Here is a 218,969-nt window from a genome sequence, read left to right as displayed (position 1 = left end):
CAAAGCAGAAAATACACATAAAAGATTATTGGACTTTCAATTATATTTTCTTCTGTGAAAGGGGGTAATTGTAAGGATTTTCTCATTAACTATTAGCTATGAAGCCTCTTCTTTTCGCATTTATTACCAAAAGAAATTAGATTAGAAACTACTTATTTCAGGGTCTGTAAATAAAATGATGTGGTAGCTGTGTTAGTCCTCTTTTAAAAGTAATATATAGAAATAAAACAAAATATAAAGGAAATAAGGTGATACTGTAGTGGTGATTCCTTTACTTATTGGAACACTGCAGGCCTGAAACTTAGGCCAAGTACCATCTTTGCTGTCCTGAAGCATTCTGGATGCATTTACAAGACCTGTGCGTGCACAACCAAAAATATTTACCATCTCTTGAAGTCCGTTGCCATGTGAATGTAAAGGAGAGCTAGCTTTCTCATCTATGGCTATCAAATGTGCCTTGTGCTATTATCATCTTGGCACTTCTTGCTGTCTACCAAAGACTTTTCACAAGAAAACTATTCATTATTCATCTATGCAACCAAAAAGTCCCTGCTGGACTGGCTCTGATTGGTCCTCTATGGGTCACCTGTGCATGCCCTAAGAATCTGCATGCAATGATGAGTTAGACAATTTTGGGTTTGGGGAAGCTCAGACCCATAGTTGTGTGGCTCCTTTGCACTGTGTAGAGGACTAAGAACTGATAAAAATGGATTTCCCTTGCGTATCTTTGCTCTCATCTGAGAGCTAGAAAATCAGAAATTGTTCTTTTTGGGAACTGCTGAACTTTCTCTGATTTACAACGTGCACCATGAAGGACTGGCAATGATTTGCATTGACTGTTACCGGAGAGAAGTGGCCTTATGCTGACTGAACAAGATCCAGCCACAGGACTTTCTTAAGGCGCAGTGGTTAGAGCAACAGCTGTAGCATCCTGAGGTTGTAGATTCAAATCCCACGCTGCAACTTGTGGCCTTGGGCAAGTCATTGAATCCTCCATTGCCCCAGGTACGTTAAATAGATTGTGAGCCCACCGGAACAAATAGGAAAAATGCTTGAGTACCTGATTGTAAACAGCTTAGATAATTTTGATAGACGGTATATAAATACCTAAAATAAAAAATAATATACATCACCAGTGGAGCTGTTGTTTGCTGGACTCAGGGGTGATGCAGGAATTTTCTTTTAGTCTTGCTGGGTTAGGATAGAATCTTGTATTGGTTGGGACTCTTGGTTAGTGCCAAGCTAATTATAAGATTTGCTGCCTATACTTATCAGAAATAATTTTGTAAGGAATTATATATTGTGATAATTAGTCATACTTTATGTACTAGTTGCATGCTGGCATATTTACAGAGATATTTTTGAATAATTATTAATTTATTATTTACAGCTGGATATATATATACCTTATATACTCAAATATAAGTTGATCCAAATATACGTTGAGACTCCCATTTTCCCCCCAAAAGGAGGAAAAATGGTTGACTTGAATATAAGTTGGGCAGCTTAATAGTCAAGTGCCCTGCCCTGTCAGGCTCTGCACCTAGCCTCCTCCCTGCCAAGCTCTGCACCCAGACCCCTTCCTTCTCTTCATTCCTCCCATCAGGCTCTGCACCCAGCACCCTTCCTTCTCTACCTCCCATCATGCTCTGCACCCAGTACCCTTCCTTCCCATGTCAGACTTTAACCCTCCCTCCAACCCAGGCTCTGCACCCTGTACCCCCTCCCTGCCCTATCCTTGTACCTCCTCTACCGATCCCTGGTGGTCCAGAAGTGCAGCAGGCAGGAGCAAGCTTTCGAAGTTCCTGCCCTGCTGCTAACCGGCTGCCACAAGATCGAGTTTCTTCGGCTGCTGAGCAGCACTGAGCAGGAGCGCGCTTTGGCACTGCTGCTCGGCACTGAGAAGCTTCCTTATTGGCTTGCAAGAATTCACAGGAGCCAGTAAGGAAGTCACTAAGCGCCGAGTAACAGTGCCAAATTGTGCTCCTGCTCGTGCTGCTCAGCGGTCAAAAAACCCGATCTCGCGGCAGCCAGTTAGCAACAGGGCAGGAGTACAGAAAGCTCGCTCCTGCCTGCTGCACCTCTGGACCAAAAGGGATTGGCAGAGAAGGTACAACAGGCAGGGAGGGAGGCAGGTTGCAGAGCCTGGCAGCAACCTACAATAATTCTGGGAATGGACGCTGGCTAGAATATAAACCGTGACCCCCATTTTTGGGCCAATTTTATATTTCTCTATCTTTATAATAAAATCAGTTTCAGATATTCTGGTCTCATCAGTCTAATGAGATTGCATAAATCTGAACCTGGCTAGTAGTAGTGGGTGTACTATTTTCCTAGACACGAGTTACAGATGTTTATCTGACAGTTTTATTACACCTAATTACCTGCTACAATACCTTTCCTTTTATATTGGGCTAAATACATTTTTGATTAGCTTTTGAGTGCATTAAATACTATAGGGAGGACATTTTGAAGGTTTGTGATACTGCTTTGAGTAAACAGATGCTTGTTGAGCAGTTAAGAGGCCTCTGACTAAATGCATTTTTGATTAGCTTTTCAAGGTAACCCTTCTACAGATCAGAAATAAGCAAATGTTGACAAATATCGGTGTATAAAGCAATTAAAGCATCTCAATGGCAGTCTCAAAGGAAAAGGGGTGGTTAAGGAAAGAACAAAGAGAGCTGGATGGGTGAGAAACAAAGAGATATGGATGGGTGATAAGAAGGTGACAAAACTGTATAATTTTATATTGTTCATTGCAATAGAAAACCAAGGTCTTTGGGGACACTTGTGAGCTCGAGACAAAATGGTTGCGTGAAGCTTTTCTTCCATCTGTCTCCTTCATCTTTATTATATTATTAACAGCTCAAATTCTATTTTTACAACCTTTTAGATTTTCACAAACATTTGTTGATATCATGGCTTCTTCCAAATATCGAAAATCTGACTTAACATTCTCCTCAGCGAAGAGTGAAATGTGGGATGCAAGATCCTCTATTGCCTTGCAACACTCAGCCTGAACTGCATGAAGAAATAACAATGTCTACTCTTCTCAGAACTTCTTCAGGTAAAACGAATTGATTAAAGTTGATAAAAGCTCACTGGGAGAATTGAAACAAGAAATTATTTCAATCAAAAAGCAAATTTCCTCACATGCTTCTCACTTGGATCAAACTGAAGCACTGCTCATGATGCACAGTTAAAATCCCTGCCTAAACTATCAAAGAAAACATACAAGCTCTTCATTGAGGATTTTAACAGATCCAGGAGAAATAATTTTAAAATCCTGGGATTGCCTGAATTTTGTGAAGGCTGGATCTCATTTCTATTCTGAAGATTTGGATTACAGACACCTTACAGCTCACTTTCTTGCCACTATTAGAACTAAAACAGGCCCACTGCGTGCTTTCACATATCATTCAAGACTCATCCCGACCTCGCTCGATTATTACAAAATCTCATTCAATCTGCTAAAACTATATCTCCGATTTAAATGGCCAATCTGTTGCAGATCTGCATAAAAACACTGTACAAAAAAAGCAATTTCTTGCCATGAGAACACATCTGAAGAGAATTGGAGCAAGATAAAGATTATTTTTCCCCAGTGACCATGAAAATCATACTGAACATCACCACCAAATCTTTTGAAGATCCAAATGCTTTACAGGATTATTTGGACCCACAAGGCTATTCTGATATTGAAGACACACCTAATGGCTATTTATTTACATTCAATGCCTCTCCAGTACTCTGTACATCAGGTTTGATAGTGTTGTAATGATTCTGGTTCTTCATAATAATCATAATTGTTATGAATGTGATTTATTAGTCTTATCTTACTAGTTATATCTATTTAGGAGACAGACACCAAGTCTTTGTGTACTTCATTATTTTGTGTAGTCTTTGTGTAGTTCACTATTGTCTTGCCTCAGTCAGTCACACTCATTGTGGTCTTTGAACTTTGTTTATACATGCTTGTTACCACTACTAAGCTTTTAATACTATCACTATTACAGATATTCATCGCTGCTCCTGTCAAATTCTAATTCATAATACACATCAGAATTATCATTACGAAACTCACTTTCAGGATGCTTGGGCCCACAGGGTGCCACAGATTTCTGTGATGCCTTGTGTGCCTAAGTGAACCTCTATGTTTTCTCCTTGTAATATCTAATATCTCTCCCTCTTAAAATACTCTCTCTTGATGTCAAAGGACTGAATAACCCCTTTAAGCGCCACAATTTTTAGTCATATGTAAGTGTCATTCCATGTTATGTGATCTAATTTTAGAAAAGTGCCCCACCTCACCATCATAGATTTTGATGAATCTTTTGTAGGAGCCTGCCACGGTATTTGCCACTTACAGAATCATGGCCAATATGCCTTCTCAACAGGCATCCTTTATCTACAAAACTTTACAAGTATCAAAAAGAAATTTTTGAACTGGCACTCAAAATGTTTGGAAAAAAAGACCAGGATTCAACATTTCGGTCATGAGGTCCCTGATCCTCTATTACACAATTGTTATTCTTTCTCCAGCACCATGCATTAAGGACATCAAGGAAACTCTACAGAAACTGACTTGAGTTGGTCATGTAACAATGAAGTTGGCATTCATGCACCAAATTTATTACTGTGGTAGTCTCCAAATTTTCTAGGCTGACATATGGAATACAAGCTATTCTCAAATTCAAGGACTCTCTTTCTCCTGGTCAAATAATCTATAAGTCATTGGCTCAGTCATTCTTCACTATCCCCTCAGTTAAAGGCTGCACTCATAAAAGATTCATCAGCAGACTACTATCTTATCAAGCTGCCTCCAAAGACCCAGAACTGAGCCAAGTGGTCATACATGCACTTTAGGAAGCTCCTTAAATCGTACTTTTTCCACAATTTAGCAGTCCTTCTTAGATACTCTCGGAAGCTTTCTTGAGTGTTAACCTCGCTTATCACTTATGACATAGCTCACTGATACTGACCAACTATGCCTCTTAAGTCTTATTGTAGCTCGCCGACACCGGTCAGTTTTGCCTCTTCTGTAAACCACATAGAACTGCGAGGCTTATGTGATATATAAATAAAAATGTATGCCATGTTATGTAACAATCCAAGACAAAACCCTTTTTGACTTTATTTCCATAGCTTTAAAACTAGTTATTAATAACTGGAAAGATAATTTCCATCTATCATTGCACATGTAGTGGAATTGGGTTCTATTATACAAAAAAAAAATATGAAGATAATCTTTCTTATAAGTCTTTAAATTACTTTCTTAAGAATTAGAAAATGGAAGTTCTTAGACAATTATCTTTCATAACTCAAAAACAATTTCCTTTATTCAATTTTTTGTACTTTATTATATATATACACTAGTCTTTAAGCCCATTACATTAACGGGTGCTAGATGTGTGTCTGTATTTCTTTCTGTCTCTCTCTCTCCTTGGCCGCTTTCTGTCTGTCTGTCTCTCTCCCTGGCCCCCTGCCTATCTCTCTCTGGCCCCCCTAGCAAACCAAGATTGCTGCCTGCCCCCCAGTACACCCCTCCACCCAAAGCACACACCCCCAGCACACCCCTCCCCCATTTTCCCTCTCCCCCTCCACTTCTTTCTGTCTGTCTCTCTCCCTGGCCCCCTGCCTATCTCTCTCTGGCCCCCCCAAAAAACCAAGATTGCTGCCTGCCCCCCAGCACACCCTTCCCCCCAAAGCAGCCCCTTTTCCCTCTCCCCTCCACTTTTTTCTGTCTTTTTCAGTAATAAAAATAATTTTCTTCATATTTAAAAAAAAAATATCCCCACTGAGAAAACACATTGGAAGAAAATCTGCACAACAGCTTTCCTGCTCTAGGTAGAATTTGGTTTTTAAAATCACTCCATATACATAGAAACCATCTTTTATTTACACTTGCAAATGTTCTTCCAAGTCCATGGCTTGTGGGCCCAAGTCTGAGTTCTCCAAATATCAGTTTTTGACTTAGAGATGCGAGTGCTCAGACTGTCCTGTATAACAACACTGTCGAGGCATGGTGCACCTACAGGATACTTACTTGGATGGGCAAAACCCAAAGTTCCTCAGTGACGGTGGTCAGCAAACACGCTCAGTCATACTCTTCCTTACTGCGCTTTCTTTCTGGGTTGTCGTCGCCAGGCTCCTCCTTTCCTTGGATGAGCTCTAGATCTTCTGTATCATCTGACTCCCCATCTGGATCCTCGTTTTCCTGCTGAAGATTTTCCTCATACTCCATTGGTCCACCTCCTGCTTTATCCACAACAGCAGAATCCTTTGCCTCCTTGTTTTCTCCTCCCTTGAGCAATTTATGACTTCTGTCTGCTCCTCCCACTTTCTCTTCATAGTCAGGTCTCTCCAGCTCAGCCTCCTCAAACTGATCTTCTCTCCTTGGTTATTGGGGTCCTGGGCTGTGTCAGCAGCCTCGCAGCATCTCGAAGGACACCCTCCTGCCATTGCTCTCACCGCCGCACGCACCGCAAGCCGCCACATGCGCTGCAAATCGAACACGGCCACGGAGTCAGACACCACGGCGGCAGGAAACATGGAGCTGTAAGTGCGCATGTGCGCTTAGGGTTTTATTATAGAGGATATATGTGTGTCTGTTATCTCTTTGTTCATGAATCATTTGTAATGCAACTACTTTAAATTTAATAAACATTTGAAAAAAAAAAAAAGAGAAACCCAAGATCGTTGTTAAGTCCTGTCTGGTGGGTGTCAAAATATTTTATCATTTTGATTTCAAAGGTTTTAATGTCCCTGGATTGCCCACTCCTTCCTGCCACGGCACCGCCACCCCCCTGGTATCCCCCTGGCACACCTGTCTACCCCAACAACCTCCCCCACCTCTATACCTGTACGAAGAAAGTCCAGGTGGATGGATGCTCACACCCTTACCACTCCAAAAGGGCGGGAAGTTCTCGGTGCATTCTGGGATGCACCGGGGAGGGGCCTAAGGCTCCGATTGCCTCAGATGCCTAAGGCTACTCCCACGACTCCAAAATGGCAGGCCTTCCCCTTCCCAGCTCATTCTGGTATGCACCGGGGAGGGATCTAAGGCTCTGATTGCCTCAGATGCCTAAGCCCCTTCCCATAGGAGGCACCTGTGTTAATCAGAGTCTTAGGCTTCCTTCCCAGTGCATTCTGGGATGCACTGGATGTGGCCTAAAACTCGGATTGGCCCAGGAACCTAAAGCCATTTCTATGGGAGGGACCTTAGGCATCTGAGGCAATCAGAGCCTTAGATCCCTCCCCGGCACATCCCAGAATAAACTGGGGAGGGGAAGGCCCGCTGTTTTGGAGTGCCGGCCAGAGAGTGTGAGCTGTCCTTAAGTTACTGTACTATTCAGCCTTGTCATTATGCTACTGTATTGTATTGTATTGTCCAATGTAACATACTATGAATGTTGGTTGTAACCCGTTCTGAGCTCCCTGGAGGACAGGATAGAAATCAAATTAAATAAATCTATAATAATAAAACCCTAGAGCGTGCATGCGCTGTTGAACGATCGTGAGTCCTGGTGGCGTGAGGTGTGCTTCTGTGTCAGTCCTCACAGCGCATGCACCAGCGACTCCTCCCTCCTACTGCCGCTCCTCTTAGCGCTTCGGGTCTTCTACAAATTTGCTTGCTCCTTTTACTAGCATTTAAAAAATGTAGGTAAAAGTTCAAATTCTTCATCAGTCCTCTGCAATTCCCAATGTGGGTTTAATTCATTTTTAGTAGCAATAGGGTTAATGTGAACTGAAGCTGGCTTTGAAGAATTGGAAAACTAACAGAGAGAATCATAGACCTCTCACGATGAGCAGGAAAAGCTCAGTATAAATCCAGCAAAACTTTGTGAAATTATCTTGCCAACAAAGTTATCTAAATTTGAACCTGCGAGGAAAGGAGAGCAGGCTGCAATTTTGATGCAAATTTGCTTCCTGCCCCAGGACCAATGGGGTGTTACTTCCTGATTGAAGGACGCCTGGGGGATTGATGCAGGGAGTTGCCAGAGGAATGGAAAAGAATTAGCGGGAGGGTTTCGTTTTTAAGGGAGGAAGGTTCTGCTTTGTTTGTGCAGAAACGTAGAAAACTGGAAGATACGTTGATTTCACAGAGCAAGAGAGGTAAAAGCAAAATAACTGTATTCTTTGAGCCCAGCTATGCATGTATGGTGTAAAGTTGCAATCCCTCTCCTCCAATGACAGAGTCTGCAATAAAAACTCTGCCTGTTTTGTTTTGAACTGAGAGAAACTGCCTGTAAAACACATAAGCCCAGATCTTAGTCTGTGTTTGTGGTTCTCCTGATACTCTAGAGGCTGTGAGCTAAAACAAATCGTAGTTTATAGTACTGACCTGAACAATAAAGCACGGTTGTTTGCATCAGAGGGGGGGTGGGGGGTTTCATGGAAACATGCTGCGGGCATGCAGGCAGACTTGCATGGGGAGGGGGGTGTTCAATGGAAGGGGGATGCAGGCAACGGAGGGGGTTTCAATGGAAGGCAGGCTGGCATTGGGGGGGGGGTTTCCATGGAAACATGCTGCTCAGGGGGATGGGAGGCAGGCAGGCAGACAGGCTGGCATCGGGGGGGGGGGGTTCAATGGAAGGGGAATGGGAGGCAGGCTGGCATTGGAGGGGGTGGGGGGTTTCAAAGGCAGGCAGGCTGGCATCGGGGCGGTGGGGTGGTTTCCATGGAAACATGCTGCTCAGGGGGATGGGAGGCAGGCAGGCTGGCATCGGGGGGGGTTTCAATGGAAGGGGGATGGGAGGCAGGCAGGCAGGCTGGCTTCGGAGGGGGGGTGAGGGGAGGAAGGAGGCACTGGGGGAACTAAGGACATAGAAAGGGGCACTGGGGACACTATGGACATAGGAAGGGGAACTAAGGACATAGGAAGGAGGCACTGAGGGTACTAAGGACACAGGGAGATTCACAGACAGAAAAAAATGACAGACAGGTATCGTGCAAGGAGAGAAAGACAAAGAAAAAAAAATACCCAGACAGACAGACATCTACTCTAGCGCCCGTTAATGTAACGGGCTTAAAGACTAGTAAATAAATAAAATCCCTAAGGCCAAACTTTCTTCATACAGGTACGGGGTGGGGTGGAGGTTGTCGGGGTAGACTTAGGTGTCGGGGGGGGGGGGGGGGGGGGGGGGGGGCCAGAGGCTGGCGACAGGAGGGAGTGGATAATCCAGGGACATTAAGACCTTTCAAATCAAAATGATAAAATATTTTGACACCTATCAGACAGGACTTAACAATGATCTTGGGTTGTTGGTTTTTTTTCCAAATATTTATTAAATTTAAAGTAGTTGCATTACAAAAGATTCATAAACAGAGAGATAACAGACATATATACAGTATATATATTAGGGAGTGGGCTTACCTCCTGCTCAGCATACTTCAGGAGTGGTTAATGGATTCGGAGGCAGGAGGAAGTGGGCATCCCTCCTGCCTGGCGTACTTTGCTGGGGGGCAGTTCCCTCCTGCAGTTGCTCAGCTGGTCGCAGTGGGGGATTCCCTTGCCGCAATCCACTAAGCAGCCACATCTGTTTGAAATGTAGGTCAGCAATTTGCTGGCCTACATTTCAGGCATCTATTGCAGCCCTGGAGAAACACCTAGGGCTGCTTAAGCTCGCCCAAGGCAACTTCCAGAAAAAAACACGCCCACACCCAGCTTTGGGCGAACTTAAGTATCCCTAGGTGTCTCTCTGCACCCGCAAATGATGCCTATAGTGTAGGCGGTCTGCCTTGGGTTGTTTTTTTTTAAACTTACATCCCAATTGGCTGGTTAGACAGCGGTAGGATGCCTACTGCCACCTATAGTCGGGACACCATTTATAGAATCAGCCCCTCTGCTTCTACTCAAAACAGTGAAATAACTATTTTGCTCTTCTAAGATGACAGCAGGAGGGGTAACATGCACAGAGCTACAGTTATAACCTTAAATAAGTCAGGGGGATAACCTATATAGGGAGATGGTTACACCCTATTTAACAGCAGGGCAGATGAGAACTATCATTTTTATATGTATCTGCCATTATCTACTATATGGAACAAGATGGATTCCTTAAATTTGGTACCTTGTAATTAGCATAATTTCAAATGAAATCTCAGAATGGAATTTTGTGTATCAAGTCTAGAAACAAAGGCAGAACAATGCCTGCAACTAGAAACTCATCCCAGACTAGAGAGAGCTAAGTAATCTCAACACAGCCATGAGGATTTTAGCTCTAGCCCTTTTAGAATTAGGTCAAAGCAAGTTAAATTCAGGTACACTATGATTTCCCTTTCTTCAGAGGGCTTACAATTGGAAGCCTGTACTTGAAGCAATCAATGGAGCACAGATAATTTGCCTAAGATCAATAGGTGCATCACTGGGATTTGAATCCTGACTTCCATGGTTCTCAATTTGCTGCTCTTCCACTCCTAAATGGCCATAAATAGATCTGATGTTCTAGATTACTCGTCTATATGTCTTGTCCTTATTTTCTCCGTTTTTTGGTATTTTCTTATCTGCATATTTAAAGGTCTGGAACACTTAAGCAAATGCTCCAGAGTAGAAGCAGGGACACTTATGGTGGAAGTGACCCTGAATACAGCAGCGACATCTTCACTACGGAACGGAAGGCGAAACTATAGAAAATTGCAGTCATTTGCAGTTCTGGCAATCACTCCCTGCAAAAGCTTGGAAAGAAAAATATCAAGAGTAAATAAAGGTTGCTTGGAAAAAAAAATATCAAGAGTAAATAAAGGTTGATAAAGCCCGTCCAAAATAATAATAACTACAGTACTGTTTCAAGCTAAGGCACTCAGTGCTTATTGCTTATCGCCCATCTTCCTGTCACGAAGGGATCCTCCACACAAAAAATACGAGTAACACAATAACAAACCTACCCAGGCACCACATTGTGCACTTCCCTTTTACAGACGTCACTTTCTCATCACATCCCTTGTAGGCCAACTTAGGTCACATGCACCTACAAGAGGGCGTCATTCCCTGTCATTAGCGTGCGAAGGTGGTTTTTTAGCTATCTGAATAATAGACATTAGTCATTCTCGCTTCTTCTGCGGCGGTTTTTAATGAAATAGGAGGCAGCTGATTTATTTCTCTTCTTATATTTTCCCAACAATACAGCACATAACTTCATTAATCCTCTACCAACATATGCTTACTGAACTGTTAACCCTCGTCTCTGGGAGGAACGCCTCTGTGATTCTGTTTGCTCTTTTTTTTTCTGTCTACTACCCTATACCACCCTTAGCATATAGTTCCAGCAAGCGCGAAATATTTCCCACATAGACGAGTAATGGACGGTGCGCAGGCGCATTGCGTCAGTGCGGGATCTATTTCTCAGCAGCCGGAAGCACTCACTGAGCTGCTCTTGTTCAGCTCCCTGGATTGGAGGTGCGGAGCTGTGACAGCCTTTAAGGTTGTCGTCTTTCATTCATTTGCGGAACAAATACAGAGTGATCGCTGCTGCTGAGCTATACTTTCTACACCTGTCCATCGTTTAGTGTGTGTGAACCCAGCGGTGTCTGAACAGGTATAGGAACATGCTGATACCTCTTTCATGAATGCAAAGGAAAATTCATGGGGAGGTTCAGGGAATGCTTGAAGTTCTACTTTTCTGGTCCCTCCAAACTGCCCTTTACTCCTGTTTTCCAGGCTTATGGGCCAGGCACTGGGCAAGCCTCTCTTGTACACTAAGGCCCCAATTCTAATTTATAGCATCTTAAGTTTTATTATTTTAGATTTACTAACCACCTTTTCATAAAGAGATTCACCCAAAGCAGTTTAAGTTGTGCTTGCAACTTACCGCCCCCTCCCCCTGTTTACTAAGCCACGCTAATGGCAATTGCCCCAAAGCCCTTAGAGATTTAAAGAGCTTTCGAGTCTTTTGCCATGTGGCAGCAGCTAATTCAGTTTTGTAAAATTGGGGTGGGTTGTGCGTAATTATTTAACAAGCCAATTGGTGCCAATAATTAGCAATTAACATCTAATAATTGATATTAATTGGCACATTTGTAGAGGCATTCTATAAAGTGGTGCACATCATTTCTAGGGACATGGCCAGTGGTGGAGCATGGAAACTTCTAAAAGGCACACTGTTTTAGAATGTACAGCTTAGGTGTAGGTATTTAGGTCTGGTTTTCCTTGACCTAAATGGGTGTGCCTAAATGTTATGCCACGTATGGCCGCTGAGCATGATTATATAGGGGGAGCCTTTTATAGAATCTTTCTATGTGCCGTACTGATCGGCGCCAATTTTTTAGGCTCCATATATAGAATATGACTCTAAGGATATAATTTTGTAAATGTCTGCTTTATAAAGAAAATATAGGTGTCTAGTATCTTTGTAATATCCCACAAATTTACACCTTTTCCAAAAGTTTAAATTTGTTCTGTACACCCCCCCCCCCCTTCCCCTTTTGTCCAAACCATTCCCCTTGAGACTGCATGTTTCTTCATGGAAAATACAGAGTTGGACCTAAGTGTGTATTCAGTTATATCCTATATAATAATACCCTTAGCACTCATGCGCACTTGAATCTTCGTGGCTCCATGCGTCCGTAGCTCCGTGGTCAGCAGAGAAATGTTGGGAGCATGTGTGGCACGTGTGCACGTTCTGAGCTGACATCGGGGAGAGAAGGAGGTGGCGGTGACCGAGCTACGGAGCTAGGGGAGGAAAGGCCACAAGCACTGCCGCTCCCTGGTTGCACGTCCTTCTCCTCTGCCTCCACTCTCCCCTCTGGGTGAATTTCAGTTCATTGGGCGGGATAAGGATTTGTTGGAGACTGGTGGCGCTACCGCAGAGGGGGTGGGGTGGGCTGGGGGAGTAGGGCGCAGGCGGGGAACGGGAGTGGGGGAAAGAGACAGAAAGACAGACACACAGATGGCGGCCAAGGAGAGAGAGAGAAAGTAACAGAAGGACAGACACACAGACAGCGGCCAAAGTGAGAGAGAGAGAGACAGAAAGACAGACAGCAGCCAAGGAAAGAGAGAGAAAGAGACAGAGAGACACACAGACAGTGGCCAAGGAGAGAGAGAGAAAGAGACAGACAGACACACAGACAGCGGCCAAGGAGAGAGAGACAGACAGCGGTCAAGGAGAAAGAGAGAGAGAGACAGAAAGACACACAGAAAGACAGACAGCGGCCAAGGAGAGAGAGAGACAGGCAGACAGACTGTAGCCAAGGAGAGAGGGAGAGACAGAAAGACAGACAGACACAGGGAGCGACAGAGGGAGACAGAAAGACAGACAGCGGCTAAGGAGAGAGAGAGCGAGACAGAAAGATACACAGACAGTGGTGAAGGAGAGACACAGAAAGACAGACAGACAGTAGCCAAAGAGAGAGAGACAGACAGAAAGAAAGACAGACAGCGGCCAAGGAGAGAGAGAGACAGAATGGAAGACAGACAGACACATCTATTCTAGCATCCGTTAATGTAACGGGCTTAAAGACCAGTAATTTATAAGACCATTTTCCATATGGAAATTTTATAAAACATTTTTATGGGAAATATTTTATAAAATTGTCAAAAAAGATAGCTCTATAACAGTGTGTTTATAAAATAGCTTACCTGAAAGTTCCCATATAAAGTTGTGTGTGTGTTTATTTTACTTATTTATTTATGAAAATGTTTACTGCTTTGGTTAGGTTTTTGAGCCAAAAAAGAATACAATACAAAAAATAAATAGTTACACACAATAATCATACAACTTGGTATACCGGTAGAAATCAATACATATACAAATTTTATGCAAATAACAGAAATTTTATTTTAGAGAATGTTTTGGAGGTGTTAATTATGGATGCCTTTTAATAATTTATGCTAATGGATTTAGCGTGCGCTAATGATTAATGCATGTTAAATGCAAATATTCCCATTTTATTGCTATGGGCTTCTTAGAATTTAACATGCACTAACTATTAGCACCCCTTAGTAAAAGGATCCCTAGATCCATTTCACCTAGAATGATTTATTGCAGAAAGTGTCCTCTGGCAATAGATCTTAGGTTAGGGTTAGTTATAAGTACTGCTGCCTGATTCACCGATTCATTTGGTAAATCGATTCGAACCAATTAATTGTCCCCAAAAATCGGACTCGCTGATTCAGTGAACCTCCCCCCCAAGTGAGTCCTGACATACCTCTGGGCCTCCTGAAACAGCAGCAGCGATGGCGGCCGACCAGCAGGGGCAGCACTCTGAATGGGTTGCTCACAGCCTGCCCCACTGGGACCTTCCCTCTGCTGTGTTATCTGTGATGTCACTGATGATGCGGCAGAGGGAAGCCCTGGCGGGGCATGCCGCAGTCAGCCTGTTCACAGTTCTGCTTCTTCAAGGCTGACTACCACCACCACTGCTGTTACTTCTTTGCGAGGACTGGAGGTATGACATCTCAAGGTGAGAGGGTCAGTGGGGTTTGCTGCACAGGGGGATAGGAGGGAGGGATGGAAAGCTATTGCACAGGGGAATGGGAGGGAGGTATGGAAAACTACTTTACAAGGGGTTGGGGGAGGGATGGAAAGCTGCTGCACAGGGGAATGGAAGGGGGAGGAAAGATGCCGTAAAAGGGGGAAGAGAGGAAGAATTGGGGTGGAGGAGAGGAAAGGAGAGATGAAACAAAGAGGTAGAAAGGGGTGAGAGGGAGGAATCCTGCATATGGTGGAGGGAAGGGAGACATGCATGGAGAAGAGAGAGGGAGAAATGTTGGACATAGGGCATAGGGTGGAGGCTAGGGAGAGATGTTGCATGGGGAGAGAGAAAGAAATATTGCACATGATAATCTTATTTAATCTAACCATAATTTATTAATCACACTATCCCAAAAAGGTTCATGGCGATTTACATTCAAAGAGGCCGTAAAGGTTTTGGGAAAATACAAAAACAATCAATAATTAAAATATCATCATAACATGAATATTACAACAAGTCATATGAAAAAGTTTTCAAATTTTTAAGAAACCTTAAGTAATTTATATCTGACCTAATGTAAACAGGTCAATTATTCCAATTTGTAATGGCAGCATAAGCATAAGATGAGTTGAGCTGTCATTTATACTGTACTCTTTTAATCTGTGGAAAATGTAGTAATAAAGTACCATATAATCTGGTGGAAGAATAATGCAAATGAGAAAAAAGCAAAATCAGATTATCTGAAGAGTCAGTCTGTAATATACAATGAACTATTCAAGCTGATTTAAACTTAATTCGCCTCTCAACTGAAAACCAATGAAGCTTTTTATACGCTAATGCAACACTTTCATATCTTTATAGACTAAAAATTAATCTAACTGCAGGATTCTGGAGTAACTGCAATTTTTGGGGGGAGGAAGTAAAAGATGCAGCATGGAGGAGAATAGAGAGGTTTGACCCAGGGCACAAAGCTGGGGGGGGGGGGGAGAGAGAGGATAGATAGTGGGAAAGAAACAAATGTTGGATATGGCAGTGGAAGGTATAAAAAAATAATTTTATTTTCTGATTACAATATGTCAGATATGAAATGTGTATCCTGCCAGAGCTGGTGTTATATAGCGAGCATGAGCTAGGACCTAACAGAGAGAGGAAAAATCTTTTTTGTTTATTTTGTTTACACCACAGTGCCAGTGTGGGGTTGGGGAGGGCAAAGGGGTGGTGTGGGAGGAAAGGCTACAATATAAACCCGCCAGGACGTTTTGAAAAAACAAACAAACAACAAAACGCCCAAATTGAATAAAAAAATTGATTCAATAGGCCAAATCGAATTGAAATTTTTTTCCCTGAATCGGGCTGTACTAGTTTTTGTTTTTTGTTTTTTTTAATATTCTTTATTCATTTTCAAAATTACAATAAGTGTTAAATATATTCATTCACATTCACAATAAATACATCACTTACATTTGGTACATTTCATAAATTTTGATCCCTTCCCCATCCCTCCCACCCATATAATTCCATAATCATAAAAACATATAATAATAAAATTCCCCCCTCCCTACACCTTAAATTGATAAATACTGTACTAGTTTTAAGTAGGAATGGAAGAAGCAGCATTGAGTATACTGATATAGATTTTTGATTTATTTTCTTGCTCTATTAGCTAGAATTGTACATTATCCTTTGAATTATATATATATACCACCATCTTAGGGACCCCTGATGAAGACATGTTGATCGAAACACGAGCCGTGTCGGGTCCCTTTACCTGAGGTGGTCTTGTGTGCAACAGATTGTTTATGGAAATAAACATGGCCTGCATCTTGTACAGTGTTCTGCAGTTTTTCCTTTTGTTTTGGTTTCACCGTTTCTTCACTGCAGACTTGTTGGATTTTGTTTCTTTGTCCGAACTTTGAGTTTGGCACACACCCAATTTGTGTGTTGAATTAACCAATTAACAATGATGATTGACTTCTTAACAAGCAATTATTAGCACACAATTGGATTTAATTTAAATTTTCTAGTGCAATGTGTCATAGTGGTCCTAAATGCTAGGGTCTTGTATCTGAACCAGCAAGTTGCTTGCAGAAGACTATCAGTCACGTTTTCCAATTCCATCTCCTTCCCAGGGAGCTGCTTCTACACCCCCAGGTTTTCTTCAAGCAAGTTGCTCGGAAGTGTTTTTGATCTGCTCTGCCGTTTTATTATTTTTGGATATTTTTGCTCAGTGTTCTTTGGAGGCTCGATGCCCGGAGGTTTCCACTTGGTGGAACCTCTACTTGGGAGAAGATGAGACTCACACGGCAGAAGCCTCTGCTAGCAGGATCAGCCCCTTGGGAACACCTAGCTAGCCAGACTGTTGGTATTTTTAAGAGCTCATGGGCTGTCCCCTGTGTAGCTACTCTCCTCATCGCCTCGGGGCAGATGCTTTTCTTCTGGAATGGAACAATCTCTTCCTCTATGCATTCCCTCCATTCCCTCTCATTCTCAAGACTCTGGTCAAGTTGAAGAACGACCATGCCACCGAGATTCTAATCGCTTCTCGGTGGCCGAGACAACCTTGGTAACCCTTCTACTTCCACTCAGCAACAGGGAGCCATACCTTCTACCAGTTTTTCCTTCTCTGCTTACACAGAGTCAAGGATCTCTATTTCATTCCAACCTGCAGTCTCTACACCTGACAGCTTGGTACCTCTCAACATAACCCCTCTTCAGTTTTCTCAATCTGTAAGAGATGTTTTAGAGGCTTCTAGAAAGCTTACCACTAGACATTGCTATCGCCAAAAATGGACTAGATTTTCTACATGGTGTTTTTCTCATCACAAGGAGCCTCAGCATTCCTTCCTTATCTTCTGTTTTGGACTATCTTTTGCACTTATCCAATTCTGGCCTCAAGTCTACATCTATCCGAGTCCATCTCAATGCAATTGTGGCTTTCCATCAGCCTATTGAAGGAAAACCCCTCTCTGCTCATCCGGTGGTTTCCAAATTCATGAAAGGACTTTTCAATGTTAAACCTCCTCTCAAACTCCCTCCTGTGGTTTGGGACCTCAATGTTGTCCATACTCAACTAATGAAGTTGAACCAATTGATAAGGCTCATCTGAAGTATCTCACTTGGAAAGTGGTGTTTCTCATAGCACTCTTCTGCTCGACGAGTCAGTGAGCTGCAAGCTTTAGTTGCTGACCCACCATTCATGGTGTTCCATCATGACAAAGTTCCATCATCCTAAATTCCTCCCTAATGTGGTTTCGGAATTTCATCTCAACCAATCCATTGTTCTTCCAGTGTTTTTTCCTAAGCCTCATTCTCATCCTGGAGAATCAGCTTTTCATACTCTGGACTGTAAACGTGCTTTGGCCTTCTACTTGGAACTCACCAAACCACACAGAATTGCTCCTCAACTTTTTGTTTCCTTCGATCCAAATAAGTTGGGCCATCCTATTTCTAAGCGTACCATCTCCAACTAGATGGCGGCTTGTATCTCATTCTGCTATGCCCAGGCTGGATTACCCCTTCACAGTAAAGTCACGGCCCATAAAGTCAGAGCAATGGCAGCTTCAGTAACTTTCCTCAGATCTACACCTATTGAGGAAATTTGTAGAGCTGCTACTTGGTTCTCGGTTCATACCTTCACTTCTCACTATTGTCTGGATACTTTCTCCAGATGGGATGGACAGTTTGGCCAAACAGTATTACAAAATTTATTCTCCTAAATTGCCAACACTCCCACTACCCCATTCTGGTTAGCTTGGAGGTCACCCATATGTGAGAATACCTGCCTGCTTGTCCTGGGATAAAGCACAGTTACTTACCGTAACAGGTGTTATCCAGGGACAGAAGGCAGCTATTCTCACAACCCACCCACCTCCCCTGGTTGGCTTCTCTGCTAGCTATCTGAACTGAGGAGACTCGCCCTGCGCTGGGCGGGAAGGCACTTGCGCATGCGCGGTGCGGGCGACTCGAAACTTTGAGTTTCTTCAAGCAAGTCTGTTTGTGAGGCGTCCGCATCCGGGCTCCGTCGATGACGTCACCCATATGTGAAAATAGCTGCCTGCTGTCCCTGGGTGTTACGGTAAGTAACTGTGCTTTTTCATCAGCCTTTGGCAGACATAAATGCTCATGCCCAAAGTTAGGTAGTGTTCTGTAAAGGTCATTTCTTGCAGAGCTTCCTTTACAGACACTTACCCCCCCCCCCCTTTTTTTTTTTTTCCAAAACCGCGGTAGCGCTTTGTAGTATAGGCCGGTGCACTGAATGCTCTGAGCTGCTCCCGAAGCTCATAGTAATGCTATGAGTGTCGGGAGCAATGCAGAGCATTGCTTAAATGTGGGTGCCATTTATTGAATTTTCCCCAGTATACATTTCCCTGTGGGAGGAAAAAGAGCCATACTGAGGCAGACTGACAGAAATTCATTCTACTGTATTTTTAATAAAGGCAAGTTTGCAGCTGCAGACTCTGGATGCAGTTTTATTTGTGTTCCTTTCTGACTGTGTGATTTTTCAAAAGTAAACTCCATGGAGTTGGTAAAATATTTAGACAAATTTAACATCTTACATGATTTCCAATCTGGATTTCATTCGGGCTATAGTACAGAAACTGTATTGGCATCGTTGATTAACCATCTCAATGGCCTATATAGCTTAGGCACCAGTGCCCCTGATTCTTCAGTTGGACTTGAGCAGTGCCTTTGATCTGGTAGATCACGACATACTGTTGGGCTGCTTGAACACAATTGGAATCATGGAAAATGTTCAGAAATGGTTTAAGGGCTTCCTACAAAATAGATCCTATCAAGTTTATAGTGCAGGTAAATATTCTTCATTATGGACTAACTCCTGTGAAGTTCATCAGGGTTCTCCATTATTGCCAACATTGTTTAACATTTATCTTGTTCCCTTGGCTAATCTATTACAAAGTTTGAATCTTATTTTCTATATTTATGCCGACGATATCACCGATGAAATCTTTTTCAACTGAACTGAAAAATTTTATCTCAAACAACCTGGCAAAAATAGAACAATGGATGATGGAATTTAAACTTGGGGCTCCTTTTTCTAAGCTGCGTTAGGGCATTAACGCGTAGAATAGCGCACGCTACAATGCCCCGCACATTAGACGCTAATGCCAGCATTGAGCTGGCGTTAGTTCTAGCCGCGTAGCGCGGAGTTGGCGTGCGCTAATCTGCTGCATGTGCTAAAAATGCTAACTCAATCCTGAAAAAACAAGGATTTTTCTAGCTAGTCCCAACGACAAACTTACAGAGACCACTATCCAACTCAATGGCCAGAACTTTGAAATAGCTAATAAAATTAAAATCTTGGGTGTAACACTAGACCGTTATTTATCCCTAGAGATTCACACTGATCAAATGATTAAAAAATGTTTTGCAACTTTGTGGAAACTTAGAACTATCAAAAAGTTTTTTGATTCAGCTTCCTTTAGGATATTAATACAATCTACCATTGTATCCACCCTAGATTATTGTAATATCATCTATTTGGGGTCATGTAAGAAAACACTCACCAGACTGTGTCTAATACAGAACGCAGCAGTACGATTGATTTTTGGCTTAAAAAGGTATGACCTTTTTATTCACAACTTCACTGGCTACCTTTTGAGGCTAGATTATCTTTAAGTTCGGTTGCATTTACTTTAAAGCGTTGTTTGACTTAACTCCAGCATACCTATCCTCTCAATTCAAATTATACATGTCGAGTAAAAATACAAGAAATTCTTGCATACGCATGTACCCCACTCCAAAAGCTTGCTGTTTCAAGAGTTCTTTGGAAAAGACACTTGCTTTCCAAGCAGGAAAAATGAATTCATGGATGAGTTCTTTGATTATTCAAATACAGTCTTATTATCTATTTAGAAAGTCAATGAAACCTATTTATTTGAAAGATTTGTACGCTGATTTTATTGTTGTATTTTACTGATTTTTGTATTTTTTTCACTGAAATGTTAGTCCTCTTGATGTTAACTGCCCAGAACTACTGGTTGGGCGGTATACAAAAAATAAAATTATTATTAATTGCATACCTATGGACCAACACAAGACTTGCTTATCAGATTCCCTGCTGTGTTGTTAACTCAGCAGCCAGGTACTTGGAGCTTTAGTTACGGACTTCTTTACCCAACAACTACCGTATTTTCACACATATAACGTGTGCGTTATACACGATTTTACAAACTGAGCATAACCATGCGCGTTATATGCGTGAGCGCGTTTTACAATTTTTTTTTTACATTGCTGCTTCCCCCTTCCCCCTCCCCCTCCCCCCGATTCATCCCCCAGCCCTGAAAGCCTGATGCCCCACCCCGAAGGACCGCTGGCCCCCCCCACCCTGAAGGACCGCTCTCACCCCCCCTTGACGTCCGATTCATCCCCCAGCCCCCCACCCGCACCATTTGTGGTGGAGAAGCAGCCTATCGTGGGTTCGCGATGCCAGTGAGCCCTGCTGCTTCCTCTGCCGGCGGTCCCGCCCCTTCTCTGAGCCCTGCGCTGCTTCCTCTGCCGCGGTCCCGCTCCTTCTCTGACGTCAATAAACTGGCATTAAACCTCAAAAAAACTAAATCAATGCTCTTTTCTTGAAAAAGAGATACAATATTAAGCTCTCCTATTTCCATCAATAACACCGAATTAGAACTGGTTACCACTATAAATATTTTAGATGTCCTGATCAATGATAAACTTACCTATCATGACCATGTTAGCAATATCGTCAAAGTATGTTTTTATAAATTACGTTTAATTCGCTCATTCGCCAAATTCTTACAGCCTAAATCTATTAATATTCTAATTCATTCCTTAATAATATCCAGAATAGACTACTGTAACTCTCTCCTTCTTAACATTACTCAAAAAGAAAAAAGAAGGTTGCAATTGATACAAAATACCGTCGTGAAATTGATCTACAACGCAAAAAAATATGATCATGTTACCCCCCTGTTGATTAAATCCCATTGGCTTCGGGTAAGCCATCATATTACTTTTAAATTACTGTTTTTAGTTTTTAAAACCTTGAGTTTTAATGAACCACAATTTATCAACAGGTGGCTAATCCCTTATAGCACGACAAGATCTCTCCGCTCAACTTCAAATAATCTTCTTTCCGTTCCCTCAATGAAAGTTATAGGAATTAGACGGCACGATATGTTTTCAGTTATGGCCCCCCAATCGTGGAATCTTTTACCCCAATATATCAGAGAATTAAAAGACTTAACCTTATTTTAAAAAACTCTAAAAGCATTTCTCTTTAAAGACGCTTATGATTCCTAGCATATTAATAATCGATTCTTACTTAAGCAGCTAAAATTACCCCCCCCACTTTTTTGTTCTTTTCTTTTATGTTTTTCCTTCTCTCCTATCCAAACATTGTAACTTTTTTCCACTTACCCACACAATTCTTGTAAGTTTTAACCCATAACAAAGTTATTTTGTATGTATGTATTTTGTAAGTAATGTTTTTACCCATAACAAAAGTTATTTTATATGTTAGCACTAATATTTTATTTGTATATTTTATTATGTTGTACATCGCCTAGTAATTTAAATAGGCGATTCATTAAGAACAAATAAACTTTAAACTTGAAGCAGCAGGGCTCACTGGCGTCGCGAACCCATGGTAGGCTGCTTCTCCACTGCAGACGGTGCAGCGGGGCTGGGGGATGAATCAGATGTCAGGGTGGGGTGCGAGCGGTCCTTCAGGGTGGGTGGGCCAGCGGTCCTTCGGGGTGGGGCATCAGGCTTTCAGGGTGGGGTGGGCCTTCAAGGGGGGGGACAGGACTTCAAGGGCAGGGCGGCGAGAGGAGAGTCGGGGCGGCAAGCAGCATGTGCGATATATGCGTGGGCGCACTATACCAAAATTTTCTTACATAAATTCTTTGTTCCTGCGCTCTATACCCGTGTGCACGTTGTACACGTGTGCGCGTTATATGCGTGAAAATACGGTACTTTTCTAGTTCTACACTCGATGCTTTTTATGTCTATGCTCTTAGCACTTTGAGCTGTAGGAATGTGGGTGGGAGGTCAGTGGCCTCATAGGATGGGTGTAAAATGCTTGTTTTCAGCCCTCTCCAGCTGCAGGCTTTGCCCTGAGTGTTTAGAGAGAGGGTGAGGAAGGCTTCTAAAAATGTGACCTTGTGATGCAAATGTAAACTTAGTGATGCAAATAGCTTAAGCTAACACATAGTTCTTTTTTAAAAAATACATTCTTTTTTATTTGTTTTAGACTGTATAACAGAACAATGTGTTAACATTTTTTAATACCCAGAAGACACCACCATATAGATTAGATGTGCAGGAGAACACAGAAAAGGTTGTGCTTCATGCCAATTCAGAGGCCTTTCTGTTCTTTTTCTTCATTTGTGGAAATAACCTTCTGGTACAAGCCTTTGAAATTTTATCAGTTCTCTGTGTTTACATGAAGATTGAAGTTTGTGCTGGAATTAGAGATTGAGAAATGGGGGCCATCAATCTGTAATGAACTCTGATGATGGATTCATACTGCTGGAACCCTTGGCAGCAATAGTCTGCATGATGGAGCAGCATTAGAGGAGTCACAATAAGGACTGGGGCAAGAGTATTGGGCACCCTAGGCAAGCTTTCAGTCTCATCACCATGAGCAAGTCTCTCCTCCCAAATTAATTTTCAGTTCTTACCTGTCACTCTCCTTTCCTAAGATTTTGATTTAAATGTAGAGAGAGAGAGAGGGGTGTAGAGAGAGAGAGAGGTGTAGAGGGAGAGAGATATGGAGATGTACAAACACAGAGAATGAAAGGCATTTCCAAAAGTCATTTACCTAGGTCAGGGGTACCCAAAAGGTCGATCACGATCGATCAGTAGATCGTGAAGGCAACGTTAGTCGATCACGGAGCCCATCCTAGGCTCCATGATAGACTCGCGTTGCCTTCGCATTCTACCTGCTTCCCGACATGGTAAACAGAAGCGCTGGGCCGACCAGCTCCCCTCCACCCCCTTGATGTCAATTCTGATGTCGGAGAGGAAGTTCCAGGCCAGCTGGCCTGGAAATTCCTCTCTGACATCAGAATTGACGTGGTGGGAAAGGCTGGTCGGCCCGGTGCTTCTGTTTACCGCGTCGGGAAGCAGGGAGAGCTCACAACTCGGCGGCGGGCAGCTTGGGCGCCTGTTCCCCGATGGTGGTTTGGTGGAGGGCAGGGAGAAAGAAAGACAAAGAAATAAAAGGGGCAGGCAGGGAGACAGAAAGAAAGAAATAAAGTGGGGACAGGGAGACAGAAAGAAAGAAAGGGGGCAGAGAGACAGAAAGAAAGAAAGAAGGAGAGCAGTGAGAAAGAAAGCAAGGGGAGGGGGCAGGGAGAGAGGAAGAAAAAGTTGGGGGAGGGAATGGGGTCTGGAGGAGAGAAAGCATACAGGAGGCTGAAAGAAGGGAAGAAATATTGGATGCACAGTCAGAAGAAGAAAGTGCAACCAGAGACTCATGAAATCACCAGACAACAAAGGTAGGAAAAATGATTTTATTTTCAATTTAGTGATCAAAATGTGTCAGTTTTGAGAATTTATATCTCCTGCCTATATTTTGCACTATGACCCCCTTTTACTAAACTGCAATAGCGTTTTTTAGCACAGGGAGCCTATGAGCGTCGAGAGCAACGCGGGGCATTCAGCGCAGCTCCCTGCACTAAACACCGCTATCGTGGTTTAGTATAGTTGTTACTGAGGTGACATTGCATAAAGTCATCTGCCTTGATCTCTTTGAAAAGCCCCCGGAATATAAATGATAATTAACATTTTCTCTGCGTACAGTGTGCTTTGTGTTTTTAAAAATGTTATTATTGGTAGATCATTTTGACTTGGTCATTTTAAAAGTAGCTCACAAAATCAAAAAGTGTGGGCACCCCTGACCTAGGTAAATTGGCTATTTGAAAACTGCCTGCTCCCCTTCTTGAAAGAAAAAGTAAATGCTGATGGTTTTTTGAGATTGTGTGGCTATAATAACGGTAGCTGGTAGCCTAGGCTACTACCTAGTGTTGCCTAATGCGTAGGCCAAACAGAAGGAGAATGCTTTATAGCAGTGGTTCCCAAACCTGTCCTGGGGGACCCCCAGCCAGTCAGGTTTTCAAGATATCCCTAATGAATATGCATGAGAGAGATTTGCATACCTGTCACTTCCATTATATGCAAATCTCTCTCATGCATATTCATTAGGGATATCTTGAAAACCTGACTGGCTGGGGGTCCCCCAGGACAGGTTTGGGAACCACTGCTTTATAGTAAAAATAGAGCAAATGGACATGTATTGAGGTTTTATTATAAAGACTCCGCCAGTGAAGACTACTAAACAAAGCAGATAAGTTTTTGTGGTCTAGTTTTTCAAATCTGGATAATACACACAGTATCTGAAGAAGATTTTTTTGAAAAAGTATCACAGTTATAGTATCATTTCTTCAGTATTGAGTGGTTAAGGGCTTATATCAGTCTTAAGTTAAACACTAAATCTATCAAAAAAAGCTAAAAATTAGCACTTTAGATAAGTATGCAGTGGCCAATGATTGGAGCAGGAGTATTTTAACTACGCGGATTGTCTCAGCTTGTGACTACATTGCTGTGCGTAGGCTCCATTTCTGAGGCCGTATAGTATGTCCTAAATGATAAGGACTTAACAATACTGATGTGTATTGTTCCACATAAGTGGTATTTTACACTATTTTTGCGATTGTGATTTTTTTTCAGGGCATGATAGCTGAAACGTCAGTTGTACCTACCCAGATACAGCCACAGAAGCCTGAGAACATATAACCCAGCTTTAAAGGGAGAATATCCTTAAACTCACCAGAGAATTTGCCACCCTTAGGGAAAAGAGACCAACAAATTTTCCTGCCAAAATTCAAATTGGTGACCAACAGACTTTCCTGCCAAAATTCAAATTGGTGACCAACAGACTTTCCTGCCTCAATCACCTCAAACCACAGCCAATCTAGGTTTGAGGACTCATTATATATAAAAACAAAGTGCAGACTTCACAGCATTCCCTGAAGAAAGCCACAGCATGATTGCTGAAACATTGGTTCTACCTACCTACCCAGATGTGACAAGATCCAGAAAACCTTAATAATCATGACACCAGCCGCAGAACCCTACTAGGCTATTCCTCCTCCTAAACAAGTATTAATCTCTTATTTCTCACTCGGGGACCTTAGATATATACAATCTTACATTTTGATAGTTCTGCCTTTACACAAAATTTGTATGATAATATCCAAAGCTCTATTTTTAATGTACTATGTTCCATAAAATGAAATGAGCTCCCCAGTATCTCTGGCTTGAACACTCCTATCAAATATTTAGAAGGAACCTGAAAACATGTCTTTTTAGGGACATTTTGGGGCTCCTAATAGAAACAGAAATACGTTTTAAAAACCGGTCTAAATCGGCACTTGGATGATCAGTAACGCAAGTCGTCCAAGTGCCGATAATTGAATCGGGTTTTAGACGTATCTAAAAACGACTTAAGCCTTCACAGTGCTGCTGTATGCCCAGAGCTAAAAGGGGCATTTCAGGAGGAGTGTCGAGGGTGAGATTTGGGTGGGACGTGGACCATCCTAGACTTAGTCGTACTGCATGTATAACCGAAAGTCTTACAACACTGCCTAGACGGAACTTGGACGTTGTGACTTAGGCCATCTAAAATCAGGTTTAAGTCCACAGAATGTATCCTAAGTGACCAGATAACCATCGTAGACACAAAGTACAGACCCCCACACATGCCCCAGTGATTACTGACCCCCCCCATAAAAATCTTAATAATAGCTTTACATATCTGCCTCCAGAACATCAGCACCTGGCAGCCTGGCATAGGAAAGCCTAGTAAAGCTACACAGAGGTGGCTTAAGTGGTCTTGGGGGTGGGTTAGTGAACCATGGAGAGGAGGACCCAGGCCCATAAACCACTCTAATCACTGCATTCATGGTGAAACATGCATCCCCGAAAACCATTTTGTACTGCCACTTAACCTGCAGCCTAAGGGCTACTGGAATGGTAGATAGGTGGGTCTAGTGGGTTCTGGGGGTGTTTTGGGGGGGGCTCACCATGACCTATAAGGGAATTGTGAGATGTTTATATGGCACCCTTTTTGTGAAGTTCATAGAAGTGCACTATAAGGTACCCCACTACTCTGGTGCCATATCTGAGTGTCCAGTCCATCACTTTTCTGGCCTCTCCCACGCCCAAAAGTTATTTTTCTAGGTGTTTTTGACTTGGACAAATTTTTGGTCGAAAATTGGGTATAAAGAAAGACGACTTAACGGTCTGGACGATCAAATGGCTGGACGTATAGTTAGACAATTTTCAAAAAAAAATATTTTGGACGTATTTTTCAAAAATGGACTTTTTACATGTCCAACTTTGGGCGACTAGCGACTTAGGTCCAAAATGGACTTAGACATATCTTTTGATTATGTCCCTCCGCATGTTTAGAAAAACATGTATTTTTGCTCATGATGAGGGCTGGGGTGGCTGGATGGAGCAGGACTTTTGACAGTTCAGTAGCTGGTTTTACTTTGATCCTATTCTTTTAATATTGTAATTTTTTTTTTCTGTTTTCTTTATAAATGACATAACTGTGTTCTTATAGCAGTATGTCACGTTTTAAATTCTTTTTTAATTTTATTACTGCATGCATTTTAACAATACAAAAATAACAAAATTAAGATGTCCAACCAAAAATTAGATGAAAAGCAAAATACAACTGTGATTCAAAGGGAAACAAACTGAACTGATAGCATCTAGGCTGTATCTTACGATATTTAAGGGAAGATCACAGCAATATAGGAGCTGATGTATAAAAACCCATCAAAAACTATTACTAATAAGGAAAAGAAAAATATAGGTATCTGGCAGAGTAGTAAAACAAAATCCTACTGCACTCTTGCATTGCTGAACAGGTACACTAGGACTGCAGCCACTTCTGGGTCAGGCAGAGGGATAGCCAAAAAGGTCAGACCAGTTGAGGCAGGAGCACATCTACCTTCCTCAATACCAACTGTGCTGCCAAGCTTCCCAGCTGTCAAAAAGAAACTCCTGGTTGAAATAGAGGATTTCGGTTTTCAGGGCTCAATGAAGACTCAAGTCAGGATGACACTCTCATGTTGTTCCCGGCAGCGAGGACCACACCTGAGGTCAGCTCTGGAACCAGAGCTCTCTTCATCTGCAACAAAGTTGGTTGAGACATTTTCCTCTTCACCATAGCAAATAGAGCAAATTCCACCCAGTTAAAGTTAGATCTCACTCTGCCGCTGCTATCATGGATCTCCCCAGAGTATATCAAGTTTTAAATGAACTATAAAATGGCATTGGAAAATGCAGAATTCTTAACTATTTCTCTTCAGTGTTTACTGAGGAAGAACTGCGAGTAGGACCACAGAGGACAGATGGAAGTGGGATAGACGTCAAACAATTTTCAAGGGGCTGTCTTTCTGAGGAGCTAGTTTTGCTTCTTCAGAGTCAGGAGTGGTTCTAGTCCTTCACTAAAGTAAAAGTAGGTAGAAGTCAGAACTAGAAGCTGGTGGGGGAGTACTTCCGCTGGTGGAGGAGGGCAAAAGTTTGTGCTCAGCCCCCCTCCCCCCTCAAGACCTGACATCTGGCTATGCTCGTACCTTACATTATCAGATACACCACAAATCCTCAGGATGGTGGACAGAGGACAAGAAGTAGGCATACGAGGTCCTTGGGAAGGAGGATAGAGAAGAGCTGAAGGGAGAGGAGTGAGAAGAAGAACTGGGCAGTGATTTTTTGATGGGTTGGTACTTTTATTCTTTGTTGTTCAGATTCTTTTACAATTGCTGTTGAGTCAGTTGTCCTTACCCTGTGAAACATGATAAATCTGAAACTTATTAAGGGGCTGCACATGCACTGCTTGACATAGTACAGTCTCTGTTATACTGATTCCCATGCCATTGTGCAAGCATTTACATTTTTATTGGACTCTGCATCCCAACATGTGGAAAATTTCCATTGCTTATGTTTTATGTCACTGCTAGGCAGCCACATGGAGGAGATTGGATAGAGGTCTGTGCATTTAATAGGAACAGCCGGAAATTTGAGGGCAGTATCAGATGAAGGAAATTGAGGTTTCTCAACCAAGCATGTCACACACCAAAACTGATTTTTCTCATACAAACATTAAAGAATGGAAATGAGGCTTGCATTTTCCTGACTGTCTCTTTTTTTTCTTGAACCCTTGGAGTGAAAATACTTACTTATCAGAATTGGAAAGATACCTGATGATCTATATTAAAAGTATGAAAATCCTGTCATTCTCCATACTCTTGTGATCACATGTAGGCAGTGCGCAGGTGGGCATGTATTTGTTAAAGCATATTTTGGATCATAATGGATTTTAAAAGAGACAGCCCTGCAAAGTAGCACATTTTGTGCACATGGAAACTTGTCTGTCTTCAGACCATTATGCTTGTCATGACTTGTTGGCTTATCTTCAGAACATCTCAGCCATGTTGCAGACAAGTGGGCCAGAAATGTCGGTGTTCAGTAAGGCCCTGATTCTCCAAAAGTGCGTCCCAATTTTAGGCAGCTGTAGGCGTCCTACAGCTGTCTAATCAGCCAATCGGGATGCACGTTTTTTTAAAAAAAATGCTCCCCAGGCAGGCCGCCTATATTGAAGGCAAGACCCGCAAGACACCTAGGCCCTGATTCTGTATAGGACGTCCGGGAGAGGCATCCTATTCAGAATCGGCCTACACTAAAACCCCGATTCTGTAACCGGCGTCCATGTTACAGACGCTGGTTAGAGAATCGGGTTAGATTAGACACGGCCCGCTACACTTATCGCGGCAAGGGATCTCTCTGCCGCTATAAGTATAGCGGGCCGCGGCCTGTCCGATCGGATGCCCCCCCCGACATTACCGATCTCCCTCCCACCCCGACACTACCGATTGCTGGCAGGAGGGTGTCCAATCCCTCCTGCCCGAAGACGCACCCCCCCCCGGCGCTAACAACCCCCAAACCTCCAAACTAACCTGTTCTTCAGGCCAGACGGTTCTTGCCCGTCCAGCCTGTAGGCCCGCCTGGTCGAAATGAGGCGGGCTCGCCTCTTCTCGGCCCATCCCGCCAAAGCCTAAGGCCTGATTGGCCCAGGCTCTAGAAGCCTGGACCAATCAGGCCTTAGGCATAGTGGGTCCACCCATCCCCACTAAGTCTAAGGTCTGATTGGCCTTAGATTAAGTGGGGATGGGCGGACCCGCTATGCCTAAGGCCTGATTGGTCCTGGCTTCTAGAGCCTGGGCCAATCAGGCCTTAGGCTTCGGCGGGATGGGCCGGGAAGGGGCGAGCCAGCCTCATTTCGACCAGGCGGGCCTACAGGCTGGACGGGCAAGAACCGTCTGGCCTGAAGAACAGGTTAGTTTGGAGGTTTGGGGGTTGTTAGCGCCGGGGGATGGGGGGGTGCGTCTTCGGGCAGGAGGGATTGGACACCCTCCTGCCAGCAATCGGTAGTGTCGGGGTGGGAGGGAGATAGGTAATGTCGGGGGGGAGGGTCGGTAGTGTCGGAGGGGGGGGGGGCATCTGATCGGACAGGCCGCAGCCCGCTATACTTATAGTGGCAGAGAGATCCCTTGCCGCGATAAGTATAGCCAACAACAACACACTCCTAATTTGCCAAACAAATCCTAAACTAGAAAAAACAAGGAAGGCAACCAAGTCACATCAAGGTCTGTGAGGGGGAAGCTCAAAGTGCCTAACTTGGCTCACAACTTGCAAACCAAATATAGTGTAATATGTCAAAGAACATGTCACATTATATGATGTTATAGGGCACCCTATAACATCATATAATGTGACATGTTCTTTGACATATTACACTATATTTGGTTTGCAAGTTGTGAGCCAAGTTAGGCACTTTGAGCTTCCCCCTCACAGACCTTGATGTGACTTGGTTGCGATAAGTATAGCGGCTGCATCTACTTACAATGTAGACCAGCATTTTAAGGTTTCTTCCTCTACTAGGGAGACGCGTAGGGCCACCTAGGTTCGCCTAAGGCCCGCCTAAGGCCCTTAGGGTCTCCCTAGGCTCCCGGAGGCGCCTTCAGGCCTGCCTGGGGAGCATTTTTTTTTTAAAACGTGCATCCCGATTGGCTGATTAGACAGCTGTAGGACGCCTACAGCTGCCTAAAATCGGGACGCACTTTTGGAGAATCAGGGCCTAAGTGTACCACCTACCGAAGCTCTTTAGTTGGCAGAGGAATGGCTACAGAAGGCTGTTTCTCCCTAGTAGGCTTAGATTCAGTCTTGCAATATGAATTTCCTTTGCTGTGGTGAGCCACTTCAGTTTTTTTTTTTGTGCCTTTGGGGAAAACCGACTAAGTCTAGCATTCCTAGTTGAAAGAATAAAGTACATACAAATAATTTTAATGTAAGGCTGCTGCCCTGAATCATCAATGACCGTTAGGTTTTTGCATCTGAATTGTGAAATAAATGCAGTACTGCAATGAATTTTTCATGTAGCCATCTTTCATCTGAAGTTTTGCTTCATTCTGCTTATGAGTATAGTGACCCTGTTTGGTAAAGGATATTAGGAAAGCATCACAGAGTGGATCTTATTAACCTAAAAAAAATACTGGCTGAGCTGTGTCTCATACTTAGTAAATTCTTGTGTTAGGCTGTATTATTCTTTCAGCCTTATTAGTCCTCTCCATGCCACACTGCCTGTACATAACATAACATAAAATCGATTTCTAGACCACATAACCCCAAAAGTTCTATGCGGTTTACAAAAGATTAAATAATTGTTAACATCAGGATGAGAGATCAAAAGAAGGTAACTTGAATATCAAAATAGAGTAGAATAAGAAATAATTTTGGAGGTGTTAGTTACTCAGAAACTTGGAAAACAAATAGGTTTTCAGTTGCCTTCTAAAATGTAAATAGGAGAATGAATTCAATAACACATGCTTAAAGACCTTGTCCCAAGTTGCTGCTTGATACGAGAGTGCACATTCATGATATCTTTTAAATTTGAAACCCCTGACTGACAGAGACGTACAGAGCATGTAATCTTTGAAGATGCTTTTCAGAAGAACTGAGAAATGTTTCAGTTAGATAAGATGGAGCCTGACCAACAAAGACTTTATAATAGAAGCAACCCAATTTAAAAATAATGTGCGCCTCAATTGGTAACCAGTGCAATTCTCAATAGTAAGGAGTGACATGTTCAAACTTCTTAAGGGCAAATAAGTCTGACCGTGGCATTCTGAATGATTCGCAGTCTCAAAATATTTTGGTTTACCCTGGCTAAATAGACAATATTACAGTAGTCCAGGTGACTCAATACCAAGGACTGAACCAATGATCTGAATGCTGAGACATCGAAATAAGATCTAAGTGAATCCCTTTTGAACCACCGCATCCACTTGATTTTTCATAGTTAGATTTCGATCAAGTGTAACTTCTAATATTTTGATGGAAGAATGTATCGAGTTACTGTATGGCATTTAGGGTAACAACGGTTTCTGGTTGAATCTGTCAGAGTTAAGCTTCAGCTTGAAAGCTTAAAATAATTCATATTATAGATGATGTGTTTAGTTTGATCAAGAACAGCTTAATTCCAAGATTACCTGATTTTTGTCTGAGAAGAGAGAGATACATTAAAGAGAAGTGGTGAGAGCGATGAACCCTGTGGTACCCTGCACGGATTTTTCCATTCAGCCTAACAGATGTTATTAGTTCTTACTTGGTAGATACGAGAGGTAAGGAATCCATGAAACCAAGAATAAACTTTGGGCTCCTTTTACAAAGGTGCGTTAGGGCCTTAATGCGCGGAATAGCATGCGCTAACATGCCACGCGCGCTAGCCGCTACCACCTCCTCTTGAGCAGGCGGTAGTTTTTTGGGTAGCGCGCGCTAATCCGGTGAATGCGCTAAAAACGCTAGCGCACCTTAGTAAAAGGAGCCCTTTATCTTGGATCCCAATTGCATCTAGGCATTCTAAAGTGGTCCACCAAGTCAAAAGCACTGCTAAGGTTAAACTATAGAATGAGAGCATTACAACCTGTACTAAATAGATTATGTAAGTAATCTAATATAGCAGCGAGTACAGTTTCAGTGCTGAATTGAGGTTGGGAACCTGACTGAGAGTCATGCAGTAGTGTATGCCGTACCAAAAATTTTAGTAACTGTGCCAGTCCTTTCATGACGGCTGGTGTATTGCACAATACGTTTGTTACTATACATGTTCCCTAGATCCTGAAAGGGGAATGGCAGCATTAAGGAAATCCTGAAGACCAGACTGGTTTGTGGCTCTCCAGAATGTCAGTTTTAACACACAGTGAAGGAGTAGCCTAATCGTTAGTGCAGTGGACTGAGATCCTGGGGAACTGGGTTTAATTCCATTGCAACTCCCTGTGACGCTGGACAAGTCATTTAACCCTCCATTGTCCCAGGTATTAAAACTTAGATTGTTAGCCCAATAGAGACAGAGATAGTACTTGCATATACCATGCATATCTGAATATAAACCGAAAAAAGGGGAGGGGGAAGTTGACTCGAATATAAACAGGTTAGAAATTTAGGTTATCATGGTGAGCCAATTTATAAAGACTGCTTACCTTTCTTCCCCATCAGCTATCTCATAAGTCACTAAACATAATTTAAATATCTGTGGTGCATATGAGGTGTGATCAAAAAATGTGGTGAATATTTAAATAAAAATAAATTATTACAGTAAAAGACACATTGCCATTAATCCCCCTCAAAATACTCCCCCTCGCTTCGAACACAGTTCAAACACAGTTATGGAAGTCCTCTTTCGTGAGTGCCTTTAGTTATGCTGTCATGGCTGCCTCAGTGTCCTGAATTGATTTTGACTTTGGGAAAGAGCCAGAAGTTGCATGGTGCCAGATCCGGTGGATGAGGACACACTGTAATGTTTTTATTTGACAGAAATTACCTTACCAGAAGTGATGTGCGACATGGAACGTTGACATGAAGGAGGATGAAACCGTTTGCTCGTTTCTTAGGTCACACTCACTCACCTCATGTTCAAAACTGTTATTTAAAATGTTTTGAATGGAACCATAAGAGATGTTCAGATTCTCAGAAACTTCCCTAATAGTTTTCTGTTTGATCGAATCATTTTGCTTACTCTTTCACCATTCTCTTGGGTTTTTGATGTTGAAGGATGTCCCGATCTCTCCTCATCTTCAACTCTTTCACAACCATTACAAAATTACTCAAACCACTTGTAAACTGTCTTCATCACCATAAACTAATTTTAATATCAGAAGATTCTCTTGGTAATTTTTATTTTCTAATTTCATGAAGTTTTAGGTTTGCTTTATGTCCTACCTAGAATGACACTTTAGTTTTGACTTACTAAGGCTTTTGCCTATGGACATGAAATGGGGGGGGGGGAAGCTTAATTGATCAGATCCTTTGTTTGTAGGTATGGTGCATTAAGATAAGAGAGGGTCGCTGAAAAATTCTTAGTCCAACCAACAATATTGGGGCAGTCTCTGTCAAGGGCTTTACACTTAGTTCATGATTTTTCACATTTTTTGTTCCATATTTTTCCGATGGAACGAAAAAAGTGGAAATCACTGGACTAAGGGCTCTTTTTACGAAGATGCGCTAGTGTTTTTAGTGCACGCACTGGATTAGCACGTGCTATAGCACGCGCTAGCCGAAAAACTACCGCCTGCTCAAGAGGAGGCTATAGCGGCTAGCACGTGGCATTTTAGCGTGCGCTATTCTGCGCGTTAAGGCCCTAATGCGCCTTCGTAAAAGGAGCCTTAAGTGTATAGCCCTCAATGGAGACTGTCCCAATTTTTTGGTTAGGCTGAGAACTTTTCAGTGGCCCCTCATATTGCAGCTAGAGAGCTTTGTGCCTTTCTGGAGGAAATAACATAGTAGATGATGGCAGATAAAGACCTGTATAGTCTGTCCAGTCTTCTCAAAAAGATAAACTCATAGCATAAGGTATGATGTAACCTGCACTTTATCTTTGTAATTCTTGCCATTCCTCTGGAAAGGCTATAGTCCTGTGACTGTATCTTCTATCTCAATTAAATGTCCATGTTTCTCTTGTAGATAAGGGGCTCAACATATAAGGAAGCTATGTTTAGCTTTTTTCGAAAAAGTCAGGACTCGAAGAAAGCATTGGTGGCTGAAAGGGAAGCTGATGGGTTTGTTCTCTTGGGTGAGTACCGTTATGGTTTTTCAACTAGAATGCTTAGTCTTGTGGGGAGATATTCTTATCACATTATCCCTCTACATACTTGCTTTAGTCCAAGTCTGGAGAGGATTACTCTCTGCTTGCAAAACTACAAATTCTATCACCTCCACATCATGTATTAATTTTAATTTTATTTAATTTTATTTCTTATATACCGCTATTACATTGCATCATTGCAAAGAATGGTACTTTTTAAGGTAGGGATCTTTATAACAATCTGCCATCTTGTCTCCTGTGGTCACTCTTCTTATATAGCTGGTCCTCCGATACTGAGAGTGGCTCCTGAAGCAAGCACAAAATAGGGTTTTTTTTGGTGTCTGGCTTCAATGAAATCTACTCTTAAATTTGTAGACATTCATAACAAATTTGACAGGTATGGAAGGAAACGTTTGAGGTTTGCAGTGAATAGTCCTGGGTTATCATGACTTCCCATATACATAGGAAGAAGGACCCTTTATTTACCTAAAGTAGGAACAGTGAAAATAGGACATAAATTAACACTACTCCTTGTGGCCTTGGGCAAGACACTTAAAACTCCATTGTCTCAGGTACAAATTTATAATAAAAGTAACTTACTTGAACTACTTCTGGAAAGGCATCAACTAAATACTGTACTGACAAATCACCAAATCTCAGTCTCCTCTTCCACTCTCTTAACATGCACATAGAAGAAAGGTAAAGGGCCCCCTGATGGGTTGCTTCCAATTCTTTCAACAGTCCTTGGGCAGGAGCTTGCCATTAAAACATGACATAACAACAAGGAAATACGTTCAGTATTTTTTATAAATGATGTTCGTAAGGGTTTAATAAGAAAGGTTTGTCTTTCTGCAGATGTTACAAAAATTTGTAACAGCAAAGCTGCTCTAACTAGATTTGGAGATGTGTTCCAGAAGTAGGATGGGGCCTAATAACAGAAATACCTTCCTCCTGTTCTTATATGTTTAACTGAATGAAGGCTGTATAAAATTATAAAAGGCCTTAAATTGCTCCAAGTTAGAAAGAATTTTATGTGCAGAAGCCAGAAAATGCATTGTAATTAGACAACTGTTGGACATATGTGTGAAATTCAAAGCTTTTGGCATTATTTGTGGATGCTGATTCATATATTTGTCAGCTAATGTTCTCATGACAGAGAAATGAGGTATTGAGTTCCTGAGAAATTCTGATTGTGTGTAGTTTTAGAGTTTATGCTTGCAAATACACTTATATATTTGGTGTATCCATTTGTTTGTCCCTCTGTCTCTGACACCGGATGTCACAGGCAGAGACTAGCAAGCAGATAAGCAAACCAATAACATAAGTATTGAGGCAGATGCTCAGAGTCACTGAAGCAGCACTGGCAGCAGGTGTGGTTTAGGTTTCCACCACTAGTGCCACCGTTTTTCTCTTCCTTATCACTGGGGCCTTGGAGCTGGTGCAAGGGGAACAAAAGGGAAGGAATGACTAAGCGTTTCTACAGCTGCACAACAGTAAGATGAGGTGAGGGTTAAGGGTCTATTGTCATTGGGACCTGGGTCAATAGCAGAAGTTTACTATTTTTCCAGCCCAGGATGAAGTGAACACCTCTACAGCAGTCAGGGCCTGGATGAGAGAGCTGCCAATTATGTTGTTGGGACCTGGGCTTTGGGCCTAGACCAAGGATTTCCAAATTTGTTATGGTTTTCCTGATATCCACAAAGTCCTTTGTCACTGGACTACTGGGAAGAAATAATAAGGATACAACCAAAGGCCTGAAGAAAGGGTTCCCAGACCCTCTCAAGATTCCCACTAGTCCTCTTTTGCCTGGTCCACAGATTTTCCATATTGTAAACTATATTTTCCACATACTATTTAACCAGTTTTTCATAGGTGGTGGGACCATTGTCTTCCAAAAGGAAATCGGAGTAAGGTTCCTGGTTCATAAGAACATAAGAAATGGCTTCGCCGGATCAGACCTTAGGTCCATCTAGTCCGGCGACCCGTACTCACGGAGGCCAAGCCAGGTGTTCCCTGCTGAGAAACCTTGTTTACTCGTATCCCTCAATGTGATTTGCAAGAAGGTGTGCATCCAACTTGCCCTTGAATCCCGGAATGGTGATCTCCATCACGACCTCCTCCGGGAGAGCATTCCAAACGTCCACCACTCGTTGTGTGAAACAGAATTTCCTGATATTTGTCCTGGGCCTGGTGTCCCTCAGTTTCATTCCATGACCTCTTGTCCGAGTCACATTTGACAATGTGAATAACGATGCTTCTTGCTCTATTTTGTCGAATCCTTTTAGTATTTTAAAAGTCTCTATCATGTCCCCTCACAGTCTTCTCTCGTGGCTCGCATTTACACCCTCTCCAGCAGGGTTATATCCTTCTTTAGGTAGGGAGACCAGTGTTGGACACAGTATTCCAAGTGTGGTCTGACCATTGCTCTGTAAAGCGGCATTATGATGGCTGCCGATCTACTCGTGATTCCCTTCTTTATCATGCCCAACATCCTGGTATGTCCCTGGTATGGCCTTTGTATTCTAAACTGAACAGTCTTTCAATATGCTCATATTTTTGGATATGTCCACCATATTCCATGTTTCCCTTCCTACCACATAGCATTCGACATCTGTCTGTTGCACCAAGAAATTAGTGAGTCATTTTGAGGTAGGATTAAGTATCATCTTTAGAATAATTTATCAATATTTTCCTGTATATATGTGGAAAAGAAGATTTTGAGATGTATCTCTCTAACTCCATGGTTTCTTAGAATAAACAAAGCCCAACTCACACTGTTTAGCAGGAGGCCATCTAGCACTATGGATGTTATACAAAATAGTAAGGAGACCTTTAGTGGAGGATTTGACTTCACACAACTTGCTTAGCTGAGATTCAGAAATTTTACCGTTTTATATATCTTTGTTCTGGGTCTAAAGTGCTGATAAATATACCAGTGCTTTAGATCCAGATCAAAAAATTTAGGCCCCCTTTTATCAAGTCACGTTAGGGTTTTTTATTTCTGGCTGCTGCGGAATTCTGTGAGCGTCAGAGCTTTTACTGCTACGACCGGCGATAAACCCTAATGTGGCTTGATAAAAGGAAACCTTAAAACCTAATATTAGTAGGAGTTGGGAGTCAAAGGTTTGGTGTACCAACTCCATAAACCTGCTTTAAGTTCTCTTTAAGATGAAAAGTGTGCCAGTGCTTCTCTTTGTGACCCTGGGCAAGTCACTTACCACTCCATTGCCCCAGGTATATTAGTCAGATTGTGAGCCCACTGGGACAGATAGGGAGAAATAATGTATTTTCACGCTTATAATGCGCGCGCTATACACGATTTTACAAACCGAGCATAACCATGCATGTTATATGCGTGAGCACGTTTTACAATTTGTTTTTTACATTGCTGGTTCCCACCCCCCGACGTCCGATTCATCCCCAGCCCCCCCGCACCGTTTGCGGTGGAGAAGCAGCCTACCGTGGGTTCGCAATGCCAGTGAGCCCTGCGCTGCTTCCTCTGCCGTGGTCCCGCCCCTTCTCTGCGCTGCTTCCTCTGCTGCGTGCTATACCCGTGTGCGCGTTATATGCATGAAAATACGCTACTTCAGTACCTGAATGTAAACTTATTAGGCTATAAGGGGTGTATAAATAATCAATATTTATATTAATAATAATGAGTAAGAGGTAGCTGATGTTCTTTGTGTAAGTTGTTAGATATAATGTGTACCATCCTCGTATCGGACTTCATGCCTTAGGGCCTGCATTCCTCCATAGTTTAAAAATTGGAGACTGTAGGCCCGGGTTTAGGCCTGGCTGGAACTAACCCGTTGTTATAAATTGAGATCAATGAAATTATATTACCCACAGGGTGTGGGGAAAAAGGAGTCCCATAATCTTAGAATATAATTTACAAAAGGAGAACGACTTACAAATCCCACTGTTTGCCTCTTAGGAAGCTAAAGTAAATCCACAAGAGGAGTGGAGACTATTAAGTGCTGTTCTATAATCTATCCATGCATTCCCAAGATGTAGTGGTCTTTTCCACAGCAGCTCTTAAGTTGGATCACCTAATAGTAAAGAAGTGGAGTGATGGCATCGCAGTAGGGGAGTAAAGGCATCTCTCCTGCCGCGATGGATCACTCCCCCCCCCCACAAACAACATCGGGGCAAGAGGGAGCCCAAGCCCTCTTGCCCTGCTGAAGCCGCGACCCCCCGACTCGATCAGGGCAAGAGGGAGCCCAAGCCCTCTTGCCCCACGGCAGCCGCGACCCCCCCGACTCAATCGGGCCAGGAGGGAGCCCAAGCCCTCCTGGCCCAGGCGACCTCCTACCCCCACCCCCCACTACATTACGGGCAGGAGGGATCCCAGGCCCTCAACGAACCCCCCATCCGACTCGCGACCCCCCCCCCGGCCGACCTCACGACCCCCTCACCCCCACCCCCCTTCCCCGTACCTATTTTTCGTTGGCTGGACAGACGGGTGCCAAACCCGTCCGTCCGGCAGGCAGCCCACAGAAGAATGGGGCCGGATTGGCCCAGCCGTACCAAAGCCCCGCCTACTGGTGGGGCCTAAGGCGCCTGGGCCAATCAGAATAGCCCCGGGAGCCTTAGGCCCCTCCTGTGGGCGGGGCCTTAGGCACATGGGCCCAACCCGGGCCTGGTGCCAACACTGCAAATCCGCTGACCTTCATGCACCGGCCCACCCACCCCTGGAGTTACAAACTTCCATGCTCTGCTCCGTAACTGCTGACCTACATGCATGGAGCTGCTCGCCCACCCCACCCAACCCTCAGGAGCTGCTGACCTTCATGCCCAACACCCCCTAGAGCCTTTGACCTCCATACACCCATGGGTGGTGCTGCTGCTACTGATGATCTGCTATATGTTGAACCAGTGAAGGGCTTTGAGCATCTGCGCATGTTCAAGGTCTGCCGGCTCCCGCCTCTTCTGAGATTCTCAGAGAAGGTGGGAGCCGCCAGGCCTTGAGCATGCGCCCCGCACTTGATCAGCATACGGAGTCATCGTCAGCTAATGTCTTCTGCGCTGAAAGGTACTGTAAAGCTGTAATATATCTATAGATTTAGTATTTAATCTGGGGCCTCTTGAAAGTCTAACATTACTCCCCCACCTCCTTTTTATGATGCCCTAAAAATAGTTCTGTTGAAAGAAATGATTGCCTTCTCACAGTCTGAAAAATGATTGAGAAGTATTCACCATTTCTTGACTTCTGAATCCAATCATAAGACATTTTAATGTCCTCATTTATTTGCTTGCAAGGTTGAAATGATTGAAAAAAGTAAATAAATATGAAAAGTGCTGTTTATTGTGTATACCATGTTATACAGGATCATTTATTCATTTAAGGTACTGTATTCTGTCCTCTTCTTTTCCTGGTGTGGTCATGCTGTAAGTGCAAACTTTGTGCTAACTATTGTGGGGGGGAGGGGGGAAGTTCATGGGGTATTTTTGCTTTCCGATTTGTATTTTTAAAGGGGGTCTATTGCAAAATGTGTAATGTGAGCAGAGGAGCCTATTCTGATTGGCACAGGTGCCTTAGGCTCCACCAGTAGGCGGGGCTTTGGTACGGCTGGGCCAATTCGGCCCCATTCTTCTGTGGGCTGCCTGCCTGCCGGACGGGTTTGACACCCGTTTGTCCGGCCAACGATAAAAAGGTACGGGGAAGGGGGGTGGGGGTGAGGGGGTCATGGGGTCGGCCGGGGGGGCTCGCGGGTCGGCTGGGGGGGCCGATCGGGGGTTCTGGGGGTGCGGACGTTGAGGGGAGGGGGTTTGTCGAGGGCAGGAGGGCCTAGGATCCCTCCTGCCCGTAATGTAGTGGGGGGTGGAGGTAGGGGGTCGCATGGGCCAGGAGGGCTTGGGCTCCCTCCTGGCCCGATCGAGTCGGGGGGTAGGGGGGTCGCCTGGGCCAGGAGGGGTTGGGCTCCCTCCTGGCTCGATCGAGTCGGGGGGTAGGGGGGTCGCCTGGACCAGGAGGGGTTGGGCTCCCTCCTGGCCCGATCGAGTCGGGGGGAGGGTCGCAGCTGCCGCGGGGCAAGAGGGCTTGGGCTCCCTCTTGCCCCGATGTTGTTGGGGGGGGTAGGGGGTTGGTGGTTTGACATGGCAGGAGGGCTTGGGCACCCTCCTGCCTGGATGGTTGTGGGGGGGGGATTCTGTAACCGGTGTTGTTTTTGACAGACACTGGTTACAGATCCAGTTTTAGGCGAAGGACTGGCTCCTCCTTCGCCTAAAAGCTCTTCTGTTGGACGTTTAGGGCTTAGGCGTTTTTTTTTTTTCATTATGGCTAAAAAGTGTAGACGTGCTGTGGGGGCACTTTTAGACGTAGTGGAGATTGGGCGTTTAGGCAGAGGAAGGCCATAATCAAAACATGGACGTTTGTTTTGGTTATGGACACTTTCCCTGCTTCTGGGTTGAACGTTTAGGGACTTAGGCCAAAAGGGGACTTAGACGCTTTTTTTGATTATGCCCCTCCACGGTTTTACACTAATAAAAATATTTAACGTTAAAAAAATAATTGTGTTAAAAAAACTTATGGCAAGGATGTAGACCGGCTCACCAGGATCACTCTAGTTTCTAATCTCAGTTTATATTCGAGTCAATCTTTTTCCCTCCTTTTTGGGGTGGGGAATGATCAGCTAAGTTTATATTCGGATCGGTTTGTATTCAAGTATATACGGTATTCTATTTTGCGTGAATAAGCGAAAATGCCCATAAATAGCAAAAATGGATTACACTTTATTTTGCGTGAATAAGGAATATGCAGATAACAGGAACACACTACATAGAGAGGCACTCACTTTGTGCTGCCTAATTATACATTAGAACTGAGCAACATTATCAAAGATATCTATGACCTTACAACTGATGCTAAATTATCTTTGGCATATTTTGTTCATTCAGTAAATCAGGGCTTGACAAATCTTTGGCTTCAGGTTGCCATGGTGCTTGGAATGTTCTTGTCCTGCTGTAACTACAGTCACTGCCGGAACAGCTGTTCCCATCTAGACCAATATAGTGTGTGTGTCTCTCAGTATGAGCCATGTGGTTCCTGAAACCAGCACCGATTTCACACTTGTGAGACTTGAAATTGCAAAAAGAGTGCAGGAGTTTGGACCCCCATGAAGCTCAAACTCAATGAGAGCAGCAGAGTGCTGGATTGAAAATAAAGCAGCTGTTCTGGCTGGTAGGCAGCAGACAGTGAGGTGAGGGGGAGGGGTATCTGGCTGGAGTCTGGAAACATGGGTGACTGAAGCTGGTGAGTTTAACATAGTAGATGAAGGCAGAAAAAGACCCGAATGGTCCATCCAGTCTGCCCAACCTGATTCAATTTAAATTTTTAAATTTTTTCTTCTTAGCTATTTCTGAGTAAGAATCCAAAGCTGTACCCGGTACTGTGCTTGGGTTCCAACTGCCGAAATCTCTGTTAAGACTTACTCCAGCCCATCTACACCCTCCCAGCCATTGAAGCCCTCCCCATCCCATCCTCCACCAAACGGCCATATACAGACACAGACCGTGCAAGTCTGCCCAGTACTGGCCTTAGTTCAATATTTAATATTATTTTCTGATTCTAAATCCTCTGTGTTCATCCCACGCTTCTTTGAACTCAGTCACAGTTTTACTCAAAGAAGCGTGGGATGAACACAGAGGATTTAGAATCAGAAAATAATATTAAATATTGAACTAAGGCCAGTACTGGGCAGACTTGCACGGTCTGTGTCTGTATATGGCCGTTTGGTGGAGGATGGGATGGGGAGGGCTTCAATGGCTGGGAGGGTGTAGATTGGCTGGAGTAAGTCTTAACAGAGATTTTGGCAGTTGGAACCCAAGCACAGTACCGGGTAAAGCTTTGGATTCTTGCCCAGAAATAGCTAAGAAGAAAAAATTAAAAAATATAAATTGAATCAGGTTGGGCAGACTGGATGGACCATTTGGGTCTTTGGGGAGGGGGGCGGGGCATGTCTGGCTTAGGTGTTACTGGGCCTGGCTAGCTGACTGGGGGAATTCCTGAGAGTTAGTGACTCGTTGGAGGAAGACTGGGTGAAATCTGGGAAGGTTAGAGGAGTGAGAGAAATGCTTGGGTGGGCTAGGGGACAGCTGGTTGGAAAGGTGGCGTATTTCTGCTTTTGGTAACTCCCTGCTGTCCTTCATGTACAGTATACAACATAGGCTTTTCTCCCTAATGGAACAAGGGATTTTTCCTAGCAAACATTCAGCAAGTATTTTAAATCTCTTTAACTGTAGCAAGTGGCTCATGCACCATTGAAAGACCGTCATTTAAATTCTTATAGTCTTACAGTTAATCAAATGAACCAAGAGCTTGTAGTCTTCAGCAGTTTAAAAGTACTTAGAACCAAGATTTCCAAACTTTTTACAATGGAGGAACTCCTAAACTATATTTTCATACACCATGGAACCCCCCCACCCCAAAAAAAAAAAAACCCTTTATGGAATATGAACATTACTCCATATTGGCATACCTTACATTTAGACACCCGCAGTTGCACTAGCTGTAGATTTGGCATATCTGTGAGTGCCTAAATTTAACAAAGGTATGCGGAATTTATTTATATTCTAATGCTATATCTGGTCTTTCCTGGTCTTTTGACTGAGATTGAGAACCAGGATCTGACCCTGTTAAGTACATAAGAACATAGGCAGCAGAACTCTTATTTGTTTGCGGAGGCCCAAAAGCTCCGCCCTAGCCCCAGCAGGATCCTGTGGCACAACGACTCCCCCACCTACCTTCTCCAGTCGCTGTCATTTTAAATCTTTAGGCTGTTGCCATGCAGCATCAATAAGCAGGCCTGCCCTGGAAGTCTTCATTCTACAACAACGCTGTACGGCGGCCGCTTTTTAGGCATACACCGAATCCGGTCCTAAGTGTCCATGTGCCTTTATAAAATAGGTTCTCAGAACCAGCCCCAATAGCACACACATTTACACCTGCTTTGAAACTTCGCAACTCTCACTCTATTCTGCTTGTATTATGGCTCCAAGAACACCTACATACAGATAATACATACTTGCATGCATGCAGTTATGCAATTTTATAAAAGCCTCTTTGTGTAAAACTGGCTTTACACATGGAAAAACCTCTAAATAGGCATTATGCATATGTCTCCCTATGTTCCCCCCTGCATACTCTGCTTATCGGGTAAATCTCCTCTTAATTGTACCCTTCTCATCTACAGCCAACTCCAGACTCCGTCTCTTCTACCTTGCTGCACAGTATGCCTGAAACAAACTGCCTGACTCAATAGATCTTGCGCCGTCTCTAGCAGTATTCAAATCCAAAACAACACAAGATGGAACAGTAGTCTCCGGATATGATAGGAACCATTGAGGATTATAAACAATTTTTTATTCAAAATAAATCTCCTGCCAATTGCTCAAATCAGTTGTTCACAAGGATAATAACCTTTAGCGGACCCCACATGGTCCATGTTTTGGCTCCTTTGCCTTCTTCAGGGTCCTTTAGAAGAGAAAATAAATCCAATAAAATGTTATTTATTTCATATTCTGAAGTATGAATGATGAGTGAAAGAGTAATAAGCCCTCTTCTTTGAAGATGCTTTCTTCCATATTCCAAGCTACCTTCTAAGTACCAATATCTGTCTTAGGAGGCCTTAACTGTCTCAGTATTAAACCCCAGCTTGTTGGAGACTCTTTTGACTGTCAAGTTTTAGGCGTTACACAGTAGAAGAGATTGAGAACCAATTTCAACAGCAAAAGCAGTGGGTAACAATGTATACACCTTAGAACAGGGGTGTCAAAGTCCCTCCTCGATGGCCGCAATCCAGTCGGGTTTTCAGAATTTCCCCAATGAATATGCATGAGATCTATTTGCATGCACTGCTTTCATTGTATGCTAATAGATCTCATGCATGTTTATTGGGGAAATCCTAAAAACCTGACTGGAATGCGGTCCACAAGGAGGGACTTTGACACCCCTGCCTTAGAAGGAAGTGACAGTTTGGGCTATCAGTTTGCAGAGGTGATTCCTTCTGTTATCCCTGCTGGCCTTTCCTTATATTGTATTGTTCTAATCGTGTCTCTGTCAATATTAGTTCTGTGTTCTGGTCTTGGAGTCCAGTCTTCAGGTCAGATGTATTGGTGGTATTACATATGTGGGGGCTTTTTAACTTTTATATTATGTTTAAAGCCTGTGTTTCTTTATGCAGTAGTAGTCTTTATGTGTTAAGTTGAAATTAATAAATACATATTAAACAAGAAATTACTACTATTATTCTGACCTCTTCAGTAATGAAAGTAGATGAATCTTCTGGAGGGGACAGTTCTGATAAACAAGCTGCAGTTGTATGCAACCCACATGATGGCGATGGTGAACCTTATTTATATCTGCTCCTCTTACCAGTGCACACACAAGTGAAATATTATATAGGCTTCCAAAATTAATCATACATTTATTTATTTAAAAAATTATATACCGAATACAACCAGCGGTCTCAAACATGCGGCCCATGGGCCGCATGCGGTCCCCCAGGGACTATTTTGCGGCCCCCAGGGACTATTTTGTGGCCCGGAGCTTCCTCCTTGACGTTAGAATTGATGTTAGGTGGCGAGAATTGGTCGGCTCCGAGCTGGGGAAGGTAAGCAGGGAGAGCTAAGACCTCGGCTCTGGCCTGTTCCCCGATTGCGGTGGTGGCGGCCTGTTCCCCAATGGTGATGGCGTGGGGGAGGGCAGGGAGAAATAAAGAAAGAAAGGGGGGACAGGGAGACAGAAAGAAAGAAGGGAGATGGGACACAGAGACAGAAAGGGGCATGGAGAGAGAAATACAGAAAGAAAGGGCGGGCATGGAGAAAGAAAAAAAGAAAGAAAGGGGGCACGGGAGAGAGAGAAAGACAGACATATAGAAAGAAAGGGGGCATGGAGAGAGAGAGAGAGAGAAAGAAAGAAGGGGGTAGGGTGAAAGAAATAAAAAGTTGGGGGAGGGAAGGAGACAGATGCCAGACCAAGGGAAAGGAAGGATGGAAGGAGGGAGGGAGAGAAAGGAAAGAAAGAGATGTCAGACCATGGAAATAGGGACAGAAGAAGAGAGAGATAGAAGGGAAGGTAAGACATGGAAACGTAGATTTTGAAAAGAAAGCAGAAAAATTGAATATTAAATTAATGCCAAAGATGGATGCAAGGCAGAAAGTGAAGACGGAGAGAAAAACAGTCAAAGGACTAGAAGGCCCTGGAAACATAGTTAAAAGCACAGAAAAATAAAGTCACCAGCCAACAAAGGTAGGGAAAATTATTTTATTTTCAATATAGTGATTGAAATGTGTCAGTTTTGAGAAAGGAAAGATATTAAACTTTAAATGTGAGGGCTGCAGAAAAAATAGGGTACTTGGAGGGCCGCAGAAAAAATAGTTAATGACAATAAGGTAAAACTCTTTATAGTTTATAAATCTTTCCTTTAACTGTTAAAGGAAAGATTTATAAACTATAAAGAGTTTTACCTCATGCAAAGTTGTCATTTCTTTAATAAGACATTAACTATTTTTTCTGCAGCCCTCCATGTACCTACAAATCCAAAATGTGGCCCCACTAAGGGTTTGAGTTTGAGACCACTGGTATACAACTATGCGGTTTCCATATTACATACATAAAATCTTGTTTCCCTCCGATTATCACATATAACATAGACATGTCAAGACAACATCATTAATTGTCCCTGTTATAATAGGGATAGAGCATAAATTCAATCAATTAAGAAGTACAAACAAGCTTTAAATCATACATCGATGTCAGAAAAATTCTAGAAGGCGATTATCAACTGAAATACATCTTAGCATAAGAAGGCTTTGGCAAATAATTGAGTTTTCAGCATTTTCTTAAAATTTATCCTCCCCATATAAAACTGCAGGATACCAGGCAAGGCATTCCATAGTTGTACGCATTTAAAAGTATGTTGAATTGTACAGTATCATAGATAACTATAAAGCCCATATATTCTGCCTAGTTCGCTTCCATTTATAGTGATAGAGACCTTAAATGATATCTGACTTCCTAATAAATAGGAATCCTCTGTGCTTATACCACACCATTGTGAGTTTTGTTGCTTTTGCTTCTTTCTTATTCCTTGAAAATCTGTTTCATGCATCCACCAACCTTTCTAAGAAATATGTTCTAATGCTACTTCTGAGTCTTCCCCCTTGATCTTTTGTTCTCAAATGCCCTATCAGTCAAAAATCCATATTTCTTGTGCGTTATTTGTCCTGCGGCAGCATTATCCACCAACACTAGAAGCTGGCCTGAAGAAAGACATAGGAGGAAAGAGATAGGGCTGAGGCTGTATGAATTTTACTGGTTTAAAATGGGATAGCAGCCAAAGAAACTTTGGGTATCGCTACCTTTAAGTCTCTTTCCTGCTTGATACATATCAGTATCTCATTTTTTTCTGTCATCATGTTTTACTCCTTTGGATTTCTGTATCCTAAATGCCTGACTCTGTACTTCTTTTATACTAAGGACCTCTTCTATCAAACTGCGCTAGTATTTTTTAGCGCAGAGAGCCACACTGAATGGCCCGTGCTGCTCCCGACATTCATAGGAACTCTATGAGCGTCGGGAATAGCGTGGGCCATTTAGCGTGGCTCACCGCGCTACAAACTGCTAGCACAGTTTGATAGAAGAGGCCAGATTTAGATGCCAAGCAATTGACCACTCCTTTCAAGTTCTCTTTCTGCCTGATTCCTTAGATGTGTCTGTTCCATAGCAGATGGCTCTATTTATTTGACAACACTAGAGAATTGGCTAGCACACCTTGTCCTTGGAACAAAAAAGTCTAAAGAAGTGAAACAGATCTATGAATTTGTAAATGATGGACATCAGTATGAGCCCTTGATAGATCAACGAAAACCTCTGGCTCAGGCAATATCTCAAAAGGTGACCAGCACCAGACCATAGTCTAAATGAGAATAGCCTCATACATCATATAGTCCATACAAAATTAATAAATGTGTAAATCAAGTAACACTCCCAAAGCAAACACAATAGACTTTTGCACCAAGGAGAAGGGGTTGTAAAGGCTAAATGTAAAGGTACTGTTTTTGTCTACTGCATGGTTTACTATTTTTATAGCACAATCTATTTATTCTCTCATTTATTTATTTCTATATTTATTAGGTGGGGTTTTGTTCATTGGGTGGTTCTTTAGGGTATGGTTCATTTAGGGTGGTTCATTAGGGTGGTTCTTTAGGGTTCATTTAGGGTGGTTCTTTAGGGTGGTTCATTTAGCCTTTACAACCCCTTCTCCTTGGTGCAAAAGTCTATTGTGTTTGCTTTGGGAGTGTTACTTGATTTACACATTTATTAATTTTGTATGGACTATATGATGTATGAGGCTATTCTCATTTAGACTATGGTCTGGTGCTGGTCACCTTTTGAGATATTGCCTGAGCCAGAGGTTTTCGTTGATCTATCTATCATACTGTGTTGTGTGGAGAAATACCTGGCTTTCAAATTCATCCTATGCCCCCTGCTAACTATACTTCTGCCTATCCTCTGAAGTGTGCTACACTGCTGTGCCTTCTCAGCTGTGACACCACCATCTCTAGCCAGTTCCAACCTTGTGATCACTCTCGGTTTTTGTAAGTGTAGAACATGCTGGCAGCGCCAGCGCTGTGACAGGTGCAGCAGAGCAGTTAGGAAGGAGAGGAATAGGTGCTCTTTATAATAGGGAATAGATTGAGGTAGGCCATTGGGATCACGGACCTGCCAGTATTTTGCCCAACATAAAGTGGGGCCAGAGACTGATTCATTTGGTTTCTCAACCAAAAAGTGTTCCACTGCCCCTGCTCTTCAAAGCAACTCCAACCTCCTTTGGCAGGCAGCATCTCCTGCATAAAATAGGGCTTCCCTGCATTTTAATAAAAGTGGGAGAGAGGGAGGGAGAAGATCTGTACCAAGGAGACAAAGGAGGTGAGCTGGATGAAGGAGTTTGGTGGACTGTAGATTAGTCAGAACTGTACTTAGGAACAATGCTTCCTGTTGTGTGAAAGCCGTTTCAGGTTTTGTTCTGAGTGCGTTAGATACAAGTATTACCCACAAAGATCTTAGTTAAAGAACTGAAACTCATTGATACTTTGCTGTAAAAGCAGTCTTGTTTGTAAAAAGAAGAGAATGTTCCTAGATTTTCATTAAGCTAATTGCTACCGAATCCCCTCTTGCAACAGAAAATTAGAAAGATTATAGGTGTATAATGTCACAGCTGTTAGTATAATAAGGAATAACTATCCCTGTTCCCAGTGATAAATCATTGGGGTATCGGTGTTTTGAAAGCTTTGCTTATATACAGTGTATGCCTGGATTGAATTAATTGTTCTGGGTTGTCTGGGAAGTTCTTTTCAAGGCCCTCTGGCCCTTGATAGATATGTTACTGTTTTTGACTTTGATCTACAAGGTCATCCTCATATATAAACTCTATAAAGGATAAAGATCAACACCCTCTTCTGTCAAACTGCGATAGCAGTTTTTAGCATGGGGAGCCGCGCTAAATGGCCCACGCTGCTCCCGACGTTCATAGGACCTCAATGAGCATCGGGAGCGGCACAAGCCATTCAGCCCGGCTCCCCACGCTAAAAACTGCTATCGCAGTTTGATAGAAGAGTGTTTAAGTTTCCTCAGCTCTCAGAAAGAAGTTGCTACAAACTTCTAAGGTCAATTTGATCTTACTTTATGGTGGTTATTAACTATTTCTATAGGTGTGTGCAGTTTCTGTTTTCAAAAGACTCAAAATATTGTCTTGGTGCTTCAACTGGTGAATTGTTCATGGTGTTATTGAATCTGGCTTAATTTGCAGTCAGGCACATTACATTTGAAATGAATCAAACGGTGTGTTGTGTATCCATTAGATCAGTTTAGAATATGGCTGCTCATTACTCTTTGCACTAAGCCTGTTAGCACACTTAGGCGGTACACTTGAAATATTTTTTAGCGTGTTTGGTGCCATCCAGATATAGGAGACCGTTCTATCAGTGGGGCATGCTTAAATCTTATGCCAATAAGAGAAACAGGTCCTTATTTAGCCAAGGTGAACAGCGATGTTTGTTTGTTTTTTTTGTTTAAATGGTGGCCACTGTAGCTGAATTAAATCCAGATAGCGGCTAGCACTGGCTATCCAGATTTGGCAGTGATAGACACCATAACCCATATAATGATGATATTGTAACCACTATCCAGATAGCAAACTGGATATCTGAATGGTTAGTGGACTGAATAGTGCTGCTAACTGGATAACTATGCCCCATCCCAATTCTGCCCATGGAGCTCTTCAACACTATCCAGACAGTGGCGAGGTGATCTATAAGGACATTCAATAGCACCATCTAGCAGTTGTCTGAATATTTTCCTTTCAATACAAACCTGTATTAAACATCACAAGACATAGTAGCTTAAAAGCTACGGTTTCAAAGCAACTGCAACTTGACCCCAGCCATCAGAGTTAAAGGTAGCAATAGTAAAGTACTGAAATTTTCCTTTCCCTGCGACTCCAGTTTTTGCTGCCCAAGAGCTTCGAGACCTCCTGCGGTGTGGTAATAATGCTCAAAAGTTTATTTATCTGCTTCATTGCATTTTGAAAGAATTACTAATGCTGTATTCTCAGTTTGCCACTTAATATAGGGGGAATATACCTACATTCTAGGCTCACAGGTGACCACATCTTTGCCTAAGTCATAATTTAATAGTATGCACTCATATACATGGAAATGGTCTGGCGATGCAAGAATTTGCAGGGCACTAGGCTTTCACCAATCTGTACTGCTCTGAAAACAATTTGGGCTCATTATGGGAAGATATAAAGCTTACTGCCCATAAAACAACTCAAGTTCTTAACAAGGTGAAGTTTGCTTTCTGGCGTAATAAAGTTCTTCGCTGTCATCTTGTTGACGGTTTCTTGGTATCTTGTCAGACTGACTATGAAAATATTTCAGAAATATAGAGACACTTGCTGTGTAGGTGCTTGTCTAGTTGTAAGAGTGCAACAATAAAGATCTATTAGATATGGAGAGTTCTATGCTCTGTTCACAGCCTCTCAAGTACACTGCTGATTTTGGTCTTTGTAGTTGAAAATTCATGAATTATTAGAGAAGGCTTTTACATAAGAGCTGCTCAGTAAGGCTTTACTTAGCTCAAGAACAGCAAAAGAGAGAGGCCAATTTCTTGTACTTGAATAATGAAAATTTAAATTTATGCTGATGAAGACCCATGATTTTATGCCCATTCTGCTGTACATAGCATACTTGCATATTTGGAAGGTAGTTTACAGGTAACAGGTTGAGATGGCAAGCAGGCACCTATTTTCAGTTTATTTTATAAACATAGAAACATGATAGCAGATTAAGGCCAAATGCCTATCCACAGTAACCATTATCTCTTTCTCTCTCCGAGAGATCCCACGTGCCTAACCCAGGCCCTTTTGAATTCAGACACAGTCTCTGTCTCCACCACTCTTTCGGAAGACTGTTTGACGCATCTACCACTCTTTCTGTAAAAACAGTATTTCCTTAGATTAGTCCAGAGCCTATCACCTCTTAACTTCATCCTATGCCCTCTCATTGCAGAGTTTCCTTTCAAATGAGACTCGACTCATGCACATTTACATTATGTAGATAGTTAAATGTCTCCCCTGTCCTGCGTTTCCTCTAAAGTATCCGCTCTTACCACATCCTCTGGCAACGCGTTCCAGAGCTTAACTATTCTTTGAGTGAAAAAAAATTTCCTCCTATTGGTTTTAAAAGTATTTCCCTGTAACTTCATCGAGTGTCTCCTTTGTAATTTTAGAAAATCTGGGGTGTCTACACTATTGCAGATTTTGGTATCATCTGCAAAGAGGCACATCTTACCCAACAGCCCTTCAGCAATATTGCTTAAAAAATGTTAAAAAGAAAAGGCCCAATGACAGAACCTTGAGACGCACCACTGGTAACATCCCATTGACCACTACACTCTGTTGCCTTCCACTTAACCAGTTCCTATCCCAGCTCATTTCTTTGGGGCCCATTCCGAGGGCACTCAATTTATTTATTAGATGCCTGTGTGGAATATTGTAAAAGGCTTTGCTAAAATCTAAATACACCACATCTAGCACACTTCCTCTATCCAATTCTCTGGTCACCCAGTCAAAGAAATTGATCAGATTTGTCTGACAAGACCTACTTCTAGTGAATCCATGTTGCCTCCGGTCCTGTAATCCACCAGATTCCAGAAATTTCACCATTTTCTATTTTAAAAGCATTTCCATTAATTTGCCTACCACAGAAGTCGGACTTACCAGCCTGTAATTCCCTACTTCTTCCTTACTTCCACTTTTGTGGAGAGGGACCACATCCGCCCTTCTTCAGTCCTCGATACCACTCCCGACTCTAGAGGAGCATTGAAAAGTTCAGTCAGCGGAGCCACTAGAACTTCCTTAAGTTCCTTCAGCACCCTCGGATGTACACCATCTGACCCCATCGCTTTGCCTACCTTTAATTTAGCTAGCTCCTCACAAACACAACCCTCTGAAAATTGATCAGGGTCTACCACTCCTCCATCACTGTTCACTATTGTCTTCTGCGGTCCTGTTCCCGGCACTTCAGCTGTGAATACAGAACAGAAATATGTGTTAAGCAATTCAGCCTTTTCTTTATTGGCTTCTACTTATTTCTCCTCTTCACCTTTAAGCCTCACAATGCCACTTTTGCACTTCTTTCTTTCATTTTTATATCTAAAAAAAAATCTTGTCTCCCCGTTTTACTATGTCAGCTATTTTTTCTTCCATTTGCATCTTTGTTTTCCTGACTACTCAAGCTCATAGAGAGCTTAGTTAGTTTTCTCAGCCTTTGCTCAGACTCTACCTATTGGGGGTCGACTCATCCATTACTATCAATGCTGGTCCATAGTTACATCAGACCACTGGGTCCTTCAAGTGATGAGTCAGATCTATGTCCTTCTTTTGCAGAAAAGACCTCTCAACCATCCTCCAAAAGAGTCTATTTAGAAGTTTTGCATGGTCTCGCTGGGAATTCTGTTACCGCTATTAGACTGGCTCTGCTCGCCAGACGAAGCGTACACTCATATTTCTATTCTGTCTTCTCACAAGAAGTACCTTTGCTTTTGATTGAGAACTTGCCACTTTCAATATAAGATACTCCCATTTGGTCTGGTATCGGCCCCAAGAGTATTCATGAAGTGTTTGGTGGTAGTGGCTGCAGTGCTGTTAAGGTTTCCATGTGTTACCATACCTGGATGACTGGTTGATCAAGGCTTCCATGCCCCAGCTGGCTTATCAAGCCATGAACGCAACTATTTGTCTTTCAGAGCTACTGAGATTTGAAATGTTATGTTCTTATGTTCTAAGTGAACTACAAGAAATCCCATCTAGAACCTACTCAAACTCTGGAGTTCATTGGAACTCTCTTGGACACAGCTCAAACTCGCGCCTTTCTTCCTCAACAAAGGCTAGAAAATTTGATTCAAATTTGCCAAGATGTCTCCTCTTGTTCACGCATTACTGCAAGGCAAATGCTCCAGCTTCTCAGTCACATGGCCTTATAGTGCATGTAACTCCATTTGCTCACTTAAATCTCAGAGAACCTCAATGGACACTCTCATCCCAGTGGTCTCAAGCCACTGAATTTCTATCTCAGCAGGTGGTAGAGTCCTCTCAACTCCAGTACTCTCTTCATCGGTGGTTATCGACTTAATCAAGTTGTTCTTATTCACACGGACAACCAAGTAGCCATGTAACATAGTAACATAGTAGATGACGGCAGATAAAGACCCGAATGGTCCATCCAGTCTGCCCAACCTGATTCAATTTAATTTTTTTTTTTTTTTTTTTTTTTTCTTAGCTATTTCTGGGCGAGAATCCAAAGCTTTACCCGGTACTGTGCTTGGGTTCCAACTGCCGAAATCTCTGTTAAGACTTATTCCAGCCCATCTACACCCTCCCAGCCATTGAAGCCCTCCCCTGCCCATCCTCCTCCAAACGGCCATACATAGACGCAGACCGTACAAGTCTGCCCAGTAACTGGCCTAGTTCAATCTTTAATATTATTTTCTGATTCTAAATCTTCTGTGTTCATCCCACGTTTCTTTGAACTCAGTCACAGTTTTATTCTCCACCACCTCTCTCGGGAGCACATTCCAGGCATCCACCACCCTCTCCGTAAAGTAGAATTTCCTAACATTGCCCCTGAATCTACCACCCCTCAACCTCAAATTATGTCCTCTGGTTTTACCATTTTCCTTTCTCTGGAAAAGATTTTGTTCTACGTTAATACCCTTTAAGTATTGAACGTCTGAATCATATCTCCCCTGTCTCTCCTTTCCTCTAGGGTATACATATTCAGGGCTTCCAGTCTCTCCTCATAAGTCTTCTGGTGCAAGCCTCCTATCATTTTCGTCGCCCTCCTCTGGACCACCTCAAGTCTTCTTACGTCTTTCGCCAGATACGGTCTCCAAAACTGAACACAATACTCCAAGTGGGGCCTCACCAATGACCTGTACAGGGGCATCAACACCTTCTTCCTTCTACTGACTACGCCTCTCTTTATACAGCCCAGAATCCTTCTGGCAGCAGCCATTGCCTTGTCACACTGTTTTTTCGCCTATAGATCTTCGGACACTATCACCCCAAGGTCCCTCTCCCCGTCCGTGCATATCAGCTTCTCTCCTCCCAGCATATACGGTTCCTTCCTATTATTAATCCCCAAATGCATTACTCTGCATTTCTTTGCATTGAATTTTAGTTGCCAGGCATTAGACCATTCCTCTAACTTTTGCAGATCCTTTTTCATATTTTCCACTCCCTCTTCGGTGTCTACTCTGTTACAAATCTTGGTATCATCTGCAAAAAGGCACACTTTTCCTTCTAACCCTTCAGCAATGTCACTTACATACATATTGAACAGGATTGGCCCCAGCACCGAACCCTGAGGGACTCCACTAGTCACCTTTCCTTCCTTCGAGCAACTTCCATTAACCACCACCCTCTGGCGTCTGTCCAACAGCCAGTTTCTGACCCAGTTCACCACTTTGGGTCCTAACTTCAGCCCTTCAAGTTTGTTCAACAGCCTCCTATGAGGAACTGTATCAAAGGCTTTGCTGAAATCCAAGTAAATTACATCTAGCATATGTCCTCGATCCAGCTCTCTGGTCACCCAATCAAAAAATTCAATCAGGTTCGTTTGGCACGATTTACCTTTTGTAAAGCCATGTTGCCTCGGATCCTGTAACCCATTAGATTCAAGGAAATACACTATCCTTTCTTTCAGCAACACTTCCATTATTTTTCCAACAACTTAAGTGAGGCTCACCGGCCTGTAGTTTCCTGCTTCATCCCTGTGACCACTTTTATGAATAGGGACCACATCCGCTCTCCTCCAATCCCCAGGAATCACTCCCGTCTCCAGAGATTTGTTGAACAAGTCTTTAATAGGACTCGCCAGAACCTCTCTGAGCTCCCTAAGTATCCTGGGATGGATCCCATCTGGTCCCATCGCTTTGTCCACCTTCAGTTTTTCAAGTTGCTCATAAACACCCTCCTCCGTGAACGGCGCAGAATCTACTCCATTTTCTCGTGTAACTTTGCCAGACAATCTCGGTCCTTCTCCAGGATTTTCTTCTGTGAACACAGAACAGAAGTATTTGTTTAGCACATTTGCTTTCTCCTCATCACTCTCCACATATTTGTTCCCAGCATCTTTTAGCCTAGCAATTCCATTTTTTATCTTCCTCCTTTCACTAATATATCTGAAAAAATTTTTATCTCCCTTTTTTACATTTTTAGCCATTTGTTCTTCCGCCTGTGCCTTCGCCAAACATATCTCTCTCTTGGCTTCTTTCAGTTTCACCCTGTAGTCCTTTCTGCTCTCCTCTTCTTGGGTTTTTTTATATTTCATGAACTGCATGAACAAGCAAGGGGGGGACAGGCTCTCACCGATTTTGCAGGAAGACCATGCAGATATAGTCCTGGGCAATTCCTCACAACATTTTCTTGAAAGTAGTCTAACTAGCAGGAAAACAGAATATCTTGGCAGACAAACTGAGCAGAATGTTACAACCGCATGAGTGGATAATCAAGTCCACCACTCTACATCAGATCTTTGCAGATTGTGGAACACCAGAAGTAGACCTCTTTGCTTCCCCTTACAATCACAAATTTCCACTCTTCTGTTTCAGACTCTACACTCTCAATTGCCTGGAATCAGATGACTTTCTCCTTGACTAGAGAAAAAAGTTCCTTTTTGCTGTCCTGCAAATTCCTTTACTTAGGAAGACTTTACTCAGTAAACTTCATCAAGAACAGGCTATCCTGATCTTTATAGCACCTCAGTTGCCACGTCAACCGTGGTTCCCTCTCCTCCTAGAACTCAGCATAAAAGAACCCATCACAATACTAATCTTTCCAATGTTGCTGACACAGAACGAGCACTCTCTTCTGCATCCCAATCTGCATTCATAGATACTCACAGCATGGTATCTCTGTCCCAGCAAGTAGATGCTTTCACAATTTCTGCACCAGTGACAGCCATCATTGAAGCTTCTAGAAAACCTTCCATATGGTGTTGCTATTGCTTCAAGTAGACTCACTTCACGGTATGGTGTAATCTCTATTCACTAGATCTGATTACTTGTCCTCTCCCATCGGTTCTGGATTATCTTCTGCACCTTTCTGTCTCTAGTCTTAAAACTACTTCAGTCAGAGCTCTTCTCAGCGCTATTAGCACTTTTCATGCACCATTAGGCAAAAAATCATTGCCTGTACATTCATTGGTAACCAGATTCACGAAAGGCCTGTACCATACCAAGCCACCTATCAAGCCTCCTCCAGTGACTTGAGGCCTTAATTTTGTACTTGCAACTCTGATGAAGCCTTCATTTGAACCACTCTCAACTTCATCTCTCAAGCATCTTGCTTGCAAAGTAATCTTCCTTATATCTCTTACTTCTGCAAGAAGAGTCAGTGAACTTAAAGCACTTGTATCGGATCCACTTTATACATTTTACTATGACAAAGTGATTCTTTATACTTATCCTAAATTTATCCCGAAAGTCATCTCAGAATTCCATCTGGACCAGTCTATAGTTCTTCCTGTCGTCTATCCAGAGCTACATTCTCATCCTGGTAAAGCAGTGCTCCACACATTGCCTGTAAACATGTTCTTTCCCATTATTTGGATCAAACTAAACCTCATAGGACTTCCACTCAACTCTTCCTGTTTGATTTGAACAGACTTGGAGCACCTGACACCAAGAAAACTCTCTCCACATGGTTGGTGGACTGCATCTCTTTTTGCTATGTTTTGGCTGGAAGGATGTGACACTGCAGATAAAGTTCAAACAGTAGAAACTTTGGTAGCCCATTTGCGTTTCACTCCTATTTATAAAGCAGCAACCTGATCCTCAGTACATACCTTTATATCTCATTACTGTTTGGAGAAGTATTCCAGTCGGGATAGCCAGTTCGGCCAAGCAGTTCTATAAAATTTATTTTCCATTTAGAAGCCAACTTCCCTCTTGGTTTCGCCAGTCTCACGGTAGTGATCAATAATCCTCTTTTCAGATGCATGATCCTGGCAGGGATCCCACATATGAGAATATGCTGCCTGCTTGTTTTGGAATAAATCAAAGTTTTGTACTTGTAACAAGTGTTATCCAAAGACAGCAGGCAGATATATTCTTGCAACCCTCCCACCTCCCCTAGTTGGCTTCTTAGCTGTTACTATAGTGAAGAAGCTGCGAGCTGGCGCCAGGCTGGAAGGCACTCGCGTATGTGCGGTAAGGACAATCTTCAAATGTTCAAAGTTTTTTTAAGTGACAGTATAATAATAATAATTTTATTTTTATATACCGCCAAAGCCATGAAAAGTTCGAGGCGGTTTACAACAAGAAGTGCTGGACAATCAGCGAAGTGGTCAACAATTCAAAGAGATCTATACAATCTTATATAACGGAAGAAGTAGAAAGCTATAAAGTTCTTAAGGTTAATGGTTGAATTTGCAGTGCTAGTTTACAAATCGCTTGAACAAACTCGTTTTTATCAATTTTCTAAAATTGAGGTAGGTTGAGGAGTGTGAGATAACGTTACTCAGCCAATTGTTTCATTTGCCTGCCTGGAAGGCGAGGGTTCTGGGCAGGAATCTTTTATAGTGGCAGGCCTTTATTGTTGGGTAGGTGAACAGATGTATTCTTCTTGTGGGCCTAATAGAACTTGCCAGATTAAATTGGGAAACTAGGTAAGTGGGGGCCAGACTAAGTATTGATTTATAACACAGACAAGAGAACTTGAACAGAATTTGCGCCTCCAAGGAAAGCCAATGGAGTTTTTGGTAATAGGGGCTTATGTGATCCCATTTCTTCAGCCCAAAGATCAGTCGAACTGCTGTATTTTGAATGACTCTGAGTCTTAGAATGGTTTTTTTTAAGGCTCCCAAGTAAATTATGTTGCAATAATCGAGCATCCTTAAGATGGAAGATTAAACCAGTAGGTGGAAAGATACTGCATCAAAGTATTTTCTGATGGTTCTGAGTTTCAAAAGTAACAAAAAGCATTTTTTAACCAGTAAATCTGTGTGAGCATTTAAAGTAAGGTGGCGGTCCAGAGTCACTCCCAGTATTTTAATGGAGTGGTCAATAGGGAAGACCTGACCGTTCAAGAGATCGATGAGTCTTTGATTTTGTCGTTAGGGCTTGCCAGGAAAAATTTAGGTTTTTTCTGTGTTTAGCTTCAATTTGAATTCGGTCATCCATAGTTCAATTTGTTCTAGAATGAATGATATATGAATCTTTGTCTCGGAGGTCAGACAACTATGGTGATATCATCTGCATAGATATAAATTTTAATTTTTAAGCTTTGAAGTAAGTTCCCCAGTGAGGCAAGGTATATGTTAAACAATGTGGGGGATAGAGGAGAGCCCTGCGGAACTCTGCAAGAATTTACCCAACTGCAGGATTTTTTATTGTCACTATAGACTTGGTATGACCGTTTGCTCAAAAAACCCTGAAACCATTTTAGCACGTTACCTGAAAGACCAATTGATTCCAGACAGTCAATCAGAATGATATGGTCGACCAGATCGAAGGCACTGCTCAGGTCTAGTTGTAGGATTAGGGCACTGGTACCCTAACTGAATATGGTATGAAGGAAGTCCAGCAGTGATGCAATGACAGTTTCAGTACTGAACCCAGAACGAAAACCTGATTGATTGTCTTGCAGTACGCTAAATTTATCCAAATACATTACTAGTTCCTGGTTGACCAAGCCTTCCATCAGTTTAACGAAGAAGGGAGTCCTCGCAGCTAGTCTGTAATTAGAGGTCAGTTTGGTAGATTCTTTAGGATTTTTGATGATCGGGGTGATAAGAATCTGGCCTAATTCTTCAGGGAAGGTACCGGTTAGTAAGAGAGAGGAGAGCTAGTCGTATAACTTGGCTTTGAACGAGACCGGAGCAACTTTAATTATATTTAGGGGGCAGCTGTCTAGTTTGCAGTAGGAATTGGCATATTTCATGTAATATTTGGAGAATTGTTGCCAGGATGGAATAGTAAAGTTGTTCCAGATCATATCTACCCTAGGTTCATCTTTGTGTTGAGCAACTGGGTGGTTAGTGGGGCCCGTTAGTTTAGATCTCAAATTGTTGATTTTGTTGTTGAAAAAGTCGGCCAGGTTGTCTGCAGATGGTGGGGAATCTAGGGTAGAACATGAGAAGGCCTGTATGTCATAGAGCTTGTTGACTAATTCAAAGAGATTTCTACTGCTGGCGTTCGGAGATCTGATTTTTTGGGCGTAAAAGTTGGTGTGCTTCTTTATTATTCATTTTTTTAATTTGTTTAGTTTTTGTCTCCAATTTGACCTCCCCACATTGTCCCCTGAGTTCAGCCATTGTCTTTCAAGTTTCTGTAATTCCTGTTTTACATTTCCTAACTCAGTATCATACCAGCCATCCAGATTCTTACTTCTTATTTTTTTTAGTTTAGTGGGGGCCATTTTGTTTAAAATCTGTGTTCTCGTGTTGGTCCGCCAAAAAGGAGTCCAAGTCTGAACTAGAAGTTATGTCATAATGTGACCAGAATTGTACTGGGTTCACCCTACCTCTGCTAGCTACCATTTTCTTAGCTCTTATTGCCTTCTTTGATTTGGTTGGGAGGCGTCTTACTTGCCAGTTGAATTGGAAGCTACATAAACGGTGGTTTGACCATAGAGAGTCGGTCCAGATGGCTTGGATCCAGAAAATCTTGGGATTGACTAGCTCTTTGGAGGAAAAAGTGACTAGATCTAGCTGGTGGCCTTTTTGATGGGTCTTTTCTGGAGGCGGCACAAAGAAGTCTAGGAAAGAGATGAAGGATAGTAGATCTTTGGAGTCATTCTGGTCTGCCTGCTCTAGGTGAATGTTTAGATCACCTGTCAGAAGGTTGTATGGGCCTAGTGTCGAGTTTGTAAGGAGGAATTCATAGAAAGTGTCTTTGGCTGCGGGCCATTTCTTAGGAGGAATGAAGAATAGAGTAAATGTTAGAGCATCTTCTAACTGATCTGACCAGAGTTTGCAGGAGAGGATTTCAAGGTTCGCTGAGGAATTTGAGGCTAGGATTGTGGACTCGAATTATTCTTTTAAGATAATCGCTAATCATCTCCCTTTACCTCTGCATCTAGGTAGAGAAATAATTTTAAATCCAGGGGGTAGGCAGTCGCATATAATAATGTCGTTGTCTGAGACCAGCCAAGTTTCAGTTAGAAGAACAAAATCAGGGTTGGCTTCTTCCAGCCAGTCTTTGACCAGCTGTGACTTGTTCCTAATAGAGCGTATATTTAAGTAGAAACCATGAAGATTTTGATGGTGAGGAGCGTCGGTGCTTACAGGGTAGGTAATCTTTCTCAATATCCGTTGTCTTTTACAGTAGGGTCTGCTAGGTTTTCGTGTGGGGGTACAATCGGTATTTGGAAAGACCCCTATCAGAACAGTATAAAGAAGGAATAACATCTCTAGGATGTTCTGAAGTAGTAGGGCGAGATCTTATAATTACTGGAATAGGAATAGCATAAAATGCAGCGACTGACCTGCTTTTGTAGCAGATCCAATAGACCATAAGGACCCAAATCAGATAATTGGTTAGGAGAGCCATCCTATACAGCGTGGACAAACAGAGACTGATAGGCTTCAGAGCAGTAATGCTTGTACACTAAATCATGCAGAGATCAAGTTAGGAATTGATTGGAGAGATCATGCAAATACTTTATATAAACAAAGTCATGCAATTAGATTTTCCGGAGTAGTCATGCAGATACTTATCAGATTTTGGCCAGGCCGTGGGCCAGTGAGAGTCTTCTAGGCAGGAGGAAGAGATCGCTTAGGCAGGCACCAATTTCTGATGAGGACTTGAGGAGGAGTAGAGAAGTTTTCCTGTTGGCAGTTCCCAAGTAGGTAGAAGGATGAGGGAGCGGTGGGGAAGAACTTTTCACCCGTTATTTGGTCGTGCCAGGCTGCAGGTGGGGAGCTGTAGTGTGAGGGAGCTGATTATGCTCCGCGCAGTTGCTTCACAAAGGCGCATGCTAAGGCGCATGCTCCTTTGCTGTGCGCCTTAGCCGGCGCGCCGAATGGCTACGCGCCGTACCCTCAGCCGAATTTGAATGTTCCCGGCTAGTCGGGAGGGGCGGAGCAAGCTCGCACGCCCGGCTGGGGGAAGGGAGCCGCAGTAAGGCTCCTTGCAGGAGCAGGAATCCGGCCTGAAGATTGCCGAAGTGAGGAGTCGCTGGATCTGCTGAGGGGAAGTTTCCTCAGCTGAATTTGAATATTCCCAGCTAGTCGGGAGGGGCGGAGCAAGCTCGCACGCCCGGCTGGGGGAAGAGGGCCGCAGCAAGGCTCCTTGCAGGAGCAGGAATCTGGCCCGAAGATCGCCGAAGTGAGGAGTCGCTGGGTCTGCTGAGGGGAAGTTTCCTCAGCCGAATTTTAATGTTCCCAGCTAGTTGGGAGGGGCGGAGCAAGCTCACACGCCCGGCTGGGGGAAGGGGGCCGCAGCAAGGCTTCTTGCAGGAGCAGGAATCCAAACCGAAGATCGCCGAAGTGAGGAGTCGCTGGGTCTGCTGAGGGGAAGTTGCCTTAGCTGAATTTGAATGTTCCCGGCTAGTCGGGAGGGGCGGAGCAAGCTTGCACGCCCGGCTTGGGGAAGGGGGCCGCAGCAAGGCTCCTTGCAGGAGCAGGAATCTGGCCTGAAGATCGCCGAAGTGAGGAGTCGCTGGGTCTGCTGAGGGGAAGTTCCCTCAGCCGAATTTGACTGTCTGTACCAGGCTCTGTGGAGAACGTCGCCCACATATGAAAATATCTGCTGCTGTCCTTGGATAACACCCGTTTCAGGTAAGTAACTTCGCTTTATCAGAGAAAAACAAATACAAGAAGAACAGTGTTTCACACATATAGTTGATATCATCTGATGGAGTCCAATACAGATGCTACCCAGCATTCTGTTACATTAAGAAGCCTTTGACAGCAGCACAATGTGCATGTGCAAGTGCCTTCCCACTGTGTGTGAGCATGCGGGACCAGCAGTCCTCATTTTATTGTAGAGAGGTAGCGTTTAGTGAGCCCTTTTCACCTTGGTCTATGACAATGTGGCAGGCTATTTAAAATAAAAAAAGAAAGGTTGAGCAAAACTGAAAACATCCCACTGACTGATGACTGTGAGATAAAGAAACATGAACAGGAAAGAATATATAAATATCTAGGAGTGGAGGAAGGAGCAACAATCAAGCAAAAGTCATTGGGAGAAAAAAAATCAGTAAAGAATATTATACGAGACTAAAGTTGATTATTGAAGAGTGCATTATGATCATGGAATAAGATACAGACCATTAATCATCTGGCAATTCCTACATTCCCATACAGCTTTAGAATTGTAGGCTGGCCTCTTAAAGACCTTGGAAAAACTAGATGTGCAAACAAGAAAATTCCTCTGTGCCCATGAGATTGTATATAAGAATCAGTTTATGTCAAGATTGAACATTCTCAGAGCTGAAGGAGGAATGGATCTTAAAAAAAAAGATTTATATCTATTGAATTACTGTCATAGACCTCCAGGCTTACTTAACAGCCTAATCTAAACGCACAAAAGATGATGAAATCTGAGAGAAAACTCTAAGAATTAATTTCCGTCATTAAACTTGGACAAGAGTCCCAATGAGAATAAGGAATGAGTGAGAACCCACAAGTACCAAAGGAAAAAAAAACTTTTCAAGGAATTAAATCAGTAGGGGAGGACTTGGAGGAAACTGAATCAAGTATGGCAAGGAGAGGAAGACTGAGATTGCTGCAAGGGGGTGTGGTGAAGAGATGTGCATTTATTATGTAAAAAATTATTTGCTGTGTACTCTGCTCCTCCCCCTTTGAAAAAATGGCCAAGCAGGAGTACATGGTGAGGGCATTTTAATTCCAGAGGATTTTTTTTTTTGGGGGGGGCAGGGTAATTTTATGGAGGTTTTTCCATGTGTAACTGTTTCTGAAGTAATAAGGTGTATCGTGCAAAGCTGTATAACAGAAAAAAACCTGACCACTGTTGCTTCTACTATTAAAATCATCCATGAAAGTGGTATAAAATACTACTATAAAATAAATAAAAGTATATTGACACAGTTAAGAGTAATTCAAACTGTGGGACATAAGGACATAAGCAGTGCCTCTGCTGGGTCAGACCAGAGGTCCATCCCACCCAGCAGTCCGCTCGCGCGACAGCCCATCAGGTCAAGGACCTGCCTTTCAGGATCCACCCTTACATGAAACATGGCAGTAAGGGCTCCCAATTCATTTTTTCAAATGGCCAGATGCCAGAAATGAAACAAATAGAAGACTATTTTACAGCCATGCTAGAAATAGGCTTAGCATTCAGGAAAGATCCATGTAAGGATGCAGTAAGCCTATTTTACTATTGCAGCTTAGTAAAAGGATCCCTAAGTAACAAAGAACTGTTGTATCAAATTTTTTTTGGTCTTCCAGATTTTACCTCATCTTCAATGCCCAAACACTTGGCATTTTAAACAAAACAACCCACAAGTCACTATATACATGATCTGTTGAAAAGTTTGACTGACAGTGGAGTACTGTAGTTGTACACAGTATTGTTTCTGCATGGAATACAAGGAAACCTTTTTTGCCTAGGAGCACATCATAAAAGTCATCTAAAGCAGGCCCTCACAATTTTTCTTTGTACTTAGGAGCAGCCCAGAAACCTAGGCCCGAGCCATTCTCCCTCTTTTGTCTCAACTAAAGTTTAGAGGGGAGAGTAGGAGCTGCCTCTGAACAGAGGATACGACTTATTAGCTTCAGTAAATCTGTGAAAATAGCTTAGTAAATATGAAAGCCTTTAATGTGCTACTGCATAGTGATGGCAAAAGTTAACAGCTCGTTCCCAAAAGCATGCTGTCAACAGCATACAATGTCTCCCTGGCAGATGTGCCTGAGGCATTTGTCTTTCTGGCTTCACTTATCACTGTGGCCCAGGCACCACCAGTCAGTCTCACTCACATGCACACAAGCCCAACATCCACACCTTGTTTTCATCTAGTAAAGTACTCCATTCTACCAAACCTCAGTTCATCTCCAGTGATTTCACTCTATCCCTCTGCTGTTTCCACCAACCCAGCTGGCCAGCCTGACATAGCAGACACACCTCTCAGAATATACAGTAGCTAGCTACCCATTTCCTTCATCTTGTTTGTTAATGCTGCCACTACAGAAATGAACTTTCCTGCCATCCGCACTGCATAGCTCAGCTCTCAGTAATTTTTAGCAGTAGAGTGCAGGAGCAACCTGCTGATCTCACTATTTCAAGTCTTGTGAAATTTGAAACCACAATATCAGCAAATTGGCCCTGTACCATATAGCTCAAAGTTACTGAGAACTGAACCATGTGGTACAGATAACAGGAAGACCAGTTTAAGTGGCTGGGGCTATTTAAAAACAAAACAAAAAACACATGATAGATTTGGAGAAAAGAGGATAAATTTGAAGAAAAAAATATTTTGCTATCCATAAAGCATAAGGAGCAGTTGTATTATGGTTTGGAGTTATGAGGCAGCTAGTAGCATATGAAATATTGTGCTGATTCAATTAAATATCAACATATCCTGGAAGCTGTTTTTCCACAGTTGGTGGAGAAATTGAAGCTGAAAAGAGTCTAGATACTTCAGCAAGGCAACAATTTGAAGCTTACCTTAAATGTCATCTATCTGTAGAGAGAAGAAAAAGGTCTAAACAGATCTCCTACCCACAACGTAAAATAATCCCATATAGTTCCAGGGGCAGAGTATCCAACTAAGCACAGTATTTCATATGTCATACTCTTATAGAAAAACTAAGAGGGTAGAGGCATCATAGAAATCAATAACTCAGATCATAGGATCTCTTATAACACACAGTTATTTCAGATCCTCATCCTGGGATCGAGACTATAATCATATGCCCACCATCATCTAGCTACATTACAGATTTGTAGAAGCAGTCGTGCTCTAGTTGATCTTCAACTTTAATCCACAGTCTCATGCAATCCTACTAAATCATTCAAAATGGCAACACTTATCTTGATAGTTTTAATCAGATTCCAGCGCAGGTTCAGCCCCATAAACTCCCGATGCTTATTAATCTCTCATAAAAGCGTTTTGATCCATTTAATCTTCAGGGGAAGCTTTCACCATTGTTGCCACTCAAGAAATCTGCTGATGCCGTGAACCAGCAACTGCTCACAGGCCAATTGGAATCTTAGGCCACATCCATTGTGTCCCAGGATGCACTGGGAAGGAGACCTAAGGCCCTGATTGGCCCAGGAAACAAGTCACCTCAACACTTCATCACATCTTTTACTGGTGGTTAACACTAACAAATCTGACCAGAGGCCTTTTCTATATGCATTCCCTCTGATTTCTCTAATAGGAAAAACTCTATTCAAACTCTGACAAGAACATGCCACCATGATCCTCATTGCACCTCGGTGGCCTCGTCAACCATGGCTCCCTCTCTCCAACTCATCACAGGGAAACCTATCACTTCACAGACCTTTCCAATCTTGTTAACACAGAACGAAGGATCCCTTCTCCATTCCAATCTTCATTCATTAGCTCTCGCAGTGTGGTATCTCTTTCTAACCAATTAGATTCCTTTAACCTCTCCATCAGTTTCAGCCATCGTTGAAGCTTCCAGAAAGTTTATTTTATTTTTATTTAAAATTTTTTATACCGCCTAATCAAGCTTCTAGGCAGTGTACATTACAATAAAATACATAAATTATAGTTAAAATTGGCAAATGTGGATGTGACAGGGAGATTATTGTAAGACAAAGCAAATCAATTTGGACATACATAAACATAAGAATGGGGGGGGGGGGAACTACAATTTTAAGAGATAAAGAGCATAAAAAGACAAAAGGAAGGGGAAAAAGTATCAGATCTTCCAATTGTCCTGAGAAGGACATTCATGTTCCAAATTCGTCGTTAAACAGAAAAGTTTTTAGTTTGGATTTGAAATGGATTAAGTTAGATTCTTCTTGTAAATAACTTGGTAGGGAATTCCAGAGAGAGGGGGCTGTTATCCCAAAAATATTGGAACGCAAAGTGTTAATGTGCCTTAGGGATGGAATAACAAGAAGGTTCTGACTGACAGCAAAGTGATCTGAGGAAAGAGTAAGGAATTAGAAGTCTATTAATAAATTCTGGTAAGTTACTAGATCAGGTTTTGAATGCTAATAAAAAAATTTTGTATGTAATTCTATGTTCTATTGGTAACCAGTGAGCTTTTTTCAGTAGCGGAGAAACGTGATCAAACTTTTTTGCTTTATAAATTATTTTAACTACGGTGTTCTGTACTATTTGTAAACGTCTGATTTCTTTCTGTGTTATACCCTTATAAAGGGCATTACAATAGTCAAGACAGGAGATTACAAGAGAATGAATTAATATGTTTATGGATGGTGTGACGAGGACTTTAGAAAAAGAACGAATCACGCGCAGACGGTAGAAGCATTTTTGTACGATGGCACTGATTTGATTGTGGAAAGAGAGTTTACTATCAAGAATTACGCCGAGCTTACTGTCAAGAATTACGCTGAGCAGTTTAAGTGAGGGAACAATTTATACCGTGGAAGATTCCAGTTTAATAGGACTAAGCAGTGATGGTCCATCTTTAGTAGGAAAGATAATCAGTTTGGTTTTATTGATGTTTAAAGATAGCATGTTATTGATCAACCAGACCCTGATTTTTTTCCAATTTCTGATTTATGGTATCGATTTCTTCTGGATTATCGAGATCAATAGGATGTATTAACTGTATGTCATCTGTGTAAGCGAACATGGTGAATCCAATAGACTGTCCTAAGGTTAGAAGGGGTTCAGAAAAATGTTGAATAGTAGTGGTGATAAGATTGACCCTTGTGGGACACCATAGTTGTTAGGAAAGGTGTCTGAGGAGATAGAGTTGAAAACCACTTTTGAACAGCGTTCAAAGAAATAAGAGTTAAATCATTGTAGGACTTGTCCAGAAATACCAATATCACTATGACACTGTAATAAAAGTTGAAGATCAATTGTGTCAAATGCTGTAGATAGGTCAAGAGAAATAAGAAGGACTGATTTGTGGTGATCTAAGTGATAAAGGATGTTAGTAGTCAGCCCTATGAGAGAGAGCTCGGTGGAGTGAAACTGTCTGAAACCTGTCTGGTTGGGATGCAGCACTTGTGTTTTCTCGATAAAGTCCAATATTTGGGGAGAGACTACTTTTACATGACCTTCTACATGACATTGCTACCGCTTCAAGTGAACTTGTTTTACCCTCTGGTGTAATTGACATTCATTATGTCCAGATAAATATCCTCTGCTGTCAATTTTGGAATACCTCCTTCAACTTTCTGACTCTTCTTAAAACCACGCTTCTTAAATCCACTTCAGTCAGAGTACATCTTAGTGCTATCAGTGCTTTTCATGCACCTTTAGATAAAATGCCTAATGCAGTATATCCTTTGATTTCCAGATGTATGAAAGGGCTTTTGCATACCAATCCACCAATCAAACCTCCACCAGTGGCTTGGGATCTTAACATTATATTTGCCGTGCTGATAAAGCCACCTTTTGAACCTTTCAAGTATCTCACTTGGAAGGTAGTATTCTTAATCTGCATCACATTTGCACATCAGGTCAGTGAACTTCAGTCACTAGTATCTGACCCACCTTATACAACTTTGTACCATGACAGGGTGGTTCTCTGGATACACCCCAAGTTCCTCCCAAAGGTAGTCTCTGAATGTCACCTCAACCAGTCAATAGTACTCCCTGTTTGTTTGTTTTTCCAAGGTCGCATTCTCACCTGGATGAAATCACACGCCACATATTGGACTGCAAACGTGCACTGGCACACTACCTGGATCAAACCAAGCCTCACAGAACTTCCACTCAATTGTTACTGTCATTCGATCCTAATAGACTGGGAGCTCAACATGGCTGGCAGACTGTATTGCTTTTTTGCTATGCTCGGGCTGGGCTGCCGTTGGAAGGTCCTATTACAGCACACAAGGTTAGAGCAATGGCAACTTCAGTAGCTCATCTACATTTCACGCCCATTGAAGATAATTAGTAAAGCAGCCACCTGGTTCTCAGTTCATTCATTCACTTCTCATTACTGTCTAGAGCAGTGGACCGCAAATTTTTAAGCAAGGGACATTTGGGTCCAAAAGGGCTGATGGAGAGCTGACAATATCTTTCTACTTGGGGCCATGATGCCAATAGCACTTCTCAATATTAATTCCTGCCAGAAATCCTGGCCTTCGTCACCCAATAAACCCTATGCAAATACAGGACCAGAAACTAAAAGTCCTAATATACACAACTGAAAACCATGATGCCAGACTCTACATGCTGTACACCACCAGAGTAAACAAAAACAAAAACTGTGGATACAGATGTTCTGGAGATAATTTATTAAACACTGACATATAAAACCGTGAAAATTCAATTAAAAAAGTACAATGATAAAAAATACTGTGATAAAAATTCAACCGGACCCCCTTTCATGATGCGTAGACCACGGGGGATCATCTGTTTCTTACAGTATTCGAGTAAAAAAAGTATAATGGAAGTTCATCTTAATCACTTCTCTCTTAAGTGATATAATGTCTTTCCAATTCTCAAGAAGAGTTGGTGTTGTCAAATCATCATCTTCAATTGGTGGAACATCTTGTAATAAGTTCCTAAGGCGATCCTCTGGAAAGCTCAAAATGTGGTCCCATACAGGAAAGGCATTGGGTCTCCCCATTTTTTTTTGTTGTGGTACACCTCCAGAGAAACAGAGAGGCATTTCTTCATGAACAGCGCAAAATACTGTATAGACAGCAAATGTAAAGTCTCAAAACTGAATCACTGAATTGAAAATAAAATAATATTTCCAACCTTTGTTTTCGAGTGGAAGGAATAACCCAAATCACAGTTACCAGATGCTAAGGTCTACTTGGGGGTTAGAGCCCAAGAAAAGTATCTGGGTGTCATTTAAAGAATGACACAGGGACAAAATTTTCTCTGTCCCTGCAGGAAATCAATTTCCCTGTCCCGTCCCCGTGAGTTTTGTTGCTGTCCCTGCCCCATTCCTGTAAGGTCTACCTTAACCGCACAAGCAGATGAGGACAGAGCTTGCAGGATCGGGGCAGAGACAGGAAACGAATTTGCAAGGATGGGACGGGAAAATGAGTTCTCGCAGGGACAGGGAGAAATTTGTCCCAATGTCATTCTCTAGTACCATTGTAGACAATTTGATGAAACCTTCCGCCCAAAAAGGCAAACAAGATGCTGGGAATTATTAAAAAAGAGGATGGCTAACAAGACTAAGAATGTCATAATGCCTCTGTATCGCTTCATGATGCGACCTCACCTGGAGTATTGTATTCAGTTCTGGTCTCCTTATCTCAAGAAAGATATAGCAGCACAGAAAAAGGTTCAAAGAAGAGCAACCAAGATGATAAAGAGGATGGAACTCCTCTCATATGAGGAAAAACTAAAAAGGCTAGGGCTCTTCAGCTTGTAAAAAAGATGGCTGAGGGCGAGATATGATTGACGTCTACAAAATCCTGAGTGGAGTAGAACGGGTACAAGTGGATCAGTTTTTCACTCCATCGAAAATTACAAAGACTAGGGGGCACTTGATGAAATTACGGGGAAATACTTTTAAAACCAATAGGAAGAACTGCTAATGTAGCTTGTGAAGAACCTGGGAGTGGGAACAGAACCTTGTATGTCACTTTCTTACATATTTGAGAAGAAATAAAATTAATTCTATGAGTTAAATAATTAATGTTTCTCCTAATCTACCTGTGACTGTGCCTAGTGTACAGATATTTTGCAACTTCATTTCCCAATTCAGAGTCCTCCACTAAAGTTGGACTTACTCATTTCCTAATGGATGAAGAGTCTGATTCTCCTGGGGTATTTGATACCTTAGTGCACTTCCTAAAAAAGGGTTTATCTTTAGCATTCTTGGTAAGAAACACAGAAAAATTTAGGCAGATAAATGCTATATGGCCTATCCAGTCTATCCGTCTATGCCTCTACTATCCCTTCCTCTCCCCTAGAGATTCTATGTACTATCCTAAGCTTTCTTGAATTCAAATGCAGTTTTCATTCCCACCACCTCAGCTGGGAAGCCATTCCACAAATGGCCCATTCTTTCAGATTACTTCTGAGTCTGTCCCTTTTCACCTTCATCCTATACTCTCTCCTTTCCAGAACTTTCTTTCAACTGAAAGAGACTCTTCTCCTGTGCAGTTATGCAATGGGAGGTATTTAAACATCTCTATCATATCTCCCCTCTCCAGCCTTTCTTCCAAAATATACTTATTCACATCTTTAAGTCTGTCCCCATATGCTTTATGATAAAGACCACTGACCATTTTAGTAGCCATCCTTTGGACCGATTCTATCCCGTTTATAAATTTTTGAAGGTGAAGTCTCCAAAATTATAAACAATATTCTAAATGAGATCTTACTGGTGTCTTATACAGAAGTATCTTCACCTCCTTTCTTAGGGTTACCAGATATCTGGATTTACCTGGACATGTCCTCTTTTTAGAGGACTGTTTGGTTTTCCGGATAGTTTTCTGGACTGGACTCACTCTCTCCAGTCTAGCCCTCACCCCAGTCAAGTATGTCTCTCGTAAGTCTCCTCTATCCCTAGTACCTTCTCTAGCAGCTTTAGCAATGAGATCCTTCTGATGTTGGCCTGCCCCAGAAGCCTTCACTCTGCAGCACTTCCTCTTCCCGCATAGGCAGGATACTGCGGAGTGAAGACTTCCAGGGCAGGCTGACAGCAGAAGGATCACGTCACTGACACAGCCGTCTGAAAGTTTTATGTTGCCATGCCAGATAAGATACTAGGGACAGGAGAGACTTAACGAGAGCCAGACCTGACTTCGGGGTGGCCTGGGTGGGGGGCTGGAGAGAGAGAGGCTAGTAGTAGTAGTAGAAGCTGTGCTGGGGGGTGGGGAATTTTATGGGGAGACTAGTGGGAGGCAGAGCACCGGGGGTGGGGCAGGGGTGGGGGTCAAGCATCCTATTTTTTTGACTTAGTGAATATGATTTGGACAATTTCCTGGAGGAAAAGTCCATAGACTTTTATTGAGAGACATGTGGGAAGCCACTGCTTGCCCTGGATCGGTAGCATGGAATGTTGCTACTCTTTGGGTTTTGGCCAGGTACTAGTGACCTGGATTGGCCACCATGAGAATGGGCTATTGGGCTTGATGGACCATTGATCTGACCCAGTAAAGCTATTCTTATGTTCTTAAGAATGTTTTTATTTTTCTAATTATCTTTTCCCAGGCTCTGACTGCACTTCTTTCTTTCTGTTCTCTTAACTGTTTCCAGGACCTTCTTATCCATTTGCTGTTTTTCTCTCCTTCACTTTCTGCCCTACATCTACCTTTTGGCATTAATTTTTATTTAACTTTCTTCCAATTGTCTACTTCCTTCTCAATTTGTCTGTTTTCCCATGTCTTCCCCTCCATCCTTCCCCTCCCCTCCATCCATCCATTATTGTGCACCATCTCTTTCTTGCTACCCTTTCCTTTTCCTCCCCATCCATGTGCACCATCTCCTTCCTCTCTCTGCCTTTACCATTTCTTCCCCAACTTTCTTCCCACAGAGGTCTGGCATATTTTCCCCTAATCCCCTTCGGGCTACCCCTCCCCATCCTGTCGGGATCTGGCACTTTTTTCCCAGCACTGCAGTAGCTGAAAATCTACCGCCTGCTCAAAAGGAGGCGGTAGCGGCTAGCGCACGTGCGTTAAGGCCCTAGCGCGGCTTTGTAAAAGGAGCCCCAAGTGTATATGATAAAAATACTCATACTCTAATGCTTCACATCTACATGGTCTAAACAGGATTCGATCCCCCCCCCAAAAAAAATAAAACAATAACAAACAACAAAACAAACAGAAGAAAACTGAGGAGGTCTTGAAATAAAAAGCAAAAGAACTTTCTTTCTTTCTTTGTTTATATCACCTCTCAGACTTTTTTTTGTTTCTACTAGAGATTTTTGTGGTTACATTATTAAGATGCTTAAAGAACAAAAACAGAGAGAAATGCTATAGACAAAACAAACGGAGTCCAGTTCTTTCTTGTATTGCACAAAGGACTGTGCACGAAGGGAAGGTGTATCATGAGTGCATGTACAAGTGTTTGTGCTGGACTAATATAAAAGCAAATGCAGTTCAACTGGGCAAGGTGCCAGTTGGAGGGTAAAAATATTTCTCTTTTTCCTGTCTATTAAGGTGACAAAAAACCATGTCTGTGTCTCATCTAGTGCCCCCTGGACTGTTATCATGCTCCATTTGTTCCTCCCACAGCTGTATCTGCTAGTTTTCTTCCTTTCCCAGGCCTTGTCATCTATAAAGCATGCCAAACTTGCTATCAGACTTGTGCATGCTAGTTGGCTTTAATCAACCATTGTGTTTCTCCTTTTTTAAACTTTATATTTTAAACTCCCACACAACTCCACTTAATGGACATATTTTTAGAACTGGTGTCTTCAGCTTCTGAGGGAAAAGAGTGGAAAGCGAATCAATTATGTTTCCAGCTCAAAATTGGAAACTTTAAATTTTGGCTAGCAGAAGACCAAATAATGAAATATTTTACAATATATTTTTAATTATTAGTTATGAAATCTTTGATTTAATATTTAATGGTGCTTGCCTCACTATTTCCTTGTTCTTAAAGAACTCGAGTAATACATGGGAGCCAGATTCAAATCCTCTTTTTAGGGGACAAGACTGTCTCACCCTTTCAAACTGTATCATTAGCTTTGTTAACAGCAATATTACATTATATAGACTACATGATGAAAACTAAAATGCTGCAGTATAATTGTTTATATTTTAGTAAAAAATATTTACATGGAGGGATATAATCAAAACAAATATCTAAGTCGAATTTGGTCATATGACACTAGATGCCCAAAGTCGGCAGTAGGAAAATATCTATTCTCGAAAAATACATCTAAAATATTTTTTTTCCAGAAAATCATTTATCTAGACGTCCAGGCCATTGATCAGACCACCAGTGTGTCTATCTTTATACCACATTTTCGATCAAAAATTTGTCTAAGTCCCAAACGCCCAGAGCAAGACCATTGGAGCCAGCATTGTGATGGACTAGCCACCCAGACATGGCAACAGAGCAGTGGGGCACCTTACAGGGCACCGTTGTGAACTTCACAAAAAGGGTGCCACATAAACATCTCACCAGAACTCCCTTACAGGATATGGTGAACCCCCCCCCAACCCACTATATCCATCTGTCTACAACTCCAATAGCCCTTATGGCTGCAGATACCACCTATATGGCACTGCAGTAGGGTTTGGTTTTTTTTGGTGGGCTCATATTTTCCACCATGAATGTAGTGGTCAGAGTAAGCTTATGGGGGCCTGGGTCCTCCTCTCTATGGTTCAATAGCCCACCCCCCAGGCTATTTAAGAGACCTGTGTGCAGCTCTACTAGGCTTTCCTATACTAGATGCCGATGTTCTGGAGACAGGTATGTATGTTTTTATTCTAATCTTTGCGGGGGTGAGGGGGGTCAGTTAACACTGGGAGAGTGTGTGGGGTCCTTTAGTTTGTCTCTTCAGTGGTTATCTAGTCACTTTTGATACCTTTTGGGCATTTATACCTGTTTTTACATCGTCTAAGTCACAAACGTATAAGTTCCGTCCAGGAAATTTCGTAAAACCTTCAATTATCCCTGCAGGATGTCTGGGTCGGCCCACATCCCACCCTAACCACTTCTCTTTTAGCTCTGGGTACACAGCGGCATTCAGAGACCTAAAAAGTCCCTGGATATGTCCAAAAAATAGGTTTGATTATCAGCACTTGGACGACTTGTCTTTTAGGTCTTCCAAGTGCCAACCTGGGTGGGTTTTTAGATGTGTTTATGTTTCGATTATGAGCCCCATATCCTCCAACTCAGAGCAACCAATGGATCATATAAGCTTACTCATGACCCATTATCCATGATCTGCCCATTATTAAAGAAACAGAATGCTGTTCCCAAGTATTCTCTCACCTTGCTAACTGTGGGAACACCATTCCCATGCATCCACCCTTGAAATGATGAGTGAAATAGATAACTGTGAAGTAATATTTGAAGTTGAGCTTGAACTGGTAGGCCCCTACTTATGGATCATGTTAATGAATGTACAGACCTATAGCTCATTGACTCATTGCTGCTGTCTAACAGGAAGCTTCATCCAGTTGATGAAGAAATGGAGTAGAAAACAAAATGTCAGTAACAGATTTAAATTTACTTTTGGAATATCATTATGCAGGTACACAATGGTGATGCAGACCAAAAGAAGCAGGGGTGCAAAAGGAGACAAATCAGAAAAGACCACAGGGACTCTGTTAAGTAATAGCTGTGTGAACAAGAATAACTGAACAAACTGTCATCTTCTATGTTAAAACATTGTCCTCTTCCTTTTACATTTGTCTAGTTAAGATGCCCTTTGAACACAAAATTCAGGATTTATTCCTTTACAGATATGGAACTAGTGATTTGTAATACTTTAATCTGGACAGCTAATAGTAAAAGACCTCTCCAGTATTGTTGGCATCATATGGGAAAACATGCCAGCTAGCACCCAGGAACCTTGCATATATGGCTGTCAGTTTTGCAAGTGCTTTTATAGTGGTTTCCTATATCTCCTCTAATCGTGCACTAGATTTTAACATTTTGTCTGCTGTAATAAGCCCAATAAGATGCTTTGGGAATTTCATTGATTAGTGTCTTGACTAAAGCATACATTTCATTGAGAAAGGACTGACTCTTTTGTGTAACTTTATTGCACTACAGAAATTAGTAATAGGAGGGCTTTTTAGTGAGATTAAGATGCACATTCATACTACTTTTGACTGTGTTGTACTTAGCTGTCCAAGTCAAATGTCCTTCAAAGAGCATCTGGTACAATTATTTACTTGAACTCCAGTTCAAGATCATATTTCTACACTGTAGTTAGTCCTGGACTCCTGGGAGGTTTCTTTCTGTTTCCCTGGTTGGCAATTACAGTGAGTGGTTTGATGAGCAACTGCTATGGGCAGGCAGACAGTCAGCGGTGCTGATTTTGTTCAGGACAAATGAGAGAGGAATGAAACTGAAGGATGACATCTAAGAGAAGTAAAACTATAATAGCAAGTTTTAATCATAGAAAAATGATGGCAGTTAAAGGCCAAATGTCTCGTCCAGTCTGCTCGTCTGCAGCATCCACTATTTCGTCCTCTCCCTAATAGATCTTCTATGCTGACTTCAGATAAGGCAATGTGAAACAAACTTCCAGTGTATAAGAGATGTGTGAGTCTTGACTAGTGGGTTATTCACCTCTACTCACAAGTTTTTGCAGAAGGAATAATCTACAGCTTTTCATCTCTTCCTCCTTGAATCAGTGTCCCATCTCCTCAGTTTCTCCTTTTGCAGGCAAAGTCTTTTCTTCTGCTCTGCATTTAATTTATTATTTTGGGGTTTTTACTCTGAAGTTTGAGGCTTCCCTGTGTTCTAGAGATTCCCAGGATTTCTAGGACAGCTATGCCTGGGAAAAGATACAGTCTCTGGTTCAGAGGACTGTAGCTGGGGGGGAGAGGGGGGAGACCCTTTCATAAGACACCTACCTAGCCAGCCTGTACTAATACTTACTATAGCTTTGAGTGTGTTCCCTTGGAAGCTCAGCTCATCCCTGATTTATCAGCTGCTTGAGTGCAGGCTGAAGGCCCTGTGTTGGTCCTGAGGACTTTAATGGGTGCCGTTCCCCATCCCCACACAAAGATATGTAAGCAACTAGTGGGATAAAGGATTTCAGGCTCTCAGAGTCTATCTAAAAGGCAGCCCAAAGAGACAAGCTTTTGGAGGATAGTCTATGGTTACCTGAGGCAGAAATCTTCTCCATTGTCTAGCTGCAGTGTGAACTGATGTAGGCATAGCACCAGGTAATTACTGTCAATGGGAGACTTTGGGGTGGTTCATAAACTGAATTTCTGAGGGCATGTGAAGGGGAGCAGGAGTACTGGGCTCTTGGCATCACAGGATGCTTGAATGTTGGGTCGAAAATCCCTCCTAGGGGTCTCAAATTGCGACTCAATGTCATTGAAATACAAATGTGTAGATAACTTGGAACCCATGAGGAGGCAGCAAATGTCCCTGCTAGGTTCCTCAGGAGATCCAGTTCAGGGATTTGACTCTGATTTTTAAGTTTAATGTTTGAAGCTTATATGAAATGTAAAGGCTTGTCTGCACAGCCTGGTAGTACATCGGTGTATGTTCGGGGGGGTCTCCCCTCACAGAGTGCTGGTCCAGCAGGGAAAGGTGCTCCGCCGGAACTAGAGGTCCAGTTGGAAAAAGACTGGGATGACTGGGGGATCAGGTCTCATTTCTTTACTCCCACATAGTGAATCCTCAGGTGTGAAGGATTTCAGGTCACAAGTGGGCGCTACCAGCCAAGAGTCTGTGGCAGCCCTGGACAAGGGAGAGGACCCAACAGTATGCGGACTTAGTGGAAGTCATTACAATATCCTTGAAGGAGTTAAATTTGGAATTGCCACAGACTTCCACAGCTCAAATTTCTCTTATGAGCGGTTCTAAGGCCCAGTCCACATTTTTTTTCTTTTGCACCTAGAGATTACCATGATGCTTATGCAACATTGGGAGGTGCCAGAGAGCCCTCTGAGGGTTGCCAGAGTCATGACAAAATCGGATCTGATGGCTTCAGAGTTCCAGCAGTTATTCATACCACCTAAAATGGATTTGCTGGTAGTGCAAGTTATAAAATGCACATCCCTTCCTAGTGAAGGTAGAGTAATTTGAAAGAATGCTCAGGATCACAGAGTGGACTTGCATAATAGCATGCAAACCATATGCACGCTATATGTGCAGAGAATTGCTGGTAAAAGAGCAGGAGGAACTGTGCCTGATGCTTGCTGAGAAGAACAATCACCAAGCACACCTCCTTGGGCAAGTCACTTAATCCTCCACTGCCCCAAGTACATTAGACAGACTGTGAGCCCAATGGGACAGTCTTTACGGAAGAGGATGTAAGAAATCTACCTGAAATGGAAATGGTTTTCAAAGGTGATGAGGCAGAGGAATTGAAAGAAATGTCAGTGAACCTGGAAGACATACTAAGCCAAATTGACTAGTTAAAGAGTAATAAATCACCTGGATCGAATAGTATACATCCCAGGGTACTGAAAGTACTCAAACATGAAAATGAGGTTTTATACTTCCCAGACCATGCCCTCTTGTTCCCACCTCTCCTGTGTCACTTCTCCCATTGGGTGGGACTATAAGTTTTAAGGTGGCTCTGATACATGGGTTAAGGCACTGCTTGACCTAGAACATAAGAACATAAGAAGTTGCCTCCACTGGGTCAGACCGAGGTCCATCTCGCCCAGCGGTCCGCTCCCGCGGCGGCCCATCAGGTCCATGACCTGTGAAGTGGTTTCTGCCTATTTCTATAAACTACCTCTAGTTATATCTGTACCCCTCTATCTCCTTATCCTCCAGGAACCTATCCAAACCCTCCTTGAACCCCTGTACAGAGTTCTGGCCTATCACATTCTCTGGAAGCGCGTTCCATGTGTCCACCACCCTCTGGGTAAAAAAGAACTTCCTAGCATTTGTTTTAAACCTGTCCCCTTTCAGTTACAATTTGGGGTTTTGCTAGGTACTTGTGACCTGAATTGGCCACCATGAAGACGGGATACTTGGCTGGATGGGCCATTGGTCTGCCCCTGTAAGGCTTTTGCCCCAGTAAGGCTCTTTTTATGGGAAAGTGGCAGCATCCTATAAACTCCCTCATAGAGGCTCTAATTGCAGCCGTGCTAATTGCAACCAGGTTCTGTGCATGCTAATGCACATGTCCAAGCATTAAATCTAGAGGACATGATGGGCGCACACACACACACACACAAAAAAATAAATAAATAAATTTGTGCACATCTTTTGCACATAACATACATTGATTCTTGCTGTTAGGGTGCATTAAGTGCAGAAAAAAAATACATTTTAGTGAAAGACACTCCTTACAGCTTTCCTGATATAGTATAGAAAAAATAACAGTAAGCAGAGATTTTATCACACACATCTAAGAGGGGCTCCACTGGTATTAATGTGGTTTTCAAATATGATTTCTTTTTGGTAGAAATAATCTGCAAAGCCCATTAAGAGGATTGTTTATGGAGCAGTTCATGCCAAGAAAACTAAATTAAAAGAGTAAAAGGGGATGAGGATGATAGTACTGAATAGTAGTACCTGAGGGCAAATGGAATATATTCAAGCCATACTCTGTGCTTGCCCAGCCATACCCATTGTGTTAATGATTTGAAGAAGAGGGGGAGATGAGACTTGAACCACCATATAGTTCAAATGAAGTACAACCAAGGAATGTGGTGTTTGAAGAAAGCATTGCCGAGCAGATAAGTTGAGCCATATCCAAAACTACTAACTGAAGTGTGAACTGAACTGGAAAATACTTTTCCATTAATATTGAATGAATCATCATGAGTAATGGGAGTATCAAAAGGCTGAACACGGGCAGTGGTGTGATATTTGTTACAAACTGAAGCACACAGAAACAGAGAAAATGAGGATAGGTAAAGATGCTATGGCCTACCTAGTCTTCCCATTCATACCATCCACTGTCTCTTCCTTAGAAATCCTATGTTCTTGTCCCAAGCTTTCTTGAATTCAGATAGTCTTTGACTCCACCTGAAGATCATTCCACTAATTCACCACCCTTTCCCTGGAGAAGTATTTTCCCAGGTTACTCTTGAGTCTCCCTTTTGCCTTCATCCCCCCTGATTTCAGAACCTCTTTTTAGTTGAAATACATGCCTTCTGTGCATTTATGCCATGGAGACATTTAAGTCTCCCTTCTCCCAAAATATACCTACCGAGATCTTTAAGTCTGTCCACATAGATTTTATGACAAAAAACACTGACCATTTTAGTAGATACTCATGGGACCAACTCTATCCTGAAAACAAATAGCATAGTAGCTTAGTAAATGGTGGTGTATAGTCCAGCAGGATCCATCCAGTTTGCCCAGTAAAGTGCTTAGGGTTGTAACTATTCATCAGTGCTAGCTAACCTTCTATAAATCTATCTAGTTTGCTTATTTCTGATGCTGTATTGCTGAGTCTGCTCCTTTACCATTTTGAATTCTGTGCTTATCCCATATTTTCTCAAATTCATTTACTATTTTGGCTTATACTATTATTTCAGGCTGTTCTATGTATTGGAGAACGATGTGGGGACAAACTTTGTCCCTGTCCCCATGAGTTCAGTCCCCACCCTCACCCCTCCCTGCAAGCTCGGTCTCTGCCATGTACCCACAATCTCGGTCTCTGCCCCATCCCCACGCGCTCGGTCCCTGTCCCCCACTCCATCCCTGCAAACTGTCTGTTCCCATCCGCACAAGCCTCGGATAGTTATGATTTTACATTTAAATCATTGCATTAAAGTATAAAATGATACAATATTCTGTACAATTGTCATTTTATAAATCACAAATAATATGGAACAAGGATCAACAAAACCTCTGTCTTCCCTCCCCTTCCCCTCACAAATATCTCCTCCACTATTGAGAAAACTGAACAAGCCAAAGTATTACAGAATGCTACATTGAAGTATTTTGTTAGCATGATTTTTCTGTCACACATGGCAGGAATAGTGTTAGGGGAGTGAAACTAAGGCAACTGCCCCCCTGGCCAGAGAAAGCTGTAAGCCATCTCTGGAAGCTAAAGCACGGCCTGGTAGTGGGCTTTCTGCTCCCCAATTATGTCTAACACCTGCTCTGGCAGGATACACATTTCAAATCGATATATTCTAATCACAAAATAGAAAATAAAATTATTTTTTGTACCTTTTGTTGTCTGGTCATTTTATTCTTCAAATCACATTGGTATCAGGCTCTGGTTTCTGTTTCCTTCTGTCTTCTCTTAACTCATTCGCTAGGATCTCTGGATCATTTGACATTTCTTCTTTCTCTATGCTTACCATCTATCTTCCATCTCTGTGTATGTTTTTTCCCCATGTTCAGCATCTCCCTTCTCTGTTTCCTATACTCCCCTTTCTAGTATTTCCCCTGTGCACATCTCCGTGCCGTCATCATTATCATTACCATTCTGTGTCTCTATCCCCTCCCCCATCCAGTTCTGTCTCCAGAATTCTACACAATATTCTAAATTAGGTATCACCAGAGTCTTATACAAGGGCATCAATACCTCCATTCCTCTCCCCGTGCACCCAAACATCCTGCTAGCTTTCGCAGCTGCCTTTTCAACCTGTTTAGCCTAATCATCACATACTAACGCATCCAAGTCCCACTCCTCTTTCGTGCACAAAAGTTCTTCACTCTCTAAACCAGGCCTGCACAACTCAAAAATGATCCGGGGCCGAAAAGAAGTTGGAAAATGTAGTGAGGATTGCAGGTAGTGGCCACGACTCAAGGCACCTGGAATTGCACGGACGTTGCCGTGATGACATCACGTGCATGCGTGACATCATCACATTGACATCCGCGTATGCACAGAGGCCTTCCAGACGGGCCCTGAGAAGCCAGTAGGGGATGCCAGCAGGGAAGAGGGCAGGAGAGGAGAGGCACTGGCGGTGGCTGATTGCCTACAGCAGTGTTTCTCAACTACTTCAAGCTAAGTACCCCCAACCACAGACTTCCCAAGCTCCGCCCTAAACATAACCAAGCTGTGCCCCAGATCCTGCCCCCTTTACTAATTATAATGCAGTTTTTTCCTTTCATTTTTCATATACACAAAGCAGATATAAATTCTCAAAACTGACACATTTCGATCACTAAATTGAAAATAAAATCATTTTACCCTACCTTTGTTGTATGGTGATTTAATTAGTTCCTTCTGACTGTGCATCCAACATTTCTTTCAAAATCCAGCCCCATCCCCTTTGGGTCTGGGTCTCTATCTCTTTTCCCTCTGCTTACCCTCCCAAGATCCAATGTCAGTTCTCCTTTGTACTTACCACCACCTTTGTTCCAGGTCTCCCTCTCTTTCCCTCCTCTGTTATTATCATCCATCTTTCTGTTCTTCCTCAGGGTCTCTCCCCCTCTGTCTCTTCTGTCTGCACCTCCCATAGTCCAGCATCTGCCTCCTGTCTTTCCCCTTTGGTCAAGACCTCTCTGTCTGTCTTTCTTCTGCTTACAGCCCCCCTCTCCCCCCCCCCCCCCCCCCCCCCCCCCGCATTTGTTCTCCTGTCTTCCAGGTCTTTCTCTGCTTCTCTCTTTCTCCTTTTTTCCTCCCTCCCTAGTCCATAATCTTTCCATCTCTCTGCAGTCTCTTTCTCTCTCTTCCCTCTATACACCCCCAGATCCAACATCTGCCCCCCCCCTCTCTTCTGCCTCCCCTTTGTTTCAGGTTTCTCCCTCTCTCTATCTTCCTTCTGCTAACATTTTGAGTCCTCCCACCTGTGATCCAGATCTTTTTGTCTCACTCTCTTTGTCTTCCCCTCCCCAGGGCCTGGTATTTCTCTCTCGGTTCAGGGTGTTTCCCCTCTCTACCTCCTGTAGTCCAGCATCAAGTTTCAAGTTTAATGGTTCTTTTGATTAATCGCTTAATCATAATTCAAAGCGATGTACAATTTAAAATACATTCAGTGGGAAACAATACAATACAAACTTTAAATAATATCACAATATTAAAAATGGTTCAACATATTCGTAACATAAGGTAAAAAAGGGGTGCGAAATACAATTCATGATAGAAAAATAGAACAAAAAAAGGGAAAATAAATGAGGAAAACATATAACAGTATAATATAATAATAAAAACATCGGCCTAAGGATTAATGGATTAAATACCAAAGGCATCTTTAAAAAGGAATGTTTTTAGATTACTTTTAAATTTTCTCAGATCATGCTCATTTCGTAGAAAAATTGGAAGGGCGTTCCAAATCTGTGGAGCAGTTACTGCCCCTCAAGGTCCTTTTCTGTCTCTCTTTCCCCCCCCCCCTTCCCGGTGTCCAAATCCAGCGTTTCACTGGGGCTCTTGCAATGGGCGGGATCTTACCTCTGTTGCTTCCCGCATCCAGCAAGAGAGGTTGTCTTCCGCTAAGCTAATTACAGCAGCCTGCAGAGCAAACCTAACAGGCTGCCATTGGCCTCCAAAGCACGTTCCCTCTGCTGCGGTCCCGCCCCCTCTGCGGGACCGCAGCAGAGGGAACGTGTGTGGAGACTGACGGCAGCCTGCTAGGTTCACTCTGCAGGCTGCCATAATTATCTTGTTGGTCCTCGAAAGCGGCAGTAGTGGCGCTTTTAAAGGTGAAACTAGAAGGGAAGAGAAGGAGAGCGGAGTGAGAGCCGGGCCGCAGTGAGAGCCATTTTGAGCTGCATGTTGTGCAGGGCTGCTCAAAACTGTGCTATTCCTTCTGGTTTCTACAGCCCAAATGTATGACTTTGCATTAAATCTTAGCTGCCAAATTTCATATCATTCTTCAAGCTTCATTAGGTCCTTCCTCATGTTTTCCACTCCATCTAGGATGTCTACTCTGTTACAGATTTTTGGATCATCCACAAAGAGGCAAATCTTACCAGATAGCCCTTCAGCAATATAGCTTTCAAAAATGTTTAAAAGAATAGGCCCAAGAACCGAACCTTACGGCACACCACTAGTAACATCCCTCTCCTCATAGCAATCTCCATTGACCACTACCCTCTGTCGCCTTCCATTCAACCAGTTGCTGACCCAGTCTGTCACTTTGGGACCCATCCCAAGGGCACTCAATGTATTTATTAGACATCGGTGTGGAACACTGTCAAAGGCTTTCCTAAAATATAAATACATCTAGCGTTCTCCCTCTATCCAATTCTCTGGTTACCCAGTCAAAGAAATTGATCAGATTTGTTTGACAAGAACTTCTAGTGAATCCATGTTGCCTTGGGTCCTGTAATCCCCTGGATTCAAGAAGCATCACTATTCTCTGTTTTAAAAGTATTTCCATAAATTTACTTACCACAGAAATCAGACTTACTAGCCTGCAGTTCCCAATCCCTACTTCTTCCTTACTTCTAATTTTATAGAGAAGGGACCACATCCTCCTTTCTCCAGTCCTCCGGTACCACTCCCAACTCTAAAGAAGCATTAAAAAAGTCATCCAGCTATATAAAAATTATTACAGGGCCTAAGCAATCCATATTTCTTTTGTGCAAAAGGGAATTTTGCCTTATCAGGCGATTTAGAGGGACAAATGAAGCTCAGTGCTATAGTGCCCAGCATGCACTCCAAGACGTCCTTGTTTTCAGGTGCAGACATTTACAGCCATGAAGTGGCTTTATCCTGGGGAGCAGTTCTATGTTTATGTACATGAACGCAAGGAGCCTAAGGAATAAGATGGGGATCACGAACAGATCGGAGAAGGTTATCATGCCGCTGTACCGGGCCATGGTGTGCCTTCACCTGTAGTACTGCATCCAGCACTGGTCACCGTACCTGAAGAAGGACATGGTACTATTTGAAAAGGACTAAAGAAGAGCGACTAAAATGGTTAAGGGGCTGGAGGAGTTCCTGTACAGTGAGAGATTGGAGAAACTGGGCCTCTTCTCCCTTGAAAAGAGGAGACATGATCAAAACATTCAAAATACTGAAGGAAATAGACTTAGTAGATAAAGACAGACTGTTCACACTCTGCAAGGTAGGGAGAACGAGAGGGCACTCTCTAAAGTTAAAAGGGGATAGATTCTGTGCAAACGTAAGGAAGTTCTTCTTCACCCAGAAAGTGGTGGAGAGCTGGAACGCTCTTCCGGTGTCTGTTGTAGGGGAAAACACCCTCCAGGGTTTCAAGACTAAGCTGGACAAGTTCCTGCTAAACTGGGACGTATGCAAGTGAGGCTGGATTCATTTAGAGCACTGGTCTTTGACCTTGGGGTCGCTGTGTGAGCGGATTGCCGGGCAGGAAGGACCACTGGTCTGACCTAGCAGCAGCAATTCTTATGTTCTTATATTTACAGTCTCAGTGCCTGGAAAGGATCTTGCTCTACTTTTCACTAGAAACATCAGCAAATTAATGATATTTTGTGGGGTGATAGAGATTCTGAAGACAGTTTGTGGGTCTAGAATTTAAAGTATAAGATGAAAACCAGAGTCAGCTTGTCTATACCACCAATTAATAACAGGGTAGCACTGAAGCTGGGGTAACCCCAAGAGAACTGTTCAGATCAGAGCCTCAAGAACTCAGGAATACATGTAGAACTGCATTTTAAACAACAGAATGTTAAAAGTGTTCAAGGGTGTGAAGACTTCTCCAAGACACTGTAATTTCTGAAAGCATTATTTTTCAGAATATTTTTCTCCTGGGTGCATGTTAATACTGTAGTAGAAACTGGTGAATGGTGGATCTATCAATTACTACAGCTTTCCGTTTGAAATGCCTCTGCATGGGATACTGTGCTAGCCAGAGATAAGTGTTTCAGCTTTTGTTTCTGTCAGAGTTGCCATTTCTCTTGATACTTTGGTTTAGCCAATAAATTAAAAACTGGCTTCATTGTTGCTTGCGAAAGGATAGATGAGGTTTATTAGCAATATATATATATATATATTTTTTTTTATGTGGAAGGGTAGGTAGAAGGGAGATTAGCTTTTGCACAGAGGTTAGTTAGAAGTCATCTGGGAGGGCTAATCAGAAATGTGGTCTCTCAGAGCTCTTCAGTTGCAAGTACAGTGATAGGGCCAGCATTAGCTTTATCATGAATGGATGCAGTCTCATTGCCATGCTTTCAGCAGTAAGAGAAATCATTTGCATTCTAGATAAAAGAGCTGGAGATAAGAGACACAGAGCAAGTTATGCTGTTTGCTGAATATAATTAAGCTTTAAAAAAATTCCCTCTGTGGATTTGCTTACATATTCAGTTCTCATTTTTATATTACAAAAAAATCTTTAACACCTGTATTAGTCTTGTCTCTGTCATTAATACAAGAGAAAATAATATTAGACGCCATTTCTGTTATACGTAGAAAACCTATAACTCTAACTTGCCCTTACCTTGTGGCCAGTGAGGAATGGACCTGCCTGGGAAATCTCTAACTGGTGCATGAGCGGAAATGCCTTAATAGGTTACAATGTTTAAGAGCAAACTTGGAAATAAAACTTCTCCAAAATTTATTTCCCCCACCCTTTATTTCTGATGTGTTTCTGTGTATGTGGTTTCAGATTTTAGTGTGTACTAGACTTATTTACCAGCTCCCTATCAGCACTCAGCAAAGAACTCTGGATAGGTTCAGATAAGTTACACTTATTTCCTAGACACTCTGCACATCTCAACAGTTCAGCCTAGATTTAACATTTAGAACCAACTGCCAACCCAAACCCCAAAGTTCAAATAAGATGCAAAGGTAAAGCAAATTGACTTGGACCACCTTGACTAATTTGTTCTACAAGTTAACACTGTACAAGCAAAGTTACACCACCTAAAAGGACAGACTGCTAATGTAGCTTGTGAAGAACCTGGGAGTAGGAACAGAACCTTGTATGTCACTTTCTTACATATTTGAGAAGAAATAAAATTAATTCTATGAGTTAAATAATTAATGTTTCTCCTAATCTACCTGTGACTGTGCCTAGTGTACAGATATTTTGCAACTCCATTTCCCAATTCAGAGTCCTCCACTAAAGTTGGACTTACTCATTTCCTAATGGATGAAGTGTCTGATTCTCCTGGGGTATTTGATACCTTAGTGCACTTCCTAAAAAAGGGTTTATCTTTAGCATTCTTGGTAAGAAACACAGAAACATTTAGGCAAATAAATGCTATATGGCCTATCCAGTCTATCCGTCTATGCCTCTACTATCCCTTCCTCTCCCCTAGAGATTCTATGTAACTGTCACAAGCTTTCTTGAATTCAAATGTAGTTTCCATCTCCACCACCTCCACTGGGAAGCCATTCCAAAAATGGCCCATTCAAGAAATATTTTTTCAGGTTACTTCTGAGTCTGTCCCTTTTCACCTTCATCCTATACTCTCTCCTTTCCAGAACTTTCTTTCAACTGAAAGAGACTCTTCTCCTGTGCAGTTATGCTATGGGAGGTATTTAAACATCTCTATCATATCTCCCCTCTCCAGCCTTTCTTCCAAATTATACTTATTGACATCTTTAAGTCTGTCCCCATATGCTTTATGACAAAGACCACTGACCATTTTAGTAGCCACTCTTTCAACCAACTCCATCCCATTTATAAATTTTTGAAGGTGAAGTCTCCAAAATTATACACAATATTCTTTCTTTTTTTTAAAAATAATTCTTTATTGATTTTTAAACAAGAACAGTGTTATATAAATAAAAGAACAGTATATTATTGCATTCAGTCATAACACTAATATCTATATAGATAACAGAACTATCATTCAATAATTACATTATTTTGCATATAGTAATAATATAAGAACCAAGTAAATAATATAATATGAAACCATACAATATCAATATACACAATATTCTAAATGAGATCTCACTGGTGTCTTATACAGAAGTATCTTCACCTCCTTTCTTAGGGTTACCAGATATCTGGATTTACCTGGACATGTCCTCTTTTTAGAGGACTGTGCAAGGTGTCCCGGTAGTTTCTTGGACTGGAGGGAGTTTGTCCGGATTTTGGACTCATTCTATCCAGTCCAGGCCCCACCTCTGAGTCAGTTGTGGCTCTCGTAAATTTCCCCTATCCCTAGTACCTTCTCCTGCACTGTAATTTTAAACATTTGGACAGCTAGCAGCTTTAGCAATGAGATCCTTCTGAAGTCGGCCTGCCCTAGAAGCCTTCACTCTGCAGCACTTTGTGTTCCCATGTAGGCGGGATACTGCAGAGTGAAGACTCCCAGAGCAGGCCAGCAGCAGAAGAATTATGTCGCTGACGTTGCCATCTGTCTGAAAATTTTAAATTGCAGCGCTAGAGAAGATACTAGGGCCAGGGGAGACTAACAAGAGCCAGATCTGACTCTGGAGTGGCCTGGGTGAGGGGCTGGAGATAGAAAGGCTAGTAGTAGTAGAGGCTGTGCTGAGGGGGTGACGGTTTATGAGGAGACTAGTGGGAGGCAGAGCACAATGGGTTGGACAGGGTGGGGCAGGGTCAAGCATCCTCTTTTTTTGACCTAGCAAATATGATTTAGACAATTTCCTGGAGGAAAAGTCCATAGTCTGTTATTGAGAAAGACATGGGGGAAACCTCTGCTTACCTTTTATCGGTAGCATGGAATGTTGCTACTCCTTGGGTTTTGGCCAGATGCTAGGGACCTGGATTGGCCACCGTGAAAACACGCTACTGGGCTTGATGGACCATGGGGCTGACCCAGGAAGGTATTCTTGTGTTTTATGGTAATCCAATTCTTTCTCGTACTGGCTATTCCTCTCCCCATGCTCCCGAGCAGCCATCTAGCTTTCACTGTCACTTTTTTTTACAGACGAGGAATCTTGTATCTTGGGGATGGAGGATTGAAAAAAAGTATAAGCATGGCCCTTGCGGTAGACTTTTCAAATTTTGTGGTATTAATGTGACTGCATAAAGTCTCATACTGTTGAGCAGACTGGATGGACTATACAGGGTTTTATCTATCATCATTTACTATGTTAACCTTTTGGGCTATCTGAAGATCTATACATGTGATCACACCCAATTCCTTCTCCTCTTTCGTGCATGAAAGTTCCTCACCCCCTAAACTGTACCATTCCCTTGGGTTTTTGCAACCCAAAGGCATTGCAATCCTGCATTTTTTTTAGCTGCCAAATTCTAGACCATTCTCCAAGCTCCGCTAGGTTCTTCCTCATGTTATTGATACCATCAGGGATGTCAACTATATTGCAGACTTTAGTATCATCTGCAAAGAAGCAAACTTTACGAGAGAGCTCTTCAGCAATATTGCTTAAAAAGAACCAGCCAAAGAACCAGATCTTCCTTAGAGGAAAGACTAAAAAGGGTAGGGCTTTTCAATTTAGAAAAGAGAAGGCTGAGGGGGGGAGATATGATTGAAGTCTACAAAATCACTCGGAGAATAATTAAGCTTTGGAACACATTGCCAGAGGTTATGGTAAGAGTGGATAGAATAGCTGGTTTTAAGAAGGGTTTGGGCAATTTCCTGGAGGAAAACTCCATAGTCATTGAGAATGGGACAAGCCACTGCTTGCCCTGGATCAGTAACATGGAATGTTGCTACTCTGGGTTTTGGCCAGGTACTAGTGACCTGGAGTGGCCATCGTGAGAACGGGCTACTGGGCTTGATGGACCATTGGTCTGACCCAGTAAGTCTATTCCTATGTTCTTATGAGCTCCATTTACTACTCTCTCTGTCGTAAGAACATCAGAGCTGCCATACTGGAGCAGACAGTATCCATGAAGCCCAGTATCCTGTTCTAAACAGTGGCCAACCCAGATCACAAGTTCCTGGCAAGATCTCAAAGAGTAAAACATATTTTATACTGCTTATCTTAGGTTGTTACCTTCCACTCAACTAATTCCTAACCCAGTCAGTCAGTTTAGGGCCCATACTGAGGGCAATCAGTTTATTTATTAGTTGTCTGTGCACATCCTTGTCAAAGGTTTTTCTAAAATCTAAGTATACCACATTAGTGCTCTCCCTTGATCCAATTCTCTGGTCACCCAATGAAAGAAATTATTCAGATTTGTCTGACAAGACCTGCCATTGGATTTCAAAAACTTCACTGTTCACTGTTTTAAAAAAACCAAAAAAACAAAACCATTTCCATTAATTTACTTAACACAGAAGTCAGACCTCCTGGTCTGTAGTTCCAACCTCTTCCTTACTTCTATTTTTGTAAAGAGGGACCACCCCAATCCTCCAGGAGCACTTATGACTCTAGAGAAGCATTGAAAAGGTCAGCCAGCAGAGCTGCCAGAACTTCCCTAAGTTCTTTCAGTGCCCTTGGATATTTGCCATCCAGCCTCATCACTTTGTCCAACTTCAGTTTGGCTGGCTCCTCACAAACACAGTACTCTGAAAATCATTCAGGGTTTACCACACCTTAATTCCTATCTGTGCTCATTTTCTGCAGTTCTGCTACTGGCCCTTCAGCTGTGAACACAGAGCAGAAATATTTGTTAGGCAATTCTGCCTTAACTTTTATCAGTTTCTACATATTTTTCCCTTCACCTTTGGGTCTCACAATGCCACTTTTGCACTTCCTCCTATCATTAACATCTAAAAAAATATCTTGTTCCCCCCATGTTACTATACTAGCCAACCCTGCTATTTAAACAGGATATCCTTGTTCTTCAGACCAATTCATCACAGCAGTGTATCAGGTGTTTAGAGCGCCAGATTAAGAACAGCTACCAATCATAGCCTCCTGAATCTGACAGGTTTATAGCCAAATAACATACACATTCAAATTTTGCTAATGGGTGATAGACTTGAACTGAAAGTTCCATGGTCAGATCATTGTCTGATTTTCTTTGATGTGCAAGTGTATCATCACTATCAGTCCAGATTTCTTAGAATGGTGCTTTTGAAACATCATTACTATGACATTTCAGATTTGAAGAGCAAGTGTCTTTTTCATGGTATACTTTGGATTTTCTGTCCATTTCAGAAAATGTTGATTTCTGGCATCATTCTTTGGAAAGGGCTCTGAATCTAATTGCATCTTTTAAGAGGTATTTTTTAAAATAATAATAACAACTTTATTCTTTTATACCGCCATAACCAAAAGTTCTTGGCGGTTTACACTAAAGAGAGCTGGACAATCAGCGAAATACAATAATACAGTAAAAAAATACAAATATTTGTAAAATAGAATTTCAATAATAAAACTCACTAAGTAATAAACTTATCGAACAAAGTAGTCTTAATTAATTTCTGAAAACTGCAATAGGATAACATAGCTTGCTGAATACATTTACCTAACCAAGATTGTTGCCTGAAATGCTAGGGTCCTATCTAACAAGGGCTTATATCTACACCCATTAATTTTTGGATAAGCAAATAAGTAGAAGTTTCTAGTTTCTCTTAATGGTCTATGCAACACAAAATGAGGAAAAAGGTAAGCTGGAGACAATCCCGATATCAGCTTAAAGCAGATACAAGAAAATTTGAATAATACTCTTGCTTCCAAAGGCAGCCAATGAAGTAAACCACTCCTTTACCACTCATGCATGGTTAACTAGTAGCTTAGAGTAGAAAAGCAGGCTTTTACATTAGAAAGAGAGGTGCTGTAGTGAATACCCAGTTTGGGGTTTTTTAAATCTTAAAAAGACTATAAAAATGCCTTGCATGGTTATCATCTCTGTGCTTTCAGCTAAGAGAGGTTGTTTGTTTTTTTTTTGGGAGGGGGGTTGTATAAAATAATTCATGAAGTTGCCTCTAATATTTAAGGAATGATTTGCTGCTGATCATTCTTTAACTATTCCAAAGCAGGAGGAGTGTGTGGCACAGTGGTTGGATCTACAGCCTCAGCACCCTGGGGTTGTGGGTTCAAACCCCGTGCTGCTCCTTGTGACCCTGGGCAAGTCACTCAGTCCTCCATAGCCCCAGGTACGTTAGATAGATTGTGAGCCCACCGGGACAGATAGGGAAAATGCTTGAGTACCTGATTGTAAAAACCGCTTAGATAACCTTGATAGGCGGTATATAAAATCCTAATAAACTGGAAACTGGACACATGGGGTTCAGTATTCAGCTGCTACATTGTGAGCATTTTGCTCACCACTAATGGTATTATTCCTGGACATTCAGAGCCATAGAAGCAGAAAAAAATGAAGACGCATAAAGACCATATGGCCTATCTCAGGGGTCTCAAAGTCCCTCCTTGAGGGCCGCAATCCAGTCGGGTTTTCAGGATTTCCCCAATGACTATGCATGAGATCTATGTGCATGCACTGCTTTCAATGCATAGTCATTGGGGAAATCCTGAAAACCTGACTGGATTGTGGCCCTCGAGGAGGGACTTTGAGATCCCTGGCCTATCTAGTCTTCCTATCCATGCCATCCTTCCTGTCCCTTAGAGACCCAATGTACTTGCCCCAAATTTTCTTGAATTCAAATGCAATTTTTGTCCTGTGCAGGCTTCGGCTTTGACTATCCAGTTATTTTTAAATTGGTTAAGACATAGCCATTTAAGTCAATATTCAACACTTAAGTGGCCATGGGTTACTGCCTAAAAATCAGACAGACTTTTTATGCAGTCCCATTTCTGCAGTAAACCTGGGTGCTTAAAGGCTATTCGAATATCAGCACTTAATCAACCATGTGCTGACTTCTGCCCCTGCAGTGCCTCCAACGTAACCAGCTTTGAGTTTGGTGCTAACCACGATATTCAGCTGCACTTAGCTAGTTAAGCAGCTACCTCTAACCAAGCAATTTAACCATTCAGCAGCAGCTAAAATTGCTTCGCATTTGAGGCACAAGGTTTCATACATGTAATCAATTTGCCAACTATTTTTGTGAGAAGCCGTTGAGCATTGCTAGTTCTTTTTCCTTTGATTCTGTTTTTGATGCTACTATGTATGATTCTGGTTAGATTATCAGATGGTCACTAATCAGCAGGATGTGGATACTATTCAATCATTGAACAATTCCATTACGAAATAGCGCTGAATGATGATTTTGGCACCCAAATTTGGGTATCAGGGCTTAATGCTTGCTGGAACCAGGTGCATACGCTCAGTATTGTAGAGCATTGTGTGCAAATGTTCAGAACGCCCCTGACCAGCCCATGCACCTCCCATGGTCATGCCTCCTTTTGGGTTGTTTGCTATGGGATTTGGGTGCACATTAACAGCACAAAATAGCATTCAAATTGGTGCCAATTAGCACCCAATTATTTGCACTAATTGGCTAATTAGTCAGTTTAGTTAGATCAGCACCCAGAATATAGAATTCAGGAGGTATTCATATAGTGATTGAAAATATATGGAGAGCAGACGTGCATTTCACAGGCTGGCAGTGAACATAGAAATCCATTTTGGCCCAATCGCTATTTAGGGCTGACTGAATGCTGCAGCTAGATATAGTCTGACATCAGCCTGTGCAAACTGCTGCTGAACCTCTTCAGAGAACATGAGATAGGGACACAGGAAATGTAATATGAGGGAGACACTAGCATCAACATCAGCCCCCCCTCCCCTTCCTTAAACCAAACTTCCAATCGCTGGTGTCTAGCAGTAAAATCCCCTTCAACCCCCTGATCCCCCTCCCTCGGCTTAATAAAAAAAATTCCCCGGTGTGTAGGTGACTAGATGGGGATGCCCTAATCATCATGAAATATTTGTTTTATTAAACCAGAGGCAGGGGGGTCAGGTCAGCGGGATGGAGGGTGACCCCCAGATACCTGGAAAAGTCTTTTTAAGTTGGGGAGGGAAAGGGGTGGTTGGGTCTGTTAGCGGTGTTAGTAAAGAAAGCTATTGAGATGGGGTATCAGGTTGGGCCTTGCCCTGCCCTGGTGAAAAAATTCTGGTGGTGACTGCTAATCAGGGGCCATTTTTTCCCCCTTTTTACATTGGCACAGCATACTTAATAGCCTCTTATACAATCATTTGAATTTGATGTGTTTATTATGTTTTTGTTGCTGCACGTATTAAACCTGCAATGCATTGCTTAGGCATATGCCCCGCAGTAGCTGCAACTGAGCTTGCAGTAGATTCATGCATGGGCATATGAGAACAAGGAAAGAGGAGGAACACTAATATGCATTTAACAGACTGCTTCAAAATGGGTTTATGCAAACTACAGATCAGCAGTGTAGCCAAGGCTGATTTATTTAATAAGGTCTGACATTTAACATGGATGGGCACTAGGCAGTGAGGATATTGACACTGCTTTCAGTTATTCACGTTTGACTAGACAGGCTTGACATTAAAATGGGCCTACTCAGGCCCATCCATGGCTACGTTGCTGCTATGGATCATTTGAATAATCCCTCATCCCCCATCTCCCAGAGTGCACTGCCTGAAGAAGTTCCCCCACATTCTTTCCGGTTTTACCTCTGGGGGGTTTTCAGGTGATTCCAAAACTCACCACTTTAAATCCTCAAATCATGACATCATTACTACCATGACCCTTTTTCTAAATCAATTAATATCTTAAACTAAATAAGAACACTTAGCAAACACTGTCATATGGAAGTTTCATTGCATATCAAAGTCGCCTCCTAGTAAAACAACCTGTGTGTGTTTATGTGTAAAAACTTAGAGCTTGCAATTATGAAACTACCTTAGGGAATTAGTTTGAGCCTACAGGATCAATAGCCTAAGGGTGTGGTTACCTGAATGATAGCTGAAGTGGCCTATGTGATGGGTAGTTGTCAGGAAATGCTCTTCTCTGAGATTGCTCAGCAGTGTAAATAGAGTTTATTATTTATTTTATTTAATTTTTTATTTATATACCACTTATATCCTGAGTAGTTTACATTCAGGCACTTTTATCATAGTTCCCTATCTGTCCCGGTGGGCTCAAACTCTATCTAGTGTACCTGGGGCAATGAGGGGATTAAGTGACTTGCCCAGGGTCACAAGGAGCAGTGAGGGATTTGAACCCACAGCCTGAGGGTGCTGAGTCTGTAGCTCTAACCCTTGTACCACTACTTTTAATAATTCAGAAAAGGTGAACATGCTAGTGTGAAAGAGATGTTTGAGGTCTGTCTTATGGCTAATGTTGAAAACCTCTGAATACGCTCTAATAAATAATGTATTGTGTGCGGACTGCCTTGAGATATTTTCAGAAGAGAATAGCATTCCTTTTCACAATACAGCACTTGTTTTATGATACTATATTGAGATTTTACCTTCCAAAAGAGAGCATTAATAACTATTTTTGTGGCTTTGCTAAGGAAAAGGTGTACAAATATTTATTCTGGATGGTATTGTTAGCATCACTATTAGATAACAGGGAGATTTCACAGTATAGTATCTGCACAAAGTCTATGAACTGGTGTTCTCACTAAAGTTCAGTTTCAAAATTTTCATAAAAGTAAGCAAAAGGGCAATGCCAGAGGAGTGCAGTTTGGAGCAGGCATGCCCTTGGATGCCACAGAATCAGCTGATCTCAGAGGGAGGTCTTGGCTCCCTCCTTCTTTTGAGCATCCATCCCATGGTGTTGGTGGCAACATCGTAGGAGTGCAGTTTGGAGCAGGCACTCACTTGAATACCCCAGAACCAGCTGACATCAGAGAGAGGTCTTGGCTCCCAACTTCTGAGCATCCATCCACAGCATTGGTGGTAATATCTGAGGAGTGCAGTTTGGAGCAGGCATACCCTTAGACATCCTAGAACCAGTTGACATCGGAGGGAATTTTCAAGTTTTATGTACAATTAGATTCAGTCGCTTATCAGGACTTCTAAGCGAGTTACAAGCAAGAAAAAAAGGCGATAAAATAAACATCAATAAAATACCAATGACTGTGACATAATCATTTTAGGTTTACGATCAAACAATTTTTATTGATGCAAAAAACAAATATAATCACCAATGGCAAATTTAGGAATATAGCTAATACAAAGAATATCTAAAGTTCTGCATCAATTTCAAATTGTAACATCAGAAGACAGAATAATACAGAAATATTGCCACTGCAAGAATGAAAGTACAATAGTGAAAAGTACATAATATAACAACATTCCTACCCTTCCACCCCCCCCCCCCAACCTCAGGAGTTGTGAGCAATGAAGAGATTAGGCCATGACTATACAAAAAGAATAAATAATGCTTCGACAAGCCCAATTGAGGAATAATTCAAAGGAACATTATAACACACCAGGACCCTGGATTATTATGAACCCCAGTGAAACCCCTTCTTAGACCATTAATTCCTGGCCCTCCCAAACCCTTGCCCACCTACCCAAATCCCCCTGCCCTCCCCCCAGTCATGCAGTGAAAAAGAAAGAGAAGTATGAAAGTGTGTATGCGTGCACCAGTCAGAACCACCATATCAAATCCCCCCCAATAGGAGGAATGGCTGCATCCCCAAAGCTATTGAGGAGAGAGCTGCGCACACGATGAGGCAACGATTGTATATAGAGGCCCCATACAGAACAAAAAAGTTTTGATTTCACAAAAGTCAAACGAAGATCCCAGAATTCCCATAATAATAACTCATGAAGATGATTGTGCCAATGCCAGAAGGAAGGAGATGTCTCCTTCGTCCAATGTTGTAAGATGCACTTTTTCCCTACAATACAAGATTTGAGAACCCATAGACGAGGACCCTTACCCCAGACCCCTAACAGAGAAACCTGCCCCAAAAGAACACCTAAGGGATGTAGCCGAAGTGGTTGCGGGAGGATATCCGCAAGATACCGAAAAAGAGCCCGCCAATATTTAACAAGCTGGGGACAGGTCCAAAAAGAATGCATGAAAGCATTTGAAGCTTGATGACACCGACGACAAAGATCCGAGGAAATACCTCCATCAAAAAGAGACCATGGTGGGAAACATAAGCACGACATAAGACACAATATTGGCACTCCTGCAATTCCTCACAACCATCCCAGGAGGGAATAAGCCGCAAGAGTTGAAAGAAGTTCTCCTCTCGAATATCCATAGCCAAATCTTTGCCCCAATGAGCTAAAATGGATGCAATTGATTTTAGCTGGAAGACGTTACACCAACTGCCGGTGAAAATACACAATAGACAGTGATTCCTCAGTATCAGGAGCAAAAAGATCATCCAAAAGTTGAACTACATCCATTGATAAGGAACCAGCAGACAATGACTTTACATAATGACTTAATTGCCCATAAGCAAAAAGCTCTCTCCATTCCCCACCCCCACCCCAGACCTCCCAGGGAAGTCAAAGGTATCAGCCAGCCCTTAGATGTAAGAAAATGCCAGAGCTGAACAAATCTCAAAGACCCCCATCTACGGTGAGTAGAAATCCCCATCCCTGGCAAGAAATCCCCATTCCCTTGCAATGGCAAATAGCAAGTACAACAAGCACTAAAACGACTCCAACGAGCCAAGGCTGTCCATAAACTCCGGGTCACCTGGAACAAGACAGAAGAACAAATATGTAGTGATGGCTTTTCAGCTGAATTGTATAAGATCCTCCTATTGGCTTTAACTGATTGCCTCACTACGGTGTTTAATTCCTTTTTGTCAGAGGGAATGCTTCCGAGCTCACTATGGGAAGCTCTAGTGGTGGTGCTGTTGAAGCCTGGGAAGGATCCTCTTTTGGTAGAATCATATCGGCCTATGTCTTTGTTGGCCTTTGAGGCTAAGCTTTTTGCTAAGATCTTGGCAAATAGAATGGCTCGGGTGTTACCTCAGCTATTAGCGGACCTGCAGGTGGGCTTTGTTCGTGGTCGGTCAGTCTCGAAAAACCTTTGGCGGATTCTCTTGTCTCTGGAGCAGGTTCGGAGGGACTTGATGCCTTCTCTGCTCATAAGTTTTGATGTAGAGGAGGCTTTTGATAGGGTCAATTGGACCTTTATGTTTGAGGTGCTCCAAACTTATAGCTTCTCGGACGATTTCTTATCAGCAATCCGGACACTTTATTGTCTTCCATAAGCTCGAATCACAGTGAATGGCTGTGTGTCGGACTCCTTTGCAGTTTTACGGGATACTAGGCAGGGCTGCCCTTTATCCCCTCTTTTTTTTGTGCTTACCTTGGATCATTTGATTAGGGATATCTTAATCCCAAGATTGAGGGGGTGATTCATGGTTCTGAGACCTTTAAGTTTTCTGCTTTTGCAGATGATCTACTGGTGCTCATCACTCGTCCTAGTTGATCTTTGCCAGTTTTGTTGGAAACTTGCGGAGTTTGGAGACTTCTCAGACTTCAAATTAAATTTTGCTAAATCTGAATATCTGGAGGTTTTTTCCTCCTGGCCTTTCCAGGAAGAGGTTTCATTGTCCTCTGTGCAAAGCTTCACTCTCCTTTCAATATTTGGGTATAACTCTAGGGACGGATACCACGAATCTTTATGACCTTAATATTCCCCATCTGTTGGCATTCACTAGATCTTCGTTTAAACAATGGGAAGCCCTTCCTTTATCTCTTATAGGGCGTGTTAGTCTTTATAAAATGGTTATCTTTCCTAGATGGTTGTACTGTCTACAAATTCTTCCGATATATTTGCGTGCTGCAGACATTAAGACCCTACATCGTATGCTTAGCCGGTTCTGCTGGGGAGGGAAGAAGGCCAAGGTGTCCTTTTCGATTTTGATGGGTAACTGGCGCAGAAGGGGGGAGGGGGGGGGTTAGAAATCCCAGAACCGAGGCTGTATAACTTGGCCTATCTTCTTAGACATCTAGGCGATTGGTTCAACTCTACGGAGTTTCATACTCCCTTAGCTATGGAATGTTCTTGGTGCGCCCCTCTTCATCCTCTTTATGTACTCCATGCTCGTCTGGGAGCTCTACCTTGACATAATCATTTTGAAACAATGTTTAAAACAAGTGGCCTAATTAACATATAATGAGTAAAACTTAACTAACATGAAACAGAAGGTAAATGGGAGGAAATAAAATTGATATATTAAAGGAGAACAATAAAGGAAAATACAAAAGTTGTATGGGGTTGCTGAAAATTGTTTCTTATGGAAGTTTAAAAGAAAGAAAAATACCGTCTCCCTCCTTCTAAGCATCCGTCCCATGGTATGCGGTTGCATGGCCATGGATGCATGCCTAAAAGTGTGTGACCAAAGGGGAATGCCCCTTTAGAACCTTTGGAGTACCTAGGAACGTGGAGCATGGCATTCTGCTCCATTCTAATGGAAAAGAAGGAAATGAGGATCAAAGGGGAGTTCTACCCCGATAGCCATTAAAGGACCTATGGATAATCATTTAACTACTTTGGTACCAGAGATAGTCTTCCCTTACTCTGGAAGCTTATCTTTCTTCTGGGAACTGTACCCCGCCCCCACAGCCTGGATATTTTCAAGAGGAATCCTGTAAGCAGAGTGAGGAGAAAGTGGAGCCTCTGCAGGGACCTTCTAGAGCACAGTTCTTCAACCGCCGGTCCGCGGACCAGTGCCGGTCCGCAGAAAATTTCTGCCGGTCCGCACAGGGCCGGCGAGATCAAGTCGGCAGTTAAATTTCCTGCCGACTGCGGTTCCTGCTGACTAATGTTCCTCCCAGCCTCAGGCAATCAAGACAGGCTGCCAACGTCGGGGCCTTCCCTCTCTGAGTCTCGCCTGTTCGGAAACAGGAAGTTGAAACAAAATAGGCGGGACTCAGAGAGTGAAGGTCCCAACATCGGCAGCCTGTCTTGATTGCCGCCCCTGCCGAGTTGCTGAAAAGGGCCGTGGGGAAGTTGCGATTAGAACGGAGAGAGCTGCAGATTCAGGTGCAGGTGGAGGGAGATGGTCAGCGTGTGCGAGCAAGATCCTGGGGAGCCTTCACAGTGGCTGTCTCCCCTCCCACCAGCTCTCCTACTTGCCAGGGCAGTGCTTTACCGGCAACTTCCTGCAGGCAAGTACTGAGAGCTGCTGGAAGGGGAGGAAGCCACTGTAGGAGGCTGGGAAGCTGCTGGATAAAGGGAGAGCTGTTACTGGACTTGAAGAGAGTTAGAAGGAGAGATGCTGCTGGGAGGGGAGGAGGGAAAGGGATGGGAAGAGAATTAATGTTGGATAGAGGGAGTAGGGAAGGGAGAAGAAGGAGAGATGCTGCTGGGAGGGGAGGAGGGAAAGGGATGGGAAGAGAGTTAATGTTGGATAGAAGGAGGAGGGAAGGGAGAAGGAAAAAAGGAAGGAGGGAAGGGAGAAAGAAAAAAGGAAGGAAACAGCTGGCAGGGAGATTACAGGAGGGGAAGGGGGTCAGGGTGGAATGGAGAGATCAGATGAGGGAAAGGGGAGAGAGAGGAATGAGAAAGTAGAGAGACATTGATGCTGGAAAGGGGGTCAGCAGAGAAATGAGAGAAGGATAAAGATGCTAGATCTGGTGTAGGAGAGATAAAAATGAAGAAGGCAGTGAAGCTGGAATGAATGATGTAAAAAGGAGAGAGGAGGAACAGGCTGGATGGACAGGGAAGAGGGGCATAGAAATAAGTCAGATACATATGGAAGGGGGAGAGGGCAGACATTGGATGGAACGGGCAGATGCTGGAAGGAAAAGGGTGAAAAGAAGATGAAAGCAGAAACCAGAGACAACAAAAGGTAGAAAAAAATCATTTTATTTCTATTTTGTCATTAGAATGTATCAGATTTGAAATATATATCCTGCTAGAGACATAACTGAGGACTGCAGTATTCTGTTAGCATGATATTTCTATGTAGCATTCTATAATAACTTGGCTTGTTCAGTTTTCTTGATAGTAATATATGTGAAGGGGAGGGGAGACAGGGGTTTTGTTGGTGCGTGCTCTGTATATTTGTATTTATAAAATCACAATTGTTCAGAATATTGTTTCTTTTTATACTTTAATAAAATACGTTCAATATAAAATCATAATTGCGGCTTGTGCAGATGGGATCAGATGGTTTGCGGGGTCCGAGCTCGCGGAGATGGGGCGTAAACGGGGTTTTTAAATTTTAGTCCTAGTAGTTTGCCGGTCCACAAAATAATTCTTTTATTTCTGCCGGTCCACGGGTGTAAAAAGGTTGAAGAACACTGTTCTAGAGAACAGGATTTTTCTTTTATTCCATTGCAAGAATCTGGATAATTAAGGTATCAACGCCTATATCATAAAGTCCTTAATCTATTAAGAACCCTGCCTCCATTTCACAAGATACTTCCCTTAAAGACACCTTTTGGCTATAACCAAGATAGACAAGACTTTACAAGATAATTTGTCGCTTTACAGTAAATATACAGATGTGACTACTACAAAATTTCCTGAGCAAGATAAGAGATTTTCAAATATTGAACAAAATCTGGAGAAAGTTGATTCTCAGGTTAAATCTTGTAATAGAAGTATAGAAACATGATGGCAGATAAAGGCCAAATGGCCCATCCAGTCTGCCCATCCCCAGTCTGCCCATCCACAGTAACCATTATCTCTTCCTCTCTCTAAGACAGTGTTTTTAAACGTTTTGACACCTATGGACCGGCGGAAATAAAATAATTATTTTGTGGACCGGCACCGGTCCGCAGACCAGCAGTTGAAGAATACTGGGCTAAGTCGTGGGCCGGACCCCGCCTATATCCACCCGATCTCCACCCCAGACCCTGCCCCCATTATAGTACTAATTGTAACACCATTTTTTCTATTCATTTTTCATATTTACACACACACAATATAATCGTATTAACAACACATAATAGTTAACCACAAAATTAAAAATACACAAAGCACAACATTCATTCCTACCAGAAAACAGATAACCCCATGCAAATGCAGGACTAATAACTAAAAGTACTAATATTTACAAACAAACACTAAGATGCAAGCAGTACAACCCCAGAGGAAAAGAAACAAATGCATTTCTTCCTGAACAGACAGCAGATGTAAATCAATCACTAAGGGCTCCTTTTATTAAGCTGTGCTAGCGGAGTTAACTAACCCCTGCCCTGGCCTAAAAACTAGTGCAGCTTGATAAAAGGAGCTCTAAATAAAAAGTAAAAACATTCCCCCTCCCTCCGTTGTCTCCCTCCCTCCCTTCTGGCCTGCCCCCCAGTGTTATCTTCGGGCCGGCTCCCTCTTCCTGAGTGCTGCAGTGCACAAAGTTGTGGGCAGCGGCTCCTCCCGCATCCCACGCCTCATCTGGAAGCCTCCCTCTGACATTGCGACATCAGAGAGAAGGCTTCCGGTTCATGCGCAGGACGCGCATAGGAGCCTCTTCCCATGGCCTTGTGCACTGCAGCACTCAGGAAGAGAAGCCGTCCCAAAGACAACGCCGCGTTGATTGCACCGTGGACCGGCGGCTGACGAACACTGTCTTGGGCCCGATACACATGCCGGCCCTGTAGACCGGCAAGAAATTTCTGTGGACCGGCACTGGTCCACGGACCAGTGGTTGAAGAACACTGTTCTAAGAGATCCCATGTTCCTATCCCAGGCAACCTCAGTGATGATCCATTTGCAAATGGAGGCCTTAGAAAATGCCTCCAGAGCAGTTAACCTAAGATTACTAAATTTCCTAAAACTCATTATTTCTCCCCTAGAGAAATCTTTAATGTGTATGTGAAAGAGATATTACAATTAACTGTGGAAGATAACAGATATAATGAATGCTTATCATTTACCTCGTGCTATTAGAAAGGTTTCCCAAGAAGGGATGGTTGATAATTATAATCTGAACTTTCCAGATAGTTTAGACTTGACAGTGTTTTTGGAAACTTCTCAAGAATCTGTTGGAAAAGATCTACTTTGTTAGTTACATTATCATCAGTAGAAGAGAAAATGTTGATTATGAGAACTTATTTTAAAAAAGAAGAGTATATGCACCTCTTTTTAGTCAGACTATATTGATGTTACCAGACAAACTCAAAAACATAAGGCCTTCCTCCTGCTGAAGCCTAAGGTCCTTTTTCATAAAGTTTCCCTGTAAATGTTTGGTGACATGGGGCACAGATTCTTATGTTTTTTTAGACCCAATACACTTAGAATCTTACCTTGCAAATGTAGAAGTAATTGTATCTAAATAGTTGGAACAGGTAAAGGGTTAGATAGAAAATTTGCCTGCTCTATTTTGAAATATATGTCTGTTTTCCTTTAAAATATATGAAACCTTCTTTGTTCTCCTAGAAGTAGGTTTGAAGGAAATAATGGGCTCCTTTTACTAAGGTACGCTAGCGTTTTTAGCGCGCGCTAACCACATGCTAAACAAAAAATACTAACGCAAGCTCTGTGGAGGCGTTAGCATTTAGCGTGTATGGCATTGTAGCGCGTGCTAAAACCGCTAGCACACCTTAGTAAAAGGAGCCCAGTATGTTAAATGGGATGTTAAATTCCTTTTCTTTATAAAAATGTGTTCCTTTTTCTTGTTACTGGTGCTTATAACAATTTAAAATTCTAGTAAATAAAAAAAAAAGTAAGCAGAACTGGCCAAAGAGCAGATGAGGGTGAAAGAGACACTTACCCCCTCTTCTACGAAACCACGCTAGCAGTTTCTAGCCCGGGGAGCTGCGCTGAATGGCCCGTGCTGCTCCCGACGCTCATTGAGTTCCTATGATCATCGGGAGCAGCACGGGCCATTCAGCGCGTCTCTCTGTGCTAAAACCCGCTAGCGTGGTTTCGTAGAAGAAGGGGTTAACCTTTTTTGCTGACAAGTGATATTTTCAGAATTGCGCCTGGGCACATAAGGGAAATTGGTGCACTAATGTGTGGAAGGTGCACACTGATACAAGCATTTCAGGATTTTCAAGCGTTATTAAAGCTTGCTAAGTCCTATTTTGCAAATGTTTTTGTAAATTGACATTCTCAATAGTAAACTTTGATGCATAATCTGCTGTGCATGAGTGTGGGGTTTGTTTGTTTTTTCAGATTTTAAATGAACAACCGACTGTGATGTGAAATCATGTTGATCGGCTTGTTAATTTTGAATTTGGCACAAACAGCTGCACGGAAGTCTTTGCAAGCACTTTTCTCAGCCATTCTGGTAACAAAACATTTGCAGGTTATTTTGCTACCCGTAATGGGTTTAGCAACATTATAGACGGAGGAGTCCTCTTAACACTCAGGAAATCCTGTGGGTTAGTACATCACCCTCGAGGCCTACAGAACAGATAAATGTGCTCTCTGTTTTTGCTCTTGTCTATGGATTTAGAACTGGAGGAGAGAAGTTATCAAAGTGGGCTGCTGTTAAGATGCATTGTTTTACTCATTGCATAAAATGAGACCTGTACTAGAATAGCACGAGTTAATGGTAAAATAACACATATTAATGGTAGCCCACATTGATAAATTTGGCCCTAAACTGGTTATATAGGTCTATTAGTAAATATTTGCTGTTAAGTGAGACAACCAAATTGAATTCCTGGTTGATGGGTAAAGGATTGCAGAGAAAAGTTTACAAATGATATACATACTCATAGTTGCATGATTAAGCACCTAGTCTGGTTTATATTAAGTTCATAACATTGAGTAGTGTTTTTAAAGTCATTGGACAGGTCCTAGCTGACTATTTGACTAAATATATGGAATCTCATAAGGATTTACAACCCAACCAGCTGGACTTCCTCTTTCATTGCATATGGAGGGCTCTCTTCCCCAGTTCAGTTATGTTAAAGACCCATTTATTTCGCTTAGCTTTTAACACATTAATTAGATTGATTTGAGGAGGTGTAATGCTTCAGACTTCATGGTCTAGTGGAACATGACAAACTTGCTGTATTCTTGTTATCTGCTGTCCTTTTTCAGATTGTAATTCTATTCTTTCTATTGGGTTCCATTTGCGCTTGGCCCTAGGCAGTTAAATAAATGTATCCTTGAACCTTAAACGGGTTGAGCCCTGTTTATTTAACCAGTCTTCAAAGTCTATGATTATAACATAGATCTGGCAGACAGTTTCATTTAAATAAATTGGAATTATCCATAACTTCTCATATTCAATTATCATCATAAGAACATAAGAAGTTGCCTCCGCTGGGTCAGACCCGAGGTCCATCGTGCCCAGCAGTCCGCATGCCCATGACCTGTAATGTGATCCTTCTCTAATCCCTTTTATACTCTGTTTAAAACCTATCTCTACCTCTATCTGTATCCTTCAATCCCCCTATCGTTCAGGAATTTATCCAATCCTTCCTTGAACCCCCGTAGTGTACTCTGTCCTATCACAACCTCCGGAAGCGCATTCCAGGTGTCCACCACCCTCTGCGTAAAAAAGAACTTCCTAGCATTGGTTCTAAAATTGTCCCCTTTCAGCTTCTCTGAGTGCCCCCTTGTGCTTGTGGTTCCCAATAATCTGAAGAATCTGTTCCTTTCCACCCTCTCTATGCCCTTCATGATCTTGAAAGTCTCTTACAGGAAAGTCATCTTACAGGAAATTATTTTTCAATTGTTGCCTTCAATCTATGGATTCTCTTCCGGTTGAACTGAGACTGGATTCAAATTAATTGTGCCTCTGCAAACAACTGAAAGCATGGTTATTCCAGAAACATTTATATAATATGTAATTGTCTATTATTGTAAGGTAAATTTGATTGGCAGTGTTACAGTTCTTTTTATGCTATTTTGGCTGGTGAGCCACATTTTATTGCAAACCATCTAGAACAGGGATGTCAAAGTCCCTCATCGAGGGCCAGAATCCAGTCAGGTTTTCAGGATTTCCCCAATGACTATGCATTGAAAGCAGTGCATGCAAATTAATCTCATGTATAGTCATTGGGGAAATCCTGAAAATCCGACTGGATTCCAGCCCTCAAGGAGGGACTTTGACACCCCTGATCTAGAGCATTTGACTTATGATGGTATAAGAGAGCTCTGTATTGTATAGTTAACACAAAGATGCTGGTTTTCTTCTCTTAGGACTCTTGTAAATTTCCTTTTCACTCAGATGATCGGTATCTATAAAATAGGAATCTTCTTTGCCATAAATAATATGACTGATTGTGGCAAAGGCTTTTAAAGAATACTAAATTCTCATGCCCACTAACTCTGTATTCGACTGGGCTCAGACTAGCGGGGAGTGGAAATGCTCTGCCATTTTCAGAGAGACAGTCTCAGCAACTGATGGTCAGGCACATTTCTTCTGGGTCTCAGAGAGGGAGCTGTGGTCTGTGCCCTTCAACAAAGAGAGCTGCAGCTGCAATGACTGGAATAGGAGGAAGAGAGAAGAAAACAATTGGGAAAAGCTTTTAACTATAAAGAAAGATTGGCAACTCCAAAACTGTAGCTGGGGTATGGAATTCCAAATATTGAAAAAAAGAGAAATTGGGGGAGGAGGAGCAGAATCGACACCCTCCTTCCTCAGCAGTTAAATTCACAGCAACAGGTGCTTGTTGAGACTGGAAAAAGGTCAGCACCATGTGAATTCAATAGACCTGGGAGTAGGGTGACATTTTGTTGACTTGCATAATATTCTGTTGATGAGAAGACTTTTTATTTCATTTATGTTCCATATAATCAGATAATGCAAGTATTGACAAGGTTATTTCATAGTGGTTGAAAGCTGAAGAGCATAGTGGGAAACTGAGGGACAAGTCGGAAGAGCAGAACATAATTTGCAAGCCATAAATATTGTTTCTCACTAGGGGGAAGATTCTCTAATGTTCGTGGTAAAATACGACAGCCGCTATTGTAATGATTTCAGAAAGGTGAGTCATTCTTTAAAAAATGCATATGCAAATGAGGTTTATGGAGGATCGCTAAATTTGAAAGTGCCCATTGAAGATCGGCAGGAGGGATGCCCGAGCCCTCCTGCCACTGCCATTAAGCAACCACCTCCCCAGAAGCGGGAGGGATTCCCACTCACTCCCGCCGCTGATGTCAAACAACCCCCCTGACATGCCTCCCCAGCAACGGGAAGTTTGCCCACTCCATCCTGCCGCTGTCATCAAGCAACCCACCAGACCCCATACCCACTAGCAGTAGGAGAGATGCCCACTCCTGCCACCGCCATAAAGCAATCCCCCAACACACATGCACCCCCCACCTCCTGGCAGCAGGAGGGATGCACACTCCTGCCACCACCGTCATGCCCCTGATGACTCTTATCCCATGCCTCCGACAACCCCTATCCTCCCCCCACTTTGTTCACAAAGGCTGGCTGGAGTGATGCCTACTCCCTTCAGCCAGCAGTCTCGCCTTTTCAAAATGGTGGACCTTCCCCTCCCCAGAACATCCTGAGAGGGGCCTTAAGCATGTGTGTCGGGGAGGTTGCTTTACGGCAGTGGACATCCCTCATGCTGCTCGGGGGGTGGGGCAGGGGGGTTGTTTGGCAGCGGTGGGAGGGAGTGGGCATCCCTCCTGCCGGGGATATCGGGCAGAGGATTCTAAACTGGCTAGAATTGGTTTAGTGGCCATTGTTAAAGGCAGAGTGGGTTTTCAGAATCTTCCCCTAGATATTTGTAAGGTCAGAGGAGGGGTTAGGAAGGTGTGGGTGTCACTAGACACCAAGGAATGGGCTTTTTTTATAGGCCAGAGTGGAAGGAAGGGGTCATGTTAGGTGGGAGGGCACCCTAAGCACCAGGGATTATTTTTTATAATGGCAGGGGGTTGGGGTATGCAAGGGTCCTTAGACTCCAAGGAATTTTTTTTTTTTTTTTCAAGCCAGGGGCAAGGAAAGTCGGGTTGCTGATACATGGGTACCAGTTTGAGTACTCTGCCCTGGACCTGAGGGAAAAGAATCCGGTGGTGACCACATGTTGAAGGCCATTGTTTTTGCATTGCATGGCATACTTCAGTGTGCGGCCATGAATGCCATGTGAATTACTGGTAAATATGCGCTCAATGCCAAGGAGCAATCGTTTTCCACTCAGTCCAACTTCTTTAGAGCCAAGGGACAAAATTATCACTTACCTGGTTGGTTGGTTTTTTATTATCTTTTTGTGTTTACATTTTTTTGCTCTTCCCTTCCTCTACTTCCTTCCTTTCTTTCTGCAGCTCCTGGCCGTGCCAGTGATAGTTTTTTCCAGTTCCACACGGCTACTGCTGCTGCTCCTTCTCCCTGATCCTGACCTGATTGCTCTGCCTGGCTCTGCATGTTCCATGCATTGCATTTTAGATACCCAGACAGCATTGCACCTTTGCCTTTTTTTTTTTTCTGCAGTATTCAACAAGTTGGGCCTGGGTTATTTAACCCATTATAAAAATAAAGGACTTGAAATATGGTCATTAGTCTGTGTGCTCTAATTCATTGCCAGGCCTTTTATCTAATTGGGTAGTAGCTTAAAAGCAGCTATCATCAGATCAATGTAAGTTTGATACTTTGGCATGTAGAATACATCTATTCTCAATTGTATATTCTTTGTTGATTGTTTCTGGATGTTGATTATGATGGACGCTTTTTTTTCCCCTTGCTACTTACAGCTCATCATGGAAGGAACTACCCTCATTGTTTTTCTTTTTGATAGATATTTAAGTTTGTTTCATTTTCAACTATACCAGAATATACACCATTTGGTGGGAATAAGGTTGTTAGCGAGACATAGGAAATAATTTTTTTTAAGCAACAGCTCATCCATTCAGAAACAATTTCTATTTAGAGCATTGTAATGTCAGCCCTTTGATCAAGAGCCATAGTCAATTATAAAACATAAATTTTAAAAGATGAAAAAGTGGGAATGAGTAAGTTAATGTTGCTTCTGCAATACCTACATCACAATCTGCCACAAAGAAAACAAAAGTGCCTCACTAGTTAATGATTACTCTTAAAGAAATCATCTTGCCAGGGAGCCTGTGGCAATGAAGCTCAGCCAGAGTACTTGGAAGAAAACAATCCCTTTTTTGGCTTAGCTTTGGCTTTTAGAACAAAGGCCCTCAGCAAAAGTTATCATAAATGCTCTCTGCTTTCCATGATTTTGCTTGTTTAGAATTATTTTGTCATTTTTTGTGGTACTTTTACCATGTTGTTTCTTTTATTTCTCACATTTATAATTTGCTCTTCTCTGAAAAGATTTCAGGCATGTTTCTCAGAGTTTATTATCATGCATTTTTTTTTTATCATTCTCATACATACATTTTATATTTTCCAAGGCTCTGTTCTTTCCAAATGGCTTTTTTTTTCCCTAGTGCTTTGGTATATGATTTCAGTTAGAAAATTTGCAGTATAAAAGTCTACAGACTGTTCTTGCAGCGTATTTACTATGACAAATGGTAAAAGGTATTGAGTGGCTTGGAGAATGGAGAGAAGAAGCAGAGGTGAGGAGGAGAAAGAGGAAAAAAGAAAAGTGAGATTGAATGGCAGGAGTGGCTCTGAAAGTGGCAGACAGAAAAGGAAGCAGGAGAGGAGAAACTGTTGGAGAAGAAATGAAGCAGAGTGCAGGAGAAATAAACACCGAGTTCCAGCAATGAACTGAAGGTATGAAGAGGAGAGGAAAAGAAGGCTAAAGAAGCACCGACAGTGAGATAATAATAACAAAATATCAGATTGGCCTATTCAGTTTGTCCGTGATGAGTACTGTACTTCATATTGACTAGAGCGACATATAAATTCTCACACTCAACTGAGCACAAGAACCACCTCTTTTACCAAACTTTCAGTTCATACCATTCCTCTCCTTATCAGTCCCAAGCGTTACATTATACTTGGGTACTGCCTTATTCAAACCTAAGTTCAACCAAAAGCAGTTCACAACAAAAATAATGCAATAATCAAATACATTTTTATAGCATTTAAACAGTTGAACAGTAAATTTCAACAGTACTATAATTCAAAGGAGTTCAGCTGTTCCCGGTAGTCTTGCCCACTCCCAAAGGAGTCCCCAGATGGATGCTCAGAGCTTGTAATTATTCCTTCAGCTGCTGGCAACATTCAGTCCCTGACATTCTGCTGGCTGCATAGGGTTCACTTTATTTTAATTCCCATCCAGTATTAAAGGTAAAGTCCCTGCAAGCAGCCTAGTGCTGGCAGATGCTTGAATCTATAAAGTATTGGCCTCTACTACTTTGACTGGTAGACCATGTCACATCTTATCATCTATAGGCCTTACAAAATCAACGCTAAGGGTGGAAATTATCAAATTGCATTAGGGCAATAGCATTATTAAAGGGTACTAACACAAGTTGTCTTGCTCTAAAACAGCCTTAGTTAAGTCACCATTGGTTAAATAGTAATGAGATGCAAAATATGTAATTGCATGTAAAGCAGTTCATTATTATGTAAATGCTATACTAATCTAATCTAATCTTATATTTCTGCGTCGCTCATACCTAGGTAGGCTCAAGGCAACTTATAGAGAGGGACGAGGATGGGGAGGGAGGGATAAGAGAAGAGGAGGGTATGGGGGGGGAAGGAGGGGGTGGGGGAAGGGGAGGATACATGTGATTAAGTGTCAATTAGCTGAGTTATCAATTTCTTCCGGAATATGGTGTGGTTAGGTTCTGTTCTGAACACTTCAGTAAGGTCATTCCAAGTTTTTACACCAAGAAAGGTGAGCATGGAATGGAAAATATGTTTGTATTGAAGATTTTTTGTGGAGGGGAGATTTAGAAGTATTCTTCTGAGGGTTTTGCGGGAGGTAGACCATACTTTGGAAAAGAGTTGGACACCTGAGCTGCGGAGTTTCCATAAAGTATACGGTGAATGATGCATGAAGTTTTGAAGGTTATTGCACACTGCAAGCCACTGTATAGGCAGTAAAATAACCCTAGCTAAAAGCCTCAGAGCCACAGCTTGATGTATCCAGACAGCAGGTCAGAGGACCAGTAGAGCTCTCAACCCCACCACACACACACTTATACACACCACTGATTTTCACCTGATTCCCTTTGATCATCAAACTCCCCCTTCCCCTACTCCCAGATCCCTTGGGTCTACCTGAATAGGTGCTCTCCTGCCAGGGGAACCACTAGACATTAGGAACAAATTCAGGTAGGCCCAGGAGACCCTGGGGGCGTTTCTTTAGGGAGGTGGGATGTTAATTTGGGGGGAGGGTCAGGACAGTTGCAGTCTAATGCAAGAGTCTCTTGTGTCATTGGGGGCTTGGAATCTTGTGCGGGAGGATCAGGTGATGATTGGTTTGGTGTCATCATGAGGTTGAGGTCTTGTATAGGGAGGTTGGTTAAGGATCGGGGGCTAGGGGTGTTCATGGGGGAGTGGATTTAAGAACTCCAACTGGCCCAGCTTTGAGGCCTGATGCTCCCAGGCTGCTGGCATTAACACTGCTTACAAGGTAGCTCACAAGTAATGTTATTCATTTACCATGGTGGTAAGTAACTTGTGATACTGCAGATTGTTGACTCTTGTGGTAATTCAAGATGCAGTAAAAACTTGCCTTATACCCCACCTTGATAACTTCCCCCTTAAATCTAGTACCTAGGTTCCCTCAAAATCTTATTGCCAAGTTTTCTGATAATCCACACCACTATCGAAACTAGCAAAGCCATTGCCCAGAACATTAAGCTTCCCCTTGTTTATTGATGTTCCAGTTTAAACCATCATCACTCCATGTAAATTGCCCCAGTACTTTCTTGAAATTTTAATACAGCCAAATCACCATTGTTTCTGCAGAATCATTGATGTTGGCATGATCATGATTGTTGAGTTTAATTATCAAAATCTGAGTGGGGGCTGAAAGTTAAAAGAGAAGAGAGGGGCATAAAGCTGAAGGGTCACCTAGAGCAGTGTTTCCCAACCTTGTCCTGGAGGACCACTAGCCAGTAGGGTTTTGGGGATAACCCTAATGAATATGCATGAGAGAGATTTGCATATAATGGAGGTAAAAGGCATGCAAATCTGCTCCATGCATATTCATTAGGGCTATCCTGAAAACCTGACTGGCTGGTGGTCCTCCAGGACAGGGTTGGTAACCACTGACCTAGAACATTTAAATGCCTTTGCATGGACTTGAAAACTACTTCATGTAGGCTACCACTCTGCCTTCTTGGACGCCTGTTACAGTCATGCCACTGCTGTTAGGTCATAACTATTGCTCCAGGCAGATTACCATTGATAACCTAGTTGTAACAAAGCTATGAAGGGCAAAGTTTTTGTTATTCATTCATGTTTGCAAATAATGATCCTCTTTCTTTATATCATATCATTTTGAGCTCAACTACCAGTATAGCTTCCACCACTCATCATTCATTCTGGAAGGGCATTCCAAGCATCCAGCACTCTTTTGATGAAAAAAAATGTCCTCCTGCTCCCAGGCTGCTTTGCCTTCCTGTTTCTGTCTGGGATAGCAGAGAAAAACTTTTGTCTTTTAATTCCCAGGTTTCTAGAGACAGGGATTGCTATACTCACTGTGCTCTGAAAAACAGAGGTTATAGCTGCCAGTCACAACAGAACTGGTCAGGCAGCTGTGGTGCAAGAAGCAGCCAGATAATCCTCTCCTATGTTTTTTGGATTGCTCCCTTTTCTCCTACTATTCCTTTTTTTCTGTTATGCCCATTTCCTTTCTTCCAGTTTTCCTTTTTATTTTCGTTCTGCTGGTTTTTCTTTACCTTTTCCACTCCCTTTTCTGTTCCATTTTTTTAAACACTCTGCTGCAGAGGTATACAGTTCAAAACAACAGCCCATAACATATAATCCAAACAAAACAGAAGGCAGGGGATGTAAGCAGAACAAAAGAGTAAACGTGTTGACTAGGAAGCAGTCAGAGAAATGGAAGGGATAAAAGACTTCTAGGCCAAGGAGCCAAGAAATTTGGCAATTGAAGAAAAAGTAGTCATATGCTTTTACTCCAGTCTTAAGTTTGTGAAAGGAGCTTTTCAGATGCTTAGTTATAGACAAATTCCAGAGCGTAAGAGCCAGTACAGAGAAGCAAGCCTGCCAAGTAAAATCTAAGTGGAGTTTAGTGTAAGCCAGGATGACAAGCAAATTACCTTGTGAAGAGCATAGAGATCATTGGGGCTGATAACGTAGTAATCAATACAGAATTCAAATTGAAAAGCAGGCCAGAATAGTAAGTGCAATGAGTTAGCATCAGTAGTTTAAATCTGATTCTGCCTTTAATGTGAAACCAGTGCAATTCCATCATGTGTTTCTGTAAGATTATAGATTAGCTATGCCTTGTATTTTGTATGAGCTGGAGATGCTTCAAATTACCTTGAGATGTACCCACTAAAAGTGAATTACAGTATTCTAATCTGTTAACTACTAGTGCAAGGAAAACCGGCTTTTGGGCATTGAGGTTCAGTTATGAGCAAATTGGGGAGCAGATTTTCCCAAGGGCAAAAAATGGATGTCTTTATTACATATGAGATATGTGGAGCAAAAAGGAGATGGTGGTCGAACCATACTAGTGACTGAAGAGTATGTTTAATCAGAACCTGCAATCGTAGGCTGACCGCATAGCCTCTGATTTTGAAGGATTTAGCTTCCCTTTATCTTTATTCTGTTGCTCTTCCTTCTTTTGTCCCCTTTTCTCACCTCTCTGTCCTGGTGCCTCTACATTCTGGCATCTCCCCCTCCTCCCACCTGCCAACTTCCTCTCTGCTGGGTTTTCATGTTCCCCTTTTCTTGTCTTCTGCTGTACACTTCTTTATTCCTGAGACTGCACCTGCAATGTAGTGACTGCAGCACATTTCAAAGCAATTTCCCCCCTCCTATTGCAGCTCTGGTCCTGTGCCTTGGAAGAGTACTGAGACAGGATCTGCTACTGATGGGAAGGACCTAATGGGACCTCATGGGAAGGATGTGAATATCTGCCTGCTAAGAAGTTTTCATTAAAACTTGGGGGGTGAGGAGATTAGTACAGAAATTGCACTCTTATGGTAGATGCCTTTCTTCTCAGTAGTGCAAGTGATGGGCTGCTGTTGTGTGTTGGTCTCCTGAATAAGGCAACTGCCGGTTGCACAAAACATGTTAGCAAGGTTTCCTTTGAATGACCTGAAGAGAAACACTGTGGCTCTGCTGTTAGGCCCATTTGTATTGGTTGCCCATTAAGAAACAGAGTTTATTTTAAGTTATTTGTAATGGGTTTTTAACATAGTTGTGAAGCTATGTTGAATATGTTTGATCTATGTTCCATTATACAAGTTTACTGCATTATTCGTTACCTTGATATTCTTTGTTTTTTTGCAATAGTAGTTCATGTTTAACATCTGTATTCATATGTTTTGTAAAATGCGCAATGTATACCAATAAAAAGATTTACAAAAGATAAAATTTTTGCATAATGATGCCCTGAAAGTGCTATATTCACGACTGTCTTGGTATGTGCTCTGGTACCCTCTTCGATCTTCCCATAAGAGTCTTATGGTTTTCCCTGGGAAAGAGATGGTAGGAAAGGAATATTGGAGAAAGAAAGCTTTCTGGGTGAAGACTGGAATGAAATAAGCTGCCTAATGTTATGTTAAGTTAATCAGGTTTTCTATTCCACCTTTACCTATTCAGTTCAAGGTCAGATTGCCAGTGGCGTACCAAGGGGGGGGCGGGAGGGGCGGTCCGCCCCGGGTACCAAGCCTGAGGGGGTGCTCCCGGTCCGGTCCAGTTCTCCCCCCCTGCGCCGGGTGTCGCGTCTGGAAACAGCCTGCAGCAAGATCGCGATGCCAGAGATCTTTGCCTGCTTCGACTGTTTCCTCCGCCACGGTCCTGCCCCTCCTCTGATGTCAGAGGAGGGGCGGGACCGCGGCGGAGGAAACAGCCGAAGCAGGCAAAGATCTCTGGCATCGCGCGATCTTGTTGCAGGCTGTTTCCCCAGGGCAGTAGCGTACCAAGGGGGGGCGAGGGGGAGGTCCATCCCGGGTGCCGCCTTAGGGGGGGGGTGCACAGCTGGCCCGGTCCCTATCGCGCTCCTACCCTCCCAGCGAAAGCAGCATCGGCGCCATTATCGAAAAAGGTAATGGCGCCAGGCCTTGGAGCACCAAGGCAGACCGCTTCTCCCCCCTCCCAGCCGAAACCCCGCTGACCATCCTATCTCTCCTCCCCCAAGTGAACCTTTCCGACCCTCCCAGCGAAAGCAGCAAACCTCCCTCCAGTAGCGTCGGCTTTATCCTCCCTCTGCCGCATCACTGATGACGTCATCAGTAACGCGGCAGAGGGAGGAGAAAGCCGCGAAGGAGGTTTGCTGCTCTCGCTGGGAAGGTCGGAAAGGTTCACGGAGGGGGGGGGGAGATAGGAGGGTCAGCGGGGGTTCGGCTGGGAGGGGGGAGAAGCGGACTGCCTCGGTGCTCCATTACCTTCTTCGGGCAGCAGCAGCTTTTACAATTCGCTGCTGTTGCCGGCTTCAGGCCTTGTTCTCTGCCTGGTCCTGCCTACTTCCAGTTTTCATGAAGACAGGACCCGACAGAGAGGAAGGCCTGAAGCGGGCAACAGCAGTGAATTGTGAATGCTGCTGCTGCCCGATGAAGTTCAGGACATCAGGACATCGGGGAAGGAGCAGGAAGAAATCGGCTGCTGGCTTTGTGCGGGCTAGGGGGAGAGAGAAAGAAAGGAAAAAATAAAGAGGGGGGGGGCCAGGGGGAGAGAGAAAGAAAGGCAGAAAGAAAGAGGGGGACCAAGGGGAGAGAAAGAAAGGCAGAAATAAAGAGGGGGTCAAGGGGGAGAGAAAGAAAGGCAGAAAGAAAGAGGAGGGCCAGGGGGAGAGAGAAAGAAAGGCAGAAATAAAGAGGGGAGCCAGGGGGAGAGAGAAAGAAGAAGGACCAGAAGAAGGACCAGAGACTCATGAAATCACCAGACAAAAAAGTAGGAAAAATGATTTTATTTTCAACTTAGTGATCAAAATGTGTCCGTTTTGAAAATTTATATCTGCTGTCTATATTTTGCACTATGGCCCCCTTTTACTAAACCGCAATAGAGTTTTTTAGCGCAGGGAGCCTATGAGCGTCGAGAGCAGCGTGGGGCATTCAACGCAGCTCCCTACGCTAAAAACCGCTATCGCAGTTTAGTAAAAAGGGAGGGGGAATATTTGTCTATTTTTGTATAGTTGTTACTGAGGTGACATTGCATAAAGTCATCTGCCTTGACCTCTTTGAAAACCCGCGGAATATAAATGATAATTAACATTTTCTCTGCGTACAGCGTGCTTTGTGTTTTTAAAATTTTATTGTTGGTAGATCATTTTGACTTGGCCACAAAGGTAAGGGGGAGGGAGGGAGGGGAACTGCTGAAAGACATCTAGTAATCCTTGTAGGCTTGACTGCAGGGAATTATTTTTGTAAAATCATGTTTTGTTATGTGACTGGCATTATCTAGACTTTAATTTCTATGAATGAATAGAATGAAAATGATATAAAATTACTTGCTTGTTTTTATGTGCGTGCGCTGAAGGAAAGTGGAGAGAGAGTGGGCTGAGGATGCTGAAGGGAAATGGGGAAGAGAGTGGGGAGAAGACGCTGATTTATAAATTGACAATTGTACAGAATATTGTTTCTTTTTATACTTTAATATAAACAATTCAAGGCTTGTGTGGATGGAATCAGGTGGTTTGCGGGGATGGGGACCAAGCTTACGGGGATTAGTCCAATAAAATGGTATTTTTTTATTTCTCATTATTTGTTTTATTTTTATTTGTTAATTTATAAAGTGGTGATTGTTATGTATCAGGTTTTTCAAATTTACATCTACTGTCTTTATATTTTGCACTGTATTAGAGGACATGTGTTACTGTTTTTTGTGGTGTTGCATTGTATCCAGGGTCTGGTTTCTTGGCGGATCAGTTTAACTTTTGTCTACATATTTCTATTTTTAGTTTGTGATTATTCCATTTTGGGCGAGGGTGTATCTCTGTTCTGTGTGTATGAAAAAGACATAGTTTTCAGTTGGCATTGACTACAGGACCAATTGACTGTGCGGGATCTGGCTTGTTTAGTTTTACAATGTATGTGTTGGTGTTCTAGTGCTCACTGCAGTGTTTAAGATGCAGCCTTTTCCTAGGTACACTCTTGTGGTGCGATATGTAGATTGGTACTAAAAATCATATTTTTCATATAGATGGGGGGGGGGGGGGTGTCAAAAAATGATGGGCCCCGGGTGCCACATACCCTAGGTACGCCACTGCAGATTGCATTACAAGTGTTTGGGTCAATTACCCAGGAAGTTACAATGGAAAGTTTGACATGCACATTCAATAGAGTTTCTACTACAGGTAGATCAGTACAGTTATTAATACAGTTAGATCATAGTTACAAATACGTAGTTACAAGTTCAAGTGGGTCATCGTTGGCTCATCATTATGTCCCGGGAGTTGCATTAGACAGTTTAGAAATGGGCTTTTACAATTACCATTTCAGTTAATGAGTTTATGGAATAAACCTCACTGTTAAGATTTAGGGTGGAATTGAAGACTTTCTTTTTCCTTAATTGTATGCAGCAGTGTTCTTCAACCACCAGTCCATGGACCGGTGCCAGTCCACAGAAATTTCCTGCCGGTCCACAGGGTCGGTATGTGCATCAGGCCCAAAACTGTGTTCTTCAACTGCTGGTCCGCGATGCGATCGATGCATTGTTAATAAGATTATATTGTGTGTATATATGAAAAATGAATGGAAAAAATAGTGTTACAATTAGGACTATGGGAGCATGGTCTGGGGTGGAGATTGAGTAGAGATGGGCAATGTCTGGCCCACAACTTAGCCCGGTGTTCTTCAACCACCAGTCTGCAGACCGATGCCGGTCCACAAAATAATTCTTTTATTTCTGCTGGTCCATAGGTGTAAAAAGGTTGAAGAACACTGGTATACAGCATTTATGTATTCTTAATGTTTTTATTTTTGTTCATCATCTTGATTAGTATTTTCTACCAGGGAGAGGGTATACAACAATTTATAAATAAATAACTTAGATAATGCAGTTACGATAACTTAGTAAGTAGAAGGCAGTAAATGCTTCTATGTTAATTCTTTGCAGGTACCGCATGCTAATAAGAATATTAGCACATAACCTTCAAATAAAAAGCCCTAAAAAAAACCTGCCACATTAAATCTAGGTTTTGACAGTGGGGGAAAATCGCTTGTTAAAATATGTTAAGCCCAGATTTTCTGACATTTAAGTAAAAAGATCCTACAATTAGAGGTGTTTTGGTGTCCTTTGAAGGCTATCAAAGTTGAGCACACATGCTCCAGCATCTTTTTTGGAGTTTTGCCATGGTTTTCTAGATAAAAAAATTGCCTGTGACATTATGAATGGATTAATGGAATTAATTTACCTCCCAAAATTTAAAAATTACATGAATATACAACTTCATGCTACATAATTAATTATTTCATGATGAATAACTTTTGGACTATAATGTATCTTAAACAGAAAACTCTCTTTAGATTTTTTCCTCAAAAAAGCATTTTATTAAAAAAAATCCAAGGAGTGTTCTTCAATGCAAGGCCAGCAAGCCAATGGCAGTCCTCAGAGACCTCTTGGGCAGCCTGTGGCTTGCCTGTCCAGAATTCCACCCCGCCCTCTGATGGGATCTGTTATATTTCATACCCTTCTTGCTCCCTGCAGCACTGCACTCTTACTCTTCAGGGTGCGGTCAGCATGAGTGAAGTAAATACACTGCCTTCGGTGGCCCCAGAAGCTTTCCCTCTGCTTGAGCTTCCTGTCACCACATAGGAGGACACTGCAGCAGATTGAAAGCTTCCAGGGCTGCTGAAGGCAGCATGTTGTCTTCACTCATGCTGCCCGTGGCACAAAGAGTAAAAGAGTGTAGTGCTGATGGGAGCAAGAAAGTTATGAAAAGTACCAGATCTCACCAGGGGTGAATAAGGTGGAAGAGAGATGCAACATCCGCAAACAGGGGGTAATTGCAGGGGAATCGCAGGGGGAGGAAAAAGAGATGCTGGATCATGAGGACTGGAAAGAAAGATACCAGACCTCGGGGGGGGGGGGGGGAGGGAAGGGAAAAGGAGAGAGGTACCAGGGAGGGGGAAGGGAGGACAGATGCCAGACCATAGGAAGGTGAAGGAGAGAGTGTGATGCCAGACCAGGGAAGAAGGGAAGAAAGACCAGAGAAGGAGGGAAGAGAGAGATGCCAGACTGTGGGAAGGAAATAAGACAACTGGGAGGGGGAAAGAAGAAGAGAGAGATGCCAGACCTGGGAAGGGAAGGAGGGAGAGAGATTCCAGACTATGGGAGGGGGAGGGGGAAGGGAAGGACAGAGAGATGCCAGACCAAAGTAAGGATGACGGAAGGGAAGGCGGAGAGAGATATGCCAAACTCTGGAAAGGAGAGGAGAAAGATACCAGATCACAGGAGAGGGGAAGACAGATATCGGACCACAGGAGGAGGAGGAGAGAGGGAGGAGATGGTTCACAGGGATAGGAGGGGTGAGGAAGGGAAGAGAGATGGAATAAATTTTGTTTATGGATAAATGGGAATAGGAGAGAAGAAAGAGGGAAAAGATGGTACATATGGATGGAGGGGAGGGGAAGAGCAGAAAGAAGGAGGAGATAGTGCAAATGGATAGATGGGAAGGGAAGATATGGAAAAATAGATAGATTTGAGAAGAAAGCAGAAAATGGAAGAAAGTTAAATGTTAAAAATTAATGTCAAAGATGAATATAGAACAAAACATAAAAGACTTCCCTCATCAGTACTGATGGGTCTTTTGTGTTTTGTTCTATTTTGAAAGTATTGCCCCCTCGAGTGGACTGTAATTCAAAATCCCCGGTGTATTTGGATCAAAAATGAATATAGGGCAGAAAGTGGAAAGAAAAGATTGAGCGAATGGATAAGAAGGCCCTGGAAACAGAGTTAAGAGTACAAACAGTATTGACAACAGTATGAAATTGACTTTAGAGGGGAGGATGCCTATCATTTGGAGCATCAATGATGTCGGTAGCGGGTATCAAACTTTGGAATGCTCTGCCAGGCATACTGCGTTTTTGTGTTGGAAAGATCAATTTTAAGAAAATGTTGAAAAACTCAGCTCTTTGTTAATGCTTTTTATAAAGTGCACCTACTTTTATTCTTCTTGTAAGATATAGTGCCAATGAATATCTGGGTTTTAACTTTTTACAGTTTTATTGCTTAGATGTTTGTCTATTGTTTGTTCATATTTATGCAACTAAAGGGCGATCAGTATATTATGTGTGTAACCAACATGTGAACTGCATAGTTTTATGCGGTATATAAATTTTTAAATAAATAAACCAGAGGCTGGGAAAAGATGATTAGAAATATAAAATCATCAGATAACAAATGTAGAAAAAAATTATTTTATTTTCAAATTTAGGGCCCCTTTTACAAAGCTGCGGTAATGATGCTAACGCAGCAAATGCACCAAAGCCCATTAAATTCCTTTAGGCTTTGGCGCATTTACCCCGGCAGTATCGCTACTGCAGCTAGGAATAGGCAGTTGAGAAATTTTTTAAATAAATACTTTTAGGACTCCTTTTACAAAGCAGCAGTAGCAATTTCCTCGAGGCAAATGCATCAAATCCCATTCAATTTCTGTGGGCTTCAGTGCTTTTGCCATGGGAGAATTGCTACCGCAGCTTTGTAAAAGGGACCCTAAGTTTGTGGTCCTGTATTTGCTTTGGGTTTATCTGGGTTTTTTTTTATGTGACCAAGGCTAGGTGTTCTGGTAGGAATGAATGTTGAGAAGCATTATTATTTTCATGGCCCCCAAGTAGGAAGATATTTCTCAGCTCTCCTTTAGCCCTTTAGGACCCAAAACAGCCCTGTCTTAAACATTAATGAAGACCAATGATTTACACAGAAATTTAAAATAGAAGGCTTCTCCTAGCTGGAACACCCTCAGCTATATTTATTTATTTATTGGTTTTCTAGCCCTTCCTCGCCAGGAGCCTAGAGCTGGTTACAATTGTACATTCACAGTAAGTCTGAAGACATTAGACAACATAGGTGTGCATTAGACAAGAGAACCTCTCTCCACTGTGGCTATTTGTCCAAGGTGTCCTTATACATTAGGGATACACCATGTCTTTGGGCAGTTATAGAGTCTTAAACCTGAAGTATGTGTTGATCGGGGAACAAGATTGTTTTCACTGCTTTTCAGAAAGGTATTAAGCTGTCTATTGCTCTGATAGGAAAAGGGAACTGATTCCATAGTTTAGTCACATTATGGTGATAAGTGTTCAGGTTATCAACATATATTTGTGTCCCTATAAATTGTGCGCTACACATTAGAGATAAGTATTCAGGTCCATATGTTCCTGCACCTAAGAGCTTAGAATCTAAGGGGCCAATACAATGATGTGTTTTAGGCTGTAGCTTGGCAACAGTGCATATGTTTGTGGGCATATGGGATACAAAAAGCTACTGCAAGCCTCACCATGTGGCTACCACCAGAGGTTACTGGACAAGTAATGCCCAGAGAAAGTGCATTGAAATGTGTGCTAATGAGGCCATTAAGCATTCCATTCAGTGCACCAAAAAGAGGGGTAGAGGAACTTGCAAGGACATTTTTCACCAAGTCCAGGGCAGCCCAACCTGAGCCCCCTGCCCCGATACCTTTCTTATCATTGCCTGATGACTTTAGAAAGTAGTTGTATAGAAGGAATTGCTTTCTCCTCTTGTCTGTCTCTCTAGCTACATCTGGAAACATATGAGTCTTGGAATCCAAAAACAATTTATCCTGATTCTGAAAGAATAGTGTCAATAACCATTCTTTTATGTGATGTCAAGACTAAAATTGCTATGAAAGTTGCAGCTGCTCCTGCTCAGTATCTGGTGTTTCTAGCAAAGTATCCACACTAAGTAAATCCATCATCCATCTCAGTAACCTGATCTTGAGACTGATGGCTCATTTCAGAAGACAGATAATAAACTTGTCAAAAGTGATAAACTAGCCTGTTGTACTTCAGATATTTCCTTAGTGGAAACCCTAAGTAATCAAAGAAAATTTAACAACTGAAGATGAAGACTTTAGTAGAATTTTCCATACTTTCCAACTTCAATCTAACTGCTGAAACATCCTTAATCATAGTTGCCTGAAGTTCCATAATCATAGATTGTCCGAGAGTTAACTTGTGCTAACTGCTCTGAATGTTGAGTCACTTTTAGCTTCTAGAGGCAATCTTTTTGTGAATTAATTTACACACAGGAGCAAAGCTCTACTCAAATCGAAAATGGCTTGTCAAGTTGCTTTCAGAGTAAATACAGTGGGACTAGCCAAAAGGCAGCTAGGCAGGGATGCACCTGGTATTCTCCCTTTCATCCCCTCCTCATGATGGCCATCTCTGGAACCAAATCACCCTGGTTCTGACCAACATTCTCCAGGGGAAGAAATACATGGAAGGCCCAGTCTAACATTAAGCAGTAGACCAAAAGAGTTGGACAATAACTCACAAGCAGTATGGTGCAAGCCTAAGTCTATTGATCAAATACCCAATATGGTCACATTTGGGTGAGCATCTGCATCAGGGGTGAACATATGTCTGTTATTTCAAACATGTGCTTAAACTTCTCTCACATTGTTGAATGCATGCTGTATCAATGATGTATACCTCCAAAAATCCTTAAGTGAAATTAAAGTGCGCTGCTCAATGCAGAGCCTTCAGACATCTACTTGGCTCTAGGGCCTTGTTTCGAAAACCTCTCTCCACTATGGCTACCTCAGCTTCACTCTGATGCACAGAGGCTACCAAAACAGGAAAACTCTGCCCTTGTGGCTGTGCCAGGGGGATGGGGAGAGGGAACAAGGACATGCTTTCTGATCTGTTCAGAGAGACATCAAGCCCAGACAATATCTCAAGCATTCCTAACATTATCAAATCACAAAACTCAGGCTTCAGCCAGTTGTGGAGGTAATGCCTGACTGAGAAGACCAAGTCTAATGCCTGCCTTTCCACTTCTCCATAGATAATTATTAAGAAGAAGAAATTCAGTTTGTTGCTGGGTTCCAGCTAGATGACTGGTGGACATGATGATCACTTGATAACCTACCTGTCTGGTGCAAAGGTGGCAGACTTCACATGTCACTAGATAAGCTTTTAGACAGTGTTGTCTTGGTATACATAGTCACAATGAAATTAAGAAGTGTGGTCACTACAAGAGTCTACAAAAATTAGAAAAGATCAAGAGAAAATCCTAGATTGTCAACAAGAATAGGTTAAAGATAAACTATGGGTACATCAAAAATTGGAGACAATTGAGAATTTTAATAGATTAAACCTAAGATTGGTGAATTTTCCTAAAACTCCTTTTGTCACCAATAAATATGATTAAAAGGTACTTTGAGGAAACTTTGCAGATTCCTAAGAAGTCTATGTCACCTTTATCCAGGGCTTTTTACCTAACCTCTGGTGGGTTGGAGAAGGAAAAGATTGAAAAGAAGAATTACGGTAGACACCTAGCCCCTCTTCTACAAAGCCGCACGGTAACGGCCCAAAGCCCATAGAGATTTAAAGGGCTTCTGGGCTGTTACCGCGCGGCAGCCACTAGCACGGATTTTTAGAAGAGGGGGCTAGCCTAGACTTGACGGGCTTCCTTGAAAACTCTCAGTCGGTGATCATAACTGCTAGGTTAACATTGATAGTGACTTTTGCACTAGAACCTGATAGAAATTGGATTCTGAGATTGTATTTTCGACATAAAGATGTTAGGTTTTGTGGTTTAAATGTGCTGTTTTTTCCTGATTTATCCAAGGTAACAAAGAGCAGACGTAAGGCCTTTTGGGGTCTTCGTCAGCAGGTGCTATCTTTGGGAGTTACTTATTTCCTCCAATTTCCGTGCAAATGTATCGTAAAATATCAGTCATACTTATGTTTTTGTAGAACTTTCACATTTGAAAAATTTTGTGGAAGATAGAATAGCTCCAGTTCCAATTGTTATGTCCTCTCCTGTAGGTTAGTTCATATTGGTTTGAGAAGTACTCGCTATGAGTGAATTATCAGCTATACCTTCCTTTGCCTTTTAATATTTCCTTTCTGAAAAGAATATCTCCTTTGTTTTTGTTTTTTGCTATTTCTAATATCTTGCTTTCTTATTTTGGACTCAGGCAAGCATTGATATATAATTGCCTATATGATTATTTTCCTGTTAAAATTATCATTGATGCAATTGTCTTCTAAATCAGGTGTATACCTGTGTATTTTCTGCTTGAAACTTAGGGGAAAAAAAAAGAAGTGTGGGAGGGAGGTTATAGAAGCCAAATTTAGGCTTTTAGGTAGAAAGTTGAAATCCAGAATTTCAAGGATATTTCAGAAATGCTGGCTGTTCCGTGTGCAGGACAGGAGGCAGGCAGAACTTCAGAGTCTTGAGATGGGTTAAGGGAAAAGGATTTTAGATTTGACTGGACCTAGGCAATATTGTGGAGAAAATAAATGAGCTCCACCTTAACCAAGGTAGAACTGGACTACTGACACTAACCTTTAAAAAGGAGGTACAGCAGATTTTAAACTAGAACCTGGGTGAAAGCCAGCAGTCATTCAGGAGCACATAGTCCAGAGTGAAGTAACTTTGAATGGGAAGTTAGGGCACCTCGATCATGAGGTTTCATTAAAGGCAAAGTAGCTCAGGTACCTTTTTAGGAACGAACAGACAGTTTAATGATTGCAAATTATCCCTTTCAGCTGCTAGGCAAGTTACAAATGGGTTTATGTGTTTTTATTGAAAACAATCCAAAGCAGCATCAGTCAAAGAAAACAGCCTCTAGTATTTTGTTAAATATGTGGAATAGACCAGTGTTTCCCAACCCTGTCCTGGAGGACCACCAGCCAGTTGGGTTTCTGGGATAACTCTAATGAATATGCATGAGAGAGATTTGCATATAATAGAGGTGACAGGCATGCAAATCTGCTCCATGCATATTCATTAGGGCTATCCTGAAAACTTGACTGGCTGGTAGTCCTCCAGGACAGGGTTGGGAACCACTGGAATAGATCAGACTCACAACTATAATAAAGAGGACTTTAGTACAAACAATGAAGACAGTAACAAGAATCACCGCTAACCTCTGCTTGGATCCTTTATTATAAACCCCCCTTTCCCCAAAATAAATATCCCTACTCATCCTATTTTCTCTGCAGAGCTCTTTATATTGAGGGTTATTACAATAGAGAATATAATACTTGTGCTGCAGGCTACACGAGTCGGTGAATTCCAAAAAGATACTCAAGTCTGCTGAAACTATTAATCTTTACGGGAGCCCATGTCTCAGATCCCTATTTTTTCCAGAAATAACAGTTATAATTAGTGATTTCCATTGTGCCAAGGTTGAGGCATCTAGTGACAACTAGTTAACAAAGATACTTTTCTAGGCTAGTAAGGTGGCATGCTTCAAAAAGCCACCCCTGCTCCCCACTTTTTCCTCATGGCATACAGACTAATAAAGGACCCCTGCAAGTGAGCTTAAAATATTAAATGAAATAATAGCAACCTTGTACAGAAAGGTAAAATACATTAAAAATAAAAATTCCTATTAATAGGGACTCCAGTAACATAGTAGATGATTACAGATAAAGACCTGCACGGTCCATGTAGTCTGACCCAAGAAATCAATTCCTAGCATACTTGATTTTGATCTGTCCTTGCCATTTTCAGGCCATAGATCAGTATATCTCAAACTGTGTGCCTCCTGAGATTCCAAGTGTGCAAGTGTGCTGTGGCACACTGAGGAGGAAGAGAGGCGCCTGCCAGTTGACTTCCTTACGCGGTACAGTGCCAGCGCTGCCCGATTCACCAAAGGCCTGCATGTTTCCCCCTTCTCTGTAGCATCCACCAGCTTCCCCCCTGACCTCCCGGTCTCACCTTTAAAGCTAATTACAGCAGCCTGCAGAGGATCGCCAGTGGATAAAATGATTTTATTTTCAATATAGTGATTGAAATGTGTCAGTTTTGAGAATTTATATCTGCTGTGTATATTGTGTGTATATGAAAAATGAATGGAAAAAATTGCATTACAATTAGTAAAGGGGATGAGATCTGGGGCAGAGCTTGGGTGGCCCTAGGGAGGTCTGTGGTTGGGGTACTCAGTTGATATTTGTTAGACTTAGAGGGTACTTAGCTTGAAGTAGTTGAGGAATACTGCTGTAGAAGATCAGCAGGCGCCAGTGCCTCTCCTTCTCTTCGGCCCTCTTCCCTGCTGGCACTCCCTATTGGTGTCTCAGGGCCCATCTGAAGGGCCTCTGTACATGCGCGACTGTCGACGTGATGATGTCACGCATATGCGTGATGTCATCACGGCGACGTCTGCGCATCTCTGGGTGCCTCAAGCCATGGCCACTACCTTTAGGCCCTGATTATGCAAAGTGCTCCCGATTGTAGGCAGCTGTAGGCATCCTACAGCTGTCTAATCAGCCAATCGGGAGGCACTTTTTCTAAAAAAAAAAAAAAATGCTCCCCAGGCAGGCGTCTCCAGGGAGCCTAGAGAGGCCCGCAAGCCCGCCTAAGCTCGCCTAAGGCTAGGCGGTAGCCTTAAGCGAACCTAGGCAGCCCTACGCGTCTCCCTAGCAGAATGGGAAACGCTTACATTTTAGGGTAGCAAAATGCTGGCCTACATGGTAAGTAGATGCGGCCGCTGTACCTAATCGCGGCAAGGATCTCCCTGCCTTGATTAGTATAGCGGCTGCAGCTACGGCCGAAAGTCTCCCCTCCCCTTCCCCCAGCGATCGCGGCAGGAGGGTGCCCAACCCCTCCTGCCGACAGAACCCGCCCCCTAACGATCGCGTCAGAAGGGTACCCAACCCCTCCTGCCAAACCCCCCAACAGCCCTCCCAAAGATTGCGGCAGGAGGGTACCCAATCCCTCCTGCCGACCCCCAGTGGCCCTCCCAAAGATCGCGGCAGGAGGGTACCCAACCCCTCATGCCGGCCCCCCCAATGGCCCCCCCTAAGATCGCCAGCAGGAGGGTGCTCAACCCCTCCTGCCGGACCCCCCCTCCCCAGAATCTCCCCTTGGGGTTACCTGCAAGTTGGACCGGACAGCTCCTCGCACGTCCAGCCAGCAGGCCCGCTTCTGTCCAAATGAGGTGGGCCCGCCCCTCCCCTGCCCAACCCACAGGATCCTAGGGCCTGATTGATCCAGGCGCCTAAGGCCTCTCCCGCTATAGGAGCCATGGAATCGAGGGTGAAATACTCACGTGGATTATAAACTGGCTGGATCATAGGAAACAGATTGGGGGTAAATGGACAATACTCGGGTTGGAAGAGCGTCACCAGTGGGGTGCCGCAGGGCTCGGTGCTTGGACCCATGCTCTTCAACATCTTTATAAATGATTTAGACATTGGTACGACGAGTGAGGTGATTAAATTTGCGGACGATACAAAGTTATTTAGAGTAGTGAAGACAGGGGGATTGCGAAGATCTGCAATGTGACTTAATCAGGCTCGAGGAATGGGCATTAACATGGCAGATGAGGTTCAATGTGGATAAGTGTAAAGTGATGCATGTAGGTAACAAAAATCTCATGCAAGAATACAGGATGTCCGGGGCGGTACTTGGAGACACCTCCCAGGAAAGAGACTTGGGAGTTATGATCAACAAGTCGATAAAGCCATCTGCACAACTCGCTGTGGCGGCAAAAAGGGCAAACAAAATGCTAGGAATGATAAAGAAGGGGATCACAAACAGATCGGAGAAGGTTATCATGCCGCTATACTGGGCCATGGTGCGCTCTCACCTGGAATACTGCGTCCAGCACTGGTCACCGTACATGAAGAAGGGCTCGGTACTACTCGAAAGGGTCCAGAGACGAGCGACTAAGATAGTTAAGGGGCTGGAGGAGTTGTCATACAGTGAAAGATTAGAGAAACTGGGCCTTTTCTCCCTCGAACAGAGGAGATTGAGAGGGGACATGATCGAAACATTCAAGGTACTGAAGGGAATAGACTTAGTAGATAAGGACAGGTTGTTCACCCTCTCCAAGGTAGGGAGAACGAGAGGGCACTCTCTAAAATTGAAAGGGGATAGATTCTGTACAAATGTAAGGAAGTTCTTCTTCACTCAGAGAGTGGTAGAAAACTGGAACACTCTTCCGGAGTCTGTCGTGTGGGAAAACACGCTCCAGGGATTCAAGACAAAGGTAGATAAGTTCCTGCTGAACCAGAACATATGTAGATAGGGCTAGTCTCAGTTAGGGCACTGATCTTTGACCAAGGGCTGCCGCGTGAGCGGACTGCTGAGCACGATGGACCAATGGTCTGACCCAACAGCGGCAATTCTTATGTTCTTATGATGGGTTGTGCCTGCTTCTGAGGAAAGAGGAAGTTGCATCATCAGAGGTAGGCCGCGATTCAGTCAAAGCCCCAATGCTGCCTAAGTGAATCACTGCGCTGACGCTACTGGCACTGCTGCAGGCAAGTATTGAGAACTTCTGGGAGGGGAGTGGAGGGAAGGAAACCACTGTCGGAGACTGGGAAGCAAAACGTCTGAGCTCATTGGGCCCCCGCCCTGATCTGGCCAGCTCTGCACGGACTGGCAGGAAATTTTCGGTGGGCCGGATTAAAATGGAAAGCAGGCCAGATATGGCCCCCGGGGCATAGTTTGCCCATGTCTGCTCCACACACAGCTTTCAATAATAATGCGTTTTATAATATAATACTGCAATTAGCTGAATTCTCTTCTCTATACATATATTCACCAATACTCCCTAGAACTTCCTTGTTTACAACTCCGCCGAACATATATCCCCAGTACCCATACACCCATATAGCCTTTATTTCTATCATTCTAGTTAATAGTACCACTAATTCCCTCTTTTACGTCCTATTATATTTGGAAGTTTCCTAGCAATTTTAGCTTCTATCTATTATTCCATTGTAGCACTACCAGCTTTATCATACCATACCATACTTTTAGCATTTTTATTATTGGTAGATCATTTTGACTTGGTCATTTTAAAAGTAGCTCGCAAGCCAAAAAAGTGTGGGCACCCCTGATCTAGAGTATCCTGCTTTCAACAGTGGCCAGTCCAAGTCACAAGTACCTGATAGAAACCCAGATAGTGGCAACATTCCATGCTACCGATTTGTAGAGCAAGCAGTGGCTTCCCTCCTGTCTGTCTCAATAGCAGACTATGGACTTTTCCTCCAGGAACTTATCCAAACTTTTTTTTTAAATCCAGTTACGCTAACTACTATTACCACATCCTCTGGCAATGAGTTCCAGAGCTTAACTATTCTTTGAGTGGAAACATATTTCCTCCTATTTGTTCTAAAAGTATTTCCATGTAATTTCATTGAGTGTCCCCTGGTCTTTGTACTTTTTGAAAGAGTGAAAAATTGGTCTTCTTGTAGACCAGAATCTGTTCCCCTTCAAGGAACAGCTGTGGACTACACTGGCTGCTTCTAATGTGTTCCCATTCTGGCTGAACCAACTTTTCTCTTTGGTTATGCACCAGCGGACAACTATGAGCTAAACTGGCTAGAGAAAGCTCTAAGCCCCCTGATTAAAGAAAGCTCTAAGCCTGCTGGAAGTTGAACATGGCGTGGGCTAGTAGTGGGCTATGGGGTCCCCTCCCAAATTTCTGCCCTGGGCCCTAACCATTTCTAACACCAGCACTGGCAGGATAATCATTTCAGTACTCATATATTCTAATCACAAAATGGAAAATAAAATTATTTTTCTACCTTTTGTTGTCTGATCATTTTGTTTTTCAAGTCACGTTTGTCCCAGGCTCTGGTTTCTGTTTCCCTCTGCCATCTCTTAACTCACTCACCAGGATCCCCTGCTCATTTGACATTTCTTCTTCTCTATGTTCACCATCCATCTTCGTGTACTTATCTTTCCCTTCTCTGGGTCCCCTATACCTTCCCACCAAGCATCTTCCCTGTGTCCATCTCCATGTATTTATCATCACTACTCTACATCCTGCATTACTCATCTCCCTTCTGTGTTCCTATTCTCTTCCGCATCTAGCACTTTCCCTCTGTGTCCATATACCCCCCTCTCTGTCCATGTGCCAATCCCATGCAGCTTCTCCCTTTGTGTCTCTGTCCCTATTATCTCTAAGACCATTATTGCCCCTCTGTTTCTGATACCTCCCTGTGTCTTTCCCTCTCTGCTGTATTCTGTATTTCATTCCCTCTTCCTTCATCCACTTGGTATGGTATCTCTTTTTCCCTTCGGTCCCTCCAACAGGTCTAGCCCCTCTCTATCTTCCCTCCGGCAGCCCCACTTTTATAGATACAGCACCTCTCCCCCATTCCCTCCAGCAGTCCCCCTTCAACAGCTGCAGCCCTTTCCATAGGTACAGCACCTCTCCCCCTTCCCTCCAGTTCCCCCTCTTGCAGGTCCTATAGCTCTCTCTCTTCCCTTCAGTTCCAGCCCTCCTCTCCATAGGTTAAACATCTCTCTCTCCCTTACCTTCAGCCCAACCCCCTCCTGTGCCCTTACTACCTGCCCATCTACTTTGCCTTGCATTCCCTCCTTCTCTTCCTCAGTGCCGACGGCTCCAGCTACCCTCCTCGGTCCAGTGGGACCAAATCCCCTCTTCCTCGTGGGTCCAACCTGCCTCCTTCCCTCACTCCCTGCTGCTGGCACACACCTTGAGGAGTGAGCCGATCTCTGCACACATGCCTGCTTGACGATGCTCGCAGTCTTCCCTCCGCTGGGCTACTCCTTGTGATGTAATTTCCTCTCTTTGCAAAAAGAGAAAGTTGCGTCATAAGAAAAGGCCCGGCAGAGGGAAGGCCATGAGTACCGTCGAGCAGATGTGTGTAGAGATCAACTCACTCTTCAAGGTATGTGCCAGCAGCAGGGAGGGAGGGAATCCGACTAGAGGGGTTAGAGCCGCTGAACCAGCGAGGGGAGAGGGATGGCTCGAACTCCGAAGGGGGGGGGCTGTGATTGTGGGTGGGGTTCCCTGTGGGAAAGCTTTGTTTCCACACTTACGGTAAACAGTATAAAAGTGTACCCATTCCTGCAGTTTTACTGTGGTTTGCCACGGGAATGGGTCACCATGTCTTTCTCTACCCTGGAGGAGCCAAATCCCTACCCCCCCCCCCCCGGTCCAACAAGAGCTTTCTCCCAGACCTACCTATGAGCCCTCTCCCAGGCCTACATTAAATACTATGTGGCTCATTTTTTAAAAAGATAAGACATCCAAAAGACAGCATAAACCAGCACTTGGATGTCTTACTAGTCAAAACATCTAAGTGGGCATTCTCAAAACAGACTTTCTAGACATCTTTCAGGTTGTTTTGTCTGCAGTGCATCCAAATCTTAAGGAGGGGGGCTTTTTTAGATGTTTGGAACTAAACCTGTTTTAAAAGCGTCTGTCTGCTAAAAAAGTGCCCAAACTGACCAAATGACCACTGGAAGGATTAAGGCACAATACACATACCCTTACTCCCCCAGTGGTCACGACCACCTCCCACCACCCAAAGATGTTTAAAAAAAACAAAACCCAGTACATTCTAGCCCAGTGGTTCCCAACCCTGTCCTGGAGGACCACCAGGCCAATCGGGTTTTCAGGCTAGCTCTAATGAATATGCATGGAGCAGATTTTCATGCCTTTCATGTCCATTATATGCAAATCTCTCTCATGCTTATTCGTTAGGGCTAGCCTGAAAACCCAATTGGCCTGGTGGTCCTCCAGGACAGGGTTGGGAACCACTGTTCTAGCCTATATTATGAGGGGGTACAGAGAAGTTCTTAGCCTTTTCAGCTTCAGTTGTTAACACAGGCATTTGAGCCCAGAAAGCAGAGGGGCTCTTCTAAGAAGTACTGTAGTAAATTTCACATTAAAAGTTCCAGGTACAGGTGTCACTTTAACTTACTTCTGTTGTATGGTGAGCCCGCCAAAACCTACTGTACCTACATTAAGATGACACCTGTAGGCATAAGGATTATTGTTGTGGTGTATAGGTGGGTACAGTACATTTTGGGTGAGTTTTGGAGGGTTTATTATACAATAGAATCAAGTTAAATTGCCATCTGTACCTGGGACTTTTAATGTGACATTCTCTGCAGTAATCCTTCTGTTGTGCTGAGGAATGCTCAGTTGTCTGTGAACAGTTTGCTAAGAATGCTAGCTGTTTGAATGTCCAAAAAACTTGCTTTTTTGAATTGTTCATGTGGACATCTTTATATTTGAGAATAGCCATAAAAGATAGACGTGCTAAGGACCAAAACGTTAACACAGGTTATTTAAAAAAAAAAAAAAAAAAAGACATTTTGAGAATGGACATTTTCTCTACTGGATTTCTGGATCTTTCCCAAAATGTCCAAACTTAGACTTAGACATCCTATCAAAAATGCCTCTCTATAGTTCTAGTGGCAATTTCCAGTCACTTTTGCCACTGTCATTCCTGCCATCAAAATGGTTGCTGAGACCTGTTAATTGTTCTTGCGTATGCCAGCTCCAATCTCAAAATGGCTGCTGAGATCTTCAGCATCCCAGAATACTCATCCTGCTACTGCATAAGAAAAAGCATTCTGGCTACCTACTGTTCATGCATGAACTCAGAAATACTCTTGTATTTCACAAACAGTAGCAGATATTTTAGATTACAGCCACCCGAACAGCAAAAGTAGACCACTACCTCTCAAATCTGCTGACCACAACGCCCAACTACAAAACATTCAGGAAAGAACTGAAAACCATACTATTCAAGAAATTTGTCAAATGATCTAACCAAGCCATATCGACCATTCCCAGATCCCGACGCATACTATAGCTATCAACCTTGTAATCTCCCTGGGAATGCCCAGGCTAATTTCTTGTTGTAAACCGCCTAGAACTGAAAGGTATTGGTGGGATAGAAGACATGAATCTAATGTAATGTAATGTAACACAAGAAATGAAGAGAATGGACAAAACTTTGTTGTTGATTGTACAAAATGTCAAATCTTTTGTATTTATTTTTATTCAATTATATATTTAGCCTTTTCTGAATGATAACATTCAAAGAAGTTTACAGTAGAAAATACGTAGCAGAAAGATTGTCTCCTGGTGCCAACTTATTTAAATATTATGGAAACTTGATTTATGGTATTTTATTGCAAAAAAAAAAAATTACATCTTAAAATAATTTCTTTGAGAAAATTATTGTGCCTCCCACAAGCATATTTAAGGGCTCCTTTTACAAAGCCATGCTAGGGCCTTAACGTGCGGAATAGTGCATGCTAAATTGCCGCTCACGCTAGCCGCTACTGCCTGCAGTAGATTTACAGCTAGCGCGCGCTATAGTGCACGCTAATCCGGTGCGTACGTTAAAACCGTTAGCGCGGCTTTGTAAAAGGAGTCCTAAGTGTCAATATGCATAAATGTTGGTCATACAGAACTGAGTTGACTTACATGTTTGTTTTTTTTAGCTCATTTAAGTGATTTTGCATAACTTTTTGGGACCGGTATTTCAGGCACACAATTTTGTATGTTACAAACTTAACATGATTGCAAACACTATTTGATGTTTTAACACACATAATCACATTTGTAAAGCCATTTGCAGCTTCTTCATCAGCCCCTTTGCCGTGTATTTTCATCAAAATCATTTCAAGTGGGCAGTGATTACCAACAAGCTAGTAATCCATTTTTCCCTCTTAAAGAGCAAGAGATGCAGGCATCACTTTGAAACTCTTAAGGAGGTATCAATGTGGGCTACCATTAAGATGGATTATTTTACCACTATCTCATGCAGTTATAGCACAGGTCCCAATATATGCAATAACTGGGCTCAACAGTAAAATAACCCATCTTAACCGTAACCCATGTTGATAACTTCCCCTCTCCCATAGTGTGATTGTTTCTGCAGTGCTATTTACGTCAGTTGCATAATGTAGATTTTGAAATGTTTTCATCTAACACACAAGTGGTTTTCAATACACTGTTCTGTTAAAAGCTGCCCATCTCATTTCTCTTTTTTTTCCAGTCCATTCATTCAACATGTGTAATGAACAAAGCAAGGCCATTTAAACAGTGCATAAACCTTCAGCTTTGTGCCCCTACTTTCAGTCCACTGGAACCCACCCAATTCAACAATCATATCAATATTACTCTTCCCAAAACAATCCTCTAAAATGCATAACTGGACGTCATATTTTAGATATGAAGCTTTCTTATGTAATCTCTTTTTTCCTGGCATCTTCAACTTCTTGAAGCTATTAGAGTTTTGGGGGTTTTTTTTGAACTGTTAGAAAAACAAAACATATCCTCTGGCTTTTAATCAAGACTTCAAATTGGTGTTTCCAGTGGGTGATGCTAGGATATGATGATAAGCTTTCAGAGGAAAAATAACAAGTTTGAACTAAGCACATTTTTTTTCTCTATAGATTTGAAATAGCAGCCTGGTGTTCTAACAGTCTCAGTTTGGATCCTATATACTAAGGTCCACAGGGCATTTTTTACTCTAGGCATATCGGGCCTCTTGTCAACTACCTGTACTAGTATTTTGTATACCGTTAGGTTTTAATCTAGACATACATTTCTGTGTGCAAACATAGCAATTAAAAAACATGAACAAGAAAAATAGAATTCAAATGAAAGAAAATGTGTACTGTATATATAAAATCTGTTTTACTACTTGGGACCTAGTTTGGCCACTGTTGGAGACAAGATACTGGGCTTGATGCACCTTCGGTCTGTCCCAGTATAGCAATCCTTATGTTCTTATATATGGTGAAGTAACATGGAAAATTAGAGGAACACAGACTTTTTGTTGGACACCGAATCTTAATCCATGGAGTTTTTTTTTTTCTCAAATTAAAACTGGCATTTCTCAAATTAAAACTGGCATCCCAAGAAAACCACTATTTTGTCAAAGAAAATCTTGATTACCACAGACATAGGTTGTATTTGAAGAAAAAAACCCAAAACCAATTGCAAAGAGATTTATTTAAAAATCTTTCATATACCATACCCTTTTGTACTTTGGTTAATTTTATAAATCTTAGAATGTAAAGCATAAACAGGCTCGTACAAAGTTGTGTAAAATGTAGTCATGCTATGATGGAGCATCTAAATTTATATGATATGGAAAAGGTATTTGGATTTATCGCACATGTTTCTCAGTCATTCAAGGCCAGCTACATTCAAATACAGTATGATCTCTGCATAGCTGTTCCTCAGCAGGGAGGGGGGAGAGGGGGACATAGTTTGAGTAGATATAGGGCTAGATTCACTAAGCCCACCGATCAAGACCCGACCACTTAGTGACCCCTTTGCGACCCGGACCCGATTCACTAACCTGCCTCTCGATCCGATTCTGATCCACGCATGGAAGGACATTCAAAAGTAGGGAAGGCAGCAATTCACAACACAAAATTCTCGATCTGACTGGGCTGGCCAATCAACTCAAGAAGTGAGTGCTGGGGACCAGTCGCACACCTCTCTGCCTACTCTCCTGCTCCATTGCCGCCCTGCATTCTGCCCTGCTCTCTGCTGCCCTGATCTCGCTGCCTGTTTCAGGGGCTGCAGAAGCCCTGAGGCAGGGGGGAGAGTAGTGCCTGTTGGCTCCCTGACAATTTGAAATAGCTCCTCTCGATGCCTCTCTGCTGCCTTCCCTGCAGTGCGAGCCCACGGATCCTATGTGCCTCTTGTGGCTGACCTGGAAGTGTTTCCTCTGACGTCTTATGGACTAGGGATTAAACTCATATATTCATATTCCCAAATTTGTATCAACAATTTCGACGTGACTTAAAAACGTATCTTTTTAGGGACTCTTTCGGAAGTTAGATATTGGATGTTTATTCATTTGTATTACTAGTTTTTGTGAACCGCATAGAACTTAATGATATTTACGGTATACAAGTGAGTTTTATGTTATGTTATTGTAAGCTTCTATACTGTTACCAATGACTGCGGAGTCAATTTAGAGCGGTTTGCATGAGCTTCTGTAAAAGGTGTTACAATACATGAGCTTCTGTAGAGGTGTTACAATACATGGGCTCCATACAGAGTTACAGGGCATCTGTAGCAGTATTACAATACAGAGTTATTAAGACCGGCATAATTATGGCATAATCAATCATCCTACTTATGTTACCAGCACATCAATTGTCCTTCTTATTTGCATATGTTCATACCAAATCAATCGTCCTACCTATATTCACATCTAATATTAGGTTTACTATTGCAGCTAAGAACACTATATTTATACACCTCCTAAGGAGTTTGGCCTATTCAACTAAATGTAGTCTATATACATGTATCTGTATCATGTTTATGTTTATCTTTGAAGTATTATCTTCCTCATAGTTTAGTTTTCTGGGCTTCAGCCTTTGGCTTATTTATATCCTTTTGTGTTCTTACTATTGAGCTCCTGATTTAGGGGGGGGAACTACCCAACTGTCTGCTCTATGTTGTTTTATTGGCTAAACTAGTCTATGAAGAGGATGGTCTTTATCCCTTTCTTAAACTTTCCGGTATCTTTTTCTAGTTCCTTCAGGAGGGCATTCTACCACCATGGAGCCATCACCGGGAACATTCTTTTCCCGATGCTTTTGTAAGGAAGGAATTTACAGCAGATGATTTTGGTTGAGCGTAGTGTGCGTGTTGTTGTGTGCTGACATAGTCTGGCAGAGAGATGAATGATTTTGTGCATCAGCAGTAGGATCTTGAATTTCACCCTGTTTTCAATCGGGAGCTAGTGTGCCTCGATTTTCCCAGCAGAAATCTTGCTGCTGCATTTTGTACCATATAAATCTGTTTAATCATGTATTTTGGGACAACCAGTAGGATTGCATTGCAGTAGTCAAAAATTGAGAGTTCCAGGGTTATTATTACATTGGTAGAGTTTAAGTCCTCTGACCCAGTAGAGTTTGGCATATGCATTTTTCACAATTGTCACTATATTGTCATGTCTAGGTTTGGATTCATAAACACAATTGGGTTCCTTATTGAGGCCTATTTTAGGTTTGGATTCAACCATACCCCTAGATTTCTCACCCCATCCATAGAAGATTTTATGGTATTGCCATTCAATGTTAGTTTATATCTTGGGCTATTTCCTCCCCATTTGTTATTAATAGTTCCGTTTTATCCTTGTTGGCTACTAGTCCATTTGTTTGTAGCCATCCGAAGATTTTCCCCAGGCATGTTTTGATGTTTTGTTTTGTTTTCACGTTTTGCTTCTTTAGCGGAATGATCAGTTGGATGTCATCGGCGTAGATGTAGCATTCCCATCCCAGTTTTCTGATGAAATTCCCCAGTGGTTGAATGAAGATGTTGAAGAGCATGGCTGTTCCCTGTGGTACCCCTATGTAAGTTTCATTCCAGTTGCTTGTATTCCCATGCCATTCTACCCTCGTTAGTCTTTTTGTTAGAAAGGAGTCTATCTAAGCCATGACATTTCCTTTAAAGTGTCAGAAATATACACACTTATCAGCACTACAGAGCAATCGTATAACAGAAATATGAAAAATGTCAGAACATAGAAATGATAACCATAATAGACAGCATAATACCAATGAAACACTTAATAAGCACACATTGGAAGAATAAAATAACATAGATATGATGTTCCTAAGATACAATGAAAAATCTTATTGTGTAGCTGAGGGGCCATATATAGATAGGAACAAGATGAGTAATGCAGAGTCAACTAGAATAATAAAATGGGTGGCTAAACTGAAGGCAAATCATGTACAGTTAAATGAGATATGAGGGGCTAGTCTGAGTTACAATGGTGTGTGGCAAGCTAATCCAGGCTTTGGAGAAGAGCTAGGCATTAACCTACTTCCTGAAGGTAGAAGTAGTCTTGAGTTAAATGTATCCCCTTGTGGAGTAGGTTCCAGAGTGTGGGGGCTAAACCTGAGAAAGCTCACTGGTACGTATCGCATTGTGCAATTTCCTTTAACAAAGGTGCAGATAATGATGCTCCTTGGGAGGACCTTAGAGGTCTTAAAGGTGTGTAAGAGGGCTATTTAAGTACTCTGGCCCATTCTGTCTGAGGATCTTGAAAATCAAACAGAGTTTTGCATTTAGCCCTGTGAGATAATAGAAGCCAGTGTAGTTTCGGCAGGAAGGGTGTGATGTGGTCACACTGCTTGCAACCTTCTATGAGTCATTCTGCAGCATTCTGAATTAGAGTTGTTGCAAATTCTTTTTGATTTGACCAGTGTAAAGAGTATTTCAGTAGTTGAGTCATAATGTGGTCAGGCTCGTCTTTTCAATATATGGAGAGAGATTTCTCAGTCACTACAAGTAATAAAAACAATATTCAAAGGTTTTTGAATTGTGGGATCAAAGTAAGTGATGAGTCTAACAATATCCCAAGATTTCTGACCTGTGATTTTTAGGGGAAGTTCATAATTCCCAAAAGGTATTTTGAAGTGAGGTACATGTTTGCTTGTATTAGGAGCCCCCCCCAAATCTGTGTTTTACTTAGAATTAGGTAGAGTTTGTTTGGGGAGGTGGTTCCATGCTGTTAGACAGTCAGTTTACTCAAAGCTGTAGGTAGCAGTGGGTAGAAGTAGCTGCACATCAGCCTAGATGTAGAATTTTGTGTCCAGCAACCAAAGAAGCTCATAAGAACCATAGTGAATCAGATCAATGGTCCATCTAGCCCAGTGTCCTAATCCAGATCACTAGTACCTAGCAGAACCAAATTGTAGCGACATTCCATACCACCGATCCAGGGCAAGCAGTGGCTTCTCCCAACTCTGTCTCAATAGCATACTATGGCCTTTTCCTCCAGGAACTTGTCCACACCTTTTTTAAACCTAGATACGCTAACCGCTGTTACCACATCCTCTGGCAACATGCTCCAGAGCTTACCTATTCATTGAGTGAAAAAACATTTCCTCTTATTAGTTATAAAAGTATTTCCAGTGTACTGAAGATTCAAGTGGCTGGAGTTTCCTGTTTCAGATATTATCAGATTCTTCAAGGGTGTCCTGGGGCGTAGGCCTCTGGTTTGCCAGCCCTGTCCTCCCTGGAACCATAACACCGTGCTGGAGGAGCTCTCGTGGCCTCTGTTTGAGCCCTTACTAGAGGCCACCCTCATGGACTTGACTATCAAGATGGTCTTTCTGGTAACCATTATGTCTGCTAGATGTGTCTCTGAGTTGTAGGCCTTGTCCTGCAGAGATCCTTACCTTCTTATCACAGATGCGGGGGTCTTCTTGCGGACTTTCCCTTCTTTCTTATCAAAGGTGGCTTTGGCGTTCCATATCAACCAGGAGGTTAGACTTCTAGCTTTCCAGACCTCTGGTTCTAGAAAGAAGGGCATAGTCTTGAGACTGCTGGATGTCCAAAGGGCTATCTGGTGATACCTGGAAGTTACAAATGATTTTCATCTCTCGGACCATCTCTTCACTTTGACGAATCTGGCGAAGAAAGGGAGGCCAACTTCCAAGGCTACCATTTCAAGATGGATTAGGTCAGCTATTTTGTCCTCATACATTGACCACATTATCACTCTTTAAGTGCATTCAACTAGAGGGTTTGCCTTTTCTAGGGCTGAATCTAGAACAATTCCACCAGTTGAGATTTTTAGAGCAGTGACTTAGTCATCCCTTCATACTTTCATCAAATTTTATAGAGTGGACATGGCAGCACAGGAGGACTCATCATTTGGAGCCTCTGTTTAGAAGGCAGGCTTTTCTCTCCCACCCGGGGTTTTGGGGACTGCTTAGGTACATCCCTTGGTTCAGCATACCATCCCTATTGCACTGGAAAAAGAGATTGGGTTCTTACCTTGATAATATATTTTCCAGTAGATAGAAATGGTATGCTGAACACCCCCCCCCACACACACACACACACACCCTCGTTGTCGATGCACCTGCCTGGACTGTCTGCTGCCTGAAGGCTGCATCTCTGAACTTTCTGCCAGCTATCATGACTTTGAAGAAATTGTATGTTGGATGTATATAGTTCCCCTGAGTGCCACAGTTTCTTATGGCTTATTGTTAATTAGGGTTAACTTTGTTCCCTTCCTCTCCTTGGCCTGTCTGTGAGCATTGTGTTATTTTGTATGAGTAGATCAAGTTCCTGTTGGGGGAGTCTCCCCATTCTCCTGTTCTCTTCCGTAGGGCTGTCACCGGCTTTGAAACTAACTGACTGGGGGCAGCAGAGAGTAAGGATAAGGAGGAATTGCTGAAAACAGTGGTCAGTATCTCCTGCAATGGACTCACAGGAATGGATGGAAGACCCCTTAGTTCAGCATACCACCCCTTTCTACTGAAAAGGATTTTATCAAGTTAAGAAACTAATCTCTTTGTATCCTTTTTTTTTTTTTTTTTTCGATATGATCAGAAGAATTCAATCCTCAAGGTGAGGTTGCACTATGGATCAATATAGAAGCATTTTATTATTTTTGGTTTTATTTACTATCCCTTTCTTAATTTCCTAGCATCCCAGTAGCTTTTTTAGCTGCCACTGCACACTGGGCAGAAGATTTCAGTATATTATCTACAATGATACCTAGATCTTATACTTAAGTACCGATTCCCAAGGTGGTCCCTACAAATTTAAATGACAGTATAGATCAGGGGTAGGCAACTCCGGTCCTCGAGGGCCAGAATCCAATTGGGTTTTCAGGATTTCCCCAATGAATATGCATGAGATCTATTTGCATGCACTGCTTTCATTGCATATTCATTGGGGAAATCCTGAAAACCCGACTGGATTCCGGCCCTCGAGGACCGGAGTTGCCCACCCCTGGTATAGATTTCTGTAGTACTTCACAATTAACTGTCCAAGGTGACGATGTGCTCAACATAAATAATTGTTGTGGAAATAAAGCAAACCTGGTGGCTTGCAGAAAGAAAGTATTGCAGCTTGTGTACCTGACATTTAGCTAAAACAGACCTTAAAGGTCATGAAGAGCTGTTGCAGACTTCAAGGACAAATAAATACTAACTTTTTTTGTTTGGCACTTTACTGCTGATGGGCTTGAGAAACAGTTTCTTCTCCCTTGGTGGCTCAGAGTACCTTGTCACAGGCAGCTTCAGATAGATATTTGCAACATATCTGAATGCCCACCTCCTTTTCCCCTAAGGCAATAACTGCAATGAAGTACACCCCCATCTTTCACACCACTATTTTGTCAGGAAGTGATGAGAAACAGGCACCATTTATACTCCGTAGGTGTCATGAAGAACAGTTGTACTATCAGTCATTTTATAAAAACAGATTTAGCTTTGTGGTTTTCTTATAGTTTCAGCTTTTCTTCTTTCTCAAATAAGTGCAGAGTGATGGTACACTGACACCTGGATTCTATATATAGTACCAAAATTTGTGTACCCAAATGTAGGTACACTGCTGAGATGTGAACACAAATAAATTGGCTAGCAAGCTTTTTAGGATCAATAATTTGGTGCAAACAACCAATTATTGATGTTAATTGGCACACATTAAAATTTACACACACCTCTAGCTGCACACTATATTGTATAAGGCATGGCGCTTAACTCAAATAGCACATAACTCAAAAGGGGTGACATGGCCATGGGCGTTTCAGATGCATTCTAAAAGTTGCGTGCGTAATTATAGAATACTGCCTCATCACACCTAACTTGGGCACCAACACTTGGCACCAGATTTCAGGAGATGTAAGTCTGTCACCTAAAGTTAGGTACGGGAATTAGCGCTATGCGCTATTCTATGAGGGACACGTGACTTTTTAACATAGTGCTTACCACTTATTTTTTCAGTGTCCAAATTTGAGCAGCATTTATTGAATCTAGTTCTATGAAAATATAAATCAAATTACAGTGTTTTGACACAGGATATGGCTGAACTCCCTTTTTTATGTATACATTTTAACAAACCAAGATAGGAAAATAGACATGGTGAGAAGAAGGTGAAAATAAATGAAGTAAATCCTCTACCAGGAAGACAATCCCCCAATCTAGTCCATACTTAAATTCAATTACTGGGGGCATGAATTACTCAAAACCCAGGAATCATATTAAGCTGCAAGAATACAAATGGCAGACATGTTAACACCAGGAAGATACATAAACTAGAGCGAGGATAATCAATCCCATGAAACCACCCATTAATAATAATAATAATAACAACTTTATTTTTGTATACCGCAATACCACAAACAGTTCAGAGCGGTTTACAGGGGAAGAGACTGTTCATATACAGCGATGATACAGAGAAATATTGTCAAGTACATTAGTAACCAATTTCAATTACAAGAGAGTGCTGAGAGGGATAGGTAAAACCGGAGGAATGGGAAAACAGGAAAAGAAAGAGATACGGTTAGTGCTAAGTAGTATGTAGTATGCCAAGCCAGATGTACCATCATCCCTTCGTTGTTCGTGAACCTTATCATATTGACAAAGAGTTGGCCAGGCCAAAAAAATGAACATATTTTATATTCATACCTAGCAATGTATTTTCAAAGGAATTTTTTTTTAAATGTAAAACCGTAGGGCAAAGAACCTAAAACTGAACATAAGAATAGCCATACTGGGTCAAACTGATGGTCCAGCAGCGACCAATCCAGGTCACAAGTACCTGGCAGAATCCCAAATAGTACCGAGATTCCTTGCTACCTATCCCAGTGATTTTCTCCATTTCTATCTCAATAGCAGACTGTAGACGTGTCCAAACCTTTTTTAAGACATGCTAACCGCTGTTACCACATCCTCTGGTAACGAGTTCCAGATCTGAGCTATTTGTTGAGTGAAGGGCAAATTCTATAAGAAGCGCCCAAAAGTTAGGCGCCTACTTAGGCACTGTTCAGCGCGATTCAAGTAAAATTGGGTGCTGTTTAGTGAATCGCGCTGAGCAGCACCTATTTGCGCACCTAGTTTGGAGGCGCCCAATAAATAGGTCAACTCAAGGCACAATTAAAAGTTAGGCGCCCATGCGAGCGCTTAAGCACGCTTAAGAGCAGCGATTCTGTAAGAAGGCGCCTAACACATAGCCACACCCATGCCTAACATGCATAGCGCCTATTTTTTTGAAAGCCGCCTAAATTTTTAGAGGCGCCTTGTTACAGAATTGCGCTTTCTTGATAGGTGCCTATGTTTCAATCAGTGCTGATTAAAAAGCCTAATTGAGCTTGTTATTCAATTTAGAAATTGGTGCCTAACTTTAGGTGCTGGTTACAGAATTTGGGCCTAAGTCTATTACCAGAAAATTAGATTATGAACCCTCCAGGAACAGGGAAATATCTAGCATACCTGAATATAACTCATCTTGACCTACTACTGACAAAGGTGTGAGTAAAATCCAAATAAATAAATATGTACCTGTTTATTTTTTTTAACTTGTGTGCACGCCCTAAGTATCAGGCATAAACTTGCGCTTGAAAGTCTCATATCTACTTAAATTTAAGAACTGATACTGTAATTACCGTAGTCGACCCATGTGACTCAGTGGATTGGAAATTGGAAATCATTGACACGTGTCAAAGAAACTCTGAACATTAACTCTGAACATTAACACGTGGCTATGCAAAGCAGTCCCCGGATGGGACTGGGATAAAACGAGCAATGCCTTTAAACATAGGCTAAACAGAATCTTTAATAATAAAAAATAAAGATGCTTTGCAAGTGGTTTTTATGTTACTGTGTCAAGAACCACAATAATGTAATTATGTGGAATAGTATAAACAAAGGGGTGTATTATGAACGTACTGTAATGACCTGTTTTTATCTAGGCTTGTTAGTATTTTGTTTCATTCTTTGACTTTTGCAATATGAGCTGTCTGCTTCCAAAATACATATTAAACATTAATTTCACTGTATTGCAAACTAGTATTGCAGAATGACTATTAGTGTACATTTAGGGTTGATACTTTATTTGCTTTTATAAACCTGTTCATAAATATTGTAGATGGTAAGTTGCTTTTATGCCATTTAAGTTGTAACCTCATGTGCCATTCTAGATTGCGTTCCTTATGGTGGCGGTCACCTTAACCCAGAGATTTGGTGAATTCTTGCCCTGGTGACTTATCTGCTTTATCCTGAATTTCATCATGTTATTCCACACTCAACCCAAGATGATGTCTCTGGCATATTTATTTATTTATTTTTCATTTTTATAGCGCGTCCTCCCCTGGAGCCCAGAACGGGTTACAGTAGTCATTAGGAGCTTAAAACTTCCCTATCTCTCCAAAAGGCTCACAATCTGACTAAAGCACCATATTAAACATACAACATATTAACATAACAAAAGAAATTCAGGCTGGGGAGGATTTTGATGGCTGGGATAGTTAAGATGGGCTGGAGTGAGCTTTGATGGAGACTCCAGCAGATGGAACCTAAGCACACTACTGGGCAGGGCTCTGGGTTTCTGGCCCAGAAATATCTAAGAAAAAGGACCATTTAAACTAAATAATTAATTTATGGAGCATGTATGGTTGGGCAGACTGGATGGACCACTCGGGTCTTTATCTGCCCTCATTTACTATGTTACTATATTGTTGTTGTTGTTTTTATAAATAAAAGAAAAGAAGTCAAGATAACTAACCAAAAAAACATGGTAGCAGTCCAAAACGGCAGATAATCGCGCATGTGTCAGTTCAAAGCAGGCTGTTGAGACTTCAGTGATAATAAGCAAGCCTATCACCCAGGCAGCCAGCAACTGCACCAGCCACACACACATCTCTCCGATCATCGCAAGGCCCTCCAAACCAGTTGGCTGGCTCTGAGGCAGAGTGACCACGACCTCCTCTGCTGCGCACGCCCCGATGTCCTCAGGGACCGTCTCTCCCGTTGATGCACATCCCTCAGACCCTCCCCGATGCGCTTCTCTCACACCAAAAAGCCACCAAGAGCCCTCTAATACACTGCACAGCATACCATCAGCCACGATCCTCCAGGGACACCACAATGGTTGAGGCAACTCTGTCCCAGCATCAGAAGGCAGGTAGGAAGTAACAGCCGCAGCAGGCAGGAAGGCCAGCTCGACCATTGGACACGGGCCATGTCATTGATCGTGGTCAGCTGCACAAAATTCCCTCAACAACTATGGTGCGAAGTACACTGCCACACAAAACTGGAGAGACCTCGGAGCAGGAACAAAATGGCACGAGAAATGAGGCACCTAAAGTCACATTTTCAGATCTCGTAGCCAGGAATAGTTTTCTTCTTTCCTGTGTTTGTTTTGTAACTTCCAGAAATATCCAAACTTGGGAATTATGAAAATATATTCAAACTTGGGAATTACGAAAATATAATCTTAATGTTGCATAGTGTCTTGCTCAAAAACTAGAGATACAAGTAAAGTTGCTCTTTCAGACTTTTCAGATAAAGATGTTTCAAGTAATTCTGTAAATACCGTTATCAGAGACTAACTAGAGCAGGTTCCTGGCATGGAGAAAAGACCCAGTCAACCCAGGAAATAGTCAGGAATTACGAGACGATTTTCTAGACTATGCTAAACTGAACACTGCACCGGGAGAGTGTATTCAATTGACAACTGAGCTGTGGTGATCTTTCCCATATCAGAGGACATTTTTAAGATAAGTGTGGGTTCCTTACATGTTTGCCTTAAAGAATTTTTGAATTATTTATTTTGAATAACTTATCTGATATAATAATATAGTATGGTACGTAGCAGAAACAGGTCAGGAACGCCGACATCCAGTTGCTGCCATCTTCTATTCTAAATTTATTAATTGTAATATGTCAGCTTTGGGAAATGTCCCAATATAAACGACTGGGTGAATTCAAAAAAAGCAAAAAAGTTCCTAAATGGCCATGACAAAAAACATACTAATAAAGGAACAAGATAGCTACTTCAAAAATCTTTTAACATTAGGTGGTGCTCAGATTCCGAGATGGAAGTAAAGAGCTCAAATGTGGGGACTATGTTAAAAGATTGTTAAAATGTTAAAAGATTTTTGAAGTAGCTATCTTGTTCCTTTATTAGTATGTTTTTTTAGCTTTGGGAAATGTACATCTCTTGATATCTTGCATTTCAATTTCTATGTCTCTAGTATTGCTGTATTTGCAGAATCTTGAGGTTTCCAGTTCAGTATTTTGCCTTCAAATCTCTATAATTGATCTCTTATGTATATCATATTTATTGAGTCTATCTATGTTTTGTGTTTGTGAGCAAGGTGTGGTATTCTGCTAGCATGTAGTTTGTGTGGAGATGTGTAGCAGACCTCGTTTTTTAAATTTTTTATTTATGCATGTTCAAATTTATATAATCACATGTAACATCTATCAGAAAATACTTTGAAATGGAGGCCTTCCGAATCTTAGGGCAATCCCTAATCCTATCTCGACTAGACTATTTAAATGTGACACTAGTTCTCTGCTCTAAAACATTACTATCACATCTTCAACTAGTTCAAAATGCAGAGGTAAAACTCGTATACGGATTATGGAAACTGGAACACCTACAGCCCTACTATATGAAACTACATTGGCTGCCCATAACCACGAGGATCAAGTTTAAACTAGGCATCACTACTTTTAAGATTCTAAGAGGGAATGTCCCTGCCTACCTAACAGAGTTAGCCACCCTACTCCAGGATGCCTCCAACAGATATTCCACCAGAAATCTTTTCTACTTTATGTTGTTGCATGCTGGGAATTTTAAGTCTACCGGGCAAAGTACCTTATCCATCCAATATCAATTAGCAAAATGCTGGAATCAACTACTGCTTACACTACGATCTTGTGACCACTATTTCAGGTTCAGAAAACTTTTTAAAAGCATTTCTGTACCAAGACAAGGAGCCAACCCTGAATTAACTGAATGGCAGTTGTAAAAGTCCATTCCTAAATTATCTAAAGCAACTCCTGGGACAAAACGAAGAGCCAACGATGACCTACTTGTACTTGTAAATATATATTTGTAACTACAACCTAATTGTAATACTAGTTGTACTGATCTACTTATACTAGCAATCCTAACCAACTTCTTGTAATGTAATCTGACATTGAACTGCACAGATAAAGACAGAATAGAAAACTTGATTAACATAACATATAATTCTTAAGTAAAGGTAGGAATAAGTACAAATTTGGAGAAAGGATTAAATTAGTCCTCCAAATATAGTTAGCGCGCGCGCTAAATATTAGTGCGCACTACATGCTAACACGCCCATTATATTCTAGGGATACGTAAGAAGCACACTAAATAGGCTTGTGCGCTTTAGTTAAAAAAAAAACCATATATCAAAAACAAAGGAAACTAATTATTGTATCATTTATCCACAATTTGAGGAAATGTGAACCAATTTATAGGAAATAGGAAAAAAAAAAAGGGAAATTAAATCACATAATAAATAGACAGCCAAACTGAGGAAGGACTTCAGCCTGCTTATACAGTATACCTTAACACCAGGAGACCATCATACTAACACTTTCAATTCTTCTTTGGAACCACAACATCTAAAAGGAGTTTAGGTTCACTAAAAACAAAAGATTTACTTTCATAGGTAACACAATATAAACAGGGACATTTTAACAAAAAAGACATTCCAAGAGATTGCGCCTGATGGTGTAAAGTCAAAAACTTCTGGCGAAGTCTAAATATATCAGGAAATATTCTAATTTTAGAACCAAAAAACACCTGATCAGTATGACGGAAATATAACTTTAAAACTGCATTCCTGTCCAGCTAATGCAAAGGTTACAGGTAAAATGGGTTCCCTAGGTCACAATTTCCAAAGATTCAAGAAATTCTGTCAGGTTTAGAGTACCTATTGATGTTCTATGTGTGCTGCCTTCTCACAATAGGTGGCAAAGTTTCTGTTGGAATTAACACCTCCTTCATGTATTTCCTCACCATATCCACAGGTGTAATTATTGGTGACTTTGGAAAATTCAAAAATCTCAATGTATTCCATCTTTCTAGCAGTAGAAATCTTGTCCTTAACTAAGACACCACATAATTCCTATAATTCAGTAGCCTTAGTGTCCAGAGTCTCCACTTTAAGCCCTTGCTGATTAACCACTTAGAGCTGAGCATTCAGAGTCCCAGACACTTGTGATACCTGAGTAGAAAAACTTCCAATCACTTGAGTCAAAGAATTAACAGTCTGCATGGTTGACCCATAGTGAGTTCATTGTGACTATATTCAGCTTGACCAACACTGCAACTGTCCCTAACAAACTGTCCCTAACAAACTTGTGCCCCTGAGGGCACAAGAGTACTCACAGTCTATTGTTCTCATGCTCATGTGTTTTCCCCTAAACCTCTGATGGGGGAGTTTTCCACAGCTGGGCGTTCCTTCAAGTGGGATTTAGACAAGAATGCTTCTCCAAAATATCTCACTACTCACAACAGGATGGTACAAGTTCTAGATTGCATAGGAGCCAATTCAGATGCAGGGCTTAAAGACTACTTTTGATAAGAGTAGAAAGATTCTTCAGCAAGGCAGAAGACATTTTCTCCATATGAGCCAGAGCTTGAAAATCCTCCAATGTAGGCTGCCTCATCACCCGAGTAGAAGCCAGAGCTGGAAGCAACTGCCGGACATTTCTCCTTCTCTTCCCCATTGCAAAAAAATCAACAGGGACATGGACAGAGCAGTAGGACTCTCAAAGCTCCGGCATGAGCATCTGTTCAAAATGCCATCTTGGCCCACCTGTAGCAGACCACTTTGTTATGTTTTCTCATTTGGTGGTATATTAACATTTTAGGGGCCTGGTGTAATATTTACTGTACTGTCTTTGAGTTCTGTAAGATAGTGCTGTTACGGTATGGTAAGGTTCTATGTGTGTTTTTGCACAAGTTTGTGCATAGTGTTTTGCAATAGAGAAATTGTGTGTTGGCCTTACTGAGATTACAGCAAAACTTAAAATATAAAATCAGGTAACTAATACTTGGATAAAGTAGCTCCTTTCAGAAGAAAGCTCGTTTAGTAGGTGAAGGTTGTCCCGAACCGGATGAGCAGAGCACCAGTGGATAGATGTTAAAAACATCTTTTAGGAATTTACAGAGTTCTATAATGGGTAAGTAAAATTAGCCAAGAAGGCTTAATCTTACCCAAAATGCTAATAACACCCATAAAGTTCATGATTTGTTAAGGGCTCTTCATCTAATAAATAAGTACTCACAACAATAGTAGATGTTCTGACAGACTGTTTTTCTTTTAACAGTTCATCTTTGCATTAATCTCTATTACCATCTAAGTGGAGTCTTAATTTCTTTACTGTTGTAGAGGATCCTGTAAATCTAGTTTTGCCAGCTAACTGGTGTTCCTTTCATCTAGCTTCTTTAACATCACTATCCAAAGTATATGCCTATGAATAAACCTTTTTGTCTGCTAGACTTTATGCCAGCTACCTGGATTTAAACATACAACTCATGGTTTATTACCTTTTGTTATTCTTGACAGTAAATCACAGTTTGAGATTATCATAGCCAGTCTTTCCTAGGTGGAAACACACAATCATTAAACCAGTTTTGAAAAACTCTTCTTTGAATTCAATGCTGGTGACTACTTATAGACCTGTTTTGAATGTGTGTTTTGCATCCAAATTGGTAGAAAATGAGTTCAAAAACAGTTAACTGGGTTTAAAAAAAAAAAAAAAAGCAGCTAATGTACTGCATCCTTGACAATCATGTTTCTTTGCAGGGCATAAAGTACAGAGACAATATAACAGCATGTCTTAGTGAAATACATTGGCTTTTATAGTGGTCAACTGAAATCGGTGTGTCGCTTGATTTAGTGTCAGCTTTTGATTTGGTTGTCCACCGTTTGCTTCTGAGGAGGTTACAACCTATTGGCATTAAGGTGCTTCCAGACTTTTTCTTCAAGAACAAACCTTTTTGGTTTCAATGGGATCATCAATATCAAAAAACTTCTACCTAGCACTGTGGGGATTCTCCACTGTGAAAATTCCACTGTGAAGGGCCCTATCACCAATTTTATGGAATTTTTTTTTCTGAGTCCTTTAACTACCTTAATCCAGATAAATTAGGATTTGCTCATCCTGCTTTTTATTTATTTAATTTAGTTAAAAGCAAGGTGTCAAAATATAACATGAACATATTTTACAAACTTTAGTAATATCGAACCCAAATTTACTTTAACAATTATTCTTATTGAAAATCTAATCTAATTTAATCTGAATTTTGGTATCATACTTATCCAGAATAGGTTCAAGGTGATTTACAAGTAAAAAGACCTATATATTATTATGGGGAAGTACAATGACATTTTGATTACAAATTTTTAAAAGTTTTACAACAGTTTAGGGAAGGTCTGATATGTAAATAAATTGCAATTTAAAAAAAAAAAAAAAAGATTCTATGGTGTATGTACAGTGTCTGAGATAATATATTGGTATGATACTGGAGATGGTTTTCTTGGAATAGCAGCAATGATTAAGTTATAGGTTGACGAAGTCTTTTGTACAGGTGGCTTTTCAGGATTTTTTTCCCCAAAATCTGAGGTAGTTTTCAGTTCAGTCCTAATAGTAGTTAGGAGACTGTTCCAGGTTCTGATGGTTGTATAGGTGAATAGGAAATTATAAATTCATTTGTATTTCACTCCTTTGGATGAAGGAAGATTAGTAGGTTTGTGTCATGAATCCTGAATGATAAGTATGATTTGGAGATGAGATGGATTATTTTTTCTAAGATGTTGGTATGTAGGGTATGGATCATGATGCAGGATAGCATGAATGTATTTCATGCATGCATAGGTAACCAGTGAAGTTTGTAGTCCTATTCTGATGTAGTGTCGTATTTTTAGTCAGAAGATCAGTCTAATTGCTGTGTTTTGAATCAGTTTATTTTGTAGAGAGGAACACGAGCCAGCGTATAGCAAGTTGCAAAAGTCAAGCTGTGATAAGACTAGCATTTGTACTAGAATGGCAAAGTGGTGATTGTGGAAGTAAGGTCAGATCAGTCTTAATTGCTTCAGTCTGTAAAAGGTTAGTCTCCATAAGTTGGAGATCTGGGATTCGTATGAGAGAGTGGAGTTGAGTAAGTTTTCAAGGACCTTGGTAGTTTTGTCTATGTTTAGAGTAGATCCCAATGGAAGTGATAGGAATGTGGGACTGTCGAAGATGTGTTGTGAGCCATAGTAAATCAGTTTTGGTTGTGTTTAGCCTGACTCTGTTAACGCCCAGGACTTCACAAAGTCTCTTGAGGCTGCCCCATGAAGTCTCAGTAGCCATTTTGAACATCTTCAGATTGGCAACGGCTCAAGCAGGGACAGGAATGAGTTGGTCTCTTTCCTGCTCCCAAAAAAGCCATTAAGTAGGGCACGGGAGGATGAGGTTGGCATTGGGGGAAGGTGCCCTGGATCCCCATTGCCATGGTATTACCATGACAGTGGTTCTCATTCCCTTGGCACTACCATGGAGAGAGAGACCAACCACTACCGTGATACCACCAGGCAAAATTGACATTTTCTCATAACCGCGGTTACCATGTCACTCTCTAGGAAAGACTAAAGCAGCTAGGGTTCTTCAGCTTGGGGAAGAGAGAGCTCAGGGGAGATATGGTAGAGCTCTATAAAATACTGAGTGCCATGGAAAAGGTAGATTGGTTCGTTGTTTTTTTTTTACTGTTTCCAAAAATACTAGAACTAGTGGACATATGATGAAGCTACTAAGTAGTAGATTTAAAACAAACCAGAGAAAATATTTCTTTACTCACTGTATTAAATTATGGAATTTATTATCAGAGAATCAGTTAGCTTAGCAAGGTTTTTAAAAAAAGTTTGGATAATTTCCTAAAAGAGAAGTCCATAGGCCATTATTGAGTTGGCATGGGGAAATCCACTTCTTATTCCTAGGATAAGCAGCATATTCTATTTTAACTTGTAAACTGGCTAGATACCTGTTGATGGTCAGTATATTAAAACTTAATAAAACTTGAAACTTGAAAATCTGTTTTACTCCTTGGGAAATTGCAGGTACCTGTGACCTGGGTTTGCCACTGTTGGAAACAGGATACTGGGCTTGATGGACCTTTGGTCTGTCCCAATATGGCAATTCTTATGTTCATAAGTATTGCAACAACAATTCAGTAATTTCAATCATTAAAGTCACAGCCTTTGTCACAAAGATTTGACTGTGCAACTTGGAGAAGTATGTAAATGAAATTTTTTTAAAAAGCTTACGTTTTCTCACCATCAGTGAAACCATTGTTGCTGTTTACTCTTGACCAATGCTCAAAATCACAGCTCAGTTTTCAACAGTGTAACACACATACCATATGTTCTCGAATATAAATGGAGATTTTTGGACCAAAAAAAGGCCCAAAAATGGGGGTCTCAGTTTATATTCAGGTCAGCTTTGACCCACCCCCCTCCCAAACCTGTTGTAGGCCTCCACTCGGCCTGCCATGAGACCTGGTAGTCTAGTGATGGATGGGACAGGAAGGATCCCTCCTGTCCCAGCTGATTCTAAGAATTTTTACCTCCCTCCAGCCTCCTCCACGTACCTTTAGTATCCCTGGTGGTTCAGCAGTGAATTGCAGCAGCAACGACCTTCCTTCACTCCTTCCCATGCAGAGCTGCTAGCTGATTGGCTGCCGCGAGTTCTCATGGCAGGAGCGAAGAAAGGTCGCTCCTGCCTATGCAGAGTTGCAAGCTGATTGGCTGCTTTAAACTCATAGTCCTGCAGAACTCACAGCAGCCAATTGGCTAGCAGCTCTGCACTTTAGGCAGGAGCAAAAGAAGGTCGCTCCTGCCAGAATTCACTGCTGGACCACCAGGGATACTAAAGGTACGTGGGGGAGGCAGGAGGGAGGTAAAAATTCTTAGAATCATCTGGGACAGGAGGCAGGAGGAATCCCTCCTGTCCCAGCTATCGCTGGACCACCATCGGGAGGGAGGGGGGACAGGGATCAGAGACTGGCAGGGAGGGAGTGGGATTGGATGCAGAGACTGGCAGGGGAAGGAGTGAGTGAGGGGGCTGGATGCAGAGCCTAGCAGAGCAATGAGGGAGGGGAAACAAGGTGCAGAGTAGAGAGCTCCATGGGAACAGGAACGATGGGAATCCCGCAGGACCTCCGAGGATCCCATGGTGTTTCCCCTGGGATCCCGGGGATCCCGTAAGAATCCCCCCTCGGATTCCATGGGACCCCATTTGTGGTCACAGGGATCCCGCGTAGTTGAAGGCAGCTCAAGGGGCTCCAATACCTTGGTGTGCCTCCTTTTCCTGCCCTCCATCTGCACTCGCTCCTCTACAAAGCAGCATGCAGCGCTACTAGCACGCCACCCATAGCTGACCCGGAAGCCTTCCCTCCGATGTCAGAGCTGATGTTGGAGGGAAGGGTATGTGTCAGCCATGTGCAGCATGCATGGCCCGTGGCACTGCGAGGACGTGCAGGAAGGAAGCAACCAACCTGGATGGTTCAAGTACAATCTTGCGGGAGTGAGCATGTGCGCATTTGACCAAGAAAGGGAGAGAGAGGGGGCATGAACTTGGGATAAAGGAGGGAATGTGTTGGGAAATGGTAGGGGCCCAAACCTGGAACACAGAAGTGATGGAGGGAGTGTGTTTGGACACAGAAGGAGGGAGAGGGCATGAACTTGGGACAGAGAAGAAAGGGGGCATGAACTTAGGACATAGGATGGAGGGAGGAAGGGAGGGAAAGATATGCTGATGAATAGAAAGGGAGAATTGTTGGGTGTGAGTGTATCAGTGAGAGGGAAAGAGAGATTGGGTACACAGGGAATGGAAGAAAAAGGAGAATATTTGGTCATAGGGAGGGAGAGGAGTAAGGTACAGATGCATAGGGAAGAGAAATATGAGAGGGAGAAATGTTGTGATGGAGAGAGACATGGTGATGAAGGGTGTGAGGTGGCATGGTACTGGAGAGGGGTGATAGAAGGAAAAATGTTGGGCATGGAGCTGGTGGAAAGGGATGAAAGATGCTGCACATAGTCCGGGGGATGAGAGAGGGAAAAATGTTGGATGTGGCAGTATTGGGGTTTGGGAGAGAAGCACCCTGGATCCTTCTCTCTTTCCCAGCTCTCTTTGCAGCAATGGAGGGAATAATAGAAAGAGAGATGTTTGACAGTGAGAGACATGGGGGTGGAGGAGAGAGGAAGAAATGCTGTATAGGAGTGGGGAGGGGAAAAAAAGGGAGATTGATCCAGGACAGAAGGGAGTGGGGATGCTGTGCAATGGAGGAAGGGAAGAGGAGAGGGATAAAAGCTGGACCATGGTAGGAACCAATGGACAGCAATAGAAAAATTTGCAGAAGATGGGAAAGCGGAAAAAGAGAAACTTGGACCAACTTGATGGAAAAATAAGTCTCCAGACAACAAAGGTAAAAATTTATTGACTGAAATGTCCATCCCCATATCTTTATATTGTGCTCAACAGAAAAGGAAATGCATTTTTGGTTTTATTTCTCCAGTTCTGAAATACTTGCTGACCATTGCTGTGGCTGGTGATGATCCCCAAGCACCTCTAGCTGAGGACCTCCAGAGACAGCCAGAACTCCCCTCCACCAAACGCAACAGTCACTGGCATCATCCCTGAGCCACTGAGGTGCCAGCATCTGTGACTCAGGGACGCTACTGCTATCTGCCAAGCTTGGCAAAAGGGACCCCCGGCCACCTGTAGAGAAAGTCCTCAGCTGATATGGCTTGAAGGTCCTCATCAGCTGGAGTATTTACATTAAATAAATTATTAAATACCGCAGCTACCTTGCGGTTCAGTGCGGTTAACAGCTAAGAGATACTAACCATATGTAGTATGATCATAACAAATTAATCAAAATATTTACCAAACAAATGAGTTTTCAGCGATTTTCTAAAGACTAGGTAAGAAGCTGAGATTGATATATAAGTACTAACTTGTTTGTCCCACATAGCTGCCAAATATGCCAAAGTTTTACTAAGAAATCATTTATAAACACATCTCTTTACAGATGGAAAATCAAAAAGTCATATCACACGCAAGTGTTTTCTAGTAGCAAAATTGAAGCAGTCTAAAAGATAGCTGGGTAAAAATCCATTCAAGACCTTAAAACATACACAATCAAATTTGAAAACCATTCTAGCCTCTATTGTCAACCAATGCAGTCTATAATAATACTGTGTCACATGATCTGATCTATTCAATCCGAAAATCAGTTGTACCGCAGTATTTTGAATGATCTGCAGCCTTTATACATTTTTCTTAGAAATCGATAGAGAATATTAGAGTAATCCAATGTACTGAGAATGAGGGACTGTACCAGCAGTCTAAATGAGAGAAAACCAAAGTATGGCTTAATTGTTCTTAATTTCCATAATAGGAAGTGAGATTTTTTAACCAGAGAAGTAATATAGAAATCAAAAGACAATTTACAATCAAGGTAGACTCCCAAGATTTTTATAGTCAACAAGATGGAATAAGTAGTGCCGTTTAAATTTATTGAGTCCTCCTTGATCATATCAGATGGGGACGCAGAGACCCGTTCACAAAGTATGTATTCTTCCCAATTAATATTTCCAAATTAATAAAGTGTCTTTGCTTATTTGTAAATGGGTCTCTACCAGAGACTTTAATTCAGTAGCATAATTAAATGAAATAACTGCTAGTGAAGTTTATAGGGACAGGCAGGAACGGATTTGATTCCTTGCAGGGACGGATCTGAATCCAGCAGGGATTGGTTTTATTCCAATGGGGACAGGCTTAATTTCTGTCCCCCCTCAACTCTCTAACTGGGGCTTCCATGAGAGATTGCTAAGATGTCCTATCTTCAAGTAAAGTTCTTTTTCTTTTTCACATTATACTTCGAGAATCAAGGGCCTGATATTAAAAGCTTTTTCCTTATTTGTTTCTGTTGGAAAATATGTTATGCACAATTAGCATTTTGTGACAAAAAAGCTTTGCCTGCCTTTTATGTTCACATCCAAGACCTGCTTCATTAGACAACTATTCATTTGGCTTTATTAGATGAGATCCAAAATATAGAATCATCATTAGTCTCTGGAGATTGTCAACATTTCTCCTCTGTTTTGCTCCAGGCAACAATGTATGTGTTTATCTGTACATTGTCAAATTACATGCCAAATGTTGTAAGGCCCAAATCTGTGGAGGATTTGACTTTGTTTTCACCAGAGAGACCATTTCCTTCCTTGGTTCTCAACTCTGAACTTGAGTTCATGACAAAGAGAAGTGCTGTAACCATGAGCACTGGCACATCAATCTCTGTAGAATTACCCGAATATTGTAATTCAGAATACACCAGAGAACAGAACATAATCCACTTCAGATTTGCAAATAAAGTTCAAGCAAATACGTTAATACGGTATTTCCAACTACCTCAGTGTGATTTCCAAATCACTTAAATCCGTGTAGCGTTGTAACTCTAGGGTCCTTTTACTAAGGTGCGCTAGCATTTTTAGCGCGCGCTGAGGATTAGCGCACACAAACCCCGCGCTAAATGAAAAATACTAACACAAGCTCTGTAGAGGTGTTAGCGTCTAGCGCGTGCAGCATAGTGGTGCGCGCTAAAATCGCTAGTGCACCTTAGTAAAAGGAGCCCTAAGTAGTATGCCCTTGGGTGGGTTTTCCAATGTGCTAAAGGCATTTTTACTGCCACCATAAAATGGGCAATTTTCAATTTTTTTGTATTAATGGCCATGCGCTTATATAATAATAATGACTTTATTCTTTTATACCGCTATTACCAAAATTTCTAGGCGGTTTACATTAAGAAGAGCTGGACAATCAGCAAAGTACAATCATGCCGTAAATATACATAAATACAATAAAATACAAGTTACAATCTGCAAGAGAGTCCCAATGTTAAGTAATAAATTTGTCAAACAGTGGCTTACATTCAGTTACTCGAGCATTTTTGCCTATCTCTCCCGGTGGGCTCACACTCTATCTAATGTACCTGGGGCAATGGGGGATTAATTGACTTGCCCAGGGTCACAAGGAGCAGCATGGGGTTTGAACCCACAACCTCAGGGTGCTGAGGCTTTATCTCTAACCACTGCGCTACACACTCCCCATTGGCATCGGCGCATGGTCATTTAAAAAAATTACCGCATGAACACTTACTGCCACCCTTTGCATAGGCAGTAAAGTTAATCCTATGCTAATGTAAATGCACTAACTGTTTAACACAGGAATGCCCATTCCCTGACCCCTGACACACCCCTTAAAAAAAATGTTAACAGTTAGTGCAAGCACATTTGGCAGTTACCACAGGACAACTGAACACATCCCAGATTATGCTATTTTAATCTGTACTAGGCATGTGCTAGCCCCTAACGTAACTCAGTAAATGGGCCTCTTTTATCAGTGCTACTTTCATTACATAAGACGGTGCTTGTCAATCTTTTTTATGGCTGTGAGTTCATAAGAGCAGCCAAATAAAACCGTGTGAGTCCTTCTCCCCTCCAAAGGTGCTGAATAATGATGCACCTATGTAGAACCCACCCAAGTTGTGACCCTCCTCTCAAATGTGGGTTTTCTGACCACTTTTAGGGTCCCAACTCAGTTTGAGAAGCTCTGCTATAAGCCAAACAGTGTACATGTCTATAGAAGAAAAAATGATTGGTTATTTTTGCAGTTGAACATCCATTGTTAAATATTTCAGTTTCAATCCATTGATCTCGTATGCGTGGAGGGGCATAATCAAAATAAACGTCTAAGTCCATTTTGGGCCTAAGTTGCAAGTCGCCCAAAGTCGGACGCAGGGGAAAAGTCCATTTTCGAAAAATACATCCAACTTTTTTTTTTTTTTTTTTTCGAAAATTGTCCAACTGTACGTCCAGCCGTCTAATCACCCAGACTGCTAAGAAATCCAATTTTATACCCAATTTTGTCCAAAAATTCATCCAAGTCACAAATGCCTAGAAAAATATCTTTTGGGCGTGGGAGGGGCCAGAAAAGTGATGGTCTGGACACCCAGACATTACATTACATTACAGACTTCTATTCCGCCTGTACCTTGCAGTTCTAAGCGGATTACAATTGAAGATGGCTGGACATTTCCAGGAAGTTACAAATTTTAAGGAAAGATACATAGAGATGCTAGAATAAGAGTTAGGGTTAGATTCAATTTCTTCATAATCTTTATACGTATGGTCTAAGAATCAGACTCGTTTTGTTGTCTCAGAGTATCTAAGGCAGCAAAGGTACAGAGTATGGGGCAAGATATGCTGTTTACATATTACATACAAGTTCCTGAGGCGAAGGACACTGTGGGTCGAGTTTAGTACTCACATACTGAAAAACTGGTTAATTGTGGGACCCCCCCCAAACCTACCGGAATGGGATTAGGCAAAATCTAGGGCAGACTGGAAATGTCTCCCCTGGAACTGGGAGCCTCAGGACGCTGAGAGTCCCCAAACCCGGAAAAAGCCGGGACTAGGTAAGAACGGGTCGCCTCAACAGCCCACAACTCCTCGAGCGAGTCTCCTCTCTCACCACACACACATTTCTGACATGGCACCAGAGTAGTGGGGTACCTTACAGGGCACTGCTGTGAACTTCACAAAATGGTCCCACATAAATACCTCAGTACAACTCACTTATAGGTCAAGGTGAGCGCCCCCCCCCCCCCAAATACCCCCAGAATGTACTAGACCCACCTATCTACTACCCCAATAGCCCTTATGGCTGCAGGAGCCACTTATATGGCAGTACAAAAGGGTTTTAGAGGGTGCACATGTTTCACCATGAATGCAGTGATTAGAGTGGCTTATGGGCCTGGGTCCTCCTCTCCATGGTTCACTAACCCACCCCCAAGACCACTTAAGCCACCTCTGTGCAGCTCTACTAGGTTTTCCTATGCAAGGCTGCCAGATGCTGTTGTTCTGGAGGCAGATATGTAGAGTTGTTACTACGATTTTTATGGGACGGGGGGTCAGTGATCACTGGGGCAGTGTGTGGGGGTCTGTACTTTGTGTCTACAGTGCTTATCTAGTCACTTTGGATACCTTCTTGTGACTTAGACCTGGTTTTAGATGGCCTAAGTCACAACGTCCAGGTTCCGTCTAGGCAGTGTTGTAAAACTTTCGGTTGTACATGCAGTACGACTAAGTCTAGGACGGTCCACGTCCCGCCCAAATCCCACCCTCAACACTCCTCCTGACACGCCCCTTTTAGCTCTGGTCATTCAGCAGCATGTGAAGGCCTAGGTCGTTTTTAAATATGTCTAAAACCCGGTTCGATTATCGGCACTTGGACGACCTGTCTCACTGATCGTCTAAGTGCTGATTTAGGCCGGTTTTTAGACGTATTTCCATTTCGATAATGAGCGCCAAAGTGTCCAAGAAAGCATTTATAAAAATCATAAAATCAGACAGCCCCCCCCCCAAACATTAATCATTATTCATTCCATCAAAATATCCTTTATAGAACACTGTTTCATCTCATTGCATAAACCTAAAATCTCTTAGCTAGTTGCTTTGTTTGATTTTTGACACTATGCTAAGTTTTTCTCTATAAAATGGAGGACTAAGAATTGAAGGAACATAGTACAGTCCACATTCTGTCCTCTCCCCCTGCTTCATCCTGTGGAGATATCACTATTTCTAAACAGAAAAAATGAGATGTTATCTCTCCCTGTTAGATCTTTTATTTGTGCATCAGCATGATATTTTTATATTGTGTAGTACATGAAATATGGCTGCATGGAAAGGTCAAAATCCATTTTCAAATGCTAACAAAGCTGACATTGGTTTTAAATTAGTCAAAGAGCTGCTTTCAGATTCACCTTGCTCTGTGGCCAATGCCCACAGTCATAGGAACACAGAAGATGTTAGTTAAAGAGGATTGCTTGGTTCGCTCTGACCATTTGTGTCTACAGGCTATATCGGACATGGGCAACTCCGGTCCTCGAGGGCCGGAATCCAATCAGGTTTTCAGGATTTCCTCAATGAATATGCATTGAAAGCAGTTCATGCAAATAGATCACATGCATATTCATTGGGGAAATCCTGAAAATCCGATTGGATTCCGGCCCTCGAGGACTGGAGTTGCCCATGTCTGGGCTATATTGTCACTGGTCTTACTTATGGTAATCTGTTGTTTCCATCACTCACTAATAAGATTATTTTGAATATGTCCAATGCATGTTTGACCTCTGCTACTATCTTCCCTGGAAGTCTGTTCTAGGTGTATTCTTTTAACCCCCCTCCCCCCCGCCGTTCTTTTTTTTTTTTTTACTACCTTGGCCTGGAGCGCTAAATGCTCTGGCGCTACTCCAGCACTCATAGAATTCCTATGAGCATTGGAGCATTTAGTGCACTGGGCCGCAATAGAAACATCTGCTTCAGCTTAGTAAAAGAGGGCCTTAAATTTGTTTTCACTCTCTCTGCCTCCCTTCAGCTACATGTGAAAACTTTTCAAGTGAGAACTTTTTATTCTATAAAAAGTGCTTTCCTGGTACTTTGGAGAAGCCTGCTAGATAGTAACATAGTAGATGACGGCAGATAAAGACCCAAATGGTCCATCCAGTCTGCCCAACCTGATTCAATTTAAATTTTTTTCTTCTTAGCTATTTCTGGGCAAGGATCCAAAGCTCTACCCGGTACTGTGCTTGGGTTCCAACTGCCAAAATCTCCGTTAAAACCTACTCCAGCCCATCTACACCCTCCCAGCCATTGAAGCCCACTTCAGCCCATCCTCCCCCAAACGGCCATTTACAGACACAGATCGTGCAAATCTGCCCAGAACTGGCCTTAGTTCAATATTTAATATTATTTTCTGATTCTAGATCTTCTGTGTTCTTCCCACGCTTCTTTGAACTCAGTCACCGTTTTTGTCTCCACCACCTCTCTCGGGAGCGCATTCCAGTATTTCAATGTTGCATCTTTTCCATTCTTAGCTTCTCTAGTCTCTTTTAATATATATATATATAATTTTGATGTCCCTTGTTCAGGTTGCCCTCACCGACTTCTTATTAAAGGTCCTTCTTAGGAGTCTCCAGAGTTGACACTGTTCTAAAGGTGAGCGCTCTCTAGAAGTTTATAGAGAGTTAGTACCACCTCCCTCGTTCTACCGTGTTTCCCCGAAAATAAGACATTCCCTGAAAATAAGCCCTAGTGCATTTTTTGGCGCACAAATTAATATAAGACCCTGTCTTAGTTTCAGGGAAACACGGTATTAATGATACCTCTTAGGCCTCCAAGTATAACTTTCCCAACTTCTTAGTCACACAGATTAGCTTGTGTGCAGTCACTGGAAATGATGACTCTTATCCAAAGTCTTTTTTTAGCATTTGGTGGCTGGTAGTTCTTCTCCAGAATATTTGCCCTTTGAGTTTCTGTACTCAAAAAACTGATTATGCATTTTAAAGCATAGTTGCCAAAAAGTTAACCGTTCTTTCAGTTTATTAAAATGCTCTTTAAACCTTATCTATAGTGACCTTAGCAAGTATGGCTGTTGCAGATTTTCATATCATCTGCAAACATACATTTTTCGTCTTCTGGCCTTTTCACTTTATCATTTGTGACACTGAGTGTTCTTATGATGAAAGTAGTTTACTAAAGCATTTTCCTCACGTGTGGAAAAGGCTTGTTTAAAATTGTGCAGTTGAATACATACATTGCATTGACATTATAATATGTACTTACAGACACATAGGCATTCCTGGGTGTAGTTTGGGTAGAGCTGAGGCAGAGATGCAATTATGAGCACATTGGTTTTTAAAATTTGTTAATTACATGTCTGGAGTATATACTCAGGTGTATATATCTGTGAAAGATCAATTGTGTGCTAATGGAGGTCTCTGTATGAGCCTGTGTTATCAAACAAGCACCTTTTCAGCCTTTTCATATCTATACTCTTTTTATAAAATTAGTCTCTGTGCATCTGAGAGAACTTAAGCTAATGAGCTCAGTGATCAAAGTTGAGTGTCAGAACTTCAGGTGAAGTGTAGTCTTTGCACAAACACTTCATGCGCATAGTTTCATCTATTTGGAAGTATTTCCTTAGTTTACTCCTGAGCCTACCACCTTTTAACTTCATCCTATGCCCTCTCACTCTGGAGTTTCAATTGAAAGAGATTCGCCTCATGCGTATATATGCCACATAGGTATTTAAACATCTCTATCATATCTCTCCTCTCCCACCTTTCCTCCAAAGTATACATATTGAGATCTTTAAGTCTGTCCCCATATGCCTTATGACATAGAGCACCAACCATTTTAGTAGTCTTCCTCTTGACTGGCTCCATCCTGTTTATATCTTTTTGAAAGTGCGGTCTCCAGAATTGTACACAATATTCTAAATGAAGTCTCACTAGAGTCTAATACAGGGGTATCATTACCTCCTTTTTCTACAGGCCATTCCTTTCCTTATGCACCCAAGCATCTTTCTAGCTTTCACCTTTTCAATCTGTTTGGTCACCTTAAAATCATCACATACTATCACACCCAAGTCCCACTCTTTTTCCATGTCCAAAAGTTCGTTACCCCCTAAACTTTACTGTTCCTTGGGTTTTTGCAGTCCAAATTTCAGACCATTCCTCAAGCTTCATTCACTAGGTCCATGTTTTTAAAAAAGGTTTGGACAAATTCCTGGAGGAAAAGTCCATAGTCTGTTATTGAGATAGACATGGGGGGAACCACTGCTTGCCCTGGATCAGTAGCATGGAATGTTGCTACTCTTTGGGTTTTTGCCAGGTACTAGTGACCTGGATTGGCCAGTGTGAGGATGGCCTACTGGGCTGAATGGACCCAGTAAGGCTATTCTTATGTTCATGTTATCCACACCATCAGGAGTGTCTACTCTTGCAGATTTTGCTATCATCTGCAAAGAGGCAAATCTTACCAGACAGCCCTTCAGCAATATTGCTTACAAAAATGTCAAAAAGAACAGGCCCAAGAGCCAAACCTTGAGGCACACCATTGGTAACATTTCTTTCCTCAGAGCGATCTCCATTGACAACTATGCTCCTTCACCTTCTACTTAAATCAGTTCCTGACCCAATCTGTCATTCTGGGGACCATACCAAGGACACTCAGTTTATACATTAGACACCTGTGTGGAACACTGTCAAAGGCTTTACTAAAATCTAAATATACAACATATACAACGGTCGCTAGGTATAGACTTAAGAGGATGGGTCAGTAGAGTGGGCAGACTTGATGGGCTATAGCCCTTTTCTGCCGTCATCTTCTATGTTTCTATGTTTAACATCTAGCGCTCTCCCTCTATCCAATTCTCTGGTCACCCAGTCAAAGAAATTGATCAGCTTTGTCTGACAAGATCTGCCTCTAGTGAATCCATGTTGCCTCTCGTCCTGTAATCCACAGATTCTAGAAACTTCACTTTGTCCAGCTTTAGTTTAGCTAGGTCCTCACAAACAAAATCCTCTGAAAATCAATCAGGGTCTTTCACACCTCCAGCCCTATTTGTTTTAGTCTTCTGCAGTTCCACTCCTGGCGCTTCATCTGTGAAAACAGAAATGTTTGTTAAGCAATTCAGCCTTCGCCTTTTGAATCTCACAGTGCCAATTTTGAAAAATATATCTTGTTCCCTCCCCCCATTTTACTGTATTGGTTATTTTTTCTTCCATTTACATCTTTTCTTTCCTGACTACTCGGCTAGACTCTCTTAACTTTCCCAGATATTTTTGCCTGTCTTTTCTTTGATGTGTCATCTGCTTTTGACACGGTAAATTGGGAAATTATGCTTTTGCAATTGAAGGAGTTGGGACTGGTGGGTGCGCTGATGGCCTGCTTATGTTCATTTTTAATGGGACAGATCACGTGGGTTGCTATGGGGACTGATGTTTCATCAGGCTATCCTGTAACCATGGGTGTGCCAGAAAGGTCATCTTTGTCCGTGTTGCTTTTTAATTTGTATATGGCATTTTTGGGTACACTTTCAACAGCATTGAGTGTTAGCTGGAATGTATGCTGACGGAGTCACATCGAGAAGGAAGTCAGGGAATTCAAGAACTTCATTGAGGAAGCATACAGGAGGAGGGTGGAAGAGGATAAACTTCAGATGAAAGATGAAATTATACCAACACGGAAAGGAGAACAAGAAGCAGATGACCTCAATGAAGACACCCGCAGAGGAATACAAGAGGGGGAGGAATTGGCTAGTTGATGCCCAGAAGAGGAAGAAAGAGCGAAGCACACCGAGGACATTGACCTGAGACCGAAACGAATATTGAAGAAGGGAAAGTCAGCAATCCTAGTGGGAGACTCGATCCTCAGGCATGTGGACAGCCACATAGCAGGAGGAAGAGAGGATCGACTGGTGACCTGCCTCCCAGGAGCAAGAACCAAGGACATCGTGGACAAAATTGGGAAGATCCTGGAAGGAGCGGAGACGGAAGAGACCGCAGTAATGATCCACATCGGTACGAATGATGTCAGCAGGAGAGACTACGCTAATAGAGCAGTTCAAGATTCTGGGAAGGAAGCTGAAGACGAGGACCCAGAAGATAGCGTTCTCAGAGATCCTACCGGTACCGAGGGCAGATGTGAAAAGGCAGGAGGAACTACAATCAATAAATGCGTGGATGAGGAAATGGTGTAAGGAAGAAGGATTCCACTTCGTGAGGAACTGGACAACGTTCTGGGGCAAGAGCAAGCTGTACAGGAGAGATGGACAACACCTGAGCGCGGCGGGAACAAGGCTTCTATCAAACAATGTCAAGAGAGGAATAGAACAGGCTTTAAACTAAGAGGAAGGGGAAAGCCGACAGTCGACCTAGTGTCGACGATTCGGAAGAAGGTATCCCGTGATGATACCGAGGGGAAAAAAGGCTGGGAAGAAGTATGGGACATATTACAGGAGTCAACTAACACAGAAGAAGAGGTTAGAAAGATTGTAGCAAAAGAGAACATACTAAAGACCGAAACACAGGGAAAGGAAATGAAGACATTTAAATGCCAGGATCTAAATTGCATATATACTAACGCAAGGAGCCTAAGAAACAAAATGGGGGAACTAGAAGCCGTGGCCAATGCAGAGGACTTAGACATCATTGGAATCTCTGAAACATGGTGGAATGAGGAAAGCAAATGGGATACAGCACTGCCAGGGTATAAGCTCTATCGCCAGGACAAGTCAGGACAGAAAGGAGGTGGAATAGCCCTGTACATAAAAGAAAGCATACAATCGACAAGAATAGACACAGCGGAGACGACCAACAAGATGGAATCGCTATGGGTTAAAATACCCAGTAGGAAAGGACATGAAATAAAGATGGGCCTATACTATCGTCCACCTGGACAAACCGGAGATATCGATAAAGAAATGGAAGCTGAGATGAAACAAGAATGCAAAAGCGGTTACACAGTTATCATGGGAGACTTCAACTACCCTGGGATAGACTGGAGTCTTGGAAACTCAAAATGCGCTAGGGAAACAGATTTCCTGGAGGCTACACAAGATTGCTTCATGGAGCAGCTTGTTAGAGAACCGACGAGAAGAAATGCCACTCTGGATCTAATCCTAAATGGGTTAATGGGACCTGCAAAGGAAGTGGAAGTAATGGGACCGTTGGGAAACAGCGATCATAATATGATCAAGTTCAAGGTTGAAGCAGGAATACCAAAAGGAAAGAGAACCATGGCGACAACTTTCAACTTCAGAAAAGGAAACTATGAAGCAATGAGTGAAATGGTAAGGAAGAAACTTAGGAACACTTCCAAGACATGGCAGATGGTAGAACATGCCTGGTCTTTTTTCAAGGACACGGTGAGCGAGGTGCAAAATCTGTACATCCCCAGATTCAGAAAGGGAGCAAAAAGAGTCGAATTAAAGACCCAGTATGGATGACTAAAATAGTGAAGGAAGCGATAAGCAATAAGAAAAACTCATTCAGGAAATGGAAAAAGGACAAAACTGAGGGGAACTGGAAAGAGCACAGGAAGTATCAAAAAGAATGTCACCGTGTGGTTCGAAAAGCCAAAAGAGAGTATGAAGAGAGGTTAGCCAGGGAGGCACGAAATTTCAAACCGTTCTTCAGATATGTTAAAGGGAAACAGCCGGCTAGGGAGGAGGTGGGACCGCTGGACGACGGAGACAGGAAGGAAGTAGTGAAGGAGGAGAATGAAGTCGCAGAAAAACTTAACATGTTCTTTTCGTCTGTATTTACGAACGAAGACACAACCAACATACCGGAACCTGAGCAATTCTTCACTGGAAAGCAAGGAGAAAAATTAACATCCATGGAAGTGAGCCTTGAAGACGTGCAAAGGCAGATAGATAAACTAAAAATTGACAAATCCCCAGGTCCGGACAGAATCCATCCAAGGGTTCTGAAAGAATTAAAGGAGGAGATAGCAGAACTATTGCAGCAAATATGCAACCTATCCTTGAAAACAGGCGTAATCCCGGAGGATTGGAAGACATCCAACGTCACGCCCATCTTTAAAAAGGGATCAAGAGGTGACCCGGGAAACTACAGACCGGTGAGTCTGACCTCGGTTCCGGGGAAAATGGTGGAAGCACTGATAGAAGAAAACATCCAATGAACACTTGGAAAGAAACAAACTTCTGATAAACAGCCAACATGGTTTCTGCAGGGGGAGATCGTGCCTAACCAACTTATTACATTTCTTCGAAGGAATTAATAAACGGATGGACAGAGGTGACCCCATAGACATCATATTCCTCGATTTCCAAAAAGCCTTTGACAAAGTGCTTCATGAACGACTACTCCGGAAACTGAAGAACCATGGGGTGGACGGAGAGGTACATAGATGGATCAGAAACTGGTTGGCGGGAAGGAAACAGATGGTAGGGGTGACGGGCCACTACTCGGACTGGAGGAGGGTCACGAGTGGTATTCCGCAGGGCTCGGTGCTCGGGCCGCTGCTATTTAATATATTCATAAATGATCTAGAAACAGGGACGAAGTGTGAGATAATAAAATTTGCAGACGACACCAAACTATTTAGGGGAGCTCGAAATAAAGAGGACTGCGAGGAATTGCAAAGAGACTTGAACAAACTAGAAGAATGGGCGACATGATGGCAAATGAAGTTCAACGTTGAAAAATGTAAAGTATTGCATGTGGGAAGCAGAAACCCGAGGTACAACTATACGATGGGAGAGATCCTATTGAATGAGAGTACCCAAGAAAGGGACTTGGGAGTAATGGTGGACATGTCAATGAAGCCGATAGCACAGTGCGCAGCGGCCGCTAAGAGAAATAGAATGCTACGTATAATCAAGAAGGGTATTACAACCAGGACGAAAGAAATTATCCTGCCGCTGTATCGGGCGATGGTGTGCCCGCATCTGGAATACTGCATCCAATATTGGTCGCCGAACCTTAAGAAGGATATGGCGTTACTCGAGAGGGTTCAGAGAAGAGCGACACGACTGATAAAAGGGATGGAAAACCTTTCATACGCTGAGAGATTGGAGAAACTGGGTCTCTTTTCTCTGGAGAAGAGGAGACTTAGAGGGGATATGATAGAGACTTATAAGATCATGAGGGGCATAGAGAGAGTAGAAAGGGACAGATTCTTCAAACTTTCAAATAATAAAAGAACAAGAGGGCATTCAGAAAAGTTGAAAGGGGACAGATTCAATACAAATGCCAGGAAGTTCTTCTTTACCCAACGGGTGGTGGACACCTGGAATGCGCTTCCAGAGGACGTTATAAGGCAGAGTACGGTACTGGGGTTTAAGAAAAGATTGGACAATTTCCTGCTGAAAAAGGGCATAGAAGGGTATAAATAGAGGATTACTACACAGGTCCTGGACCTGTTGGGCCGCCGCGTGAGCGGACTGCTGGGCATGATGGACCTCAGGTCTGACCCAGCAGAGGCATTGCTTATGTTCTTATGTATTTTTCTGTTAGTGAGGAGGAAGATATTGCTATGAAATAAATGAGGGAAGTGAATGTTTAGATGTCAGAGCATAAATTAAAATTGAATATTATGAAGACATAGATTCTTGTTGTTGGATGATTGGTGTCCCCATGGTGTGGCAAAGTATATGAAGTTGAAGGAGAAAGATTGGTAGTAAGTCAGGTTGTTTGAAACCTGAGTGTGTTGATTCACTCTCGGTTGACTATGGGTGACCAGATCAGACAGGTGGTTTGGTCATCTTTTATATAATTTGAGAATGTTGATGAGATTAAAACCAGTGCTCCTGGTATATGAATTTTGAGTGATAGTTCAAGCTTTGGTGTGTACTAAACTCAATTATTGTAATATGCTTTATTTAAGGATGGAGAAAATGAATTAGAGGCTTTACAGTTGATTCAAAATGCAACAGCTAGTTTAATTTTAGGTGGGAACTGATTTGATCATATCTCTCCAAAGTTGAAACCGCTTCACTGGCTTCCAGTAGAGTATCGGGTTCAATACAAGGTCTTGACACAAATATTTCGATGTTTGTGTTCAGCAGCCCCAGTCTGTTTACAATAGCTTAGTTGGATCCACAAACCAGTGCACAATCTTCAATTGGCTAGGGCTAAGAGAGTAGTAGTTCTAGATTTGTGTCAGGTACACTATGCAGAGACAACCTCCTGTGCTTTTCCATTGCTGGTCCACGACTTTGGATTGTTTTTGCCGGATTTTAGCTTGTCACAGCATTTCAGGAAGAGTTTAAAGACCTATCTGTTTATTCAGGCTTTTCCTGATGGGTGATCTCAGTACTCTTATAGGTTTATTGAGGACCTGCCCTATCTGGAAGGTGTTAGTTTGAATGGGTTCTGTGAGAAATTACAATTTGTGTGTGATTGATTGACTTGTAGTGATTTGTTTGTATTTTTAATTATGTATGTTTTATTGTGAGCTGCTTCGGATACAAGCGGCATGTAAATGTGGTAAATAAATAAAGAAACCTCACTGTGAAAGGATGGAGTTGCCACTGAATGACTTCAGGTGCCTGCTACATTTTAGTCAATTACTTAATACACTCAGCGCTCAAAAAATAGATTTATAAATAGCACAGGTACACCCGTAATAATCTGTAATAATCTTCAGAAGCCTCGGAGGTGACTAGTTTCATAAGAGCCACTCTGCTCATGATTCAGCTGAGTAATCATGGGCTTCGCATACTAATTCATTTGCTGTCCATCAAAAAACATTTTTGAAAAATCATTCATATTATTTCAATGTAGAAAAGTACTTAGTTTAAAAAAACAAATGTCCTTCTTTATTTTCTTTCATTCCAATTTGGCGGGCGAATGAACAACAGTCGGTTCCTGAGGAAGAGGGTCTTTTATACCCTTGAAACGGAGTTCCGTTGGATGGATACATGCGGATAAGCCCTTTGGCTGCCTTGAGACTATCACATTGAGCTAAGTACTCTTTTCAACTGTTGATTTGTTCTCCCAGCCCTTCCCTTATTGGGGGATTTGGTCGCTGCAACACCCTTGGATGAGGGGTAGAGACTATGTATGTCACTTGTTGATTATTTTTTGCACATTTAGCACATTTTGGTGCACTGGCACGTTTATAATCACTTGCGGGAAAGTCCAAGGATGTTTCACAGTCTTTGCCCATATGGGCACATTGATGTGACAGCTGGTGCATCGGGGGTTGTGTAATCCCCGTTGCTAGCTGTGTGACTGAGGACTTCCCGCTTATCATTTATATATATACTAGTCTTATAGCCCGTTACATTAACGGGTGCTAGAATATATGTGTGTGTGTCTGTCTTTAATTCTTTCTCTCTCTCTGTCTCTCCTTTGCGCTTTCTGTCTTTCTTTTTCTTTGGCTGTCCACCACCACCCCTTGCCTGCTCCCCCCTGTCCATTCTCCCTTCCTTTTACCTACCCTGTCCTGTAGTAGGATGTCTGTCGGTCTGTCTGGGTATTTTTTTTTCTTTGTCTCTCTCTCCTTGCATGCTGACTGTCTGTCATTTTTTCTGTCTGTGAATCTCCCTGTACCTCCTTCCTATGTCCTTAGTGCCCCTTCCTATGTCCATAGTGCCCCTTCCTATGTCCTTAGTGCCCCCAGTGCCTCCTTCCTTCCCCCCTCCGATGCCAGCCTGCCTTCCATTGAAACCCCCCTCCATTGCCTCCCAGCCTGCCTGCCTCCCATCCCCCTGAGCAGCATATTTCCATGGAAACCCCCCATGCCATCCTGCGTGCCTGCCTTCCATTGAACCCCCCACCCCCTCTCCAAATCCAGCCTGCCTGCCTCCCATCCCCCATCCCCCTTCCACCGAAACCCCCCATGCCAGTCTGCCTGCCTGCCTGTCTCCCATCCCCCTGAGCAGCATGTTTCCATGGAACCCCCCCCAATGCCATCCTGCCTGTCTGCCTTCCTTCCATTGAACCCCCCCACCGATGCCAGCCTGCCTGCCTCCCATTCTAACACGCCGTGACTCCCTCCCCCCCTGACCCTACCCGGCACAACAAACGCTGCTTCGGGTCTTCTACTGGCCTAATTTCCTCTGCCGCGTCCCTGATGATGTCATCGGGGACGCGACAGAGGAAATTAGGCCAGTAGAAGACCCGAAGCAGCGTTTAGTGTGGCTGGGACGCTGCTGCTCCTGCCGGGTTTGTCAGCCTTGTAGCGGTGGGAGGGTCAACGGAGGTTTCAGTGTGCATATCTGGTATCTCTCTCTACCTCCTTCTTCCTCTCCCTAGCCCACAGTCGTCATCAGTTTGGGACTTTTCCTCTTAAAATTTGATGCAAAGAAATGCAGAGTAATGCTTTTGGGCATTAATAATCGGAAGGAGCCATTTGTAACATAGAAACATAGAATATGATGGCAGAAAAGGGCCGACGGCCCAACAAGTCTGCTCATTCAAGAACCCTCCCTCCCAACTAGTCTGCCTACTCACGAACCCTTCTTCCCTGGAGTATCTATCGTTTGAGCATAACTCTGTAGTACTCCCACCTGTTTGTCCCATGTATTTAAATGTTTCTATCATGTCCCCCCTTTCTCTGCGCTCCTCGAGAGAATATAAGGGCAGTCTGATCAGGCGTTCTTCATATGGGACGTCTTTAAATCCTGAGACCATCCTAGTGGCCATTCTCTGTATCAACTCCATTCTCTTCACATCCTTTTGATAATGTGGCCTCCAAAATTGGACACAGTACTCCAGGTGAGGTCTCTCCATGGATCTGTATAACGGTAGTATGACTTCCGGCTTTCGGCTGATAAAGCTCCTTCTGATGCAACCCAGCATTTGTCTGGCCTTTGTTGAAGCTTTCTCCATCTGATTAGCAGCTTTCATATCTTCCCGGATGAGAACTCCCAAGTCCCTTTCTGCAGTAGTTCTTATTAAGTTTTCACCATTCAAGATGTATGTTTTGCAAGGATTTCCGCTCCCAAGGTGCATTACTTTACATTTCTTGGCATTAAAGTTTAGTTGCCAACTACTGGACCATTTTTCCAATACAAGCAGGTCTTGCTCCATAGTGTTGGGCCTGGTTGCGCTGTCAGGCTCTGATGCCCTGCCCACAACATTGCATAGTTTAGCGTCGTCGGCAAATAGTGTAATTTTGCCTCGAAGTCCCTGAGTCAGATCCCCTACAAAGATATTAAATAGCATCGGGCCCAAGACCGAGCCCTGCGGCACTCCACTGGTCACTCTTGACGTTTTTGAGGGGATACCGTTTACCACCACTCTTTGAAGCTTGCCGCTAAGCCAGTCTTGTACCCATGCTGTCAGTGTTTCTCCTAGTCCTAGCAAGTTCATCTTGTTTAATAACCTATGGTGTGGAACACTATCAAAAGCCTTACTAAAGTCCAAATATACTATGTCCAGGGACTCACCCTCATCCAGTTTTTTTGTTACCCAATCAAAGAAGCTTATCAGATTAGATTGACAAGACCTTCCCTTTGTAAAGCCATGCTGGTGAGGATCTCTTAATCTTTTACTCACTATTGATGTGAGACTCACCGGTCTATAATTTTCAGCCTCTGACCTACCTGGGAGGTGAGAGGCTGGTATGCACAGACAGGGAGAGGGTCCTTGGGGTGATAGTGTCTGAAGATCTAAAGGCAAAGAAACAGTGTGATAAGGCGGTGGCTGTTGCTTTGAAATATGATATTCATCGCTTTGAAATATGATATTGCAATTTAATAAAATTTTATAATAGAAGGATGCTAGGCTGTATAAAGAGAATAGAAGAAAGAATGTGTTGATACCTCTGTTCAGGTTGTTGGTGAGGCCCCACTTGAAGTATTGTGTTCGTTTTTGGAGACCGTATTTGGCAAAGGACATAAGAAGACTTGAAGTGGTCCAGAGGAGGGTGACGAAAATGGTAGGGGATTTGCACCAAAAGATGAATGATGAGAGACTGGAAGCCCTGAATATGTATACCAGGGGTATCCAACCTTTTGGCTTCCCTGGGCCGCATTGGCCAAAAAAAATGTTTCTAGGGCCGCACAAACGTTGCAGCAAGACAGAGGAGGGAGCCAGCAAGACGGTAAACACCCGGGGGCAGCAGAGGAAAACACTGTATCAACCGGGGCCATACAAAATACTTTACGGGGCCGCAGGTTGGACACCCCTGATGTATACCCTAGAGGAAAGGAGGGACAGACATTTGAATTCAGACATTCAAATACTTAAAAGGTATTAACGTAGAACAAATGTTTTGCAGAGAAAGGAAAATGGTAAAATCAGAGGACATGATTCGAGGTTGAGGGGTGGTAGACTCAAGAGTAAAATACGGAAATTCTTCTTTACAGAGAGGGTGGTTGATGCATGGATGCATGGAATGTGCTCCTGAGGGAGGTGGTGAAGAGAAAAACAGTGACAAAGTTAAAAAAAAAATAAAAAAAGTGTGGGATGAACACAGAGGATCTCGAATCAGAAAATAATGGTATATATTGAAGAAGTAAGGCCAATACTGGGCAGACTTGCACGGTCTGTGTCTGTATATGTTCATTTGATTGAGGATAGGCTGGGGAGGGCTTCGACGGCTGGGATGGTTTAGATGGGCTGGAGTGAACTTTGATGGTGAATTTAGGAGATGGAACCTAAGCACAATACCAGCAGAGCTTTGGGTTCTGGCCCAGAAATAGCTAAGAAGGAAAATTTAAATTAAATCAGTAATTTAAAGAGAGGGTAAGGTTGGGCAGACTGGATGGACCATTCAGGACTTTATCTGCCATCATCTTCTATGTCACTATATAACATTTATTACATTTTTCAGTGTAGGCCAAACTGATGTAATATATTACTAGCATTTTGTGCATACATTTTTGTAAGATGATATTGAATTAATGCAAAGTTAAAGTAGTGAATATGGTAGAACAATGTTTCAGTAGTATTTTGTAAATTGTAGTGCATGCAGAACTTGTAACTCAGTTACAGTAAAAAAACAAAAAAACAAAACCTGTTATGCAGCTTGAAGAATTAAGGAACAATTGTGTCAGTATTAAGCGGGCATGATGACAGTAATAATTTACCAAAACACAATTGGCAAAAACCTTTCAAATCCCCTCAAAGAACAAGTGCCGGTGGCTGGATATCATAGATAAAGAGACTCATCAGTACGGAACAAATGTCAGTAAATGACTTATAACTTTTGAGGCCCCAGGCAGGAAACTTATAGGTGACCAGCACCAGATTAACAAACCTAAATAAGTCCTGTCCTGTACATCATATAGCCCCTGAAAAATAATTAGTAATCAAAAATGCAAATAAGCAAACGGACAGTGTGAGTGCGGAGAGAAGGGAAAAACAAGCGCGCCAAAAACCCCGTCCCCTCAAAGTGAATTCAAAGTATTCAAAATACAAAAGGGTTATTTTATGATCAAAAAAATGACTAATAATTTCATCCAGACTTATCTGAATCACAGCGGGTTCCTGTCACGGTTCGACAGAGCTCCATTTCGGTAACTTTGTCAGGCACATAAATACTGTACATATATGGAGTATCGCTATCCATATTGTACAGTCCCTGTGCCAGCGGTATCTGTTTAGTTTAGGCTAACTATTCAGCAGGCCTAAACAAAATATACAAGTCAATGGGATGGGGGCTGACTTTATGTTTAATTTCAGGGTCACGTGATGCACTCAAACGAGCAGGACGTGCATCGTTGGGTTCCGGAGCACCTTACACTAAAATCAGCGAAAAAAAACCTCTGCATTACTTGCTTTAACAGCGCCAGACCTTACTAACTGAACGATCATGGTGAGCTGTGCTCGGCTACTTATTTCTGGGGCACCAGGAGCACAGAATGTCTGTAAAGACCTCCAAAACTAGGCCTAACACATACAAGCTAAAGAAGGCGGCCAACGCAGCACTGGTTCCTCCCCAAGTCAGGGAATGGGCTCAGGAAATCTCCAGGATGGTCACTCCAGCCCTGGAAGATTGATTGATTGAATAAGCTGCAGTCGGCAGTAGACGACATTAATGAAAAATTTGATGCACACTTTCAACGCATTCTGGAGGCGGAATGCTGAATTTCAGAGTGGGAAGATGAAGCCCAGCAGGTCTAACACCGGGTGGAGGGATTGCAGATCCAAGTTGCATCCCTCACTGACCGCCTGGAAGAGCAATGCCATAATAATCTCAGACTAGTGGGTCTTCCGGAGTCCCTAACAGAAGCTGAACTTTACAATATTTTCCACAGCTGGCTACCGGAAACCTTGGGTATGCAAGTATCGGATACTACTTTTGTATGTGAAAGAGCACACCAAAAAGGCCTGAAATCTACAACAAACATGAATCCCCAAGCAGCAATAGCCAGATATGTTAACTGGCACAAGAAAGAACAACTTTTGAAAGCATACAGAAAGAAAGATAAATTGAAATATAAGGGATCTCGTTTGCTCTTGTTTAATGACTTTTCATCCAGGGTTGCAATACAGTGGCAGGAAATGACACCCATCTGTTCTTCCTTCCATAACAAAGGAGTGAGATTTTCCTTGGCCTACCCGGCCAGCCTTCGACTGTGGAGGGAGGGCAAAGTATTTACCTTCGCTGATAAAGCGGCAGCCCAGCAATTCCTGGAATCTGTTAAATGACCTGGAAAGGGCACAAGTACCCCTCAGCCCCATCGGTCTGACCCCTATAATTTTTGAGAAAGGAATCTGTTATTTTAGAGCCTTATGTGAAGGGGAGACTGGTGAGTGGATGCACGGCCCATTAGAGATCTCAACTTCTAGACTCATTCTGACGTTGGACCATAATAGTCCACACAGTATTTCCATGCTGCGACACGGTTCTGGATTTTATACTGTTCTGCACAGCTCCCATATGTCGGTGGTGTCATTTATTTGGGGGTGCTTCATAACTCCAAACACTATTCAGCAGAAATGACGGCAGGCCATATAATCTATCCATCCTCTGGAGCCATATGGTAACCCTATGACTTACTGATGGTAGGCTTCACACACAGAGTAGTAATATTAGATGTAAACAATTCTGGCATTTTTTCTGGAACTTCCTCCTCTTAGTCTGGGCCTCTTGCTTCATCCTGGTCCTTGGATTTTATCTTCTCGATCAAGGCTCCACCTCTATTTTAGGTTGTTGTGACTCTTAAAGTGTACCAGAGATTTGTTCTGCATAGTCCTTCACACCTTCTCTTTGAACCAAATGGGGTGGTTTCCATTTGTTTTCTCTTACAAGACTGGAAAACCTGAATATGTACAGTATACTCTAGAAGAGAGGGGGGACAGGGAAGGTACAAGTATGATATAAGTGTTTAAATACTTGAATAGAGAAGGAAAAATGATAAAATAGAGGACTTGAATTAAGGTTGCAAGGTGGTGGGATTAATGTCAGGAAATTCTTTTTCACAGTGATGGTGGTTGATGCCTAGAATGCTCTCCCAAGGGAGGTGGTGGAGACAAAACCATGATGGCATTCAAAAAGAAGGGGATGAACAAAAAGGATCTCTAATTAGAAAATGAATGGTATAAAAACCAAAATGTAAATGGTTGCATGTGTTAAGTTGTGCTTAGATGGCAACTCCAGCTGTGAAGAACTAAGATCAGTACTGGGCAGACTTGCACGGTTTGTGTCCCATATATGGTAATTCGATTTAGGATGGGCTGGAAAGAACTTAAACAGAAACTCCAGTAATTTGGAATTTGAGGACAGTGCCAGGCAGACTTTTATGGTCTATATAAATGACAAGATGGTTTGGATAAGCTGGTGTGGACTTCAACAGCAGCTCCAGTAGTTGGAACCTAAGGACTGTGCTAGGTGGACTTCTATGGTCTGTGTCCCAGAAATGCCAAGAAAAGATTATTTAATCATGAATTGATGAGTGTGACTGTTGGGCAGACTGCAATCATTTACTATGCTACTATGTGTTTCTAAGAAGACATTCTCTATGGAGATAGAGCACTAGCCACTGGTCATCCAGGCTAGCCACAAAGTTGTGTTTTGATTTCATTTTGGCTGCTTAGTCTTTTGCTTCTATTAGCTGCCAGCATTAGGTTAGAGTTTAAGTCAAACATGTAAAAACCAGAAAATATGAAAATTGAAAGTTTGGTAAAGTTTTGAAAAAAGTAATAATTATACAATAATGCTGTGGCTTAGCATGTCAGAATAGCTATATTTTAGACAGTAAGCCTGCTGCCCGTATATCAACACTATCGTTTCTCACCTATCTTCCTCACAATAACTGTATTGTTACTTCATCTTCATCTAGCATAACCCAGTGAGGGGATAGTTTGCATTCTAATTCAGTGTTTTTCAACCTTTTGACACCTATGGACCGGCGGAAATAAAATAATTATTTTGTGAACCGGCACCGGTCCGCAAACTGGCATTTGAAGAACACTGGGCTAAGTCTTGGACCAGACCCCACCTATCTCCACCCCAGACCCTGCCCCCATAATAGTGCTAATTGTAACACCATTTTTTCCATTCATTTTTCATATTTATACACACACAATATAATCGTTTTAACAACACATAATGGTTAACCACAAAATTAAAATACACAAAGTACACTGTATGCTTCTCAACATTCATTCCTACCAGAAAACAGATAACCCCATGCAAATGCAGGACCAAAAACTAAAAGTACTAATATTTACAAACAAACCATAAGATGCAAGACTCTGCAAGCAGTACAACCCCAGAGGAAAAGAAACAAATTTCTTCCTGATCAGACAGCAGATGTAAATCAATCACTAAATAAAAAATAAAATCATTCTCCTTCCCTCCATGCTGTACAGCCTTGCCTTCTGGCCTGCCCCCCCAGTGTTATCTTCGGGCCGGCTCCCTCTTCCTGAGTGCTGCAGTGCACAAAGCTGTGGGCAGTGGCTCCTCACACATCCCACGCTTCATCTGGAAGCCTTCCCTCTGACGTTGCGACGTCAGAGAGAAGGCTTCCGGTTCAGGCGCAGGACGCGCATAGGAGCCTCTTCCCATGGCTTTGTGCAGTGCAGCACTCAGGAAGAGGGAGCCGGCCCAAAGACAACATCGCGTTGATCGCATCATAGACCAGCGGCTGAAGAACACCGTCTTGGGCCTGATGCACATGCCAGCCCTGCGGACCGGCACCAATCCACAGACCAGCAGTTGAAGAACACTGTTCTAATTAATGGTGTATATGTATGAAAGTAAAGATATAACAATGCAGATTTATATAACAGGGCCTGCTCTGTGTGTATATATATCTATATATATATACACACAGAGCAGGCCCTGTTATATAAATCTGCATTGTTATATCTTTTCCTACAACTGCAGTTTTCAGGGAGCAAATTTCTGTTGATGAGGTTGGAAGTGGAGAGTAACCTGCAAAATAATGTCTTCATTTAAACATTAACATGGTGTGGTTGTTATCTCGTACATCTGGTGGATTAATGTAAACAGCCAGCATGAATACCCTGCAGAGACCTGTTTTTGCATGCCTGGGACATTTATGCAGAAATCAAAGGCCTTGAATTGGCTTTGAAAAATTGAAAGCAGTGTGAGTTGTGTTTGTCGTGAAGCCTATCAGAAAAGAACGATTTGCAGTCTGTGCCATTCTTCACAGTTGAATGGAAGAGGTGCCTGCTCTGTGAAACGGAGCAGCTGCATTGGTTTCATCTGGCCTTATAAAAACATTTCCTTTTCTGTTCAAGCAGCTCAGATGCCCTGGAACAGTTTGTTTTCTTGATGCAAGCACTCAGTTGTGTTACCGAACAGCTGTAATATAATTAAGTTAGTCTGCAAAGACCAAAGGTTAAAAGAAACCTAGGAATTGGATGTCTCTTGTCTTTTTTCTTTTTTAATTTTTCAAGGATTGCAGTGATGTAATTTGAAAAAAGTAATCTAAAGTGAAATTGGGTAATTTTAACCCAAACAGATGTTTAACAAGGCAACCTGAGACCTGTAGAAAGTTCCAGTGAGGGAGTAATAATCGTTTTTGCCCTTTTGTTTGACCTACTCTACAAGATTCACGTTTAGCGCTAGTGGGACAGCAAACATTTTTCTTTGTAAATTGAAATGTCTTGATGAAATGTTCTAAAACATTAGTGATCTGATGATCTGGAAAGCCCTGTCTCGAAGATTGTTTGCAGTAAGAAAATAAATCAATTTTATTAACTTTTGATTTGGATTACTGTTATTTTTTTCAAAGCCAGAACCACCTCCTCCATTCCCAAAGAACGTTTTTGGAGTATAGCCAAAGTATGGTTGATCCGTCAAGGAAGAATAAAATGAATGTCTAGCATAGAATGTATATATACAGGATATGTATGTAGTTGAGACATTTCAGCTCGGTCTACATATACCAGCTAGTGTGAAATTCTATCTCTATAAATGTGTAATGCTGATATACAGTGCTATACAATCCTACCTAAGAAGGAAAATAACCATTAATTGAAAAGGGATTTTTCTCTTCAGAGTTTTCATTCTTCAGAGTTCAGAGTTTTCTTGCATGTGTGGAGCACCTGGTTGCTCTCTAACTTTCCATTGCACGTCAACAAAAAAACTGCAGAGAAAACCCTCTGACTAGTTCTTTAGAAGGGGGGTGGAGAGAAGGGGGCACAGCTAGGAAAATAATAAGAATTTTGTGTGTTTGCAGTGGGCAATTATTTTGTATTATATTAGTAGCTATGCCTTTGTTTTTGTAGGAACTAGAGAGTTCAGCAGGGACAGAAATCAAACCCGTCCCCGCTGGAATCAAATCCATCCCTGCCCATCCCCACAAGCAATCGAATCCGTTCCCACCTGTCCCTATAAACTTTAGAAGTAGTTATTTCATTTAATTATGCTACTGAATTAAAGGCTCTGGTAGAAACCCATTTACAAATAAGCAAAGGCACTTCATTAATTTGGAAATATTAATTGGGAAGAATACATACTTTGTAAATGGGTTTCTACCAGAGCCTCTAATGTAAATATAAATACTCAAGCTGAAGATCCCCAAGCTATGAGCTGAGAACTTCCTCTGAAAGTGGCCGGGGGTCCCTTTTGCCAAGCTTGGCAGACAGCAGTAGTGTCCCTGAGTCACAGATGCTGGTACTTCAGTAGCTCAGGGATGCTGCCAGTGACTGCTGCGCTTGGTGGCGAGGAGTTCTGGCCGTCTTTGGAGGAGGTCCTCAGCTTGCGGTACTTGGGGATCCCCACCAGCCAGAGCAAGGGTCAGCAAGTACTTCAGCACTATAGAAATAAAACCGGAAATGCATTTCCTTTTCTTTTGAACACAATACAAAGACATCTGCTATATAGAACAAAATCTTTTTCAGAGAAAGGAAAATGGTAAAACCAGAGGACATAATTTAAGGTTGAGGGGTGGTAGATTCAAAGGCAATGTTAGGAAATTTACGGAGAGGGTGGTGGATGCCTGGAATGCGCTCCCGAGAGAGGTGGTGGAGAGTAATACTGTGACTGAGTTCAAAGAAGCGTGGGATGAACACAAAGGATCTAGAATCAGAAAATAAGATTAAATATTGAACTAAGGCCAGTACTGGGCAGACTTGCATGGTCTGTGTCTGTATATGGCCATTTGGTGGAGGATGGGCTGGGGAGGGCTTCAATGGCTGTGAGGGTGTAGATGGGCTGGAGTAAGTCTTAACAGAGATTTCGGCAGTTGGAACCCAAGCACAGTACAGGGTACAGCTTTGGATTCTTACTCAGAAATAGCTAAGAAGAAAAAATTTAAAAATTTAAATTGAATCAGGTTGGGCAGACTGGATGGATCATTCGGGTCTTTATCTGCCGTCATCTACTATGTTACTATATATTTCCCAAAGCTAACATATTTCAGTTAATAAATTCCTTTTTTACCTTTGTTGTCTGGAGATTTATTTTTTCCATCAAGTTGGTTCCAGTTTCTCTTTTTTCCACTTTCCCGTCTTCTGCAAATTTTTCTGTTGCCATCCATTGGTTCCTCCTATCATGGTCCAGCATGTCTCCCTCTTTCTTCCCTTTCTCCCATTGTACAACATCCTCACTCCCTTCTGTCCTGGATCAATATCTCTCTTTTTCCCTTCCCCACTTCTGAACAGCATTTCATCCTCTCTCCTCTACCCCTATGTGCAAAAAGTCCCCCGTTCTCTCTCACTGTCCACCATCTCTTTATCTCTCATTTTCTCCCTTGCTGCAAAGGGAGCTGGGAAAGAGTGTGAGAGAAGGAATCCAGGGTGCATCTCTCCCACCCCTTCTACTGCCACATCCAACATTTCTCCCTCTCTCATTTCCTGGATCATGTGCAGCATCTTCCACCTCTGCACACCAGCCCCATGCCCAACATTTCTCCTTCTATCACCCCTCCCCAGCACCATGCCACATCTCTCCATCCATTTGCTCCACCACAATGTCCAACATTCCTCCCTCTTACATCCCTTTCAATCTGTCTCACTGTTCCCTCTCCACTACCATATCCAACATTTCTCCCTCTCACCTTTCTCTTCCCCATGCATCTGTACCTCACTCCTCTCCCTCCCTATGCTCAAAAATTCTCCTCTTCCATTCCCCATGTGCACCATCTCTCTTTCACTCTCACACACACTCATGCCCAACAATTCTCCCTTTCTATTTCCACCCCATCCCACTCAGCAACTTTTCCTCCATCCTATGTCCCAAGTTCGTGTCCCTTCCTCTCTCCCTTTTCTGTCTGAAGTTCATGACACCTCCATTCCTTCTGTGTCCCAAATGGTGTCCCCTCCCTCCTTCCAGCCTTTGTCCCAAGTTTGTGCCCCCCCCTCTCTCCCTTCCTTGGTCCAACACGTGCGTTTTGTGGTCCAACTACTTTCAAGTTTCAAGTTTTATTAATTCTTGATGAATCGCCTATTTAGTTTCCTAAGCGATGTACAATACAAATTTAAAAAGTAACAAGTAATACAATAATAAATAAATAACAAACTACAAAAAAGACAATACATGAATAGGGAGGAAAGAAGGGAGAAGTTACAATTTCTTTTCAAAAGTTAAGGAACATATAAAGGAAAATAACATAAGGGAAACAGGACTTTAAAATAGCAAGTTAAAAGGAAGTTTTGGTTAAAAAAATCATAGATTAAAAGCATCTTTGAAGAGATAAGTTTTTAGGGATTTTTTAAAAGAGGCAAGATCTTTATCATTTCTAATATATTGAGGAATGGAGTTCCATAAAAGAGGTACTGTGACCGAGAACATATCCTGTCTTCTGGTCCCGATTATTTTCAAAGATAGAACTGTTAATAAATTATTGGAGGATGATCGAAGAGTTCTAGCTGCAGTGTATGGAATAAGCATCCGTGTAATAAACTGCTGTTTCTTATAAGTTAGGGCTTTGAAAACTAAAAGTATTTTGAATGTGATTCAAATGTGCCCCCCTCCTGCAAGACTATACCAGAACTGTCCAGATCAGCCACCGCCTTCCAGCTGCACTTCTTTGCAGGGCCACGGGCCCCGCACGCTGCACATGGCTGACCTAGAAGCCTTCTCTCTGACATTTGCTCTGACGTCAAAGGGAAGGCTTCCGGGTCAGCTACTGACGGCATGCTTGGAACGCTTCACACTGCTTGATAGAGGGGCAAATGCGGCTTCAGGGCAGGAAAAGGAGGCACACTGGTATTGGAGCCCCTCGAGGTGCCTCCAATCCCGTGGATTCACCGTGACCCCAGGGGGTCCCCACAGAGTCCCTTCGACCCAAGGGGGAAACCACGTGGGATCCCCGCGGCTTCCACAGGATTCCCATCATCCCTGTTCCCATGCATCTTTCTAGTAGGAGCTCTATGTGTATTTAACTATGTGTATACATATAAAGGGAAGGGGATATTCTATTTTAGCAATGTATGTCCAAGTAGAAATGTTTCTAGCTATGTTCTTTAAGGAAGAATGAGGATTAGCATTTTAGACCCTACACTGTAATCTTCACAAAAGTTCATATTCAGAACCATACATGCTATATGGACTAGCATTTACATAATTGTACACTTACCCACAAAAGTGCGAGCAGGGCACCTAAGCACACATAGGTGACATAGTGTGTAAATGCAAGGGGGCATGCACATAGGCAGAGGTCTCATGCTTGTAACTTACAGAATACCATATGTTATATATGTCCCCACTGCATCTAGAGTCTGCAGTTAAGCCAGGTCTATGCTGATGTAACTGCAGGCGCATAAATGTCAAACATTACTAGTCAAACATTACTCTGTTGTAGTTCCTTCCTATTTCTCCTACTGTAAACCGCATCGAGCTCTACGAACATGGAGATGATGCGGTATACAAACCTAAGGATTAGATTAGTGTATGATAGAATCTAGATGCCCAATTAGTTCTATACTGTAGACGAGGCTGTCAGCGCATGTCCTCAGGGTGCCTAATTGAGGGTATCCATTTATTGAACTGCCCCCATATCTTCAAGGCAATGTGTTTGAGGATTGTGCCCAAGTACATCTTTTATTCCCTAATAAATGAGCTGTTGGTAAGCAGCAGTTCTTTGCCGGTGCTTCCATCCACTGAGTCATGTTTGTTCACATTTACTGCAGACAAAGAAGCTGAACTGCCTGTGTGTCACGGGCTGCGTGCCTTCATTTACTGTGTTCTGTCTTCACTTCGTTCTCCGACACAGGGTTGAGAGCTCTCCGAAATACAGTACAAGGTTTGACTGTACTTGCTTTAACAGTTGCAGCTTTGAGAAAGGGAACTGGACCCGCTGGGGTTATAAAATGCACTGAGTTAGTCCAATTAAAAAAGGTATTACCTTATTTCTTTTGGTTTTTGTTTTATTTCTAAATATTACCTTGAAAAGTGGACTAACACCATTTCACTGTTTATACTGAAATTGTGAGTCAACGAGCAACCATTTGAGATAACACATGATTTAATTATTTTTTAAAATTTTTATTACTTGCACTCTCTACTGTGCTAGGCAAGAGTACAAAAGTTGCATAATATTATATAAACATACTGTAACAGTACAAAAAAACATATTGCAGCAGAATTCTTTCATCAATACACTTACCAATTACATATTAAAAACATAATTCTCATCCAATCTGATATCTTTCAGTTTGTTAGGGCCATTTGATTGGAACAATGTAAAAGATTTTATGTGTTTCCTACAAGTGCACTGTGTAAATAAAAGTAATTGTAGTGATTTAATTTTATATTTCATGCAAGTCACCACTCTTTTCTGTGGTTCAGTATAGTTTGTTATTTTATGGATCTGGAGGCGTGGAAAAGTAAGCTAAAATTCACATTTTCATTAATAGGAACTGAATTTTATTTTATCTTTCAATAATATTAATTCTTACACTGTCACTTATTTAATCTTTAAAGTTGTGCCACATTGGAAAGATATAAAGGTTTATAGGCGAATATTGAAATGACTATATCTATGTCTTTAACTTTATAATTGCTGAATAGAATTCTTATCCAGATGCTAACATTTTAAAAGAGAAGAATCAAATAGCATGAGAAATCTTCCTGTTATCTCAAAAATCTGCCTTAACATTCATTTGCATTATATACCGCACATTACAAAGCCAAACAAAGAGGAGTAGTTTGTATTCAGCCTGTGCCCTAGGAGATGCTGAGTGAAACTTCATTATACTGGAAATTTGAGTGGGGCATGAGCAAACAAGCAGGAGTAATAAGGTGATTGAGAACTGGTGGCTTTCTTGAAGTATTACACACCAGACCTACAGGGTTGAGGGGAATGTGTGAGGAGGAGGAGGGCAGACAGCAAAGAGAAACTAGGGACTAAAATATATTATACTTAGCAAGTGCTTTATCCTAGGATAAGCAGGCAGCATATTCTCACATGTGAATGACATTATCCATGGAGCCTGGTACAGACAGTGAAAAGTGCACTGTCACTTTAAGCTTTGCAAAGCTTCAGAACTGCCTGCACCATGCATGTGCGAGTGCCTTCCTGCCCGACGTTGGCTCGCAGTTCCTCAGTTCTTCATTTTCCACGGAACGAAGAAGTTCTGTATTTTTTTGACTCCTTCCAAATTGCTTTCCCATCAGCAAAATTTTGCCTTTTGGCTTTTCTTTCCTTTTCTTGTTTAGTTGTAGTATTTGTCGTTTGCTTTTTTTTTTTTTTTTTTATAAAAAAAACTTTTTTGTTTTGGCCAGTTCCTTGGTAGGGCCTTCGGGTCTGTTCTTTTTTTAAACTTCAGAGTTTTTTCCGCCAACATTGAGCCTTTTGACTTTGCCGCTACAATATTCCTGTCCATGTCAAAGCCTGCAAGCAGTTTTTAAGAAGTGCTGTTGGTGCCAGCGCCCAGTCTCTATCACTGATCCGCACAGCTGGTATATACAGTGCTTAGAGCCTGAGCATCAAGTGGATACCGTATTTTTCGCTCCATAAGACACACTTTTTCCCCCCCAAAAGTGGGTGGAAATGTCTGTGCGTCTTATGGAGTGAATACAGTACTCCCCAAAATTTGCGGGGGTTCCGTTCCAGGAACCCCCATGAATCTTTAAAAACGGCGAATACGTTTTTTTGTGGGGGAGACTGGAGAGGGCAGCGGGAGAGGCAGGAAAGAGCAGCCAGAGCACCAGCGAGTGAAGGAAATCACTCGCTGTATGCTCCGACCGCCTCTTCCTGCACTAAAGTTGGGACTTACCAGTAAGGAGCTGCTTTGACATGCAACTCCTGATTGGTAAGGCCCAACTTTAGTGCAGGAAGAGGCGGTTGGAGCATACAGCTAGTGATATCCTTCACTCGCCGGTGCTCTGGCTGCTCTCTCCTACCTCTCCAGCTGTCCTCTTCTGGTCAGCGGTCGTGGTCAGAAAATACCGCGAATGACTGGGACCGTGAACCGTCAACTGCGAATGACTGGGATAACACTGTATAACAATTTTTACACACACACCTTTTAAAATTATGGTGGTCCAGCGGTGTATTGGCAGGAGCGAGCTTTCCCTCGGTGGATGGCTGCCTCATCATATCTTGCGGCCAGCGGTATACAAGGCAGGAGAGAGCTTTTTGCGCTCCAGCTGGCCCTGTGCTGCTCCCTGAATGGCTGCCATCAGTTCTTGCGAGTCCCGTGAGAACTGACGGCAGCCATTCAGGGAGTGGCATGAGCTCAGGCTGGCAACAAGATATGATGAGGCAGCCATTCAACGAGGGAGGGTCAGGCGCGCAGAAAGCTTGCTCTTGCCGATACACCACTGGACCACCATAATTTTAAAAGGTATATCGAGAGAAATAAACCATGTACTTAGCCATCTGTTTATCAGTTAAGTACATTATGACTATAAATCATATTGTCAGTGTTGTTCAAAATACTTGATCAAAATACTTAAGTAAAAGTATATATGCATGTATTTTTTAATACTTAAGTAAAAGTACAGTGAAGAACACATTTAAAAAATTACTTAAGTAAAAGTTTTAAAAAAGATTGCCTAATATACTTTTTGAGTAAAAAGTAAAATTATCATAATGACAATGAATGCAGCTATTGTTAATTTTTTATCCCAATAATTTTATTGTTTTACAATTCAATCCACTATAGCAAAAAATACTTCATTGTCATTATCATCTATATTAGAGGCAGTGTGATCTAATTCATCACTTGCATCCTAATCTTCATCTTCGTTATTGTCATCATGCTGGCCAATTTCAGAGAAGACTTTCACAGTTGGAATCATTGTCCATTGTTGTTCTAACAGTTTTTCATTCGATGGCAAACTCTGAGTATCTTCGAGAACTGATGCAAGAATGTCAGATGTGTGGGAACCTATCAATCTTGAGACCAGACAAGCAGGCTTCCTTTCTAAAGATTACCAATCCAGTAGACAGTCACCCCAGTGTAAAATTTTCCTTGGAATAACCAGCAGTCTGTTGTGGTAGAGACCTATGTCTGTTTACCAAGAATTGCTACCAGCTTCAACTTTATCTCCACTTCAAAGTGACCCAGCTCATCACTGTTCTTATTGGCTGGAGGCCAGTAACCAGTTCAACATACACAAGCAACTCCACTGTTCTTATAGGCTATATTCACTGAAGAGAAAAATTTAAGATGAAATGATCCATTGTTTGCATGATGAGGTTTGCAATAGCAAAATCCTGTTCCGGGTTTTGCTGTTTGATTTGGTTTACTGAGAAATTATCATTTACATCTTTCTATTGCTTTTTCTTTTTACTGTAAGCATCAGATGTAACTAGGTAAAAGCAGTGAAAATTGGCGAAATTATTAACTTCAGTAAAAATAACAAATGTTATCCTATACTTCTTTACAAGTAAAAATAATAATTTTTTACTTACGTACAGTAATTATCTATTTAGTTACTATCCCCCTCTTTTACTAAGGCATGCTAGCCGATTTAGCGCACACTAAATGCGAACACATCCATAGAATATAATGGACGCGTTAGCATTTAGCGTGCACTAAATCAGCTAGTGCGCCTTAGTAAAAGGACCCCTATATACCCCTGCATATTGAGATGTAGTTTATTACAAAATATGTGAGACAAAGGAGTAAACAAGGCAGGCTATTTAAAAAAAAAAAAAAAGATAAGAGAATAAAATCATTACTTTATATGATATGTTGGGTCATTGTTCTTGACACTTGGGAGCTTTAATCTATGAGGTCTAATATTGCACCTTTCCTTGTGGACTTCATTACCATTTCAGGAAAACTTCTGTTGCTGTCACCACCAAGTCTCCGTTCATTCAGATCAGGGGTCCAGTTCTTCCATCTATATTTGAAGCCTGTAGATCAGGGGTGTCCAACCTGCGGCCCCATGAAGTATTTTGTGCGGCCCCGGTCGAGGGTGATGCAGTGTTTTCCTCTGCTGCCCCCGAGTGTTTACTGTCTTGCCGGCTCCCTCCTCTGTCTTGCTGCAGCGTTTGCGCGGCCCCAGAAAAATATTTTTCGGCCAAAAGGTTGGACACCCCTGCTGTAGATGGAAGTGCTGGTTCCTAATTTGAAAATAACAACCAGAATCTCTTTTATATCTATTCCCCCTGACTTCAGTTGTTTTAATACACTGTACATAAACAGGTGTACTCTTTTCTTTATATCCCATCTTTCGTTGAACATAATGAAGCCTGATTTGACAGCATTCCATTTGTGAATTGCCACTCCTCTATCTAAATTTGTCTATGCCACCAATGTTTGAATTTTATTACCTAGACAATGAGTTTTTGTGCTCATAGCCTTCCTGCTATTTCTTCTGGCTTTGATTTGATTTTATTTCTTATATACCGCTATACCGTGAGGTTCAAAGCGGTTTACAATGAAGATAGATTAAAGATACATTAAAATAAAATAAATAAAAATGGTACTTTGGATTTCCCTAGCTGTCCTGAAAGCTCACAATCTAGCTATAGTACCTGAGAAAACAATAAATAAAAATAAAAAAAATGAAAAAAAGTAAATTCCAGTCAGACAACAGGATCTGATGTTAGAAGTTCATAAAGATGATATGCCAAGGAGCGAAAGCTGGTATGCTCCTTGAGCCCTGACGTATGCAACCTAGCCAACACACAATATTTCAGCCATGAGGTTTCCCAGGAAGTAGTAATGAGTGCCAAAATACAGGCTAGTCATTTAGATCAGAGTCAATGCAATGCTAAAATGCAGGCATGTCATTTGGATCAGATGACCTCTGCAACAGCCAGACAATCATCTCGGTGCATCATCAGCTTTGTCATCTCCTGTATAACCTCAAATTTGTTCTCTTTCCTGCACTGTTGCTTTTGTACAAAAAAAAAAGTTAAACTGCATGTTCTATTTTATATAGGGGATACAGCTGGTGAACAGAGAACATCATCAAACAATAACACTTCATTTCCAGAGAGAGACAACTCATACAATCAACCTTTACAGGTAAGAGGCAAAGCTTTCAAGTGTGCCTAGTAACATACTCTGAACTAATGCCCACTCTGCCCAGTGCATTTTGGGATGCGCTTGGTGGGACGTAATACCAAATAAGGGAAAAACTCCTTTCTTTAGTAGTTATGCCCAACTAAGTAAATCCCAGAATGCACCAAGCAGGGTGTAGCACCGCCATTTTGACGATGATGCTCCAGAGGGAGGAGGGAAAGAGAAGGATGCCTACTCCATCTTCCCTGCCTCCTAGGTTTCTTTAAAGTATATTGGGGCCATGGGGTGGGTTCCTAGGCTACTAGGGGGGTCTTAGGCCTACTTCAGGGAGGTGGTTTTTGGGTTCTGCCTCTTTGTCAGGGTCTGGGCCTGCTGGGGGGGGGAGGGGTGTTCCCACTGGACCACCAGGGCTGGGGTTAGGGGGGTCAGGGATCCACTGGACCTCAAAGGGCCATTTTTAAGGGGTTTTTTGTCACCTTTCTTGTCTGTCAATCAGCTCTCAGGCATTGACAGCTCTCAGGCATTGACAGGAAAATAGCGCAGAATAATGAGCAGCAAATTACTGTTGCAATTTTAACACAGCATGAATTTGCATGCTTAGTACTCTGAGCATACCATGCTGATTTTTTAACACTGGATTTCTAGGAGTTTCCTGTACTGCAAATCATTTGAGCATAGGCCCAGAAGAGAAAATAGGCATGAGAAGAAGCAAACAGTTAGAGGCTTCTCTACTAAGATTCAAAGCCACCCTTAAAACCTAACGAGATATTTGGAACCGAGTTCCATAGCAAACAGAAAAGAATATAAAAGTCACACTCCTGGGTAGAATCCAAATGCATTAGTGAAAGTGGGGAATTGCCAATACTTTATCACAACTGTTGTGAAGAGGCAAAGAGGATAAAAATGTCTAGAGTGCAGCAAGCAGCTTACACACACGGACTTAAAGCATTAACTAGTATCCTCTATAATAAAATCCTAAGCGCGCATGCGCACTTAGGACGGCATGATCCCTGCCACCTTGGTCTCTGGGTCCATGCCGAATTCCATTTTTGAACACGGAGGCAGGGAACACGCCGGCGACTCTCCCCTCCCGTCCTCACCAACCGCTGCTGCCGCCGCTGCTCTTCTTCAACGCAGCCTGCTGAGGTTCGCAGCTGGCTGTAGCGAACCTCGCAGGCCGCTCTGCACCTCAGTAGCACGTTCCCTCTGATACATGGGATTGCGTCAGAGGGAATGTGCTATCGACGTGCAGAGTGGCCTGCGAGGTTCGCTACAGCCGGCCGCGAACCTCAACAAGCTGATTTGAAAAGGAGGGCAGACGCGAATGACTAGGAAGCCAGATGCTGGACAAGGGGAGCAGGGAAGAGGTGCTGCTGGACAGGGGGGAGGTAACAGGAAGGGAGGCCTACTGCTGGACAGGGAAGCAAGGAAGAGGTGCTGCTGGACAGGGGAGTAGGTAACAGGAAGGGAGGCCTACTGCTGGACAGGGGGAGCAGGGAAGAGGTGCTGCTGGACAGGGGGGTAGGTAACAGAAAGGAAGGCCTACTGCTGAACAGGGGGAGCAAGGAAGAGGTGCTGCTGAACAGGGGGGGGAGGTAACAGGAAGGGAGGCCTACTGCTGGACAGGGGGAGCATGGAAGAGGTGCTGCTAGACAGGGGGGAGGTAAAACGAAGGGAGAAGGGCTGCTGCTAGACAGGAGGAGCAGGGAAGGGGTGCTGCTGAACACGGGGGAGGTAAAAGGAAGGGAGAAGGGCTACTGCTGGACAGGGGGAGCAGGCAAAGCAGGCAAGGGGTAGTAGTGGACAGCCGAGGAAAGAGAGACAGACAGAAAGTGGCAAGGAGAGAGAGAGAAAGAAAGAAAGAAAGACACACACACACATATCTTTTCTAGCACCCGTTAATGTAACGGGCTTAAAGACTAGTTTTTAATATAATTCTATAGTTCTCTTGGAGCCAGTGATGTTGTAAGAATAGTGAAGTAACTATGTCATTGTAATGTGCTTTGTGAATAAGTTTGATGGCAGTGTTTTGTGTTAATTACTGTCATCTTGGAAATGATTGATGTATGCCACTAAACAATGAATTATTATAATCAAGACAACTAGTACATGCAACAAGGTATGAATAGCATCTTTCATTTAAAAAAAAGCATATATCAAATTTGTTTGAGCAACAAAATATGTTCTAATCGCTGAAGCTATGTGATTGTCAAAAGATATTTCAGGATTGAGAATTACATCAAGGGTTTTTGGTGTGGATGTCAGCTCCCCGGTCTAGGGGAAATACTTTTAAAATAGATAGGAGGAAATATTTTTTCACTTAACAAATAGTTAAGCTCTGGAACTTGTTGCTAGCGGATGTAGTAACAGTGGTTAGCATATCTGGATTTAAAAAAAAAGTTTGGTCAAGTTCTTGAAGGAAAAATCCATAGTTTGCTATTGAGATAGACATGGAAGAAGCTACTGCTTGCCCTGGGATTGATAACATTCCCTATTCTGTAAGGCAGTGTCTCTCAAACTGTGTACCAAGGCACAATGGTGTGCCCCAGAGAGATTCTGGGTGTGCAATGAGAGATTCCAGAATTTTACTTTATTTTTAAAAGTTCCCTCATATACTGTACACTAAAATAGATAACATGTACATTGCGTACATGAGTTTGTCAATGTTATGAGTATCTATGTGCATAAGGATACAACCGTCCAGACAATCATCATTCTTTGACGTGATTGGTCCTTTAAAACTAATTGCAAGTAATTTAATTTTAATTTTTTATTCAGTAGTTATCCTAACTTGAGCAAGAAAGCAATCAAGGCTTTCTTACTGCTTGGATCTTGTTAACTTTGCGAACTTGGATTTTCAGCTCTGACAGAAATTAAATCAAAATAAAGAGAACAGCTGCAGATGGTGGATAATGAATTGAATGTTTGCTTGTCAACTATCGAGTTGTGTTTTGAGTTAATTTGCACTCAAAACAAGTATATCCATCACATTGATTAGCAATTCTATTCTATCTACTTTAGTTTCACTTTTGGTACAGTTACCCATACATAGCTTAAGGAACTTTCAATAAATAACTCTCAAATTTAATTTTTTGTTGGTTTTTGCAATTTTATAATTTCAATTATAATGTGCTGTGAAAAACATTTGCTCCCTTTAGTGTGCCACAAAAAACATTTGCTCTGTTTAGTGTGCCAGAGCTAAAAAAAGTTTGAGAGACACTTCTATAATTCATACCAAATTCCATCCCTGGCTGACCTCTAGAATCTCCTACCTATGTTCCTGTGTCCAATCTGCTAAATGTCTTTAGTTCAAATCATGTGCCCGTGCTGACTTCATACATTTCATAAATTCTTACTAATCTCCTTCCAGTCTGTTCTCTCACTTGCCAAACAAGATTACTACTCCACTTTACTTTCTTCCCAGACTATGGCCGAGTATTTCCATAACAAGATTCACAAGATCAACCATGAGTTCTCAACCAAGTCACAACTACCTCTGCTTCCTGCAGCCCATTCTGTCAATCTTCCTTCCTTCAACACCTTTTCTTACTTTTTTTGAAATCACTGAAGAGGAGATTGTTTTCTTTTCTCCTCCAAACTCACTACTTGTTCATCTGATCCTTTTTCTACCCATCTACTCAGCACTATCTCTCTTACTGTCATCCCTTCTATCTGCAGTATCCTCAATCTTTCACTTTCCTGATGCCTTCAAGCATGCCGTAGTTACACTACTCAAAAAACCTTCACAGGACCCTACCTGCCCCAGTGGCGTACCTAGGGTATGTGGCACCCGGGGCCCATCATTTTTTGACACCCCCCCCCCCCCATCTATATGAAAAATATGATTTTTAGTACCAATCTACATATCGCACCACAAGAGTGTACCTAGGAAAAGGCTGCATCTTAAACATTGCAGTGAGCACTAGAACACCAACACATACATTGTAAAACTAAACAAGCCAGATCCCGCACAGTCAATTGGTCCTGTAGTCAATGCCAACTGAAAACTATGTCTTTTTCAGAACACACAGAACAGAGATACACCCTCGCCCAAAATGGAATAATCACAAACTAAAAATAGAAATATGTAGACAAAAGTTAAACTGATCCGCCAAGAAACCAGACCCTGGATACAATGCAACACCACAAAAAACAGTAACACATGTCCTCTAATACAGTGCAAAATATAAAGACAGTAGATGTAAATTTGAAAAACCTGATACATAACAATCACCACTTTATAAATTAACAAATAAAAATAAAACAAATAATGAGAAATAAAAAAATACCATTTTATTGGACTAATCCCCGTAAGCTCGGTCCCCATCCCCGCAAACCACCTGATTCCATCCACACAAGCCTTGAATTGTTTATATTAAAGTATAAAAAGAAACAATATTCTGTACAATTGTCAATTTATAAATCAGCGTCTTCTCCCCACTCTCTTCCCCATTTCCCTTCAGCATCCTCAGCCCACTCTCTCTCCACTTTCCTTCAGCGCACGCACATAAAAACAAGCAAGTAATTTTATATCATTTTTATTCTATTCATTCATAGAAATTAAAGTCTAAATAATGCCAGTCACATAACAAAACATGATTTTACAAAAATAATTCCCTGCAGTCAAGCCTACAAGGATTACTAGATGTCTTTCAGCAGTTCCCCTCCCTCCCTCCCCCTTACCTTTGTGGCCAAGTCAAAATGATCTACCAACAATAAAATTTTAAAAACACAAAGCACGCTGTACGCAGAGAAAATGTTAATTATCATTTATATTCCGCGGGTTTTCAAAGAGGTCAAGGCAGATGACTTTATGCAATGTCACCTCAGTAACAACTATACAAAAATAGACAAATATTCCCCCTCCCTTTTTACTAAACTGCGATAGCGGTTTTTAGCGTAGGGAGCTGCGCTGAATGCCCCACGCTGCTCTCGACGCTCATAGGCTCCCTGCGCTAAAAAACTCTATTGCGGTTTAGTAAAAGGGGGCCATAGTGCAAAATATAGACAGCAGATATAAATTTTCAAAACGGACACATTTTGATCACTAAGTTGAAAATAAAATCATTTTTCCTACTTTTTTGTCTGGTGATTTCATGAGTCTCTGGTCCTTCTTCTGGTCCTTCTTCTTTCTCTCTCCCCCTGGCTCCCCTCTTTATTTCTGCCTTTCTTTCTCTCTCCTCCTGGCCCCCCTCTTTATTTCTGCCTTTCTTTCTCTCCCCTTGGTCCCCCTCTTTCTTTCTGCCTTTCTTTCTCTCTCCCCCTGGCCCTCCTCTTTCTTTCTGCCTTTCTTTCTCTCCCCCTTGACCCCCTCTTTATTTCTGCCTTTCTTTCTCTCCCCTTGGTCCCCCTCTTTCTTTCTGCCTTTCTTTCTCTCTCCCCCTGGCCCCCCCCCCTCTTTATTTTTTTCCTTTCTTTCTCTCTCCCCCTAGCCCGCACAAAGCCAGCAGCCGATTTCTTCCTGCTCCTTCCCCGATGTCCTGATGTCCTGAACTTCATCGGGCAGCAGCAGCATTCACAATTCACTGCTGTTGCCCGCTTCAGGCCTTCCTCTCTGTCGGGTCCTGTCTTCATGAAAACTGGAAGTAGGCAGGACCAGGCAGAGAACAAGGCCTGAAGCCGGCAACAGCAGCGAATTGTAAACGCTGCTGCTGCCCGAAGAAGGTAATGGAGCACCGAGGCAGTCCGCTTCTCCCCCCTCCCAGCCGAACCCCCGCTGACCCTCCTATCTCCCCCCCCCCTCCGTGAACCTTTCCGACCTTCCCAGCGAGAGCAGCAAACCTCCTTCGCGGCTTTCTCCTCCCTCTGCCGCGTTACTGATGACGTGATCAGTGATGCGGCAGAGGGAGGATAAAGCCGACGCTACTGGAGGGAGGTTTGCTGCTTTCGCTGGGAGGGTCGGAAAGGTTCACTTGGGGGAGGAGAGATAGGATGGTCAGCGGGGTTTCGGCTGGGAGGGGGGAGAAGCGGTCTGCCTTGGTGCTCCAAGGCCTGGCGCCATTACCTTTTTCGATAATGGCGCCGATGCTGCTTTCGCTGGGAGGGTAGGAGCGCGATAGGGACCGGGCCAGCTGTGCACCCCCCCCCTAAGGCGGCACCCGGGATGGACCTCCCCCTCGCCCCCCTTGGTACGCTACTGCCCTGGGGAAACAGCCTGCAACAAGATCGCGCGATGCCAGAGATCTTTGCCTGCTTCGGCTGTTTCCTCCGCCGCGGTCCCGCCCCTCCTCTGACATCAGAGGAGGGGCAGGACAGTGGCGGAGGAAACAGTCGAAGCAGGCAAAGATCTCTGGCATCGCGATCTTGCTGCAGGCTGTTTCCAGACGCGACACCCGGCGCAGGGGGGGGGAACTGGACCGGACCGGGAGCACCCCCTCAGGGCTTGGTACCCGGGGCGGACCGCCCCTCCCGCCCCCCCCTTGGTACGCCACTGACCTGCCCTTCCAACTATTATCCCCATCTCCCGCCTCTCTTTTCCAAGCTATTTTAATGTGCTATTCACTACAGTTATCTTGATCATTCTTTCAACTCAAGCTATTCTTGATCTGTTTCAATCAGGTTTTTACTCTCTACATTCAACTGAATTAGCCCTTGCTAAAATCTGTCGACTGCTGGTCCTCCAGCCTTGCTTTTCCAACTAGAAGTTTGTCCACAGTTTCCTTGATTCAGCTCCTTATATGCTAACCAGATACCTGTCCATGATCCACAGTAGTATGCCTTTCAGCGCTATAGAAATGATAAATATTACTAGTAATAGTAGTCGGCTTCTGCTACTCTAACCATAAGACTATGACAATCCAACTCCTTGGGTCCCTTCTAAGTCAGTAGTGTCAGCTGGCAAAAATTTCCATCACCAAGAGCATATGTACTTGAAAAGAGAAAGAGATCAGTCTCGTGAGCCTAGACAATCATTTAATTTTCCATTGCCCAAGGTAAAAAAACTTAGGGCTCCTTTTACAAAGGTGCGCTAGCATTTTTAGCGCATGCACCGGATTAGTGCGCGCTACCCGAAAAACTACCGCCTGCTCGAGGAGGCGGTAGTGGCTAGCGCACGCAGCATTTTAGCATGTGCTATTCTGCGCGTTAAGGCCCTAGCGCACCTTCGTAAAAGGAGCCCTTAAATTGTGAGCCCACTAGAGACAGAAAGCATACCTGTATGTAATATATATTGTAAACTGCTTTGGTTGTATGGCAGAAAGATGTAATTATGACTGTGGGATTGGTTGTTCTATGTCTTATATGTTATGGGTTTTGTATTTTGTAAATCTATATGTTGATTGTACATTACTCTGAATATTAGATGGTGAGGTATAAGAACATAAGAATTGCCGCTGATGGGTCAAACCAGTCGTCCATCATGCCCAGCAGCCCGCTCATGCGGCGGCCCTTTGGTCAAAGACCAGTGGCCTAACTGAGACTAGCCCTACCTGCGGACGCTCTTGTTCACCAGGAACTTGTCTAACTTTGTCTTGAATCCCTGGAGGGTGTTTTCCCCTATGACAGACTCGGGAAGCACATTCCAGTTTTCTACCACTCTCTGGGTGAAGAAGAACTTCCTAGTAATAAAAAATATACCGAAAACAAGATAATAAGTCCCACAAAAAACAACCAAAGTGAACCAAAACACAATGGGAACACACCAGGCATGCGAATTGGATGTAAATCAAATCAGCTCTTTATTGTGAAAACAAGATTCAACACAGGCCATGTTTCAGGAGTCCTTTCCAAATCAGTGTGCTCTAGTGTTTGCAAGATTTGTAAAAACAAAAAGAGCTGTATGCTTCGTGCCGTCACAAAATTGTACAGTCAACTCAAAAAGAGCAGATTTTGATTTAAATCCCATTTGCATGCCTGTTGTGTTCCCACTGTATCTTGGTTCACTTTAATAAATAAATTAATTAAAAAACATAAAACATGGTTTACTTATGGACAATAATTTTATTAAATTACACCCTCTCAGTTTTCTTAGACCAGAAATCATTTTTTTCCACTCCTTTTGGTACTTCAGATTTTGATGTCATCTGCAATAGACAGATTTTTCCGATCAAACTTTCTCCAATTTCAGTTTTGAAAATATTAGAGGACTGATCTCTGTGGCACTCTACTTGTCACTTTCTTTTCCATGTATCATATACCTCTAACTAGTTTGCCAGATTAAAAGACCAGCATATTCCATCCCCCTTTTCATCACAATGCTGAACAAAATTAGAGAAAATATATTAAGAGCAGTCTTACTAAATCAGACCCCTAGACTATAATTTTGTGTTCTGTGGCAGAACTAGAGATTATGAATGTTAGTTTGGCAGAAAGCATGTCAAAGTACAAGAAGGAAAAACAGGAATGCAGTGATCAGGGCCAGATTTAGATGAAAAGAGGCCCTAGGCTATTCCACTTATGAGGCCCTTTCACCTCCCATTTTTAAGTTTGTAAATTACATGAGAGATAATAAAATACATCATTAATGTGATATATATCAATATGTTAAATGAAACATGTTGTTATTGGTACTAACCTTTATAAAAAATGTGACACGGATAATAAATAAAAAAAAGTCGAGAACACTTATTTGGACATTTATTCTCAGCACCATATATAGTACTTGTAACAACAACTAATCAAACATAACACACGACATTGTCCCTTCCTATGTCCATAGTGCCCCCGGTGCGTCCTTCCTCACCTCACCCCCCCTTCGATGCCCACCTGCCTCCCATCCCCCTTCCATTGAACATCCCCCTATGCCATCCTGCCTGCCTGCCTTCCGTTAAACCCCCCCACCCCTCTCCGATGCCAGCCTGCCTGCCTCCCATCCCTCATCCACTGAAACCCCTCCCCCCGATGCTAGTCTTGGCCGCCCTGTCCTGACGGATCCACGTTTTGCCTCTCTCCCCGCGGGGCTGGGCTTTGCCCAGCTGTTTCCGGACTGATGTCTTTCCTTCCCCGATCCTCCTCCCGGGGCGAGAAAAAGAAAGGGAGAAGCCGAGTCGGCGCCCCTGTTTTTAGAATAGTGTAATTTTAATTTTGCTAACAATTTGAATGTAGGCCCCTCTTGATCTTGAGGCCCTAGGCTGAAGCCTAGTTAGCCTATAGGAAAATCCAGCCCTGGCAGTGATATATAGATAGATATATAATTTATTTATTTTTTACTATGTGCATTCTGTGGAGGTAATATTCAACCCACTACCGTACACAGCTTATAAACTGCTTCCAGCCACGGACTGACCTAACCCTAGATGCCCATTTGTTCAGTGTCTGAGTATGTACAACTTCTGGCATTGAATGTCCAGCTATGATCGCTGACCTGGAAGTTAACCAGGCAGTGGCTGATATTCAAACTGTTACCTGGCTAACTCAACACAAAGTTAAGACGGCCTTTTTCTGTATGCATGTACTTAGCCAGTTAGTTTTCTGAATATCACCACTAATCAGCTAAGTGCTGGCTCCACCCAAGTTTATTAAACTGTTGATATACCACCCATCGTAAAACATCTGAGTGGTTTACAATTAAAAATTTAAAGCAAGGCATGAAAGGGGGATTGAAAAAGGATAATGAGTGAGGTTGGAGAAATAATGACAATATACAGTATATAGTATAGTAAAGCCAAAAAGGTAGTGGGGAGGGGGGGGAACTGCTCCTGTGGCACTGCAAGCTGCGCCCCTGCATTTTAATGTGAGGGTAAGACGGGGAAACTAACAAATTAAAGATGTACACTGATCATAGGCATCATTGAAAAGGGAGGTTTTAAGTTCAGCCTTAAATTTGTCAAGGGAGTGTTACAGTCTGAGATAGGATGGTAATTTATTTCAGAAGAAAGTTCCACCTAACCTAGTCACTTAGGGAATAGCAGTTAGTGGAGATATTGCATATTGGTAGCCAGCCAGCCAAATCATTGAGCTTTGCTCCTGCCCGGTTAAACCCTTTTGGAAATTGACCTTTGTATGAATATCAAATCTTTTGTATCAGGATGGAATATTTGCAATTTTGATTTGCTCCTAAATCCACATTACCACAGAGAATGAGTCACCCAGAAACTGTTTAGTTCAGGCCTTGAGTACATGCATGAGACAGATACTACTTCCATTGCATATGTAGATCTCCAGAAAACCTAACGCTTTTGAAGCACTGTAGTAGTAGTAGTAGTAGTAGTAGTAGTAGTAGTAGTAGTAGTAATAGCACTCAAGGCCTGAACTCCTGCATCCCATTTAGTTTGTCACTGGTTATGTATTGAGTCCCTGTTAGACAAGTTGTGGAACAGCCTTCTTCTATCTTGAAAACAGTAGTAGTGAAGGAGCAAGTGGGATAATGAAGCGCGCTCCCTCACTGATATTGTAATTACATCACTTTATAACAGGGGCGCTGCTAGCTCATGGAGGCTAAGAGTAAACCACCTTTAGGGTAAGTGGATGAACAACTTTGTTGAGTCAAGGGGGTAGGGTGCAGTCAGGGAAGAGTTTAAATGTCCTGGAGTTGCATAGTTCAGAGAGGCCCTGAGGCAACAGGTCTCCATGAGGGAGATCTTGATTAAGAGAAATCTTTCCAAAGTGTGAGTTGAGCTGTAGTACCTGAGGAGAAACCCAGGGAAGCAGATTGTCCCTCAAGTGGAAATGAGGACTGTCAAGGTAGGAAGTCTGTTATCACTTTGAAGACGTAGATATTAGATGTGCAGGTTGAAGGCAAGCCTATGTGTGGGACTGTGTTAGTTTGGGGGACTACAACCCTGTGTTTGGGGTGTTGCTAGAAGCCAGCTTTAGTAAGACTGTTCACTTGTTTCACAATGAATATTAATGATACTGTTTCCTTTAGTGAAAATTATAATAAAAATATATTATTTTGTTTACTCTGCCTGTGTTTGTGAGTACCCCCTACCTATCCACAAACCATATTATCACAACAGTATTAACACTAAGTCACAGATTCTCTAAATGCCTTAAATGCCTTGACAGTGCCGTTTAGAGAATCACGCCTCCAGCAAAGGTAGGTGCTGGACGTGTAGACCAGGGTTTTCAAGGCCTACATTTCTGGTGCCTGCCTTTGACATAAATCGCGCCCACATAGGCACACTTATGTAGATGCAATTTCAGCTTTGTTTTTTTAGGGCCTCGAAAATCATTTTAAAATGTCTTTTAAACAGCATTTTTCATTTAACTTAGGTTGCAGTAGGGTGCCTAAGTTAAAGCACCGTTTATAGCATATGGGCCTAAATGGTTGAAAAACAAATTTTTGTCAAGTAACCCTTTCAAATTTATAATATTTTGTTGCTCTTACTGTTTTATTTAAACTTTGAAATGGTAGAATAGAACAGTTGCAACAAAATTGATCACAGTACCTCAAGTACGTATGCAGTGAGTTTGGTAATTAACTCGATTCAATTAGCATAGTGAAAAGCACCACCTACTTTGTCTGCTCTAGCAGAGATTCAGAATTAAATAGAATCAATATTCATTTTTGTAGGGCTCCTAAGATGCATTGTTGGAAGTGTGTAACCTATGTTCTTTCACTTTTTTAGAAATCTGTTGAGGATGCTGAGACCAACCAAGGAACAAGTCAGACTTTTGAAGGCAACCCTTTAATGCCAGAGCTCCTCAGTGATATTCCGTTCACTTTGGCACCCCATGTTTTGATGATGCAGAGCACGTTTGGTGACCTTCCAGACCAGTTACTAACTTGTGAAGTCAATGATGGTCATTTATCAAGTTTTCATTATGATTTTACCCTTGAAAATTCTGTACTTTGTGATCCATGAAATATTTATATCTTGTTCACCATTGTTACTTGCACTTGAACACCTTAGAAAGAAATGTGGGTACTGTTTTGCTTTTTATAAGGGTGCATGAAGCATTAAACCAACAGTATGTATAATATATATGGTGCTGGTGTATTCAATAATAAGAGCAGTACCTTTTGCATGAAACAATTGGCGCATAAAAATGATGAGCCCCTAGAACTAAACACCAAGGCCCAAATTCTGTAACCAGCGCCTAAAGATAGGCACCTATTTCAGAGGTGCCCAACTAGATAGGTGCCTATCTAAATTGAATAACAAGCTCAATTAAGCTTTTTAATCAGCACTGATTGAAACATAGTCGCCTATCAAGAAAGTGCGATTCTGTAACAAGGCGCCTCTAAAAATTTAGGCGGCCTTCAAAAAAATAGGCGCTATTCATGTTAAGCGTGGGTGTGACTACGTGTTAGGCGCCTTCTTATAGAATGACTGCTCTTAAGGGTGCTTTAGCGCTTGCATGGGCACTTAACTTTTAGTTGTGCCTAGAGCTGCCCTATTTAATGGGCGCCTCCAAAATAGGTGCCGCTCAGCGTGATTCACTAAACAGCACCCAATTGTGCTTGAATCGCATTGAATGGTGCCTATATCGGCGCCTAACTTTTGGCCACTTCTTATAGAATTTGTCCCCAAGTGATAAATCACACTCCTTGTTTAAATGGCCACTTACTTCCCGAGTTTCACTTCAGATCGGTGAATGCAATCCATCATTTCTTATTCCATCTATAGCCATGTAAGTGGGACACTCCTTTATTGGTTGACATTTCAAGTTAATATAGGGTTACCATAAGGCTTTCAATGGAAGTAAAACCCAGATATCTCAATCCGTCCTCCTTTTTCTGGAGTCATATGGTAACCATAAGTAAATAAAACAAATGGACCTGTAGCTTTTATATGACTTTATTATGTTAATTTGTTTACCAATGATAAAGAGTACGTTGTTTCACTCTGTTAAATTACATAGCCAATTTGGAAGTTTAACTGTATGAGAAACTATTAGGAGCAATGTGTATTTTCTGCAAATTATATTATGTTAGCACTTTGATAACAGCATTATCTTCCTCACGACCAAGTATGTAGTGCCTGGGCTTGTCAAATTGTTCCTTTTCTTGTGACTGCTTTATATTTAGCATTTCTGTGTGGAGACCCCATCAGGTCTGGTCTTCATGCTGATGAATGGAATTCTGACAGAGAAAATGAGTCTAGAAATATTGCATTAGTCATAGTAAAAATGTTTAGCCATGGATTCAGTGCAACAGATTCCAATCATGAGTGTGTGTTGAGATGAAGGAAAAGTATTTAATTTGTAGTAAATTTATATGAGGTCACCTTTAAAATGATTTGAAAAAAAAGTTTTAAAAACCTGCACCTTTTAAAATAAAGTGGAGTTATTGTACTGTGAGTCTGTTACAGCAGTGTTTTTCAACCTTTTTACACCTGTGGATTGGCAGAAATAAAATAATTATTTTTGTGGACTGGCAAACTACTAAGACTGAAATTTTTATTTATTTATAAATTTTTCAAACAAAAAAATTACAAGAAACACACATTTCTTGTTACAGAAATACAGGAAAATATTCCAAGTATGCATCTCACAAATATGAAGTAGAACTGAAAACCCTTCCTTAGACCCCAAATAAAAGAGGGGTTGGCCCAAAAGTAAGAGAAGTACATTTATCAATTAAACTTAAAAGATCAAAAGGCAAAGCAATAACGCCAGTTTACTATATCTAAGCACTGTGTCCAACTTCAGGCTATCTTTTTCAGCTCTAGAAAGGTCTTTAATTGGTCAGGAAGAAAAAAGACATATTTAATTTGTGCATACTTTATAACACACTTACAGGGGTAAGCTAATAGGAAGGTGGCCCCTAGAGAAATTACATCTTGTCTCAAGGATAAGAACTGTTTCCTCCTTTCCTGGGTTGTCTTAGTGACATCTAAGTAAGCCCATATTCGTTTACCATAAAATAAAGTTTTTGAAAACTTGAAATATTGTTTCATAAATGAGTCCAAATCCTGTTGGAAGACAAAGGATATCAATAATGTTGTTCTTATAGCTGACTCTGTAATAGATTCCTCAAGAATTGCAGAAATATTTTTAAAGTCAATCTGTAAAAACTGAGCATTTTTTTCTTCTTCCATATTCCCCTGGATTTTTTTTGTGGATAGTGGGAGATAATAAATTTTGTTTAATGGAGGTATAAATTCTGCGGAATAACTCAAAACTTCCACCAAATACTTTTTAAACATATATGGAGAAATTCCAGAGGATTTAGGAAAATTCAATACTCTTACATTTAATCGCTGATTGAAATTCTCAATATTTTCTATTTTACGGTGAAGCAAGGTACTGTCTTTTATTGCGACTGCTCTATGAGCCTGAAGAGATTGCACCTCATCTTATATTTTCATAATAGAGTTTTTAGTTTCCAAATTAGTCTGTTCAAAAGCTTTAGATATGGTATCCAATTTTGCCACTAGGGCTTTTACCTCATCGTTCGTCTTCACTGTTGCTGATTCCAATTTCTGGAGCGTCTTTAAGATAGCTTTCAAAGTATCCTCACCAGTGGGAGAAAACTCCCCGAAGCTGACTCGCATCGGCAGAAGCTCATCTGCTGAGGAACCCGCCTCTGTGAAAGCATCCGGAGCAACTTCGGCACCGTTGCCTTCTACTTCCAGGGCAGCAGCAGCAGCTGGACAGGGAGGTAGGATTCCAGTTGCGGGCGAAAGCGAGGTCTCATGCCCCATCGAGGTCGAGCCTTCTCTGCTCTCCCTCATAGCGGGGCTCAAATGCCCATATGTGAGCAAACTGCTGGCAGGTAATGCTCCATCGTTCGCTGCGTTGGGGTAAGTGGAGGAGGTAGATGCCCTCACACTTCCCTTCTTTTTAGTGTGCGGCATTCTTTAGCAAGTAAAAGAAGCAGCGTTGGGAGCGATCTTAACGCCGCCAGAATAGCGCTGCCATCTTGGCCAAGACTGAAATTTTTAAAAAATATTTCCGCCCTGTCTCCGCGAGCTCGGTCCCCGCAAACCATCTGATCCCATCTGCACAAGCCGCAGTTATGATTTTATATTGAATGTATTTTATTAAAGTATAAAAAGAAACAATATTCTGTACAATTGTCATTCTATAAATACAAATAATACAGAGCAAGGATCAACAAAACCCCTGTCTCCAATCCCCTTCACATATATCCCCTCTACTATCAAGAAATCTGAATAAGCCAAATTATTACAGAATGCTACACAGAAATATCATGCTAACAGAATACCGCAGTCACACATGACAGGAATAGTGTTAGGGGAGTGACCCCTGGTCTGAGAGAGCCCTAAGCCAGCTGGAAGCTAAAGAAGCACTGTCTGGGCTTTGCAGTCCCCAGTTATGTTTCTAGCAGGATATATATTTCAAATCTGATGTATTCTAATGACAAAATAGAAATACATTTTTTTTTCTACCTTGGACAAAGGGGCTGAGAGGGACTTTTTGGACAAAGGGACTGGGAGGGAACTTTTAAACAAAAGGGCTGAGTGGAAATCTTCAGAAAAAAGGCCCACAGATGCAATGCAGGGGCCCAGTGCACAAACGAGCCTAACAGGCATGGTTGAAAGAGAACAATGGGAGCAAGAGGACCATCCAAAAAAGGAGATACTGGATGGGGGCAAAACGGACACGCCACGGGAGGTGGATGACCGAGTAAAGGCAAGCCAGGTGGGAGCACCGAGCCATGGAAAGAAAATAGCAGGGCGGGCGACAAATCAGGACCTATATTGCCTCTACACAAATGCGAGGAGCCTCAGGGCCAAAATGGGAGAGCTGGAAATTATAGCCAGTCAAAAAGCCCTGGACATAATTGGAATCACAGAAACGTGGTGGGCTGAGGATAATAAATGGGATGTGGTCATACCAGGGTACAAACTTTACAGGAGAGACAGGACACACAAGAAGGGTGGAGGAATAGCGCTATACATAAAAGACTCCATACCCTCAACCAAAATGGAAACAGCAGTAAGATCGGAAGGCTTGGAATCAATATGGGTTAAGCTACCAGGAGGATCTGGAGCAGACATCAAATTGGGTCTATACTATCGTCCGCCTGGCCAATCGGAAGAAATCGACCGGGACCTGGAGACGGAACTGCGGCAGGTATGCAAAAATGGAAGTGTGGTGGTGATGGGAGACTTCAACTACCCTGGGATAGACTGGAGTATCGGGCACTCAAGTTGCGAGAGAGAGACCAAATTCCTGGAAGCCACGAGGGACTGCTTCCTGGAACAGCTGGTCATGGAACCTACACGAGGAGAAGCTACTCTTGATCTAATCTTCAGTGGACTGGGGGGACCTGCAAAGGAAGTAGCGGTATTAGACCCACTGGGAAACAGCGATCACAACATGATCCAGTGCAGACTAGAACTGGGATCATCCAGGGTGAAAAGAACCACAACAACAGCGCTCAACTTCAGAAAAGGGAATTATGATGCAATGAGGAAAATGGTGGGGAAAAAACTCAACGGCAGCACAAGGAAGGTAGAGTCCGTAGAAAGCGCCTGGACCCTGCTCAAGCGTACGGTGCACGAAGCACAGAACCTGTACGTCCCCAGGTTCAGAAAAGAGTGCAAGAAAAATCGAATAAAGAACCCAGCATGGATAACGGCAGCTGTAAAAAAGGCGATCAGTAACAAGAAAGCATCGTTCAAAAAATGGAAACAGGATCAAACGCAGGCCAACCAAAAGGAACACAAGGAAAGCCAGAAGGAGTGCCACCGAGTGGTTAGGAGAGCAAAGAGGGAATATGAAGAGAGACTAGCGGGAGAGGCAAAAAATTTCAAATCATTCTTCAGGTACGTAAAGGGGAAGCAACCAGCGAGGGAGGAAGTGGGGCCCTTGGATGATGGGGATAGAAAGGGAGTAGTGAGGGAGGAAAAAGAAATAGCTGACAAGTTAAATGACTTCTTTACGTCGGTCTTCACGAGGGAGGACACATCCAACATTCCGGAACCAGAGGAAATAGAAAATGGAGATCAAGATAACAAGCTGGTCAAATTAGAGGTGAGCCAGGAGGATGTCCTCAGGCAGATAGACAAGCTAAAGAGCGACAAGTCGCCAGGTCCGGATAGCATTCACCCAAGGGTGCTCAAGGAATTAAGAAATGAAATAGCAGAGACACTTCAGCAAATATGCAACCTATCCCTAAAAACTGGAGAGATCCCGGAGGACTGGAAAATAGCTAATGTCACGCCCATCTTCAAGAAGGGTTCGAGGGGCGACCCGGGAAACTATAGGCCGGTAAGCCTCACATCGGTCCCGGGAAAGATGATGGAGGCACTGATTAAGGACAGCATCTGTGACCATATCGAAAAAAATGGACAGCTAAGGTCGAGCCAGCATGGGTTCTGCAAGGGTAGGTCGTGCCTCACAAACTTGTTGTACTTCTTTGAGGGGGTAAACAACCAGGTGGACAAAGGAGAACCCATAGACATAATTTACCTAGACTTCCAGAAAGCCTTCGATAAGGTACCACATGAGCGGTTGCTCAGGAAGCTATGGAACCATGGGGTGCACGGGGAGGTCCACCGATGGATCAAAAACTGGCTGGCAGACAGGAAGCAGAGGGTTGGTGTAAAGGGCCATTACTCGGACTGGCAAGGGGTCACGAGCGGGGTTCCTCAAGGATCGGTGCTGGGACCGCTTCTGTTTAACATATTCATTGACGACCTGGAGGAGGGAACAAAATGCGAGGTCATCAAATTTGCAGATGACACCAAACTATTCAGCAAGGTTGAAACCACGGTTGACTGCGAGAATCTCCAAAGGGATCTTACGACATTGGAAGAATGGGCGAAAAAGTGGCAAATGAGCTTCAATGTTGGGAAATGCAAGGTCATGCATATAGGGAGAAGGAACCCGATGTTCACTTACAAAATGGGGGGATCAATGCTAGGGGTCAGTAATCTGGAAAGAGACTTGGGAGTGATGGTAGACACGACATTGAAGGCGTCGGCACAATGCGCCACAGCCTCGAGGAAAGCAAACCAAATGTTAGGTATCATTAAGAAGGGTATCTCGACCAGAACGAAGGAAGTCATCCTGCCACTGTACCGGGCTATGGTGCGCCCGCATCTGGAATACTGTGTACAGTACTGGTCACCGTACCTCAAAAAGGACATGGCAATGCTTGAGGGAGTCCAGAGAAGAGCAACTAAACTGATTAAGGGTATGGAAAACCTTACATACACTGACAGACTGAAGAAGCTGGGGTTGTTCTCCCTGGAAAAGCGGAGACTCAGAGGAGACATGATAGAGACCTTCAAGATCCTGAGGGGCATCGAAAAGGTTGACAAAGACAGATTTTTCAATTTGAAAGAAACCACAAGAACAAGGGGTCACTCGATGAAATTGAAGGGGGACAGGTTTAAAACAAACGCAAGGAAGTACTTTTTCACACAGAGGGTGGTGGACACATGGAACACCCTTCCGGAGGCCGTGATAGGAAATAGCACAGTACAGGGTTTCAAGGAAGACCTGGATAGGTTCCTGGAAGACAAAGGGATTGAGGGGTACAGATAAGAGCAGTGGAAGGTTTAGAGATAACTGTAGAGGTAGGCAATAAAATTAGTCAGGGACCGCTGACCAGGCAATATGCCTGATGGGCCGCCGCGTGAGCGGACCGCTGGGCTGGATGGACCTCTGGTCTGCCCCGGCGGAGGCGACTACTTATGTACTTATGTTATGTACTTTTGTTGTCTATGGTTTCTGCTTTCATCTTCTTTTCACTCTTTTCCTTCCAGCGTCTGCCCTGTCTCTTCAATCCAGCATCTGCCCGTTCCATCCACTGTCTGCCCTCTCCCCCTTCCATATGTATCTATGCCCCTCTCCCCTTTCCATCCAGCCTGAGCCTACTCTCTCCTTTTTACATGATTCATTCCAGCTTCACTGCTTTCTTCATTTTTATCTCTCCTACACCAGATCTAGCATCTTTATCCCTGTTTTATTTCTCTGCTGACCCCCTTTCCAGCATCAATCTCTCTCTACTTTCTCATTCCTCTCTCTCCCCTTTCCCTCATCTGATCTCTCCAGTCCACCCTGACCCCCTTCCCCTCCTGTAATCTCCCTGCCAAATGTTTCCTTCCTTTTTCCTTCCCTCCTCCCCCTATCCAACAGTAACTCTCTTCCCATCCCTTTCCCTCTTCCCCTCCCAGCAGCATCTCTCCTTCTACCTCCCTCCAGGTCCAGTAGCAGCTCTCCCTTTATCCAGCATCTTCCCAGCCTCCAACAGTGGCTTCCTCCCCTTTCAGCAGCAGTACTTGCCTGCAGCAGCGATTTACTTAGGCAGCCTTGGGTCCGTTGCCGCCTCTGAGGAAAGAGGAAGTTGCCGATGAATCACTGCCCTGGCAAGTAAGAGAGCTGCTGGGAGGGGAGACAACCACTGTCGAAAGCTCCCCAGGATCTTGCTCCCACACACTCCCATCTTGCTGACCATCTCCCTTCCACCTTCACCTGCCCTGCAGCCCTCTTCAGCAACTCGGCAGTGGCGGCGATCAAGATAGGCTGCTGACGTCGGGACCTTCACTCTCTGAGTCCCGCCTATTTTGTTTCAACTTCCTGTTTCCGAACAGGCGAGACTCACAGAGGGAAGGCCCCGACGTCGGCAGCCTGTCTTGATCACCCGAGGCTTGGAGGAACAGCAGCCTTCCAACACTACCGCAGTCGGCAGGAAATTTAACTGCGGACCGGTACTGGTCCACGGACCGGCGGTTGAAGAACAGTGTGTTACAACATTATATACAGGGTGGGGGTTTTTTCTACATTTAAATCAATGAGTAGTAATAAGAGTTATGAGGAGGTGTTGGAAGTTAATAAATATCATAAGAAAAACTGAATACAGTATATCAGAAATAAATTCCATAATCGTGGTTTTACCAGTCAGCTGGAAAATAGGTTGTAGGGTTTCACATTGTTCAGCAGTTTCCCGTGTATTATTTAATGTTATGATACAATCCTTGGGTAAAGTATTAACAGATTACCATATAATGTATTTAGGGCTCCTTTTACTAAAGTGTGCTAGCGGTTTTAGCACACACGCTAGACGCTAACACCTCCATAGAGCTTGTGTTAGAATTTTTTTTATTTAGCGCGTGGTTTGCGCACGCTAATCTTCAGCGTGTGCTAAAAACACTAGCGCACCTTAGTAAAAGGAGCCCTAAGTTTTATCTATGTAGATAACATTGGTATCCTTTTACCCTTTCAGAATAAGAATACAGATTGGAATGTATTAATACTGTAGAGCACTGGGAAACTCTCTGGTTGGGTTGGGTCCACAGAATTTGGCTAGATCTAATCTTTTGTCATCTTAAGGGAAAAGTAATTACACATTTGATATGCAGACTTAGAGCTCTGGGCATCCAACTGGATAATCTGTTAACAATGGAGCACCAGGCCAATTTGTTTAGTATAAAATCATTTGGGATCTTTTAAGGAAATTATGGGCAGTTTGTTAATATTTTGATAAATTAGTCTTTGCAGTAGTGATTCAATCACTTATTCTCTCCCAAATTGACTATTGCATTTTTCATTTGGCCTTTTTTTTTTTTTTTTTTTAATTCAATCATTTTTATTGAACTTTTATAAATAAAAGGAATCACGGAACAAAAAATAACAAGCTGTGCATTACAGATATATACACAAGTGAGCAGGAATTGTGCAATAGAATAGAGGCCAATTAACTCCAACAGCTAAAAGGGCCATGAATTAGAACAAATGTAGCCATATACAGCATATAGAGGTAACATGGAAAGTCTTCAACATCGTTAAGATTAATGCAAATGACTGTCTAGTTCGACCTGCAATAAGACAAAACAGGAGACCACACATTATTATAAGAACGAGAAGAGTTAGTTTTGTCAGCAGCTATTAGTTCATATTTTGAAAATAGGCAGACAGTGTTCCACCAGTAGTTATGATGAAGAGACGAGAAGTCTTTCCAATGTGACAAAATTGATTTAAAGGCAATAAGTAAAAAACATTTGAGTAATCAGGCTTCATACTTATCTAAATGACGCCTCTGAAGACCCATAAATAACAATAGAACTGGCCCATAAATAACAATAGAAAATAAAAGTTCCTCACTAATGGGGAGTATCTGACATATGGTGGCCCAAACCTCTGACCAAAATGACAGTAAGTGAGGGCAGTGGTAAATCATGTGATCTAAAGCAGTGGTTCCCAACCCTGTCCTGGAGGAACACCAGGCCAATTGGGTTTTCAGGCTAGCCCTAATGAATATACATGAAGCAAATTTGCATGCCTATCACTTCCATCATATGCAAATCTCTCTCATGCATATTCATTAGGGCTAGCCTGAAAACCCGATTGGCCTGGTGTTCCTCCAGGACAGGGTTGGGAATCACTGATCTAAAGTACCCACAGCATCCATGCATGACCAACATTTATTGGAAGTAGAAGTTCCCACTTTAGATAATTTGAGCGGTGTCCAATATGCACGATGATATAAAAAGAGGACAGCATGTAAAATGGCGGCCGACTTCAAGGCCTTGAATGAAGACAGCCAGATCTCCCATTTATACAAGTCTGCAGGCACAGAGACATCATTAGCCCAAACATCATATAAAGCAAGAGGCGGTAGAAATTTATGCTTGTGGAGTAACTTGTACCATGCTGATGCCTGACCTGGGTTAGGATTGATCTGTGCAGACCATTGAAGTATAGAAGGTAGATCTGTAGATAGAGTTGTCTTCTTGAAGTAAGCCGCTAGACAATGACGAAGCTGCAGCCACTTATAATGGTGAGATAAATCTAAATCAAATTCTTTAGCAAACACGTCAAAATCCAAAAAAGTGAGGTCAGATAACAGTTGTTTAATGGACCAAATGCCCTTCCTGCGCCAAGATTTCCATTCCATATACCGACCTTGGATCTGTAAGCCTGGGTTTCGCCACAAAGGAGAACAGGTGGTGCTATTCCATTGTACAGGAGCAATGTTATCCAGTTCCAGAAGAGCCGTTCTAGTCGAAGAGAAGATTATATTATCATGAACTGTGCAGTCCACCGAAGCAAATGGAACATACATAAGATGTTCATCAGGAAGTAATTTTTGCTCCATTCTCAACCATGCAGGCACACGTGTAGCATCTGGGGCAATAAGCCATTGAGACCCTTGCCTGCATAGAAAGGCCAGGTGATAATCATATAGGCTAGGGAAGTTGACCCCCCCCCATTTTCTTTAGTGCACTTCAATTTCTTCAAAGCAATTCGAGGAGTCTTAGCATTCCACAGGAATTTAACTAGTGCAGATTCAAATTTCTTGTAGACAGCAATAGGGAAGAGAAAGGGGATCTTAGATAAAACATAGGTAAGCTTCGGAGCTAGAACCATCTTGATAGAATCTAGACAGCCCCACCAAGATAATTTCAGGGGCGACCATCTAGCGGTGACAGCATTGATAATATCCATGATGTAGGTGATGTTATATTCCTGAGTCGCCATAATGAAAGGACCAAAATACACCCCCAAATATTTCAGTTTGTTAGGAGCATATTTGAGATGCAGCGCTCGAATCTCATCGCCACATGGTAGGCCAGAAAGTGGCATGACTTCCGTTTTTGTCAGATTTAGCTTGTATCCAGATACAGATGAGTAAGATGCAATTGTGTGAAGAACAGCTGGTAAAGACTCCAATTGAGTGTACAGTTGAATATCATCTGCATAGGCCGATACTTTGATGGTTAAATCTGCTAATGGAAAGCCTCTAATAGAAGAGTTTGCTCTGATATCAAGCAGGAAAGGTTCCAATGCCAAATTAAATAGGAGGGGTGATAATGGGCAGCCCTGCCTTGTGCCTCTTGAGGGGGAGAACATTTCAGAAAAAACTCCATTGATTCGAAGTTTAGTAGATGGATGAGAGTATAACACCTTGACCATTCTTATAAATGAGTCACTAAAGCCAAACCAAGTGAGGACTTTAAACAAGTATGTCCATTCCACACGATCAAAAGCCTTCTCTGTATCTAAGGCCATGGTAACAAAAGATGACACAGAGCTTGAAGCTTGAGATATGATGTGAGAAAAAAGGCGAGAGTTGTCACTGGCGAGGTGGCCTTTCATGAATCCATTTTGATCAGTGTGTATTAATTTAGGTAAAACAAGTTGTAATCTAGAGGCCAACATTTTCGCATAAACCTTGGCATCCACATTTATCAACGATAGAGGCCTGTAATGTTGAACAGAGAGCGGATCCTTATCAGGTTTCAGCAAGACAATAATTACCGCTTCAGTGAAGGAACCCATTGCCTTGCCTTGATTAATAAGGTGACTCAGATATAGTAGAAGCACAAGCAGTAAAGCCTCCTGGAAGGCTACATAGAATTCTACAGAGAGTCCATCCGGACCCGGTGCTTTGTGTTTAGCCATAGAGTTCAATGCGTCCTTGAGCTGATCTAAATCCAAAGGTGAAGACAAAATTTGGTCATCCTCTTCATCCAACCTGGGTCCACTTAGGTTGGAAAGGTACTCCTCGATCATTGGTGAAGACGGCGAGTCAGATTTGTATAAATCTTGATAGAAGAGGTAAAATTGACGACAGATATCACGGTCTATTGTGAATAGCTCATTGTCATCCGATTGGATGGTGGGTATAGACGTTCTTTCCAACTTCAACTTCAAATTTTGAGCCAATTGATGACCAGCCTTATTGGAGGTGGCATAATAATGAGAAGCTCGGAGGAGAACTTCAGAAGCAGCAGCTGTGCTAAGGTTCAGGTTATATTCATAGCGTAGCTTGTTTAATTCAGTTTGGATAACCATATTAGAGAGATCCGCAAAGTGCGAGGCCTCTAGGGATGTGATCTTAGTTTCCAGTAAATGTAATTGTCGTTTGGATTCAGCTTTTTTCCTAGCAGTATATGAGATGATAATCCCTCTGATATACGATTTAAACACATCCCATATAATTTGCCATGAAGTCTCTTCTACTTTGTTAACATCAAAGTATTCCTTAATATGAGTGTTAACATGCTGGACGAATTAAGGATCCAATAGTAAAGAGGAATTAAATCTCCACACACCCGATGGTTTCGGCAGAGCGATGTCTGTAAAGGTGAGTGTAATCGAAGAATGATCTGAGATAGTGATGGGTTGGATTTCTGAGGTTTCCAATTTATGTATTAAGGAGTAATTTATCAAGAAGAAATCAATTTGTGAGTAAGACGAATGTGGAGAGGAGAAGAAAGTAAAAGACTCATCTGCTTGATGTTGTAGTCTCCAAGGGTCTACAAGTTTTAGTTGATAAAGAAGGTCCTGCAGGCAAAACCAAGACTTAGACTTTTTGTAAGGAGCCTTGGATTTCCTATCAGTCTCTGGATTCAGGATTAGGTTGAAATCCCCTCCCATAATAAGCGGCTGGTGACTTATGGTGCTGATATCGTCAGCTAGTGCCTCAAAGAAAGGAGGACAGTCTTGATTTGGTGCATATATGTTGTAAGCCTGAATGAAATAGTTCCCCACCTTCAGTTGAACTCTAAGCCATCGGCCTTCCCCATCATGAGAAGATGAAACAATGCTGACATCCGGTCGACGTCTAATCAGTGTGATAACTCCATTCCTCTTCCCTACGGATGGGGAAAACAAAGGGGCATAAGCCCATTTTGGAGCAACTTTGATTGCTTCAGTGGAGCTGAGATGAGTTTCTTGATAGAACACAATATCTGGGTTATATTGTTCAGTGTAGCGCAGTATTTTTAGTCGTTTTACTGGATTATGAAACCCTTTTACGTTGAGAGAAAAACAGGTTAGTGCCATGTAAACAAAGATAGAATAAGTAGCATTAGATCTTCATAATATCTAATATACAGTAATGGGCATACCTACAGCTATCCATAGAGAAATAAGCAGCCCTTTAAAGGTAGGAGAGATCATAAGTGCACAAAAACAGTATACTGGATTCTGCAATAGCACATAAAACTGCAACAAACAGGTTAAAGACACCATGGGTCAGAAAGCTGACAAGAGAGAAGCCAAAACGGCAAGGCTCCTACAGTTCAGGCAATGTGATAATAAACATCATTACAATAATGAATAAGTAAAAATATTGAAAATAACAACAGTATATAATATGCCAGAGCAAGCTGCAACTAGCACAATTAGTAAAGCAATTACTGAAAAGCTAGCACAGTGCAGACACACTAATCAAATTTTGTCTATGGAAGTGGGCTTCACGCTTTCAATATAGTCTGCTAAATCAGCAGGATTGAGGAAGTCCTTTGTGGTGTTATTAAAGGTGACCCTCAGGCGAGCCAGGTATAACATACCAAATTTGGCTCCCATATTTTTGAGCTGAGGCCGGTATGATAGTAAAAGTCTCCTCTTCGTCGCCGTCTCTTTCGCTAGATCAGGAACAATCAGAATTTTATTTCCTTCAAATGTGATAGGGGAATGCAGCTTAGCATGCTGCATGATGCTGAGAACTTGCTGATGCCGCAGGAGTGTGACCAGAACAGGCCTTGGATACTTCTTATGCAGAGTATTAGGCTGTGGCAGTCGGAAAGCACAGTCAAAATCCAGCTTGACATCATCATTCATTTTTAATATTTGAGGAAGGAGAACCGCAAGAAAATCCACAAGATCACAGGCCTCCCATCCTTCCGGGAGACCTAACAGACGGAAACTGTGCGCAGTTGTCCGCGTCTTCAAGTGCGCATTCCAGGGCAGCCACGCGGTTTGTTTGTTTTAGCAGAGTTTTTATCGAGGACTCAGCTGCTGCGGTCCTAGATTCTAAAAGGACTGACTTAGCTTGCGCTGCAGCGAGTTCCTCCTTCATAACAGCGATATCAGTTTTCATGTCACTGATATCCTGTTTAGTGTCTACAAGCAGCTCGCGGATCACCCTGAGCTCCCCCAAAATGCCCACCAAAGCTGCATCCTCAGATTTAGCCGCGTCCGATTTCGACGGTGAGAAGGGCTCGGCGCTCTTTCGCTTGCTGGGTTTACTCTGAGTCATTGCCCTTTCTTAGGGAGCAAGTGCGCTGCAATAAGAAGCTGTAATGATGATTTTGAGTGGTTATTGAGCCTGAACCGCCGGAGCTCGTGCAGCTAGCTGCTTAACTCATCGGGCTCACCAGCGCCCCCTGGACTTTTGTTTTTAAATGGTTTATAACGAGAGTCACTGAGGACAAACACATCTAAGAAATAGACATTTTCAAAAAGAAAGATAGACAAATTTCTAGTTTGAAAGTTTGATGGTAATGATGGATGGGGGAGAGACTGCCCTATGCTTACCTAAAACACACCTCCAACTGAAGATTTTTACAAGACACTGTAAGCATTTTTTCATTACACTTACAAAACATTAGATACCTTCTGTAGTTTAACATATTTTCTCGGATTTACAGCTATGATTTTAATTTTACTTATATTTTCTGATTTTAATGTGTGATAATTTCAGCTAGCTACTATAGTCTCATTATCAAAGCACAGACACACAAAGTACCATAGGTTTCTATGATACTTTTAGGGGCATTTTTAAAACTATAAGAATACAAAAAAACTGGCATAAATCGGCGCTTGGATGTTTTTCTCACCAAAATATCCAAGTGCCGATTTTCAAACCTGGTTTTCTGGATGTCTTGTGAGGTATTCTGGTTGCTGTCTGTCCAAAAGTAAAGCGGGTATGTTGGAGGTGTGTTCTGGCCAGGCTTTGAGCTGGCTTAGACTTGGATGTCTTGCAGTAATACTCAAACCTTTCCCAAGACGTCCTGGAAAGAACTTAGATGTTCTGAGCTAAACCTATTTTAAAAGTGCCAACACACACACACTCCACCAGTGGTCTCTAACCCCCTCCCACCCTGCAAAAATCTGAATGAAACAGTATACAGTATACCTGTTTCTAGAACAGCAGCATCTGGTCTGGGAAAGTCTAGTAGAGGATCACACAGGTGTCATAAGTAGCCTGGTAAGTGGGCAAGTGAATCAAAATAGTACGAAACAGGAGAACAGATTAACCGCTATCAACAAGATCCACAGAAAGGTTAATCTACTGAAAACAACAAACCATTAATTCTAATGGTAATTAATAAATGAAAGATAAGATCTCAGAGTTGCCACTCCCAGGATAATAATGATATTTCCAAAAGGGAATTGTGGCATGTGGTTTCTTTCATTGATCAAAAAACCTTCATTATAGATTGTTAAATATTTAAATACTTATTAAAAAATTTTTTAAAATACTACCACTCTAAACTAGTTTTATCATTTTTTTTCGAGGAGTACTTATCTTATTTTTTCAGTCTTATTTTTTCAATCTTTTACTGTGCAAAAAAGCCTAAAGTGCAAACATTTCCTAAAGTGACTAGTGCAAATCTAGCTTATTCATATAGATAGGCCTTTGCAAAATAGCAAAGTAGCAAAAACAGAATAGAACATCATGAACAGGCCTTAGATTGGCACTAGCCACTTTAGGAAATGTTTGCACTTTAGGCTTTTTTGCACAGTAAAAGATTGAAAAAATAAGACTGAAAAAATAAGATAAGTACTCCTCAAAAAAAATGATAAAACTAGTTTAGAGTGGTAGTATTTAAAAAAATTTTTTAATAAGTATTTAAATATTTAACAATCTATAATGAAGGTTTTTTGATCAATGAAAGAAACCACATGCCACAATTCCCTTTTGGACAATATCATTATTATCCTGGGAGTGGCAACTCTGAGATCTTTTCCTTCATTTATTAATTACCATTAGAATTAATGGTTTGTTGTTTTCAGTAGATTAACCTTTCTGTGGATCAAGTGGACAAGTGAGCCATAGAAAGGTGGACCAGGGCACATAAGCCACTCTAACCACTACATTTATAGTGGAAAATGTGAGTCCACCAAAATCTTTCTACACTGCCATATAGGTGCCACCTGCAGCCATAAGGGCTATTGGGATGGTAGACAGGTGAGTATAGTAGGTGTTGGAGGGCTCACCATCAGTGGAGTAGCGAGGGTAGGAGGCGTCCAGGGCAGTGGCATCCCCACCCTCTTCTCCGCTCCTGCTACTTTTTCACCTTACCACCCCCACCCCACTGTGTGCACCTTCCCTTCCCCCCATATGCATCTCCAACCTGCTGCCCATGTTAGCCTCGGTTCTCCCGCTGTCATTTCCTGGACCCACAACCAAGAAGTGACTTCAGAGGGAGAGCCAAGGCTGGGGCCCACAGCAGGTTGGAGATGCTTCTTGAACCAGTGAAGAGCCAAAGAGGTATAGGGGGAAGAGAGGAGCCGGCACCCCTACCAAGCCGGCTCCTGGGGTGGTCTGTCCCCAACCCCCTCTTACTATGCCATTGCTCAACATACATGTGGAGGCAGTTCGGAAGAAGTCTAGTTTGGCCACAGTAACCTGAGGTGTTCCCCAAGGTTCAGCATTGTCTGCTGTATTATTTAACATCTATTTGTTACCTCTCTGTAAGGAGTTGTGCAAACTTGGGGGTCAGTTTTTGTGTACATGCAGATGACATTCAGTTTCTGATTCCTGTGAACCACTCAATAGGTGATGCTTTGCAGGACTTCAATTATTGTTTTCAGGTGATTAAGGGCTGGATGTACCAGAATCAGTTGAAACTGAATGTGGTGAACATAGAAGCTTTATGTGTGGGTCGTGATAAGCAGCTGCTGTTGTTTCCTTCAGAGATAATGTTAGACAATGCTATAATTCCTGTACTGCATCAGTGTAAATACTTGGGGGTAGTTTTATATTCCAATTTATCATTTAAGGCCAAGGTTAAGTCGGTCATGTCTTGGGCATTTTTTAAACTTCACCTACTACGTAGATTAAGAGATAATCTGTCTGTTGATAATTTTAAGACCATTATTAGCGTGATGTTGATCCCAGTATTTGATTACAGTAATGCTTTGTATCTTGGTTTACCAAAAATGTGTGGTCCGGTCTTTACAGGTTGCTCATAATGCTGCAACACGTATTATTATGCAAGCTCCAAAATTTGATCGTTACCCCAATTATACAAGATTTGCACTAGTTGCCAATTAGTACGCGTGTTGAATTTAAGGTTTTGTGTTTCATTTTTAAGTTTGTGAATGATGATGGTCCATTAGTTTTGTGTTCTTTGTTGCATTTTTATCTGCCAACATGAGTGTTTTAGATGTGATGTATTTGGATGTGCCATATTTGAGTGTGGTGAAACTTTCCGGCTACCATAAAACTATGCTGGAGGTACAAGGGCCAACGTGTTGGAATGCTTTGCCCCTTGAGATAAGGCAGGCATCAAGTATCTTGCAGTTTAGGAAAATAGTTAAAGCTAGGTTATTTGATCAAGTATTTTTTTCATAATCTGGTTGTTAGTTTTTGCTGCTGTAATTCTATTATGAGTTTGGCTGCTTTAGGTTTTGTTTTGAATGGTTATTATTGCTTTGATGTTTATGATGTTATCATTTTTGTGTTAAAAGTTACGTTAGTGATTTTAAGCTGTATGTCTTTGTAAGTTATTTTATTATGTATGTTGTATTGTTACCCGCCTAGAATTGTAGGATATGCAGGCTATAAATTTTTAAATAAATAAATAAGGGGTTATAGTGAGATGTACTTTTGGCACCCTTTATGTAAAGTTCACAGCAGTGTCCTCTAAGGTACCCCATTGCTTTATTGGTATATCTATGTGGCCAGTCCATCACAAGGTTTGCCTCGCCCACATCCAAATGGTCTAGATTAGGACGCTTTCAACTTGGACGGTTTTGTGGTGGAAAATATCAAATAAAGTCGGTGGGGTACTTCCAGTTGCTGATGGTGGGAGTCCTGAATTACTGCAGGAGCTCCAGCAGTTGGGGAGTAGATTGACAGGAAATTTCTCTGGCTGGTGGGGCTTTGGCATCCTTGCCAGCAACGGTACTAACTTTAATGCAAATGGGGGTGGGGGGAGGAGGAGGTAGAATGTGTTTCTCCCCCCAGTCTAGAATGGGTGTACACATTTGTATAAATAAATTAATAAATAATGTGTAATTCAAATTTTGTTCTTTGTGTTCTCAGAGTACGTGGTTCACAGAAAGAGCATGAGTGCATGCATATTTTGGCCCTCTGAATGTTATAAGATATAAAAAGTGGTCCCTGATAGAAAAAATTTGGGCACCCTGCTCTACACCTACCCAACTTATAATACCCATATGATTTTTCTTCCATAATTTGTAATTCAAAGCCGATTCCCGAGAGATTTTGTTGGTGTTTGTAAAGAGAGTGCAGCTGTTATTGTTGAGAAGAATTTGTATGTTCAGTAGGGGAGGGGGAAGCTCTTCCTTTCAACCGTTACATTTGTGTGCACAGGTGTAGATTATGGCTCAGTAAAGGAAGTGGGTCGTTTATAGCTATGCTGTAATAATTTATTTTAAATAAACTAAATATGTATTCTCATGCCCTTTTGAGTTACTAGTAGCAACCTATCTTTTAGGTCATCCAAGTGCTGATTTCGGTGAGTTTTTAGATGTGTTTAAGTTTTGATTACGAGCTCCATAGTCTTCAAGTGTGAGCCATACAACCATTGCTCCATAATAACTGAAGGACCCTTGTGTGCAATAAGTCCTGGTGAATAAACATTTGGATGTCTATCACCCATATTTGGATTTCTGACAGGTACTTGTGGCCTGGATTGGCCACTGTGGAAACAGGATACTGGGCTAGATGGACCATATGGTTATTCTTATGTTCATATGCCCTTACATAATAGTTTATGGATCCCCTTGTACATAGATACCCCTGTAAATTAGATCTGTTTACTACTTATCATTTCTATAGACATACGTAGCACTGATAACAAATGAGATAGTTCCTGCTCATTAGAGTTTACAATCTATTCAAGACATATAGGACCAATAAGGAAATAGGGAATTGTTTATTGTGGGTATGTTTTGAGACTTCTAGTATTAAAATGGTACACAGACATTGGGAGTTCTAAGGAATAAGTGAAAAATGAAAATCTCACCGAGCTAGCTTGAGGCATTGCTAGTAGGAATGTGAGAGAGGGGATCCATGCTCCATGCCCCCTGCTCCTGCTCCTCTCCAATGGTAAAGCTGAGAGCCATTGCACAGCTCTTCTACCGGATTTATACTGGTGACTGTAGCAAGTACCCCTTGGCCTGGTGCCCTTGCCCATCCCATGCAATGCAACTGATGACATTCATGCGTGTTTCTTGTTTGATGACTGCTATCTCTTTACCTCCAAAGGAGTAGCTGAATTTTGGATTTCTACATTTCAAATGCATGGTTGTGCGTTTTTAGCTTATGTTATGAAATACAAATCCAAGGATGTTTTCACTTTTGTCAATGCCTTTCTATGCTAATGCTTATCCCATCTGAAAATACCATCTTCAGATTTCCCTGACGGTAATGTATGATTTAAAGCCTATTTCTGAATTGTTGGAATTTGACTTGCTTAGCATGCAAATGTGAATTGGTTTTGTCATCTACTTTGGAATTGATCATTTGATCTGACGCCTTTTTGGTTTCTTAATTGGTGAAATTTGTATTGACTTGATATACTGACATTTTATATTGGGGGGGATGCTTACGATGTTGTCCAGTCATGTCTATGCTATATGTGGAAATCATAGGGAAACAAGATTTTATGTATGTGATATGTAAACCGCATAGTAGTATGCGGTATACAAATTTTTTAATTAAATAATATTGGCGGAAAAATTCTGCTTGGACCTGAAATAAGCAATCATTTAAATGCTTCCTGGTTTTTTAATACCTTCTTAACTTTTTGAAAATCCATGATCAAAAGATTTATTTCCTTTTAGCAGACAAGCTGGTATATTAATTACAAGCTGTATGGTACTGAAACAGTGGCATAGCGAGGGTGAGTGGTACCAGGGTTGTGACCCCCCTTACCCTTCTCTCTTCCCCGCCCCCCTGCTGTACGCATGTGTACCCCTTCCCTGTACCTTTTTAACTTCAGCATGAGTAGCCACCAACTTACTGCCCGCGTCGGCTTCGGCGCTGTCTCTGATGTCATTTCCTAGGTGCAGGTCCCGGAACTGATGTCAGAGAGAGCACCGAAGCTGATGCGGGCAGCAAGTTGGTGACTGATTGTGCCGAAGTTAAAAAGGTACAGGGGAGTGGGAAGGGGGAGCAGAGAAGAGGAGGGATACCGGCGCCCCAAGCAAGATGGTGCCCGGGGCGGACCGCCCCCTCCCCCTTTTACTATGCCACTGTACTGAAAGAACTCAAGACATGAAATTGCTGATCTACTATCTGATCTGTAACCTGTCAATTAAAATTGTCTGTAGTACCTGAAGATTGGAGGGTGGCGAATGTAACATCAATTTTTAAAAAAAGGGTTACAGAATACCGTAACAAGACTTATATTTTACAAACCAAGATTTGACCACGTCACGCCATTACCAGGAAGTGACATCAGAAGGGAGCCGAGGCTGGCGCAAGCAGTAGGTGGAAGATGCTGCTCGTGCCAGTGAACATTTTAAGAAATACAGAATATATTGGAAATTCGTATACCTTTTTCATATAGCATAACAATAGGTGGAACATGTGCTTCTTCAGGGACCTTACTGACAGCTAAGGCCCTCTTACTAGTTGGACTCCTTCTCTAGGAAGACTCCTAACCTTTGTTAGATCTCTGTTATTCGTATATGGTTCTCTTGTTGTTCGAACCTCCTTGTCTGGACCTTTTGCCATTTTCAATAAAAATATATATTAAAAAAAAAATAATAATAAGCTGTTCTTAATACTGTCTGGAGTGGCAATACAATCAATACGTAAGAACTGGAAAGACTTCACACTTTTGAATTTTCATTTTTGGTAGGAGACAGTATGTGGCTCATAATCAAAACAAAAAAACATTCAAAAAGTGGCCTAAATCGGTACTTGGACGATCAAAAAGTCAGATCGTCCAAGTACTGATAATCAAAGCTGGTTTTAGACATATCTAAAACCAGCTTAGGCCTTTCCCATAC

The 218,969-nt window shown here is 42.3% G+C and overlaps 1 protein-coding gene across 2 annotated transcripts; it reads left to right on the top strand.

The window, feature by feature from the left end:
- Positions 1-7,804: 7,804 nt before the first annotated feature.
- On the top strand, positions 7,805-199,490 carry UMAD1 (UBAP1-MVB12-associated (UMA) domain containing 1). Of its 2 annotated transcripts, none has more exons than XM_033931025.1 (4): positions 7,805-8,115; positions 34,489-34,597; positions 186,142-186,227; positions 197,732-199,490. In XM_033931025.1, exons 2-4 carry the CDS (start codon positions 34,516-34,518, stop codon positions 197,966-197,968), a joined length of 405 nt encoding a protein of 134 aa, XP_033786916.1. In that variant the 5' UTR covers positions 7,805-8,115; positions 34,489-34,515; the 3' UTR covers positions 197,969-199,490. The 2 variants fall into 2 exon arrangements, with proteins under 2 accessions (XP_033786916.1, XP_033786915.1); XM_033931024.1 differs by lacking the exon at positions 7,805-8,115 and adding an exon at positions 11,118-11,537.
- The last annotated feature ends 19,479 nt before the right edge of the window (positions 199,491-218,969 follow it).

The sequence above is a fragment of the Geotrypetes seraphini genome, chromosome 2, assembly GCF_902459505.1.
Source record: "Geotrypetes seraphini chromosome 2, aGeoSer1.1, whole genome shotgun sequence".
Classification (NCBI taxonomy): Eukaryota; Metazoa; Chordata; class Amphibia; order Gymnophiona; family Dermophiidae; genus Geotrypetes; species Geotrypetes seraphini.
Note: the sequence above shows the minus strand (reverse complement) of the source record. Positions and strands in the feature narration are given on the sequence as shown.

Bases quoted from the DNA above. Each gene is read 5' to 3' on its own strand.
- UMAD1 (XM_033931025.1), top strand. From the start codon at position 34,516: ATGTTTAGCTTTTTTCGAAAAAGTCAGGACTCGAAGAAAGCATTGGTG. The intron at 34,598-186,141 runs GTGAGTACCGTT...TATTTTATATAG, and splicing joins TGATGGGTTTGTTCTCTTGG to GGGATACAGCTGGTGAACAG. The intron at 186,228-197,731 runs GTAAGAGGCAAA...TCACTTTTTTAG, and splicing joins CATACAATCAACCTTTACAG to AAATCTGTTGAGGATGCTGA.